Raw genomic sequence first — 288358 nt, 5'->3', positions numbered from 1 at the left:
CAAAGCTTACCAACCAATGTAGTAGTATAACATTGAGAATTCCCCACCCAAATCTGCCCTTTGGTTCTTAGAGGCTCACTCTATCGCAGAGAAATGCTATCACAGTCTTTGGTTCCCATCACATGGAACATCTTGTCAAATTTTCCCTCTCCTAACCACCCCTCCCCCGAAAAAAACCCTTAACCTCCTGACACCATAACTGAGTATTGAATGTGCCTTTCCGCCATCCTTGAAGCAGGGCTTCAGAATCAGTCCTTGGTTCACTCATGGCCAACAGAGGAAGGGAGATGGGAACAAACTCAGATTTTTAAAATTTGGGTGAGCTGGAATGATGACCAAAAAGGGGAAATTATGAACCCAAACTCTGCGAGAACTGTAATCTTCCTTTTATAAAACAAGACCTCATTGCATAGCAACCAAGTCCCTGGCTGGTTTGGGGAAAGTCAGACTGGGTTTGGGGAAAGTCAGACACAGTGACGCTCAGCTCCAAATGGTGGCTGGACAAGCCTCTGCGTCTGCCTGTCTCGCTCTCCACAATGTCGCTGCTCATCCAATCTCCTGCATCGGGTTCCTGCAAGGTTCGTGATGCCCCTTCTGCATCTCCAATCCAGAGATTTGACGTGGAACATTTCCTATCTGATTATTCTTCCTACTCACCCCCATGTTAAAAATTCAAGTCTGTTCTGCTTCCCACTCATTAGACATGAGTAAACGGTTTCAAATCTCAAAGCCCTGCTTTGAATCCAACTGTTTCTAGCAATGGAATTCATAATAAGACAACTCACCCTATGCACATTAACCTGTGCCTTCGTTTTCTGTAAAATTAATGTAATAAAATGCATTGTGCATACTATGATGTAAACCAAACAGTAAACATAGATGGTGGTGTTGGGAGAAACTTGCTGAGCAGAAAAAACGAGCCTCACATGTTTCCCATTGAGGACCTATGGTGACGTCCTCTACATTATGTGGCAGTGGGAGGAACATCAGTAGTTGCTGCTGCGGCAAGTTGAGTGCTTAGCACTGTTAGGAGCCATATCTCCTGTAATGAAGGAAATCACTATTGATGAGCTAAGCAAGGTACAGTGTGTATCCATCCCTGCCTCCCCCACCGCTTGGTCTGTGACTCCATGGTACAAACACTAGTGCACCTGGAAAAGCAGTAAGATGAACATACACAGAACATAATACCCCTCCCCAATGTATTAAGTGTCTTTTTCAAAAATGGAGACTTTTGGAAATCATTGCTCTGGGCAATAAATGTCGATGGAGATGGACATATCTCTGACTTCTCTAATGCCATGGGCAGGGGTCAGACAAGGCACGGCCCATCCTTCTTCACCTGTTCTGACACTAACCATTCCTTCCGCCCCACTCTACATCTATCCTGAGTTCCATAATTCATTTCAAGGACAACAGAGAACTAATAGATAATACTTAAATCGGTTTATTAGAAAAATTAATAGGTTACCACAAGGCAGAATCAGCAAATGATGATATAGTCATTGGTCTCTCTCTAGTTTTCATTCTCTCTCTTATTTTTGCCTCCATGGGCCATCCTGCTTGGTAGAAATAAAGGTGGCTGCAAAAATTTTTTTTCTAGATTTCTGTGCATATATTTATAGGTTTAGAATCAAGGTAGAAGATGGACATTAGGCCTCCACTCAAGTACTCCCTCAATGCAAGAACACAGAATCTCTGAAGACAAAGCAGATGTGGTGAAGAAAGCTGATGGTGCCCGGCTATCAAAAGATATAGCATCTAGGGTCTTAAAGGCTTGAAGGTAAATAATCAGCCTTCTAGCTCAGGAGCAACAAAGCCCACATAGAAGAAGCACACTGACCTGTGTGGTCACGAGGTGTTGAAGGGATCAGAGATAAGGCATCAATGAACAAAAAAAAAAATCATATTATTGAGAATGAAGGGGAATGCAGAGTCAAGAACCAAAGTTCATCTATAGACAGCTGGACATCTCCTTACAGAAGGCTCTGGGGAGGAGATGAGCCAGTCAGGGTGCAGTGAAGCAACAATGAAAAATACAACTTTCCTCTAGTCCTTAAATGCTTCCTCCCCCACCCCACTATCATGATTCCAATTCTACCTTACAAATCCAGTTATACCAGACTATGTACACTGGTACAGATAGGAACTGGAAACAGGGAATCCAGGGTGGATGATCCCTTCAGGACCAGTGGTGAGAGTGGTGATACGGGGAGGGTGAAGGGAAGGTGGGATAGGAAGGGGGAACTGATCACAAGGATCTACATATAACCCCCTCCCTGGGGGACGGACAACAGAAAAATGGGTGAGGGGAGATGTGGGACAGAGTAAGACATGACAAAATAATAACAATGTATAAATTATCAAGGGTTCATTGAAGGAGGTGTGAGAAGAGGGGGTAAATGAGCTGATACAAAGGGCTCAAGTAGAAAGCAAATGTTTTGAGAATGATGATGGCAACAAATGTACAAATGTGCTTGACACAATGTATGTATGTATAGATTGTGATAAGAGTTGCATGAACCCCCAATAAAATGATTTTTTTAAAAGAAATTTCACTCCACCATACACATACACTTTTATTCTGAGACCATTTCAAAATTTCCATCTACATTGACACCAACCTCCTTAGCATTGATGTCTAACCTAGTTTCTTCTAAGTCCTATCGTTAAATCTTTGGCCCTTGTCTTTGAAATGGCATTAGGTCCTCAATCTAGACTCTACTTCTTTTGACACATAGCGGGCATTGCTACTACCGCAGGGAAGATTTACCTTTTTCAGAGTCCTTTATACTGACAGCAGTCCAATTGTAGATGATTCCAGCATATTTAAAGAACCATCTGTAGACCAGATTAGAATGTTTTACTCCTTGCTTACCTGTTCAGATGGAACTTCCTGTGAGCTCATAGAAGTAGGCCTGCTGGAAGTGAGCGCCAAAAATTTTAGGACAACTAAAATTATAAGTAGAGTGTGCTAGAAATTCATCCAGTCTCTTGATATCGTGAGTGCAATAGCACCAAATTCATGATGAGCATCTCAGGTCTTATGGTCGGTCACGTGATTGCCCAGCTCAGCAATTTAGGGTTTGTCAAACCCAACAACAAACTAAGGACTGGTTTTTCAAATGCAGAAGAGGGCAGGTTTTGCTCTAACTATTTAGAGATTTATTCTCAGTTTGGTTCTCTTTCAGCATTTGTCTCAGGCTCCAGAGACCTTACTTATTTTCCACTGATCCTTCAAAATATTATGCATCAGATACCATTATAAGTATTTCACTTATGCTCCACATAAAAACGATGACATTACAAATAAGAATAATGATGAACAGAGAAGTTTAGTAACTTTGTCAAGGGCCTAACTCGCTCATCTAGTTATTGACAAAGCTGGGATTCCAACGCAGGTAGTGTGGATCTGGAGGAGTCCCAGTGGTTAATAGAAATGTCAGCAGCATCAGCAGTTCAAGCCCATCAGCCACCAGAGAAAAGTGTGGCAATCTGCTTCTATAAAGATGTGTAGCCTTGGAACCTTTATGGGGCATTAACCGATAGCACAACTCTCTCTCTTCTCCATAAGGGTGAATTCCAACATCTTGTTGCCGTCAGGGTTTAAAGGAGGTAATAAAGGCCGTGTATCCAAGTTGATTTTAGTTTCACTCAGTGGAGCCTTTATTTACTCAGTTCTCCACTCAGAGTTGGCATACTCTCACGTGACCCAGTAAATGAATCAGGGAGCTACATCCAATGCTATGTGTATATGTTATCTTCAAAGAGATAAGAAGAAGAAGAAATAGAATAAAGGAGATTCCCAGTCCTTAGGACTATTTTAGGAGAAAAGGGGATTCCAAATTCAAATATAAGTTCTAGAACCTATAATGAAGTGAAATGTCTTACTGTAGCTTTTCTACCCATGCCTCTGTAACTGACCACCTAGTGACTGGGTGGGGTTTTGCCAAAAAGGCATGTGAAGCACTAATAAAGGGGACTGGTCAAGTTGGGTTGTCTTTCCCGTGGTTACAAGATATCACAGAAGCAGGAACAGAGAGAACAATCAGTGGAGCACATTATTTTGAGATCCCTGCCTCAAGTGTCGGAGGCAGCAGAGGGCAATTCAGGCCAAGTCTAGAGGCACAGAGCAAAGGGGCCATAGCGCTGAAAGCAGAGCCCACAAGGCTATGGCACTGGGGATCAGAGCAGTAGGTAAGCTTACTGGCCTACAGAACAAGGCAGGGGCCCAGGGACCACGTGACTGAGGGGTTGAGGACCAGAGACTTGGCTGCTAGGTGAGGAGAGGTGTTGTGCTGGACCAATGACTATATCCTTAATATTTTCTGATTTTGGCAAACTTCCCTAATGAGCCCTCTTAAACCTGAGTGTAGTCTGTGAGTTCTGCGTGGGCTTTGCAATGGGTTATCAAATCCAGCGAAACCAAAGTAACGGTCTGGCTACCAGCCACAGCGACTGAGTGGAAGTCAGCACATGGTTTATTGACAGATCGGGACGACAGTGAGACCTTCCTCAAAGACTGCCTTGGTTTTTCCTGGGCAGTTTGAGCTATTACGCCTTTCTGTGTGTCAGTACATCTGTATTACATTGCTTTCTCAGAGTTTAAAGGTTCTCATCTGGGAATACCATCTACATTCCACTGAGTCACCGATTTACATGCTGGCATGTGACAGGCCCCTGCCCTTTGAGACAATATTAACGTTCTTGGAGAAAACATCTGTCCTAAAGGTACATTCTGACCTTTAATGTATGATATCATAGATTTCTGTTTTCCCCATGGCCAGTTTTCTTAGTCTAAATTTGAATTAGCAATACAATAACACAACACTAAATCACATATCCTATATGTTCTGGGAGTAGTTAACATGGGAAAAGGTAGTTAAAGGAAGGATAATTAAAGGGATTAGTATCTACATCACCATTTTAGAAAATATATAATTTTTAAAATATGAAAAATCCTTCTTTCAAAATTCTTCTCTTGCCAGCAAAGAGAGGAATGGTCAGTGTCAGAACCAGGTTAAAGAATGACAGAGGGTGGGGGCAGGTCTGACCTCTGTGTTGTGTCAATTGGCCTTGGACTGCTGTGGAGATGGATTCTCCTTCTCCGACCTGAAGCCAGGTCACTCCCCACCCCCACTCCCACCCCCTCCCCCTTTTCATCATACCCGTTTATTAGCTCTGAAACAGGACAAAGGCCAAAGGAATCATCCAGATGAGGGAGATGATCAGCATGATGAAGCCATAATGTTGGTCAAGAACACACAGTTACGTTACGTGGTAGTGTAAGCAGGGCATGAGCATAGATGCTTTTTTTTTTTTTAAACAAAGTCATGATTGGAGGCTGATCAATTCACAGCTGCAGACGGGACAACAGAAGCAGGAAAGAGATTGTGATTGGAGACTGTACCTTGCTGCAGGCAAGCCAAGCTAACAAGATTGGTTCCTGGCATTGCAGATACCTGGTTGGAGGTAGGATTCATTCCCATGGGATCCCAGGACCTCAGTTTGCATCAATGGCACACCCAGGCAAGTCCTTGAAGGTAAGGCTGTCCCTCCAGGGGCTGCCAAGGGTATTGCAGTGCACACGTTCTTCCTGAAGGCAAGGTCATTCATTACAGATCAGAAAGAACATAGTAGAGGCTGGATCTAGGGGGAAACTCACACTGTATATAGTGAAACAGACATGAACAAATACAAACCTCACGATCATGGAACGGAGGCAGACTCATAGCTACCCAACCCGACAAAGTAGAAGTGCCCCTGTGAGCTTCTGAGACTGTGAATTCTCTAAAGGAGTACAAAGATGGTTTCCCAGAAAGTCTAGTGCTTAAAATGCAATACAGAGCACAGCAGAAGAAATAACTTCAAGATCCTCCCATGACAAAGCCGATGAGAACCTCTTAAATGCACGAATGAGGCTATAAAAAATTGACTTCCAAAATTACCTGGAAGGGAAAGAATGAGGCTCATAAATAGTTGAGCCAATGCACTGCCTGCCTGACAGTGAGGGGGTTTGCAGTGTTGGTCTCGCCAATCTAAAGGTTTGAGTTGGAATAATCTTGAAGCAATAATGAAAGTGTAAACATGTAAAATTCAGCACTCTGAAAAATTCTTCTGAGTCCTATTTTCTTCCCGTTGGAAATAATATCTCCCCACAAAAATTGTAACCAGGGTTCAGGAAGACACAATTAAAAAAACTTGAATGTTCCCTGATTAGTGCTATGCCTGGAATCTCCAACATGAGCAAACACAAAATTCCTCTTAAGCAACTTTTACTGGAGTTGCAACTGATAGTTAGAGATCAGCAAAATTCACCTCAATTTGATCACAAGTTTTATTTTGAGCAGTTTTTCTATGTACATACAGGTTATTTTGGTTTCAGAAAAATCAAATGTCTCAAAGAAAGTAAGTAAAATGAAGGTTATAAAGAGGAGATGATGGAAAAATATCCATGGTCAACCATTGTCGAATTTTAAAGGGATTATTGTACCCACTTCTCTCCCCCTTTAACTGGGAGCAACTGATACCGGGTTGCTTCTAACTGGCAGCTCGCATTTGGACCATTCACTCACTGTAGCCTTGAGCTCATTTGAGATTTAAAGGAATAATGGGTTTTAAGTAAAAGGAACCCTCACGGCAAAGTGGGGGGCTCTTTGTGCTGCAAACCACTCCAGGGGAGAAAACTGAGGTTGTATGTTCTGATACAATATAGGTCCCCAAACTTATTTGGCCTACCACCCCCTTTCCAAAAAATAAAATAATATTACTCAGCCCTTCCCTGGCAATAAAATATACATGTGCTATAGCTCATGATCCAGGATAAAGTGTAGGTAACTGTTCCTGCAGGCCCCCTGGATCTTTTCAGCAAGCATGATTTTAGCCCAACCAGAAGAGGGCCTTGGACGGGGGGGGGGGGGGGGGTGTAGGGGGGCAGGGGGGCAGGCCCAGAGTGAGGAAGGGGTTTTCTCTTCCTCATTCTGCTGTGCTCTCTTATCAGCTTCCTGGGGAGAGTTTCTTCACCATTGTTCAGTCCTCCTACTGTTTCTCCTCTGCAGGACACCTACAGCATGCATTTTTTAAAGTGTTTGACCTACTACCAAATTCAGGTGGCTGTGATGACAGATAGTGTGGGTTTGACGCGTAATTCAGGTTGTTATACCCTGTAACGTAACTTTTAATTCAAGTTGTTATACCCTGTAATGTAACTTTTCTTTGGTCCGGAAGTGCATACATACACCAACGTCACTAGATGCAAGCTATCTCCCAACCTTTGTTCCATAGTACAGCCAGCCCAGAGCTGACCCAGTCTAAGCTGCACATGGAAGTGTACTACACACCCAAAGAGGGTGGCCTCATAAGTTTCAGCAGTGCCTAACAGCCAGGGCTTCTGCCAGCTACCGAGTCTCAAGACTCAGCACCCACCTAGTCCCATCAGTTGAGTAGTCATTGACTGCTTCGCCACCCAAGGGGCCAAGGACAGATTCTTTCTAATTATTTTGGATCTCAGTCAATCTCATTGAATATTTACTTATTTTCCTTGAATGTTTCAGCCCTGAGGTAATGCCCTGCTGGTGCTGTGGGTTAGGCAGCAGACCCACCAGCCTGGGCCCAGCAGAAAGATGAAGCTGTCCCTGCTCATAGATGTACAGTCTCAGAAACCTTCTATGGGGCTGCTCTGAGTTGGAATTGCTACAATGGCAGTGGATTTTGTTTTGTTTTGTTTTTTGATCTGTTATTCCTATATTCTTCACACTGTTCTTCAACTCCAACTAGCCAGTTCCTTGTTACTGTCTTCCTTCTTAACATCAATTTATATCACATTTTCTCTTTTCAACTGACTGTGATTTTTATCTCTAGACTGGCCGTCAAATCATGCAGAATTCCTACTGGGAATGGACATGCCAAGATGGTCTCTGGAGACTCTCTTTACCACCAGTTGACTGGAGAGGAAAAACCTTGTGCCTGATGGGTCTTCACAACATGGCAATGCCACCTGAGAGTGGGCCGCTGCCGCGCTACAGCCCAGTCAGGGGTGAGCAGAAGGTGAGTTCCTCCCAATATACCGGATCTGGAGTGTACTCTTCTGCAGTAGTGGCTCTTAACGATTCCTATTGCAATTGAAACAATTCCAATTTAGAGCAACCCCAGAGGGAAGAGTAAAATGGTTTCACTGTCAATCTTTGTGGAAGTCTCATCTTTCTCACTTGGAGCAGCAGTTGGGTTCGAACAGCTGGCCTTGGAGTTGGCAGTCCAACGCAACCCACCAAGCCACCAAGGTTTCTTAATCATTGTAAAGCCAAACTCAGTGGCACTGAGTCAATTATGACTCACAGGGACCCTATAGGGTAGGGTAGAACTACCTTCTTTATAGCTGAGACTATAAAGCTTTCCAGGGGCAGAAAGCCTCATCTTTGTCTCATGGAGCAGCTTGGGGATTCAAATCGTTGACCTTGTGGTTAACAGACAGATGCATAACCCACTATGCCAGCAGGGCTCTGGCCTTCATGATCAGGTAGACAAATTGATGTACTCCATTGACTTTTATCAGACATCAGAGTCCTTGTGTAATGGACCTATGAACAACGTAGCTATGGTGGCGGAGATGACAGAGACAAAGCCTAAGCATGGAGGGCCTAATAACATGGACTTACTTTTACCAAACTGGCCTGGTGCTGCTAAGTGCCAAGTCAGCTCCAAACACAGACCAACATTGAGCCTTCCATATATGACAATATCTTAGGTTCTTGGGGCAAGCCAGCCACATGATGACAGATCGTTTACATATGACCTTGACAATCGTGAGATGGTAGAAATGAATGCACATGGCAATAGTGCATTCGGTGCATAAACTCATTTTGCCCTGTCGTCAATGCTGTCACCATGCATGAACTTGCAAAATGGCTTATTTATCATTATCGCCTGCTTTTGTAGCATTAGGCTTGATCGAGGAACTCCTTTAATAGAATACGAAGCACAGCATGGCCTCTTCTTGCCCATGAACTCAACTGTTCTTACCACATATTCTCTAACCTGGAAGTAGTTGACTTCACTGAAGACAGACTGCCTTCAGCGTGATGCCACTTGAAAGACAAAACCCCAAAACCATGGGTTTCTACCTGAAGGATGAAGTATGTTCAATAAGTGGTGATCTTTCTCACATAGACAGAATATGGAGAAAGGAATAAGGGAGTGGAAGTGGACGTGATTTCTCTCACCATCACCATAAATAATCTCCTTCCAGAGCTTTCACTTTATTCTCATCCTGCTGAGTCTGGCTCAGTACTGACCTGAATCCTTCCCATCACAACTCACTGACCAGAGCTTGTCAAAAGGCTTTACCCAAGACTAGAGGGTGGCAGGGAGCCCCCCTAATCCCAGTAGACAGAGCTCAGCGTGGTACAAATAACAATCACAACATAAACTCAAATGAAACTTGCTGCCATTGAGGTGGTGCCAACTCAGAGACCCTATAGGACAGAGGAGAACTGCCTTGGGAGTTTATGAGACTCATACAACTGGTTAATTCTAAATGATGAACATGAAGCAAAGACAAGCTCGTGGACGGACTATAATCACAAGCCTATCACTGGCCCTAGTTGTTTATAGATATTCATTTCTGACCAATCAGAGAACCTGAGCAAGTGTTTGCAATTATTAGCTGCAATTTTCTCATCTATAAAATATGGATTAAAAATAATATAAACTTTAAAGCATGTAAAGACAAAATAAGCTAATATATGGTGAATCATGCGTGACCTGAAGAGTTATATAAACCCTAATTGCTATGCTATCATTACTGTGAATATATTAATTTACACAGCAGCATCTCATTGCCATATTTGATCCATGATTTAATTTTGACCCTCAAAGAATAATTTTTGGTTGATTCTTGTAACACAATATAAAGCTTTAGAGCTATCAGTAGTACATGTGTTTAAAAGAGGTTTGCCTTGACAGTAAGCACTCTAGCAATTTCAAGTCCTCTGTCATTCATGTGGCTGTTAGGTTCCAACTCACAGAGAGGTGTTATGTACAACAGAGCCAACAAACACCACCTGATGCTGCACCATCGTCAATCATTGCTATTGGTTGAGCCATTTGTACAGCTACTGTGTTACTCTGTCTTGTTGAAGGACTTCCTCTTTGTCGTTCACTTTGTTTTCCTAAGAAGATATCCTTTCCAAAGGACAAGTTCCTGCTGATAACATGTTCATAGGACATAAAGCAAAATCTTTGTTATCCTCACTTCTATTCTGGCTGTATTTCTAACTGAACTGAGTTCTTCCTTCTGCCGGCAAGCCATGGTGATTTCAATACTCTTCAACAACATCATAACTCAAGTACATGAATTCTTCTGGTCTTCTCTTTTCATCATCCTTCTTTCACATGAGCGTGAGACCGCTGAAAACACCGTGACTTGGAACAAAAACCAAAAAACCACAAACAAACTCACTGCCATTGACTCATGGCAACCCGATAATTAAAAGATCAGTCTTTCTCATGAAGAAGGGCTGGTACTTTGAACTGTTGACGTAGAAGTTAGTTGTCCAACACATAACCACCATGCCACCAGGGTTCCTTATGGCTTAGGACAGGCACACTCATATCCTTCCAGTCGCATCTTTGCTTTTAGTGCTTTACAATGTGCCTTTGAAGCACATTGTCTAGTGCAATAGATCATTTTATTTTTTGCCTGCTGCTCCCATGGCCATTGATTATGGATCCCAATAAAGTGAAATCCTTGACAATTTCAATCTTTTCTGCATTTAACAGGTTGTTACTTACTGGTACTGTTAGAGAGATATTTGTTTTCTTTCTATGGAAGCGCAATCCATACTGAAATCTGCAGTATTTAATTTACATCAGTAACTGCTTCAAGTCCTCTCTATTTTTTGCAAGCAAGATTGTGTCATCTGCATATCTCAGGTTGTACATGAACTTTTGGTGATGCTGCCTTCTTCATATAATTCAGATGATCAAATTCATTACTGAACATACAGATGGAATCTGCCCCTTGAAATTGACAAAGATTTGATCTTGCTTGGATCCAAAAATCAATGCATATAGATGCAGCAGGCAAGAGATCAAATGACACATTGTACTGCACAAGACTGCTTTAAAGTGTTTAAACAAAACAAGAATGTTACTTTGAAGACTAAGATTCGCCTACCTCAAGAATTGGTGTTTTCTATCTTTTTTTCTTTCTGAAATCATTTTATTGGGGGCTCGTACAGCTCTTATCACAATCCATACATGCATCCATTGTGTCAAGCACATTTGTACATTTCTTGCCATCATCATTCTCAAAACATTTGCTTTCTACTTGAGCCCTTGGTATCAGCTCCTCATTCTCCCCCTCCTTCCCCATCCCCCCTCCCTCACATGCCTTTGATAATTTATGAATTCTTATCATTTTATCATGTCTTACACTATTGAACATCTCCCTTCTCCCACTTCTCTGTTGTCTGTCCCCCAGGGAGGGGGTTATATGTAGATCCTTGTGATCGGTTCCCCCTTTTTACCCCACTTTCCCCCTACCCTCCTAGTATCACTACTCTCATTATTGGTCCTGAGGGGTTTATCTGTCCTGGATTTCCTGTGTTTCCAGTTCCCATCTGTACCAGTGTACATCCTCTGGTCTAGCCGGATTTGTAAGGTAGAATTGGGATCATAATAGTTGGGGGTGGGGGAGGAAGAATTAGAGAAATAGAGAAAAGTCGTATGTTCCATCGTTGCTATATTACACCCTGATTGGGGCTCATTTCCTCCCCATGAATCGTCTTTAATGGGATGTCCAGTTGCCTACAGAAGGGCTTTGGGTCTCTACTCCACACTCCCCCTCATTCTCAATGATATGATTGTTTAGTTCTTTGATGTCTGATACCTGATCCTATCTACACATCGGTATCACACAGGCTGGTGTGCTTCTTCCATGTAGACTTTGTTGCTTCTCAGCTAGAGGGTCGCTTGTTTATATTCAAGCCTTTAAGACCCCAGATGCTATATCTTTTGATAGCCGGGCACCATCAACTTTTTTCTCCACATTTGCTTCTTCACCCGCTTTGTTTGCAGCAGTTGTATCGGGAAGGTGAGCATCATAGAATGCCAATTTAATAGAAGAAAGTATTCTTGCATTGAGGGAGTACTTGAGTGGAGGCCCAATGTCCTTCTGCTACCTTAATACTAAACCTATAAATATATACACAAAATATATTTTCCCCATCCTCATATATAAATATATTTGCATATGTACATGCCTTTATTTAGACCTCTATAAATGCTCTTTGCCTCCCAGTTTTTTCCTCTATTTTCTTTGACTTTCCTCTTGTCTCACTATCATGTTGAGCCTTCATTTGGGTTTCAGTAATTCCTCTCGTTTATATTGCCCTTGATCAAGCTCTACCAGGCCTTCTCCACCCTCCTCGCCATCAATTTGTATCACTTGTTATTCCCTTGTCGCTGGGTTTGTTAACACTCACTTCCTTCCCCCCACCTCTCTCTCTCCCATTACCCCAGGAACTGTTGGTCCCATTGTTTTTCTCCTCCAGATTGTTTATCCTATCCTATCTAGATAGACCTGTAGAGATAATAATATGCACAAAAAAGAAGACAGAGCAAAAAAAAAAGCAACAAAAGAACACAAAACAACAATAACCAAAAAATCAATGACGAAAAAGAGGAAAGCCTGTAAATAATTCAAGGTCTGTTTGTTGACCTTTAGGAGTGATTTCCGCTCAGGTCTGAGGGGGTGCATGCGCCATGCCCTGGCCCTAAAGTCCATTTTTGTTACTCCCTGGGGACTTCCTTGTTCTGTTCCCATTGTTGTTCTGCTGCATGCCCTTAGTGTTTTGCCTCGGTGTGGTGGAGTCAGATCGGCACAATTCCCACACTGTCTCCAGTGGTGTCCTCCATAGAGCTATGGGCCAGTGAGGATGTCATGTCTCATAGTGGGGCCAGACATATGGTCCTTTCTGTGGATTGTCTGCTCTGAGGTGGAATATCGTCCTTAAGGCTTGGTGGGCCAGGATGTGCTCCACTCTCTCTTCCTCTCCCTTAATTTGCTCTTATGTGCTCTGATCAGACATGTCCCTCTCCCTGAGCTGTAGCTTCAGTGCTGTCCTCTGAAGTAAATTCTTCTGGGGGGAGGGGGTTTGTCCACAGAGTTGGGATTGGAGCTGTCTCCTTAGACCTCTCTATTGGTTCCCTGCTTCATGCCAGTATGTTGTATTCACATCTTGGAGCACTGGCTTGAAGTCTGATCCCTTTTTCTCTGTGGGGATATAAACAATACCATGCCTTTGGGTAGGTTAGTGCCTTGTACCCCCACTACCCATGTCTTTTTTTCTTTCTTTTTCCCTCCTCCATTTTAGTTGGATACCATATGTATCCCTGGATTTGGTCTGGCCCTTGCCATACTACCTAGACCTCACCCCAGGAATTTTTGTATACAGTAGCTTTTTGCCTACACACCTTTTGCATTTTTTAAAGCTTACTTCAGCAGACTCATGTTGTACTTGTTCTTTTGCGCTTGGTTTACTTTGCTTAGCATAATTTCCTCCTGTTCTTCCCATGCAGCAATGTGCTTCATGTGTTCATCACTGCTTTTTAGGGATGCGTAGTACTTCATTGCGTATATGTACAATAGCTTTTTAATTCATTTGTCTGTTGATGAAAAGTTGGGTTGTTTCTAACTCCTTGCAACTGTGAACTGTGCTGCAATGAATATTGGAGCAAAGATGTCTGGCCTTGGTTTGTTTCTTGCCTCTTCTGAGTATATGCCTAATAGGGGGATTGCTGGGTTGTATGGTAGCTCAATTTCCATCTGTTTCAGATATTGCCAGATCGATTTCCATAGTGGCTATACATACCTACAGGTGCACCAGCATTGGATGAGAGTTTCTGTCTTCCCACAGCCCCTCCAACACTTGTTGCTTTCTGATTTTTTTGAATTGGGCTATCTTTCAGGGTTGTAGGTGATATCTCACAGTTGTTTTAATTTGCATTTCTCTTATGACTAATGATATGGAACATTTTCTAATATGTTTATTGGCCATTTGGATTTCTGCCCTTGTGAAACTTCTGTTCAAGTCCTTTGCCCACCTTCTAAGTGGGCAATTAGTTGATTTCTTTTTGGAAACTAGCAGAGTATCGTAGATTTTAGTAATGAGACCTTTGTCTGATGTGTCATTGCTAAAGATGTTTTCCCATCTGTGGGCTCTTTAATTACACTCTTTGTGAATTCTCTCGGTGTACACAGATGTTTTATCTTCAGTATATCTCACTTGTCAATTTGTGTCTCATCTGTACTTGTGTCCTTCGCTATTTTGATAGCCTATGTATTCCCTGTGCTAAGGTTCTCAGGTTGGTCCCAATTCCCTCATTGATGGCCATTATATATGGGGGTTTTACCTCCAGGTCTATGATCCACCTTGAGTTTATTCTTGTGCATGGAGTGAGATAAGGGTCTTGCTTCATTTTTCTGAAGGTACATACCTGTATTTTCCAGCACCACTGTTGAAGAGGGCATCTGCTTCCCATTGGATATTTTTTCAGCGCTTATCAAAGATCAGTTTTCTGTATGCCAATGATTTTATTTCTGGGTTTTCAGTTCTTTTCCATTGGTCAGAGTATCTGTCATTATACCAATACCACGGGGTTTTGACCACTGTGACTGTATAATATGTGCTAAAGTCAGGTAAAGCAAGCCCTCCCACTCTGTCCTTCTTGAGTAGTTCTCTGCTAATTCTGGGCTTCTTCCATCACCATATGAAGTTGGCAATCAGTTTTACCATTTCTTTGAAGAAAGATGAAGGTAGTGGGATTGCATTAAAATTATATAGTGCCTTAGGCAGAACTGACATCTTTACTATAGTGCATCTTCTAATCCATGAGCATGGGATATTCTTCAATTTGTTGAGGTCACTCTTGGTTTCTTGTAATAGTGTTCTGTAGTTTTCCTCACATAAATCTTTTGTTCTTTTAATCAGATATGTCCCTGGATATTCCAGTTTGTGTTTGGCTATTATGAAGGGTTCCACCTTTTGGATTTCCTCTTCTGTGGTTTATCTGATGTATATAGCAGTCCTATAGACTTCTGTTTGTTGATCTTGTATCCTGCCACTTTCCATATTCCTCTATTGCTTCCAGTACTCCCATTGTAGAGGTTTTGGGATTTTCCATATATAAATTCATATAATCTTCGAATAATGACAGTTTCATCTCTTCCTTGCCGATGTGAATACCTTTGATATCTTTTCGTTGCCTTATGCTATTAGCTGAAACCTCCAGTATGATGTTAAATAAGAGTGGGGACAAGGGGCATCCTTGTCTGGTACCCTTGTTGAGTGGGATTGTGCTCATCTTTTCTCCATTGACTACACGTTGGCAGTTGTTTTTTCATATATAGCTTGTATTATCTTGAAGAATTTTCCTTCCATTCCTATCTTCCTGAGTGTCTCAAACAGGCATTGGTGTTGGATGTTGTTGAATGCTTTTTCTGCATCTATCAATATTCTCATGTGTTTTTTTTTCATGTCAATGTGGCCTGTCCTCGAGGTCACTGGTGTGGTTCTTTGCCTTCTGCAGTCAGTTGGTGAAGTCTGAGGGTCTGCTACTGGTTTTTGTTACCACTGTGGCCATATAATATGTGCTAAAGTCAGGTGTAGCAAACCCTCTTGTATTTCCCTTGGGTGTATGGACTTTATCTCCCTTATCATTTCATCTTCTTTCTGTATTGTTTCCCTCATATACTGTATGATTTTCAGCATTCTGAAAATTTCTTTCTGTGGCAGATCAATGTCTGCCTCTTCTATGCAAGTTGTTAGGCTCAGGATATCTTCTGCCGTTGCCTTTTGTTTCTCCTGTTTTTTGGTTTAGGTCATTGGGTTGATTGCTGTTTGTGTTGAGTTGTTTTAGAGGAGCCAGCTGCCATTTTCCAGGGAGTCAAAGAGCACTGACTCTCTCTGGGAGACTGGTAGGAATGCTTCTTTGAACTGCCTGCAGCTAATTGTACTATGGAATTGCCCTACCATTTTATCCTCATGTTGCTTCACTCTTCCCCTAGTCAACCAGTATTCTGTTATTTGAAGGGATGCTGGTTGGGTGGTTATGCACCTGCAAAAGTGGTGCTGTATTGGGTGATCTTACAAGAAGCTGTGATGGTGTGGCCCATGGCAGCTTGGGGGCACCGCAGAGGGCGTGCAGGGAGGACTGTTGCAACAGGAGTACCACACAAGGTTGGTGGGTTACCAGCTTTGGAGTAGAGCACCGCCAATGGTGGCAGAGTTTCCCTGGTCAGGTAGATTGCTGTGGAGGTTGGGTAGAGGGTCCCGTAGCATCATGGAGCATTTGTGAGTGTTGGACCAGCTGCTTTCGGCCATGTGTGGCATTACAGCAGATGTGAGGAATTTCCCTCAGTCTTGTGAGACCACAGAGCACAGTTAGGAGCACCACAAGACATGCAGGCAGGATTTCCCCTAAAGAAAGTGTGTAAGATTTCTCCCAGCCATGTGTTATGCACTGCAGAGGGCAGGAAGGTGGAATCCCCGCCCCCCCCCCCCATGGTGGGCGGGATTTCTCCTGGTAGAGGGTGGGCAGGTTTTTCCCAGCCTCAGGTTACACTGCAGAATGTGAAGCTCTCCCAGTTGGGTGGAGGGCAGGCATAAATGCCCTAGACTAAGGGGAGTGGCCTAGAGGTCAGCAGCCGTGTGTGAGAGAATAGAGAAGACGGAAAAAAATGTGGGGGAACAGAGGCACAGGGAAACAAAAGTAACAATACAGCTGATCCCTGGCCATGGTGCTGGAGGAGTTTAAACCCTGCCCTGAGGCGGTGGCAAGTTTTGGCTGTGTTGAACTAAAGCCCATGTGCAGGCTCCAAATGATGCAGGCTTGGGCTGAGACAGTGGCTGGGCTAAGGTAAAACCCTAGCTGGCCTGCAGTGTGGTTAGCCAAAAGCCCCCAGCTCCTCAAAACCTAGTGGATCTGTGCCTATTTATCTTTATGATGCTCCTCCTGCGATCTTGCAGTGTGGAATCTCCCTTAGTAACCTCCTGCACTGTCCCTCTGTGGAGTCCCTCTGGTATGGGTTACTCAGTCACCATCTTCCTGGAAGTCCAAGAATTGGTATTTTCAATGGCTTCATGTGAATGTCAAAGTTGGACGTTGAATAGGAAGACTGAAATTGAATCAATGAATTTGAATTATGGTGTTGGGTGAAGAATATTGAAAGTACCATAGACTCTTAAAAGAAGAAATAGATCTGTTTTGGAAAAGGTAAAGTCAGAATGCTCCTTAGAGGCAGTGATGGCAAGACTTCGACTCACATAACAATTGTGAGGGGCGTAGGACCAAGCAGTGTTTTGTTCCACCGTGCATAAGGTCACTGTGAGTCAGAACTGATTTTGAGGGCATCTAACAACAACGTAGACTGACTACGTATGTATGGTGAAGGATACAACCCTGATGATCCTGATTTTAAACAACTCAACACCCCCTTTTCCAAGTCAAACAATTACTTCCTGTATTATGTACACATTCTACAAGAGCACAAAGAACAGTTCTGAAATCCCCATTCTTCACACTTTTATTCAACGTTTGCTATGATCTACATAAGTAAACGTCTGTGCATAGTCAATACAGCACAAGAAAACATCTTGCAGGTATTGTGTGTTTTCAGTCAAGAGCCATCTGACACCAGATTGATAGCACTCATTCCAACTCTTCTTTTAACTCTGACTTGTATTCCTGGTAGGTCCTTATTGATGTACGGCTACAACTATTTTTAATTACCTTTAGTAAGATTTTACTTGCATGTAATATTAATGATAATTTTAGATAATTTCCACATTCCGGTAGATCACCTTTATTTGCAATGGACACAAATATGAATCTCTTACAGTTGATTAACAAAGCAGCTGTCCCTTAATTTCTTGACATAGATGAATGAGTGTTTCCAGAATTGCATCCATTTGATTGATATTCCATCAATTCATGGAGCTCTGCTGTTGGCTACTACCTTCAGTGAAGCTTGGACTTCTTCCTTCATTACTGTTGGTTCTTGATCATATGCTAATCTCTACAAAGGCTGAATATTGCAATACCAGTTCCTGTTGCAACTGTAATTCTATGTATTTCTTCCATCTTCTGTTGATGTTTCCTGCATTTCAATATTGTGCAAATCCAGGCTTGATTTTTATCTTCACTTCTTTTAGCTTGTGAAATGTTCAGCTGGTTCTTCCCCTTTGTTTCACTAAGTCTAGGTCTTTGTAACAAGGCTAGTGACCAATTTTAGAACAGGTCATTCATTGATAATATGCAAGTATGATAGGCTGGATTGTTTAGAGAAACAAATCAGTGATGCAAGACAAATCTTCATATCAAGAAGCAACTTTTACATCAAGAAGGTGCCCCAGCCCAGTCCAACTAAAGCCCATAGGTCCAATACTAACCAGAGTTCTCTTCAGGCTCACATAGCTGCTGGCCAATGACACAGATATGTGAAAGAGGAAGCAAGGAGATCAGAGGCCAGTGGGTGCAGAGTTACTTAGATGCAAGGTTGATGGAGACATGGCAAGACACTAACAGGTCTCAGCATCAGGTGACCCACACAGGGCCACGCCTGTTGCAATCACAACGTCACAGCAAGCAGGAACACAGTGAGGAAAAGAGAAAGTGTTCCACGTGTCTCTCACTCCTGTACAAAAGACCACAACCCCTAGAGAGTGTCATCACTTGATTGATAGGTGGTCTCCACTCCTCCCGCCACACAGATTCCATCAAGTTGATATAAAATCTAACTGATACAGCACATTTAAATTGAAGCTAAAGAAAATCAAAGCAAATCCATGAGAGGCAAAGTAGACCCTGAATTTAAAATAGATTTGATGCATTTAATATTAATAACTGAAAATCTGTGGAGTTGTGGGATGACAGCAAGGATGTCATGCATGAAGAAAATAAATGGTCACTGAAAAGGCCCAAATGGATGCTAGGAGACACTTTGAAATGTGTTCTTGACTGCCAGTCACTAAAGCAAGTGGAGGAAATGGTGAAATCAATGTCTGAGCTGATGATAACAAACGGCAACTTGAAAAGACAAAGGTATTATAATGAAATAGTGTCATTTAAAGTGATATGTATTACATATACATATGTCTTAGAATATTAAAGGAACATCCTAAACTTTAAAACATCAAAGAACACAGAATGAAAACGTATCTCCTTTACTAATGATGACCTCCTGCTCTCAAAGGCAGGAATCTAGAAATGACCCTCATCAAACCTGAGGAATACACGTGGTAAATTCTAGGCATCATAAAAGAATTGCTCGATAAATGGTACTTTTGAATTTGATGAATGGATCAATTTTAAAACAGCTTCATATTACCTAAATTGTTTTAAATTGCTGCTGGATTTTGCCTTCTAGAAGATTGCTCAGGTGTTTCTGACAGCATGCTAGATCACTCCATTTCTATGAAGGGACACAGGTCAGAGGTGAGGGCCATCTTCGAATTCCACGCAAATGGGAACCCACTTCACGGGAGCTTATGTATACTCCTTTTCATTTCTCTAATACAAGTTCCCTTGAAGACTTTTAAGGAAAGTTTACAGAACAGTGACTGATTTTAATAAATTATGTGTTAGATGATGGCTTTAAATGAAGAGGTTAATAGACACAGAAGAACTATGTTTTAAAAGCGAAATTCTAACCCTTATTATCTTCTTATTTAATAATAGTTTAAAAATATTCACATTTAACATTTACAACTCAATCTAATTTTACACATTCGTCGAGTTGAGCAACGATTATTGCAATCAATTATCAAATTCTTCAATCATTCCAAAAAGAAGACCTGTATCTATTAGTGACCCCTCCTCACCCCCTCTCTCCACCCCAAACTTCTGGCCCCAGTTGGTTACTAATCTATTTTCTGTTCCTATTACTTTTCCAAATTGGAACATTTCATATGAATGGTAATACATTTCATATTACCATATAGCATAGAGCTGGTTTCCTCGGATAGCATAAGACTTTCAAGGTGAATCCATGTTATACCATGCATCAGTATTTAATTCCTTTTTCTCATTAAATAGCATTCCAGGATATGGATAGGACACCATTTATTTGCATTGTTTCTGCCTTTTGGATTCCGAATAATCTTTGATTTACTTCACCAGGCTACCTAAACAAAATACCACAGGGTAGATGGTTTTCAAGACGAGAAATGTGTTGTCTAACAATTTTGGAAGTCAGAGTCAAAATCAGGGTACTAACCATATAGATTTCATGTCTTCTAAGGACTCATCCAAGACAGTTTCACTGAGCATAAGATCACAAAGCAATCTAACCATGCTTTGATGTAAGACTTTTAAGGTTGTAACTCTTATTTACTTCTATGATTCATTGTAAGGTTACTTGTGGATAGTTTGTGTAGGAGGTCATCTTCATTTTTTTGGTAAATATTCCATCGTTATAGCATGGTTTTATTTGTTTTATTGTTTTGTTTTTTTCTAAAGAAAGTTCCTTCCCCTTTGAATTGTTTTATTATTCAAGTAAAAAATCATTTGACCATAATGTGAGGATTTATGTGAGGACTGAATTCTATGTCACTTTTCCTTGTGCCAGTATGACAATGTTTGATTAGTTTTGTAATATGTCTTGAAATTACTGAGAGTGAGTATACTAATTTCATTTCATTTTTTCCTCAAGATTTTTAATCTAATCTAGAACTCTTCCCATTCCATATGGATTTTCTACAAAACAACAACCATAGCCGATTGCATTGGTAGTTGGACCCCAGTCCTGGCGCTGTGGAAGAAAGGCCTGCTGCTCTGCTTCTCTCAGGGCCACAGCCAAGAAGACCACGGAGCAGGTTCACTCTGGAACAAGGGGCCACCATGATGTGCAATGGACTCGATGGCCATGGCTTTGGTTTGCTTTCCAAACATATCTTCTACATTCAGAATCACACCCTGTGCTAGTTGAGCACTTTATTCATTTCTTTTCAGTCTGGATCCTTTTTATTTCATTTTCTTGCCTAATTGTCTTATCTAGAATTCCCAAAGGAAATCCGATTAGAAAGGGTGAGAGTAGATATGCTTGCCTTGTTTCTCATTTTAGGGTAAATATATATATTTGCCAATAAATATGATGTGTGCTGGGAGGTTATTTTTTGTGGTCTTTTATCAGATTGAGGAAGTTCCCTTCTATTCATAGTTTGTACAATGTTTCTATTCTAAATGAATTTTCTCAAATGCTTTTTCTGCATTTATTGAAATTATTATGGTTTTTTGTCATATATCCTACTGATAGTTCATTGATTGTGTATGGTAAGCAGTCGTGTATTCCTAGGGAAAAACAAATGTGGCTCTGGTGTATAACAGTTTTAATAGATTTACGAGTTCAGTTTGCTAATATATTGTTTAGAATTTTAAATGTATATTTATAAGAGATATTGGTTTGTGGTCTTTGATATTGTTGTAATACTTATAAATCACTTTGTTATTAGGGGAAAGTTCACCACACACAAAATGAATTGAAAAGTGTTCCTTCTTCAATTTATGGAAAGGTTTTGAAGATTTGGAATGAATATTTCTTTTTTTAATGTCATATATTTTTGTGTGAGTTTTATGTCTTATATATATTTCATCTGTATTGCCATTTGCATGTAGGCTATCTTTATGGAAAGTTTTTTAAACTGTAAGTTAAGTATGTTTATTTGTTATAGGTCTATGTCTTTGTACATTTTTCCCTTTTCTTTCTTATTTTTGGAAGAAATTTCATTAGTCAATGTACCAGTCAATTTCTAGGAATTTGTGCCTTCATACAAGTTATCTAGTTTGTTGATTCACATTAGCTTGAGGTTTTGGGTCGTCCTGTGAATTCAATGAGGGTTAACAGAGGAGATTATAGTTTCACATGCAACAATTCACACACATTCTGATTCAACTCATCCGCTTCAATCCCCTCAGTGCACAGCATATCCCATTTGCTCCTTCGATGTTTCCTGCTTCTCTTCCTCCTCTTTCCCTAACTCTCTGAATTTTATCCTTGGGTAAGTGCTGCCCCTTTTAAGTCTTGCATGTTGAGTATTTCAATGTGGAGGTGAGTTCAGTTCCAAGCCTGAGGGCTCAGGGCCGTAATTTCTGGGGTGCCATTGGCCTCTAGATGCCCAGTAAGCCTGGGCTCTTTTATGATTTCAAGTTCTCTTCCACGTTTTTCTCCCACTCCTTCCAGGATCTTCTCATGTACTTCTTTTCAGAGCAGTTGGTGATAGCTGCTGTGCCTCATCTAGTTCCGGCCTCCAGACAGCGGAGACTGGCTTTTGTAGGGTGCATTAGCGCATGGGTCTTTTAGATTTTCAGCCATCTTCTTTCCTCTGGATGGGGAAGACCATTAGTTGCACTGCTGATGACAGTTTCCTGGCTTTTGAAGCCCTCGTCCCGACACCCCAAACAGTTGTTGATACTGTTAGGTGCCATTGAGTCCACTCTAGCTCACAGCAATCTTGTGCATACCCAACCCAACACCATCTGGTCCTGCGGCTTTCTCACAATTGATTTTATGTTTGAGCCTGTGTTGCAGCTGCTGGGTCAGTCCATCTTATCAATGATCTGACACTTTTTTGCTTCCCCTCTCAATTTACCAAGCATGATATCCTTTGCCAGGGTCTAACCTCTCCTGTCCAAAATCTGTGAGATGAAGTCTCGCCATCCTTGATTCTAAGGAACATGGCTGTACTTCTTTCAAGACAGATTCGTTTGTTTTTCTGGCAGTGTATGTTACTTACAATATTTTTGGATGTGGCACATCTTAATTCTCAGAGTAACATCCTTGCTCTTCAATACTCCAACGAGGTCCTGTGCGGCAGTTACCTACTGCAACGTGCTGTTCCGTGCCCTGACTGCTGTTTGCAGGAGCGGTGATTGGGAACCCACGCCAGATGAAAGCCCAGGCAGCTGCAATCTTTTATCCATTCATCATGGTGTTACCCACGGGCCACTTCTGAGGATTATTGTTTTCTTTATATTGAGTTGTAATCCATTCTGAAATCTGTAATCCTTTACCTTTATCTCCACTTAGGATGCAAAATATTTCTTTGTGCTATATTATGCCTATTGAGATTATAGTCAGCAGGGTAATTTTTAAAACTAGTGTCTGGGATTTATTCGGACTCCAGAGGCCTCTTAATTTATTCCATTCCATCTTTTCTGTGGTAAATTAGGTTACTTATGGGCCATTTTTTCTGCTCCCATGATACTTCCAGCTTATCAAACACTTCATTTTTCTGTTGTTGTTGAGACTTCTGATAGTCTTGAACAACCCCACCCTCTGTCCCACTTAATGTGAATAGCTTTGGGAATAATTTTGGAATATATTTAGAGTTCTCCATTCTTATGCCATAGAGCAAAAAGCCTTCCTTTCTTTGTTCTGGAGTTGTCTGTGGGGGATAAAGATACACTGCTCTTGGAATGATAGTTTGCTTCATGAACAGGTGGCTGGGAAAAAATAGTAGCCTCTGGACTTCGTGATGGACCTCTCACTGTGTGACACTTTGCCCTGGGGCAAGGATGATCAGGACTCTTAACCTGCATGTCTGGAGTAGAGCTCATGTCTCTGAGAGGTTGGTGGAAAGCCAGAGCCCTAACCTCTTGCCCTCGTCTCTGAAATTTCGTTCTACTGTACAGAAGTACAGCGAGTAGAAGGTGGTTTGACATACTGGTAGCCTACCTCTCATTGCTGGATATGATTCCCTTGACTGTATGACTTGCAACTTCTAGCCATCCAGTCAGTTAACTCACAGTGTCTCTCTGGCATATGCTGGAAAGGATCCAGGTCTTTAAGGAAGCCAGCTGCCTCAACTTTTACCTCCATAGTGGCTGTTGAGCTCTAGTTGAAGACCTTTGGGTTAGCAAACCAATACTTAATCCACTGAGCCACCAAAGCTCCTTTTCTGGAGCAAATTAAAAACAAACAACAATCAAACCCACAGTCATCCAGTTGATTCCAACTCATAGCAGCCCAGTATAGGGTTCCCATGAAAGTAGATCTTTACAGGAGCAAAGAGCTGTTCCATTCTACCAAAGAGCAGGTAGTCCAATACTCACCTGACAACAGCACCAGGGCACCCCTCCTTGGGCAGAGTGTCCTGTACGCTTGGCAACCGAATCCCAGATTGGTGCTTCCATCAAAGGGAGGGAGGAGAAGAAAGAAGTAAGTGGGACATGGTTAGGTGGAGTGTCATAGACCCTCGGTGCCCTTATAGACATTTACTACTGTTTCCTTTGTTCTCAAAACATATTCATAATTCACTGCATGCATTTTTAATTTTTTTCCTGAAGATTTTAAATATTTTAATCTACTTTATCTTTCTTTTCATATATTGTCGATTTTCTTGAATACTTTTCATTTTGAAATGTCTAGGAATGTTATTTATGCTTTTATCAGGTATAGTTGTTTTGCTGGGAAGCAGATCTATACCACTCCTCTGGCAGGCATTCCAGAGGTTGGCTCTAATGCTTATTTTCTGTGAATGGCAAAACAAAAAACAAAAAAAACCCTGAATTTCCTGTTGCAAAAATCTCTCTTCAAAAATATTTAACTTTTTGAATTAGGTGAAAGGCTTAAGGAGCCATTTATCAGTTTTACGTGACAAAAATATTTTTTAAACTGCTCAGAGCAAGAGTAGTTTCAGAGCATGAGTAGGTTTTATGTCTCTTTTTCTTATGATATAAAGTTTGGGAGCTATCTTTATTTCTTTAATTTTTATTAACTAAAACTAACATCTTACAACACGTTTCTAATGTACTTATAAGGATCCATGACTAGAACAATTGGTTAAGCACTTCATGATTCTCTGAAAGATTGGCAGTTGTGCATCTACCCAGAGGTGCCTCCGAAGACAGACTTGGCAATCCGCTCCACATGATCACATCCTTAGAGACTCACTGGAGTGGACTCCGGGGAATAAACACCTAATAATCTCCAAGTAGCTGCATTTAGGATCCTTGACCCATATGAGTCTTTTAGAGGACCGACATTGGATAATATTGAATAAAATTCAATTATTTTTTTAAAAACTCTATAATTTCTACTTGACTAAATGATTATGTTGCAAAATAAATATGTAAAAGAGAGACAAGTAAGTAGATTAAAACATTTAAACCTTCAGGAAAAAATGAAAATTTACATATAGTAAATTATTAATATGTTTTGAGAACAGACGAAACAATGAAAAGTGTTTATAAGTAATCCACATGAGTTTTAACTTTGACCTATTCTTTTGAAAAAATTTAATAGTTGTTATCATGGAATGGAATATTGCCTCAAACATTTCTGTGTAAAAGTTTGACCTTATAAAGTAGAGCTTTGTTGTTGTTTGCTTTAATAAAAAAAGGTAGCAACGAGAATTTGCGTGAAAAATCCAGGACAAAAATATTTCTTGTGTCAAATGAACAAATGTACCAAAAGAATTATTTTCTAAGGAAAACTCTGGTGAATCCTCTTAAAGGAAAAACCTCTTTTCACCATCTTCCGCAAGAATGTCAAGAACATCATTAAATGTGACCTTGTACAGAGCCAAGTAACTCGTGGGGCTGCAATGTGTAAGATCAGCAGCTTGAGACCACCCGTTTCTTGGAGGGACAAAGACAAGACTTTTTCCTACTGTTAGCAGGGACAGTCTTGGAAACACACAGGGGAAGTTCTACCCTGCCCTACTGGGTCATTATGAGTCAACGCCAACTTGATGGCAGTAAGTTTGGTTTGGTTTGGTTGACCTTGCACATCCTTATTCAATTATGTCATCATATGTCATGTGGATACAACGCAGTCTGTCCTTGATTATTAAGGTCATCTACTTACTGTGCTCCATGATTCCTCTTCATTTTCCCCACCTTTGGTCTCACATTCACAGTATTTCTCTCTGTTCAAGATCCTACAGTTGTCTGCAGGGAACCTTTGCATCCCAGTGACCCCTCCCTCCTTTAGCTTTCTTAACTCAAAAGACCTCTTGACCACTTCAACTCAACCACTCATCCCTACTGTCAATTTTTTAAAATTTCATATAAATAAATAAGGTAAATAAAAGAAATGACAAAAGTAAAAAGATACAGTATAATGATGAAGTAACAAAAATGATGAAGTAAAAATAAAAGAGTAAAACAGGTCAAACATTTTTTTAAATGTCAAAAGCAGCTCGAACAGACAACAGTACTATGATGAAATATACAAAACCTGAATTAGAAAACTGAAAAGGAATAGCAGACTAAGCATGTATCAATTTGAAAGGACTGAAGGAAAAATTCAAGCCTTGGGGTATAATATTGAAAGAATCTATGGGTAAAAATTTGAATGGTGCAAGGATGGGAGGAAAGTGATTTCTAAACAGAGTGCACTGGAGAGATGAGGATAGGAGATCAAAGGGACAAACCTGACTTCAATGGTTCAAACCTTGCTGTTGATTGCCCCTCTGGTGTATGCTGGACCTGATCTGGCTTTCAACATTTTCTTTTTGTTTTGTTTTGTTTGTTTGTTTGTTTGTTTGTTCATGTTAGGGTTTATCTCAGATGTGTTTTGTCATTGGGGGTCACCCTTCTGGTTTTGTGTTATATGTTTTTTTTTCTTACATTTTATTAGGGACTCATACAACTCTTATCACAATCCATAAATATACATACATCAATTGTATAAAGCACATCCATACATTCCCTGCCCCAATCATTCTCAAAGCATTTGCTCTCCACTTAAGCCCTTTGCATCAGGTCCTCTTTTTTTTTCCCTCCCTCCTCTCTCCCCCCTCCCTCATGTGCCCTTGGTAATTTATACATCATTCTTTTGTCTTATCTTGCCCTATCCGGAGTCTCCCTCCCCCCCCCCCCCTTCTCTGCTGTCCCTCTCCCAGGGAAGAGGTCAAATGTGGATCCTTGTAATCAGTTCTCCCTTTCCAACCCACTCACCCTCCACTCTCCCAGCATCGCCCCTCACACCCTTGGTCCTGAAGGTATCATCCACCCTGGATTCCCTGTGCCTTCAGCCCTCATATGTACCAGTGTACAGCCTCTGCCCTATCCAGCCCTGCAAGGTAGAATTCGGAATCATGGTAGTTGGGGGGAGGAAGCATCCAGGATCTGGGGGAAAGCTGTGTTCTTTATCGGTACTAACTCACACCCTAATTAACCCATCTCCTCTCCTAAACCCCTCTATGAGGGGATCTCCATTGACCGACACTTGGGCCTTGGGTCTCCACTCTGCATATACACATACACATACATACACACACATTACACATACATACATATACACATACATACACACACATATATATACATACACACACATATATCTTTTTTATTTTTTGCATGATGCCTTATACCTGGTCCCTTGGCACCTCGTGATCGCACTGGCCGGTGTGCTTCTTCCATGTGGGCTTTTCTGCTTCTGAACTAGATGGCCGCTTGTTCACCTTCAAGCCTTTAAGACCCCAGACACTATCTCTTTTGATAGCCGGGCACCATCAGCTTTCTTCACCACATTTGCTTATGCACCCATTTGTCTTCAGCGATCCTATCATGGAGGTGTGCAGTCAATGATATGATTTTTTGTTCTCTGATGCCTGATAACTGATCACTTCGGGACCACTTGATCACACAGGCTGGTGTGTTCTTCCATGTGGACTTTGTTGCTTCTGAGCTAGATGGCCGCTTGTTTATCTTCAAGCCTTTAAGACCCCAGTCACTATCTCTTTTGATAGCTGGGCACCATCAGCTTTCTTTACCACATTTACTTGTTCACCCACTTTTGCTCCAGCAGTTGTGTCGGGAGAGGGAGCATCTTAGAGTTCCAATTTAATAAAAGAAGGTATTCATGCATTGAGGGAGTGTTTGAGTAGAGGCCCAAGGTCCTTCCGCCACCTTAATACTTAACCTATAAATATAGACACATAGATCTATTTCCCCATCCTCCTATATATATTTGCATGAACATGTCTTTGTCTAGACTTCCATAAATGCCCTTTGACTCCTAGCTCTTTCCTCCATCTCCTTTGACTTTCCTCCTGCCCTACTACCATGCTTCGTCGCCACCTGGGCTAGAGTATACCTCTTCTCTAAGCAACCTTACCCTTGATCATTTCCCACCAGGCCTGCCACTCCCCCCTCTCTACCATTTGGTGTCCCATGTTTTTCCGATGTTATATGTTTTTTGTTTTATTATATGAATCCCAATATTGATTAACCTATAGGGACAACAAGTATGATAAGGGTTTGGGGGTGTTACGGTCGGGGAATGGGAGACGGGAAGTAAAAGGGAGACAATGTCAAGGAGTCTAGGAAAGAAAAGAATATTTGGAAACTGATTGTGGTAGAAATTGTACAATCCTGCTTGATGTGATTGAACTGTGGAATGATTGATATATGTGTTTACACCCAATTTAAAAAAAAGAGATGTTGGAGCATATGAAGCATTTTGTTAGGATCTGAGAGGACACAGTTGAATGCTTTCAGATCCTGGATCTTCAATTCTAAAAATGTAGAAGATCATACACTGATGTTTTATAAAAATTACAAATTTTATAAAGCAATATAATTCTGTATTATGAAATAATTACAATAAGAACACACAGAGTCTCTTTACCAAAAATAACTAATTGACATTCTACCATTTCAAAAGAACACATATGTTTAATAACTGAATGTATTGAAGGAAGAAACCCAAGCTTCACTGAAGCATTAGCAAAAAAATAATAAGATTCCAGGAATTTTCAGAATACCATTTGAAATATTTCAACAAACTGATGAAGTGCCAGAGCATTCACTCAGTAATGCCAGGAAATTTAAAGGTCAACTACCTGGCCAATTGAATGGAAGAGATCCACATTTGTATCCATTCCAAAAAAGTTGACCTAACAAAATGCAGCAATTATTAAGCATTATTGTTAATATTACACAAAAGTAAATGTTGTTGATGATAATTCAACAATAGTTTGCAGTAGTACCATGATAGGGAGTTTCCAGAAACTCAAGCCAGATTCAGGAGAGGACTTGGAACAAAAAATATCCTTGCTGATGTCAGATGGATCTTAGCTGAGAACAGAGAATTCCAGAAAAAATGTTTACTTGTGTTTTATTGATTATGCAAAGCTTTGACTGGGTGTATTATAAGCAAAGCTATAAACAGCTTTGTGAAAAAACAGAAGTTCAGAACACATAATTGTGTTCTTGAGGTACCCATACATGGATCAAAAGGACAGGGAACACTGCATGGTTTAAAAACAGGAAAGCTGCGCACCAGGCTTTTATCTTCCACCATACTCTTTCCTTGCATATCCTGAGCAAATAATCAGAGAAACTGGACTCTGTGAAGAAGAACTTGACAGCACGATTGGTGAGAGGCTTACTAACAACTTCGATAGTCAGAGGACACAAATTGATTATTTGAAAGCTGGAGGACTTGAAGCCCTTGCTGAAGAAAATCAAACACTGCAGTCTTCAGTATATGTTAAAACTCAATGTAAAGAAACCAAAATCCTCACAACTAGACAAATAGACACATGGTGAGAAATGGAGGAAAGGTTGAAGTTGCCAAGGAGTTCATCTTGCTTGGATCCACAATCAATGCTCTTGAAAACTGCAGTGGAGACATCAAAGGACATGTTTTATTGGGTAAATCTGCAGCACAAGATCCCTTTAAAGTGTGGAAGAGCAAGGATGTCACTTTGAAGACTACGGTGAAGGTTAGGCCTTGAGTAAGGCAGACTGAAGGTGAACCCATGCTTTTGACTTGTGGTCCTGGCAAAGAATTTCCAAAGTACCAGGGACCACCAGAAGAACAAACAAATCTGTCTCGGAGGCATATAGTTTGAATTCTCCTAGGAAACAAGGTAATTAGGACACCTTATCTGGAGACACCAGTCCCTAGAAAAGGACATCATACTTGGGAAAGTAGAAGATCAGTGAAAAATAGGATGCCCCTCAACAAGACGGATTGACAAACTGGATGAAACAATGGAATCGAACATAAACCCCACTATGAGGCTGGTGCAGGACCAGGCGCTGTTTTGTTCTGTTGTGCACAGGGTCACTGTGAGTTGGAATTAAATTGATGGGACCTAAAAGCATCATATTTATATATAAGAAGCTCAACTATAACATCCTGAAATTAGATTTTTAAAAATGTATTGCTTGGTGTGTAATTCAGTAAACATCTATGCAAAGCAATTGGATGATATTTATCAAATGAGAATTGTACATACTTTCTCAGAGAAATTTGGCTTATATGAGGCAATTGAAAACACCATGGCTTGTCAGGTGCACCCTAGTCCTCAAGGTGACACCCAGACTTTTCAATATTTTAAAGAAGTCTTGGGCAGTAGATTTACTGAATGCAACTCCCTCTTCTGATCTCTTGATTGGTTATTCCATAAAAATTTTATCGTGACTCCAAGCAAAACAAAATCCTTGACAACTTCAATCTTTTCTCCATTTATCATGATGTTACCTATTGATCTAGTTGTGAGAATTTTGGCCTTCTTTGCACTGAGTTGTAATCCACACTGAAGGCTACAATCCTTGATCTTCATCAGCAAGTGCTTCAAGTAATCCTCACTTATAGTAAGCAAAGTTGTGTTATCAGCATATTGCAGTTGTTAATAAGCCGTCCTCCAAACCTGATGCCACATTCTTTTTCAGATAAGCCAGCTTTTCTGATTATTTCATCAGCCTACAGATTGAATGAGTATGGTGATTTTAAACCATGCAATATTCAGTTTTTTTCTGTTCATACAGCCTCTTGATCCACGAGCACAATGAAGTGTCTGGAATCCTCATTCTTCCCAAGGTTATCCAGAGTTTGTTATGATCCACACAATGGAATGCCTTGTGCAACCAATAAAACACATGCCCACCTCTTCCTAGTATTCTCTGCTTAGAAGCCAATATCCATTTGAAATCAGCAATGATATCTCTTTAAAAAAATGTACTATTAGGGACTCATACAATTCTTATCACATTCCATACGTACATCAATTGTGTAAATCACATTTGTTCATTCATTGCCCTCATCAGTCTCAAAACATCTGCTCTCCACCCAAGCCCCTGGCATCAGATCCTCATTTTTCCCCTCCCTCATGAACCCTTGATAATTTACAAATTATTATTTTGTCATATCTTGCATTGTCAGATGTCTCCCTTCGTCTACTTTTCTGTTGTCTGTCCCCCAGGGAGAAGGTTATATGTAGATCCTTGTAATCGGTTCCCCCTTTCCACCCCACCCTTCCTCCATCCTCCTCCTAGTATCGCAACTCACACCACTGGTCCTGAAGGGATCATCTGCCTTGGATTCCCTGTGTTTCCAGTTCCTATTTGTACCAGTGTATATCCTCTGGTCTAGCTAGATTTGTAAGGTAGAATTGGGATCATGATTGTTGGGCGTGGAGGGGAGCAGGGAGGAAGCATTTAGGAACTAAAGGAAAGTTGTATGTTTCATCGTTGCTACATCACATCCTGACTGGCTCGTCTCCTCCCCAAGACCCTTCTGTAAGAGGATGTCCAGTGGCCTACAAATGGGCTTTGAGTCTCCACTCCACACTTCCTCCCTCATTCACAATGATATCATTTTTTGTTCTGATAATGCCTGATACCTGATCCCATTGACACCTCATGATCTCACAGGCTGGTGTACTTCTTACATGTGTACTTCTTCCATGCTTCTGAGCTAGATGGCCACTTATTTACCTTCAAGCTTTAAGACCCCAGATGCTATATTTTTTGATAGCTGGGCACCATCAGCTTTCTTCGGCACATTTGCTTATGCACCCGTTTGTCTTCAGCAACTGTATTAGGGAGGTGAGGACACAATGATATGATTTTTTGTTCTTTGATGCCTGATAACTGATCTCTTTGGCACCTCGTGATCACACAGGCTGGTGTGCTCTTTCCATGTGGACTTGTTGCTTCTGAGTAGATAGCCACTTGATATCTTTGTTCTATGTTCTGTTCTGAAACTGGCCTGAACTTCTGGAAGTTCCCTGTCAATATAATACCATAAATAGCTGTTGTTGGTTGACTTTCAGCAAAGTTTTGTTGGGTCACTTTTATTTAGAATGGGTACAAATCTGAATCTCTTCCAGTCAGGTTGGCCAAGGAGTTACTTGAATATAAGAGAAGATTGATTGACCAATAGCTTGTAATCATATTAAATGTGGGTGGCAAAAGTGAAATGGCTACCATTTTCCTATTTTTACAAGGTTTGTAGAAATACCTGAGGCTTTTGGAGCTGGTGTTGTCATTAGATGGATTGTTTCCCAGCAACAGCGTCAGCATCAGCATTCTGGATTAAATCCCCAGCTTCTTTGGTGTACACAGTAAGCAACATAGGAATCCTGCTTCAGCTACTGTGGTGGCCTCAGGTTGTAGATTTCCTAGTTTGTACGTTCCATATTGATTGGGAAATATTTCTGGAGTACCCCTTGAGAAAGCAACAACTATACACATAGATTTATACACACACACACACATAGATTTCAACTCTTTTTTGCAGTTACAGGTTCTTGCACTTAAAACTTGCATCAGAGTTATCTTGATTTATGTTTTGACAGAGAGAGAGTGAGAGAGAGAGAGAGAAGGTAAATAGACAAAGAAAACTTCAGCATTCTCGAAAGTGCAGTACAGATCTTTGGCATATTCTCTAATAATTTGTAGAAGAATGTGTTTATGTTTTCCCTGGTTATATGGAATTAGTTTTTACAAGTTCCCCTGCTTTCAAAAACACCGATTCCTGACCACAACCTTCTTATTCCAAGTTATTCTCTCAACTGTTCGCTCATTCCTGTGTGACCTGGGCTTCCAAGTTATTGATCTCGCTTCTCTCTGCAGCACAGCTTAGCTTTCCTCCTCTTTCGGCTCTGTCCGTCTGTGTGCAGTGCTCAGACCTCCCTTTCTTTCTTTGGCATGTGCCACTGAGACACCTCTCCGTGCTCACACCTGACCGCGTGCTGGGAGAGAATCACTGAATTAGGCAGATTGTTGTCGGTGTAAATTCAGAACCACCCACCTTTACTTGGCCCTCACTGGCGCTCAGTTCCCCCGCTGCTTCTTTGTTCAGCTCTCATTCTTTACTCCATGCAGGACTGTACACTTCCCTCGGCGTGCACCCCAGGGGCACCCCACTTACTGGGAAAGGAGGGAAGTGTACCCTTGTTCCAGCCTACCATATAGGATAGGAACTTTCTTTTCTACTTCCGCCACACTGGTTTATGTTTATGAATTGTCAAATGGCTTCAAGACTAAAGTATATTTTGTGTACTTTGTATTCTTAATTCAACAGTATGTTTTTCTGGTAAAGGTTTTGATTTTAATAACCTAACATGCTATTACTGAAATAGATGCTGCCATAGCTTTTAAAAGTTGCATAATATTTATTAGAATAAAATTTACATTTACTTAAAATACAAAATTTGTATGCCCAATTTAATGAGATTTTATAAGTAGGAAATAATTGTATAAGCACAACAGAAATTATGATATAGAATATCTCCTTCATTCAAGTTGGTTGTTAGTAGTCATTTATGAATCTGCTTTTACAGCATCGAGTTAAAAATCTTAATAAATTCTTCAAGTATGACTTTTCTTTGCTTCTCCGTGTGCTTTCAAGAACTGTGGAAGTTTTGTGTTATTCTAAGACGACATGAAAAGGGCCACCTAATTATGTAAGTCAGCATGATCAGCACATTCTCGCTCTGCAGTCAGGCCATAAAAGAAGCCAAGTCCTAATAAGATGCAGCTATATTGATTTACCATAACACATCACTCTTTCAGAAATGGAAGCCTAGTCAGTGTGCCACTCACCCGTCTTAGCAGATCGACATGGGCATCATAAAGTGACTTTTTGAAATTGGATTCAAGACAGAAAAATGATTGGGTTAAAAGTATTGGGCTAAGCAAGATACCCGGCTTTATCTATCTCATGGGCAGGCGGTCTTTTCAATGCAGCGGCAAAGACTTGAATCGCGGCTGCAGTTGCCACACATGCTTCTTCACCGGAATTGACAATGCTCGAAGCAGGGACTCACCTTCCAGGTCCCCAGGGGTGTGCTGGGACAGTCACAACCGAAGTTTGTTTCTCCCAAGCAAGGGTTTCTTCCTGGGCTGTGTCCTCTGACAAAGAGGACCCTGGACCGAAGGATGGTGCTGGTGCTTTCCATTGTCCATCTGGTGGGAAGCTTCCAGTCATACATAAAAGACAATCTGTATTTCTGATTTCCAAGAGATAAAAGTTTGTTCATTTAAGCCTAAGTTCCTGAAAAGGTATTTTAATTCCAATATTATATTAATTTCAATAACTACAGAATAAATGTCTACTATTCATGATAACTTACTAGTTTATTAGACGTTTATTTATATGTCTGCCTAGTTTATTATATGTCTACCTATAAGAAGATGCTGTTTCACTTAAAAGGCCACTCTTTTTATGAACTTGTAGTGTTACAACTCCTGACGAAACAGCCCTGGTGGTGTCCTGGGTTAGGAGTCAGCCCGATCGCCACAAGGTCAGCAGGTCGAACACCCGATTTGTCGGGGGAAAAGAGGCTATCTGCTCAGGGAAAGATTTACAATGTCAGAAACCCAAATTGTCTCAGTAGCGGTGAGTTTTTGTTTGAATTTATGGAAAATATATGTTTTTCTTTTCTCATATTTCTCTTGCTATTAAAAATTATAAAAGCTATATATATATCGTGTGTGTTAGGCCAGGTTGACTAGAGAAACAAATCCAGTTACACACGCACACACGAAAGAGCTTTATATCAAGAAGTAATTGTATATCAAGAAGGAAACATCCCAGCCCAGTCCATAAGTCGGATACTCGTCCATAAGTCCCTCTTCAGCCCCATGTAGCCACTTGCAATGATGCGGAGTGCAGGAAGAGCATTACGTTGGAGGGTGTGGTGGAGTCCTTTGGGTCTAAGGTTGGTGGGAACCTGGCAGGGCTCCAAGCCGCTCTCAAGATGGACAGCATGTGGACAGGTGAAGGAGGAGAGAGAGAAGGAGGGCCCCGGAGTCTCCACTTACAAGAAGGCCACACCCCAAGGACATAGCCTCAGACTGTGACCTGATGGACAGGTCTGACTCCACCCCTAGGCAGGAGGGTCTAGTGAACACAGACGGGGCTACCACATTGTGTCAGAACGAAAGTGAGATCGTTTCATTTTCCAGAGATAAGCACTCAAGCTCTTTTCAGTGTGAATGGTGAATATACGCAACCTGAAACCAACATGTGCAAGACCACCAGAAGAGCCTCAGCCGAAAGACCTGGTGACATACTTCTGAGAAGTAACCCCTAGGGAACACAACTCGACGGCTCTGGCATCTATGAGGTCGCCACGAGTTACACTTGAGGACAATCGGCTTATGGACTTCCCTGTTTTCCCACTCACCCGAACAGTTATTGGACAACTCTTTTTTTACCCTTAAATTTTCAACCTTCACAGTCTGTCTTTCTTCTTGTCTAAAGAAAACGAATACTACTTCTCACATTTCATTGTTAAAAATTTTAAAACTATATATGGTAACGGAATCACAGCCACTAGCAGATACTTTGACGGTACAACTTCTTCCCTGTTTAAAGGGGAAGGTGGATCCTGCCTTTTCTTTATCTCAGTGAATGTGACCTATCCTGTAGGGTTTTTTCTTCCTGTATAGTCAGTTAAAATTGTTTTTCTGACTCTATTTTGTACATTCTCCAAAGCATAAAACAGGTTGCCATAGCTCCTGTCCTGGGACATCCAGCCTGTGACTCCAGCAGGCCCACTTCTACTCCGGATCCATTTCTACGCACGCACTGTGGTCATAGAGGCACCTTCGCCTACCCAAGCAGTCTCCATTGTCTCACCTCTTTCCTCACATCTCAACTCTCTCATTGGGAAAATCTCCATTCAATTTCACGCAAGTTAAATGTGGTTGCTAACAATTCCATTTTAAAACAGTCTCCTACTTTGGAATTGATGGTGTTCACAAACGACATTTTCTTTGGATAACACGCACTCCATCCATTTTCAATAATGTGGCAGGTGCATAGCTTAGGTACCATTGAGTCCACCCACTTTTAGGGGTGGATCTTTATTAGTCTCCTTGTTCTTGGGACAGGGATTGACTCCATAGTGAGCGTTGACCTGATGTCTCCGTCACTCAGATGATGGCATACGCTGGAGACACTAGTGCAATTCTTTCCTATGATCCTCGGAAGTGGTCATCTCTCATTCTTGAAAGGAAAAGAAATGTCTACCTTTGTGTCCTACTGATATTCGTTTTATGACAGAAGGGATTTTTGGGGGTGGGGGCTGCCAAATGGAAGAGGCAACAAGAAGGGAATGTCAAAGAAACAAAATCAGAATCCTGATAGACCCGTGTTCTTTCTGCTGTCTGCTGCCACCGAGTTGGTTCCAACCAACAGAGACCCCAAGCACCACAGAACGAAACACTGCGCAGTCCAGCCCTACCATCTTCACACTTGATCCCGTGCTTGAGTCCATTGCTGCATCACTGTCAGTCCTTCCTGTTGAGGACCTCCCTTTCTTGTGATGCCCCTCGACTTGACCAAGCATGGCATCCTTCTCCAGGGACCGGTCCCTCCCAGCAACATGTCCCAAATACCAAGTCTCCCATCCTCGCACCCAATGATCACTATGGTTGTACGTTTTTTTGCCAGTGCAGGGTACTTTGAATATACTTCTTCAGCACCATGATTCAAGTGAATCAATTCTTCTTGGGTCTTCCTTGATCACGGGCCAACTTTCTTGTTCATCAGAGGCAGGCCCATCCTAGTCCTTGAAGTAACATCCTTGCTTTTGAATACTCTTAAAGAGCTCTTATGCCTTACTTTTCCCCAATGCAATGTGTCTTCTGATCTCCTGACTGCTACTCCATGAGCAGTGCTCGTGGATCCAAGCAAGACAAAACCCTTGACCACTTAAATCTTTTCTCCATTTAGCATGATGTTATCTATGGGTGCAGTGGTGAGGAGGTGGGTCTTCTTTACTTTGAGTTTAGATCTTTCATCTTCATCAAAAAGGGCCTCAAGTCCTCCTCACTTTCAGCTAGCAAGTTATGTCAGCTGTATATTATAGGTTGTTAATACGTCTTCTTCCAATCCTGATGCTGCATTCTTCTTTATATAATCCAAATTCTATGATTATTTGTCCAGCACACAAATTGAAAAGCATAGTGAAAGAATACAACCCCAGTGCAAAATTTTTTTGATTTTAAACTATGCAGTGCTCCCTTTGTCTGTTCATACAACTTCCTCTTGATCGATGTACAAGTTCCACATAAACACAACAAGGTGCTCTGGAATTCCCATTGTGTTCAAGGTTATCCACACAGTGGAATGCCTTTGCATAGTCAATAAAGCACAAGGAAACATGTTTCTGGTCTCCTCTGCTTACAGTCAAAACACATCTGTCATTGGCAGTGAGATCCCTTATCCCATGTCCTCTTCTGAATCTGGTCTGAACCTCTGGCAGCTCCCTTTTTAATGGCATCCTGCAACTGCTGTTGGATTAGCTTTAGCAAAATTTAATTGGATGTGATACAAATAATAGTATTCTCCAATTAGAGCATTACGTTGGCTCACCTTTCTTTGGAATGGGTACACATAGGGGTCTTTTCTAGTTAGTTGTTCAACTAGTTGTCTTCTAAATTTCTCAGCATAAATAAGCGCTTCCAGTGCTTCAGCTTCCAGTGCTTCCAGGTTATTGAAATATTTCAATTGGAACTCCATTAATTCCTGGAGCCTTATTTTTGGCGAATCATTCGGTATTTGGCTTTTACTGTCAGGTCTATGGAGGTCTTGTTGGTGTCGCAGTTATACACTGGGCTGCAATTTGCATGGTTGTCACTTCAAAATCACTAGCAGCTACTGGGGAGAAAGACTGGTCTTTCTATTGCCGTTAACAGTTAGATTTCAGAAACCTTCACAGGGTCACTATGAGTCAGTATCGGCTCCATGGCAGTGGATTTTGAGATGTTCAGTTCAGTTTGAACTTCTACCTTCAGCATCATTGTTCCTGCTCATATACTATCTCCTGACATGCGGGAATGTCTACCAGCTCTTTTTGGTATATTAACTCCATGTATTCGTGCCATTTTCTTTGGATGTTTCCTGTGGTGGTTATATAATTTCATGTCAACTTGAAGATATGAGGAGGTAGGTACCTCCTGATGGTAAGTACCTAGTCTGATGGTCCCTCCTTTGGGGTGTGACGCTCTGATAAGGAAGGTCCTGGGAACCTCCATTCTCTCTGTTTTCACCCTCAAGTTGATGCCATGTGGAGACCTGCCGGAGCCCTGGAGTTACGTTCACCGCCATTGGATCCACAAGACTTTGCACTCACAGGCCTGTATTCTGCATCATTGCATGTGGCTGCATGAGTCTGAAGAAGGATTTATGGACTAGTGTCAGACTTATGGACTTGGATTGGAGGATGTTTTCCTGATATATAGCTACTTTTTGATATAAAACTCTTTTTTGCACATATGAGTGTCATTGGATTTGTTTCTCTAGTTAACCTGGCCTAACACACTTCCTAGATCATTTGATTTTCCTATAGAATCTTTCAATATTACAACTGAAGATTGAATTTATTTTCCTTGAATTCTCTTAGTTTCATCTGTGCGGAGTGTGGTCTTCCCTTTGGATTTTCTAATTCTAGGTCTTTGCACATTTCATTATATTTTACTTTGTCTTCTCAAGGAGCTTTTGAAATTTTCTATGCAGTTCTTACTTCATATCTGAAGCTTTTTGATCGCTGAACTTATCAAGAGAATCAACAGATCCTCTTTAATATTTGCTAGTTTGAGCTAGCCTTTCTCCAGCTTTCCCCTTATTTGTTCTGCAATGACGAGACAAGGTGAAACACAGGGCTGCAGGTGATGCCTTCTTCTCCGAGTCTAGCTTCCTCACAGAAATCCCTATCATTTCTTTTTATCTCTTCGTGGCAATAGAAATGGAAAGGTAGCAAACAGGTAAATCGATACTCTGACCATACTTCCTATCTCTTGATATAGTTTTATGTGCTTTTGTGTTTTTAGCAGGAAAAACATGATAAAATGTAAATAAATATTTTTAAGCTTTATTTGACTGCTTATGAGATAGATTGTAGGGATGAAAAAGAGTGCACAGACTCAACTAAAGAAGATGGTTCAGGGACCAAAGAAATAATGGGAGAGAGAGAGAAAAAGAGGAGGAGGAGGAGGAGGAGAATAAGAAGAAAAGAGCAGAGGAGATAAACCCCACAACCACGAACATTGTCTCTGAGTTCCGTGTGGCCACTGTAATGGATCATCCAAACCAAGGGAAATAGAGCACCATGGAAGGTCTGGCTGGTGTCAGAGGAGGGTAAAGAGATTTTATAATCCAAAGCCAAAGATTGAATAGTGAGCCTAAATTGTGAGATTCTGGTTTGCAGAAGGATGACCAACATTCATTGTGAGATCCATACAGGAAATAAGCCTCTGGTGATTTCCCTCTATCCATAAAAATGAATGGGAAGAGGCTGGTTACCAAACAGAATGCATTGGAGAGATATCTATAGGATATTAAAATGATATACTTACTTGAAAGGTTAAAACCTTGTCAGTTGATTCCCCCTCTCATGAACATTGGGCCTGATCTGACTTTCAACATTTTGATGTTTATTTTTGTTTTAATATTAGGGTTTATCTCAGATGTATTCTCTCACTTGGGTAGCCCTCTTGAACTTTTGTCCTATGTTTTTGCTGGGTTTTGGTATAGGAAACCAGGGTTGATAAACCTATGTAGACAGCGAGCACATGGGAGGGAGTGGTGTAAAGGGAGCTGCTATCAAGGAGTTCAAAAAGGAAGAAAATGTTTTGAAATTGAATATGGTAGCAATTTTATAATACTGCTTGATGTGCCTGAACTATGGAATGATATGATATCTGTATTAGTTCCCAATAAAATGGTTTTGGAAATAAAAAGAAATTTGGAGGCTGGAGGTCTGTCTGACCTTTGCCTTGTGAAGATTAGCATAAGGCTGGTGTGGAGTTTGCATCTTCTTGTATCTTGTGTAGCTGGAGGGGATCAGATATTGCTTCCTTGGCATTTGCTCAGCCAAGATTTTCTCTGTGAACTTCATATATATGAACTGGTCCAATCCTAGCAAAGAGCATATAGGTAGGCCTGTGATATTATTATTACCTGAGAAATTACACTAAGCTAGGTAGGTTATATTATTCATTGTATGGATAAGTAAATTCAGTCACACAGATATTAACTGACTTCTCAAGGCCAGGTAATTAGTAAACAGCAGTCAGGATTTGAATCCAGTCATTCTGGATCCAAAGTCTATTCTTTTAATGACTGTGCTTTGTTCCTTCTCAACTGGTCAATAAAGAATAACATTTTCTCATATTAAATCTAAAATTTTCCCTAACACATGTTACCACAAAGTGGTATATTTACAATGCTTGTGAACATGCTGTTTAGAAAATGTTGGTGTTATAAATACACATGGAGAAGCAATGAAGCAAAAGAACCATTTAAGTAGGCATATCACAGTGCTTCTAGGGCATGAAGTAGAATGTACCTGAAGAACTTCTGTAACAAAGGATCATAACTACATGGATACAATATGAGCACTAGACGCTCAATTTCTGTGACCCACTACCTTCGTATGGACCCTTGTATTGTCTATAATACAACATGTAACATTTTGGCTTGTTTAAACACAAGGAGAATCTAAATTTCAGAGAAATTCTGTGTGGGATAGTTTTTCATTTTCTAATGTCCAGACAGTCTCTTGAAAACTAAATTAAAGGCAGCTCATCTTCTCTATATCAACGCAATTCTTCCTTACTTCCACTGTTTGCATGGGACATGAATCACTGCTCTCTGTCGAGTTTGGAAGCTGAAACCTGTTTACCATGAGTGACCTTGCTGGTATCTGAAATACTGATGGTATAGCCTCCAGAATCATAGTCAGATGAAAGTCATCACATTATAACTGAGATAGAGCTGCTTAGTGAATGGGGCCTTTCCAGCCACTTTTCTCTCTTTTGTGATGTATTGTAAATTCTAGCTTCCACATTGTATTTGGCAGAAGGTTGTCTGTTCTACTAACAAAACAGAATTAGGATGTAGTACATTTTGAGTCCCCATCTTCCTATAGGATGGGACTTGAGTCAACACCACCCTTTGTTTTCTTGGGAATATGGTCTACAGAAGGGTAACGACACACCTCTTGCAGAGTCATTGTTTTGTGATCTCCCTTTCCCAAATGCACAGAAGCAAGGAGATCAGCTTTGACTTCGTACCCGGGAACCTGCATCTACTTTTCCTCTGCTTCACCTCATTTTCTTGGGACTTGGGTTGTGATCTATCACCTGACCTGTCTCCACTGGCTTCGACAGTTTGTGGATGAGGATGTTCCTCCAGATGGACATCTAAACTTTAACAGGATGGAGTACTGTGTGAGCCGTTCCTATAATTGTCTGTGAGTTCTTTGAGATGTTGTAGCTATGTGCAGAACACTGGGGCATGGGGCAACATACTAAGGGGAGGAATGGTAATTGATAAGGGGGCAATGGAATGGTATAGTGTTTTGAAAATATTAAAGGTTAAATTGAAGACCTCTTTCATCGCCTTCTCATTAGGACTTGATGTGTAAAGGATATAGATTAAGTCTATGATACAGTACTTAGATTTCGCAGATGAGAGAAAACAAGCAAACGATTCTGAGAAAAAGTAACCAGTGTGTTTGGAAATCAATGACTGAATGTGCTGGGTTGGGTTCTCTACAGAAGCAAACCAGTGAGGTCTGTATGTATTTGTGTGCAGAAAGAGATTGATATCAGTAAATGTCTTCCACAGATGTAGAAGTAGCTAAGTTTAGGTTGGTTCAACTTAAGCTTCTCCTGACTCATGTAGCTGTGAAATCTGATGAATAGGAAGCAGTAGGATGAAGCAGGGAAGGGGACAGTTTCCCGGATGCAGAGATAAATGAATCCAGTCAGCCTTGTTGGTAGTCTGCTGAGAGCTTCTCAGATTGGTAGACAACACAACAAGAAATAGGCAAACCAGATGTAGAATCCAGCTCCAACAGAAAGCAAAGGGCCAAAGAGAAATTGCCTCTGCTAGCTTTCTCCCTTATATGAAAGGCCACAACCACAAGGAGGGGGCTTCATACTCTGACCTGATTGATAGGTTGGACTCCATCTGTCCTCTTGGTCAGGAGTGTCTAATTGCTATAATCTCAAACTATCACACTTACATACATCAATTTTCTAACAGCAGTACTCGCTGTGAGGATGATTAATTCCTGTACTTAAATTATGCTATATTTAATATTGCAATCAGTAGGAAAACTAGGTTTTAGTTCATTAAGATGGAATTTATTCTATGTCTATATATTTGTTTCTATAAATGCAGAAACATACTAATTGTTTGGGAAAGCTAATAAAAGATTCTGAGTAGTTTTAAAGAAAATTATATGAGTTGTTCATATTGACTAATAGTAAAATGAAATTTAAAAACGATAAAGATTTTCAAATTCCTGTCTTGAGAGAAATTTGAGTTTCTCTAATTCTTCTACTCATGATATTCACTTCTAAGATATCTTAATATGATATCTCATATTCTCAGGTTTGACATTCTAATTTTATATAGAATTAGTGTAACAAAGACAGTAGAAACAACAAAGAAACATAATTGTGATCCCATACAAAAGCAATTTGGTTTGGATTGTCACTTACAGGTTGGCTGTATGTCTTTCATTTGAAGATAAAACACTAGAAATACTTTATCCCAGAAAATTAAAGTAGAATTGGATGCATTTTGATGTTAGAACTAGAAGGTTTTTATGATTGCTGAGCAAAAGTGAACTGCATTTTAATTTTCTTTTAAGTTTCAGAGCTAATATAATATGCTTCTAGAAATGAATACGCTACCATCTACTCTATTTAGTTCTTAATGAATATTTTTCTTCTTCTCAGTTTCAGAGAATATATATATATGTATATATATATACCAAAATACAAACATACCAGATGAGAATATTCAGAATATCCTCAATGCTAATTGAACTCCATTAACCTGTGTTTGTTTTTGAACAAAATGAATTTCATTTATTACCTATTGTGTTAATACATTCTATGCTAGTATAGGTATAAAGATAGAACCACAGTAAATCAATACTTATTGGGAAAGCTATTGTGTTAGGTTGTACATATGCATATATAGAAAGAGATTTATATCAAGGTGTGGCTTACATTGTTGTAGAAGCATGTTAATCGCAGCCCTGTTCAAATTTGTAGATCAGATGTAAGCTGAATAAATTCACGGTTGGCAGTCCAGATGACACAGCAGGAGACTGATGAACCAGATGCAGGATCCAAATCCAGAAGAAGGCAAAGGGACAAGAGAGTGGTTGGCTCTACTCAAGGTCTCTGTTATACAGAAGGCCACACTCCCAATGAGGTGTCATCGGGCTGTAACCTGATTGATTGGTTAGACTCCACCCCTGCTTTCACCCAAATATGTGTAGTTTAATAAACGATAACATTCACAGTCACGTGGATCTATGTTGCTGTTGTTAGATACCACTGAGCCCACTTCCACGTGAAGTGACCACATGGGACGGAACAGAACCATTCCATCACGTTTCTGTGATGTACTGTTTAAGGCACAAATTGTTGAATCTTTCTTTCATGATGCCCTACATGGGTTTAATTACTAACTTGTTAGCTAACCTCTAAGAAATTAATCATTGTGCTACCAGGACTCCTTTGGAAGGGAATATAGAATGTGGTACAGTTTTATAACCATAAGGCTTATTATGAACTCTGTGGTGGTGGGGTAGGAATTTTGTTAATATCCTCGTCTCCCAGCTCCGTGCATATTGCTTAATATATTTTTGATGGATGTATTAGTAAATGGTCCTACTTGGTGGAAAACGTTGTAATGGAAGTGTGTTCCTTAGGGATTGTGTCAACTAAACACTCCCAGCTAGGGCTGGAGTCAAATCTGTCAATCAAGTCACCACCTGATGACACCTCCTTGATCTCATAGGCATTTTTGTATAAAAGCAAGGTGTACAGAGATGAGCTCTCTCTGCCCCTTATCCTTCCAGCTTACAGGGACTCTATGACCACCCTCAGAGCTGTGAGAGCCCTGCCGCATTTGCACCAACTTGGGATCCACGTGACACTGCACCACAGGGCTGCTTGCTTCCCAGGCATGATTCGGCATCACTGGCGCATGCTAGGTGAGTCTGAGGAGGGACTGGTGAATATATATTGGGCTGGGTTGCCTGTAGGGCTGCTCTGAATCAAAATTGAGTCCATGCAGTGAATTTGGTTTGGGTTTTATCTCATTCAATATTTTTTCCCAGAGACTCCTTCAATATTGTACTCGAGGTTTATCAATGGAAAGTTTCTTTGATGCTGTAGTCTGTTTCCAGTGTCAGTAGACATTGCGCTGTTGTTATTGGGTGCCGTGCAGTTTGTTCCAACCCATAGTGAACCTGCACCATCCTCGCATGGTCCTGCCAAAGGAAAATCGCATGGTCCCGCACCATCCTCACACTTGTTTCTATATTTAAGCCCATTATCACAGCCATGGTGTCAAACCATCTCCTGGGGAGTCTTCCTTTTTTCATTCTCCCTCTGCCTTACCAAACATGATGTCCTTCTTCAGGGATTGGTCTTGCCAGTCGATGTGTCCAAAGTTATGTAAGACCAAGCCATGCTATCCTTGCCTCTAAAGAGCCCTCTGGCCTTCCTTCTTCCAAGAGAGGTTTGTTTGCCCTATTGACAATTCACAGTACTTCCATACTCTTTGCCAGAGCCACAATCCAAATGCACGATTCTTCCTCAGCCTTCCTTCATCCCTGTACGACTTTCACATGCATACGAGTAATGGAAAACACGACAGCCGTGGTCAGGCACACCCTATTGCTCAGAGTAGCATCCTTGCTTTTCAATACAGTAAAGAGGTCTCCCGCATCCGATTTACCCAATGCGACGTGTCATTTGATCTCTTACCTGCTGCTTTCCTTGGCATTGAGTGTGGATCCACGAAAGACAAAATCCTTGACGACTTCAACCTTTGTTCCGTTGATCATAATGTTACCTGTTCGTCCAGTCGTGAGGATTTTGGTCTTCTTTACACGGCTTTGGAATCCATCTGAAGACTGCAATCCTTGATCTTCAACAGTACGTATTTCAATTCCTCCTTACTGTCGATAAGCAAGCTGGTGTCCTCTGGCTATCACAGGTGGTAATAGGCCTTCCTCCAATCCTGATGCCACACTTCTTGATCTAATCCGACTTCTCGGAAAAGCTGCTCGGCGTACAGATTGGATAAGAATGATGAGAACATACAGCCTGACAGACACTTTTCCTGATTTTAAACCAGATGGTAACCTTTTGTTCAGTTAGCAAAAGGCTTCTTGATCCTTGCACAAGTTCCTCGTGAGCAGGGTAACGTGTTCTTGGCTCCCCATTCTTCTCAAGGCTAGTCATAGGTGTTGTAATGCACACACATCAATGCCTAGGCATAGTCAACAAAACACAGGTAAACATCTTTCTGGAATTTTCTGCTTTCACCCATAGTGGCCACTGTGGACAAGTTTACTTACTTTTTTCTGCATCTGCCTTGTGGACCCAGGTTCTTTTCGCTTGAGCTAATAACCCGGAGTGTTGCCTACGAGTCGTCAGCAGCCTGCCATCTGGCCTACTCACCTTAGATTCATTTACCTCTGTGGCTACAAACTTGAAGCCATTCCAGTCATGGATTCGCTGACTTCAACATTCACAAGTCTGTCATCTTCCTGAAGGTGCTGGGTACATTAACCCTCAAAGCTGCTGAGTCAGGAGAAGCCTCCATTCGAACATCTGACCCATACTTGGATGTTGCCTGGACTTGAAACTTGATTGCCTCTACAATTGTGTGAGCCTTTCTCTTGATGTAGAACTTTCCATATATAGTATCATATAAGCTTCCCTCGTTTTGCTTTTTCAGAAAACCCATCCTAAGACACCAAGTTTAGCGCCCCGCTCCCCGCGGCCCTTTTTTGTATATGACATTGATCAATACAAATGAAATCAGGATCTTTTGAAAGTACCAACTATTTTTCTTTTTAGAAAAGAATACTGATTTTTCAAAATTTCTTCTCTATGTTTTATCATTATTTTTCTTCCCTCTTGATTTAGGCTTATAACACTCTTTTTTCTAGTTTCCTAAGATGAAAGCTTAGATGACTGATTTTAGCTTTTCTTCTTTTCTATATGCATCCAACACTATAAATATCCCACTAAGCAGCAGTTTCGTTTTATCCTACAATTTTGCGGAGCTGTATTCTTATTGACAATGACCTCAAAATATTTTTAAATTACTTTAGAAACTTATTTCCTCATATATTGTGCTATCTTCAACTATTTTGAAATTTTCCAATCATCTTTCTGGGTTATAATGTAGGCTGATATTATACTTTGTTAATTCTTATTTTACATTTGTTTGAAGGTGTATATTTTGGCGCAGAATATAGTCAGTGTTGGTGAATCCTGCTTTTGAGATTGAGAAGAAAGTGCACTCTACTATTTTTGGATAAGGTTTTCCATAAATGCCAATTTTATATAATTGATGAATGTGGCAGCTCAGCTCAAATATCTTTACCGATTTTTCTGGCTACTTAATCTACCAATTACTAAAAAAGACATCTTGCAGTAAAAAACAAAAATTAATGGCAAATATCTCTCTCCTACACTGTTAAGTGTTTTTGGGAAACATATTTCACTGCTCTTCTGTTAAGCCCGTACATGGTAAGAATTGTTCTGTCTTCTGGAATAATTGATTTCTTTCTGATTCTACAAGGCACCTCTTGTCCTTGAAATGTTTTCTTGTTCTAAGATAAAAATTAATATAGTTACTCTCCCTGTCTTTTGATTCATTTTTGCATGATCTATCGCTCTCTATACTCTCACAATGGTTTTCTACAGCATGATAGGCTATACGTGACCTTCCCTGGCTTCTCTCTTGTCAGACAGGGGTCAGACCTGCCTCCACAGTCTAGCTTTCTTTATCTAGTCCAACACCAACCACTCTCCACGGCACTCTACCTCTATCCTGGGTTCTGGAAGTCATTTCAGTGGCCACAAAGAACTCACAGGCAACGAAATCACGAAAGATTGGAGAAACTAATAGGGGGCTGTAAGTCAGGACCAGTAAACAGTAAGGATACAGTCCTTGCTCCTCCGTACATCTTTCCTCAGTCGACCACCAGGCCTCTCTCTGGTCTTCAGCCTCTCTGGTCCCTTTGCAGCGGCCTCTGTGGCCTAGGAAGTCTGTCTGCGGTTCTATCGCCTGCCGGAGCTGCTCTCGTCCTGTCTCACAGTCCTCATACCCTAACTTCTGGTGCCTCTGGCCGCAGCCTCCACCACGTTACACAGGGGCCCGAAAGGTGCTCTTCTGATTGCCCGGGCTTTGTCTCTTGGCTATTGCTTCACAGATGGCTCATCCAAATAGCCAGGGAACGTAAGGATAACTGAACACTCAAAGGCTTGGGTAGAGGAGACTTAATAAGAAATTTCACTCCGCCACAACTTTGAACTTATTTATTTTTCACTTCTTATAGACAGTGTAAAGTTGGGCCTTCTTTTTTTAATATGCTGTGTATCTGTATTTTAATTGATACATTTATACCTTGTGCATTTTAAAGTTTATAATGGTTTTGTACCTAGTACTTTAGCTCTTAAAATATATCTGCTGTCTTTGGTTTTTAAAATTTTTATGTAATTCCATTCTCACTCCTTTAAAAAAATATCAGTTACACATATTTTATTTTATATATTTAGTGATAGAACATACATTTATACTAAATCTAAATCTTTTAATAATCACTATAGCTTAATATGGTTAGTCAACCAACTTACAGCTAAATATTCTGAATTCTCCTGTCCTGTATCCTATCTCTTCTAATAATGTCACTTACCCATACACCATAATCACTCAATGCATTGTTCCTATTGTTACTTAAACATATATTATCTATTAGATAAAGAATGAGGAAAGTTATGAGCTTTTCTATTTTACCTTCATTTACCCTTTTTCTGATACTCTTCCTTTGTAGATCTATGGGTCTGATCTACATAATGTCACTTTTTTTCTAAAGGATTTCTTTTAACATTTCTTTAGAGAAGTTCTGTTGGCAGTGGATTGCCTCTGTTTTTATTGGTCTGAGGAAGCATTTGTGTATTATTTACTTTTCAAGTACAATATCTTTGGACATAAAATTCCAGATTGGTATTTTTCACTTTATCTTTTAATATTTAAATTATTTCTTTTGCTTGAATGGTTTCTGAAAAAGAGACTGACCTAATTCTTACTCTCAAATATGTTTTCAAATTCACTAGTTCTTTCTTAATGATGAGTTTATCAAGCACATGCATCACCTTTTTATACACATCAGGGCACTTCAAAAAGATCATGAAAATGGAATTAAAATATAACTGATTTTTTTCAATGAATTTTTGAAGCCTCATCAGGTGTGTGTATTGCTTTTTGTGTTTACTTTTAATTCCTTCTTAGAGTTTCTACCTCTGTTTACATTACCCAAATGCATGCGCATGAAGTCTACTTTTTCCATTGAAGCTCTACTAAGCATAAGCCCCCAAACTGAACTCATTGTTCCTGGGTCAGTTCCGCCTCATAGCTACCCTACGTAGGGTTTTGACCTTGTACACTTTCACGAGAGCAGACAGCTCGTCTTTCTGCAGCACAGTTGCCAGTGGCTGAACCACAAACGCAGCTGACATGCAGTATTTATCCTATAGCAACACTGGGGTTCCTTCTATTGTTTTTGTTATTTAAATTCCCAATCTGATAACCCCAAAATTTGTGTCCCATATGAGTTGCTTGTATTTTAGTTAGCCTTCTAATCTTTTATTCACAGCTATAGAAGATGTATCGAGTTACAGACTTTGAGGCAAATTGGCCCTCAGCGCGAGGCTTCATATTAACCTGGTTAGGAGTTGGGCTGTTTTTAATGTTCTCTGTAACTGTAGGTGACATAGATTTCAATGTTTGTTCGTGTATTTACTGATCCTTCTCTGTTGTCTCTTCTAAGAAGGAATTTCAGGAGAATTCCTTCTTAAATAGAAATTGTGACTTGTAGTTCTCTCTACTGCACTCCACTGTTTATAGAGAGGATCTCTTGTGGTAACCTGTGAAGGAGAGAAAGAAGTCAATATTCTTATAATTTAATCTCAGGCTTTTGGTCAGTCTGACTCCTTGACTTGTGGTCTTCAGCGTTCCTTGATTTTCGATGGAAGCAGTAAAAAGTAATGGAAGGCATTCAGTGTCACTGTACCAAAATTAACTGGGCACATTCAGCCATTTAAGAGGTAATGTGTGCTAAAGAACCAACAATGCTTATGGAAGAAGTCTACGCTGTTCTGAAGGTGCAAGCTTTCAACAGTTGATGACACACTGGAAGCACTCACTCACCTGCGTGAAGATATTTAGAAGACAGCTTCCTGGCCAACTGATGGGAAGAGATCCAGATGTGTGCCTATTGCAAATAAAGATGACCCAACAGAATGTAGAAAATATTTAGTAATATCATTCATATCACAAGCAAGTAAAATTCTTTGAAGACCAATGAACAGCGGTTGCAGCAGTCCATTCACAGGGAGCTTCCAGAAATGCACACTGGTTTCAGAAGAGGTTGTGTTATGAGGGATATTGTTGTGAATGTCAGATCAATCCTGGCCAAAAGCAGAGGATAGCCAAAAAAATGTTTGCTTATGTTTTATTGACTATGCAAAGACATTCCACTATATAGCTCCTAATAAGCTATGAACAATATTGAGAAGAATGAGAATTCCAGAACACTATTGGATTCTTGTGGAACCTGTGCAAGGTCCAAGAGGCATTCATATGAAAACAAGGAGATACCGTATGGCTTAAATCAGGAAAAGAATCCACTGTCAGAATTTGAGGGCAGCTTATTAACAGCCTGTAATATGCAGACGACACAACCTTGCTTGCTCAAGGTGGATGGGGTTTGAAGCACTTGCTGATGAAATCGGTGATTGCAGCCTTCTCTATGTTTTACAACATACATGTAAAGAAAACCAAAGTACTCACAACTGGACCAATAGGCAAAATTATGATCCATGGAGAAAAGATTGAAGTTGTCACAGATTTCATTTTACTTGTACCACACTCCATGCTGATGAAAGCAGCAGTCCAGAGGTCAAATGGCACATTGTTGTTGAGAAGCAAGGATGTCCGTTTAATGCCTCAGGTACACCTGACCCAATTAAAATGATTCTCATTTTAATTGTTATTTTAATAAGTCATTTTATGGGGGCTCTTACAGCTCTTCTAATAATCCATACAATATCCGGAGAAGCAAGGTGGGTGATACTTTGGACAAGTTATCAGGAAAGACCCGCGACTCGAAAAAGACCTCATGCTTGTGAAAGTGGAATGTGAGTAAACAGGAGGACCCGATGCATTCACACCGTGGCTGCAGCAATGAACTAAAACATACCAATCGTGAGGATGGCACAGAACTGGGAGGTGCTTGCTCTGTTATGCTTAGGCAGGTCACTATGAGTTGGACCAAGCTGATGCCACCTAACAATACCTAGGTGAGGCATAAAGGCTAGAGGAATTGAAATTAGCTAACTGATCTTTGTAAGATGGAAATAGGATGTTGTAATATGCATTGCCTTCTTCAGTAGATCTTTGATGTGGATAATATTTTGGGTGTGTTTGAAATATTTACTCCCCATCATCCCATCCAACCCCTTGCCAGAAAGAAAAGGGTATTTTTCTTAGCACTTTGCCATGGGAACCTACTGGGTTTCTTGGGCTTAAAATCCATGAAAGTGTGGGGATCCTGCAGCTTCCAGTAAACTAGTATGATTACTGTTTAAGTGTGTCTACTAATTGTTACTCCAGCCTCTTCCGTTCCAGATAAATCTTCCACGATGATTCTCTAGATGTACATGTCTGCCCAGATTTCAAAGTGGTGGTTTGCCGGTGATATCAGTATGTCAGATGGATGCACGAAAAGTCACGAGTTTTTTTGTTTATTCAGCATTTTTTTTTAGTTTAAAGGATTGGAGCAAAGATTTTTTGTCAGAGCCGGAACGGAGTCTTATGAAATTAGTCTTTTATTCTACTTGCCTTTAACCTGACAACCTTTCTGACTCTTATTGTCACGCATATCTCCTCTGTCATATCTCCTGTCATAGGTACTTTGTTTGCTTTCACTTACTGAGATTTTTATGAAATTAATGCCTTCTCAAATGATGTCCACAATTAATTTCGATTTCATATAGTAGATCTTTCCCTGGCATAGGCTCTCTCTACACCTATTGTTTCTTTGTGTTCTTCCAACATAAAACAACCTTTTCATAGATCTCATGTTTCTTTTCTACTTCTAAATGAATCCAGACCCATTGCCATCAGTTCAATTCGGAATTATAGCAACTCGTCGAAGACAGATTAAAAATGCTCTGTAGGTTTCTAATTTGTAAATCTTTACAGAAGCAGGCTGGGCTGCCACATCTTTCTCCGGAGGAACAGCTGGTAACTTTAAATCACTGACCCACCAGGCCTCTGCTTTTGCACTTACACATTATTAATGAGTGTTCTATCCAGAATGTTTTTTTTCCCTCCAGAATGGAGTACATTTAATAGTCTCATTTCTCTCCACTGTTTATGGAATCCCTCTTCACATCCCCTTTTAGGGCTCAAAATGGGAGGTTAGCTGTTAATGTCGTGAGCTAAGTCTTCGGGAGGACCTGAGAATTAGGTGATTGCTCAGGGAATTACATCTTAGCAATTACATCTGTTTGCTACTTCTGTGATTTGTATTACAAAATTTGATGAGTGCTATAACTGATCTATTAGGCTTGTTTTATGATCCCGAGCCAGCCCAATATTTCTATTCCACAGTGTCTAGTAGGTACGTGCTCTTCAAAATGTAGCATATAAGCTCTCGCTGTTTATAAAATCAATTTTGGAGCCAGTAACCATCATTGAAAATAAACTACAACAGAAAGAATTTATCAACGTGTTTTGCAAGTAGTAAGGGCAATACTTACTTTGTGCAGATTTTGCATTGGTTGTGGGCATGATCTGACTAGAGTGGACTGTATTGCTTCCCACGGATCATTGTTAATATGGTTTTTAAAAAGTGTGCCTGGCAAATATTTTATTAAATAAGAACCCGTTGCTCTGGGAAGCTGAGGCTTCCCAGCTACTGATGCTGCAGCTGACCTCTGCGTTATGTTCACAGCCATGCTGGTCCAGAGGTGGCTGTTTGGGTTCCGGCCAACGTGAAATACTGAAACGCGCCCAGATCAGAGTGTTTCCTGTAGATGGCGCTGCCTGCCGCTCTCTGGCACTCAGTCTCTACTCTTCCTGGAGTCCAGGAAGCCCTGCAATTGCTTCCTGCAGCTACTTCTGTAGCTAGTTTCCACTGCTAACTTAGGGTCATCTCCATTTTGAAAATTTCCTTTTCTATTGAGCACAGAGGTACACTGTTCATACACTGAAGAGGGTTAAATAATAATGTAGGCCGTATGTCCTCTTCAGCGAGTAATATTAATTATTGCTGTTATTTTTACTATTTTCTTAATGATACATAATTATACTTTATTTTCTCTCAGATTCACTCCTTAACATTTCTTTCATGAACTTCAAGGTCCTTTAAAATTACAAGCTGCTGTTTTTTTTAAATTGTGTAATTATTTGCTGTTATTAACGTTTTTATTAAGGTGTGGTGTTGACATTAGTATTTTATTGCAGGTATGATACAAAGTTGACAAGATGTGGAAGTATTGATTCTTGTTTTTGACTTTATTTAAAAATGATTCCATACCAACACATAGAGATATTGATATACTTCATTGGTGTGTGGCATTACTACAAAACATGTAAATGTGTGGATGAATTCTAAGTTATATAACCACTGAATATCTTTTTACAATCCAGTGATTGCTACTAAAAACAATGTTATACTACACAAATAGATTACTTGGCAGTCTTGCTAGTCTGAAAAGTAAGTCTGTTTCTGATGAGTCTATTAATTAGTACAAAACCAAGTCTGGAAGTAAATTCCCGTAGAAGCCAGAGGACGCATCGTTGTCTGGTGAAGTGGATGGTAGCCTTGACTCATCGGCCCGGGGTCAGTCAGCAGTCACTGCGCTACCGAGACTACTTTGTGTTCTAGGTGTGTAATATTCCTTGAAGGTGAACGAAAAGCTTACAGCTCGCATCTACATCTCTGATTTGGATAGCTATTGCCAACTTTTTCTCCAATATGATTATGCCAATTTACACTCCTGTTGAGTGTTTTTGCCCATAATTTCTCCCTTAGAGAGTTTTCAAATATTTTAGAATATATTAAAGGTATAGATTATGAAATTGCGTGGTTTTAAAGAAATCATTTAGTATGCATATCCACGCTTAGCTACACCGTGCAGCTTTCACAGCGATACCATAGTGGGTGGCTTTACTGAACAAAAATGTGCTCTCTCTCCGTGCAGGTGTCTGGAAGTCCAAATTCAGGGTTCTGGTCCTAAAGGTAGGATTTCAGTCTCCATTTGTTTTTGAGGAAGCTCCTTGTCTCCTTTCAAAATCTGTGGGCCTTCTACTATGTGGAACTCTCTGTGTGTCTTGGTATCAACCTTCTGGGTCTGGGGAGTTTCCAGTATACGATTTCTAAATCCAAAGGTCATACTCTGCTCCCAGCTTATCTTTCTGGGATGTAGTCAGAACCTCTCTCTCCACTCACTCCTCTCATTATTTTTCTCCTATTATTTCTTGTGCGACAGTACATGATGTAGTCTGGGATAGGTTTTATGTCAACCTAGGTTGGCTGGGATTCTCCCATGATTTGGTCTAAGTAGTTCAAGCTAATATATAACCTAATAGAGATCTAATAAGTGATCCAGTAGTCTTTTTTGAATCAACCAAGCAGCTTCTCTGGTCTCGGTCTCGGTACAATTGAGGGAGGTTCATTCAGGTTTTACCTATTCTTAGGGTAGACTGACTTCTGCCACTGGATCTGGATCCTGCATCAGGTTTGTTGACTTCCTCTTATATTGGCTGCCAAACCCAGGAGCTATCAGTAGACTGCTGACCTTGGATTCATTAGCTTAACCTTGGATTCATTCAGGTCAGCTCACACCAGTTTGTGGTCTTTCTGCTTCTTGTTTATTGGATCCTACAGCTGCTGCAGTCTGGAGAGGCCTGCAGCTTACATCTGACCCAAGGACTTGAACTTAACTAGACTTAACCACTTCTACAACTCTGTGAGCCATTTCTTGATATAAATCTCTGTCTATAGACATACCCATACAAGAATCACTGGGTTTGTTTTTCTAGAGAATGCAGCCTAACACACAGGCTAAACCTCAGAGGACCTCCTTTTATATTGGATAAAAGATGTGACCCGATTTAATGTTTGCACACTACCTTAATCCTCTTAAATTTGATTGACTCTCATCAAATCATATTACAAGGAATCATTATATAACTGCCAAAGTATATAATTTCATAACTGCCAAGCCATTGAGAATCATTGTCTAGCAAATTGACACATATATTTTATATGTCAATCCATGACAATATTTATTTTATATTTTATTTTTCTTTTGTAGTTAGTTCAAGTATCGTTTGTTGGCCTTTAGGAGTGTTTTCCAGTCCAGTCTGTAGGGGCACCACGCCCTGGCCCCAAAGTCCACTTTCAGCATTCCCTGGGGACTTTGCCGCTACATTCCCTTGCTGTTCCGCTGCACTCCCCCAGTGCTTTGCCTCGGTGTGGTGGGATCAGGTCAGATGCATTTCGCACACTGTGTCTCCGGTGCTGTCCCCTGTATCGCCCTTAGTCACTGAGGGGCATCATGTCTCATAGTGGGGCCAGCCATGTTGTCCTCTCTGTGGACTGGCTGCTCTAATCAGGAACATCATCCTCATGGCCTGCCATGACAATATTTAAATACCTAATATTTTTTTGTTTTTTCAGAGCTATTCTTTTTTTAATTAATTTTTTAATTTCTAATTTTTGACATTATCATATAAAAGGACAACATTCCTTTTCTGTCTATTTTACACAAAGACAGTGAGAAAAGATGGCTTTTTAATACTGATCATTTTGTATTTTTGCATAACTAATATCCATTCTGTTCTCTTCAGCCAGTGGCACTTTCATGATCTATTTTTGGACTACTTCCATACCTTTCTACACCCATGTGATAAATTTCAGTTTGGAAGTCTGTCAGTTCTAGAATTGAAATATCAAACAGATGTGGCCTCTTGCATCCTTTTTTAAAAAAAGAAACATTTTATTAGGGACTCATACAACTCTTATCACAATCCATACATACATCAATTGTATAAAGCACATCTGTACATTGTTTGCCCTCGTCATTTTCAAAGCATTTGCTCTCCACTTAAGCCCTTTGCATCAGGTCCTCTTTTTTCCCCTCCATCCCTACTATCCCCTCCCTCAGGAGCCTTTGATAATTTATAAATTATTATTTTGTCGTCTCTTGCCCTGTCCGGCATCTCCCTTCACCCCCTTTTCTGTTGTCCATCCCCCAGGGAGGAGGTCACAAGTAGATCCTTGTAATCAGTTCCCTCTTTCCAACCCACTCACGCTCTACCCTCCCAGTATCGCCCCTCACACCCCTGGTCCTGAAGTTATCATCTGCCCTGGATTCCCTGTGCCTCCAGCTCCTATCTGCACCAGTGTGCAACCTCTGCAGAGCTTTCTTTTACTGCTTTGCTATTGCTATATATTTTTCCATTGTTGATTTGACATATCTCTATATAGATGAAAAACATTATCCATCAGTTTTGCAAAATGCATTGCATTTTTCTTAGTTTCTGTTTTTTGACTTTGTTTTTATGAAGTTATGCTAATTTTATGCAGTATAATTTAGCATTCCTTCTTTTATAATTGTTGGCTTTTGCGCCTTACTTATAAACTGAAAAGTCAACCAAATTTACTACCATCAAGTCTATTCTGGCTTATAGTGACCCTTGAGGACAGAGCAGAGCAGCTTCCTAAGGTTTCCAAGGCTGTAAATCTCCCAGAACCAGACGGTCACTTGTCTCTTGTCGATAAGACAGTGGGCTCAAACTGCCAACCTTTTGGTTAACAATGGAGCACATTAACTACTGTGTACCCAGAATCCCTTAGTCTTCAAGGTCATTTCTAATCTATGATCATGAGAGAGAAAAACGTCTCTTATTTCAATTTAAAGCTTATTTTAGTTTTACTAAGTATTTGGAGTTTCAATTTTAATTTGACAAAGGGAATAATGTAGTCATTTGTTTTTCCACATAGTTGATCAGTTTCTTTTGCTCAAGTCTTATTTTAATATTCCTCAAAAGTATTGTTTTTATTATATTAATATAACAGCTTCCTTATTAAGTCTTTTCTTAGGTGTACTAATTCCCTAAGCTTGCCGTAATCAAGTACCACAAATTGAACAGAAAGAGAGTGTCTCACAATTCCAGAGGCTAGCAGTCTGAATTCGGTGTGTTGGCAGAATCACGTTCTCTCTGAAGATTCTGTTAGACAGCTTAGCCTAGGGAATCGGGAAGTCCATTTACGCATGCCCAGGAGAGCCAGCATAGGACAAAGCTGGATTTTCCCGCCGGTGAGCTAAGATGGGCGTTACACCTGGAGCAGCCCACCTGGGCCAGGTGATTGCAATTCAGCCAATGGGATCGACCTGGGGTCATTCACCACGCTTCCCCCAGGAACCCTTGAAAAGGCAGGGACCGGAAGGGAGAAGGCTGGTCTGGTCCTCTTCATGGGAGGAGAGAGATCCTTGTGGGACCGGAGCAGTCTCTGCCAGGCCGCATGGTCAAAGGAATCCTATGGGTGCCGCGTAAAACCGAAGCTTCTTTTAACTCTCATTAAATTCACTTGGATCATGAGCCTGGCTTTAGCGTGAAATCTTTCTGAGTGGAGCCAAGGACTGAGGTTGGAATTTAGCCAGGAGAGAGAGACCTAACAATTCCTGAAGAAGATCCTCCCTGTTCTCTCTCACCTTCTCCCACAGGTATCTCTTGGTTTGTAGATACATTTCACATGGGGATCATAACTCTGTTCTCTTCTGATTGGAGTAAGACCTAACCTACTGTGATATGACCTTATATTTATAGACAACATTTCATCAAATTATATTTCCATAGGTGCCAAGGACTGGGCCTTGACATGTTTGTTTTACTTTTTTCCTCTCACTTTTCTACCCTTCTGATCATTGCAGATAGAGGACGGATCTGGGTAAAAGAAATAGACTATCAGAAAGATATTTACTTGTGTCTTGTTGACTATGCAAGAGCATTGGGTTATTTAGCCCATAACAAATTATGTGTAACTTTGAGAAGAATAGAAACACAGAAATATTTCAGTGTGCTGGTGAGGAACTTGAGCATTGATCAAGAGGCAGTTCTGGAAACAAGACAGGGGAGGTCTGCGTGGTTTACAATCAGAAAGGTGTGCGTCAGGATTGTATCCTTTTACCATACTAATTCAGTCTGTATGCTGAGCAAATAACCAGATTATACGAAGAGGAAGTTGGCATTAAACTTGGAGGAAGGCTTAATAACAATTTGCAATATCCACATGAAACAACTTTGCTTGCTGAAAGGGAGAAAGGCTTGAAGCGCTTGCTGAAGGAGATCATGGATTGCAGCCTTCAGCATGGGTTACAATCCCATATAAAGAAAATAAAAGCCCTCAAAATTAGACCAGTAGGTAACATCATGATAATGGAGAAAAGATTGACGCTCTCAAGGATTTTGTCTTGCTTGGGTCCACAATCAATGCTCCTGGAAGCAACAGTCAAGAGATCAAAGGATGCAGTACATCGGCAAAATCTGCTACACAGACCTCTTATAGTATCAAAAAGCAATGATAGTACTTTAAGGACTCGGGTACTTCTGATCCAAGCCCTAGTATTTCTAATCACCTCATTTGCATGTGAAAATTGGACATTTAGTCTCTTCTGATTTGGAGTTCTGCTCCACGTTCCCCCCCCCCCCCACCCCCCACCGTATGCAGGACATTCTCATGAGATCCTTTTGGGAGCAGCTGTTAAAACTAGCAAGGCATCAGCTAGTTCTCCTGGTCTCGCGATGGTGGAGACTGGTGTGTGGGGGTTCCATGATAATGTTCGCTGGAGTAATTGCTTCCATATGCAATTCTGCTTTCGTGGTTCTTCTTGTCTCCTTTTTGCCTCATGACATTCATGGCTGTCTTTGCAGCCATGTACAAATGTCCCCTGTAAAATCCACGGTCACTCCCACACCTGTCCAGCCTGTATGTGCACCCATATATCTACTCATAGATTGTTATTACACGGGTGTGATTATAATAAGACTTCCCTCAGTTGCCTTTAACTTTTACTACACTTCCAGGGTCTTTCCTTTCCTCCATCATTTTTTTTTGGGGGGCACTCTTCCTCTCACTGGACATTGCCTTCTTCAGTCAATTTAACAGGTGTTGACCCCCCCAGCCCATCACGTTTCGAGCAAGTTGTAACATTTGATGTTTCATATAGAAGGTTATTTCCTAAGCATGAATTTTATTTCCCTTGTATTTTTCAAACTGGCCGCTATTTGTATACACAAATATGCTTAATTTTTATATGTCCTACATAACTATTTATGCCTAATAACTATATAATTAATTCTTGCTGTGTCTAATAGCTACACATTATATTCTCTAATTTTTCATGTACATAATAATAGTATTTTCAGCTACCAACAATATTGAATTCTCCTTTTAAATGTTTATTTCTCTTCTGTCTTTCTTTTGTTATTTATCTCGGCTTGTTCTGTCAGAGTAATTTATGATAGTAGCAATAATGAGCATGTGTCCTCTCTCTGGTTTTAATATAACTGTATCCATTGCTGCAACGTTCTGCTTGCTTTTGCATTGATGTACAAACACTCATATTCTTGTTCAGGTTTTACATTCTATGTACAGATATATGCTTATTTATTGATTATAAAGATGTAGCCTTCTAGTCCCACTTTAATGAGATTTTTCTTTAAATGACTGTTTTGAATTTTATCTAACGCTGTTTAGCCTATGAAGGTAATTATCTCTTTCCATTTACCCAAGACAGATTAAGATGGTGGATCATATTAAAGCATTGCTTTATATTAAATCATCTGTCGATTCCTACCAGGAGCCTCTTTGATCACGGTGCAATGTTTATTTAAATCTCTCTGCCAATATTTACTTACAAATTTTCTTTGAATTGATAGTCAATAGTACCATTGGTTCTCATCTGTAGTGTGCTGGACTAGTTATGGAAAATACCTTAAAGAAGCATTTTTATTGCCCCTTGTGCTGTGAATGGAACTCTAGCTTACCGAGAAGTCACGTGGATCCTGGGTTGTTCTGCATGTACTTCCGCGTTCCTCTGGATCCTTTGTTTCTTTCCAGCGGGGGAAGGCTGGCAGTCAGAGCCAGTTTAGCATGCCTGGTCTCACCTCCACCCCACCACTCTGCTACCTTATTTTCTGGTGAAGATGGTAGCTCTTTGATTTTTTAAAAATATCCTTCTGTTCCTTGAATTAATTCATTTTCATAGTTAGTACTTCCTCCTTGTTTACTGTTGTGTAATTCCCTTTCCCCTTGACAACCACATGCTTGCCATAAGCTGCAGATATTTATCATTGTTACTGATTTCCCTCCGTACACATTTCAAATCTAAGAGATCTATGCAAATCTTACATTATCTGTCAGACAAGACACTTGCTATTTTTTTTTTATAACTCCTTTATATCACCAGGAGCCCTGGTGGCAGGCACTGCCAGGCAAGCATTAGAGTCATAAACCTGAAGTTGGTGGATCAAAACTACCAGCTGCTCAGAGGGAGAAAGCTGATCTTTGTCCATTAATGGTTTACAGCCTCGGCAGCCATCTACAGAGTCACGATCAGTCAGGACCATGTGCTTGATTTGTTTGTGTGTTTTTTCACGTCCCATCATTAGGTAGGTAGATGGTGACTGCATTAGACAGTGTTCTCTAGAGAAGCAAAACCAGGGACCCTTACATATGTGCATAAAGACATAACTTTATATGAAGAATCCAGTTTGGTTCAATTCTGGGCACCAAATGTTAAAGTTGGAGGCATTTCCTGACTCCCCTGGCTACCTACCTTGGGAAGATGGGAAGTGGAGAATCTGGGAATCTAGGATAGGAGGAAGACAGAAGACAAACCAGAAGGCAGAAAGAAGGTCAGGGCTGGTAGATGCAGAAGCAGATCGGCAGTTTCAGGATGGATAGGCAATGTATGGCTAGCCACTGGCTCACGGCCACCTGAGGTGGTTGTGTTCCACCCACATCTTCTTATGAACACAGTTCAATTGACACAAGACATAAGTATTACAGGATTATTGAAACAACACACTTGGGACCCTGGAGTAATTTCCTTGATTTTCTGTAGGAATTTTCTTAAAATCACTCACACACACACACACACACACACACAATGTACCTGTGCTTGAAACTAGATACTGAAATTTGTAAGATAATCTAGTAATATCAATGCTTCACATTCTGAACCAAAAAAGCAAGATTAGCTAATATAACGTATAAGAGTCTTTGAGAGCTCTAGAAATGATCTCTAACATTTGGTTCCCAGAACACTTAGTTTTCAGGTATAAATGCCAGTGTCCTTCCCTAGTCTTTACTTCTTTACCACACTATTGTCTGTTTTTCCTTTCTCTTTACTCAATTAATACATCAGCATCTATTCTATTTGCATATCTTTTGGAGAGATTGTTACTTCCAGGAAGCGAATCTTGGAACTAGCTGAGGAATTACACATGTTGCACTAGAACGTGCAGACAGTCTTTTTCAAAGGGCACAACAGGAAACATCACTGAGTAAATGGTGGTTGCTGTACATGTAAACATGCGCACACACACAAATACACAGAATCCTTAGAGGTGTAGTTTGTCCTTCAATGGCTGCCGTTGTCGTTGCTTCGTGCCGTCTAGCTGGTTCTACCCCATAGTGAGAGATGGGAAGAGTCTCACACCTGCTCACCATTGCTGCTACATCTGAGCCCATGGTTGCAGCCATTGGGCCAATCACCATGCTGAGGGTCTTCTTTTGTTCAGGGACCCTCTACTATCCATGAAGGCTGTCCTCCCGCAGGGATTCCTCTCTCTTGGTGACATGTCCAAATGGGTCAGACAAAGCCTGACATCATCGCACGTCTAAGAAACATCCTCGTTGTACGTCTCCCAGCAAAGATCTGCTCATTCTGCAATGCCAGGCCTCCTTTTCACCCACAGGATGACTCAAATGTACAGATTATTCCCCAGTTTCCTTCTTCATTTTCCAAATTTCACAAATTTATCAGCTGATTGGAAACACAATGGCTTGTGTTGGGCATATCTTAGTCCTCAAAATGACATCTTTGTGTTTGAACAATTTCTATAGGTCTTTTGCAGCAGATTTGCCCAATATGCATTGTTTTCTGCTTCTACGGGTGTGGTTTGTGGAATTCCATGTTGAAGCTGTCTAATGAAATGCTTTAAATGTTCATATATTCGCTGTTTATCATGGTGTTGCTTACTGGTCCTGTTTTGAGGATTTTCTTTGTAAAATTGCTATTGAAGACTGGACTTCGATGTTTATGGGTAAGTGCTTCAAGTTCGCTTTGCTTCCAGTAAGCATCTGATTTTAACAAGTTAATAAGTTTAATAAGATTGCTAATAAGTGTCCCTGCAGACCTGGTGCCAAGTCCTTCTCGTTACAGTCCAGCTTTTGGAGTTTTCTCAGTTGTGAGTGTGCTCTTATGAAAGTGACTTTTTCTTATCTAATGTCATAAATATTTAGTATTGAGTAGAGAAGGCACATTATACTTGAGCAAATTATAATTTAATTAAGTGGGATTTTATAATGTCTAATAAAATCTCTCAAGAATAAGAGCATATTTACTCCTTTTGTGTGAAAAGTTAAAATATTTAAATTAATCTCTAACTTTACATTTCTTTCCAATCAAATGGAGATTAAAATCTTGATCTAGATCATTAGCAAGTGATAAAGAAATAATCGCCCAGCACCTTAGACGTGTATCTTTATAAACATGCTACAAGGTGCAGAAAACAATGAATAATCCATAAACACTATTGAATGTATACTTGCATTAAAAGCAATATTCTCCCAAGTCTTGAATATTCCATGAACAATCCCATTAATCTTTTATTGATAACAGACACATTATAAATCACCAATAAGATAGGGTATATACAAATCACATAATACAATGAAATTTTGAAATAGTACCTGAATTATATTTGACCTTTTATTTTTCAAAAAATTACCAGTGATTAGTGCACAAGACAAAATGTTTTTTCCTGTGTTATATAAACTTTCTGCTTTAAGTATTTTTAGGAAAAGCTCACACTAGTGCATTATATATTACATTTTCTTTTCTTTTATATTGTCATTCAAAAAAACACAACAGGCCCGTATAAATTTTAACTACATTTATAATGCACATCGGTTCTGTAGGACAGACTGGTCATGCCAGCATTTTCAGTTTCCTCCCTTTGAGCTCTTACCCCTCATTCCAAGCTCTTAACAATCTTCCAGCACAGCTGATAGAGGCATTAGCTCACTATTCTCTCTTATTGGGATTCTTTCAGTGGTTGTGGAAATAAATTTTCTGTGGCCTAGTTTATCTAATGACTTGAGAATGGAGATTTTTAGGTAGCTTTCAGAAATACACAGTTCTTCTCCCACCAATCTTTCTGTGTTGGCCGTTGTTGTGTTTCTGTTTCTACACTACAAATATTGTTGGTCATTTATTTACCAATATGGAAACATGTTGGGGAAACTGTACCCTAGAGAATCAAGAGTGGACAGCTGCTAGTGTTCTGTGAATTAAATTGCAGGTGATGGATATTCAAAAACAAAAATAAAAGTTATTTTAATTGTAAAAGATGTATTTAAATACCTGCCTATGAAAAGTTACAGCCAGGTGCTGAGGAAGACTTAACTAGATTGCATGTTAAAAGAAATTCTCAAGGTGTCAAAAATAGCTTCCAAATGGGTGAAATGTTTACATAGAATTATTTAAATTGAAAATCCTAATTTTTTTAATGTAATACATATATCTTTGTGATCTCTTGGGAAAGAAAGGCATCTATTAAAATAAGTATAACATGTACATAAAGTGCCAGTATCGGTTGCTAAGGAGTATTCGCATATAATCTATTGTTGGTTTTTTTTAATCTATTGTTTTAAACTTGGTCATTTACTTCAGCTAATTTTTTTTCGGTTCCTCGTCCGTAAAATGGAGAGGATAAATATAACTAGGTTATCACATTTTGGGAGGATAGGTTTTGCTGGCAGTATGAAACAATGCCTGCCACTAGGTGGGGTGTGTGTTCGCTGAGGCCCAGGTTGAGAGGCAGTAGTGATTCTGGGCATGTGCTTAGTGTGGTCAAGGATGGAAGGAGAGGGGAAAGTGGAGGTACCCCTTAATGTTTGGACACATATTACTGCTTCTCTTACATTTCACGTGAGAAGCCTGAAATCAAGGTGACAGCAGGGTTGGTTCCTTCGTAAAGTAGTGAGAGAGATAGCACTTTATGCTTCTCTGGGCAAAACAAACAAACAAATGAAAATCCAACAACCCACCCAACTCCAACTCACTGTCATCAGGTCACTTCTGACTGAAAGTGACCATGTATATACACAGGCTAGACATCTGTACAGGAGGAGATTTGCTTCATCTTTCTCCCATGGAGTTACTCTAGGTCAGTGCTACCAGGTCCCTCTCCTAAGCTCTGGCATTTTCCAACAATCCTTGGTGTTATTTGCCTTGTAGATGCCTCACCACAATCTGTCTTTATTTTTGCATTTCCTTCTCTGTGTTTTCTTCTCATTTTATAATGACACTAGTTATTGGACTTACAATCCACTCTAAATCCAGGATGATTTTATCTCAAGACCCCTAACTAATTACACATGTAAAGACCCTATTTACAAATAAAGTCACATTCTAAGTTTCCAAATAAACGTTAATTTGTGCAGAACATTTTTCAATTCATCACAGTCTTACCAATAGACCTCAAAACCACATCAATCCCATATGCAAACTATACACACCCCATTCCCTAGTATTCTAAAGTCTTTGCTGATTTGAGCACCAACAGTAATGTCTCGTTTTAGTATCATCAATTAATGAAGACTCAGACCTCATCCTCTAAATCATCTACATTAAGTATAGGGGAAGCCTTCAATATCGTGTCTCCTGAGGCAAAATTATTTTCCATCTGTGGCCTTGTGAAACAATGCTCTGTTTCAAACACATAACAGTAGGACAGGCGCAGCTTGCACTGTGAAATCAATTTATTCTATTCTGAGTCATTATGGATAGTGTGTGTGTGTGTGTGTGTGTTATTTAATTTTCAGGCTTTTTTATGTCTGCTGGATCGTTTTCTTGTTTTAGAGTTTACTAAATATTTATGATTTTCCTATTTAAAAATTTTTGATGGGAAGGTTTAATAATTTTCTTTGAGGTTGCTCTGCAGTTTATTTCTCTCAAATTTAAAGCAATCTAATATATCTTGAAGTCAACTTGATTTCTTCTCTTACTGTAAGTTATATAACTAAACAATTCATTCCATCTTTTTAGTTTATAATTGTCTTCATTTACACATTGCTACCTTGATTCTATACTTTTCTGGCAAAACAACAATCTCTGTTGGCGTAGTAATTGCATATTGGGCTGCTAACCATATGGTCAGCAGTTCGAAACCCTAGCTGCTTAGTGGGAGCAAAGATGAGACTGTCTGCTCCCATAACGAATTGCAATCTTGGACACACAGAGGGGCAGTTCTACTTTGCCTGCAGGTTCGCTATGGGTTTAATCTTGTAGGGTCCATTTTATTTTGAATACTTCTCTATCTGGCCTGACTTTAATTTTTATGTTTCATCTGCAAGTGCTTAAATTCATCGTTGTATTTGTTGAGAAACTGCTGGGTATATAATTCTTGGTTTTGCAATTTTTTTCTTTCAGAGTTTTTGCCTCTATGGTTTCTGGTTAAAAATCCCAAACTTATTAGTACTTTGTTGTTGTTCTTACTGTGAAGCCACCTTCATGTATTTCCTTATTTTAACTTTTTAAATTGTGAATTACGTGAACACATAATTTACAGGTTTACAGACCACACCATCAATGTTACATTCAGCTACTCATAGGCATTTTCTTTCAACTCATCCATTGCCTTCCCTTCAATTGACCACCATTTAACCTTCTTCCCCCTTGAATTTCCGGTTTCCTTTCTTCTTTCCTGCCCCTGTGAATATTATCCTTGGATACATACTGCTCTCTTATCTTAAAGAGTTGATCATTCTGACATGGCTTCAGTTTCATTCCGGACCTGAAGGGTGACTAAGGGTCTTGGGGGTCCCACCTGACCTTCCCTGACTAGTGAGCCTGTGCTCTTTTCATTTTGAAGTCTTACTGGTCCTCTTTTGTCATTAACTTTTGGTTTTCACCAAGCTGTTTTGGTTTTGGATTTTCTTTTGGAATCTTTTTAATCTGGGTGGGTTCAGCTTCTTGAATGCACATTAACTCATCTATCACAATATTAGAAGTTTTCTTTGATTCTTTAACAATTTTCTTTGTGCTTTTAAAACTGCTTTATCTTAATCTCTTTAGGTTCAGGAATTCCTGTCACATCTACGTTCTTTCTCTTGGTTGTGTTCCACTCAATTCCTAGTTGTTAATCTTTTTTTATCCCACTTTTTCCCCCTGATTATTCCTCTCACAACATAGTTTTGAGAAATTGATCTTCTAACTGACTAATTTGATTCTACTCTGTTGCTATTTCATTATATTTTCTATTTCTCAAATTTAGCATTATTTTATGGATTTCAATGTCCTGTTTTTGTATGGTTTATGAATTTGGATTTATTTTGTTATTTGTTCTTGCAGTGTGTTCCTGAATTACTCGTTTTCTTCTGTACTTTTCTTGATTTTTCTCTACAAATTTTCTTCCTCTTTCTCCTAATCCATTGAGGTTACATAAATTTCATGAAATAATCCTTTTAATTTATTCTCGGGTAGGTACAATGCAATGTCTTACTCTGGCTTTGTGTTTTGGTCGCTTGTTTGAATTACTCTATTTTGTTGTCCATGCCAATTTAAATTGTGTTTTTGTCTCAGAAGGACTGTGGTGGTGGTGCATTTGTTTGGTGATTAGATGTTGGTTGGTTTTTAGGCACGTGTACCCTGTTCTCCTATTCGGAGGGACAGAACTCAAAGTGGTACTGGCTTGTGTTTCTCCTCTGAGAGTAGAGGAGTGTGCAGCCCTCGCCCGCCCTGTGGTTGAGGCCCCAGGAGCTAAAGTTATGATGGGGCCACTAGTGCATGGTTTCTCTCGCTCATCAGGTCAAACAAGAAAAAGAATAACCCAAGAGAAAAATACAAACACAGACAATAGCAGTAAGAGAAAATATTCAGAGGAAACAATTAGATAGCAATAAAAACTTATGAAAATAAAAATAAATGAAATAGTGAGAAGCCGTCTGTTATGATGTCTAACAACTCTATAGGACAGAGTAGAACTGCCCCAGTGGGTTTCTGAGACTGTACATCTCTTCAGGAGTAATAAGTCTATCTCCCCAATAAAAACAAAGAGAAAAAGAAAGGTGAAAAAGGATCCTTCCATAAATAAACAAAACTGTGGAGGAGAGGGAAAGAGAGAGAAGAGGCTAGGGAAGGGAACAAAGAAAAGAGAGAAAAAGAAAGAGAAAATAAAGAGCAGATGACGAGGGAAGGAAAGAAGAGAAGAGAAAAGCAAAGAAAGGAGAAACCTGGGGGACAGGCAAAACCCAAATAGGAAAAGTACTAAGTGTGAGTGTGGGTAGCACCCTCGACCTGCCAAAGAGCTTACAAGGTTGCACTGGGGAGACTGCTGGTAAGCAAGGTACCTGCTGGCCTTATGGTGTCTGGGATCAGGGCAGCTGAAACGTGAATGGTTTGCACAGTTTCAGAGATGCCAGTTCCCAGAAAGAACTATTTTCAGGCTCCCAGGAAAGGGAGTGGGATGTGGGGAGAGGGTAGTTGGCTAGGGAAAGAATATTTTCCTGTCCAGTGAGATGTGGGGACCAAAAATATAATTTTCTTATATTATATTTTTTCTTATTTTTATTTATTCATGAATTCTATTTTGAGTTGGTAAGTGTCAAAGAGTGCTCATTAAAAATTCTCTCCACGGGCCTGCTATCCAGCCGTCTTCTGAGTCCTCTGGTCTGAGGACTGAGGATGCAGAGTTCCAGGCACAGGAGGGCATGGGGGGTGGGGTGGGGTTGCACTGGTAGCTTGACTCTTGAGGGTGCAGCTCTGATCTCAGGTAGAGGGGGCACTGGGTGAAGTGGGGGAGTGGGCAGGGGGTTCCTAGTCTCTGGGGAAGTTTGGGGGAGGCTGGTCCCATTTCTGGCCACTAGAGGTTTACAGACAAGAAAGGCTCACATCTTTCTTATGGCCAACCACACATGCATGCTTGGGCTCTTGGGCTGCTGTCTTGATCGAATGCTATTTACAAATGTTCAAGATGACCACTCTGTGTCAGGTCAGTCAACACTTCACCTGCTCTGTTTCCTCTCTTGCCATTCCTGCTCAGTTTCCTTCCCAGTCAATATTCCACTCACTTTTCTATCCTTCCTCTGAAGCTTGGGGTTCCAGGATTAGCGTCTAAATCGGTATCATTTAGTCTCATGTGTCTTCGTTTTTGTGGACTTGGATAGTATGTCTCCCTAGTTTGCCACCGGGTCAGAATTTTGCAGTTTTCTGCATAATTTTCATCACTTGGTTTTATTCCTTTAACACTCATATTTCTACCCAAACTGTCTTCAAGGGAGTCTAGTTTTTTTCTCTGCGAACCTCAAAATTGTAGCCCCTGCGGATGATTGCTTCCAGAACAAGTTCTGCATTTTAGGTGTCAGTACAGCAGCATGTCAATTTTAAACACCAAAGTCTGTCGCAGTCAATTTCCTACATAATTGAAAAAAAACCTAGCAGCGCTAAATTATCTATGTATCTATCATTAACATAGCCACTTAAAGGAAGTGGCATACATAATTGTTGTAGTTGGGAAGCCTCAAATCCAGAGTGGGAAGGAACTCTTGGGTAGGAGCTAGCTAGTGCTGCTTTCTCCATTGATCATTTTCCAACAGTTTCATTGGCATATAATTCACACATAATAAAAGTCAGTGGCTCAGTCACATGCAGAAGAGCTGTACAATTATCATCACAATCAATTTTAGAACATTTTCTTCAATCATGCTATTATTAGTTGCCCATTTCCCCTAACATCCCGTCATACCTCCCAGGGACCACTAATCTAGTTACTGTCCTATAGATTTACTTCTCTTGGGTTTCATACACAGAAAAGACATTTTAAAAAAACCAACAGCCAACAAACCCTCATTTGAAAAGAAAGCAGATGATATTTTAAATTGGCATGAATGTAAATGGATTGTAAGGCAGATCAAATGATAGGATGCTGAATTTTAACTTAACTGCGTATGCACCAATCCTCTTTCCAACGCTGTCTGAATGTTAGCAAGGTATTCACACCCTGGTCTATGGTCAGAGGGATTCCAGTTAAAAAAAAAATATTAAGGGAAGCAGCTTTAAAATGGGCCTAAAGGAAGATCAAAAGATAAGCTATTACATGTTGACCTAACTGCACTTACCGTGCTCTCTGATAAGGGGACTCACCAGAGAATCAATCCATCAATCCATGTGTGGACCCTGCAAATAGACGTGGGGCCTCCACTGTCATCCATAGCCTCTGAAAACCAGGGTGGTCATCATTTAAACTCTGATGCCTTCCCATGCTTTAGGTTTGGATTCTATTGTTTACGATCCATGGATGACAATGACTGGTATGCTGCTTCGGAGCGGATTGAGTTGACATCACAATTAGATAGCTGCTTGAACGCTGCAGTCTTAAACAGAATATCTTCTACAAGAAAACCTCAGTTTTTCCCTTTAGCCCTTACAATTAAATGGATGAGACCTACCAAGAATATCATGATTTCTTTTTAACTTGAAGTCAACTGATTGTAGATTTTAGCCACATTAACACTATGTTTCTACAGCATAAAAACTTTAAACTAGTACTTGGTTAATTAAATAGGTGCTATAACGTTGCCAAGGAGCCTTGATGGCCCCGTAGTTAAGCATTTGACTACTAACTGAGAGGTCTCAGTTTGAGCCGACCTGCTGTCCCATGAAAGAGCGATGTAGCAGTCTGCCTCCATGGAACCTGTACCCTGGAGCACTCCCGGAGGCAGGTCTGCTCAGCTGTACAATGTGCCTGTGAGTTGGAATTGACTTGATGTGGTCTGATGATCGTGTAGTTGTGATTCACTCTAAGCTCAGCACCAATGGGCTTGTATTTGAAGTCTATAGCTTAGTCAAGTTGAAACATAAAAGTAATCATCTGGACATTGGGCCTCCACTCAAGGGCTCCCTCAATGCAAGAACACTTTGTTCTATTAAACTGGCATTCCCTGATGCTCACCTTCCCAACACAATTGCTGCAGACAAGATGGGTGCGTAAGAAAATGTGGTGAAGAAAGCTGATGGTGCCAGCCTATCAAAAGATATAGCGTCTGGGGTCTTAAAGGCTTGAAGATAAATAAGCAGCCATCTACCTGAGAAGCAACAAAGCCCACATGGGAGAAGCACACCAGCTTATGTGATCATGAGATGTCGATGGGATCAGGTATCTGGCATCAACGAACAAAAAAAATCATTGTGAATGAGGGGAAGTGTGGAGTGAGGACCCAAAACCCATCTGTAGGCAACTGGACAACACCTTACAGAGGGGTCACAGAGAGGAGATGAGCCAGTCAGGGTGCAGGGTAGCAACAATGAAACATACAACTTTCCTCTAGTTCTTTAATGCTCCCCGCCACCCACTATCATGATCCCAATTCTATCTTCCAAATCTGGCTAGACAAGAGGATGTCCACTGGTACAGATAGGAACTGGAAACGCAGGGAATCCAGGATAGATGAACCCCTCAGGTGGGGTAAAAAGAGGGAACCAATTACAAGGATCTATATATAACCCCCTCCCTGAGGGATGGACCCAGAAGGGAGACATCGGACAGTGTAAGATATAACAAAATAATTTGTAAATTATCAAGGGTTTGTGAGGGGGGCGGGGATAGAGGGGAAAAATAAGGAGCTGATACCAAGGGCTCAAGTAGAAAGCAAATGCTTTGAGAATGCTGATGGCAATAAATGTACAAATGTGCATGACACAATGGATAGATGTATGGATTGTGATAAGAGCTGTATGAGCCCCTAATAAAATGATTAAATTAATCATCATAATATGATGCTTTTGAATCACTGTTGCTTTTTTCCCACTGTTGCTTTTAAATAAAAATTAGTCTCAATGTACATTTCTTTGTAATTATCATATATTACACACTTTAGAATGAGTTTTTTTCAGTTTAAAAATTCTGTGAGGAATTACAATACAATGTAATTTATTGCTTTAATATACATATGCAGAAGATACACATAAATTTGTAAAGGATTGATATATAAAAGAAATTAGATTGAACATTATAATAACAAATTTCTCTGCATTTATTCAGGTTGTATAGTACTTAATTACATTTTGTAATTTTCGTCAATAACTAAAATAGTGTTTTTTCTTGTCAAAGTAATTTATATGATATAATGCTTTATATTTAATTAGACACGAAAGAATTCAAGCCAAATGCCCTGCCATTGAATCAGTTCCAACTTAAAGAGACCCTATAAGACAGAGTATTACTGCCCCAGTGGGTTTTTTGAGCGTGTAACTCTCTATAGGAATAGAAACTCCCATCTTTTCCCCATGGGTGGCGGGTGGTAATGAACTGCTGAACTTGCAGTTAGCTGACAACTTGTAACCCACTCTGACACCAGAGCTCTCATATATCTTAATAATTGCCAAAATAGCAATGTCTCTGTTGACCTAGTCTAATATATGATTATATAATAACAAATGAGCTCAATGATTAATTGCTTGCGATGTTGCCATGTTCTTGCCAGTGACTATATTAATGTTTTTAGAAGTCATAGCCAATTTCTCATGAGTTTGAGCGAAGTCACTCAGATATGCCTGTAACTTTATAAACATTTAATGCATTACATTGAGATGTGAAATAGTTTACATGTAAAATATTATATAATGTTGACATTTAACTTTTGAATTATGAAGATGTTTCTAAATGTTCATAAGCAAGGCTTACCTACTAGCTGTCAGTGTTAACAATGTAAAATAAAAGGTGTTTTGTTATTTTTTTGCCATCACACCATGAAACACGAGTTAAAAATTAACTAACTATGACTTACTGCCACGAAGTCAACTCTGACTCATGGCAACCCTAAAGGGCAGAGTATCTCTGCCTCTGTATGTTCCTGAGACTAATTCTTTACAGGAACAGAAAGCCTCATATTTCTCCTGTAATGTGGCTGGTGATTTTGAACTGGTACCATGTAGGTTTGCAACCCAATGCATAGCTGCTACAGTAAAAGGATATCAACTGAAGTTTAAGAAACTGATCTGAGGTGCAAAATAATTGTTTTGAAATAAAATAAATAAAGGTCTCTGAAGAGCATTAAGTAAGAATCTACTTGATAGCAGTGAATTTAAGTAAGAGCATTAAATGGGGTCTCGGTAGCTTATGCTTTGGGATGCTAACTCCAAGTTCAGAGGTTCAAATCCACCAGCTGCTCCTTGGAAGAAAGATGAAGTTTCCTGCTGTGGTAAAGATTTACAGTCTTGGGAATGTGCAGGGGCAGTTCTACTCTGTCCTATAGGGAGCTACGAGTCAATGTTGACTTAATGCCAGTGAGTAGGTTCCATGGGGAATTTTGTACTTTTCAATTTGCCTCATGTCAAAGTGACAGTTCGTACGTCCTTGAAGTATTCCAATCATTTTGCTCTTAAAGTTAATGTTCTTTTGGGTCTTTGGGACTATGTTAATCTAGGTAGACTAGAGAAACAAATCCATGGAAACTCATATGTGTATAGAGAGAGTTTTATATAAAAGATAATTGTACATTAAGAAAGCATCCTAGCCGATTCCAATCCATGCCCATAAGTCTGATATTACCTCATATGTCCATTACTAATCTGTGAAGTCCTCTTCAGACTCACAAAACACATGCAATGATGCCAAATGCAGGACGATCACAGGCCAGGGGGTTGAAAATCTTCTGGATCCAGGGGCATTGTAAGCATCTCAGCGCTGGCAGGGGTCTCTACGTGGCTTCTCTGGCTTCAGAGGTCTGCTTGCATCAGGGTGGGTCCATGTGGCCTCTCCAGCTGAGGGCATCTTGGTAGTTCCAGGTGTCTTGTCAGCTTCAATGTCTTCCAGGGAATGAGCAGAGAGAGAAGCCTTCTGCCTCCAAGGAGGAAAAGCCAAATTTCCCAGAATCCTCAGGAGAAAGTCATGCCCTTACAAAGGCCTCATTGGCTATGATCTGATTGACAGACTAGACTCCACCCATTCACTCTTAATTCTCCCAAATCCCAAATTGACACCAGATTATGTAACTACCACAGGAACAACAACCAAAAAAAAAAAAGCCTGAAAGGACAAGGTCAGAAATATATGGTGTAAGATTTTTGCAATGAAATTCTTGGAGGACAGTCCTTATTACCTTCAAAGAATGAGCAGGTGAATTGCTGGGATGAAAATAAATGGACACTTATTGTGACCTTCTCAACAAAGAATTTGCAAATTTCTTTAAAAATCCTCATAAATCCCCATGGTCATCCTGTGTCCTTTTAGAAAATTGATTAGATCACACTGTTAGAATCCCAAATGCCACATCTATGTGATGTGACCGATAAGGCCATGGTTTGGGTCAGGTGCACAAAGGGTCCTCAAAGGGATGCCTTTGCTCCTCCACACTTTAAAGAAGTCTGGTGCCGCAGAGCTTTCTCGTGCAACAGGCCATTTGATGTCTTGCCTGTTGCTTTCTTAGACATTGATTGTGGATGTCGGTAAAATGAAATCCTTCATAACTTCAATCTTTTCTCTCTTTATCATGATGCTGTCTATTGGTCCAGTTGTGAGGATTTAGAGTTGTCCTCTTTTTTGCCTTGAATTGCCATTCATACGGAAGGCTGGAGTTCTTGATCTTTGTAAGCAAGCACTCCAAGTCCTGCTTGTTTTCTGACAGGTAAGTTGCATCACCTACGTGCCACAGATTGTTAATGAGCACCACCCAGGCCCAATGCTGCATTCTCACGTAGTCCAGCGTCTCCAACTGTTTGCCTCATCTGCAGATTAAATAAGTGTGATGACCGAATCCCACCTGGACGTGCATCTCTTAAATTTAAGCTATGCAGCGCCTCCTATTTCTGTTCATACGACTGCATTTTGATGCAGTAGAGGCTCCACACGCACAATGACACGTGCTGGAGTTCTCGTTCCTCATACTTGGATCCGTAGTTGGTTATAATCCACACTGTTGGATGCATTTACATTGTCAGCAAAACACAAGTAAATATATACTTGCTGGACTCAAAATGGCCAATGACAGCACATTTTAAATCAGTAATACTTAGGATATAAATCTTAATTTGCTTCACTTAATTTTTGGCAATTTCTAATTTTCCTAGATTCATGCTTTGTATATTAAATGTTCAAATTATTAGTAGACATTTGCAACTGTTTTTTTCTCATTTTGAGTAGTACCCTCTCAGCAAAGAAGGTCCTAAATGCTTTACTCCAGTCATATCATTAGCCAGGATTCTACTTTGAAAGTGCAGACCGTTCCCAGTTGTACTGGGAGAGTCTACTACCTGATGGCTCACTTTGGGTTCTTTGTCTGCCAGTATTCTCCTGCTATTCATAAGTTCGCCCCTCCCCCAGTGGCTAATGCTTCAGAAGTGGACAGCTTATTGTTTTATGTACCTCTATATACTCGAGTATAAGCCAAGTTTTTCAGCACATTTTCAATGCAGTTTTTGTGGTAAAATTAGGGGCCTTGGCTGATAATCAGGTCGGCTTATACTCAAGTATATACGGTAGCCTGCTTTGAGCCTGGAAGCTTTCCTAAAACATGACCACAATAGTTTACCCTGCTGGTACAGGGTACTCCATTACCACAGCAACACACAATCTATTGTCATGAAAGAAACTGATGAGTGATATCTCCTTACATACAAAGTTACATATTAGTCTACGAATTTGTTTGTGTTGCTTCAAATGCAAGAAGCAACATTATGTCTTCCATATATTTTTTTGAGTTTATGGAAATAATATTACCCTTTCTCAAAGTAAACAAACCAACCAGTTTAAATGTATAAGATTAGAACAGGCATAACTTTTCAAAAACATAAAACAGAACTAAACAAAACCTTAAATGAAGTCTCTGCTGAAAACTAGGGAAAATGGGTTCCTATTTAGACCATCAATATAAAGCTGTAGCTTAACTGATTGTTTTTAATATGTGTAAGAAACTGATAATAGGTATGAAACTAAGAAAAGGTAGACCAGAAAGGTGAATAGTTGCTATTTATGGATCAGTAATTTAAATATCAGCACAGTTCAGGGAAGATACACATTGAATTTCAAGGAAAATGAATAAGGTTTCTCTTGTCTACAGGAATGATTCATCATATCTGAACATGCAAGAATGAAATTACTTCTGAATTATCTGATTTTATTTCCTCCAAATATCCTACTGATTATCATTTGACTTCAGGTTCTGAAGTCAGAATGCCCAGGTTCTGTCCAGCCCTTCCATTTAGTAGTTTAGTACATGTTTCCTCATTTATTTGAGCTCCATTTTTATCATTTGGAAAATGAAATTAAGAAGAGTCCTTGTACCATAAGATTGTAATGAGAATGAAATAAGATAATGTAGGAAAATATGCTGAATTAGGCATCCCATAAGTAAAATGGACATGGCAGACATTTGCCTATAAACCGTTCTAGCCTTAACAGTGGATCCTGCTCCAGAATGCGCCTTCCAGATGAGAGGACCCGAGCCTGCAGAGGCGATGAGTGTACCCGGAGGTACATTCCTCCAAGACGAGGGGTATACTGGAGGAATGCCAGGGCTGGAGCTAGGGTGTACCTTCTACATGAGATTTCAAACAGCCATAATTACACATCTCTCAGGGAGTTTCCCAAATAAAGAGAAAGACCAGGCTTTCTACTCCCTTAAAGAATTAGTCTCATAATCCTATAGGGTCAGTTCTACTCTGTTCTATAGGTCTCTACTAACTGGAACGGGGTTTACGGCAGTGAGTTTGATTTTTTTCATGGTTACTTAATCGGAGACATCATTAAACAAGAATGGCTAAAAATGTTCAGTTAGTCTGACTCCCCCCCACTCTCTTTCCCATCCTCAGCCCTGGAGACGCTGGAAGGAGAAGGATGAAAGGGCGCACCCCCCTACACTTCCTTTCTCTTTATACATGGCAGGCTCTGGCAGTGGGTAGAAGTTAGCACCGAAGTAAATGGCCGTGGGGTAGAACGACTGTCTTGTTCATATCTGAAAATGAATGCATGGCCATGCATTCTGCTCAAGACGTCTTAAGACACTGAAAAGGAAAAGTAAACAGCGTGGTTGTAGGGGATTAAAGCACTTTCACTTTGGTACTTGGACTAAAACAGACTCTGCAATTAACAAGGTTTTATTTATTTTTCCTAATTGGGAACCATTTTTTCCCTAATTAGGAACTCATGAAAAATTATCTCGATTTTTTTATTCTCAAAAATACTTTACTTTTTCTCTTATCATTTACAAAATGAAGTTTTGGAAAAATAAGTGTATTGCTGAGCACGACAAAAACGGTAAAACCAAGAACCTGCCCTGACCAGATGAGACTCAAGGACTGGAAGCTCCCAGTTATTCCGCTAGCTACCGAGTGCTTGCTTCGGTTGCATACGCTGGCTTCAACCCAGAGCTAGTCATTATCTTGGATTATGTGTTTATGTTTCTCTGCAGAGTGCACATTTTCCAGGCCCTCCCTGCATCCTCTTGTCATTTACTAGCCTGGTAAATTAAAATGGAGTCTTATGCATGTGTGTGTGTATTGTTTAGTCTCATGGTATCATAAATACCATGCTTTATATGGTTTTAGAGGCATATTCTTTCATTGGAATTATAGGTCTATTCTTCAGGAAAATTTTACTGAAGTTCATCCACCAATGGTGGCAGCCAAGGCACTGACAGAGGTTCAGAAAAGGACATGGAACAAGATGTACATTGCTGGTGTCAGCTGGGTCTGGGCTCAATGCAGAGAATACCACAAAGCTGTTTACTTGTGTTTTATTGACTGTGCCAAGGCATTTGACTGAGTAGAGCACAACCAACTATGGGTAGCCTTGAGAAGAATGGGAATTCCAGAACAATCGTTGTGCTCATGCAGAATTTATATCAAGAAGCATGGGTCTGGAAGCAATGTGGCAACAGAACAAGTGAATACTGCATGGTTTAAAATCAGGAAAGGTGTGTGTCAGGGTTATACCCTCATACTTATTCACACTAAGCTAGGCAAAGAATCAGAAAATTGGCTTATATTAAAAAAAGCTATGGCATCAAGATGAGCAGTAGGCTTATTAATAACCTATATGCAGATGACACACCTTGCTTGCTGATAGTGAGGAGAACTTGAAGCCCTTGCTGATGAGGATCCAGGACTGCAGCCCTCAGTATGGATTTGCGACTCAAAGTCAAGAAGACATTGGACGAAGGTAGACCTAACCCAAGCCATGGTATTTTTAGTTGCCTCATATACGTGTCAAGTTAGATATTGAACAGGGAGGACCAAAGACAATGGATGCTTTTAATCGTGGTGTGGAAAAGCATATTAAAAATACCATGGACTGCTAAAAGGACAAACTGATCTATCTCAGAAGAAGTAAATCCAGAGTACTGAGGCAAAGACGCTGACTCGGGAGAGTTGGTCTTACCTACTTTGGACATATTGTCTGAAGAGACTGGTCCCTAGAGAAGGGCATCGTGCTTGTTAAAGTAGAGGGCAGCTATAAGAAGGAGGCCCTCACCAAAATGTATGGACACAGTGGCTGTGACAGTTGGCTCAAGCAGAGGAACAATCGTGAGGATGGCTCAGGACAGGGCAGGTTCTCGTTCTGTTGTGCAGAGAGTCCATGTGCATCAGAACTCACTTGCTGATACTTGTCAACAACATACTTCTAAAGTAGGTTTCTAACATAGCTGTAGTTCATTTATTTTACCCCTATGAATACTGTCTTTTGGATGTAATACAAATCAACTTATATGTTATTTTTTCACCCATTATTTTGATTGTCTTCTGGCTGATCTTTTCAATCCTTTCTTGTGCTGGGGAAAGCTAAACAGCTGAAAAGGAAAATGGAAGGACCGATGGTGCATTTGAGTGGCGGTGCTGTGTTGAAGACACCGTGGAGGACAAGACAAGAAAACAAATCAGTCATAGAACGTCACCAGAATGCTTCTTAGAAGCTCGATGGCAAGACTTTGGTTGGATTACTTGAACATATCATGGAGGAAAATGAATAACTAGAAAAGGTCACCTTATGTTATAAATGGTCATAGATAATCAGAGAACCCATCAATGAGAAAGAATGATACCATATGCCAAAAAATGTACTCAAAGCTGTCAGTGATCATGAAGATGGAAGGAGACCGGGCAACGTGACATTTTGTTACACATAGGTCATTATGAATTGAAACAATTGAAAAATAACTAACATATTTTTATTTTCACCCAAATAACACAACTTTATTTCCACCCCACACCCTTGCTGTTAACACCACTATCATATCATTCCATAGCAATAGCTGTTAAAGGTCTGTCCACAGAGGTAAATATGTCTTAAGTTATTTCTCAACATCTATAATTGTTGCTATCTTATGATGGTTATCTTTTAAAGTTAATTTCTAGTCAATTATTGTTGGTATATGAAACCCAATTCTAATGATTATTTGTTGGACTTTTTAGTTTTTCTAAGTAGATAGCACCATGAACTGAAAATAATGGAAATTTTATGTCCTCCCTCCTAACTTTGGATCATATATTTTTCTTTCTTTATGGCCTTTGCCAGAATTGCCAGGCCTGTGCTGAACAGGGTGGAGGTGAACATAATCCTCCTTGTTTTGCCCCTGATGTTATCCCATTCCGTACAATATTTGGCACATATCCTTTACTGAGTTAGAAAGAATCTACCTCTATTCCTAATTTTCTAAGACCTCTTATGAAAAATAGAGCTTCCCTTTTATTAAATGTCTTTCTTGCCTTGATTGTGGAAAATTACATAATTTTCCCTTTAGTCTATTAATGTAGTGAATTACAATTGACAGATGAAATCCAATTTCGTGTATAATTATAGGTGTATTCACTGGATATGACGAGAGAAAAAGTGTGAGGCCCGGAGCAGCTGCGGTTCAGGCAAAGAACAGAGAATGGAGCCAACACAAAAAGGCAGCACAATTAAAACAGGAGATGAAGGGAGAACTAGGTGCTGGTATTATTGTGCGCACCGTGGTATCAAATCACACATGAACGCAGCACTCTTGCTGACTGCATTTTGAGTCAACCAGTAATCCCTTTGCTAAAACATTTCAACGTGTTTTCTGACACTTGATTTTAAAATGTTGTTTGCTAATTTAGTGCTTTCTCTTTGTTTCTTATTCAGGTGGATACTACTGTCCCACGATGCTTTTAAAATAGTCTTTTCTATTTTATGGTTTCAAATGTATCCTTTATTTTGAACCCATTTCCCAAAATTGAATGAGTTTGTTTCTAAGGCTAACACATTCTTTTGTATTATCTATTATTATAGAAATAGTAGTTCTGACTTTAAAATTTTCTATTGGTTTTGAATTCCATTCAATTTTTAAATTTTTTTATTACTTTTAAAAATTTTATTTTGAGTCAGTAATTTGAACACAATATACATTAAAAATCCCCTAATCTCTAGCTGTGGCATTATCCTGCCAGGACATATAATTTTATAGTTTTTCTGACAATGTTAAGTGCATACAAGCAGATTTGTTATGAATAAGGAAAATTTTCACACAAATTACTCTTATCCATCCCATTTCATAATTTCTGGTTTACATTGTGGGATACAAAAAGACTGTTCCCCAGCTTGACTCCCCCAAATATATATGTTAGACTTAGGACACTGCTTGAAACTAATGGTAAATAACTGTCAAGTTATATCCCTGAAGACTCCAGCCATCCAGAGCAAGCAGACACCATTGTTTCTCCCACAATAGTTGGGGCTCACTCCCTGCTGTTAGAGACCTTGAATTGCTTCCCCTGAAAGCTTAGGCTAAATAAAGTCTCCAACTCTAGGGCAATCAAGGTTAGGTCACCATCCTGAATCTTGGATCCGCCCATCTTGTCACATGTATACCCCTTAATCCCTCCTCTTCCTAATGCACCTACACCCCTAGATTGTCCCACTCCCATTACTGTAACACCTATAGTGCAACCCTTCCCTGTGACGTTTGTCTTTACCTTTAGGGGTTTGCACATCCCGAAAAGATATATAAGCCTTGGTTAGCAATAAATCGTGCTCTCTCTCCTGCCCTGGACCACCAAGAGGAGCTGAGGTGAGCATGCGACCATGAAATGTGTCTGACTCCATGATTTCAATCTCTCTTCTCTCTCTCTTATTCTCTATGACTTTACTATAATCTTTATTTATTATTGCGGTACAAATGTTCCTACTGGGCTAGTGATTTGTTAGGGACTGGCTCCCCTGACATTTCATGTAGAGATATTTAGCATTTTTATTGGTGTAAATACTTGGTATAATACAATATTTAAAAAAATTAACTATCAATCTAAAATGGTGACAATAGCATAATCATTTTTGTGTGCAGTGAGATTTAACTTTGGTACAAAAGTTTAAGAATCATGATAGTGGTTTATATAAAGTGAATATTTTAATTAAAACATTAGCAACTGAATTACCTAATTAAGTGAAAGAATTGAAATATATAGTCAAGAAATGAGTTTTGATCTGCATATAATCTCAATGGGTCTGTATTTGAAGATTTTATTGACTTTGTCAGGTTATCAATATTCAAGTAAATTATCTCAATGTACTTGATTGTAATTAATTTCTTACCCTCAATATTATTCCAGGTATGATTTGTTAATTTAATATGATCTTTGATATTTATAAGTAATGACACTATTTTCTTTATATTTCATCTAAGACACAAGATGTGCTCTTGGGAGTGACCAAACCATATTTCTAAAGAGCAGCATTTGCCAAGTGTAGTAGCTATCCACTTTTAATTTGAAATGTTATAAACAGCCTAGCTTTTAAGGTAAATTTTATAATAGAAAAGTAATAAGACTCTGTTTACCAAAATTTGCCTGGCAAAAGTGATAACAACAAGACATATCTGAGATCCAAACATGCACTGTGAAATAGTATACACTATCTTGGGATTTGCCATGAGAAACCCTGGTGGCGTAGTGGGTTACATGTTGGGCTGCTAACCACAAGGTCAGCAGCTCAGAACCACCAGTCCCTCCCTAGGAGAAAGATGAAGCTTTCTACTCCCTGAAATAATAAGTTTCAGAAACCCACAAGGGCAGTTATACTCTGTCCTATGGGGCCACTACGAGTCTGACTCAACTGATGGCAATGAACTTGGTTGTTTGATTTTTGAATATGATGTGCTTGTTTGTTTGATTATTTAATTTGTCACAAAGAATTCTTCAGATAGGTCTAGTTTAAACTTTTCATTTTGTTTTAAAAAGCTTCTGTTTAAAACAAAAAGCTTCTGTTTAAAATGATGCTCGTTAAAATAGAATCATTACCCTATTCATCTCCCTCTTATTGTGATTATGTTGTTGTTGTTGTTGTTGTCAGATGCCCTCCAGTCAGTTTCCACTCATGGAAATCCTATGTTTGTTGTGTACAACAGAACGAAACACTGTCCACTCCTCTACTATCCATGTAACTTTTGTTACGTTTCAGCTCACTGTTGCAGCCACTGTGTTAACAGATCTCATTGTGGTTCTCATGGCATTCAAGTTTATTCTGGTCCACAGTGTGACACTGTAGGGGTAGTACCGGCTCTGCGGGTTTCCGAGATTGTGATTCTCTCCTGGAGTAGAAAGCCTCATCTTTCCCTCACTGAGCAGCTGGTGGTTTTAATCTGCTGACCTTGTGGTTAGCAGCACTGCATGTAACCCACGGCACCACGAAGGCTTGTCAGTTGTTAACTAAAATTGAAACTTTTGGCACTAAGTTGATTGTGATTCTTAGTGACGCTAGGACAGCACAGAACTGCCCCTGTGGGTTTCTGAGTCTGTGACTCCTTATGGGAGAAGAAAGCAGCGTCTTTCTCCTGGAGTGACTGGTGCTTCCAAACAGTTGGCCTAGCAGGTAACAGTCCATCATATAATCACTATAGCACCGGGGCTCGTCAGTTATTAGGTGCCATCAATTTGACTCTCACTCAACTCAACCTTTAACATAGCATGATGTCTGGCCCCTTGCTCATAATGGTTAATATGTTTGAATTGATAGTTTTGGCTACTCTGTCAATCCATTCCTTGGGAGATTTTCTGGATTTTTGTTCATCCTGTACTTTACCAACCTGGCAAAAGCTGTCCTTCCTAGTAATTAGTCTTTTCTGATGATGTGTCCACAGGAAACTAACTGAAGTTTTGCCAGCCTCACTTCTAAGGAGCATTCTCGTTGCATACTTTCTAAGACTGATTTATTTTTTCCTCTGGCAGTCCATAGCGTATTCACTATTCCTTGCCTATGCCCCATCTATAACACCCCAAATAAATTAACCATTGCCATTGAGATGATACTGACTCCTGGTTGATTCGGACTCCGAGTAGAAATTCCCTCTGTGATTTCCCAACTTGTAATTATTTCAAAAGCACACTGCCACACCTTCCACCGGTGGTATACCTGGTAGGTTCAGACCACTGACCTTTTGGTGAGCAGCCAAATGGTTCAACCACCGCATCACTAAGGAGCTTTATCCAGTTGCACTCACTACCAATGAGTCAGTTCTTACACACAGGAACCAGTATGGTTTCCAACGCTCTAAATCTTTATGGAAGCAGACTGACACATCTTTTCCCCTTGGAGAAACCACCTTTGGTTAGCAGCTAAGCACTTCAACAGGCATCTTTCCCCATAGTCTGGAGGGAGACATTTTACCATGATAGCCAAGAGAGGCTTCTGAGTCAGATGGCCTGGCTTTACCACCTTCTAATTCTGTGATCTTGGTGAAGTTACTTGAACTATTTGGAAATCTGCTCTTTTCTAGAGCCAAAAAGGAACTACTAAAATGTATTTACAATTTACTTCACATTACTGCTTTTTTAAAATTATTTTACTGGGGGCTCGCACAATCCATACATACATGCATTGTGTAAAGAACATATGTACAATCCATACATACATGCATTGTGTCAAGAATATATGTACAATCCATACATACATGCATTGTGTCAAGAACATATGTACATTTGTGGCCATCATCATTCTCAAAACATTTGCCTTCTACTTGAACCCTTAATATCTGCTGTTCATTTTCCCCCTCCCTCCCCACTCTCCCTACCTCATGAACCCTTCATCATTCATAAATTATTATTATTTTGTCATATATTACACTGTCCAAAGTCTCCCCCTGCCTTCTACTCTGCTGTCCCTCACCCAGGGAGGAGGCTATATGTAGATTCTTGTAATCAGTTCCCCCTTTCTACCCCATATTCTCTCCACTCTCCAGGCATCACCACTCTCACAACTGGTCCTAGAGGAGTCATCTGTCCTGGATTCCCTGTGTTTCCAGTTGCTATCTGTGCCTATGTACATCCTCTAGTCTAGCCAGATTTGTAAGGTAGAATTGGGATCATGATAGTGCGGGGGGGGGGGGGAGAGGAAGTATTTAAGAACTAGAGGAAAGTTATATGTTTCATCGTTGCTACCCTGCACCCTTTCTGGTTCATCTCCTCCCCACAACCCTTCAGTAAGGGGTGTCCGGTTGGCTACCATTGGGCTTTGAGTCTCCACTCTGCACTCATCCACATTTTCAATATTATTTTTTATCCTTGATGTTTGATACTTTATTCCTTCAACAGCTCGTGGTCACAAAGGCTGGTGTGTTTCTTCCATGTGGGCTTTGATGCTTCTCAGCTAGATGGCCGCTTGTTTATCTTCAAGCCTTTAAGACCCCAGATGCTATACCTTTTGATAGCCAAGCACCGTCAGCTTTCTTCACCACATTTTCTTATGCACACATTTTTCTCCAGCAATCGTGTCGGGAAGGTGTGCATCCTGGAATGCCCACGTAATTGCTTTTTATAAATTATATGCATTGTTGTTTTTAGTTGCCACTGATATAGCTCCAATTCCTGAAACATTGCCCTGTCCTGTGCCATTTCACAATTATTGGTATGCTGAATCCATGGCTGGAGCTACTGTGTATTTTTGAGTACTTTCCAAACTAGAAATCTATTCTTCCATCAGTGTATCAGACAATATGCAATCAGACAGGTTTTTTATTTGCTAATTTTTGGAAGTACCTAATGAGGCCTTTCTTCCCAGTCTGTCTTCATGTGGAAGTTGCCCTGAAACCTGTCCGTCATGATGAGCCTGATAGAATTTTGGATGCTGGTGGTATAGCCGCCAGAACATAGCAGCATGCAAGCAGAACAAGACAACACTAACAGATAAGTGGTAGTGAGAGAGTGCATGAGAGTACATGTGAGGAATTTTGAAAATAATCTACACAGAGGTATCACCTAATTAAAATCGAGGACAATTATTATTGCTTTGAAAATATTTAGCTATGCATTGTTGCCATGTTTGCTTAAGAAAAAAAGACCTTCAGAGAGGCAATTCGTTCAGTCTATAAAGATCTGTTGAGAGTTTACCATCTGTCAAGGGCTGTGCAAAATGTGGGAGAAACGGTGCAATTTCCTTCAGGCTGAAGCTAATTTATTTGTTGTGAAGAGACAACAAAGAGGACGTTCCCTGCTATGATAAGTGAGATTAGTGGTCAATAAACATTTTCTGGAAAGGGCCAGGCACTGAGTATTTTGGGTTTGGAGGCCTATATGATTTCTGTCGAAACTCCTCTGCTATTGTGTGAAGTCAGTCATGGATCAAATGTGGACAAATGGAGAGTGGCCGTATTCCAATTAAACCTTATTTATGGACACAGACATTTGAATTTCATATACTTTTCACATGTCATCTTTGAATTTGTCTTCCAACACAAAGCCAAAAAATCCAAAAACCAAAAAAACCAATACAACAATTTCTACAGAGTACAATTTTAGGGAGATTGATGACACTTGTCACGTTGTGCGACCATTCTCACACATCTTTTCTTAACTGTTCTTTCCCATTAACATGCTAAACCAAAGCCCTGGAGATTCAGCATCCTTTGGCCAATGTCTAAAATAAGTATGTGCCTTTACTAAAAGGTTATCAGTCGCATGTCAGCCAGGGTGAAGAACTGGGTAAGAGACTCAGGAGGCAAAGCTCGGCATCAGGTATATTTGGAATAAATAAGAGATGAGTTTCATCCGGAACCACCTGCAATTGAGCCATCTCGGATGCATTCAGAGGGTGACCGCTGCCACCGTCACCTCAGGAGGGAGGGTAGACAGCAGATGAAGACTCAGAAGTCAGCAGTCATATGTGACAAGAGGATTAAAACAGTTTCTTAAACATATAACTTCAGACCAGGATGCTTTAGAGGAGAATCAGGCATTTGAACAGGGGCCCACTGTGTTTCTCAGGACCTTGAAGACACACCATTTTCAGCGTAGGACTCTGTCCTTCATTATGGTCAGCAAGGATCTGCACCCCAGCACCGTGCCATAAAATGCCCAGAAATGCGGCGCTTTTCAATACCGCAGCCAAACGGGGGTGCAACGTTGTCTGCAGGGCCCGAGCTGGCCACGCGGAGCAATGAGCAGCTGCGAGGGCGCGCAGTGTGCCCACTAGCTCAGCAGCAGCACCCGCAGGAAGCGGTTGCCACAAATAGCTTCACTTCTTGAAAACTAAAGCAGAAACTGAGTACAAAGGGCCATGGGATGCGCGCTTAGTCACCTCACGTCCAGCATTTCATAGAAAGAGCTGATGCACTCTGGATGAATGAGAACGCTGGTGCTTTCTACTGCTACAGTGAAAATATATCCCCAACGCTCATCCGGCGAATGGAAGTTATTTTGACTAAGAAATGGGAAGCTACAGAAAAGCCAGAGTTCACACCTTTTAGAGTTTAGATCTGCAATCAAACTCTTGCTGCTGAATGAGATGAATATAAATCTTATTATTATGATCATGAAGAAACAGTATCCAAGCCCATTTTCCGAATTTTGTTCCCCCTTCTCAATGGCAATTGCCTTGCAAATCACTGACTGAAGGTCCATAAAGTAGTGAAGAGCCTGACTTCTCTAATGCCAACCAACTGAAGACCCCAGAGAGCCTGAGAACACCTACGAAACATGTTGATATCTATGTTTTAAAATAATTTTATCCAAGCAATATCTGAACATAATTTTAAAAAGGATTGGATTCAAGTTATATCATAAAAAAGAGAGCAGCCCCTATCTCGCTTACCCAGTCCTCCTCCGAAGCAATAACTTTTTTAACCTTTTCTAATTTATTCTCTGCTTTATTAAATATTACATTGATGCAAATATAATTATATATTAAACAATGTACTTATAATCACTTGACTTAATTTTGATATGCACCATTTTAACTCCTCTTCATATTACTTCTCTTATTCCCATAGATTTTTCTTCCCCTAATTCTCTGTAATCTATCACTGTCTGTCAGTTTGTCATGTGATCACTGGTGTGCGCCTGTGATTCTGGAATTTATCTCTCGACGGTATCTCAAGTACCAGGAGAGTCATACAAAGTAGATAGATTACATCAGAACTTCCAGACTCAGGACAGACTACTAAGAAGTTCTAAGCTGTCAACTTCAGAAAAAGTAGTCACGGAAAACATCATGGTCATCAGGAGAACTTTGCCATAGAAAGCGCCAGAAAATGAGTCCATCCAGGCGGAAGCCACTCAAAATATGACTGAGAAAGAGTTGCCTTCTCAAAGTAGGGTCGACCATGATGACATGGGTGGAATCAAGGTGATGGAGCAAAGCTCAAAATGAGAAGAAACACCTGCAAACATCAGTTACTCACATATAACCTCAGGCTGAAGCTGAAGGAAATTAAAACAAGTCCAAGAGGGCCAAAATATGACTTTTAGTGTATCTTATCTGAATTTTGAGAACATCTCAAGAACATGTTTGATGCATGGAGCACTAATGACAGAAGACCTGCTGATCTGGGGGAGGAGACCAATAGAACCGTGTGCGTGAAGGAAGCACACGGTCATTAAAAAGGCAGGAAAGAAAGAAAACAAGGAAGTGGATGTCTCAAGGGACTCAACTATACAATAGCTAAGGCAACTGGAAGAAATAAAATCAACGAACTGAACAGAACGTTCCAAAGGGCAGATAGAGAAGGGTATTAAAATGACGTGTGTAAAGACCTCTAGCAGTGGTTCTCAACCTGTGGGTCATGACCCCTTTGGGGGTCAAACGAACCTTTCACAGTGGTCACCTGATTCATAACAGTAGCAAAATTACAGATAGGAAGTTGCAACAAAAATAATTTTATGGTTGGAGGGGTCACCACAACATGAGGAGCTGTATGAAAGGGTTGCAGTATTAGCAAGGTGAAAAACCACTCACCTAGAGTTAGAAAATCCAAAAGGAAGCACATGTTATATATATATATATATATATATATATATATATATATATATATATATATATATATATATATATATATATGTTTTTATTAGGGTTTTTTACAGATCATAGCAATCCATACACCAATTGTATCAAGCATATTTGGACATATGTTGCCATAATTATTTTCAAAACATCTGCATTCTGTCTGAGCTGCTGTTATCAGCTCGTCCCAGTATATCTTAAATGGAAAGAACTCACGGAAAAAAAAATTCAAGCTTGTAGTTGCAATACTAAAAGATTCTGTGAGCAAACTATTGAATGATGCAGGTAGAAGAACAAGATAATGGAAAGACTGTACAAAGTCAGTGTACCAAAGCCTTAGTCAATGTTACACCATTCAAAGAAGTACTATATGAGCTAGAGCTAAAGGTACTGAAGGAATAAATGCAAGGTACACACACAGAAGGCATTAGCCCAGCAAGGCTCTAAGAAATGCTGGCTACACACTGAACTTTTTGAGCATTTGATGAAGCACCGCAACTGTCCGCCAGTCGATGTCAGGAAACTTGGAAGACAGCAACGGGGTCAGCTGACAGGAAGGAATGCATGTATGTCCACAAATATGACCCACTGCAATGCTCCAATTATGCAACAATTGAGGCAGTAAAATGTCGCTGAAAAGCATGCCGCAACGGTTGCAGCAGCATATTTACAGGCAGCGTCCAAAGGCTCAAAATGATACAGAACAATGTGGAGGAAGGGAATTCATTGCTGACCTCAGATGCCACTTGGTGGAAAACAGTGAATACTAGAAGAAATGTATTTGTGTTTCATTGACTATGAAAAGGCATTTGATTATGTGAATCATAACAAGTTATTGGTAGATGATTAGGATGAGGTAGTGGAATGAGAAATTCAATGGAATCCATACTACCATACGAAGTGTGAGTTTTGAGAAATCTGTGGAAATCAGTAACGAAGGAGTGTTAAAGAAGCAGAAGCTAAACAATTCAAAGAATGACCTGTATGCAAAGCGAATCACCCATCTATCATTTAATAGAGCACAAAATTGGCCTGGGCATGATAGTCAAGGGGACACTTTAATGTGGCAGGAGACAAAACCGGGCATTTTCCTGGAAGGGGGAAGAAGGATAATGTGGAAATGGCCAAAAGGAATAGGAAGATCCACAGAGATATGCGTCTTCATTGGTTATGCCTTGGTCTGCTTACTCTAAAGTCAGTTTGAAACCACCAGGCACTGGGGAAGAGATAAAAGAGCCTTTTAACCCCATAAAGACTAAGTCTCAGACACCCACAGAGGCAGTTATACCCTGTTCTATAGCAGTGCGATGAATTTGGACTCAATAGCAATGACTTTGGTTTGGGGTACGCCTTAGTTATCAAGTGTTAATGTAACTTAGTGTGTAGCTCTAAGGGGAAGTCTTTCTTATCCATTTCAGCACGAGTCAATGCCAGCAATTGTTTATTTTTAAATTTTTCTTGTTTTTTAATCATTTTATTAGGCGCTCATACAACTCTTATCACAATCCATGTGTATATCAATTGTGTAAAGCACATTTGTACATTCATTGCCCTCATCATTCTCAAAACATGTGCTCTCTACTTAAGCCCTTTGCATCAGGTCCTCATTTTTTCCCCTCCCTCCCCACTCCACTCCTCCTTCTCTCATTAACTCTTGATAATTTATAAATTATTATTTTGTCTTATCTTGCCCTGTCTGACATCTCCCTTCACCCACTCCTCTGTTATTCGCCCCCCCCCCCCAGGGAGGAGGTCACATGTAGATCCTTATAATCAGTTCACTCTTTCCAACCCACCCTCCCTCTACCCTTCCAGCATCGCCACTCACACCACTTGCCCTGAAAGGATCATCCGCCCTGGATTCCCTGTGTTTCCAGTTCTATATGTACCAGTGTACATCCTCTTGTCTAGCCAGACTTGCAAGGTAGAATTGGGATCATGATTTTTTTTGGGGGTGTGGGGGTGGAGGAAGCATTTAGGAACGAGAGGAGAGTTGTGTTTTGCATCGTTGCTATATTGCACCCTGACTGGCTCATCTCCTCCCCAAGATCCTTCTGTAAAGGGATGTGTAGTGGCCTACAAATGGGCTTTGGGTTTCCACTCTGCACTCCCCGTCAATCACTATGATAAATTTTTTTGTTCTGCTGATGTTGTGGGCTGTGTTGCTTCTGAGCTAGATGGCCACTGGTTTACCTTCAAGCCTTTAAGACCCCAGACACTATCTCTTTTGATAGCCAGGCACCACCAGTTTTTTTCACCGCATTTGCTTATGCACCCTTTTGTCTTTAGGATCATATCAGGAAGGTGAGAACACAATGATATGATTTTTTATTCTTTGATGCCTGAGACTTGTTCCTTCGACACCTCATGATTGATCACACAGGCTGGTGTGCTTCTTCCATGTGGACTTTGTTTCTCCTGAGCTAGATGACCACTGGCCATTTGTTTACCTTCAAGCCTTTAAGACCCTAGATGTTATATCTTTTGATAGCTGGGCACCATCAGCTTCTTCACCACATTTGCTTATGCACCCACTTTGTCTTCAGCGATCGTGTCCGGAGGGTGAGCACCATGAAATGCCAATTTAATAGAACAAAGTGTTCTTGCATTGAAGGAATACTTGAATGGGGGTTCAATGTCCATCAGCTGCCTTATTACTAAAACTATAAATATATGCACATAGATTTATTTCCCAATCATCATATATATATTTTCCTATATACAAGCCTGTATTTAGATCTTATGCAAGCAATTGTTGTAGACATATTTGCTTCTGCAGTCTCTCTTCCACTTTTGTTGGAGCATACCTATTAGTTATACATTTTTGAAACAATGTGATTACTTCTTTTCAATGTTGGAGATAGCAAGGTTAATAAAACAGTTCAATATATTCCTCCCTTGATGAGTAGAGATCTTTTTATGATCAGAGAATTGTGGAATTCCCTTGTCCTGAAAGTGATTAATAGAATGCAAGCTGAGAAACAAGGTGTGGGAAGAGTCCTAAGACACCACTAACAGTATGCCCCATAGTCAAAATTGGTCCCATTATGTTTCTGATCTATATTTTGTCTCAGGAGCTTCACATGAAGTATTTTATCTAAGGGTTTTTTAGAAATCAAATTAATGTAATTAGTCTATGTTGTGGTATAAAATTCCCTGTGATATAAAAACTACCTGTGGTATAAAACCTGTTGGTTTTTAAATTAAATAACTTTAGGCTCTAGTGAAATCTAGAAAGTTTGTCTTTCACTCTGGTGCCTTTCCTCCCACAGTAATTCAGTGACTTTGTGAGTCCTGCTTATTACTTTTCACAACTGAGTTATTACCCTGTCTGTTCATGATGATGTTGAAAAACAGATGGTCTAGTTGTTCCTCCCTTCTCATCCATTCACTGCGGTGGTAGTTAGGGATTATGTCAACTCGGCACTACTGACTAGAGGTGGAGTCAAACCTGTCAATCTATTCACAGCCTGAGGACACCTCCTTGGTGTCATGGGCCTTTTTAAGAAGAGCAAGATAAACAAAGATGATCTCTCTCTTTTCTTTGCCTGTCCACCTCCCTGCTTACTGGAACTCTGTCTGTCTCAAGGGATGACACCATTTGGGGACTTGTAGATTTGAGTTGAACAGGGCTGGAGTGCCATCTTGATATATAATTATTTCTTGATATTAAGCTCTTTTATATACATAGATCAGTGTCATTGGATTTGTTTCTCTAAACAACCTGACCTAACACAACTTCACTGGAGAACTAGTGGTTCAGCTATGTCCATGGAATCCTAATTATCTCAGCTATTATCTGCAAGGAATTTCCATGGTGAGACTCTTGCTTCTCAGTTACAGCTAATTGAAATTGGGCATAAGAATGGGAACACAAAAATCTTTATGTGCTAAAGGCATAGAACTACTTGCTTTATTCCTCTTAACCCTCTGTTCTGCTCACTACTTCCTACTCAAGTGTTTGATTCTACTGAAAGTCACACACATGTACCCAAATGCATATACACACGTTTATTTATTGTCTTTTTGAAGCATGACTGCATGTTGACCTGGCAGGGCAATGGTTAAGCACTCCACTGTTAACCAAAATTATTGACAGCTCAAACTCACCAGAAGCTCCCCTACAGAAAATATTTGAAATCTACTCCCATAAAGATTACAACTTAGGAAGCCCTATGGGGCAGTTCTCTGTGCTAGAAAGTTTTTGTGAGTTGAAATCAACTAGATGGTGCAGAATACCTACAGAAGTTGTGTGCTAGATCCAACTACATTCTTAGCCAATCTCTCTGTCTTGCACTGTCATTTTCTTTCTATTTTGTGTTCCAAGAGTGGGGAAAGGCCCTCTTGTTTGTTCACAGACCAACTCATAGTTTAAAAGGGGAAAAATAACAATAATTTAAAGTAAATTTCTTGTTATTAAAAAAACACACAAGAAAACCCAAACTAGTGTCTTTCTCTCACAGTTCTATCATTTCCCGTCTAATGCATTAAACTTCTTTAATTATTTATATTATTAGTTGATTTTGTTTTTTTATTAATACATGAGTTTTATTTTCTGACTCATTTTAACTTTTCTCTGATTAATTTTAAAGCTTCTCAGAATTTATATATTCAATGTCCCTCCTTAGTTTACCCTTCTTTAATCTTCTTTCTTTCTTTCACCTGCTGTAAAATTGCCCAATTTGAATGAAAGAGAAAACCATTCCCTAAACTTATGTCTTTCAGCTGTTATACAATTTCCCCACTTCTCTTCCTAGTAAACTATGTATTTTCTGTCTTTTTAGTGACTTTTTTGATGTTTGTCTTCTCAAGCTGACCTTTGAAATTTTCTAATCAATTCTTTTTCTTAATGAATGATGCTCTTGATGTCCTCTTACAGTTCACCAGATCTGTTATTCGTGTTCCTGAGATGGTCTTGAAATTAAAATAGTAACTATTGAGAAGCAAAAGGAAAATATTATAAAATGTGCACATACATAAGGTTAGAAAACCAAAAAGGAAGAATACAGTCAACATACCTCAAACTGATAGAACCAAAGAAAACAATAAAACCTCAGGTTGAAATATTGAAAGATCTTATGGGGAGAATATTGAATGATGCAGGAATTATCAAAAGAAGATAGAAATAATACACAAAGTCACTATGAAAATACAACCTATTTGACATTCAAGTATTTAAAGAAGCAAGCTCCAATGGTACTGAAAGAATAAATCCAACCTGCAATGTGACATTAGCCAAAAGCAAGGCTCCAAGAATTGGTGGAATACCAATTAAATTAGTTCAACAATAAAATAGGAGGAGTATCCCATAAGTTCACAGAAAATGCATGTTATGAAAAAATTTTGCATAAATTTCAGAATGGTCTGCACCCACATAAATTCACACTGAGAACCACCCCTGGTTTCATAATGGGCTATGCATTATGCTGCTAACTGCAAGAGCAGCAGTTCAAACCAACCATGAGCTCCAAAGGAGAAAGATGAGGCTTTCTGCTCATGTAAAGATTTCCATCCTTGAAAACACAAAAGAACAGTTTACTCTGTTTTGTATGGTCACTAAAGGGCTTGGAATTAACTTAGTAGCAGTGCATTTGCTTTGGGTCTAAGTAGCCTGCATGGTGCTCTGTATTAGGCAGGAGACTACTAACTACAAGATCAATAGTTCAAACCCACACCAACAGTTTCATGAGAGCAAGAGGAGACTAGCCTTTCTTTTTTTTTTTAAGCAATTTATTGGGGCTCATACAATTCTTATCACAATTCATACATATACATACATCAATTGTATAAAGCACATCTGTACAGTCTTTGCCCTAATCATTTTTTTTCTCTTTTCTTTTTTTTACATTTTATTAGGGACTCATACAACTCTTATCACAATCCATACATATACATACATCAATTGTATAAAGCACATCCATACATTCCCTACCCCAATCATTCTCAAGGCATTTGCTCTCCACTTAAGCCCCTTGCATCAGGTCCTCTTTTTTTTCCCCCCTCCCTCCCCTTTCCCCCCTCCCTCATGTGCCCTTGGTAATTTATACATCGTTATTTTGTCATATCTTGCCCTATACGGAGTCTCCCTTCCCCCCTTCTCTGCTGTCCCTCTCCCAGGGAAGAGGTCACATGTGGATCCTTGTAATCAGTTCCCCCTTTCCAACCCACTCACCCTCCACTCTCCCAGCATCGTCCCTCATACCCTTGGTCCTGAAGGTATCATCCACCCTGGATTCCCTGTACCTCCAGCCCTCATATGTACCAGTGTACAGCCTCTGTCCTATTCAGCCCTGCAAGGTAGAATTCGGATCATGGTAGTTGGGGGGAGGAAGCATCCAGGATCTGGGGGAAAGCTGTGTTCTTCATCGATACTACCTCACACCCTAATTAACCCATCTCCTCTCCTAAACCCCTCTATGAGGGGATCGCCAGTGGCCGACACTTGCGCCTTGGGTCTCCACTCTGCACTTCCCCCTTCATTTAATATGGTATATATACACATACATACACACACTTATATCTTTTTTTTTTTTTGCATGATGCCTTATACCTGGTCCCTTGGCACCTCGTGATCGCACTGGCCGGTGTGCTTCTTCCATGTGGGCTTATTTGCTTCTGAGCTAGATGGCCGCTTGTTCACCTTCAAGCCTTTAAGACCCCAGTCACTATCTCTTTTGATAGCCGGGCACCATCAGAGACTAGCCTTTCTTATGAACATTTATGAACTTTTATATCTTTTATAGTATCGCTCTGAGTTGGAATTTACTTGATATCAGTGGTGTGGGATTTTTGCATTGGTAAGTTGTTATAATATATCTCTGATAGGATTCACTCTGAGGCACAAAGAAGTATATAACATTAGTCTGAAAAGGTCCTCTATGAGAATAACATGTATTCATCTAAAATTAAAACAAGAAAAGGTTTCAAATGTATGATGAGGCTTGAGTGGAATAATGGTGAAGTCATTAATGCTGTGTGAAATTTTATGGAGATAACTCCCCAAATAAAATCAGTTTACAAATGGATGACTTGTTTTAAAGGGAGGGATGATGTTAAAGATGAAGCTTGCAGCATCAGATCATCTATATCCATCTGTGAGGAAATAATTGAATCTTGTCCATGCCGTAATTGTAAAGGACAAACAATTAACAACCAAAATAACTAACACTATAGATACTTTGATTGCTTCTGTTTACACAATTCTGCTTGAAAAATTGCAGCTGAGCACAGTATCTGCTCAATTGCAGCTCCAAGTGTAGCCCTCACACCAGCTCCAGCTGCAAGCAAGCATAGGACTGTTTAGACATTTCAGAGTTGGAACACATTTCCTGAAGAATTATAAGAGAGTGATGCACAGTGTTACTAGAATGATTATGGAACAGTAATTACCAAGAGGTGGGAGTGGTCCAGTACAAGTAAAAGTGTAAGACCAAAGCTCATAACAACCGATTTTCAGGATGCCAAGCATTTTGTTCATTATCTAAATGGCCAAAGTATCACACCATCTGCTTTTCAAGAGAGTGTTTTGAGAATTAATCAAATCTTTACCAGCAAAATGCCCAATACAGCTTCACCAAAATGTCCTTTTCCCCTACACGCGTTCATGTTCATTCGTCAATGTGATAGGTTGGTTTATAGTGCCAAACTAAGCAACAGAAACATGTTGGATTAATAAGGTTGCTGTTTGATTGGAGGGCAAAGAGATAAACAACTCGGCAAGCTCTGCTTCTCTTTCTCTTGCTCTGGTGATCGGATCAGCATGCGGCTGCTAGTTCTCAGCCTCAACTTGTGAGCTACACTACCCATGGGACACCCAACCTGTGGATCATGTAGCTAGAGCTTCAGGTTCCTTAGAGACCTGCTTCGCCCAAATGCTGGTGTATACATTGCTTGAGCTTGAGAATGATGGCTTGCAATACTCTATGAACAACTCAGCTGTCTGCTTCCTTGACCTTGGACCCAGCAGCCTTTGAGATTTGAAGGACTTCTGGTATATTATCTGTTCATGGAAGTGAATTTAACCAAGCCCTCAGTACTGCTGTGTGTACTAATTAGCTGTTACATTCCTTCGTGCTGTGTGTGTGTATGTGTGTGTGTGTGTGTGTGTGTGTGTGTATATATAAACGTTCTGGTTTTGTTTCTACAGAGAACTCTGTCTAATACAATCAAACAAGAGTAATTTTGTGAGAATTACAATAGGAAATATTAAATGTTATCCTAATTTGACTCCTTCTGACTTTTAAAAAATTTTAATATTAAAAAAAACTTTACAGGGCACCTAATTTTCTTAAATCAATAATGCAAATCCGAGTGTATTGACATGGATTGTTATTCTATGTAGCATAGGTGAAATTCAGGGTATGTCATCTAAATTTTTTGATACATTTTTATATAACACATGGTTCTCTTGTTTTTAAGCCATACCTAACCCTATTATTTTCAACTTAAAAAAAAGTTGAGGAAAGCCAAGCAAATTTAACTTCAAGACAAAATAGTATAACCGGAACACGTTTTGCCTCCAACTGAAACATATAAGCATGTGATTCTTATGAAATAAGAGGTTTTCAACAGTCCACAGAAGTCAGTAATCCCAGAAAGATGGGGAACAAAGTAGCTGACGACCAGAACAAGTAGATTAGGACCAGAACAAAGCTAAAGAATCATATAGAAACAGAAAATAGCCATCATTTGAAAATGTAAAAAGTACAGTACCTAATAAATAGTCAAAGATTACCCAGCATGCAGATAAGTAGGAAAATATGGCCTATCCTAAGAACAATCAAGATATTAGAATTATTCATGAAGATGAACAAAAAATGAAGATATTAGACTTAAAAAAGTATTAACATAGTTCTGTGACTACATTTCGTAAACTCAAAAACATGAGTTGCTCTATAAAAGACTTTTTAAAAGACCAAACTAAAACTTTATACTAAACATAGCAGTGAATATCTGGATTATGTTTCTTGACCCTGGGTGCTCATTTCAAGAATTGCAATTGTTTTGGGTGGTATGTATATTAAATCTATAATATGTGGAGAAGGTGGAAAGGTTAGCCAAACCAATTTTTTCTTCTGATCTTGTGAATAGTTTCAATAAGAAGGATGTATTACCAACTAGATATGATCATGTGACTGATAATTATCAAAGTTATTGAAATACAGGAGTCACGGTTCTGGTTGGCCTACAGCAAAAACCAAAGCCATTGTTGTTAATGCTGACTCATAGCAACCCTAACAGCTGGAAGAGTGGAACGGCACCATACAGCTCCAATGCTGTAATCTCTATGGGAGTAGCCTGTGGCATCTTTCTCCCATGGACCTTTTGGTAGATTTGAACTACCAACCTTTTAGTTAGCAGTTGAGCTCTTAACTACTGCACCATCTAACCAACATAGAAAACATTTGCTACTCTTTCTTCCTTTTTAAAAAATATCTCTACTAACTTAGCCAACTAAAAAGGATCACTTGACACCGGAGAAGGGTAACAAAATAAGATGAATAAATGACCAGTCATTCAAAAATACGTTTCTTCTATTTCTTTAGGAAAGAGGTGATCACACTTTTCCAGCATGCCAGCTAATTATAAAATGACCAAGTTAAAATGATCTCCCAACTACAAAAATGCAAAACATATTTATTTTAATTTATTTATTACGTTTATTCGTAAATGCACTGAGAATTCTTTATATGTACAACATATGTTTATGTCCTTTGCATAACCGTGAGTCCATATTGCACCACACAATACAATTTACTATGTACATGTTTTGGTCGTGACCTGAGTTTACTCTGATGACTTGCACTGAATGGAAGGAGCCAGGGATGCATAGTCTGGACAGTAGCTGCTGACAGCCAGCCTCAAGCACACTTCCAAATGATCATCCGTCATGGTGGAACAGTACTTGGACTTAATGTTCTTTATGTGGGAAAAGTCTGACTCACATAAGTAAGTAGAACCGAATAATGCAGTCACGGAGGTAGCACATTTGCTCATGTTTGGGTACTTTCCCTCTGCGAGTTAAGTTCCAAAGCTGTTCCTGCGCATGACTTCAGTTGAATGTCGGCTTGTAGTGTCAAAATCTCCCATCCCATATGTAAGTAATACGTTTTTGACTTCTTACTTGGTCCAGTTCCCCCACTCATTTTAACACCCTTTTTTACGTTTAAGAGAAAAAAACCAAGGTCTAAAATTTGGTGATAACTTAGCTTGTCCCTTTTGTTGCACTCAGCGCAGCTTTTTGCGCATGCGTTTGACACCTCATATTGCATCTGATTGGCTGCGCTGTGTATCAATTCAGTGACGGGATTGATGATAGGCTTATGTCTATTTTTTTAATGCCATGCAGTTTACCCACACTACATTTGCGATCGACTAGTAAGTAGATCGCGATTGACGTATTGAGCACCCCGGCTTTAGGAGTAAGTTTTCACCAGGTTAAGCCACTGAACTTTTTGGTATCGGTGCTTATAGCAGTTCGACATTTCCCTTTTTAAAAACACTACATATTAATAGCTTTGCAAATTTGCTATCATAGTTTCTGTCATCCCATCACTTTCTTGGAATTCACTTTTCTTCACATCTAATCACACTTACAGAGCCAATTGTTAGAACTGTTCAAAATTTTTAAAGTGGATTTAAAGTGGCATCTTAATTTTGTTTTAGATTGCAATATATTCAGGCTTTATTTAGCCAGTCCTGATTGCTAATGAAGTTGATCATGTTTTTACATATTTATTGGGCATTCATATTTCCCTAAGCAGAATTGACTTATTTGAATTACTTTGTTCTACCCGTTGGTGATTTTTTTCTATTAGGATGTTCATCCTTTAAAAATGATAACTGTGTGCAATTTCATTTGTTTATTCATTATTCAAAATAAGTCTAGGCTTTTGTCCATTACTAAATATGATTTAAGTCATATGAATAGAAAACTGTCCAAAAGCATAGTGTCTACTCTCATGAAGTTAATATTCTAGCAGAAATTCCTTAAAGAAATATCCATCACTAACATTGTTTTGTAACATGAGCTGAGATATCTTCTCTTACTTTATGACTTCAAAAAGTTATGGTAACTTCTTTCCAAATAAAGTAATAACTATAATAATGTATATTTATCATTATAATGTTTAATAGTATACATACATATAATAATGTATACCTACAATGCTGTATATAATTTAACAACTTTTAATATAATTCTTTCTACATTGGTATGATAGTTATGGTATTGTGTTAACTTGGATGGGTGAAAAGCCTCTGTTTTGGGAGTTAAGACCTAGTAATTTTTCTGAGAACTCTTTGAGGGTGTGGCAACCTACCAATGCTGTAGAAAAGCTTCTTTGCTTTTTGTTATATCCTGCATCAACTGTTTCTTTGGGAAACCATACTGCTTGGTGATCAATGAGTCATTTGTGACCTGCTGATATCTGCCCACTAGATTCATTTGCTTCCTGGGGTCACAATCCCTCCTTTTCCCTCCCACTCAGTCTTGGGTTTATCAATCCATGCAGTGACATCTGACCCACAGACCTGGTACGGCCAACTTCTATAACTGCTTGATCTACTTTTGAAATATAAACCTCTCTCTATGGATACTTATATAAAGCTTCACTGGTTTTGCTTCTCTAGAAAACCCAGCTTAAAATAATTGGTTAAGGAAGTTTTCCTATCCAGGTTCAGAAAGTTATTGTGATTTTTTTTTCTCAACATTTCAAAATTCATTCCTTCTGCTTAATGCTCAGTACAGCAGAGAAATTAATTTTGTGTGTAGCATATGGTAATAGTATGATTTTATTTACTTTTACTAAGAGAAAAGGCTATTGGGGGATGCTTTAATTGAATACATTTTCTTGATTAATTTAAGGACTATATAAAATAATGTGTGTGTATATATATACATATACATATATATACTATACATATACATATATATATATATATATATATATACACAGTGGTCTGTTTTCTTGGTTTTTCCCATTCATCTGTCTACCTAGCCTAATGCCAAAAAAGTATTTTTTTAAACATTTTATTAGGGGCTCATACAACTCTTATCACAATCCATACATATACATACATCAATTGTATAAAATACTAAAAAAAGAGGACCTGATGCAAAGGGCTTAAGTGGAGAGCAAATGCTTTGAAAATAATTAGGGCAAAGAATGTACGGATGTGCTTTATACAAAAAAGTATTTTTAATGTTTAATTTTCTAATGGATGTTTGGATATGGTAATGTAAATTATTCTTTCATGCTTTTCTTTCCAGAATTTTCCTGGGTTTTTAATGGTGAAAACTTAAGAATGATTTTGTGATGTTGCTCCAAAACTTCTTTTAATTGGAATGGCATTCAATATTTTCCATTAATTCAGAAAAGTTATTAAGGTATTCTCTGAAATCTTTTGGTAAAGTTTCATCACTTTCTTTGTGACATTTTTTCTATTTAATTTATAATTATTATTGCTACTGAATACATGCTATTTATGTCTATAACTTATTATATTTTATTATTGCTGGCATATTAGAGTAATATATTCATCTTATGTTTATAAATCTCTTTTTAATTGGCTGTAGATATATTTTTAATCTATTTTTTAATTGGGGACTCTTTCAGCTCTTATAATAATCCATATATCAATTGTATCAAGCACATTTGTACATATGTTGCCATCATCATATTCTAAATATTTTCTTTCTGTTTGAGACTTTGGTTTTAGCTTCTCTTTTTTCCCTCCTTTTCCCACCCTCCCACCCTTGTGAAACCTTGATAAATTATTATTTTTGCATATCTTACATCAACCACTGTTTCCCTTCACCCATGTTTCTGTTGTTCTTCCCCTTTGTGAGTGGGGGCAGGAGTTATACATCGATAATTTGGATTGGTTTCCCCTCTTCTCCCCTTTCTCCCCCAACCTTCTCTATACCTTTTGGTATTGCGATTCCAATTTCTGTTCCTTAGGGATGTATCTGTCCTGGATTCCATGTGTTGTGAGCTCTGGTCGGTACCAGTGTACATGCTCTTGTCTAGACTGATTTGTAAGGTAGAGCTGGGGTCATGATATTGGAAGTAATGAAGCCTCAAGGAACCAGACGAATATTGTGTGTGCTTTATTGATGTTATCCTGCACCCTGGCTGACTTGTCCCTTCTTGTGACCCTTCTAGTGAGCATGTCCAATTGTCTACAGATGGGTTTGGGGTCTCCACTTCAACCCTCTCACTCCAACAATATGGTTATTTGTTTGGGGTCTTCTGATGCCTGTTACCTGATCCCATTGACACCTTGTGATTACACATGCTGGTGTGGTTCTTTCATGTGGGCTTGTTGCTTCTCTGCTAGATTGCAAATTGTTTAACTTCAAGCCTTAAGATCCCAGGAGCTATATCTTTTAATAGCCAGGTGCCATCAGTTTTCTGCAACACATTTCTTATGCACTCATTTTATCTTCAGCGATCTGTCAGGAGGGTGAGCACCACAGAATAGAACAAAGTGTTCTTGCTTTGAGCGAGGGCTTCAGTAGAGGTCCAAAGTCTATCCACTTCCTCAAGATATAGCCATATAAATATATGTATGTAGACTAATACCTCTATTTTTATGAATCAATATATTTACATATGTACACAACTATTTTTCTACCTCTAACAATCATTTTACTTCCTAGATCTTTTCTCTGTTTCCTTTTAGCTCCCTCCCACCCCATTATCATGCTCACCCTTCATTTGCCTCTCAATAAGCCCTCTCTGCTAGCTTGCTGTTCCTCCAACACTACCAGAGTCCCTACACCCCCTTCCCTGTTGACCTTAATTTCCTAGTTGTTCCCGTGTCCATGGCATTTTTGCTAACCGCTCCCTTCCCCCACCTCATGCCCCCCGACCCCCACCACCGCCACCTCAGACCAATAGGTCCCATTGCTTTCTCCTTGGGGTTGTTTATCGTGCCTATTTTTAAAATCATTTTATTGGGGACTCATACAACTCTTATCACAATCCATACATACATCAATTGTGTAAAGCACATTTGTACATTTATTGCCCTCATCATTCTCAAAACATTTGCTCTCCACTTAATCCCTTGGCATCAACTCCCCATTTTCCCCCTCCCTCCTTGCTCCCCCTCCTTCATGTACCCTTGATAATTTATAAATTGTTATTTTGTTCACATTTCCCTTCACCCACTTTTCTATTGTCCATTCCCTAGGGAGGAGGTTATATCTAGATCCTTGTCATCGGTTCCCCCGTTCCACTCCATCCTTCCTCCACCCTGCTGGTATCGCCATTCTTGACACTGGTCCAGAGATTCCTTGTATTTCCAGTTCCTACCTCCTCCATCCTCTGGGCTAGCCATATTTGTAAGATAGAATTGGGATGATGATAGTGGGGTGGGTGTGGGAGAAGCATTTAGGAACTAGAAGAAAGTTGTATTTTTCATCATTGCTACATTGTACCCTGACTGGCTCTTCTCTTCCCCAAGACACTTCCATAAGGAGATGTCCAGTTGACTACAGATGGGTTTTGGGTCCCCACTCTCCACTCCCTCTCATTCATTTTTTTGTCCTTTGATGCCTGATAACTGATCCCTTTGACACCCCATGATCACATAGGCTGGTGTGCTTCTACCATGTGGGCTTTGTTGCTTCTGAGCTAGGTGGTTGCTTGTTTACCTTCAAGCCTTTAAGACACCCCCCCCCCCCCGGATGCTATATCTTTTGATAGCTGGTCAACATCAGCTTTCTTCACCACATTTGCTTATACACCCATTTGTCTTCAGCGATCATATTGGGGAGGTGAGCACACAATGATATTATTTTTAGTTTTTTGGTTGCCTGATAACTGATCCCTTCAGCACTGTGTGATCACACAGGCTGGTGTGCTCCTTCCATGTGGGCTTTGTTGCTTCTGAGCTAGTTGACCGCTTGTTTACCTTCAAGTCTTTAAGATCCTATGCACTATATCTTTTGATAGCCAGGTTCCATCAGCTTTCTTCACCAAACTTGCTTATGTACCCACTTTGACTTCAGCAACCATGGTGGGAAGGTGAGAATCATGGAATGCCAGTTTAATAGAACAAAGTATTCTTGCATTGATGAAGTACTTGAGTAGAGGCCCAGTCTGCTACCTTAATACTAAACCTATAAATAGATGCATAGTTCTATTTTCCCCATCCTCATATAGAAACATATTTACATTAGTACATGCCTTTATTTAGACCTCTATAAATGTCCTTTGTCTCCTAGCTCTTTCCTCTATTTCCTTTTACATTCCCCTTGTCCACTATCATTTTTAGCCTTCATTTGGGTTTCTGTAATTCCTCTTGGTTACATTACCCTTGATCATGCCCCACCAGGCCTCCTACACCCTCCTCACCACCAATTTGGATCATTTGTTGTTCTCCTGTCCCTGGGTTTGTTAACACCACTTCCTTTCCCCACACCTGCCCCTCGGCCATGTCTCCCCAGAATGTTCGGTCCTGTTATTTTCTCCTCCAGATTATTCATCCAGCGTATTTTATTTAGACCTGCGGAGATAATAACATGCACAAAAACAAGACAGAGCAAAACAAAGCAACAAAAGAAAATAAAACATCATCAACAACACCAAAAAGCCAATGACAAAACAACAACAACAATAACAAAAAGCCTGTGGTTAGGAGTGTTTTCTGGTCGAGTCTGATGGGGTGATAAGCCCTGGGCCCAAAGTCTGTTTTTGGTAATCCCTGTGGACTTGATTGTTCTGTTATCCTTGCTGTTCTGTTGCATGCCCTTAGTGTTTTGCCTCGGTATGGTGGGATCAGATTGGGGTCACTGAGGGATGTCATGTCTCATACTGGGGCTGACCATATGGTCCTCTCTATGCATTGGCTGCTCTGAGCAGGATATTGTTGTCAAGGATTGGTGGGCCAGGATGTGCTCCACTCTCTCTTCCTCCCTCTTCATTTGTTCTCATGTGCTCTGATCAGAGATGTTCCTCTCCCTGAGCTGCAGCTTCAATGCTGTCCTCTGATCTAAATTCTTCTGGGGGGAATCGCGCCTATCTTATATAACAGACAAAATAGCAAACTTAAGACAAAGCAAGAAGAAAACAAAAGATCAAAGAGGAGAAAGAAAAAAAGAAAGAAAGATAAAACAATCCATACATATTTCTAGGTCTGTCTGCTGACCTTTATGACTCTCTCCCTACTGGTCCTGGGTAGCTCCAGGTCCTGCTCCTCCTAGCCATTAATCTCTTTGGGGGACTCCTCAGAGCCTTCGTGCTGATCTGTCATGTTCCTTTCTTTATCTGCTCCACTGTGGAGTAGTCAGACTGGGCTCACTCCCGCAGCATTTTTCCTGTATTGTCCTCTGTAGTGGTAATCTTCAGTGTGGGGGCATGGTATTTCGAGCTGTTGTTGACCTTCCAGGCCTCTCTGTGCGTTAGCAGTTCCATTTAGGGACGTCGCCCACAGGGCTTGGTGTGACAGAAAGCGGTCTAGTCCCTCACTCTCTTTTTGCTTCTTAATTTGCTCGCATGTGGGCCAGTCAGGTCAGGTCCTCTCCCCATCCAGTAGGCTGTCCTCTGTAGCACATACTTCTATGAATGGGGTCAGCATATCTCAAATAGGGGTCAGCCTGCAGTCAGTCCTCTCTGTTCATAAGTTGCCCCGTGTGGTAACATTGCCCTCAAACTTTGGCACGCCGTGATGAGGCCAGCACTCTCCTTTCCTGCAGAGACACAAACAATACCCTCCGCTGGTTGTGCTAGTACCCTGCTCCCCCAGTGCCATTGTCTCTCTCTGCTTTGTATCTTATTCTTTTTGTCTATTTCCTTTCCCTACTTTTCCCCTTCTTTATGTTTGACTGGCATGTACATCCTAGGGTTTGGTCTGTCCCCCATTTGATTGCCTGTACCTCAACCTGTATAGTATTAGATAAGTGACAGTTTTTTTCTATACCCACTATGATGCTTGGACTTACTTCAGTGGACGCATGTTGTACTTGTCTTTTGTGATTGGCTAACTTCGCTTACCATAATTTCCTCCAAATCTTCCCATGAGACTGTGTACTTCATGTAATCATCAGTGTTTTTTTAAGGATGCATAGTACTCCACTGTGTATATATGCCAGAGTTTTCTAATCCTTTTGTCTGTTGATGGAAATTTAGGTTGTTTCTAATTCTTTTCAATTGTTAATTGTGCCACAATAAACATCACAGCATAGATGTGGTAGTTACATAATCTTGTGTCAACTTGTGGATATTCAGAGTGAAGGATAGAGTTTGGCTTGTCAATCAGGTAACAAAGTAACACAAACCAGGAGGATTCTGTATCCGTCATTATGCCAGTACCATGCTGTTCTGGGTCCTGGGTCTGTGGAGTAGGGGTCAAAGTCAGGAAAAGCAAGCCCTCCAACATTGTCCTTCTTGAGGAGCTCTCTGCTAATTCTAGGCTTCTTTCTTCTCCATATGAAATTGGTTTTTAGTGTTTGCATTTTTTTTAATGGAGGAGTGTGGTAATTGTATTAGGATAGTGTTAAACTTATATAGTGCCTTGGGTAAGATCGACATCTTAGCCACATTGAGTCTTCTGACCCACAAATGAGATATTCTTCCATTTTGGGGGTTACTTTTTGTATCCTGAAGTAGATTTCTGTAGTTTTCCTTGTATAGATTTTATGGTTGCTTTTTGTTTTGTTTTGTTAGCTATATCCCTAAATATTTCAATTTGTTCTTGACTATTGTAAAGGGTATTGCCTTCTTTATCTCCTCTTCTGTGCCTTACATTATTAGCTAGGACCTCCAGTACGATGTTGAAAAGAAGTGAAGACAAGGAACATCTTTGTCTGGTCCCCTTTTTCAGTGGGATTGTTTTTATTTTTTTCTCCATTTACTATAATGTTGGCTGTAGATTTTTCATAAATAGCTTGTACTATCTTAAGGAATTTCCTTCCACCTTCTGAGTGTCTTAATTAGGAACTGATGTTGGATGTTGTCAAAGTTTTTTTCTGCATCTATCAATATTATGATGTGGTTCTTACCATTTTTCTTATCAATGTGATGGATAATATTGCTGGACTTTCAGATGTTCAACCATCTCTGCATGCCTGGAATGAATCACATCTGGTCATGGTGGATGATATGTTTTAAATACTTTTGCCTTCTGTTGGCCCATATTTTGTTAAGTATTTTTGCATCTATATACATTAAAGATATTGATCTATGGTTCTCTATTCTTATAAGATCCTTGCCCAGTTTAAGTGTTATATTAGCTTCATAGAATTAGTTTGGGAGTTTGTCATTTTTTTTTTCAATGCTCTGGAGTACTTTGTAGAGAATCAGTGTCAACTCTTCACTGAATGCTTGATAGAATTCTCTTGTGAAGTCGTCTGATCTGGGAGGTTTTTCTTTGGTAGTTTCTTGATAATCATATCTGTGTTTTCTTTGGCTATGGGTTTGTTGAGGTTCTTGAGCTCTATCTGGGATAATCTAGGGAGGAATTGTTTTCCAAGTATTTTCCAATTCATCCACATTGTTGAATTCATTGGAGTACAGACTTTCATAGTACTTTGTGATTATCTTTTTAAATTTTATTTGGTTTCATTGTGATTTCCCCTGTCTCATCCCTCATTCTGGCTATTGATGTTTGCTATGTCCTTTCCTTGGGTAGGTTTGCTAATGGTCTGTTGATTCTGTTGATCCTTTCAAAGAACAAGCTTTTTGCTGAATTTATTATTATTTTTTGCATTGTTTTCTTCCCACTCATTTAACTCTCCCCTGATTTTTTAAATTTCTTTTATTTTGCTATTGGAGGGGTTGTTCTGTTGACTCTTCTAGTTGTTCAAAGTTTTGTGATGGCGTGTCAACCATAAATTTCTCTTCCTTTTCAAATGTGCATTAATTGCTACCAAGCTTCCCTCGATAACTACTTTTGCTATACACCATAGGTTCTTGTATGGGTATTCTCATTCTATTTAGTTTCTAGAAACTTCCTCATATTCTTTCTAATCTGGACTGGTACCTGTTCAGTTCACAGAAGATTTTTATTTATCCTCTAATTGTTTTCCCTTGTTTTATTGATCCTTCCTTTGTTGTTCTCCAGCTTTATGGTGTGGTGGTCCAAGAGGGACATTTGAATGACTTCTATGTGGTTGAATTTACTCAGGTTCAGCTTGTGTCCCAGCATGTGGTCATTTTTGAAAATGAGCCTTGTGTACTTGAAAAGAATGCAAAAAGTTTTGCATTTGAATGTAGAGCCCTATAAATGTCTATCAGGTCTAATAACCCTAATTGTAATGTTTAGCTCTGTAGCTTCCTTGCTGAGTTTCTTTCCTGGTGATCTATGATTGTTTAGTCTGTGATTTCTTTTTTCATCTTTTGAATAGTTTGATGAATATCATGGGCCTCTTGTTAGTCATGTATATATTTATTATGCTCATTGGTTCCTGTTCTACTGATCCTTTGAGTATTATGTAGTGTCCTTCCTTGTCCTTTGTTATGGTTTCTACATGGGGGTCAATTTTATTGGAGATTAGGATTGTAACCCCTGCTTTTATTCAGTTGCCATTTGCTTGGTGTATTTTCTGCTAGTCTTTTATTCTTAGTCTGTGAGCTTAAGATGTGTTTCTTGCAGGTAACAGATAGATGGGCTATGTTCTCTGAGCCAGTTGGCTAACCTTTGGTTTTTAATGGGAAAATTCATGCTGTTGACTTTCAACTACAAGTATATTTTTGTCTAATTTTAACACCTATATACGGACTGAACATTATTACCAGTGCTTAGAATACACGATTGTGCAGATGAATGCTGAAAAAGTATAAGGATCGCAAATTTGTGATTTCTACATTACGAATGCCATTTTAATAACTGGTTCCCTGAATTCAACAATAATTTAAGCATCGATTCTGTCCAAGGGGTATCAACCAACCGACTCCCAAAACTGCAGGAGGGAAGGTTCACTAGTCTGGCTTTCAAGGAACATTCTGACTGGATTTCTTCCAACATAGATGTGTTTATTTTACTGACAGTTAATAGCTCTTTCAACATTGTTTTAAGCCCATATCAGCATCTAACTGCATTGATTCTTCTGTGTTCATCCTTATCCGTTGTTCCACTTTGGTTGATCATGTTGTTCAACCCTTCTAGATGCTACTGATGCATGCTTCGCAGCTGCTGAGAGAGCTCTGCAAAGGCTCTAAGTACAGTGGAAGACACTTCTGTTTCTACTCTCAGCCCTATTCTATGTTACTACAAGTGTTCTGAAGTAGTTCTGTTGTTAGGCATATGTAGATATATTTAGGATTGTTGTATCTTCTCAGTAAAGTAAATATTTTATTATTAATAAGGATGATAGTATTATGAAATATCTACCTACCCATATTGGTATAATCACTCTGTCTTTAAGTCTATTTTGTCTGCTATTATTATATCAAATCAAAGTTTCCTTATTATATCTTCTTTTTCCATTAAAAATCTTCTAAACATTATAAAAAGAATAATCAAATAATGAAATAAATGACTGGTACTATGAAAACAAGAGAGAAAAAATTTTAAACATGTCTGTGCATTTATATTAAATTGGGTCTTACATTAAAAAAAACCTGATCATCTCTATATTTTACTTGGAGTGTTTAGAACATTTAAGTATAATTATTGTTATTGTTGGATAAAACACCTTGATGTTTAAAAAAAATCCCACGTGCATCTTTTGTCCTCTTTTTTTCTTACCTGCTTGCTGATTAGCTGAATATTTTATATAATTACACTTTATCTCTATCATCATCTCATTAGATTTATTACTTTTCCTTTTAAAAATGCATTGCCTAGTGTTTGCAGTACACATCATTACTTTATCACAGCTTTTTTCAAATATTATAATACAAATTCATGTATCCTGTAAGGAATTTTCAATAGTATACTTTTAATCCAGCTCTCTGTGTTAGGATGAGTTTTCCTGAGAAACACTATCAGCAACACTCATGTTTAGAAAAGAGTTGAGTAGTGAGAAGTGATTATGTATCAGGAAGGTTTCTTCGTTCTATCCAACTCCAGTCTATCAGGTGGAAGCTAGTCCATAGTCTCTCTTCAGACTCACAGGGCTGCAGGCTAGTAACTCAGAAAGAGGAAACAAGAATCAGGAAGATCACAGGCCAGTGGATACAGTGTCACATGAATTCAAGGTCATGGAACTACATTAGGGTACCAACAGCTCTCAAAGTAGGGTGGTCCCATGTGGCCCCAGGTGGCTCTGGAGGCAAGCAGGGCCCCAGCAAACAGGAAGGTGGAGGGGGAAGGGGAGAGAGAGAGAGAGAGAGAGAGAGAGAGAGAGAGAGAGAGAGAGAAATTCCCAGTTTCTTACATATAAGAAGGACCCAGCCCCAAGGAAGGTATCATCAGGCTGTGAACTGATTGATTGGGTGGATTCCACCCCTACACGTTCATACAAATTCAAGTTGATATAAAATCATCCAACTATCACATTCCTTGTTCATTGTACTTTTAAAGTCATACCGTTTATCGTAACTTTCTTTAAAGCCTAATGCAAACTAATTATTTTCAAAATCTGTTTTGGAAAAATATTTATACAAATATTTATATAATATTGGATAAGCTATTGGATTCATATTATTTTGTGATTTATGTCTTTGCTGTTAATTAAGTATAAATTTTTCATATTTCAAGAATGTGTTTGGGTCCACAAGTAATAAAATGATGGAAGTACGGGCTATTTATCTAGGTATAGAAGTATTGTAAATGGGAAATTCCTCACTATTTTTATCAATAATTAAAAATTCTGGTGTTCCACATGAAAAAATATCTTGTAAAATTTACTTTAAATTATTATTCTAAGGTGAAATTTGTATATTATTTGATATTTATCATTTCAGTGCTTGTTTCTTTCTTATTAGAATGATTAATATGATTTGTGAAAAAAGTTTTCAATACACCTTACTCCAATTATCAGGTCCACAGGAGAAAGATAAGGCTGTCCGTTCTCATCAAGATTTACAGTCTTGGAAACATGACAGAGTCATTCTACTCTGGTCTCTAGTGTCACTATGAGTTGGAATTGACATGATGACAATGCATTTGTTTGTTGTTGTTTATTTATTTTTTGTTTATCACTTTACTCATTTTTAATATAGTCCTTTGGGAAACGATCCAAACTGAATCCAAATTAAGACTGGGTAGGCTGTTATTCTGAAAAGAATGCAAGGGATCCAGGTTGCTTGCTTTACTAGCTCTCTCTCTCAAAGTTTCTTTTGAAGCTCTCCAGAAGCTTGAACAAAAATTCTAAATTCCAAACAGGTGGCTTACTAGGCACTTGAAGAAACAAGGTATAGGATGACGAGAAGGAGCTATCAACCTGAAACTGGCTCCCTTCAGTTTTAAAGGTGTTTAAATATATTTCAGGTGCCCTGGTGGGTTTGAACCAGTGACCTTGTAGTTAGCATTCCAATTGCTTTCCCACCAGCCTCTTAAAAATTGCCAGATGCCTGGCGATTAGCTTCATGGTATTCAACGCACAGATGATGAACACTGCTCTAAAATTTCCAGGACAAAATGTGTTCTACCTTCTTAGGAAAAGTTTTCCCTAATATTCTAGAAAATATTCAATTTTCATAAAAATATTCATACAGAAGACACTTCGTGGTATAGGAATGGGCTACACTAACTTCCTAATAATAAATTGAATAGTAAATATAATGCAACAATTTCTATTTGCACAACTCCTTTCAGGTCTTGTGCAATTCACAACTCAAAGAAACTTCATTTATGATGTCTTTTTTATGACTATCTCTCATTGACATTGTGTAGGACTTTGCCCTGCTCTACACAAAATACCTTAATACGTATTAATTTGGCCAAATCACAATACTGAATAGAGTTAAGTAACAGGAAGTCATTTGGAGGTAAAATACTGTGATTCCTTGTAGACAATAATCCCCAACCTAAGAGTCAGAATGTCCAGAATATCATGCAGAGACACACGATTTTTGTTTCCTACAAGTGGTTCCACAGTCTTTATAACTGGGGTGTCAAGCCAATTTGTTAACCTTTCTGAGCTCCAGTTTGCTCACGTGTACTATGGGGATAATATCCATGAGTGTGTCATAAGGTAATTATAAATTTTAAATAAGAAAAGCTATACAAAACTGCAAAATATAAAAATATCGCTCTTTTACACTTGAGCTAGTTATTAGACTCCAACATAAAAAGTTGCTGTATTTTTATGATCTCACTGATCCTTAGATAATCTTATTGATGTAGGTAGCATTTACATCATTGAAGTAGGAAACTTGTATTTCAGTGAAATTTAGTGCCAACCAAGTGAATTTTCTGCCAGGTTAAAAATCACATAATATTATAGGCATGATTCACAATATATTTTGTAAAATAGAACATTATATGGTTTGGACATGTGTAGATACAATGTAATACATTTAGCAAATAGACATACCTAAAAGCAAAAAAAAAAGTCATTGCATTTCAGTATGGTAATGAGAATACAAATAAGTTAATTCCTGTGTTGGTGTTCATAGATAAAGAAGCGCCCATTAAAATGAAATCGATGATGTGTAACACAGACAAAGGAAGCATAGGAAATGACTTCCCGGGCCCTTACTTGTCTCCAGGAACAGGACCTCTATTCAGAAGAAGCTATTTTGGCAGAGAACCAGAAGACCTAGCTTCAAGTGCTGTCGTTGCTGTTTTCTCGGTTCGCATCCTTAAAGACATTCATTATGTCTTCATTTTTCCATTTGTAGAAATGAGGGCTTGAAGTGGATGATTTCTGAGGTCCCGTCTGTTCATTGATCCTGTGTGATTTTTTGTATCTTGTTTTTGCTACATTTTGCTGAGTTCAAAACAACATATCAATAAATTCGGAATCCATCATGGTCCAGAAGTCTGAGATTAGTGGGGTATGTGGTAGTAAAGTTACAGTGTATCAACAAATCAATAGCTCACTGTCATTTTGCTGTCTTCAAAATGTAGCCCTTTATATCCACAGCATGATGTACAGCTCTAGTTAGTTATTGGAAAGCAATCCAAGAAAGAGTGATTTAGGGAAAGAAGCTCAAGGAAAGATAAACGAAGTCAAGGGAAAACATAAAGGTGACATAAAATTGATCCAAATCAGGAATCAAATTGATATTTGGATTTGAGCTAATATGTAGTTGTTTTTTCAGAAAAATTCCCCTACAAGAAAAAAGCAATCTCTGAAAGGATATAAATTTGTAAGATGTCTATAAGCATTTAGAGAAAGATGATATAAGGAAAAATATTGAAACTCTTGAAGCTCTGGCTGTGTTAGGAAAAAAATTTAAGAATATATATTGAATGGTTTGTTGTATGTGATGGAAATAACCACACCTAACTAGGTCCTTTGTTTTGTTCCCCTTAACCTAGTCCTATGTTGTTGGCCCCACAGCAGAACTTCCCAAGAGGGTTTTCAAGGTGATGAATCTCTGATGGGACTGTCACATCTTTTGCACACAGAGCATCAGGTAGGTTGGAACCAAAGACCTTTTGGTAAGCAGCCAAGGGCTTAACTGCTGTGCCATAGGACTCCTTTGTTCCCCTTCACCAGTCTTATGGTTTCATATCTCAGGACCAGTCACAGTTGCATTAGTTGCTTTTTTGCCCTTGTTGCACAAAAGAAAGACATCTCTCTAGAGTTGCTCATAATCCCTTGCATATTTCATGAACAAATACATTGTGCAGGTGTCCAGTGAGAATAAGATAATCACTGACCACCAGAGGAACTCCGTGCTATTCTCTCAAGATGACTTTGCCTCTGTGCCTCAGCTTCCTAGTCAAAGAATTCACATGTAAGTTCTGTTTGGTTTGGGAGCTGCAAGCAATGATGCACTTGACTACAAATGAAAAGGTCAGAGATTTTTAAAAACACCCATAGATGCCTCAGATGCCCAGGTATTTGCTCATGAAAGGTCACATCCTTGAAAGGAGAAGAACCATTTTACTCTGCAATATATATCAACTGATTTGGTTTGGTTTTGGTATAAAACTCAGAATAGCAGTGGGCGGGTAGATCTATTGATATCAAAATTTAGGGAGCTGACTAAACCAAAGTCAAGAAAAGTGTATTTAACTGATTCCAAAAATGGCTTTTTGTCATTGGTTATTTTATATTTCTAAATTCAAAATATTTCATGGAACATTATTGAAGTTGTAATTTTTATTTTTTAGGATAAAATAGCTAGAGATTCAAAATTAAGTTGTTGTTATAATTTTTATGGATTTCAGAAGACACATTGAAGACTTATAGGAAATTATGGACTGGCAATGACTTTAAACTGAGTTATCGATTATGCCAGTGGGATATTAGATAAACCTCTAAGCATTTTACTTTACTTTAAACTGACTAAGTTTTAAACCAGGTCCAACCTACTCCAAAATAATCTAAAATCATGCAGTCAGTACTCATCAGTTTTGAGAACTCATTCAATTTCTTTAATTAGATCAACTGTTCTCAACCTGTGGGTTGTGACTCTTTGGGGGGGGGGCGTCGAGCGACCCTTTCACAAGGGTCACCCAATTCATAACAGTAGGAAAATTACAGTGATGAAGTAGCAATGAAAATAATTTTATGGTTGAGGGGGCGCCCACAACATGAGGAACTGTATGAAAGGGTCACGGCACTATGAAGGTTGAAACCAATGAATTAGATGAACTAATTTATTATCTTCCTTAGTATATAGTACAGCTCATTTATCTTTTATTTATCTGTATTTAATATTTTATATTATTATGCTTTATTTATGAACTTCTTAGTTTTCAGTATGGACAGCTTAGATAGGTCAGGTTTTGAGTTAACTTGGCTGGGCCATGATTCTCAGCTTTTTGCCTCTTGAGCCTAGTGATCCCCATGATGAGACTGGGCACAATGCAATTACCTCCACACTGAGATGTGATGGAAAGGAAGTTTCCCTGGGGATTTAGCCTGCCTCCAAAATAAGTGGACAGCACAGCTCAGTTAATTTCTTTTTGCTAGGTAGACCTTGGCCTTTTGAATTTGAGCAAACAGCTTGCCATATTGTTCGCTGATCTTGGGAATCCTCAGCACTGTGACACCTGACATGCTGATCTAGGATTCACTTACATCAGCAGTCATAAGTCTGTTATCTTTCTGCTAATCATTGGTCCATGGAGAGTCAGAAGGAGCCTCTGACCTCTGACTCACAGACTTGGAAGGTGCCCAGACTTTGAACATGACTCCTTCTACAACTGTTAGCATTTTCTTTCTTTTTAGGTTTTAATCATTTTTCATTGAGGGTTCTAACAGCTCTTATAACATTCCATATACCAATTGTATCAAGCATATTTGTCCATATGTTGACATCATCATTTCTAAAACACTTTCTACTTGAGCCCTTGATATAAGCTCCTCTTTTTCCCCTCCCTCGCCAACCCTCGTCAGTCCTTGAGCAATTATATAGTGTTACTATTTTTTCATATCTCACACTGTCCGTTAGTCATTTTCTTGATAAAAAAAAAGTCTCTCTATATATACATGCAAAAGCTTCACTGGTTTTACTTCTTTAGAAAACCCAGGATAAGATAGTAAATAAAGAAAAAAATACTAGTAAACAATATACTCCTTTCTGATTTAGATATGATTGTACAGCTTGTTTCTATAGTTAACATTTTTGTAAAGTTTTGATTCTGTAAGACCTTTGTCTATCAACATTTAGAAGATTTTACATCTTAAATTTTGAAGGTCTGACAACACTTAAGTTGAAGATATTTTCCAGGTAAAATGCTGCAAAGTGCTCAATTTTGGGGAAAGATCTAAGAACATTCAGTAAGACCCCCTAGAGCTAGAAATATTGATTTTTTAAAATGGGTACACTCTCCCTAAATGAAGTCCATCGCTTACAGCCAACATCCGTTCATTTGTTGAAGAAGCAGTTTCTTGTTTCCAAGTAATTATTGTTCTTCTTTTTACCACTTATAATGCTGCGTTTAAGAATCTATATACTCTCTCAAGGAAATTTAAAATGGGTCCTGCATGCCAGAAAGCAAAGAGGCAATTGAATGTTAATTATTAATAAGTTGTTATGACATTTACACAAATCATAGAATTGTGAGTTTCATTTTCCATCATAAGCATATTTTAGAGCCTTTGAAATCAGGTTGATGCATCTCCCAGATGGGGTTAAACAGGAACATCAATTTTGTTCAGATTCTCTCAAGAAATTAGAGAATGTAACCCCAAATCCATGGACAGAGTATCTAATCAGACTGAGTGGCTGGAAGACCACTCTAGCCAAAGGCAAGTCTAGTCAGAACAGCCTTACTATCAGACAGAGACCACAGTAATCTTGATTATGAGCTGGATTGAACTCAATACCTGGCTAGTTGACCTCCCTGTAGGCACAACCTGAATTTATACTAGGTTCAAATATCTCAAAGTTATTTTATGACAGAAATTGCTTCCTTGCCTTTTTGAAAGTAGATAGGGATCATCTCCTCCTTCCACATTAATTGTATTTTTGTTTTTACACTAACAAGGTTTTAGCCTTACCACCTTAGTGCAATTTGTTTGTATTGTTTTCTTGTTGGGTCTCCCAGCTGTGAAGCCTGGGAGGAATAGTGATGCATAGTGATAATAACTGAAACAAGAGGTTATAGGGAGTGCAGGCAGGGGGAGGGTACTGGGGGGCGTGGCCAATCTGGAGGGAAAGGGGATCTTGGGAGTAGATAAGGGAGCCTGCAGGGGGAGGCAGCATTAGAACTGATTAGGACTGCACAACTCCTTTTTAAGGCCATTTAACCATTGGCTGGTCCGGGGTGGGGGACACTAAGATTGATGTGATGGTGATTGTTCGATTCCCCTTGGTTGGGGGAAAGAAAGGTAGAGAATGTAGAATCAAAAAATAAAGACTTCTTATTCTACTTATACCAGAAAAAAAAGATAAAAAGTGTCTTGAGATCGAGGAAATCATGGTACTTATTTGACCACAGGTTCCAATTGCTTTTCAGTTTACATAATCACCAGACCATTGCAAATCATCTGTGATCTATGGTCATGGCAATAGAAGAGAACATTCTCTTTGGGATTTGCAGTAATGACTTGCTTCAGGCAAGGTGAATTTATAAATTGTATAATCTCTCTCACTTCTTCCTAGCTCCCTGGACTAGATCTGACTCATCCATCCATTGTGATTCCTACTTCTTAAGAGAGCCTTGCTTGTAAATCTGGGCTACTGGCCAATCTTCATTAATAATAATAATAAATCCCCTCAATATTTTAGTAGTTCAAGGACAGTTTTTCTGCCCCTGAATAGCCTCAGAAGAGTATCCTGTCAGAGAAATTTGAGATTGCAAGGTATGTGGAAACCACAAATAGCCTAATGGGTCTATAACATAACATAAAATAATTAGAAGCTCTTATGAGAGATGATGCTGAAGTTTGAAGGACAGTCATTTGAAAGGAGAGCAGTAAATTGCTCGGGGTTTTCTATACATGGTGTAACATTTGGATTTGATTCTGAAAGCTGGCAGTCTATGAATGACATTTATTAGGAAATAATATATTAATGAATTGTTTTTGTTTGCTTTGTTATCTTCAGAAAGCTCACTCTGGAAGATTTATGAAGACCATAGAGCAAGAGAAACTAGAGGCCATGTGACCACTTAGGAACCTGCAGAAACCCATGTGAGACACTACAATAAAGGAGCCTTGGTGGTATTACAGAGTAAGCACTGGGCTGCTGATTGCAAGGCCATTGGTCTAAACATTGAGAGAGCAGTGAGGCTACCTTTGTAATGGTGCAGAGTTGATAACACTCATGATGACCCCATGAGTATTAGAGTAGATTTCTAATACTTGTAATAGTAGAGTCGTCCCCATGAGTAGTAGAGTATTAGAGTTTCATAAGGTTTTCTTTTTTTAAAGATGGTTTTTTATATTTATTAAATACTTTTATTGGGGGCTCTTACATCTCTTATCACAATCCAGTGTGTCAAAGCACATTTGCACATATGCTGCCATAATTTTCAGAGCATTCTCGTCCCACTTAAGCCCTTGATATCAGCTCCCCATTCTTTCCTCCTCCCTCTCCCACCCGCCATTCCTCATGAATGCTTGATAAGTTATAGATTATTATTTTCATATAAAATATCCATCACCCTTCACCCACTTTTCCATTGTTCATCCTCCTGTGAGGGGGTTATATGACGATCCTTGTGATTGATTTCACCTTGCTCCCCACACCCTCCCCTAATCCTCATGGTATCTCTCCTCATTGTTGGCCCTGAAAGGTCTATCTATCCTGGATGTTCTCTGTTTAGGCCTCTTATCAGCAGCAGTGTGCATATTCTGGTCTAATCTGATTTGTATGGTAGAATTGAGGTCATGATAGTGGGGGTAAGGAAGCATTAAAGAACTAGAGGAGAGTTGTGTTTCATCGGTGCTATACTGCACCCTGACTGGATAATCTCTTCTCTGTGACTTCTCTGTGAAGGGATGTCCAGCTGTCTACAGAAGGGCATTGGGCATCTACTCCATAACCTCCTCCCGAAATTCACATTGGGTGTGATTTTTTTCTGGGTCTTAGATGCCTGATATCTGATCCCATAGATACCTTATGATCACACAGGCTGGTGTGTTTCTTCCATGTGGGTTTTATTGCTTCTCAGCTAGATGGCTGCTTGTTTATCTTCAAGCCTTTAAGACCCCAGACACTATCTCTTTTGATAGGCGGGAACCATCAGCTTTCTTCACCACATTTGCTTATGTACCCATTTTGTCTTCAGCGATCATGTCGGGAAGGTGAGCATCACAGAATGCTGGATTATTAAACAGTGTTCTTGTATTGAAGGAGCACTTGAATCGAGGCCCAATGTCCAGTTGCAACCTTAATTCTCAACATATAGATACAAGTACATAGTTCATAAGGTTTTCTTTTTTTTTTAAAGGGTTTTTCCGAAAAAAACAACAAAACAACAAAAAAAAACAACAACCCAGAAAACCTCCTAGACAAATTCTATAAGAGCTGTAACACTAGTTCATAAGGTTTTCAATGGCAGATTTTTTTCTTTCAGAAGTAATTCACCAGGCCGTTCTTTCAAGAATTATCTGTGTAGACTTGAACCTCCAACCTTTTGGTTAGTTGCCCAGTGGATTAATCATTTACAGGACTCAAGGGCTCTCTTTGTGGAAATCGTACAGATTTTGACTTGGGCCGCTGAATGGAAGTTGAAGCCTGCATGTTTCTTTACCTTATATATCAAGACACAATTTTTAAAATTACTTAGGTGGCTTACAAAGAATTATATTCTATGCATTAAATATTAATAAGAATGAAAGAAAAGGAAGGAAAAGGAAAAAAGCAAATGGGAAATTGTGGTATTATAACCAAATAAGATACAACCTGAAAGTGCTCTGAATACCAAAGTATTTAATGAACGTCTGTACCTTGGTAAAGATGGGTCACAAATCAATCTAGTTCAAAGGTATTTAGTAGGCAATTCAAGCAGGGGAACATGGTCAGTTACAAGGTATATTCCTTGCTACCTGACAGGTAGTAACAAATCCACTGCTACGGAAGCTCACAGTCATTTCTGATTCTTTAGCCCGAGATATTACTCACCTTCATTCTCTGAAGGAAAAATGATTAAAAAGAACACCATATTTTAGAAATATATAATAGCAGATTTTGTATGAATTCAATATCTCAGACACTCTCTGATTTCCTGGGTTTTAAAATCCTCTCCTCTTACTGTCTAGCACTTTGTACTCTTCCTGACTCTTGCGCAGTAAGAAAAGTAACTCATAATTTGTGAGCACCTATAATATGCTTTGCTCAGGTAATCTCTATCGCACCGATGGCTTTCTTCTTATTCTCCCTATCTCAATAGCCCCACCTCTCTTTTAGGTCCTGTGTCACTTGTAAACTCTGTTGAATGGTGTAAAGGATCTGTACTATTAACACTTGTGTGGGCTGTGCTCTGTAGGTCTTAAATATTTAAAATATTTTTTTTCTTGTACACTTGCTATTTCTACAATGAAATCTTGAAATCCAGGTTTTTAAAAATGTGTTTTATTTCCCTGGGAATACTGGACATGGCTTTAGGGTATATACAAACAAGGTGTTAAATAACATGGGCTCACCTCATAAGAGCATATTCCTCTTTGCATTCTTTTTAATACCGCCTATTGATTAAAGAACAATGTCTTACTTTTGTATGCTTTGTAAGTTTTCAATATTATCCTTTAAATCAAATGGTAATAACTTAGACCTAAGTAATTTAGACCACCCAGCTAGACTTCATTAGTTTTTACTGTTTTTATTATATTGATTTATCTCTTTAAAAATATTTTTAATTTAGGTCAGCAAAACCGAGTTTGCTTAAAAATATATTTATTTAATTTAGAAGTGAATTGAGTGGATTAATTTAATAACAATATTAAAGAACAAATGTGGAAGGTTGGCAAATGGGAGGGGAAAATGAAGTCATTACATTTGTTCATGGATATGGTAGAAATCAGAAATATAAGCTGTAAGATAATATAGCTTATTCTGTTTTTGAAGCACACCTATGAACTTCGCCAACTTAAATCACTTGACTTACTGTAAATATATATTATTATTTCAATATTTTATGCCTTTCGTTTTTCTGGTCAACCTTTTCCTGGAAATCTCACCTTCTTACTTTTGCCACATTATAAATTCATAATCACCCCTTAAAACTTAGACTGTGCAATGTTAAAACCTTCATGCTTCTTCTACGGCAGTGGCTCTCCGCCTTCCTAAGGCCGCGACCCTTTACTACAGTTCCTCATGTTGTGGTGATCCCCAGCCACAACATTATTTTCCTTGCTAATTCATAACCGTACTTTTGCTACTGTTATGAATCAAGTGACTCCTGTGAAAGGGTCGTTGGACCCCCAAAGAGGTCACGACCCACAGGTTAAGAACTGCTGCTGTCCTGCATTAAAGAGCATGTGCGGTCCAGTGGCTAAGCTGCTGATTGAAAGATGGAAGCCACCAGCCACTCTGTAGGAGAAAAGGCCTGGCCTTCTATTCTCATAAGAAACATGGTCTGGGAAACCTCATGAAATTGCCACATTGTGACCCTCTATCACAACACTGACTCTCAAGGTCCTTCGGTGGCGCAGTTTGCACTTAACCTACTGAAAATAAGCTCAAACCCACCCAGCAGTGTTGCAGAAGAAAAGTCTTGTTTTATGAAAATTTGATGGAATAGTTTAGTCTCTAACAACTGGGTTCTCATAAATCCAAGCTGACTCCCTGGCAATGACTTTGGTTCCTGGGTGGTTAAATGGTTAAGCTTTGCACTACTAAATTGTCAGCAGTGCAAACCTGCCATATGTGCCCCAGATGAAATGTCTGACAATATGCTTTTGAGTAAATCACAGCCATGAGAACTCTGGAGCAAGGTTCTGAAACCTGTGTCATAATCACAAGTTGGAATAAACGTGAAGGGAAATGCTATGGACGTTTTTGTTTTCTCAATTGTATCTTGCAGAAACTGTCCTTTATTATACTATAACGCAACTATTTCTTCAAGTGTCAAAAACCCTTCCAGTGCCTCTGATTCCATTGCCAAAAGGTCAGAGAGAACACTTGTGTCTTGGTCCCAAACAAGTTTAATTAACGATGTCCAGGGCAGATGGATCCTGATTTTTCAAATATGACCCAAGAGAAGCAGGACTTCTGGAGTTTGGGGAAAGGACAATGGAAGAAATCGCTGGAAACTGGGTGGACATTCCAAATCTCATCACTGGCTGATGACTTTGGTGGTGGTGCTGTGTGCTGGGATTGTCTAGCAACACTAACATCTGTGTTAGTCTGGGTAGACAGAGAAACAAATTCACAAGCATGCATATGTGGATAAGAAAGAGTTTTGTATACTAGAGGAATTGAACATTGAGAAAACATCCCAACTCAGTCAAGTCCAAGGCCATAAATCTGATATTAGCCCACATGTCTGATACCAATCTATAAAGTCCTCTTCAGGCTTACAAAACACATACAATGACGCCAAATACAGGACAATCACAGCCAGTGGGTAGAAATTCTTAGAGTCTAGTGGCATTGTAACATCTCGGTGCTGGCAGGGGTCTCTCCGTGGCTTCTCCGACTTCCGAGGTCTGGTTGCATCCATGTGGCTTGTCTTCTGCAATGTCTCCCAGGGAGTAGCAGAGAGAGAGGTGTCTTTTGCCTCCAAGGAGGAAGTACCAGATTTCCCAGAATTCTCAGGAGAAGGCCATGCCCACAGAAGTCTCATTGGCTATCTCTAGATTGACAGCCTAAACTCTACCCCTATACTCTGAATCCTTAAATTAACACCAGATTAGGTGACTACCACACCATCTCATTTTATTTCAGTAACTTGAAAGAAAAGATGAAATTACAGTGGATCCCAAATATCTCCAAACAACAGCAACCAACAAGAAAGACTGTATAAGACCAAACGTAATGGTGCCCTACCCCCTGCGTCGGAGATGCTCCATCATACACTTTCATTTAATTTCAGTATTTTTATCACAATTATCTTACTGATTTGTGTGCTTACTGATTTGCTGTTGTCTTCAGTTTCCCTCCACCTCAAACATGCGCGTTTTATGAGAGGCCATGCCTGCTTTGTCTAGTTTTATTACCCCAGTGCCATTGATCATGCCGAACATAAAATTGCTGTTAGCTAAATATTTTTTGAATCAAATAATTAAAAAATATCTTCGATTGAAATAGTACTTTAAGAAAAATTTGAATGTGAAAATGTTATTTAAAATGATAGGACCATTAGAGTTCCACCAACATTAGAGGGATGTTGGGCATCATAGAACACTGTAAAATGTATGGGGTCACCTGTGCTCTTCAGAGTAAGTCCATGTGTAACCCTTTAAACCCCTTTCAATTAAAAGAAAAAAGAAAATCTATGCATAACACATTTTGGATTCTCGGTGGTTTGATCAGGAATCTTAGTGGTTTGCCTTTTGAAATCTTGTAATACTTTATGATGTGACCTCAGATGTTATTATAGACTTCACATTCCCAGTTCTCCTCTTAAAGACACTTAAATTCCAGATGCCTCAGTCATGAGAGTGCAAGCATATTCTTAGTAAAATTTAAACAAAATAAACCTGAGTTCTAAGCCCAATGCTTACTAGAAGGTTAAAGTAATAATTTGGGGGCTGCTTTAAAGTTCGCATACTCAAAGGCAACTTTGCCCTATTGCCAGAAAAACAGCAAATACAAGGGGAAGGCGTATAGTTTCCTCTTCAAAAAAGCTGGGAGATTTCCTAATTCTGACAAATGGTGATGGTGGGATTTGTACTAAGTTAGTGGTTGGTCTGCAGCCTGGTCACCCTAAAGTGCAGTCCGTTAGGCTTGACCTACTCAGCATTTTAGAACCAAACTCCTAAATATGAATAAGCAGCTAAGGCTTATCAAATATTTGAGGAAAGTCTCCAAATAAATGAGGGAAACTAAAAACCAATTGTCTTAATTACTTAATGGTGTTATCATACAAATGCCAAAAGCGATATATTTAAAGAACAACAAATATTCTCTCAGGGTTTTCATTGTGCCCAGTTCTTCCTTGTCAGTAGCCCTGGGCCATTTCTTAATTTGTAAATCCTCGCAAGGAAAGTGCGCCTGCCCATCACCTGCCAGGGAGTGTTTGTATCACTTCTGTTTTTTCACAGCTGAGACATGATTGCGTTTAGCACCCAAACCACTCCAAAAAGGTGATCTGACTCTCACAGCAGATCTTCAAGAAAATGGTGGGGTCATGAGCTAATATAGAAGTTTGAGTATAATGAGAAAATATGAAGTGTTTTGCAATAAAAATGTTATTATAGACCTTTCTATAACTCTGCATTGAACATAATCATCATGAAATATTCAATGAATCAACACTATGGGTGAATGAAGGGTGTATAATCTGAGACAGTAGACTATCAACCGTAACTGCAAGTCTATTGCTAATGGTTTGTGTTGACAACATTTAAAACAAGTAATACCCTTTTCTAAAGCCAAAATTTGAGAAAAAACACTTAAACCAAGTGAAAATCATTAACTCCATGACACTAAACTGGAAACTGAGATGTTGGGCAGTGATATACCTCTTTTCAGTTAAAAGCTTATTACAATTATTTTCTTGATTTATTTTACTTTTTTGTTGTTATTGTTATGTGTATGAGACACTTTAATTAAAATAGAGAGGAGATGCATTTATATCATTTAAGGGCAAAGATCACATTTTGTTATCATTTTTTTATTTTGAATGAAAAATATTGATAATATAGTTCTGCTTCATCTGTGAAATTTGAAGAGTCATGATTTATAAATATAGTGAAGAACATTTTGAAATGAATTTAAAGAATTACTATTTTCCTAAGTAAGCATTTGCATTTCTACAACACTCATTAATTTATTAAATGTGCATTTATTGAGAATATTTTATATACCCGGCATACCATTCAGTGCCTGAGACACAGTAGCTAAAAAAGCAAACAAATACACAGAGCTCTTCCTGCTTTCCTGAAGCGTGTTTTATCAAAGTGGGGGATGAAAAATTAAATAACTTAGAGTAGATTGCAAGACCGAGGGATAGGAAATAAAGCAGAAAGAGGGTGGAGGGTCCATGAGAAGGAAGTATATCACAATGCCTTACACAGGATCCCAGTGGCTGTTCATTTCTCATATCTCACCTGATATGAATACCAATGAACTACCAAATTCCTGCTTAAAGCAAGTCCTCTTAAAAGGAGATCAAGAAAATGCTTATCACTCGATGTTTGGAGGATAAGCAATACTAATTGTTAGTCTAAACCTCACTTCTAAACGTGCTGCCTCAAAGGCAGCATTCTTTGTGGAAGAACAAGAATCAACTCCGAAGCCTCAGAGACACTGGATTCAAATCTGGATTTCATATCGTAATAGCCAAGTAATTTTGGGTACGTTACTTAACCTCCCTGAGGTTGATTTCTCAGTCATAAAATTGAAATAGTAATTATCTGATAACTGTGAGTAAAAGATATGAAAGTATATGCAACGTGTCTAGCATATAGATTAAACCTCACATGTATTATGAAAAGTTGTGCAGTCATCACCCAAATTAATTTCAGAACATTTTCTTCTCATACTCATCACTGTTAGCTCCCCATTTCCCACCAACCTCCCCTGCCATGCCTCTAGCTAATTATTAATCCAGTTACTGTCTCTATAGATTTACCTTTCCTGGGCTTCATATGCACTTACAAAACATACAAAACACAAGCCCAAAACACCAATGATGACAAAAATGGCAAAGCAAAAGAAAAATCTCAATCGAAATTCCATAAATGTGAGATTTAACCCTTTTGTGATTCCACCCTTACTATAGGCATGGATTACTAACTTATTTCAGGCTGTGGCGTGTTATTTAATGAAATTATTATCGTAAAAGATTTATCTATAAATTATAAAGGACTTCAGTAGTGACTAATAATTTACCTCTTCTGTTTGATATTTATGTATGTTCTTTGTGTCTTTTTCTTCAATTATCCATTGCATGCATGTAGTAAACAATGTATGGAATATGAACAATTTTAAACAATCTTAAATACAAACAATTTTAAGAAAAAGTAATTTCAAATAGCATTTAAGAATCTACAGTTTATCATTATTAATTTATTCTTATAGATATTCTGTGGAGTAAGAGGGTGGGACAACATAACCAGGAGTAGTTTTTTGATACTTTAGAAAAGTATAATATGTTGATGCTCAACTCCAAAATCAATTCTGTGGAACAAAGGTAGAACAGCAGAACAAAGGTATATGATAAAGTATTATCATGTATGCTCTCACTGCCATCAAGTCAATGCAGGCTCATAGCGACCCTAGAGGACACAACAGAACTGCTCATGTGAGTTTCCAACACTGTTACTTACTGGGAGTAAAAGGCCCTGTCTTTCTCCTGCGGAGCAGCTGGTAGTTTCAAACTTCTGACCTTTGGATTGCAAACCAATGCATACCCACTATGACTCCAGGGGGCTCTTGCTATAATGTAAGGAACATGGAATGGATCACTTTGAAACTGTTAGTTACCACGGTTGTAGAGAAACCACACTCTCTAGCAGTTCTGTTCACCTGGTTTGACAAAAGAAACACATTCAGAGACATTCATATGTGTGTAAGAGAGAGTTTTATATCCAAGAGTAATTGTATATTAAGAAAACATCCTGGCCTAGTGCAGATAAAGCCCCTAGCACTCCCTAGCAGGTTTGTGTATGTATTCACCTAGCCCTTCTAATGCCTGCAATATTTGTAATGCACGATCACTTTACTGACATTTTGTCAATTCTTTAAAAGTAATCTACACTCTCCTACCAACTATTTTTGGATTATAACTTGAAACTTTTCTATAGAACTTTTTCTTTATTTCTGATTCATAAAAGTTTTTAAGACTTGATGCAAAGGGCTTAAGTGGAGAGCAAATGCATTGAGAATGATTGGGGCAGGGAATGTATGGATGTGCTTTATACAATTGATGTATGTATATGTATGGATTGTGATAAGAGTATGAGTCCCTAATAAAATGTAAAAAAAGAAAAAAAAGTTTTTAAATCATTTTATTTGGGGCTCATACAACTCCTTTTACAATCCGTACATACATCATTTGTGTTCAGCATATTCGTGCATATGTTGCCATCATTGTTCCCAAAACAACTGCTTTCCACTTGAGCCCTTGGATCAGCTCCTCATTTTCCCCTCCCTTCTTGCTCCCTCTCCCCCTGTACTCTTGATAATGTATAAATAATTATTATTTTATCATATCTTACACCATCTGACATCTTCCTCACCCAGTTCTCCGCTGTCCGTCCTTGTCATCTGTTTCCCGTTTCTCCCTCACCCTCCCTCCACCTTCCCGATATGGCCACTTTCACCGCTGTTCCTGAAAGGCTCATCTATCCTGGATTCCCCATATTTCCAGTTCCTATCCGTGCCAGTGTACATCTTCCGGTCCAGATGGTTATGTAAGGTATAACTGGAATCATGATAGTGGGGAGGGGGAGGAAACATTCAAGAACTAGAGGAAAATTGTATGTGTTTGGGGAATAACAATGTAAAATTTCCATCTATGAAAACAAGATGAAAAATGTTTTAAAGATACTTCCATTCTACGAAGTTTTGTAATTAAAATCAAGGAGGACTTTTGCTTCAAATTATTCATGCAGAGACATTGTGTAGACTGGGCAATTACTCAGGGTCCCACACAGTTCCATTTCAAAGGGAACACTTGGAGGTGTGATTCTGCTGCTATTTCTAGACATAAAACTGAAATAGTTTTACTGCCATAAGCAAATGAGGAAAACAATGATCTAAGAGTTGAAGAGAAAGTGTCAAAGAACAGCTCAAGAAAACAACATAAATTATTCTAATGTGCTGTACAAAGACCCAGAGTTAAAAAACCAAACGGGAAGAACATACTCAGAATTTTTCAAGCTGAAGGAAAAGTTAAAGCCTCTCGCTGCAATTCTGAAAGAGTACATGGCACAATGCTGACCAATGCAGGAAGAAACATCGAAAGAAGATGGGAGGGTTACACAGTCCCTGTACCAAAAAGAATTGGCGATCGCTTCTGACCGTAGTCCAGCCAACGGGAATAGATCAGCCAGAGAACATTGTAAAGCTGACTGTGGTAGATGTAGTTAGGTTAATATATAATACCTTATCAGTTTATCTCTATTTTAACTCATTTTAAAGCTTTCAGGTTTTAATATGTTCTGTTCACGTTTTGATTGAAGTTTTTCTCTATGTTGTCATTGTTGTTGATCTTTTTTGGCTTGTGTTTGCATGATTTTCTGCATATGAAATCCAGAACAGGTAAATCTACAGAGACAGAACCTGGATTAACAATCAGCGAGGGGCGTGGCAGGGGAGAAATGGAAGCTAACAACAAGGAGTAGGAGGAGAAACTATTTTGAAATTGATTGTAGTGATGATTGCATCGTTTTCTTAATATGATTGGGCAGTTACAGTACATGATATGTAAAGTCTATGCTCATCAAACTATTTAAAAATTGTTAGACATCCAGCCATTTCAGGAAATCCCATATGATCGAAAACCAGCATTATGGAGGGACAATGTCCAAGTCGCAGTGAAGGCATTGGAAAGTAATGAAGGTGCAGGAATTGATGATGCCAGCTGAGATGGGTCAGCAAATAGATGCCGCACGGGAAATGCTTGCGCACTTGTCTTTGCAAAGACATTTGGACTCCATGGCCAAGTGCCTCGATGAGACCCATATTGATGTCCATTGCAAAGACAGGTGATCCAACAGAATGGAGACATCATGACACGGTGTCATTGCTATCGCATGAACGCCAAATCCTGCTGAAGAAGGGCCATCATTTCTGACTTCAGATGGATATTGACCGAAAGCAGTTATGGCGTTACTCACGGACACTGAATATACTGAGGACTGCCAGAAAAACGAAAACTGATTTATCTCGGAAGTATAGCCAGAAATACTTTGGAGAATTACAGCCCTTTAGAAGTTAGGATGGCAAGACTTTGGACATTTTATCAGGAAGAACCTGCCCCTTAAGAAGAAAGGAAGGTTCTCAATGAAATGGAGAGACCGAAGCAATGGGTTTCAATATTGTCGTCACTGCTAAATGTTGCGGCTCCTGGCTGTGTTTCATTATGAGTCAGAGCTGACTCAGCAGCTCCTAACAACCATCTGAACTCTTAGGAGCACACTTAATGTTTCAGAAGCACTGCTTACGAAATATTGCCCAAGGTTGACACTTGTCAGTTGATAGGACAAAATACAGGTTCAAAGAGTTACATTGACGAGCTCAAAACCACTCAACTCAATGGCAAAGGTGACTTACTCCAGTGGTTGTTCTCACTTTGGGTCGGTGCCTGCTCTGAGCTCTTGTTTGACCCTGTTGGAGCATATGGCGCTTTATGAGAGAGCTGTAACTGGAGTGGGAAGCTATACAAGAAGGTCATTTTCTATGATTGCTTTCTCCTATCATTTAAAAATGACCAAATTCAAGTAAACCGGCGGCCATCTAGCCAGAAGCAGCAAAGCCCACATGGAAGAAGCACACCAGCCTGTGCGATCACGAGGTGTTGAAGGGATCAGGGATAAGGCATCAAAGAACAAAAAAATCTTACCATAGTGAATGGGGGCGGGGTGAGTGTGGAGTGGAGACCCAAAGCCCGCTTGTAGGCCACTGGCTATCCGCTTACAGAAGGGCCTCTGGGAGGAGACGAGCCAGTCAAGGTGCGATGTAACAATGATGAAACATACAACTTTCCTCTAGTTCCTAAATGCTTCCTCCCCCATCCCACTATCATGATCCCACTTCTGCCTTGCAAGTCTGACTAGACCAGAGGATGGACACTGGTGCACATAGAAGCTGAGAGCACAGGGCATTCTGGGGCGGATGGTCCATTCAGGCGATACTGGGAGGGTGGAGGGTGGATGGGTTGCAAAGGGGCAAAATTGATTACAAGGATTTACATGTGACCTCCTCCCTGGGGGAGGGACAACAGAAAAGTGAGATGTCAGACAGGGAAAGATATGACAAAATAATAATTTATAAATTATCAAAGGCTCATGAGGGAGGGGGGGCGGGGAGGGAGGGAAAAAAGAGAACTTGATGCAAAGGGCTTAAGTGGAGAGCAAATGTTTTGAGAATGATGTAGGCAATGAATGTATAATGTGCTTTACACAATTGATGTATGTATGGATTTTGATGAGTTTGTTGTATGTATGAATTTTGATAAGAGTTGTATGAGCCCCTAATAAAACGATTTAAAAAAAAGAAAAGAATTGATGTCTTTGAATTATGGTGTTGGGAAAGAATATTTGAAAACACCATGGATTTCCAGAAGATCATATGCTATGGAAGTAAATTTTAACAGCCCCCATCTCTCTCTCTCTCTCTCTCTCACACACACACACACACACACACATTTGACAAGAGTATAAATAATAATGCTAAGGATTGTGATAATGTTGGGTTTTTTAAAATCATTTTATTAGGGGCTCATACAACTCATCACAATCCATACATACATCAATTGTGTAAAGCACATCTGTACATTCATTGTCCTCATCTTTCTCAAAACATCGGCTCTCCATCCAAGCCCCTGGCATCAGCTCCTCATTTTTCCCTCCCTCCCCCTGCCCTCTCCCTGATGAACCCTTGATAATTTACAAATTATTATTTTGTCCTACTTTGCCCTGTCTGACTTCTCCCTTCACCCACTTCCCTGTTGTCCATCCCCCAGGGAGGAGGTCACATGTAGATCCTTGTAATTGGTTCCCCCTTTCCAAACCACCCTCCTTCTACCCTCCCAGTATCACCACTCACACCATGGTCCTGAAGGGACAATCCACCCCAGACTCCTTGCACTCCCAGCTCCAGTGTACACCAGTGCATATCCTCTGGTCTAGCCAGATTTGCAAGGCAGAATTGGGATCATGATAGTGGGGGGTAGGGGAGAGGAAGCATTTACGAACTAGAGGAAAGTTATACTTTTCATGAAATAATGTTTTAATGAGGAAGAGATACAGCATATAATTAAGATTTGGTAAAGCACTGAGAGGTTCCTTGTTCTTGATATTTATTAAGCAGCCACAACATAACCATAAATGTAACATGCTTAGGGAAAATAATAATGAAAAGATTGTAATGACAAAAGGAAGCGTTGAAACACAACCTAAACTGGGATTTATTGTATCATCACTGTTATATAAAAATAGCACACATGCATACATAAAACTATTAGAAAATATATTAACTTGTTAACTGTGATGATTTTGGAGAGTTAGATCAGTGGATGATATTTGTTTATTTTATATAGTTCTTGATTTTCCAACATTTCTACAATGATTAAATATTATTTTTCTAATGAGAAACATAGCTCTGAAATTAAATTCACCAAACCATCTGGAGCCTTTTCTCTCCTGATTTGTACCAATTATATTTCTAGAAACAGGCTGGTGGTAACCATTTTCCACTCTGTGGCCCATGAGAACCTAATGGCTACATTTGGGAAGGCACATGAACTCATCTGACTGCATAATAAATATAAGTTTAATAAAAGGCCAGGGAATATGGTGAGTAGGATGTATGGAGACGTTAGATTAAAACACATTTCCTGAAAATTAAATCAGCTATATACTTATTGGAAACTAACAGTATTTCCCTCCTTGACCTTAACTAATTGAAGTCATGAGTACATCTAAAAAAAAAAAAAAGCATCGGTTTATGACCAGGGCCAGAAAACAAAGACAATCAGATTTCTAGGTCGGAAATATGAGGGGTTGTGTCCCTTGCCCAGGAAAGTTTTGTTCAGCTAAGTCTGTTAATGTGAAATACATAGACTTGTTTGTTTGATCATTAGGTGGCTTTTGAGTAGATCTGTGATTTATATCCCAGTATTATCACTTAATATGTCCTTCAAAGATAGTGTAGTCTCTTTTGGGTTCATTTTAGTTACAATATATTCATTATTCAGTACTTAAAATGTATATTCTTGGATGGAGTCTAAAATTAAGTGCTTAAATGCCAGATGGAAGTTTGGTAGTTTGAACTCACCCAGAGGGCTCACATGACAATCTGCCCTCAAAAATTTGCAACTTGGAAAATCCAATGGAGCATTTCTACTCTGTATACAAGGGGTTGTCAGTGGTTGAAACAGACTTAATGGCAATATCAATAATTTATAAAGATTAGACTTTGGAAAGGGGGAACTGATTACAGGAATCTACGTTTAGCCTCCTCCCTGGGGGAGGGACAGCAGAGAAGAAGGTGGGGGGACAAAATGATAATAACTTATGAATGATGAAGGGTTCATGAGGTAGGGGGGAGTGGGGAGGGAAGGGGAAAATGAGCAGCAGATATTAAGGGCTCAAGTAGAAGGCAAATGTTTTGAGAATGATGAGGGCAACAAGTGTACATATGTTCTTGACACAATGGATGGATGTATGGATTGTAATAAGAATTGTATGAGCCCCCAATTAAATGATTAAAAAAAAGATTAGACTTTGTACTTGAGCTAGAATTAAACTTGTCTTGCTATTGGTTGACAGTTGCTGATAGTAAAAAAAGGTGTCTACTCTCCCGACACAACTGCTGAAGCCAAAGTGGGTGAACAAGTAAATGTGGTGAAGAAAGCTGATGGTGCCCGGCTATCAAAAGAGATAGTGACTGGGGTCTTAAGGCTTGAAGATAAACAAGCGGCCATCTAGCTCAGAAGCAACAAAGTCCACATGGAAGAACACACCAGCCTGTGTGATCGAGTGGTCCCAAAGGGATCAGTTACCAGGCATCAAAGAACAAAAAATCATATCATTGACTGCACACCTCCATGATAGGATTGCTGAAGACAAATGGGTGCACAAGCAAATGTGGTGAAGAAAGCTGATGGTGCCCGGCTATCAAAAGAGATAGTGTCTGGGGTCTTAAAGGCTTGAAGGTGAACAAGCGGCCATCTCGCTCAGAAACAAATAAGCCCACATGGAAGAAGCACACCGGCCAGTGCGATCATGAGGTGCCCAAGGGACCAGATATAAGGCATCATGCAAAAAAAAAAAAAGATATAAGTGTGTGTATGTATGTGTATATATGTGTATATGTATATATGTATGTGTATATATATATTATATTAAATGAAGGGGGAAGTGCAGAGTGGAGACCCAAGGCCCAAGTGTCGGCCAATGGAGATCCCCTCATAGAGGGGCTTAGGAGAGGAGATGGGTTAATTAGGGTGTGAGGTAGTATCGATGAAGAACACAGCTTTCCCCCAGATCCTGGATGCTTCCTCCCCCCAACTGCCATGATCCGAATTCTACCTTGCAGGGCTGGATAGGACAGAGGCTGTACACTGGTACATATGAGGGTTGGAGGTAGAGGGAATCCAGGGTGGATGATACCTTCAGGACCAAGGGCGTGAGGGACGATGCTGGGAGAGTGGAGGGTGAGTGGGTTGGAAAGGGGGAACTGATTACAAGGATCCACATGTGACCTCTTCCCTGGGAGAGGGACAGCAGAGAAGGGGGGAAGGGAGACCCCGAATAGGGCAAGATATGACAAAATAACGAGGTATAAATTACCAAGGGCATATGAGGGAGGGGGGAAAGGGGAGGGAGGGGGGGGGAAAGAGGACCTGATGCAAGGGGCTTAAGTGGAGAGCAAATGCCTTGAGAATGATTGGGGCAGGGAATGTATGGATGTGCTTTATACAATTGATGTATGTATATGTATGGATTGTGGTAAGAGTTGGTGGAGTCCCTAATAAAATGTAAAAGAAGAAAAGAGAAAAAAATGATTAGGGCAGAGACTGTACAGATGTGCTTTATACAATTGATGTATGTATATGTATGAACTGTGAAAAGAATTGTATCAGCCCCAATAAATTGTTTAAAAAAAAAAAAGAGATAGTGTCTGGGGTCTTAAAGGCTTGAAGATAAACAAGCGGCCATCTAGCTCAGAAGCAAAAAAGCCCACATGGAAGAAGCATACCAGCCAGTGCGATCACAGGGTGCCAAAGGGACCAGGTATAAGGCATCATGAAAAAAAAAAAGAATATGTGTGTGTGTGTGTGTGTGTGTGTGTGTGTGTGTGTGTGTGTATACCACATTGAATGAAGGGGGAAGTGCAGAGTGGAGACCCAAGGCCCAAGTGTCGGCCACTGGAGATCCCCTCATAGAGGGGTTTAGGAGAGGAGATGGGTCAGTCAGGGTGCAAGGTAGTACCGACGAAGAGCACAGCTTTCCCCCAGATCCTGGATGCTTCCTTCCCCCAGCTACCATGACCCGAATTCTACCTTGCAGGGCTGGATAGGGCAGAGGTTATACACTGGTACATATGAGGGCTGGAGGCACAGGGAATCCAGGGTGGATGATACCTTCAGGACCAAGGGTGTGAGGGGCGATGCTGGGAGAGTGTAGGGTGAGTGGGTTGGAAAGGGGGAACTGATTACAGGGATCCACATGTGACCTCCTCCCTGGGAGAGGGACGGCAGAGAAGGGGGGGAGGGGAGACTATGGATAGAGCAAGATATGACAAAATGACGATGTATAAATTACAAAGGGCACAAGAGGGAGGGGGGAGCAGGGAGGGAGGGGAAAAAAAAAGAGGACCTGATGCAAAGGGCTTAAGTGGAGAGCAAATGCTTTGAGAATGATTGGGGCGGGGAATGTATGGATGTGCTTTATACAATTGATGTATGTATATGTATGGATTGTGATAAGAGTTGGATGAGTCCCTAATAAAATGTAAAAAAGAAAAGGGGGAAAAAAAAGAAAGAAAGAAAAGAAAACGATTAGGGCAAAGAATGTACAGATGTGCTTTATACAATGGATGTATGTATATGTATGGACTGTGATAAGAGTTGTATGAGTCCCTAATAAAACATTTTTTTAAAAAAGGTGTCTAAATTTCTTAGTGCTGCTGTAGCAGAAACACTGGGTAGTTTTAAAGAATAGAAATTTTTTTCTTGTAATTTCCAAAACTTCAACCTCACTGGTATTAAATCAATTCTTACTCATAGCAATCTTGTAGGACTGCCCCTGTGGTTCTCTCTGGGACTGTACATCCTTGGGAGCAGAACGTTTCCTCTTTCTCTGAGCTCACAAAGTGGGGGAAAGATTCAAACTCAATATCAACCCAACGATTATTCCTGTAAAGCAGCGGTTAGTGTGGAACATGCCTCTACCCTTCTGGCTGCCTATCAAAGTTGACTTTGGCTGCCCTGAGGTTCACGAAGGAGAAGGTGAGTCAATATCAGCCCAAGGCTGATTCCTATGAAGCAGAGATCAGACATGCCTCCACCATTCAATTTTTTAAAACCAATTCTGACACCAACCATCCCTCTCAAAGAATTTTCCGCTGGGTTTAATCATTCATTGCAATGGACACACAGAGCTAGTAAACAATACTCATATTTTTGACTTTTATTATTATGTTTATTAGGAAAGTGACAGATTAAAATTCAAGACTAGAAACAACCCAGGATACAGTTTTTCCATCAGGACAGCCTTTTCCCAGCACACCTTACAGGATGCCGCACCGCTCTGCAGCCGCTTGGTCGATGCCCTCATCATGCGTTAAAAAGCTCGTTTAGCCCTCACATTTAGTGCCCAAAGGCGCTCCACTCTCTCTAAGCCTTGATCTCAAGCTACTTCGGTCTAGCTCATTGGACTGGCAAACTTAGCTCCATCAAGTACTCAAAGACACCCAACTCCCCCAGCAAGTCTTCGGCACACAGTCACTCAACATTCTCATTTCTGCATCGGGAAACCCACGGCTGTGTCTCATGCCAGTCTCTGCTCTGCTGCTTTTCTTGCTGTTGTTTCTCTGATGCTACCTCTGCTTCTTTTGCGTTATACATCTAGCTCTGTCTCCTAGATCAAAAGGGTCTGAGTGCAGGAATCTCAGTACCAAATGATACAGCCTACTGGATCTTCATTCTTCTTTACCCTTTGGGATGATCCACTGTAAGCCTAGTGCAATGGCAAAGCAGTTATTGTTCCAGAGACCTTAACTGTATGGTCCCAGCCTCCCAAGGAGCCATGCACTTTATTTACCTTATTAGCAAACTAACTTGCATAGTCCTTCCCAGTTATTTGGTGAGAGGTACGAACACTGGATGGGCCATATTAGCTAATTGATTGCCCAACAGCAGTAGACAGTTCTATGAATGGTGAATGGGTGCATGGTGCCTGCCTGTCAGTTATCACTGCAGTGCTGAACTGCCGAGATGCCAGGACTCCTTTCCACAAGCATGGAACTAGGAATCCAACATATTCAGGGGAATTTTGAAGGGAGGGGGAAGTGGGAGGTATACAATTTAGTCCACAACAGAAGCCATACCACTTAAGCTACTTTCTCTTTGCTTAATTATTACACAGTAACTCTGCTGTTGTTGTTTGTTTTAAATATATCAGGATTGAAATTATACAAGGAAGAGCAGGTTGGGGATACGATAGTTCTTACTTGCACAGTTTAAAAGCAAGTCTCAAAAGAATTATTTTTTCTATAAATCTGTATGCCAACAATAAGTTAAATTTTTGAAAAAATGCCCACCTACAAATAACCAGTCATACAAAGAAACAATAAAATTCATAATGAGGTAGAATTAGTATCATGATAGTTGGGGGGGAGGAAGCATTCAAGAACTAGAGGAAAATTGTATGTTTCCTCATTGCTACACTGCACCCTGACTGACTCATCTCCTCCCTGCAACCCTTCTGCAAAGGTATGTCCAATTGCCCTCAGACGGGCCTGGGTCCCCACTCTGCATTCCCTCTCAATCACAATGCTGTGATTTTTTTTGGTCTTTGATGCCTTATGCCTGATCCCTTTGATGCCTGGTGATCTCACAGGCTGGTGTGCTTCTTCCAAGTGGGCTTTGTTTTTTCTCAGTTAGATAATTCTACCTTGCAAATCCAGCTGGACCAGAGGATGTACACTGGCACAGATAGGAAATGGAAACACAGGGAATCCAGGACACATGAACCCCTCAGGACCATTGGTGAGAGTGGTGGTACTGAGAGGGTAGACGGAAGGTGAGCGAGAAAGGGGGAACCGATTACAAGGATCTACATATAACCTCTTCCTTGGGAGATGGACTGCGGAGAAGTGGGTGAAGGGAGACATCAGATGGTGTGCGATATGAAAAATAATAATAATTTATAAATGATCAAGGGTTGTTGGGGGAGGGGGCAGTGGGGAGGCAGGGGGAAAATGAGGAGCTGATATCAAGGGCTCAAGTAGAAAGCAAATGCTTTGAGAATGATGAGGAAAACAAATGTACAAAAGTACTTGACACCATGGATGTATATATGGATTGTGATAAGAGTTGTACAAGCCACCAATAAAATTATTTAATTATGTTTAAAAAATTCATAATGAGGATGAAAAAATAGAAAATAACTGAGATAACATGGGTGATGGAATTAATAGTGAAGTAGAGTAAAATAGTTACTATAATTGTGGTTCATATGTGAAAAAAGTAGAGGAATGATTGACCACATTAACTTGCTACATGGGAAATATAAAAAAGATCTGAATCAAACCTTTGGGGAGTAACCCCCCCCCACAATTTATGAATTAGTAAATTCAATGGATAGATGAACTTGCACTTCAAAGAGGGTGTGGAATGCCTCCATTTTTAATGCTGCCAATTTTGGCAGCATTTCCCTAGAACAAGAGCGTTTATCCACTAGCAGGACAGTCCCCGAGGGCAGGCGCTGCTGTAGTGCTGGGACGGACTTGACCTTGGTTCAACCGAATGATGTCAGCAAGTTCTAAACTCAGCTCCAAAGCAACACCGGCATTCCCGCAGAAAATGTTAGAATCAATTTTGTCAGAAATTTTCAACAAAGGTCAAAGGTTGAAGGCACACGAGTGAACACTATATCAAGAAAAAGGCCATTTTAAATCGACAGAAACGTTTTGCGGAGTTTGGGTTGCCCTGGCACCCTAACGCACCAGCTCCACAGCAGTCTCATGAGAACAACCTGATATTCCCATGTGGAGCCCTGGTCTTTGGTTCCAAAGCAAACTCAGCTGCGAATTATTCTGCTGGTCTGTCTCAATTGTCTGCAGGCTCCCTGAAGAATGGGAGCAAGGTCCATTTGTTTATTTTACAGAACTTGGAACACTCTGTAGCTGAAACAATAACTGTAAGAGAAACAATTAAGCTATGATTTCCATGGGCAAAAGAGTAATCGTTTTTCTGAGACATAAAATAGATCAACTGAGGCCTGAGGGGAAAGGCCAGAAGATGTGTTTCTCTGGAAGCCCCAGGAGGCATGTCGATGGTGTCACACCCTGTCACTCTGAGTTGGAGTCACCATGATGGCACATAACACTGTGACTAAAACAGAGCAACAGTCAAGAGTGGAGGATAAGGGGAGAGTTTTGTCATCGGCTTTCATTCTGTGCATGAAATATTAAAATATTACTTGAAGGCGGAGTGAGTACATTGAGAAAGAGCTGCAAAAAAAAAATTCAAACTGGGGGCAGAAGCAGACTTGGAACAAGGGATCTCATTGCTGACATCAGATGGATGTTGACTGAGAGCAGAAAAAACCTGAAATCTTTTTACTTGCATTGAATTGACTATTCAGATGCATTCAACTGTATGGGTCATAGCAAGCTGCAGAGAAGATTGCCAAGAGTGGCAATTCCAGAACACTTACTTGTGCTGGAGCACCAGAGGCGCAGTGGATGAGTAGCTGGGGAGCTAACTGCATGAAAAAGACGAGGCTTCCAGTTCCCATAAATATTTATGAACACGGGGAAAGACAGGAGGCTTCTGCCCTTTAGAGCGATTCTGATTCAGAACTGAGTTCTGACTAATTGCACTCAGGTAGAGCTTGTGCACAAACTAAGAGGAAGTCACATGAACAAACTCTAAGGTTTAAAACCAGGCAAGATGTGTGTCATTTCACGGCAGTTAGTCTATCTGTATGATGAGCAAATAAGCAGAGAAGCTGGTCTATGTGAAGAACAACACGGTGTCAAGAGTGGAAGAAGGCGTGTGTGAGCTTGTGGTACGCACATAACGCAATCTTGCTTGATGAAAGCTAAGACTGTTGGAAGCAGTGATGAAGATCAAACATCTAGCCTTCAGCGCGGAGTATAATTCAATGTAAAGAAAATGAAAACCCAGTGTCAACACATGACCAACGGAAAAAGATTGAAGCTGTCTAGGATTTCATTTTTGGATCCACAATCAATGCCGAGAGATCATTCGTCAAGAAATCCAGTGTCATCACTTTGCACAAATCAGCTGCATGAGACCTATTTAAGGTGTTAAAAAGAAAAGATAGCACTTCATTAACTATGGGACACTTGGGCATGACTTAAGCTGCAATTTTTCCATCACCTCATAGACACGTGAACGCTGGACAGTGAATAATGCAGATAGGAGGAGAATTTGTACATTTGAATGATGATGTTGCCAAACAATGCTGAAAGGACCATGGGCATCCAGAAGAACCAATCTGTCTTGGAGGCAGTGCGGCCAGAATGCTCCTTAGAAGTGAGGATGACTTAGTCTCACACACTTCGGACACAGTGGCTGGTCCCTAGAAGAAGGCATCGTGCTTGGTAATCTGTGGGGGTGGGGGGGCACAAGAAATAGGAAACATTTTAAACAAAATGAATGGATACAGTGAATTATTGTGAATATGGTGCCGGTCTCAGGGCCATGAAGGTTGAGTATTTACTTGTCCATTGCTGAATCACTCCCATAATCTTTTTTTTTTTTTTTATTCACTCTACTTTGCTCCAGATGGGGCGGAAGCAATACATGTTCCTTAAATGGTTGCTCTTCAACTGCTCACCGATGTAGGATGTTTAACATTATCTCGCCAGACTGTGTTATGTCAATTGACCTTGGTGTCCCCAAATACTATGATCCTGAGCCTCCAAGCTTGGTAACTCATTCCTTAAAGTTGCTCAGTCATGGCTGAGAAAGCTTCATAACTTTGCAACCTGTACGCTGCATCGTCTGAATGGATATATTTGTAGCACTGGAAAATACATCATGGAAAACGTCCTCTCTCAGACCTATACAGACTTATGGGTGTAGCCCCGTTGTCCTTCCCATCCCTGTTCAGTGTGTCCATCTAAGCAAATGTTCAAAATTTATTATCACAGTATTTCCCTTTGTTGCCTAAACCCTTTTATTCCTCTTAGCCTTCCTTTTCCTTCCTTATTTGCACTGGACTGTTAGCTGAAAGATTGACAGTTCAAATACAACCAGTGACATTAGCAAAACAGGTGCTGTGGGATGTACTTCCAGAAGATTACAGCCACTGAAAACTATGTGGGGCACAGTTCGACTCTGTGCATCAGTGCAAGTCAGAATTTGTGGGGAGAGGTCAGATGCTCACAGACATCCTCCCCAGGGCAGTTAGTCACCAGACTACAGGGTAGGCCTCTAGGGCAGTTAGTCAACCAGACTATATGGCAGGCCTCACTCCCTGCCACTGGGGACAATAAACTATTCCTCCCTGAGGTCTGCAACCAAGCTGTTCTCACCCTACCAATAATGATCTCTATCAGTTGAGTCAGGGAACAGGCCAAACTGACTCTGTGACATCCAAAGTTAAGTTATCCGCCCATCTTATCACATGTATTGCATGTATGTCCCTAGACCACCCCCTCTCATTACTGCATTACCTATGGCACAACCCCTCCCTGTGATGTATGTCCTCACCTGTAATTAGGGGGCTTGCACGTCCCCAGAGAATATAAAAAGCCTGGGCTAACATTGAAGATCACTCTCTCCCTCCACGTGGACCATCGTGCTACCATGAATCGTGTCTGACTCCATTTATTTCAATACTTCTATCTCTCATGCTCTCTATAACTTTACTATGATCTTTACTTGTTATCGCTGTACAATTGCGCCTACCGGACCCGTAATGATGTGTTAGGGGCTGGCTTCCCCTGACACATGGCGCCCATTACGTGGGATCTTGTAGGAAAAGAACTCTTCTGAGTTATATCCTGCGTAACAATTGTACGGCCTCATCGGACAGTGAGCGTGAATCGGGACATTTTTTTTAGTTTATTTTTTAAGTGTGTGTTTTAGTCCGAGTGAGATATGGGTCAGGCAAAGAGCAAGGATACAGAGTATGGTATCACTTTGCCACCTCTTGAAGAAACAAATTGTAGGGGTAACAAATAAGAGAATGAAAGAGTTTCTTCAACTGGTAAAGAAATTTAATCCTTCTTTTCCGGAGTCAGGAACCTTCGATATGGAGATCTGGAATAAGGTAGCCATTAACTTAAGAAAAGCTCCCAGGGACGGACAGAGCATACCCATGGAGACCTGGGATCTGTGGGTGCAGATTAAAGCAGTGTGGGAGCTCCTGCAAGGTGAGAGAGCAAAAGATGAAGACCAGCGGAGTAGTGAGAGACCTCTACACAGATTTAAATCAGGTGAGAAGCATGCAGAATGAGTTTCAGGCGGATGAGAACATTTTAGGTGTCGCTGGGAAAACAAAGTTTGAATCAGGAGATAGCAGAGTAGAAGCACCTGTCCCACCAGAGTATAGCGCAGGGAATTATAATACTACCAAGCAAGCCAGTGCTGGAGCAGAAGAGATTAGATCCAAAGAAATGCAAATAGAGAGATTTAACCTAGAAAGCGAACCTTGGAAAGTGAAAGGCAAAGAGTCAGGGAGTAGGAAAGCACCTTTGCTCTCAGGAAGCACAAGAAGCAGATTTAGAATTCAGAATGGCTTATCCTGTTAGAATTATAGACAGGGAGCCCGACGAGCAGCACCCCCAAGGGAGTCAAGAAAGGTGATAGACTGCCTTTCCCTTTAAGTTACTGAAAGATCTCAAGCAAGCAGTATCTAGTTATGGTCCAGATTCACCATTTGTAATTGCTATGATCAAGATTAAGGCAGATATGGAAAACTGGATCCCGGCAGACTGGAAAGCTTTGACGAAAATGTGCCTTTCCTCTTCAGAATCCTTGCAATATCAGATGCTATGGAATGAGGCAGCCCTTGCATGAGCACGCAAAAATGCAGAAGAAGGCATAGATATAGGGGTTCATCAGCTGCTAGGAGATGAGAATGATATCACAATTGAGGCACAAGTAAACTTTGATGAGCAGACTTTTGCTCAAGTTAGAGAAGTATGTCTTAGGCCTGGGAGAGATTAATACCATCGGGAAGCAGTAGGCCAAGTTACATGACCGTAAAGCAAAGGAACGGTGAACCTTATATTGACTTTATATTCAGGTTGCAGGATGCAGTCCATAAGAATGTAACAGACAAAGGGGCAGCGGATAATCTTATTCTTACATTACCGTTTGAGAACTTGAAATACATACGCCCTTTCAAAGAACAGAGCACGCTGTTAGATTATATCAGGCTTTGCAAGGATGTAGGGACAGATGAGCACAGAGCCAACCTCATGGCTGCTGCTTTGGCGATCTATGCCAGACCTAAAGGGAGATGCTTTACATGTGGAGCAGAGGGACATTACCAGAGAGACTGCAGGCAGATATCGCAAAAGAACAGGACGATTCACAGCGAAAAAGACCCAGGGAAAGAGTCCGAGGGAACTGGACTCTGCCCCTGCTGCGATAGAGGCAGTCACTGGGCAGAATATAGTCATTCAAAGTTTAGCAATAGAGGACATTTACCTGGAAGTAATGCCCAGTCAAAAAAACGGGCAGCGGGGTGTGCACCCAGCCCCTTTGAAGGGAGCACAGGTCATAGAGGAAGGAGCTTGATACAAACCCCACCTACCAGAACATGGGAGGCAAGCTATCGCCTGCCAGAGCAAAGATCTCAAGGAGAAACTGTAGGCATCCCCCAATCTCACAGCAGAAGACCACACCTAGTCAAACAGGCAAAACCCCAGGCCCTGTTCTGGCGGCTGTAACCTTGATTAACCAATAGAAAGCTCAGAAGCCCTTACAGGAGTTTGCTGATTCTAAAGAACAGGAGCCTCTTATTGAAAGAGTAATACAGTTTCTATCAGGAAGATTTAACCTAAGTACTCAAGAAATTAAAATTGATACTGGAGTTGATCAGAGTTATGAAATAAAGCCAAAATCTGTGACTAAATCAGAAATGAGTAAGAGCGGCAATCGGAGTCCGCTACCAAAAAGAACTATAGAATGTTTATTAGGAAAGTCTAATGTAAATTCTCAAGGTGCTCTGATTGTTGCTGGAATTATTGAACAAGGTTATGAAAAAGTTAAGGCAATGATGAATTCTGATATATCATGGTTTATAAAAGATCGCTTAAGCCAATTTTTGCTTCCTTGCATTCCTAGAGTAAAAATGTATGTCTATCAGGAAAGTGTACTTGAAAAGTTTGACCACCCTTTAAATCAAGGGGTCTTTTGGAATGCTGTTGTGGAGAAATGACAGCGCCCCCACATGGAATTAGAAATTGAAGGAAAAAGGGTTTTAAACTTTGGAGATGGAGACATTTCCTTAGGGCATTCAGGAGGGCCTAAGACCCTCCTAGTAACTTCCCCTAAATCCAGTTTGGTAAGAATGGGTGAAGTTAACCAAGAGAGACGATTGCAAGGTTGTAGAATCATACCGTGTAAGAAGCCTGAAGGGCAAAGCGGCTTAACTGAGCCTGTAACCTTATTAGTAAACTTGGAGAAAAAATGTCTGTTTAGTATGTTACTTCAAGATCAGCTGAACAAATTTATTAAGAATTTTTTCAGTCTTTCAAAGTATGGTAAGAAGTTCTCCCAACTAGTTAGCTCTCTTAATTCTCTGAGAGCTGGAAGCCAAAATTTACTTAACAATGAAGGCTATCTAACTAGTCCTTATACTGGGACAAAGCCTAGCAAGTTAACTGAGATTGCTAGCAATGCTTTAATATTTACATTGTCAAAACAGAAGGAGGAGAAGAAGAATCTTATGTGTGACAAAGTTCATTTAGTCATTTTAACCCAAAAAAATTCCTCCTTACTAAAAGCTTGTAACAAAATTAGGGCAGATAAACACATTTTCACTTCTACAGAGAAAACTGATCCCAAGAAATCCGAAGATGATGGAAACCCTGTTTGGGATCCAGGTCCATTCACCTGGAGAAAGGGCTGTGCATTTATGTTTTTAGAGAATAAAGCTGTTGGACACTCCTTAGAAGGATGCAACCACGTTTGGAGAAAGATGGACAAGGAAGAGATGGAGAAGCCACCCAATGTTAACCATAATTCCTTTTTCAGGTTATGACCCCCGGAGAGAGGGGCTATTTGTTTATATTTTCACAGGCAAATGAGATAGGTGGATTTCTCTTCAGCCAGCAAGGCCCAGAAGAAAGCAGGGAAGCTGATGTGTGACTTCACCCTGTTCTGTTACTGAAGTTATCCAAAACGTCAAGAAGACCTCACAGATTCCTGAGAATGGTGATTGCTGACTGCTGAGATATTTCTTCCATTGCTGACGCTGTCTAAGAGAAACTCTGGGACTCTATCATAACAGAACTTTTTATACAATAGTGATTGGACTATTACTGCAGACTTTTGCTGAAAGGTCAAGATTTTGGAATGAAACTGCTCGCAGTGCCACTTGCCACAATTGTAAACTGTTCTCTTGCACTAACCATGCTCTGCTTGTAAACCTCTCAAAAGATACCATCCTCATCCTAAAGAGCAGGATGGGGGTGTGGATCCCGGTGGAGATGAAGCACAGATGGGAGAGCAGTCCGGATTCGTCCTTCTTGATGCAAGTGGTGTCGGAGATGCTGAGAAGACCTCGCCGATTCGTGGGAATGTTGATCGCAGCTATAATCAGACTGATAGACATTGCCACCACTGCTGCCGTCGCTGGGGGAGCACTACAGGAGTCCATCAAGACTGAACATTTCGTGCAGAAGTGGCAAGTGGACTCGCATCAGCTCTGGGCCACTCAGGCAAAGGTGGACGATGAACTGGGCGGGTGGGGGGGGGGGAAGTAGTGGAGTCGCAGCAAACTGTCCAGTGGTTGGGAGATCAAACCATGGACTTGCAACATCAGTTAATGCTGAAATGTGATTGGAATGTAACTGACTTCTGTATAACCCCTTATCCTTATAATAAGACATTGCATGATTGGGATTTGATTAGGAAACATTTGCAAGGGTTTAAGGGTAACATTTCATTGGATGCTGATTCAGCTTAAAAAGGATATTTTCTATACATTCAAAGACAGGCTTGAGGCATCTCCTGGCTCTGATATGATTAAGCAGTTGGTGAGTGGCATGGAAGGGTTGGACCCGCGAGCTTGGGTGCAAAGTATCTCACATAGCTTAAGTTCCAGTCTGACTGTGTTGTTTATCATCATAGTTGTGATGCTTGCAGATTCCTGTCGCTTCTATAGGAAGTTGCGAGATATGAAGAGAGACCATGTTGCCTCCATTGCACTATTGAATCTTAAACATAATGCAGAGAGGGGAAAAGTGGGATACTAGCACTGTAGGGAAACATGACTGGGACTTATTCCCTGACTTGAATGGAGGGAATCTGGAAGACTAGAATTCCACGGCTGGAAGACTGCCACTCTGGTAGTTGGGGATATAGTCCAGGTACATGTTCCTGTGGTTGCCTAAGTTTTCCAGTTTCTCCCTTAAAGATGTGCTGCAGAGTGAGCATATGGTTGATTCATTCTCCCTTTGGAAGCAGACATTCCTATTTGGCTCTATTTACTTCCCGCCGCGCCATCCAACCCCTCTCATACCTTCCTCCAATAGCAGATGGACATTGGGGGACTTTATGCACCATGTCTAGATAGAAAATGTTTCTATTAAGCATGAATTTTTGGCTATATTAATTGGATCATGAAGTTTTGCTTTGACAGCTTTTAATGTATAGAAAATAACCATTTTGTCTATGTGGCTTTTGAATTTTATATATAAGATAAAAGGGGGACTTGTGGGGAGAGGTCAGATGCTCACAGACATCCTCCCCAGGGCAGTTAGTCACCAGAGTACAGGGTAGGCCTCTAGGGAAGTTAGTCAACCAGACTATATGACAGGTCTCACTCCCTGCCACTGGGGACAATAAACTATTCCTCCCTGCGGCCTGCCTGCGACCAAGCTGTTCTCACCCTACCAATAATGATCTCTATCAACTGAGTCAGGAAACAGGCCAAACTGACTGTGACATCCAAAGTTAAGTTATCCGCCCATTTTATCACATGTATTGCATGTATGTCCCTAGACCACCCCCTCTCATTACTGTATTACCTATGGCACAACCTCTCCCTGTGATGTATGTCCTCACCTGTAATTAGGGGACTTGCACGTCCCCAGAGATTATAAAAAGCCTGGGCTAACATTAAAGATCACTCTCTCCCTCCACGTGGACCATCGAGTGGGGCTGAGGTGAGCATGCTACAATGAATTGTATCTGACTCCATTTATTTCAATACTTCTACTTCTCATGCTCTCTATAACTTTACTATGATCTTTACTTATTATCGCTGTACAATTGCGCCTACCAGACCCATAAGGATGTGTTAGGGGCTGGCTTCCCCTGACAAGAATTGACTAAATGTCAGCAGGTTATGAATGATTAAATATGTCCAGCCAATAGGTAAAATAACTGTTGATTCTAGGTGCCATCGAGTCAGTTCCAACTCACAGCAACCTGATGTACTACAGGACCAAACACTGGCTGGTCCCGTGCCAGCCTCACCATTCTTATGATCGAGCCCATTGCAGTAGCCATTGTGCCATGTCAAGCCATCTTGTCTAGGGACTTCTTCTTTGTCACTGCCCCTGCACTTTACCAACCAGGAAGTCCTTCTCTTAGGATTGGTCTCTCCTAATCACTTGTCTAAGTATGTGAGACGAAGCCTCATTGTCCTTGCCTCTAAAGAGCATTTTGGCTGTACTTCTTGCAAGACAGATTTGATTGTTCTTTTGGCAATTGATACTTTAAATATTATTCACCAGCACCATAATCCAAATGCATTTTTCTTCAGTCCTCCAAATTCAATGTCCAACTTTCACATGCAAAAAAAAGCCATTGAAAACACCCTGGCTTCGATTAGGCATACTTTAGTCCTCAAAGTAACCTCCTTGTTTTTCAACAACTTAAGGAGGGCTTATACGGCAGATTTAACCAAAGCAATGTGTCATTTGATCTTTTGACTGCTGTTTCCATGAACATTGATTGTACTTTAAGAGGTATAAATGAGACAAAATAAAATCTTAAATTGTTTTCCTCTTAAATGAAGCACATCTAGAGAGAACATGGGACAAAGAACAGGTGGAAGAACTAGAAACAATGTTCAACTCAATCATATCTGAAAATACATTAAATTCACATGGTTGAAAAGACTCCAATAATGGTGCAGAAATTGTTATATAAAAACGCAAGAACCAGTTAATTATATGTAGACAATGAAAAATCTATTTAATATCATAAATTTAAAAATAGTTTTAAATAAAGAGGATGGAGAAAGCTAACATTAATCTGAAGAAAACTTAAATGACTATACAAACATCAGAAGAGTAGTTTCCAAAGCAAATATTACCTTATGTAGGTTATAGTTTCATTATATACATAAAATAATCTTATATGCTTTATTTAACAAGTTGTGAAGAAAAGGCATGAAGAAAAACACTTGTAGAACTACAAGGAAAAATAGAAAAATTTAAAATTATATCGAGACTTTTAACATTCAGCTCTCAGTTATCAATAGACTAAGTTGACAGAAGACCTAAAGAATGTTATCAGCCAGCTTCAGCCTATTGGAGATTTACTGCACATGCTCTACCCGCTCAACATACTGCATATTATTTTCAAGTCCACGTACAAGATATATCAAGATAGACCATAACATGCCCATAAACTAAGTCTCAACCAATTTAATAGAATCCAAACTATTACAAGTGTTTTTGATCACAGTGCAATCAAATTCAAAATTAATAGCAAGAATAATAAAATATGGACATTTTCAATCCACTTGATACATAACACACACTAAATAACCCCTGGGTCATAGAAGAGATCAGAAATGGAAGTAGAAATTATTTTGAAACAAATAAAAATGAAATCACAACATACCAAACTTTGATTTTAGCTAAAACTGTACTTAGTGAGAAATTTATTACACTAAATTATTGTTTTAGGGGGAGAAATAATTTTTTACACATAATGTTCTTCTTTGGTTTAATTTCAAGAATGCAATATTCTTTTTAAAAATCCAAAATAAATCAACATAATTTATGATATGAATAGATGATCATAAGGCTTCCTGACACACTGGACCATCATCAAACTAGGAATAGAAGATAATGGCCTTAGCTCACTGAAGAGAATGGAGAAATGATCTATGGTTAATAATGACAATTTATGGGTGGTTTTTGATTATTTCTCCTAAAATCACGAACAATGGAAAATGTATACCCTGATCACTTCTATTCAGCACTCTGCTAGTGGTGCCAGCAGCTCAATGTAGGTCGAAAATGAAATAAAAGTGTCCGAATGAGAAAAGATGAAGGGAAGCTGTCTATGCGCAGATGGCATTACCATCTAATACAGACAATGTACCAGCATCTCTTGAAAACAATGAAACTAATAAACAAAACAAGTCCAAGCTCTAGTAAATGAGTTTAACAAAATTGTAGTTTAACATCTACAAAGCAAATATTTTTATTTTATGTATTATCAATGACAACTTTAAAATTTTAAAAATGTAAATACCATACATTGTACAGAAATATGAAATAACTGGAGATAATTCTAATAAAAATGTGGAGGAACTGTTAACTGAAAACAACAGTAAGTGAAATTAAAGAGATATACCATGTTCATTAGTTGGAAGACTTAATACTGTTAAGAGTTTTCTACTTCCTAGATTAATATATATATTTCATGCCATTTTCATCAAAATCTCAGCAAGCTTTTAATTTTTGTTAACATCAACAAGGTAAATATAAGTCCACACAGAAATTAAAAGCACCTAACTGTCTAAAGAGCTATCATTTTAACAGTTATTATACGAGTTATACAAGGTACAAGAGTAAGTAAAAATTTTTGCTACTAGAGTCTCAGTTGATATGTGCCCAGATTTCTTTCAAATAAAACATGTTTAAGCAGTGATCAGTGTATGACTGCAGGAAAATTATACTAATAATCTGCTTGTTTGAATCTCTTTGGGGTACTTTCTTTAAAAAAATAAATGTGTCCAATCAAAATAATGCCTTCTGAGGGAATCTTCCTGACCAAGACAGAGAGGTAAGCTCATAAGGTATAGCACATTTTGTTGTGATCCCAAAGAAATTAACGAAAGATTTCTCAAAGGACACAGGGTGATCGTGGGGCTAAATAGATGAAATTGTAAGAACATGGAAAAGTCGCATTGCTGAGTAAAAAACCAGGAACGTTACATTGAGTATTTCCCTCCACCCCGGCCCCTCTTAGGACAATGCTTCTGCTCATTTTCTTAAGGTAGCAAGGGTTGTGCTAGAAGGATTTTTTGAAAAACCTTGCCCCTATCCACCCTACAGTTCTCATCTCACCCCCTCCGAGGTGTTCCCCAAACTCAAAGTACATTTTGAACCACGATGAGACCCCACTCAGAACACTAACAGGTAAACGCCTGACCATATCAAGTTTGGGTAGAGGACTAGAAACACTGGAATATTCATACTCGGCTGATCGAAGTGTAAAACGATACAGCCACTGGGAGAACAGTTCAGTACTTTTAAGATAATGTAACATTCATCTAGCATAGGACACAGGTAGGTATTTTGTCCTAGAGAAATGAAAGTGCATGTGTTAAGGATGTGTTCAAAATGTTCTTAGGAAGTTTATTTGTAATGGATGAAATCTAACATGAGGTGAACACCCATCATTCTGTACATGGGAAAGACATGCAGTCTATCAGCATGTAACACATTATCCACTCACAAAAACCCCATATGTCTAAGTAGAGCTGTGCTCCACAGGGTTTGGGGAAGCAGAACGCCAGGTATTTCTTCCAAACTTTCTTTTAGTGCCAAGGGTGTTAATCATTGGCAACACTCAGGAAAGGGAAGTGACCACTTAAGTCTATGAAAGGACCAGTGATTGTTGAGAATGAAGTGTCAGGCATGGAGAAAGTAATAGCTCTTGTGGGTCTTAGTAAGAATTCTTCTGTGTTTAATGTAAACCTGTTTACAGTTTTTAATGTTTTTTTAATCCTTTTATTAGTGGCTCATACAACTTACCACAATCCATACATACATCGGCTTTGAGCCTCCACTCCGCACTGCCCCCCTCATTCACTATGATAAGATTTTTTGTTCTGATGATGCCTGATACCTGATCCCTTCAGCACCTTGTGATCACACAGACTGGTGTGGTTTTTCCATGTGGACTTTGTTGCTTCTGAGCTAGATGGCTGCTTGTTTATCTACAAGCCTGTAAGACCCCAGATGCTATATCTTTTGATAGCCAGGAACCATCAGCTTTTTTCCCCACATTTGCTTATGCACCAGCTTTGTCTTCAGAGGATGTGTCGGATAGGTGAGTATCATAGAATGCCAATTTAATAGAAGAAAGTATTCTTTCATTGAGGGAGTACTTGAGTGGAGGCCCAATATCCTACTGCTTCCCTAATAGTAATACTGTAAATATATGCACATAGATCTATTTCCCCATCATCATATATAAATATATTTGCATATGTACATGCCTTTATCCAGACCTCTATACATGCCCTTTGCTTTCCAGCTCTTTCCTTTATTTCCTTTGACTTTCCTCTTGTCCCACTATCATGTTCAGTCCCCACCTGGGTTTCAGCAATTCCTCTTAATTACATTACCCTTGATTATGCCCTACCAGGTCTCCTAGCCCCTCCTCACCACTGATTTGGATCACTTATTGTTCTCTTGTCCCTGGGTTTGTTAACACCACTTCCTTTCCCCCCACGTCCCTCTCTCCCAAGTTCCCCCCCGCAACTGTTCATCCTGTTATTTTCTCCTCCACATTGTTCATCCAGCCTATCTTATTTAGATAGACCTGCAGAGATAATAACATGCACAAAAACAAGACAGAGCAAAACCAAGCAACAAAACAACAAGCCAATGACAAAAAAGAAAACAAAACAACAAGAAAGAAAAGCTTGTAGTTAGTTCAAGGACTGTTTGTTGGCCTTTAGGTGTGTTTTCCAGTTGAATCTTTTGCGGTGCCAAGCCCTGGCCCGAGAGTCTATTTTTGTTATTCCCTGGGGACTTCGTTGCTCTATTCCCCTTGCTGTTCTGTTGTACGCCCTTAGTGTTTTGCCTCGGCATGGTGGGATCAGATCGGGTGGAATTCCCACACTGTATCTTCAGTGTTGTTCCCTGTAGGGGTATGGGTCAGTGAGGGATGCCTGTCTCATAGTGGGGCCGGCCTTGTGTATACAAACATTCCTGGGTTGCTGACCAGGTAGTTTTTAATGTTTTAATGAAGAAAAAATATGATATAATTTTAAAACATCAATAAGTTAAAGTTATTGGATAATGTTGATAAACTCAGTGCTGATTTGTTCAGCAATCTCTTTGAAATCAGTAACTGATTTCATTCAGTTGAGTGAAATAGAATGATTATGATTTATCATGGTTGACATAGATAAAATATTCAAATCTTTAAAATAATTTGCTTGTAAGCTGTTCTAAATTAATTTCATATAAATAATTAATAATTTCCAAATTAAAAATTGGTATTATACTATGCCAAGAACAGTTTAATTTCTGGAAACTTATAGAATAGTTTAAAGATATTTTGGGCCATTCCTTAGAGAAGTCTCTAACTAATTCAAAGGCTTACCAGCTGTAATAATAGCTGACTGCCTTCCATTTGGCGCAATAACAAGAAAGTGACAATTTAGGGGAAATTATTTCAATACTTTATATTTTCCTTTACTTTTTCACCTACTAGCATATTAAGGAAACTTAATGATGGTGTTCTTATCCATCTTGTTGAAGAGCTCCAAAGAAGTCAGGGAGGATTTAAAGTAAATCAGACGACGGGTACTCACAGATTTTAAAAATATTTGTTGTCTGTTTTTCCATTCCTTTTGTTGTCTTTTAAATCAGGCTGTATGGTCTATACATGGATGCTAAAAGTTCTATTTTCCTAGTGAGAAAAAAAATAAAAGACCTACGTCGTCCATTAAATGTCATCTGTATCACTTTCATTCAATGCATATATAGGACGTACTTTCTATAATGATGATCAGGAGCCCACAGGTGGCATCAATAGTCAAAGGCTTGACTACTAACCCAAACGAAGGCAGTTCATGCTTACCCAGAGATGTCTCAGAAGAAACACCTGTCAATCTGGTTCCAAAGCTCACATGTTCAAAAACCTTCTTTAGTGCAGTTTTACTTTGCAACACACATGAAATTGTCCTGAGTTAGCATCAACTTGGTAGCAACTGTGTTAGTTTTTGGGTTTGGTTTTAATGACTAACATTGATCCACCTATTAATATTTCAACTGGGAAAACGTCTGCTTTTAAAACGGTACATCCTAATGGGAGGCACAGACAGAAAGAGATAAACACCCATACTGCCCAGGTAAGGAGCTGGTCTATGAAACAATATAAGAGAAAGAAGTGGTTGGGCTGTAGTATGGTGGGAAGTATTTATAGGGTATTCAGAAAGGGATTTTCTGAGAAGATAACATTGAGTAGAATATGTATGCAGAATGTCTTAAAGAATAACATTTTAGACTAAAAAGCTACAAACACACAGGCCCTGAAAAGTAAGCTTGGCTTGTGTGGGGTGTAGGTGGAAAATCTTCATGTTTGGAGAGAGAATGAGAAGGTGTGTAGTAATCAAGAAAGGATGCAAAACAAAGAATACTATAAAAAAATTCTTGGGATTTTACTAGGAGTGAGTTGGGATGGTACTATAAGGCTCTGAGAAGAGGAACATGATTCACTTCACTGTTAAAAATTGCTGGGACCTGCCCCTCCCACCAGAAGATTTTTTTTCAGAGGACAGCACTGAAGCTACAGCTCAGGGAGAGGGAGATATCTGATCAGACCACACAGGAGCAAATGAACGGGGAACTAGAGAGAGTGGAGCACACCCTGGCCCACCAAGCCTTGAGGATGACATTCCCGCTCAGAGCAGTCAATGCACAGAGAGGGTCACTGCAAGACACAACCTCCCTCACTGACCCATAGCCCAACACAGGACAACACTGGAGACACAGTACAATAATTGCATCTGATCTGACCTTTCCACACTGAGGCATAACACTAAGGGCATGCAACAGAGGAGCAAACGGAGCAGAGCAAGGAAGTCCCAAGGGAATACCAAAAATAGAGTTTGGGGCTAGGGCATGACACCCCATAGACTCCTGAGGAAAACACTCCTAAAGGTCATCAAACAGACCTTGAATTATTTACAGGCTTTTCCTTTTTTTGTTATTGGTTTTGTTTTCTTGTGTTGCTTTGATTTGCTCTGTCTCGTTTATGTGCATATTATTATCTCTGCATGCCTATCTAGATAACATAGGCAGGATAAACAATGTAGAGGAGAAAATAATGGGGCTGATGGTTCCAGAGGGATGTAGGAGAGGGGAAGGTGGGGGAAAAGGAAGTGGTGTTAACAAACCCAGGGACAAGGGAACAACAAGTGATCCAAAATTGGTGGTGAGGAGAGTGTAAGAGTCTCTTTTTATCTTCCATATCTCAGCTCATGTAATTGGGAATAGGTTTCTTTTGGGTTTAATGTACCAAAATTTTGAAGTATTCCATGACTCTTGTCTCTCTCACACAAGTAGCATTCAATCTGTCATTACATTCTGTGGAATCTACTTTAAGAATATGTATAAAATCCTTCCATTGTTTACTGTTAGTTGCCATTGAATTGGTTTGGAGTCCTGGAGACTTATGTATAACAGAGTGAAATATTGCCTGGTTCTACAACATCTTCAGTATCAACGGCTTATTTGAACCTATTTTGCAGTCACCACGTAAATCCATTTTATGGGGAGTTTCCATATTTTTTGTTGACCATTCAATTTACCCAACATGACGTCTTTTCCTAGTGAGTGATCTTTCCTGATCGATCAGTTCAATGAAAGAGCCTTAGTTATGCAGTGCTCTATAACAGCAATACCCACAGCGAATGCCTTTGACAGATTCTTTCACTGCTTGGGAGAGTAGGAGGCTGAACCTAGAGTGATAGCTCTCCGGGAAGGCAGACTTCCTTTCTCCGAAGGGTCTGGGAGAAAAGCTTTGTTTTCTTCCACCATCTATAGACTTGGTGTTCTTTGGCAATTTCCATATGTCTTGTCAGTAATCTTTCCCAGGCTCTAGGTGTGCATTCAGCGGCTGGTTCTTCCTCTTCGTACTGGGGTACTGGGGTCCTTCTTCCTCTGCTTGCTGCTCTCTTCTTTGATCTCGTGTAAAATTAAAAAAGTGTTGCAGACTAGATCCCAAGGAACTCATACATATATACTCATTGCCCTTGGGTTGAGTCTGACTCGTAGACACCACATAGGACAGGGAAGCACTGCCGCTGTGGATTTCTGAGCCTGTAACACGGTACTACAGTACAAACCCTCATTTTTCTTGATGGAGAAGCTAGTGGTCCTGAACTGGCTTTGAAGTCTAAGGCCTAAATGTAATCCCCTACATCACCAGGGATCACGTTAAACAGGAGCATAGTGATAACCAGAGTAAGGGGGTTGTACCTCAGTATAATCCAGGTGCAACTGATGGGCTGATCACATTAGAACCCAACATAAGGAATGCTTATACAATTCTATAATTGCCAGATCACTGAGACCCATGGCACAGCCAAGTTGATACCTATTTTTGGTGACACAATTCATCCATGGTAATTAGCAAGATTAAGTCTCACCATCCTTAATTCTAAATATAATTTTAGCTGTAATTACTCCAAGAAAGATGTGTTCATCCTTCTGACCCTCCATAGGTTTAATATTCTTCTGCAAGAGCACAATTCAAATGTGTCCTTTCTTCTTAGAACTACTTTTTTTCCCCATGTGCATCCTATACAATTGAAAAATATTATGGTTGTATTTTAGTCACAAAACTCCTATCTTTGCTTTTTAACATTTTTTAAAAGTTTGTACAGTATATTTTCTTAATTCAATACAAGATGTGTTGCTTATGTGGCTCTGGTCTTATAAGGTTTTTGATTTTTTAAAAAGAACAGTAGCTCTCCATTTGTTTATTATTTTCCCCTCATATAGATTTTAACCCTCCCCCATCCCCACCCCCCATACTCTTGTATCACTGCATCCGGGTTGGAACACAGGCAAATGAGATTGGGGTCAATGAGAGGCCTGTAGCTCTTGGGCTTCGTGAGTAGACAGGCAGAGCTGGGGTTGAGCTCTCTTCCCAATCTCTCCTCATTGCAACTTGCCTCTGGTGTGACCCCTCTTTCTGGCCTCTGCAGCTTTCTCAGCACAGCAGCAAAGGGGGTGACCAGTGTGGGCTCCCAATGGTTTTAATATGGTATATGCACTACATTCAAATCACATAATGTCCTAATTCACAGACCCTATAGTGGATTTTAAGTAACTTATGCAAACCTGCATTGGTTTTGTTTGCTTCTGTAAACATTGATTTTTGATCTAAATGTAATGAAATCTTTGATAGCTTCAATTTTATTTTGATCAATTGTGAATTAGATGAAGGTTTACAGAGCATGTAACGTCAATTGTTCCACCGTTTACCATGATGCCCTTTATTCTTAATGAATCCTTGTTCAATTCTGGTGCCCTGACCCACCATCTCCTGGTTTCCTTTCGTCTTTTTCTCTTTCCCCTTTCCATTTTTATAATCCAGCAGCCAAGCATAATCTTTTGAAAAAGTAGCCACGCTCATGTCCCTTCTCTGCTCAGAACTTGCTAATGATTCCCCACGTCAGAGTGAACTGTCAGTCTGTTCAACAACCTGTAAGGACCTATTTTATCAGGACCCTCTCCCTTCTTTAATTTCATCTCCTGCTTTCTCTATAACTCACATTAATCTCTTGGCTATTTATTTAGTAGTCGCATAACTCTGTCTTGGGGAATTTTCATGGAAAAAAAATCCCCCGTCTGTAATGTCATTCTGTTACATAGTTGACCCCAAATGCCTTGACCCCTATCAAGGCCTGCCTAAAGGGGTGTTTTTCAATCAGGCCTACCTTAATCTCCCTACATAAAAGTATCATTCCAACTCTTAGTCTCCCCAAAGTATATTGCAAATACTTTGGACTAAATTTATTATAGGATTTGTTCATGATGACATCTTTAAAACCTAGAATATGGTTTGCTATCTGGCAAACAGTTAAAATCTCAGAAAACCATAGGAGGTCACTGTGGGTCAGCATTGACTCGATCACAGTGAGTGAGAGAGTGTAAGTGAAGTAAAAATTTTTTATATGGTTCATCTATCTATTTCTCTAGAACTCCCACCAAAAGGATTGAGTGGGCCATGCAAAAAAGATGTAAAGGACAGCTGACAGGTTTGTCACTGTCTTAGCTGTCAGAATGAGGCATCTCAGAAGCTAGGAGCAGCCATTCCAAGTCTGGAAGACCATCATGGAAGAAGAGACACTGGCAGGGCACATTCTTTCAAGACGCCTGCCTAAAGCGGCAGAAGCAGCAGCGGGCAGCGGCTCTGAGATCTAGCGACCATAAATACTGTCACTCTCCGAGTCTGTGAGCAGCAGGCCAGCAGGCGGGACTTCTGGCCCAATGAACAAGGTAAAGGTCAAGGGACTATGATGCTGAGAGGCTGAGGCTCAGAGAGACACTTGGCTGCTAGCTGAGGAGAGGCAGTGCTGTAGACCAGGGCTGTTAAACTGGCAGCCCGCGGGCCGCATGCGGCCCCCGAAGTAAATTTCTGTGGCCCGCAATGCTCTGAAATGAAATGCACATAGAAAAAAATGTTATGAAGAAAATAGCGCTTAGGGGAGATAGAGGCAACACTGTACACACAATTCCCTCATTAACCCTTTAACTACCGAAGATGCGTCTTCACGTGGCCCAGTGCCTTTCCTGGGGGGCTGTGGACGTGTATAAACGCGCTGACTCAATTCTGGCGACACTGTTTGGAAGCGATGTGTTTGCCACTCTGTGTCATGTCATGTAAAGAGATCCCAATAGCAGAAAGGTTAGAAAGAGCACTCTGGGTTGTGCTGTTATGAGTCGTACCTGGCGGCAGTGCTAGTTCACATTTTGGAGGGAAGCCATTACGATGGTGCATCACGTTTGTCAGCTGTTCAACATCTTGTGTTTTTTATTAGTTACTTTGTTATGTTTTCCGGTCACAACAGAAGAGGTCAGTGAAAACTAGTAGGAGGAAAGCAGTGGTGAGTTCCAGTAAAAAAGAATAATTGTAGTTTTATAAATACATTAAATAAAATAAATGTTTAATAAAAGCAATTATATAGTGTTTTAATTATCCTATCCATATTGCTGAATCCTCACTTCAAAATATAAATTTAACAAAATCTGTAAATGTGATGTGGCCCACATGAATCTTGCCCTATTGCACTAAATGACCCATGTTTTTATTGCTTGACACCCCTGCCTTAGAGCAAAGACTATATCCTAATGCTCTATGCATTTGATTTGCAACAACCTATAAACGTCCCTAATTAAAACCCCATAGCCATGACTATTGTTTATATGTTCCGTATGGTCATTTCACTAGATTTTTGAACCCAACCGGACTCAGTCCAACTCATTGCCATGGAAGTGAGGCTGACTCACAGTGACCCTGTAGGACAGGGTAGGACTGCTCTGTGACTGTGGCTTTCTGGGACTGTAACTGTTATGGATAGAAAGCCCCATCTTTTTCTACAGAGTGGCTGGTAGTTTTGAACTATAGATTTAGCCTATAATTACTTCTCTACCAGTACACAGGAGTAATCCCACTCTGGGAGGGATCGTTGGTGTTAAAATCGAGAGACAGAAGGATGGAAGGTGATGCACGATCTGATCTCACCTTGATGGCAACAGGCCTGGAGCTGCTGAGGAGATGAAGTCTTCTCCGTTGTCGCCAAGTGGATATGGCCCCCATGCTGTTTACTCGGGTCAAGTCAGACCAAACTCAACTGTCTTAGAGTTGGTGTTCTCTCACAGGTCCAACACATCCCCCAAACCAAACTCACTCCTATGGAGTGATTCATACCGAACCCTTGTGGGTTTCTGAGACTAATTGTTTTCAGGAGTAGAAAGTCCAGTCTTTATCACACAGAGCTGCTGGTGGTTTGAACCTTCAACCAGGCAGATTGCAGTCCAGTGTGTAACAATAGGTCGGTACTTAAACATTTTGCTAAATAAACAAAAATTATTACTGATACACCTGCCTACCTGCATGCTCATTTTTGTTCAGAAAAAAAGCATTAGTAATTTTTTAAAAGCAGGCCTAAAAGTCTTCACATTTCATTCGATTTTTTACAAATTCACTATGTTCTAGGGGACCAAAGAGACTCCAAATTCAGATATAATTTATAGAGATACATTTAGTAATTCTTGAACAGGACAAAGGCAAACAAAGATAATGACAAATCATTTAGATAAGACAGAACCTTGACCTGAGGCCATTGTGGCAACGTCAGATTTATAGAATCTTGAGCCCTGAAAGGCACACGAATGCAAGGGAAACTGTCACAAAACCATGATTGGTGGCAGATCAGTACAATGCAGTGGCAGGCAGGACTACAGAAGCAAGAATTGGACCATGAGGGGAGACGTGCATTATGGTTGATAGATAACTTACAATATTGATTCAGGGACCTCCAACCAAGCCAATTAGGTATGACTTGTGATCTTGAGTCCCCAGTACACACATTTCCATTAAATACACGAACAGGTAAGTTCCTGAGGTCGGACATCCCTCCCTGGGCTGTCAAAGGGAGTGGTCTTGATGTAATTTCTGATGCGCTCGGCCTGAGAGCCAGGCTGTTCACATACCCGGTGAAGTAGTCAGAAAGAATTCAGTGGAGGCTGAATTTATATGAAGACTCAAAAATGGATTTAGGACTTGCACTATAAACCGAAGCCTCCCGAAAAATTAGTGCTCAGAAATAAAGCTTTAATGCAGCTAGCATCTTTAAAACTAGTGTGATATTTGCATTAATGGACAAATGCTTGATGTATATGTTCAAAGGTGCTTAGATGCTTGGTTCTAGCTCCTTAGAATAACCTCATTGATATTTCCTGGCAAAGATATACCTCTGTATCTTTGGGATACCAATATATCTGACAATACCAAGAGTAAAATGAGAATACAAGATTTTAAATGGGGATAGTTTGTAATGACGCTGTTAGAGCACAGGTATGCATATGTTTGTATAAATTACTGATTCCGAGCCAGGTTGAACATTGTGATCCTTTTCCAAAGTTCTTACGTTTTCCCCAGAGTATTAATGGAAAATTTCTGTTCTATTGAAGTTTATGGTAATATGAAGTTTGGGCCCAGATTAATTGAACATTTCCTTTTTCCTAGAAGTCCAATGTAGGCTTGCTATCATGTATAAGAAATATCATATATTTGCATTCAGATGAGAGCTATAGAAAGTACAGAAAATATAATTTATTATTATGATGATTATTATTGCTGTGGGCATTGTGAACAAAAGTTTAACCTATTATTGAAAAAAGCCCACATTTCCTTTATTTCATTTAAAAATATATATGATTTCTAACGGCAAGCTTTATTTTTCCTCAGAGATGCTCTGAAACTTAGTACAGAAGTACATGTTGTTAGTGCATGTCATAAAAATGAAACAACACAAAAGTTCCCACTACATGTAAAAAAGCCTGAGAAAACATGCTAACCTGCGTTTTTAACTCCCACAGTGACAATTGATTATTAAATATTTTAAAAATATTTTTAATTGCTGTTTGAAGGCTTGAAGAAAATCTAAAACATTGCATTAAAAAAAAGATACAACTGTGGGTGGATGATTGGCCAAACAACCTAGAATTTGAGATCAATGGCCTATTGTTGTTCTAGATTGAACATCAGAAGGAAACTAACCATTCATTAGTTTTAACAATGGGCAGAAAGCACAGCTGGCTTGAAGGGTGCATTTCCTTTTGCAAAGTCTCTTAAGTATTGCTTTCGATTTGCTCAAGAAGACAGACTGATTTCCATTTCATAATATTGCTTTTCCTTTCTTGGCTTTCAACATAGTGTACTGTTGGGGCCATTTTTTTCTTAAATTTAAATTTGTTTTCTGATATATGAGCTCATTTTTCTAGTTGAAGAAATGGAACACTGCCCACCACAGTGAAAAATGAAGCTTTCAATCATGAGTCTAAGTGATTGAAGCAAATAAATGGCAATATGCTTAATAGATTGCTGTATCCAGATCTGTTGAATGGCTAAATTTTGAGCATTTTAATCTTATAACTCATTTGCATTTTTCCTGTGACTTTAAAAGCCTTTTTCTTCTCTCAGAAAATGTATAAAATATTTAGGGAATATTAATCTTACTTGTAAAGACCATAAATACCTGAAGCATCCAGACAATTGATGTCTGTATCAGGAAAAACATTGATCAAATTTAAATTGTGATTACTTAAATAATATCATGATCTAACCTTTCATAACAGCTGCATTTGGGGGGTACTTTCGAAAGGCTATAAACTCATTGTCATCGAATTGATTGCACCCCATAGTGATCTACAGGACAGAGGAGAACTGCCCCATGGTTTTCGGAGACCGAGTCTTTCCACCAGTAGAGAGCCCCATCTTTCTTCTGAGGAGCAGTGGGGACTTCAGCCCACTCACCTGTGGCCATCCACTCAATGGGGAGTCCACGATGACACCACGGATCCTGATGAATGGCTATAAACTATACCAAATAGATTCAGAATATTTCATGTATTTTTCAAAAATAGTAAGAGTTACTTTTTAAAGTTGGCGCACATATACAAGAAGTTATTTCTATGTTAAGTAAATATTTCTCATCATTTCTTTAAATATTTTAATTCTGGGGAAGAAGGAGTGAACACACCCCACACTGCCTCTTCCTCTGAATGCAAACATAAATGCTGAGCAGAAGGCAAGGGGCAAAGAGATTTGGGAAAGAGTCCAGATTTTTAAAAAATGATATCAGAGAGATGTGGGAAAGAATCCAAAATTTGATGTAACCAAAGGTGAATATATTTTTATACATCTGGTAACACTAGCCATTACTCATCTGTCAGCTTGTCATATGTTGATAGCTTGTGAGTTGCTGTGACGATGTTGGAAGTTCTGCTACTGATATTTCTAACATCACCAGGGTCACCCGTGATGGACAGTCTTCAATGGAGCTTCCAGACTCGGAAGGATGATCTGTCTAGCCACTTCTGAAAAAAATCTGTCAGTGAAAACTTTTAAAATTGCAGCGAAACATTTTTAGGTATGGTGAGAGCTGGTGAACCCTACTGTTTGAAAGGCATTAAAATATGATTAGGTAAAAGCTGTTTCTCAAAATAGAAGTGGCCTTCATGACATGGATGGTACCTTCCTCTGCTGATGGGCCACAACCTAAAATGAGAGGAATCAGCTGCTAACAGCCATAAATAATCTGAACACAGAATACATGACGTGTGAATGCAGAAACATTGGAAGTTGTCCAAAGTGAAATGGCATGCATAGTACTAATATCTTTGATGGTGTAGTGAATTAGGCATTGGATTTAGCACTGGCGTAGCAATAAGGGTCAAGTTTGCTTCAAACAACCAAACTTACCCACTGGAGAAAGATGAGGTTTTCTGCTCCCATGAAGATGTTCAGCTGCAGAAACCCACAGGGGCAGCCTTGTTCAGGTCTTAGGTTCACTGTGAGTAAAATGGACTTGATGGCCGTGAGTTTGAGCTTAGAGAGGGCCATAGCGAGTCATGGAAAAATACCAAGACCCTCCGTGAGATGGATTGACTTAGTAGCTGCGACTATGGCCTCAGAATAGCAACAATTGAAAGGATTGTGTTGAGTGAGCATTCTTTTGTACATATGGCTGCCGTGGGCTAGAATGGACTCAACGGAACCTGACAGCAACAACCAGAGGCATTAAAATGAGTTGAAATGAACCGATATTAGTAATTGGACTCAAATAATCATATGTTCTATGATGCGCAGAAAAATGGAGAAAGGGCATCATATTCATTGCTGAAATGAACATCCAAGTTCTATCTTTTATCACTGCTAGTGATAGGATAATGTTCATAAGCCTATAAAGAAGGTCAGTTCATATGATGACTATTCCAATTTATGCACCAACTAGTAATGCCAAATATTTAAAAAGTAGATTTTTTTAACCAACTTCTTTATCTGAAATTGATCAAACATGTAATTAAGATTCATTGGTATTTGGGGTGTGAACGTTGGAAACCAAGCAAGGCCAGCGTTTGAAAATATAACCTGTGGGATAGAAAGGAAGCACAGAGATTTCTTAAGAGAATTTTGCAAGACCGACGACCTACTCATTATAAGCACCTTTTTTTACAGCATAAAAGATTACATCAACCTGGACAAGCACTAAAATTCATGTTTACAAAATTGTTCACAAAAAGGTCAACTTACTATTTGCAAATTTAAGAATAAAATCAAACAAATATATTTATGTATCTAAGGTTTTTTGTATGCCAAGCATTGTCCTTTGGAACAGTTTTACAATGGTCTTAGAAGGTAGCTCTTATAGTCGCTATTTACAAGTGTTGAAGATTCTAAAGTTGAATGCCTTAATACCATTTAGTAAATGATTTGCTAAAGGTTAAACAATCAGATGCTCACATCAGACTATAACCAAGTCCTATCTGACTCCAAAACCTTATCCTGAATGATAGGATTGTTATTTACTCAGAAGCACTGCTCCAGGTCTAAAATAGAAAAAGTAAAAAAGAAAAAAAAATCTCATAAGATGAAAACTTTGTCTTTTAAGGCCTAAAAATTAAGGGTAAATATTATGTGCTTCCTTGACATATGGTGAAACTGCGAAAGCCTCAAGTGGATTAGGCAAACGTTCCTTCTCATTCTGCTCCCAGGGGGAAGGTCCCAGATATAAGGTTCCCATGTGTAAGGGTTCTGTGGGTCAGCCACGCTTCCTGATTGTCAGGACCAACTGCAGTCTCTGTTTATTCTTGGTGGCAGTTTTCCATTCCTGCTACACTACAGAATTACTCAAATCAGCCAATCACGCCCTTTGAATCCACAGCCCCTACACTTCACTCCTTTCCCAATTGAACTTCCATGAGACCCTGTGTGGTGTGAGGCCTCCTCTGTTTGGCTGTGAATTTACTTGTGTGTGACCAATACTAGATTCCTGTCTGTCTCTTCTGTTTAGTGCCAGCTATCATGTGCTTAGCCAACTGGATAACCCAATGGTTTAAATATTAATGGGACGAATAGGAGGCAATTGAAACAAACATAGAGAAACAAAGGTACTATAAGAAGTCGGGTTATTGCTAAAATATTTTAAAAATTGTTTTGCTGCTTTTGTTTAAAAACTAAGTATTGCTTCTATGAGATTCCAGAACTGCATGGAATATCTGTTCATTCCCTTAGTAAACATTGATTGAATAAATATGCAAAACATACCATACACTAATGTGGACTTAAGGTGAATCAGATGGAGCTTATGTTCTCAAAGTACTTATGGTATGCAGCAAAAATTAAAGCATGCATACAGTAATTGCTGAGTCTGATTATATCTTTATGAATAATAATCTACCCACAAACTTGAAGACTTTTAGTGTCTTTTGACAAACGTTGACAATTTTTCACATTAATGTTGGGCTTCAGATTTCCGCTGTGGTTGCTGTCTGCTGTCGGTTAGGGTGGAGACAGCTGATGGCCCACGTGGACCAGGTTTCCAAGATGCTTCACTCACATAGCTGGCAACTGATGCTGGCTGCTGACAGAGAGCTCAGCTTAGGTGATCAACAAGAATGCCTAAAGATCATCTTTCTATGTGGCCATAGCAGTCCTGGTGGTGTGGTGGTCAGTGTTGGCTATGATCCTCAAGGTTAGCAGTTCAAAACCACCAGGTGATCCTTGGAAGAAAGATGAGACTTTCTATTCCCATTAACAGTTACAGTCGCAGAAACCCACAGGGACAGTTCTACCCTGTTCTTTAGGGTCTCTATGAGCAGGCAGCTACTCAATGTCAGTAAGATGTGGCCTGAGTCTCATAAAGACTATTTAAACAACCAGGTTACACGTGTCCATGAATGAATCCTCCGAAAGTTTAAGGCAGTAGCCATAAGATTTCTTAAGACCTAGCTTCCAAAATCACACAGCATAATTCCTGCAATATTCTATTGGCACAAAATCTGAGTCAGGAAGAGGCGTGCATAAGGTTATGAATATCCAGAATTGTGGCTCATTTTCAGGGCATTTTAAAGTTGAATTGGATTCCAAAGCTGTGGGCTATAAAAAGACTGTTCCCCAGCTTGTCTCCCCCAAATATATATGTGAGACCTAGGACACTTCTTGCAACTAATGGTAAATGATTGTGAAGTATCTCCCTGAAGACAGCAGCCATCCAGAGAAAGCAGATCCTATTGTCTGTCCCAACTTAGGTGGGACTCACTCCCTGCTGTTAGGCACAGTGCATTGCTTCCCCTGAAAGCTGAGACTAAATCAAGTCTCTAGCCAAGGGCAATCAAGGTCAGGCCGCCATCATGAATCTAGGAAATGACCATCTTGTCACATGCATAAACCTTTACCCTCCTCTTCCTATAGCGTGCACACCCCTAGCTCATCTCTTCCCATGACTGTATTACCTATAATGCAACCCCTTCCTGTGACCTGTGGTTACCCATAATCACGCCCACTAAATATATATGGGCCTTGGCCAGAAATAGAGTCTCTCCTGCCCTCTCCATCCATGTTGTGCACGGACCTGGCTATTGAGATCACAGCCGTCCAGGAGGTGAGCATACTACCATGAAATGTGTCTGACTCATTTTACTCTCTCTTCTATCGCTATTATTCTCTATGACTTTACTATAATCTTTATATATTTTAACCATATAATTGAGCCTACTGAACCCATGATTAGTTGTGGGGGGGGGCTGGCTTCCCCCACACAAAATAAAGTTTGGTAAATTAGTTACCACTCTTTGCTCTTTGATCTCCAGTGATGCATTCATGCTCTTTCTACACGAAAGTTTTACCTATTTCCCACCAAAGACTTGCAAATTCCCGTTACATTACCACATTAGCCCCATGCTTGTAGTTGAGGCACTTACAATTTAAATAAAGTTTAATGCAGTTTCGTTTGATCTGGTGTTGTTATCAAATCAAGAGCTCTCCTGTAGGATTTTTTTGGACTCTGATATTTATGAAGGGAGTACGATGAAACTTTTTGCTACTATACAAAATTGTAGCCTCAGAAATCCCCAGGGGTCATTCTACTCTATTGCACAGGATCGCTATGAATTGAAATTGATTCTATGGCAGTGAATCTGGTTTTTAATTTGAGAATTTTTATGAAATTGGATAGTGTACTGGTTCCACAGTTTCATGTAAATCTGGTAAATAAAGTGTAGGGATGGAACCTAGCCTGTCAGGTCGCAGTTTGGTGTTGCCTCCTTGTGGGCATGGCCTTTTCATAAGGAAGGTCCTGGGAACCCACCCTCTCCCTCTCTGCTTTCACTTTCCTGTTCATGAGCCACACTGAGACCAGTGCGACCCCTGTGCTGTTTCCACCGGATCCACAAGACTTTTCACCCACCGGCTTGTGATCTTTCTGCATTCTGCATTATTGCATGTGGCTGCATGAGTATCAAAAGGGACTTAAGGATTAAGTTGAACTGGGCTTGGTGTTTTGCTGATATAAAATGACTTCTTGATCTAAAGCGCTTTCTTACACATATATGAGTGTCCCTGGATTTATTTAGTCAACCCAACCTAATCCATATGGACACGTTTTTCTCCCATGGAGCCATGAGGTAGATTAAACATGAATTTAAGCTGACAATATTTGGTTAACAACTAAAAGCTTAACTGTTGTGTCACGTGGATTCCTTTCTATTTGATCTTAAGGCATTTTCCCTAAAACCAGAAGCTATATTTCTCTCTTCCCTTCCCTCTCCTTCACAAACAAATAAAATAGTGAAATGAGGATACAATCAACTCCATTCAAAAATGGAATAAGAGACAGAAGCAGTTCCTGTATTATAGTAATTCTGAAATCGAGACATGTCACTAATTATTTGATTAGATTCTAATCATGTTACCTTGGAGTGAGCTCTTTATTTCCTAATCCCACTTCATTTTAAAATTAGATATGTACTGTGTTTGTAACTGAGAAACTCTTTCAGCCTGCTTCTGGCTGCAGTTTTGGAATCTTGATGGAATTTATGATTTTCAACTCTCTGTTCTTTGCAGTCCATGCTGATAGTATCCCTACCCACGTCATTAAAAAAAAATTGGTGACATTTTAATGATTTTTATGGTTTAGTTCATCAAAATTATAAATAAATAAATAGAACAAAGGTCTTCACATAAAATTTTATTTTAGATATCAGAATTCCTTTTCTACCTCAGATTCAAAGATTTATTGTAATGAGAAGCGATGACCTTAAAAAATTAGGAGCATTTTACAAATGAAAAAGACCTTTGGGGCATGCCCTACATATTTGTGATGTTCTAGAGTCTTTTAACCAAACCAACACAAGCCTGGGTTTTAGAAGGCATTTCTGGACACCCTGGTGTATACTGGTTAAAACACTTGACTATTAACCGAATGATTGGATGTTAAACCCTAAGCAGCTCCTTGAAAGAAAGATGCCTGCTTCCATAACATTGAAGGGCGTGGGAACAAGAGCCAGCAGAGTTTTGCCCCGGCTTATGAATTTTCTATCAGTTGGAAGTGACTCAATGATTGGATTCTCTGTGTGTGTGTGATTGAAGACATTTTTGTGAATCTTTTTGCTGGCTGTAAAGACTGAGGATAAAAAAAAATGATTGTATTTTCTAACTTTCATATTTTGCATTTTCTGTACTTAATACTTCATTTTAAATGTACTTGAACACAGAGAAGGATTTGTTTTAGTTCGTTTCATTATATCTACACCGTATCATCTACTGCCAAAAGGAAGCCAGCTGGAATTTTCAGCATTATGCTCGAAATCTCCTGAGCCAAATATATCAATTGACTAGACATATCTTCCATGTTATTGAATTTTTTGACGAAATCTTTGCCCTTGAATTAAAAAAATGTCAACCATTTTCCAGAATAAAAAATATTTTTCTCTCCATCCTTCATGATTCTCTTTAAGACATTCCCAGTGTCAGCTCACCACCCAGTGACAAAGCAATGGCGCATCTTTTTACATTTTTAGTATGACATCAAATCTCTTCCAGGCATTGATTGACCTTTGCTCTGATTATCAGCTTGTATAGCACAACTTTTCAAAACACACAGCGATTAAAAAATAAAACATTTTATTTTGCTCCTGGTCTTGTGAAACGAGAATTACGGAGGTCCTAGTGTAAGGCCGTGTTTCTGAGCCAGTTTGTCTCTGAGGTGGCTGCGACTCAAAGACTTGATTTCAAGATGCTTTTCTGCTCACATATAAAATGCTGGTGCGTCTCACTTCTACTAGACCCACGTAGAAGAGGCGAGCTTACGCAAAACTGATCTTGGAAGCATGAGTTCTGTCACATTCTGTTGGTCAAGTAGTGATAGGGACAGCCAAAATTCCAGAGGAGGAAAAGCTGTGAATATGGAGAGTTCATTGGTTAGTCATATTTGATTATTAGTTAGCACAGTATGAAATAGTAGGAAGGGTCTTTAGAAAGGATATTACAGTATCTCCCACAATATCATATGAATAGGGCTGTGGGTGTCAGAAATAAGAAACTAGAGAGGCGGTGCGCCCCATTTTGAGCTGTGCCCATCAGCAAATGAAGGTCCTGACAGCTTCTTCGTGCACATCCCTGTGGTCCACCAACTTTAAGATACGGCTGCGTCTACTATTGCCCACTTTGACTATGTCTTCAGTCACACTCTCTGTCACTTCCAATCTGAAGAGTTCATTTCCCTGCTCTATAGCATGAGGTTCTCACTATAAAACAATGTGCTCCTGCTCAACATGTGTTTCAGTGTCTAATTTCTCAGAAGCCGACAACCTATTCCTTCTGTTTCCTCTCTGTTCTTACTCTGTAAGCTTTGCTGTCTCCTTTGGGTGACACTACTGGTATTTGAAAGACCAGTGGCATCACATTCAGCATCGCAGCAACACGCAGCTACCACTGGATGACAAACTGACAGGCAAGTAGTGGCCAAAGTAGGGGATCCACAAACACGAGGAAGACCTTCAAGGAAATGCATTGAAAGACTGGCAGCAACAATGAGCTCAAACATAACAACAATTGGGATCTTGGCCCAGTTTGATCCGTGTTTCACTCTGCTTTCTGTGGGATCACTGAGACGGAACTGACTCGATGGCCTAACAGCAGTAATACAGCTAAGCCAAGGTGTTCTGGTGCTGCATCATTAAGAACTTGATCGCTAAGCCAAAGCGCACAGTGACTTCGTGGGAGAGAAGACCTGACAATGCTCCCACAGAGATTTGCAACCTTGGAAACCCTTAGGAAGTTACCTCTACCCTGTCTTTTAGGATCACCGTGCGTAAGAATCAACTTGATGGTAAGGAACGCAGTATCTAGCTCACCGCAGCATTATCTCTGTCACTGAAAAGCTCACAGAGGGCTAATTTCTGTGCTGTCTGCATTTTCAAGACCTGCATGGTCTATGTATTTTTCTCTTTACATAGTTTTGCTTCTTTCTTTATTCACTATGTCTCAGTCTAGGATGGCTCAGTGGGATTTTCTGCAATGATAACTTGTGACCACCCTTCCTTCAAAAAAAATAGAAAAGAATAATTATGTTCCAAGAGAAAATCCGCCACCGATGTTTTTAGTCTGATATTTATGTATTCCCTGGTGAAATACTTCCCATGATTATCCTTTCATAGTTGAATAATTTCTTTATTTCTATTGACTTTCATCGGTTCTCTTTTTCATGCCCAATAAAAAAGCTACCGCCCATATCTGGTTATTTTTGAAAATAATAATTTATTTATATAGATACATGTGGATTGCTACTATCTTGGGGAATGCACCTCTAATCACGCTTGCCCTTTGTGAGTTCCACCCATCGCTTCCATCTAGAAAGTTATCTTCCTTATCCAGATCATTCCAGATGCTCGGCTCTGTTTCCGCAATAGCTCCTCCTCGCCTAGCTCACACTCATGAAACAAATCTTCACTTACCTTTTTTTTAGAGCTTTGCTTAAAACAGTCTTTCCCTTTTCTCTGACACACTCATCTTAAAGGAAGGCATTCCCAAATACTTATATTTCTTATCTTTTCCCTTTGTTTCCATCACAGCCTTCAACAACCTAAAGGCAGCAGTTTATTTGTGTGCCTTTTTCTTACTTAAACCAGTGCTTTCCATCAAAATGTATACCCTTCTCGAGTGTGGACAATGTGGAGACTCTAAATCCACCTCTGAGATAATTTGGCAGTCTCTCACAGAAGGGCAACATGGAACGCATGAGATATCCAGAATGCAGTATAGCACTGATGAAACACATAACTATCCTCTAGTTCCTTAGTATTTCCTACCCTTACTACTATGCTCTTTGTTTTACCTCATTAATATCCGTATGTTCATTTGATAATTAAGATCATTCAATGCATGAAAGCCAAGATAGATAACCCTTCAGAAACAGTAACTGGGGTAATGATTCCCTAAGGAGATGGGAAGAGAGGGGAGGGTGGAGGAGGGGAAGCTGATAGCCAAGATGACTGTATAAGCCCACTAGAGGAGAGTGAATAACAGAATTGTAGGTGAATGGATATATCGGATGGGATAAGATATGACAAAAACAAACAATAATGAGAATAAAAATAAGAATCTATAATAACAATAATAAGGACCCTTGAGGGATAGGGGAGGGGAGGGGGGAAGAAGGGGAGCTGATATCAAAGAGTTCAAGAAAAAAGAAAATTGTTTGGAAACTGATCTTGGTAGTAATTGTACAATTATCCCTGATCTAATTGAACCATGGAATGTTATATATAAAAGCTTCAATAAAATGATTAATTTTTTAAAATGCACCTTTCTCAAAGGGAGATGTATGCATTTCTTGACTGCATTTCTAGAACCATGCAAATCCTTGATTCCATAGATGAAATTAGTGCCTAAAAGCAATAACCATTTAATAATGTTTTTCAACAACGGACTGATGATGGCTGCAATTTGTCATGACAAAAAAAATGTGGGAGTTCAGAAAGAGTGAGAAAAAAGTCACATTGCAGCTGACATATGTGGGAAAGGTAGCGAATAAAATTCGAAGCAGAGAAACCTGTGCAAATGCGGAGAGACCTGAAAAGCATGTGTGTGTGTGGGAATGGGGGCATTCATGCAATTGAAGGGTTCCATGGAGTCTTCACTTGAGAACATCCTTCTTTCCAGAAAAAATGAAAGTTTTCTTTTTCAAGAAAAATTCAATGACCAATATTTTTGGTGTGATACTTTTTAATTTCCTTTTAAAACATCCCATAATTTATCCTTTAATCTTTGACCAGTTTCTCTATTTCTACCGACTTTTGTACATGTTTGAGTAGCGTTCAAGGTGGGAGGGAAAAGAAAACAAACCCTCTCATCGCACACACTAGACCTTACATGATTGATGCATGTCGCATTTTCACAGCACATGCTTCCTCTATTTATTCAAGTATTTATCATATAGTTTGTTTTACCCTGCCAGAAAACTGTTTACCTAAAGTTGTACATATATTCCTTGCATCCTCTTTGCTGTATTTTTAAAAGTAATGACTCATTTATTACAGTTTCCCTGGATAAAAATTATCTCCCTGGATTGCAGATTTGCCATCTAGATCATTATTTTTATTTGTATAGAGGGCCCTCCTTTCCCTAGTGTTTACTTCCAGTATTTATTGAATGTGTGTCCTCTGAAATGCATTACCATTTGCTTGTCATTTTTGCTCATCGTGTGTTGCAGAAGAGGCCCATCCATCTCCCTCCACATTCTGAAAGTATGTGCCAGATCACTCTGAGTATAGCAGACATTCTCTTGTTTGGCTTTTTCATACGGGAAAGTCATAAGTGGAAGATTAATGACAATTTAGTCTAATCAACTGAAGAATGCTTTTTGAATACAATCTCTCAGCTGAAAAAAAGTAATGGTAGATATGTCATGGTTGTTACAAAGTTTGATCATAAAAGAGACAACAAACCTTACCGGTCAGATGGAGACTTGTAGAATTTCCAATCTTATGGCCCTTTTCCTTCAACTCTAGAAATGAGCTCACCTTCATGTCAAACTAATCAACCCTTTCAGGTCCAAGAGTAGCACTTACTGGAGGCTGAAGCTTGGAGGGTTAGGGAAGAAAAAGGAAAGGAAACAAGACACGCAGAAAGGAGTTATAAACGCCATGGCACTTTGAGGAACTTGCAATTAATACATTGAATTAGAATATGTATGTATTGTTGAATGTAAACCTACAAGAAAATCTTTGAAAGTTATAGTAAATTCCTATAACAGCAAAACAACAGGGATTCAACTGTTAAAGAAGAATGAATATTCAAGGGTAATGTAACGAAGAGGTATTGCTGAAACCCAGGTGGGGTTGAAGCATGATAATGGAACAGGAGGAAAGTCAAAGGAAATAGAGGAAAGAGCTGGGAGGCAAAGGGCATTTATAGAGGTCTAGAAAAAGACATGTACATATGCAAATATATATATGAGGATGGGGAAATAGATCTATGTGCCTATATTTATAGGTTTAGTATTAAGGTGGTGGAAGGACATTGGGCCTCCACTCAAGTACTACCTCAATGCAAGAATACTTTCTTCTACTAAACTGGCATTCTGTGTTGCTCACCCGTCCAACACAACCGCTGAAGACAAAGCAGGTGAATAAGCAAATGTGGTGAAGAAAGCTGATGGCTCCGGCTATCAAAAGATATAGAGTCTGGGGTCTTAAAGGCTTGAAGGTAAACAAGCAGCCATCTAGCTCAGAAGCAACAAAGCCCACATGAAAGAACACACCAGCCTGTGTGATCACATGGGTCCGAAGGGATCAGTTATCAGTCATCAAAGAACAAAAAATCATATCATTGTGTGCTCACCTCCATGATACGATCGCTGAGGACAAATGGGTGTATAAGCAAATGTGGCGAAGAAAGCTGATGGTGCCTGGCTATCAAAAGAGATAGCGTCTGGGGTCTTAAAGACTTGAAGGTAAACAAGCGGCCATCTAGCTCAGAAGCAACAAAGCCCACATGGAAGAAGCACACCAGCCTGTGCAATCACGATGTGTCGAAGGAATCAGGTATTAAGGCATCATCAGAAAAAAAAATCTTACCATAGTGAATGAAGGGGGAGTACAAAGTGGAGTCCCAAAGCCCATTTGTCGGCCACTGGAGATCGCCTTGCAGAGGAATCTAGGGGAGGAGATGAGTCAGTCAGAGTGTGATGTAGCAACGATGAAGAATACAGCTTTACTCTAGTTCCTAAATGCTTCTGCCCCACCTCACTATCATGATCCTAATTCTCCCTTGCAAGGCAAGTCTGACTAGACCAGAGGAAGTACACTGGTGCAGATAGGAGATGGAGGCACAGGGAATCCAGGGCAGATGATATCTTCAGGACCAGGGGTGTGAGTGGCTATACTGGGAGTGTAGAGGGAGAGTAGATTGGAAAGAGGCAACCGCTTACAAGGATCTACACGTGACCTCCTCCCTGGGGGACGGACGACAGAAAATGGGGTGAAGGGAGACGTCAGACAGGGCAAGAGATGACAAAATAATAATTTATAAATTATCAAGGGCTCATGAGGGAGGGGGGGTTGGGGAGGGAGGAGAAAATAAAAGAGGACCTGATGCAAAGGGCTTAAGTGGAGAGCAAATGCTTGGAAAATGATGAGGGCAATTAATGTACAGATGTGCTTTACACAATTGATGTATGTATGAATTGTGATAAGAGTTGTATGAGCCCCCTAATAAAACGTTTTTAAAAAACTCTTATCATGCATAACAGGTAACTTGCCAAAAAGGAGAAGAAAAATGAAGGAAAACATTTAAAACTCTTTAGGCAATTACATATCATTATATTGGAAGTCACTGCTATAATTTTTGGAGCTGGTACACTTGTTGCTGTCCCGTAGTGGTACAAATGCTTAAAACACTTTGCTACCAACTGAATTTTGAAGGTTTGACTATCACTCTCCTTGTGTTTCTAAAATTTGGGGAATAACACACAAGTCTTATGGAAAGTCAACTTAATATTTCTTCTTTGAATTTCTTCAAAATCCAAGAAACTAATGGATGGAAAAGTAAGCACAAAATTGCTTGATGAACATCTTAACTTCCACACATAAATTATTGTTTTTATGTTTTAAGGCACTATAATGGAGTGTTTAGTTAATATGAAATATTACTATATAATATTTATAAAATATTATGTTACAGACAATTTGCTTTCAAAATAAGCTATTGCCCTAAAGGAGTATTTGATAAAAATCCTTTAATCTTGGTAGTTTCAACTGTTGAATACAAAATTGATGATCTGAATGTGATCTCCTCCCTGATGTATAATAAAAAATTCCTTTAACCTTCTTTTATTAATCATAGTTTAATCCTGAGGGAAGGGGCTTCTCCCAACAGGTAGAGAAAATACTAATACTATTTATAACTGGTAGGCAAAGAGATTGTATAGTTTATTTGATGATATACTGAGCTATGCACAGAACTGCTAACCAGAAGGTCAAGGTTCAATCTCACCAATCATTCCATGGGAGAAAGATGAGGGAAACTATCGACTCCTGTAGAGGTTAAAAATCTCCAGCCCTCAACTAGGCAGTTCTCCCCACTTTTGTTGGGTCACTGAGTTGTAATTGATTCAATGGCAATAGTTAGGCTTTTGAGATGGCAAAAGTTTATGGTGATGGAAATAGACATAAAAGAAGGGAGTGGCCAAATGTGCTGATTCTCATTTTCCCTTCTTGAACTTGGGCACAGAATATTTGTGTATATGTAGGTTGGAGTTTAGGGGAAGAAAGAAGTAAAGAGGATAGAATGATAAAGAAAAATCAACATCCAGGAAAGTGTGAAGCTCTTTCCCTGATTGCCCTTTTGGGAATATGGGATTGGCCAGCTTGAACTGGCCTCATACTGTTATGATTTTTAGCATTCATAAGTCATGATTGCTTCTCTGTGTAAAGGAAGAAATCGGCATGAGATAATCTACTTGGGCTGCTTGCCAGAGATATAAAGATATAAGTGGTTCTTCGGAACTGGGACAGAATTGTGTACGTCTTATCCAATCTTATCCTACAGCATTTAATCTCATGATTTAAGGGGAGGTCACACCAGCCAACGAGGACCACTTTCTTCATGTGCAGAGAATATACCACTAAACTTCAGATAACTCCGGGTCATAATTAAAGACAAAAGTGCTGTCTGGTAAGAATTGAACAGGTACACTGGACTTGTGTCAACTTCCTGCCAAAAGGGCATCTTCAATTTTAGCATGAGGTTGAAAATATCCAGACATCATCTTGAGTTAGGAACTGATCGTTTTACTTCCTTTTGAAAATTTTATGTGATTTATTATTTTTTGTGAGCAGGTAGTTTTAGCGGGAAGAAGTTTTGGGGTGTTTTATTATTGTTTGTTACTTTTTTCTTCCTAGATAGGTAATATGTGTAATCAAAGGAATGTTTTACATTTTCCTAAGTTAAGTACAAGGAGCTAGTTATTATCTATCTTTTAAAGTCAATTAAATTTATTATCCCATTACACATCTATATAGAAGGACATGTGCTATTATATGTTTCAAGAATTATGTTCTTAAAGAGTTTATAAAGAATTAATATAATGAAAAGTATTGCTTCAAAACAAGAATATTTATTAAACACAAAATCAAAATGTCAACCTATTTTTTCTTGGCATATCCTTCATCTAGGTCTATATTTCAGAAGGCGATATTTCCATCATGCTAACGCTTCCTGGGAGTATGTTGTGTTCTTCCATTTCCACCATGCCAAAACGTTAGTTTTGGCGATTTTACAAGACACAATTTGAATTACTTTTAACTTACCTTTAAGTACTCAGAAGAAGGAGAAATCTTAGGGGAGATGATTAGAGCTTCACTGTGGATAGGGTAAGGTTTCCCAATAAAACTCTCATAAAATAGCCCTTGTACCCTGGAAGAGTGAGCAGGGGCATTGTTGTGATGGAACACAGCACATCCTTTGGTGCAAATTTTCCGACTTTTCCCTAATCAATATTTTCAGTTTCTTGGTCCATCTTCATAATAAAACCCTTTAATTTACCTGTGTATTTAATCTATCAAGCTTACCCTCTGTAGTCCCCACCAAAAACAGTTGCCACAACCCTCTGAGCTCACCTCTTTGTCTTTAATGGGACTGTCCCAACAACTCCCACCAGAGCAATTGTTGTGATTGGACCTGATCTCTGGACTGGACTGATAAATTGTATAGACTCGGCTTGGTTATTATTTGGTTCATACAATCTTCTTGTGATTTTCCTTAAAAGACCGGTAGAAAGATCAGCTCTTTGAGGTAGCTGATCTTTGTATAATGGTTTTTTAACAAAGATAGAATCTAAAGTTTGCTGGAGCCAAGATATTTGATCCCAACTTTAGCAAGCATCACTTGGGATCACTGATAATCATACTGTATCCTTTCACTAGTTTCTGCACTTCAGCTACAGCTACTTCATTTTTCAAGCTTCATGGTCTTCCCTCTCATAGCTCATCTTTGAAGACTTCCTGATCTTCCTTATCTGCCTAAAAACTTGTTTTAAATCGGGTCACATTGTTAAAAATTTTTCAAAGTTTCAGTGATTGAGAAGCTGTTCACTTGAAATTTGATAAAATATTGATATTAGCCTTGACCTCAAAATCATTTCCCATATGCCCATGTAACAAAAATTACCCCTTTGAATTTTTTGAAAGGTCCACGAACGAGACTTCTTGGAGAAAGGTAAGATTATCTTCTTCCACAAAGATTTCTAAACGTTGCCACCCACAGAGGCAGTTTTACCTGATGCCATCTTCAGAATTGACATGATGGCTGTGAGTTTGGATTTTCAATGAGATGAAGAAGAGTGTTGGTGGTGCTATTGAGTAAGTGCTTACCTCAAGGTTAGCAGTTTAAACTTACCATCCACTATATGAGAGAATAGAAAGTTTTCTGTTCCTTTAAAGGTTTACAGCCTCAGAAAACCTCCACAGAGTGCCTATGAGTTAGATTCTTCTTCATGGCCATAGATTTGGCATCTAGGCAATGAGACCAACAGGAGCCCTGGTGGCATTGCAGGTGAGGCATTCGGTTGCTAATTGTAAGGTTGGTGGTTCTGAGGGAAGGGCTGCTCCTTGGGGGTAAACTAAACCCCCTGCTATCAAGACTCTTCCAAAGACAGGGTCGGGTAGAACTGCCTCTGTCCAGCTTCACAAGCCTGTGGGGCAATTGAACATAACATGGTCTATCATAGCTTAGTCTGCAAAGTATCATCCTGGCTTCATAGTACTCGAGAGAAGTATTGTGCAGCAGAGTGACCCAATGAAACAAGCCTATTCATCTCTTGACTGCTGCTTCATGACCATTGATTGTGTATCCAAGCCAGAAACAATCCTTCATCCTTTTCTCCATTTCCCATGATGCTAACTATTGGTCCAGTTGTGAGGATTTGGGTCATCATGCAATCCATATGGAAAGCTGTAGTCTCTGGTCTTCATCAATAAGCATTTCAAGTCCTCCTCATTTGTATATCATAGATTCTTAGTAAACCTTCCCCCAATTCTGATCCCACATTTCTTCCTCATATAATCTATCTTTTTTGGATTATTTTCTCAGCATTTGAATTGAATGTGTAGCATGAGAGGATACACCCTGACACGCATATGTCCTGATTTTGAAATATGCAACAGTGTTTTTTTACAATATCAATTGGGATTAATGCATATATCAAATCATTCTATAGTTCAATTGCATTGGCAGAATTGTACATTTGCTACCACAATCAGTTTCCAAACATTCTTTTTCTATAAGGACCCCTTGCCACCATAACCCTTTCACCCCTGCCACCATCTCTCTGTCCCCTTTCCCACAAAACACTTATCCCACTTACTGACTTTATAGGGTCAACAGTCCTGGTGTTCATACCCCTGATAATGAAAAACAGTCCTGAAGTTCTAGGTGTGTCTGAGGTAGAGTCCAGTTCACTCAGTGGACTTCCCATGTGGGATCACATTGGCGGAGCCTCTGGAGCATGCTGTACCCATTGCGTATATTGGATTGGTGTTCCACACACCACCACTCCTGGCCTGGGTGGCCAGGATGCAATCAGAGGCCCTTGCCAATGTGGTTCATCCAGTACATGCCCCCGGAGACCCTCCTCCCGAGTGTCCCTCAAAGCATTTTTAGTCATTCTCCCCCAGACCTGCGTCAGTCCGCCTTCTTTTCCTTCCACCAGACACACCATTGTGCTCCCCCGGACATGTTTGCTCTGTGTCCCCTCTCCTGCATTGTTCTGCCCCTCCGAAGCCTTCCTCCCTCTGTTAGGGCTGTCTACTTGTTTGGGGTGGAGGGCTGGCTTATCGCAGATGTACGTGTCATGTCAGCCTCACGTTATTACCCACCGACCCCCCTTGGGCCCTTGACCATTTAATCCCGGCGCTTACGTGCAGTGCCCTCCTGCGTAGTGCGCTCCTGAATACTTGCTACTCAAAATGCTATCAGAGTGGTGGTCCTTGGCACAGGTCAGGCTCTCTGCCAGGCAGTCTGGGCCCCCAGGCAGTAGCCTAGATGCCTTTTGAGCCTAGGCTCGTGCCCATTGTTCTGCTAAGTCTACAGCACTGGACTCCTGTAGAATTGGTCCCTTTGGACTTGACTAATCTCACTCAGCATAATGACTTCCAGCCCCTCCACGAGTTGAGGTCTTTCTTGAATTCTTTGCTATTTGGGGGAATGCAAAACATTCCACTGTGTGTATGTACCAGAGTTTCTTTATCCAATCATCTGTTGATGGAAATGTAGGCTGTTTCCAGACTTTTGCTGTTGTGAAGCGTGCTGCAGCGGCATGCGGGTAAAAGATGCAGTATTCTTATGATCTGTTTGCACAACTGCCTCTTGGTGCGTGTACACATTTTGCACGGGCATAAAGCAGTCTTCTAGAATTCCCATTCTTTTCAAGGCTACCCATAGTTTATTATGATCAACACAGTTTCATAGACCATACCAAACACAAGTAAACATTCCTCTGGTGTCCTCTGCTTTTAGCTGACATCCGAAATGATAGCCCTCGCTCTACATTCTCTTCTCAATCTTGCCAGGACCTCTGGCAGTTCCCTGGGAATGGACTGCTGCAGCCCCTGTTGGATGCTCTTCAGCACGTTCTTACTTGCTTGTGCTATCAGCGATATAATTCTATAATTTGCGAGTTTTGTTGGATCACTTTTATTTGCAATGGGTAAAAATATGGAGCTTTCCCAGTCACTTAGCCAAGCGCTTCTAGTGCTTCATCAGCTTCGTAACATACTCATTTGGTATGCCATCCATTTCTGGAGTCTTGTTGTTGGCTGATGCTTTCAGCGGAGACTGAATGTCTCACTTCAGCACCATCGGTTGCTCCTGGCTCACATGCTACTTTGTGCAATGATGACTGGCAATAGTTCTTCGTCCCACAGGGAGTCTGAGTGCAATTCTCATCTTCTCTTGATCCTTTCTGCACCACCCAACATTTCCCTATAGAATCTTCCAGTGTACCATGTATCCTTGAGTATAAGCCGACCCGAATATCAGCCGAGGCACTTAATTTTACCACAAAAACTGCATTAAAAATGTGGTAAAACAAACTCGGCTTATACAAAAGTATATACGGTAGCAACTTGAGGCTTGAGCTTTTTCTTCAGTTCTTTTGGTTTAAGATATATTAAGAATGTCTTCCTTTTGGGTTTTGGAACTAGATCTTCGCACATTTCATTGTGAGATTGGCTTTGTCTTCTTTCGCTGCTCTTTGGAATTCTCAGTTCTGCTCTTTTCTCATTTCTTCCATGTGCTCCAGGTACGCTACATTTCGGAGCAAGTTTCAGAGTCTCTTCTGACATATTCTCTTTGTGTGTTCAGTGACCTTTGGCTTTCTTCGGGAATAATCTTAATGTCCACCCACAGCCCATCAGGTCTTCTGTCATTAGTGTTCAATGCAGCACATCTGTTCTTGAGATGTTCACAAAAATCAGGTAAGAAAGATTCAAAATTATATTTTGACTCTCATGGACTTTAAAATTTTTTCTTCTACTTCCACCTGAAATTCCATGTGAGCAATTGATAGTCTGTTCCATAATTAGACTCTGGCCTAGTTTTAGCAGCTACTCCTGAGCCTGTCCATTGTCTCTTCCTATAGATCTAGTCAATTTCATTTCTTTATATTCCATCTGGAGAAGTCCATGTGTATAGTTCCCTTTTTTGTGTTTGAAAAAAAAAGGCATTTGCTATGAACAAGTCATTGGACTTGTCAATACCAGTTCAACTCACTAATGCCTAAAATATCAATCATTATGTGTTCCATTTCATTTTTATGACTTCCAGTTTTACTAGAGTCATACTTAGTACATTCCAAGTTCTGATTATTACTAGATTGTTCCGGCTGTTGCTTCTCCCTCTGAGTTGTGTCCTCTCAGTAAATGAAGACTCTACTCCCACATGTTTGTCTCCATTCCTGTCGTCATGGTCAACTGCACTTTGAGAAAACAGCGTCACTTTTCAAGTGGCTTCCACTCAGGAGCTCATCCTGTGGCACTATCTCTGACAATGTTCTGCTTCCATTCATTAGACCGCCAGTGTCCAAAAATACTTACATAAGGTTTTCCTTGAACTGGGAAGCCCATTTCCTCTTCATAGTCTGCTCTTAACCTTGAAGCTCTGCTGAAACCTGTTCACTTTGGGTGACCCTGTGAGGTAGGTAGTTTATTGTGCCAACCTGGCCAATAAACACATGTGGGGTTAATTGAAAGGTGGAGGGATAAATGACTCAGTGAGCCTCACCTTTCTAGTTTTCAGGTCTTTTGCTTTGTGATGGCCGGACCAGGGAACCGCTGCCTTAGCCAGTTCCCTGCTTCAGCCAGCATGGCTCACTTCCTGCAAGACATCCCTGAGGAGAAGCTGCCTGTACCTATCCCGATGCAGCCCTGGGTGCTGGAACAGCCATCTGGAGACCCCTGCCAGTGCTGAGATGCTCACACATTCACTGACTCGGCTTTCCTCCTGCAGTCATCATCATTGTGTGTGTTTTGTGAGACGGAGAAGGACTTTGTGGATTGGTGTTGGACATATGGGTTACTGTTGGACTTGTGGGCTTGGTCAGCACTGGATTGGGATGTTCTCTTGATGGACACTTAGCCTTTATATAAAGCTCTCCCTTATACGTGAATTTCTGTGGACGTGTTTCTCTAATGTTCCCAGACTCACGCACCCTGCTAGCATTTAACATACCAGTGGCATGGGTTCTAGAATCATGGCAACACACAAGCCACTATGATACAAGCAACTGACAGAAAATATGGTAATTTTGGAGCTAAAAACTGGAGCGGGGTAAAGAGGTTTTAGTGGAAAGACATGTTAACTATGAGACGGTTTCCAAATGTAAAGACAGAACCAGAAAGTACTAACCTGCTACGTGAACTTCCTGACGTCTCCCGTATATGTTTCAGATGGTCGAAGTGAATGCAAATGCTAACCTAAGTCATCTCTGGGATGTGCAAACCTGTGTGAATCCCGAGGTGTTCTTTGGTCTTCGGTTTGGGGAGTGCGGGGAAGAATGAAAGCAAAAACACTGGCTCCAGACAGAGTGCGGAGAAGCCGGAGCAGCAGAGAAGGCAATCGGAAGCTTCACGAACTAAAGCATTCTGGAAACTAGAAACTAATTAGAGGCAAGACATTGGAGAAAAATTCAATTGGGAGAATCATGACTCTAGGGTCTCCCTGTGAGTGACAGCAGGTGAATTTGGGTTTTCACAAGTAAGATAGAGGTTCAAATGACTCTTCGAAGTATTCATGAAAAGGATTGTTCTTTTAAGAATGGAAACCAAAAACTACCTAGGTTGCAGAAATCTAAGTTAACCATATTTTTCACAATTAAAATCAAATTTCATTGATCTGTTAATAGCATTATTGGGATGTTATTGCAAGCAAACCGTTGTATTTTATGCAATAAAAGCCCCCCAAATCACAAACCTAGTTAATATCAAAATAATAAGGAAACACACATTAGCATTTCCTCGTGATTATTAAATGCCCCTTCCTCTCAAGTGTTAACTATAAATATAATTTACCAATCTTCTGCTGTCGTTTTTATTATTAAAGAAACTATGACTTACAGACAGTGGCATAGATTTTTACCCACTGGTTATTTAAAGTTTATGAAATACCTCTAGGTCCCTGGATAAAATGCACCAAATAAGTATAAGATAATAATAAAATAATAATATGCTCAAGGATAAACTGTGTTCCTATGTTTTCATACTGTGAGCATCTGGGGCATTTTACAGGGCAGGTTGTTTATAAATGAGGCCCCCAGCTGTTACTGAGAGACTCCGGCAGAAACAGGGAGTAAATGGAGGGTAATAATCCTGATTATAATAGGAGGCTGTTTCTATAGTGAACCAGGGTGAGTTACATTCTCCCTAGGAGTAAACTGCTCAGTCAGTAACTCCTACGAAGTACCGTGTGGTAAATTACCTCTTTCCAGGTACTAAACGATACCTTGATGCCTTGAGAAAATTAATGGGTGGGTGGTTTACACTGAGCATTTTACTCCTTCTGGGTCAACACAGGATTCTGGCCAATTAAGTTTTGGAAGGCTGTATTTGCCCTAGAAAGAGCAGTTTGAAGGTTTAGCATTATCGAAGCAATATAAAACTAGTCCCCAATGTATCATAAAGGGAACTTCTCACCATGGGTAAGACTTTCATTATCCGCAGAGTTATTACATCCCCTGAGTGGCCACAGGAAGGAGAGAGGATAGTGGGGGCTACCATGAAAACATGAGGGAGATTGACAACATATTGTTTACTTTATCTAGAGCTGGTCTGGACTAACGTGTCTGTGCTTACGTGTCTGCATCCCACAACTCACAGTGCAACCACATGGGCCAAACAAAAGCCTACTGTTTCTCTGAAAAGATACCTTTCTTGAATTAATCGATTGTGTATTCAATGAAACAACACAGAAATCAACTTTGTAGGCTAAAGGCATTATTGGATTTGAAAGTAGGATTGCTTAAAACAAAAATCAAGGCCCAATGCCATGTTTTTCAACACTTTCTCATTATTTCTTCAGTTCTGCTGTACAGTTGCTTGAGTTAAATTAGCAAAATTAAGTTAATAATTCTGTAGAAAGACTTTCCCTAAAGAAACTGGCATTTTTATGGTTAGTTAAGCAAAATAGATATAGCACTTTTTTATAAAGTAAAAACACTTATAGCACTGTTTGAATCTAATGATCAATATTCTAATGATTTTAGGTGAGCTTTTTAGATCATACTAACATTACGTCATTTTAAAAATGTTTATTTTCAGAAAATCTTTGGTTGTTTCTCTTCAAAATTTTTATTATTTCCCCAAAGGTATAAAACAGAGTGTATAGATAACCTTTTCTTCCTTCTTTGAAAGCCGAGGTTCTGGGGCTGGAAGCCCCTACACAGGGCTCTCTCTAACTTCCGTCTTCAAGGACACCTCTCCCATGCAGCCTTTCTTCACAGCTGTCGGGTGAACTTCAACAAAGGAGATCTGACCATGGAGCTTGAAAACATCAGTAGAAATGCACCTTTTTTGGGGAAAGGAAAACAAAAGGATGAATACAAGGAAGAAAAGGGTAGTGGGGGCATGGGGCACTAATCCACCCAAGGAGAGGGTATTGTTTATATCTCCACAGGGAAAGTGGGACCAGACTTCAACCCAGTGCCGCAAGGTGTGAATGCAATATCCCAGCGGGGAGTAGGGAACCAGTGGAGAGGTCTGGGAGGCTGGCCCCAGCACCATAAATTAAGTGGATTCCTGCCCCTCCCCCGAATAGAATTTGTTCCAAAGGACGACATTGACCCTGCAGCAGCGGGAGATGAACATATCTGATCAGAGCACTCGGGAGCAGATGAAGGGGCAGGAGGAGAGAGTGGAGCACAGCCTGGCCCACCAGGCCGTGAGGATGATGTTCCTGAGTAGAGCAGCCAGTCCACAGAGAGAACAACATGGCTGGCCCACTATGAGAAATGATGCCAATCAGTGACTAAGGGGGATACAGGGGACAGAACCGGAGACACAGTGTGGGAACTGCACCCGACCTGATCCCACCACACCGAGGCAAAGCACTGGGGGAGTGCAGCGGAACAGCAAGGGAATAGAGTGGCAAGGTCCCCAGGGAATGCTGAAAGTGGACTTTGGGGCCAGGGCGTGGTGCCCCAACAGACTGGACTGGAAAACGCTCCTAAGGGCCAGCAAACGATCCCTGAACTAACTACAAGCTTTTCTCTTGTGAACTGTTTTGTTCTGTTCTTTGTCAGTGGTTTGTTTTTGTTGTTTTGTTGTCTGGTTGTATACTGTTGCTTTGTTTTCCTCTGTCTAGTTTTCGTGCATGTTAGTGTCTCCACAGGTCTGTCTGAATAGGGCAGGCTGGATGAACTATCTGGAGGAAAAACAACGGGACCGACAGTTCCGGGGGGACTTGGGGGGGTGTTGGGGGGGAGTAAGGAAGTGGTGTTAACAAACACAGGGACAAGGGAAAACATGGGACCCAAAATGGTAGAGAGGGGGGAGTGGCAGGCCTGGTGGGAAATGATCAAGGGTAAGGTAGCTTAGAGAAGAGGTATACTCTAGCCCAGGTGGCGACGAAGCATGGTAGTAGGGCAGGAGGAAAGTCAAGGGAGATGGAGGAAAGAGCTAGGAGTCAAAGGGCATTTATGGAGGTCTAGACAAAGACATGTTCATGCAAATATATATAGGAGGATGGGGAAATAGATCTATGTGTATATATTTATAGGTTAAGTATTAAGGTGGCAGAAGGACCTTGGCCTCTACTCAAACACTCCCTCAATGCATGAATACTTTCTTTTATTAAATTGGAACTCTATGATGCTCACTCTCCCGACACAACTGCTGGCACAAAAGTGGGTGAACAAGTAAATGTGGTGAAGAAAGCTGATGGTGCCCAGCTATCAAAAGATATAACATCTGGGGTCTTAAAGGCTTGAAGATAAACAAGCGGCCATCTAGCTCAGAAGCAACAAAGTCCACATGGAAGAACACACCAGCCTGTGTGATCGTGTGGTCCCGAAGGGATCAGTTACCAGGCATCAAAGAACAAAAAATCATATCATTGACTGCATACCTCCATGATAGGATCGCTGAAGACAAATGGGTGCATAAGCAAATGTGGTGAAGAAGGCTGATGGTGCCCGGCTATCAAAAGAGATAGTGTCTGGGGTCTTAAAGGCTTGAAGGTGAACAAGCGGCCATCTAGCTCAGAAGCAAAAAAGCCCACATGGAAGAAGCACACCGGCCAGTGCGATCTCGAGGTGCCAAGGGACCAGGTATAAGGTATCATGCAAAAAAAAAAGATATATGTGTATATGTACATGTATGTGTGTGTGTGTATGTGTGTATATGTATATGTGTATATATATGTATATATATCATATTGAATGAAGGGGGAAGTGCAGAGTGGAGACCCAAGGCCCAAGTGTCGGCCAATGGAGATCCCCTCATAGAGGGGTTTAGGAGAGGAGATGGGTCAGTCAGGGTGCGAGGTAGTACCGATGAAGAACACAGCTTTCCCCCAGATCCTGGATGCTTCCTCCCCCCAACTACCATCATCCGCATTCTACCTTGCAGGACTGGATAGGGCAGAGGTTGTACACTGGTACATATGAGGGCTAGAGGCACAGGGAATCCAGGGTGGATGATACCTTCAGGACCAAGGGTGTGAGGGGCAATGCTGGGAGAGTGGAGGGTGAGTGGGTTGGAAAGGGGGAACTGATTACAAGGATCCACATGTGACCTCTTCCCTGGGAGAGGGACAGCAGAGAAGGGGGGGGGGGGGGAAGGGAGACTCCGGATAGGGCAAGATATGACAAAATAACGATGTATAAATTACCAAGGGCACATGAGGGAGGGGGGAGAGGGGAGGAAGGGAAAAAAAAAAAAAGAGGACCTGATGCAAAGGGCTTAAGTGGAGAGCAAATGCTTTGAGAATGATTGGGGCAGGGAATGTATGGATGTGCTTTATACAATTGATGTATGTATATGTATGGATTGTGATAAGAGTTGTATGAGTCTCTAATAAAATGTAAAAAAAGAAAAAAAAGAAATGCACCGTTTTGTACTAAAATGATATTTAAGAAATATGTTTTCATAAACTGCAATTTTATGATCCAGTGATACTGTTGAGAACAGCATCCTGTCCCAGCCACTGAAGAATTTGCGGTGAAGTTAGCCCTCATCTGTAAGATGGGAGTGATAATAGTTGGCATGAAGATTAAGATGATGTCGGGAATTTAAAGCATTTAGCACACAGTCTAGCCTATAATAAGCCCTCAATCAATACAAGCCATCATTATTATCTTGCTATCATTGCCATTATAATATAGTCATGTGCCACATAATCATTTTGGTAATGTCTGACCACATATATCTCCATGATCCCCATATGTTATAGCATAGTTCAGAAATCCCATCAGGTAATTTAACATTGTGAACACAACCCATGCTACCTACCTCTGGTGTACATAACGGTTTTGCTACTAGGCATATAACAGTGTAGTACATGAGGAGCCTGTAACACATATGCATTGAAACATAATTAATGACTGTGTTCCTGGGTTATGTATATACTGCACTGTGCTTTCTATCTGAAAAGTTTATGTATCTGGTATAACAGTAGATGGATCAGCTCTTAGGCTTCCAGTTTCAGCTATCACACATCTGTTTAATTTCCTTTCTAAAATACTACTGTGAAGTGCGATCCGGCTCCCAAACACAAACACCTCGTGTGAGTGGCGGCAGCCGCAGGAGGAAAAGATCAAGCATCAATCTGGAAGTGAAACAGAGGTTATTCAGCAAGGCAAAGGCGGAAAATCAGTGAATGTACTGCTCCCACTTTAGACTTGTCCCACCCAGCGACCACAACTGTCCTTACAAACAAAGAGGGATTGTGATAAGACTTGTACTAGTCGCCAATAAAATGATTTAATTTTTAGAAAATGTGCTGAAAAACTCGGCTTATACACAAGTATAAATGGTAAATTGAACACAACTCCATGGCTCTTTTCTTACTTTTGTATGTTCAGTAGCCCTAAGCCTGGTGAAATCACTATGCTAAGAAATCATTATGTGCACATAGTTAGCATCCTTACTTGACAAAATAAAAATCGGCAGTCCTAAAGAAAACTCAAAAAAGCAAAAAACAAAGAAAACTCTCTGCAAGATACTAAAGGATTGGTTCGACTGAGGCTATGAGGCTACTGAAGATGTGAGAGGGACTTCTAACAGATAGAGAGACATTGGTAGTGACGTGAATTGAGTATCGAGCACAGAAGGGAGTCCTCGTCTCAGCAGGTTGATTATCACTGCTGATGCACGGAACTTGCCGGAGGTACTGAACGCGAAGAAGGGCCAGACTACGATGTGGTGCTGCACAATGCCACAAATGCATATTGCCCCATTTCACAGAATGCCTGGTGCATGGTAAGCAGCATATGGGGGTACTATCTTAATTCATTGACCGGTACTAAGCCAAATGGTGGACAGTATAGTCATATGAAGCACACCGTTCTTGAGGTTCAAATAATGAGCTTGTGATTAGGAAATAAATATTGACAAGAAGAAAAAAAGGATGGCTTATTTTTAACTATAAGGTAATATGACATGTATAATACATTCTGTGATACACAAGAGGCTTGATGAGTCAGAAAACTGAAATCGTGATCTAATTTTTATCATTGATCACATCTTATCAAATATATTAATTAATTTTAAAAGCCTGTACTTAACTGCCTACAATAAACGACACGCTTTATTCAGATGCAGACAAAATGACTGCAGTTCTTCTCGTGGAGTTTGCTGGCTAGTGGGAGAGACGGATGGATAGCCAGCAAATAACCACAAATCAATAAATAGACTGTGATAAGTGTGATGGACAAAACAGACAACATGTCTTATTTGGAGGATCAGAGAAAGCCTACAAACAGAAATGGCATGTAAAATGAGATCTGAAGAGTACATTGAATTTGCCAAGGGAAATAGCTTGGGAAGAAAAGCTGCAAGGTGGTAATGGGCTGTGTGGTTCTGAAGAACTGCGAAGGCCTTTGAACCCAAATTCCTCTTTCCAGGTTCTTACTGTGAAATAAAAACTGCAACACAAATGAAAACAAAACTTGTTGCTGTGGAGTCCACTTCAACTCATAATGACCCAGTAGGGCTGAGTTGACCAACCTCACAGGATTTTTAAGGCTGTAAATCTTGTGGAGACAGACCACCGACTTCGGTGAGCAGACCAGTCCTTAACCACGTTGCCACTATTCCAATGCCTTTTTTTTAAAAGATGAACTCATTTGTCACTAAAACTTTATGTCCATTTTCTTTTGACTTTTCCTCGTTTTTTTAAAAAACCATCCGAACCACTATTTAGATTTAGGGATTAAGAAAGTGGGGGGTAGTGTTTGTTTTGTTTTTAAATAACGTACTTTATCTATGTATTACTCAGCCCATATCAGAAATGAAATCAATAACAATATTCTGTTAAAACCTCCATTTGTTGTCCTCCCCACAATTCCTCCAATGACTTTAAAAAATATCAGCTCATTGTGATACCAGGAACTCAAGTGCTGTTGTGGATTAGGCGGTGGGTTGTTAACTGCAAGGTCAGTGGCTCAAACCCATCAGTCACTCTGTGGGAGAAAGATGAGGCTGCCTGCCCCTGCAGGGTTTACAGTCTCAGAAATCCAGCGTACTGATTATTATGAGTTTGATCCAGCTAAATGGAAATGTGTTTGCTTTACTTATTTATTGTTTTATTGAGATATAGTTTACAACTTCCACAATTTTAAATGTATATTCTGGCGTGTTTTATTTTTTAATAGTTTGATTGACATGTAATTCACATACTATAAAATTCAGTGGTTTAACTATATTAAAAAAGAGTCATATAATCATCACTGTAATCAATTTTGGAAAGTTTCCTTCATTCTGGTGCCAATTATTATTATCTTTCCACTACCCCCCAACCTCCCCTGCCAAATTCTAAGGGGAGGGATTTTGTATCTATACCTATTAATTTACTTACTGTATCTATAGATTACCTATCTTGGATTTAATATAAAGGAAATAATACAAAATAACAACAACAAAACAAAACATAGAAGAGCCTCAATTCAAGTGAAAACAATCTAATAGAAAGTAGAACAAATCAAAAGTGGATCCAAAGGAAAAAAATAACGTGTTAAATTGAAGTCTAACTATATCTGCAGCAATCTACTTTCCAATGTACTCTGTCTGAAGGCAAGTCTATTCTCTTCCATGCTCATGGTATAAGGGAATTAAATAAAGGCTTAATCTAAGGAGGGACTCTGAAAATGGATTTTGGGTTTTCACTGTCAATCATAGCCTTCTGTAAATCAAACACTCAGAATGTAAGCACTAATGCAATTCCCTCTTCTGATCTTGGATTTTATTATTTACAATCCTTGGATCACGTGGGCTTGTGTGCTCCTTCCACGTGGACTTAGCTGACACCTCACTTAGATGACTGCTTGTTTTAGGACAAGCTTTAAGACTCACAATTCTTTCTGATAGCCGGAACCATGTCCTAATGTATTTTAACAAAGATCAATTCACATATCACAGCAACAAATCTCTTGCTTGGCTGGCCCAGCAATTGTCTATGAGTTCTGGGTGGCCATTGCAGCAAATCAGCAAACGCAGCATATAGATGCAGAATGGTATGAAAGGGACAGTTGGTGTCAGAAGGCATGTCTGGCCCTACCTTGTAGCAAAAGCTTGAGACATTTAACCCTTTGTAATAAATACGATGTTTTCAGCTATCTACCCTTCCCAAAAGCTCAAATTGGAATTGATCTTATATTAATTGCGCTCTTTCACCATATATATATATATATATATATATTCCTAGAAAAAAGGTTTCAAAGCCAACTAGAAACTGAACCTGAATATAAAGGAATTTTCTTCATTCCCCTACCATAGGTTGGGTATGACTCAGTAGTGATTTAATTGCAGAGAGTTTTGAGTTTTATCTATGTTTTATATTCACCCTCCTTCCCAAAAAACAAACAACAAAAAAAGCCCACCCAAACTCACTGCAGAGTCATATCCTACTCATAGCAACCCTATAGTGCAAGATAGACCTACCTTATGAATTTCTGAGACTTTAACTCTTTCCAGGAGTATAAAGTCTCATCTTTATCCCATGGAGACTGCTAGTTTCAAACTCCTGCGCTTTCAGATTGCAGCCAAACTCTTAACCCTACTTAAGCAGGATTCCTAGACCCTCTGGTACACTGTATCTTATACTCTAAGAAAATAATTCTAAATAATACTTCTCAATTTCTCTGTTGCAATCCTATTCTGAAACAAAAGGTGAAAACGGGGAAGGGTATTTTCTTTCTTATTCTCTGATCATTCCTAAATTCTTCCATTGTTTTTCCTTTTAAGACATAGCTGACATTGCTCTCAATTTGCCTCTGTGAGCCTCCTGCTTTTCTCAGCTATCCAGAACAGAAAAGCTATGTGTATATTAAGACTTTCAGGAGAATATGCGCAAAAATCTTAACATGCATGGATATCTTCTTTAGAAATTCTTCATGCATATTCTCAGTGTGCTTTTTATTCAAAGGGCAAAATGCCACTACATTTTGGATAACTGTAAGTGAATTACATATAAAAGATTAAGAAAGTTGTATTTGTGCCTATTTCTTTCAGGGAAAACATTAAATTTGATGTTAAGAACTTCTTTCCTTAGCCTAGTTGGATGCAATTCTTCAAATTCCGTCCCCAAAGACATTTCCCGTGTGTGTAGATCTGTAGAGTATTCTCAACTAGTTGTGGAAAAGGGGAGGAACCGTGGCAAAAGCAGATAAAAATAGGCAGTGCACTGTTGTGATCTCTCCTGTGACTCTAAGTCCTGAGTAAAAGTCTTAAAAATTATGACATGCGGGATGTGAGAGGGTGTAAGGTAGAGGAGGGGGGATCAGGTAGTGGGAAAATCTGGAGAGGCTCCCTCCTATCTCCCCAAAGTCTTTGAGCATATAATAGATGCCTGTGATGTAGTGATAAAGATTACTTCTGAATGTTGATTCAGTTTTGAAAATGAACTATTTGAATATCTTTGGAAATTTATTGAATTTTCAAGTTTCTTTTAAATCATTTCTTTGGGGGCTCGTACAACTCTTATCACAATCCGTACATCCATCCATTGTGTCAAGCACATTTGTACATTTGTTGCCATCATCATCTCAAAACATTTGCTTTCTACTTGAGCCTTTGATATCAGCTCATTTCCCCCACCCTTCCTGCTTTCCTCTCCCTCATGAAGCCTTGATAATATTTAAATTATTATTATGTTGTCATATCTTACACTGTCCGACATCTCCCTTCACTCACCTTTTTGTTGTCTATCTCCCAGGGAGGAGGTCACATGTAGATCCTTGGTATCGACTTCCCTTTTCTACTCCACCTTCCATCCACCCTCCTGGCATCGCCACTCTCACCACTGGTCCTGAAGGGATCATCAGTCCTGGATTCCATGTGTACATCCACTGGTCTAGCCAGATTTGTAAGGTAGAATTGGAATCATGACAGTGGGGGGGGGGAAGGTAGTTTCTTATGCGGTAATATTTGGAGGTTCCCAAGTTGCAGGAAGCAGATCTAGATTTGAACCTAAGCTCCACTTCTTTGGCGTGATATGGCCTTTGTTTTTCACATTCCATTTGCAGGGCATTCAATGGAACAACATGTGCCAACTATATTCACAAACAAACATTTAATCATTCCTACCTAGAGGGGGTGGTGACTATGGCCAGAAGTGCATGGCACAGGCTGTAGGCTCCAAATAAGTTAGAAATGCACACTGTCACAGTAACTTCGAGCAAGTATTACGTTGCTATTTAAGTACATATACCGGTCATGGCATTGGTGCATACAAAAGAAGATCAAATGTGAGTAGGAGCGTTAATGCACAAATATGTGTTGTTTTAGTGAAGTACCAATACCCCTCCTACTAGAGCGAATTTTCACAGTAGAAACAGAGGCCCTAATCACAACACCATGCTTTCATTTCCACCGACATAGAAAAGAATTCCTTATTAGGAATCTAACATCAGATTGTAATATGTTCCATAGTCTACTTCTGACAAAATGGTTTTGTTTTTTAAAAAATGCATATTGACATACATTTTCTAGTAACACAAGCTTGAGATATTGCCCAAACCCAAGCAATGTCAATTCCATGATTCTAGGGCTTTATAAGGAGAATTTCTTAAAATAATTCATGACCTTCTAATGTAAATGTTTATGGCTCTTTGCAGTGCCACAATATAAAGAATCCAGGATTCTTGGATATTAATATTTTACATGTACATATATATATATAATAAAATAGTAAGAAACTGAAAAAAGTGTGCTCTTAAACTTAGCCAACTGTTCCTTCAAGGGAAGGCACAGTAATCAACTGCTAGGTTGGTAATTAGAACTCACTAGCTATTTGGACTCGTTTCATAACGATTCAGCATTGGGAGTCCTATTGGATCATTCCTCCTGTCCTACCTGGTTGCTACCACTTGTAATCAACTTGATGGCAAGTTTTCCCAAAGTACTGAAAGGAATCTACAGTTAAAATAGTGAATAATAGATATAGTTGATGCAGTTTAACACAAGCAGTAATTCCACTTAGGACAGAGACCATCACACCTTTGCAAAAGTTACTTTTGCAGTAATCTTAAACACTGGGACCATTCAAGCAAGTAACACGCTCATCTTTCTAACTATAAAGCCGAATGTGCAGTGCTCTTATATTTGATACTAGAAGCCTGGCTTCCTGGCCATCTTCATGGCAGGTTAGCATGACCCAGCAGTCACAAGACAGATATTAGCATGAATTTCATATTCTTCACCATCCTTTGGTTGTTTTCTTTAGCCAGCACTCTGCTCTCTTAACTGTGTTGTTGCATGGATGGATTGAATGATGTTATGCCACACTTCTTTGATCATTTCAGCATATAATAGCATATTTTTTATTTATAGATATGTTTAGATGTGTTCCTTTTGAAGTATGACTTTATATCTTCAGTTGAAATAATTAGAACCATGGCAGCCATAAATTCTTTCCTTATTCCTTGACAAATGTACTTTCAAGTACATTCAAATTTTGACTCTATTTTATTTTTTGTTTCATTTTGTTGTTACTAGAGTCCAGCTTTCCTCTCTATTTATGTTTGAAAGTTATAACACAGAATTTCATGCCAGAAAATATTATTTTCCTCTTGAAAGCTGGAAGAAAATAATTTCAAGTTTCAAGACTGAATTTTTCCAAAATCCTTTTTGCCAGGTAGATTGTAGGGCCAGTTAGTTTATGATCAAAACCATACAGATTCTGCTATTAGAACTCTATCTGGTAGGATGTATTTTTAGAATGTCAAGATCAAAAACTAAGATAAAAGATTCTTTTGGGAAAAGCCAGTGTTCCTATTACTACCTCCACAAGGAAATTTTTTAGAAAGAGTAAAAAAAGAGGAAGAAATGATTTTGTGACTAGGTAATTGCTGGCAAAAACATTATAGCCCAACATGTCATTAGAAAACAATCAGATCTCGGGCTTTTCCCCGTGGAAGCTTAGCTTTCAAAGGGATGCTCAGGGGCGCAGTGTGCGACCTTGCCTTTTCCTGAAGATCACGGGTTATTTTCCAATTGTCATAGTCACGCAAGCATCTTCTCTGTCACCAGTTACTGCAACTCTTCCCTCCTGGTTGATATCTTCATGCCAAATCCTCATAATATTTAATCACTATGAGGTGGAGGTTACATGATAAGTCAGTGATGAAATTTTTACCTCTTAACAATGTACAAGCGAAATTTTTATACACTGGGGCAAGAGCAGAAAAATAATGAATATCTCCAGTTTAATTTCCATGCATCACTGCTCGTGGCAGTGAAATAAATACCAGGGTGAAGCAATCGAGTAGTTAAATGGGTGGGCCAGTGATTTAAAGAAGAGAATTAATATCCATGATTAAAATTGCATGTATCACTGCCAAGGGCTGTAAAAATGTGTCAATTGCATGACTGTGTCTGTTTCAGGATCAGGAAAAATAACATTTTAAATTTAATAATAATTGCTCTCGTTATTGTAAAATAAACCAAAGTCCTTATTCTGACTGTGGCTGAGCAATTAATGAGTTTCATGAATATCTTCTTTAGAAAATGATTGACTTTAATTTACATATACTTTTATGTAATAAGTGATAAGTAAGTTTCTTACCTTTATTTAATACAGACACAAATGTGTCAACAAAATCAATATTGTATCATCTAAAGCTTCACTTTTTAAAATATTGATTTTGTGTTTTACAAGAAAAAAATTGTATGACCACAGGCTCTTTAGTAAGACTTTGATTTAATGACTTAGCTTAAATTTGTATTCCTTGATAATGATGATGAATTCATAATATCCTGCTGCTATCCAATAGTGAAATGTATTTCCCATCTATTTATGTAAAGTTTTCATTTATTTATTTTTTGTATGACTAATCGACATCTAGAGTCCTCAATTTAAACATATAATAAGAGGGATAAGAGAAATTAGGGAAGGGGGTGGATTGAATACAGGGAGGCGTGGCTCGATGACTATTTTGAACTGTCAAATGCCGTCGACAGCCTGAATTGTAACACACCCCACATGTAAATCACAATAAAAATTCATCAAAAATCTTTTTTCAACATGTAAAATATTCACAACCCAAAACTTAATGGAGTAAATGCAAACTCTTTCATTAAAAAGTTGACTATCCATTTGACTTAGGGTATCTCTCATTTTTTTAGTGACTGTTTTCAGAGTTCCTGCTGTAAAAATCCCCCAAATTTTCATACTCACATTTCAGAAGTGCTTTGATCAAGAATTTGAAGCGAAGAAGTAGCCTTTTAAATACAGGCTAATTTATAAACCTGCAATAGCTTAAAAGTAAAACACTTAAAGTAGACTTGTTTTTAGGTGAAATCTTTTAAAATAAAGCCTATTAAGTAGCTACAAAGAAAAGTTTCAAATATAAAGTATTTAAAAAAAACTTTATTAGCTAGGCAAGATCTAAGATTGACTGATTTTCTAGCTATCAAAAGAAACCAAACCACATGCACATAAACTTTTTACCAGAGTCTTATTCATTGTTGTGCTTCTTTGTACTGTGTTCCCTTGATGGAGAAAAGCACTACTCTTTGTCTTGCTCAGAGCGGAATACAGGGTCAGCACTCACGAAATAATGTCACAAATGACAAGTCTGGAAGCCAATAAGCAGCTAAACGGAGGGACTCAAGTGCTCCCCCAAACCCATGTTTCATGAATTAAACTCATTTGTATAGGAGTCAAATTCCAGATTTGTATGTTCATAAAACAATTGAAATTGTTCTATTCTATATTTAACTTCTGGATGGGCTGAAGAGATTTTCACCTTGAAGATTACAGCCATGGCTTTCACCAAGCTGAAAAGCAAGCTTTCATGTGAAGATCCGCACAAGACCAAAGTGGATGAGAAATGTAGGGTGTTGCTGTGGTGATTCTATTCGTTGGAACTTTTCTCTTTGGGCTTCTTTCTGGCATTGCATCCTCAAAAGAATCGTATGAGAATGTATGGTGACTGAGGATAAACGCCAAGTCCAGCGGATGGAACTCTCTCACCTGTTTTCCAAATAAGAAAGCACTCAGTGCTGCCACCCTGAAGAAGCCAAGGACCTAACTGAGGAGGAGTCACTCTGGGCTTCATCGGATTCCTAAGGTTTGCTTCTGTTTGGTTAAGTGGGCCATTGACAGTGCTGGGGCTATCACTCCCATGATAACACCGAGATGGTTGCCGTGGCGGTTGCAGTCTGTTAACTTGCGAAGGAGTGGAGTGGAGCCTGTCAATCAGGGCACAGGTGGGAAGGAGATAAAAGCTCTCTGGACAGATCTATGTCCCTTGGGTCAAACACATCTGTACCTATGTTGTCATCATCTTTTCAAAATACTGTCTTTCTACTTGAGCCCCTGGCATCAGCTTCTTTTTATCCCCTTCTCTCCCCGACCCTGCCTCCCTCGTGTCCCCTTGATAATTTATAAATTCTTTTTTTTTTTAATGTCTTACACCAGCCACTGTCTCTTTTCACAGACTCTTCTGCTGTCCATCCCCCTGGGAGGGGGCCCATATATTGATGACTGTGATCAGTTCCCTCTTTCTTCCCACCCCCCCCCCCGCCCTCCCCGACCGTTACCCTCCTAGTACCACTGCTTCCCTTTTTGATCCTGAAGAGTTTGTCTGTTCTGAATTCCCTGTGTTGCGAGTTCTTAACTGTACTAGTAAATGTAGATGGCAACATATGAACAGATGTGTTTGACACAATGTATATATGATGTGTGAACTGGGAAAAGAGTATTAAGAGTCCCCCCACCCCCCACAAAAAAGATTTACAGCCTTAAAACTCAATACAGGATTGCTATGAGTTGAGACCAACTTGATGGCAGTGGGCTTTTGGTTTGGTTTCTCTCTGTATATGTATGTCTGTTTATCCATATATGTATAAGTGCATATGTGTAAGTACATGTATTGTAGTGACATTATTGTTTTCATATGTTTAAAAACAGGAAATTTCATCTAATTTTTAGTAAAATAAAAATAATGTTATACGCTAAAAAAAACAAAAGCAAAGTAAACACTGCAGGCAGGATACAGACACTCCCTGCAGGGTTCCTGTTGACAAGCCACAAGGAGCTATGCTGATACAGCCAGAGCCCAGGAGCTGGAGGAGCAACATGGAGACCCACGCCAGTGCTGAGATTCTTTCACCACCACTGGATCCACAAGACTTTCCACCCACTGGCCTGTGATCTTTCTGCAATCAGCATCATTGCATGTGTTGCATGAGTCCAAAGAGGAATTTATGGACTAGTATAGACGTAAGGCGTAATATTGGATTTATGGACTTGATGTGGACTGGACTGGGATGTTTTCTTAATGTACAATTGCTCTTTGATATAAAGTTCTCTCTTAAATACGTGTATCGATGAATTTGTTTCTCAAAAAAACCCAGACCAACACATTTGCTTCGGCTGAATGAAAGATGCTGAGCTTTTGGGCCTTGAAAGAACATTTTCCTTGTGGTGGTGCTGGTTCAATTGTTTTGTTTCTAGTATAGGTTTGACAGAGTAACACCTCATTTAAATTCCGGCACTATAAAGAGAGTTAATCCCTAATTTTAATATCTCTGATGGAGAAAGTCGGTTCATGAAGTTACCGATGTCATTTGTTTGAAGACAGACCCTACTTACTGAGGTTATAATTAATACCTGAATTTTATATCAACAACCTCAATCATAATATAGTAGAAGGCAACGTGCCAGCATTTTCCCCTGTGGTCTTAACAAATAGCCTTATGAATATGCTATTATTATCGTCTCTATTTTTCAAGTGAATAAATAGAGATTCAGAGAGAATAAGTAATTGGTCACTCATCTAAAAAGGAGGAAATCTGGGAGTTAAGTTTAGCACCAAGAACTTAATGGATATGTCCCCATACAAGGTTATCGGTGCCAGCATTTAATGAAGAGGAATTCTCTGAATTTACCAACGGATAAGAAGGATTATGATTTTTGCATTACTACACAATACTTCTCCCCCCACATTACAAAATACAGCCATTTAAGTAAGACTGAACAGATCATTTATCAGAGTGTCTTGTAGTTTAGAAGAACCTATTTTGTAATTTTAATTCAGCAATAACTATTTCTTGAGCTTTTTAGCATGTGCTGTAAGCATAAAAATATTTATGAGATAAAAAACATTTCCCAAGAGGAAATGATCATGTATAGGGGAAAACAATGAACAAAGTATAGTCACCTATATATGACAGTAAAGCGTCCATACTCATGTATAAACTGAGTTTCTCAGCACATTTCAATGCAGTTTTGTGGTAAAATTAAATGCCTCAGCTAGTATTCAGGTCACTTTATACTCCAGCATATACAGTAAGTATATTTTGCTGTAAGATAACCAAGAAAAGGAATTTGTGAACTAATAACCAACATATTCTTTAAACTTGCTTAATTTGATCCTCTCATTGTAGGTTTAATTTTTTAAATTAAATGAACACGTTTAAAAATTGAGAAATTTATGCAAAATCTGAATCTTTAGTTTCATTTCCTTTTCTTTAACATCCAAATATCTGTGAACCTGGGGCTTATTCATATTCTCATTTGACATTAGTTGAAAGGAGTTGGTTGAAATTTCCTGCTTTAGAAGAAAACTTTATATAAATATATATATATTTGATATGTCTATTTCATATGTATATATTTGATGATCATTTGATAATATTCTGCTCTTTGAGAAAACGGCAAAATGTATTCTCAATATTGCTAATTTATGATTGCAATTTCTTTTTGTGACTAAAGACTACCTAGAAACTTTAACTGTCACATGTAAGATGTGCACACAACAGTGACCTTTCGGAGGCAAATGAAGACTATGTAACAGGTCCTGTGTTTTCAGAGTCTCTCATCCTGCTTCCTACCAGTCGCTGATACCGAGGGGCAATTGTCATCCATCAGGAAGCCTGCGCTCTTTGTTTTTCTGATGCTAATTCGCACATCTTACTTCCCCAGCCCCCACAGACTTTTGAAACTGCGACTTTTGCCCTAAGTACAACCACTACCAACAAATAAGTTTGAAATATATATTATTAACTGGTGAGAACATAAAGACTGTCGTAGTGGCAGAATATCTACTGCTCTCCATTTTTGCACCTGTGATATTGTGCAGATAAATAGCTAAAGAGATCTGGAATACAGATTGATGTTGCTCTCACTACTGAATTGTTCAGGGGGATGATTTTTTTGTAGAACGATTTTGATTTACCTATAACGAGAGCGGATGCATGCTGCTGAGAGCTTCAGGTGCGAGGAGTAAACATTTGCAGGTAAGCAGTCACAATTTATGTCGAGAGAAGGTATCTGTATGGGAATGAGAGAGATTGAATTCATAGAAATAAAACAGAGTAGAGAAGGCGAGAAGGAGGGAGGAAAGGATGAAAAGAAGCCAGGGGAAGGGAGGTATTTTTAGAGTGGTGGCATTATAGTTTCTCAAAATCTCTAGCATGGTTCTTTCAAGCCATTCATCCAGTAGTCTCTGATGAAATCTGCTACTGACTTTCATGTCTTGGCATTTGCTTTTCTCTCTGCTGGGATGACTTTTCTTTCCAACTCATCTGTCAGCACCTGGTTTGGGACACTCCTTTTCTACAAAACATCTCTGCTACCCCATGGAGAAAGGAAATCTATTTTTTGCCCCATATGCTACAAACTTACACTGAGTAGGCTTCATTTGTTTCACTTCCCATTGAAGCCATGCATTTACTTGTGCATAGCCATCTTTCCTGGTAGACTCTTGATTATTGAGAATTCATGCTTTGTTTTGTTTTTACCTTTGCATCTCTGTCTCCTTACATGGTGTAATAAACGTTTGACTGCCTACTCAAAAAAGGGGCCAGTCTAAAGTATTTTGTTAAATATATCTTACCTATTAACCTGATTGCATAATTAAAACTTGATTTCCACTCAAAATAAAAATTCTGAAAGCATTATAAATGTGTATACATATAAACTGTACATAGCAAGAAAGATATGAGAGTTCGTCAAAAAGTCTTGCTACAGAGTCATAGAAACTTTTATTAAACAATATAAAAATGTAATGCTATTGCTTCTTGATATATCCCCCATTTGGGTATGTATGCTTCTTACTGTGGCATTTCTGTCTATCATCTCACGGGCCCTTTCCTGGAGAATTCTGTGACTTTTCCATTCCATTTGCACCATATCAAATCTAGCCTCTTCGCAGTATATTGCTAGCAATTTAAGCATGCTTAAAGGAATCAGCATGTGCTCCTTTCCCATGATTTGTAGTTTAGGGAACAAAAGGGAGCCGGGAGGAGCAATTGAAAGCTACAGGGTTGATGGGAGAAGGTTATTCCCAGAAGTTCTTGTACGACAGCCCTTGTTACCCTGGGATAATGACTGGGTGGATGGTCACAAAATGGGAAAAATTGTGGCGGAAATATTCCTGGCTTTTCCCCCTCATTTTCCAACTTTCCATTTTCTGAAAACTTCTTCATAAGGCAGCCAATAATTTCCCTTTTTCCTTGGAGAAATATGTCAAATCAATGCCTTTGGCATTCCCTGCCCCCTTCACACACATTGCCGTAACCAGGGAAGGTATTCTTGCCTGGACTTTAATTGGGCTGGCAGATCTCCTTGGAAGAGGAGCTATGTAGCAACTGTAGCTTCTTTTTTTCCTTTATAGAAACACCCTAATGAAACTTAGACAAATGTATTACTAAGAGAAATGGTCCACGATCATCCACTGACGGCAAAGGCAGGTTTAAACACATCTTGTTAGTAACACACGCATGGATGTATGAACTAGAATCTTATAGCAGTACTTCTTTGACGTATCCTCATATATATTTATATATTTGACATTGATGCTTATGTTATTTTTTCTGAGGACCGTCTAAGTGAAATTAAGCTTTTCATTTACTTTTAAAATGAATCAAATACACACCCTATATGCCTTCAAAAATACCATATTTTCCTTTTAAATGTCGTTAAAACATTGAGACAAGAAAACACATACAATACTTAGAATATTTTTTCACTTCATCAAACTATAATGGAGAGGGGAGAACGTAAGTTCCCAGCTCAGTGAATTTCCACACAATGAGCACACCTGTGCAATCAGCTCTGAGGTCAACACCTCATTATTAGCAGTTTCCCCCACCCCCTTATTGGTACTAGCATTCATAGGAGGAGCACCCCATTCCAGACTGCTGTAGCACAGGTGATTTCTTCTTCCATTTTTAGTAATGGAAATGTTTAAAATAATTAAAGATCATTTTCATGCATAGCTGCTAAGCTCTGTGAAGCTGGAAATCTAGCTGGAACAGCCAGAAGCTTATCTCCTCTGATGGAGGAGATAAAACATAAACATATAGCTCTCTGGCTGTTGCTGCTGTGCGCCATCAAGCTAGTTCAGACCCCAAGCCACCTTCGCCCTGTGCACGCCAGAACGAAGCCCTGTCCAGTCCGGCATCCTCCTCCTAATTGTTGCTGGGCTCAGCCCGTTGTTGCAGCCACTGCGCCAATCCATTGGTTGAGGGCACTTCCTCTTTCACTGCTCCTCTTCCTTGCCTCTAGAGGGCTCCCTGGCCACACTTGGTCAGACGCAGCTTTGTTCACTCTTCTAGCCGTTCAGGGTAATTTCAATATTCTTCGTGAGCCTCACAATTCAAGTGCACGGATTCTTCTTTGCTCTTCCTTATTCAATTCCTGGAATTCACATGGTTATAAGTGATTGAATATACTATGGCTCAGGTCAGGCACACCTTAGTCATCAAAGTAACACCCTGGCTTTTCAATATTTGAAGAGGTATTGAAATATACAATATTTCAATATTTGTGTAGTGGATTTACTCGATGGAATGCATCTTTAAATCTCTTGCCAGCTGCTTCCATGAGCATTGTTTGTGGATCCAAGCAAGAATTCCTCGACAACTTCAGCTTTTCTGGGTTTATCATAATGTTACCTATCGGTTCCGTTGTGAGGATTTTGGTCTTTTTTTTACAGAGAGTTGTAATCTATAGTAAAGATTGCGATTCTTAATCTCCATCAGCAAGTGTTGCAGCAAGCAAGATTGCGTCCTCTGCATAGAGCAAGTTGTTCTTAAGCTTTCCTCAATCCTCATGCCACATTCTTCTTCATCTAATCCAGCTTCTCTGATGATTTGTTCAGCATAAAAATGATCCAGAAGGGACGCCTCTCCCCAAGAGGAAGAAACTGAAACCTCTCCCCAGAAAGGAGCCTGCATGTGACCCTCAGGAGGCAGCAAATGGTGGGAGCATCCCCCCAAAAAAGAAAAAGCTCCCCGCAAAAGGGGAGCCTGCCAGCAGTGGACCCGAGGAGGCGGCTGCTAGCAGCAAGAGCAACAGCACTAAGAAAAAGAAAAAAATTTAAAAACCAGCCCAGGATGATTAAAATGGACATTCCCTCTCAATAAACGACTCGACAAAAAAAAATTGACTAAGTATGGTAAGAACATACACCCTGACACACACCTTTCCCGATCGTAAACCATGCAGTATTCCCTTGTTCTGTTTGCACAACTGCCTCGTGATCCATGTACAAGCTGTACATGAGCACGGTGAAGTGTTCTGGAATTCATGTTCTTCTCCAGGCGATCCACAGGTGGTTATGATCCACACAGTTGAATGAATGTCTTGGCATAATCAATGACACATAAGTAAGCAGTTTTCTGGTATTCTCTGCTGTGAGTCAAGATACAGTTGACATCAACAATTATATCCCTTTGTCCACATTTTTTTCTGAATCTAGAATAAACCTCTGACAGTTCATTGTGAATGTCAAGGAGCTTCAGCAAAATTTTACTTGAACATGATAGCATTGATATTGTTGTTTAATTAGAGCATTCTTTTGGGTCACCTTTCTAGGGACTCGGTACAAGTATGGATCTCTTCCAGTCAGTTGGTCAAGCAGTTGTCTTCTAACTTTCCTGGCATAGTTGTGTAAGATCTTCCGTTGCTTCATCAGCGTGTGGAAACATTTCAACTGGTTTTCCATCAATTCCTGAAGCCTTGTTTTTGGCTACGACTTTATGTCCGGCTGAACTTCTTCTTTCAGCACCATTGGTTCTTGCTTACATGCTGCCTCCTGATGTTGGAATGTAGACTAGTTCTTTCTGGTACAGCGACTCTTGGGCATTCTTCAGCATCTAGCAATGTCTCCATGCTGTGCATGGAGTTGTCAGCACTGCTGTCTACACAGGGGCAACCCGCCCTTCTGCACAGTGTGCTCTAAGCCGGGAAGCTCCATTGAAACCCATTCACACCAGGTGGTTCTGCAGGCGTGTGACATGCTGACAGAGCTTCCAGCAGCACCCACCGCAACGCACAAGCGTCACAGTATGACAACCTGACAGACGATTGGTGGAACCAAATAGCTATGGATATTTGTACGAAGCATGTTAGTATATGGATTCTGGGTGCTACCTTGGCTTATGCAAAATGTGGAATTGATCTCGAGGCAGCTGACGATGTATGATCTTAGTGACAGCTTTGGTCCTGGCTAGCAGCAGCCAGGTTATTTATATTACCACTATCATGATAACTATATCTCATGAAGAATGCGGACCTTCAGAATCTTTATTTTGATGAAAATCTTTACAACACATTAGACATGGATTGAAGAAGAGATTTGGGGTAATGATCTTTACGGCAAAGAAACTATTTCACTATTCTTTGGTGGTAGAGTGGTTTAAGTGATAGCCTACTATATATAATAAGGTTGGGGGTTCAAATCCACTAGCCAGGATAAAGATGAGCCTATCTCCTCCCATGACGATTGACAGAAACCCTAAGGGTTCGTCCAGTCAATCCTATAAGGGCACTATTGATGGGAATGGGGTTAGGTGACTCTCTGGAAGCAGAGCTGTTAATTACTTGCAATAGAAATTAATGTCAAGAAAAGGGAGGAAGGGGGTCTATTTTTAAAAACTACTCTTAAATACAGATGAAAATCCAGTTAAAGGTAGAGGGAGGAGTCTTACTAGGAAGTAATTTTCCGTGGGCTACAGATTTTCTAGATTTAGGCTCCTACGTAAAAGAGGACTGTGGGGAGCAGAGACAGACAGACAGGTGAAGTCAGCAGGTGTTTCAGAGAGGCAAAGCACCACCAGGAACTAGGAATGTGAGGTGGTGAGTGTGATACTCAATTTTTCGGAAATACTTTTTGCTTCAATGAAAACATAATGCCCTTTCCCTTTTCTTGGAAGCAGGGTGGAAATAACTCTATTAACAATGATTTGCCTAGAATCCGCTGTGTTTCTTGAACCACTGGGCTTTGTTGCCAAAGCAGGCTGTGTATTTAAACATTAGAAGTGCGTTCTACCTCTGCTGCCTACTACTACCAATCGCCATTTCTGAGGGGACTCCAGTTACAAGACCAAGAAACCATTTATGTGTGTTTCCGCTCATCATCCCCAAGCGCTTCCACAAGTGAAATTCTTCTCAAGAAACTACATTTAGTTTGGAGGGAAACAATGCTTCTTAATCTACAATCAAATGTTTAGAGGTTTTGCTAGTATTGCATGATAATCCCCAGATGGTGAGATTTGACTATAACAACATGCATTTATTTTGGTTTCAAAAAATAAATAGTCTGAATCAGGCCTAAACACCAAACAACTCATGTGGCCAGAAGTCCTGGCGGAGGAGAAGCCTGGTCAGGATGGGCGCGGTGTACTTCAGGATGAACCTCCCTGGAGTCCAATAAGGGAAAAGCATATGGAATGAGCTCAAGCACTCGGGTAACATAATATGGTGACATTAACATAATGGCACAAAGTGAGCAAGCCTCCTCTCCCCTGAGTCCTGGAAATGCACGCCGTCTGGGTGTGTACCAGAAAGCACTTCCTCTGTGCCCTTTCAGATAATCTCTCCCAGGACTTGCCTGAGGCTAGAGTTCCTTTCTCCAGCCCCAAATTATATGAACTACTGTTCTGGCCTCATTTGAGGGATGAATTCGCAGAGTGGTCTCCGGATGAAAAACCCAAACAAAATGTAATAAAGACTCGATTTTCACATACAGATTTAGAGAAAGTCACCTACACATATACATAAAGATGTAGTATATAGCATGTAATGTATCCACACATGTAATACATAGAGAGGGCTAAAATATAAGTGATTGCTTCTGTGATGTAGATTGGAAAATGTTTTTCTTGATCCTCATCTATAATTTTCTAATTTTATGTACTAAATCATATAATTTCTGTGACCAGAAATAAAAATAAAATAATAAGTTTCTTGTAAAGGAAACTAATGAGAAACTCTAATTTCAATGCTCCTCCTGACCAGTAGGAAGGGAAGCTCTGGATCCACAGTAGCATCATGGAAACAGTCTGCCCAGATTTGAGTGGTCCCAGAGAAGCGCGCCATGCTCGGGCACTTCTCACTCTGTGTGCCCATAGCCGCTGGACAACGGAGATACATATGACCGCAGCAAAGTATCTAGCACTACCTACTATGCGTTTGCTGAGTGAATGTATGAATGAAATAAAAGCATGCCAAAAATGACAGTTTCCCCACAACCACTCCTGAGGTTGTCGTATGTTCTACAATCTGTCCTGGTGGCCTCTAGCTGTGCTCTGAGCTAGGTAGGCCAGTGGTTCAAAGGCACCCATTTGGGAGTAAAGAGAGATTTTGTCTCAGAAACCCAATGGATCATTCTACTGTGCCCTGTAAGGCCGCTGTAGGACACGGGTAGAACTGTCCCCGGGGGGTTTCTGAGACTAGAACTTTAAAGTAGCAGAAAACTTCATTTTTCTCCCAATGAGTAGCTGGTGGCTTGAAGTGCTCAATTATGATTGCAGCCCCAAGTATAGGCCCCTGTGTTACAATGGATTAAAGAAATTACACCTAAAGCCCTTTACTGTTAAATCAAGCCAGTCTGAAATAAAAATAGCCATGGCCAATGCAGATAGAAAGAAAAGCTATTACACTTGATCGTTGTATCTTACCTTGTCTAAGAGCCAATGACTCCCTGAAATCATCAACTTTAAAATAAGGTCGTCTATTGATGCTTATAGAGATAGATCACTAGAAAGTAGAAAAGAAAATGTGGATGACTAAGTGCAATAGGAAAAAGACTTGCGATATTGATGGACATAAAATAATACATGAAATTTTCAATTTAGAAAATGTACATATCCAGATGCCTGTAGTAGAAGAGTGTTCCAGTTGTGTTTAATATTTCAGGAATAAAGAAAAACCTGGAAGACTTTGAGCAGTGCAATATTTTATGAGTATATTAACTTGTTAGTTCATTCTTCTTTATTTTTTAAGGAAGAAATTATGCTAGTGGTCTGATTTTAGGAGTAACCCATGACCGAAAAATGAATAACAACCACTTAAAGTTAGTAAGACTTCGGATCAGTTAGCTAGTAGACAGGCTCTTGTTGAGTTGGTAAGAATACACTCTGCTTAATTGAGCACAAACTATCAGAATGTACTATTGATTTAATAGTATTTAACAACCAACAAATATCTGGGAGCAATTTTCCTAAGAGAGTTGATATTTCCATAAATAAAGAGTAAAATCTGTTTGCCTTGAGAGGTTGTCTCTCCAGTGTTAGTTTAGCCTCTACTTCTTACTAAAATATCCATGGAAAATAAGAAGGGAATGAAGAATGACGTCACAGCTATCACCAAAGATCCCAAATGTCTGCATGTTGGATATCATAGGCTATATGAGTATGCACCTCTCTGTGATATGCCTGTTATCAAATGAAATTGTTACTTAAATATTAAATCACCATTTAGTTTTTCACCCATATATATTTTATCTCTTCAAGCGGATTGAAGGAGTTGGAAGTTCACAGACAGGGCATCGCCATCTGACCCACAGTGACTTTCGAAGTCTTTAGTAGGTCTCAATGAATATTGATAGGTGGGCTAAGACTCAGCTGAAGGTACCAAACCTGAGCTGTGACCATCAGCAGCCAGTTCAATTCTATGACTTGCAAATTTAATTTTTCGTGAGTACAGAGCAACCTATTCTATAAAATGAAAAACTGCACATTTGAAAAGAATTGATCTCCTGGCAGCATGAAAATCCTCGACTTTCTCTGTCCCTGAAAAACACAAATAACTTGAATGTTTCTACAACATTAACCTACATGCATTGTAATTAAACACTCACTTTTCAAATGAACATAGCCCACAAATGTATCAAATAATAAGACGTTTCTTCCTATGGCAGGGTTTGCACTACAGATCATTAGGGGACAATTTACATATGAATTAAGAACCAATCAATGTAAATTTTCCATCTTGAAACTCTGACAACATCCTCATTTTGAGTTAATATTCAACAAAAATTGCATCCAGAGACAGATGAAAGTTTAATTTAATTTGTGTACATCACACTGCTAAAAGGTAAAGGTAAAATCACACAATATTAGGGAAGAACTGAGTAGTTTTTGCTTCATGAGGGGAAAATGTGTTTCAAATAAATGCTCAGATTTGAAGGTCTTCATATTACTTCAAATTGGAAAATGACTTTAGAAACTAAGGGGATTATAGATGTCAAAAGAAAAAAAAATTTTAAAGAGGCCTAGTGCTTGCCTCCTAACTGAAAGACCAGCTGTTTGGATGCTCCACCCATTGGGGAGGGCGGAGGCAGGCGGCTCCTGGAGATTCGCAGCCCTGGAAAATGTTGGCAGCAATTCTACTCTTTGCCTAGCGGTTGTTATCAATGGCAATATTTATCATGAAAGCGCTTCCTTCGTGCTGGAGTTCTCTAAGTCATCTATTATCCTGTGTCATGGTAGGTAGTTCATACCAGCAGTAATTTAAACATGAGTTCACTGCAGCTTGTACCAACTCTGTAGGAGGTAGTAGAGTTTTCCCATAGGGTTTCCTGGACCGGGAATCTTTACAGAGCACACTGCTCGGTTATTCTTCCCAGCAAAGAGGCTGGGGGGTTCAAACCACAGAGGGTTCCTTCCGCAGTCTAGTGGTGAGCACTTTGTACCAGCAGGACACCTTGAACGTCATGAACACATACGAAAAACTCCACTGCATGAAATCAAAGGAAAATAATAGTATCTGCTTTTACAGCCTCACTTAAGCATTTCTAACCAAATGACACAATAGTCTCAGAGATATCAAATTGGCATAAACAGTTAGGAGACTTAGTATACAAATCCTATTATATAGTTGAAAAATGGCTTATACTTATCAGTAACCTTAATATGTCTTCTTTGCTTCCTTTCTCTGAAACAAAAGGAACTTTAAATCAATACCACACATTAGAGTAGTTTTGTAACACAAGGTCAGAGTTTGAGTAGGTTGGTGCTAATAGCCACCGAATGTAAAAATTTACATGGTATTTTGCTGGGATTTTGAAAAAATTGGGTCTATGAAATATTGAAAAGCCTATGTATGTATGTTTTCCAGAACGTGTTATATTTCCTTATTTATGTTAACCAAAAAATGTGGGGACTCAACAAAATAATGGAATATATTATCGTAGCCATCACGTATCCATGATTGGATTACTTGAAGGAAAATAAAAAGCTAAATGGCTTTGCTAAAACAAATTCTATACTCAAAATGGATGACATCAAATCTTTTTGTAAGAAAGATGGGCCATTGAAAATTTTTCTTTCAAAAGGAATAGACTTTTAAGTAAATGGGCAAAAGAGATACCAGAAAAATGGCACAGCGTTGGAAACACAAGCACAGCCCCCCCCCCCCAACACACCCTTTGTTTTGTCGTTGTTGCCATGATACAATTAGACTTAAGGACTGGAATCCTGCTCAACAGTCTCAACTCCACCTTCCTCCTCTGAATTGCTACACATCTACTAACATCTACATTTCATAGTGACTTCATTATTTTCTTTTGTTCTGCTTCCTCTCTTGAAAAGGAAAATTGTCTTAAAAGTGTTTTTCTTTCTGTTGACACAAAAAGGTTTTCATTTCTTTTACTAATCTGGTGGAGGGGGATTGAAATTATAGCCTAGATTATAAATACTTATTTATATTGCTTCAGTTTCATGGAATTGATAGAGACAAAGCTTATTTTTATTTAAAGCTGCCTCCTTCTAAATCAGCTATTTAGGAAGCTTGGCTACAGCTTGTCTGACCACTGTCCACTAGATGACAGTGTTGTGCAAGCCCAGTGCTGAGTGGAACGAGCTGTCCTGACAGTAACTAATTTATCACATAGATGGATAGATGTCTTCCTTAAAGAGGAAGCTGGCTTAACATTTTTAATTGTATGTGACTGATAACTCCGACTTCACAGATGTCAAGTTACCCTGAAAGGTTAAGTTACAGGGTGAAGAAAAGGACCATGCATCTAGTTCACAGCATTTCTACTTTCACAATAGAAAACTCAGCAAAACCTGGATCTTGCGCAGTTAAAACAGACTCCATTATGTATTTTAAATGGTGTCATTTTCAGTTGACTGTCAATGATGGCGCTGTGGGTTTTAAGTGGTGTTTTGTCAGGTATCTTCCTTTCTATCCCCTGCCACACATCCTTTCTCCCTCCTCGCCTTATTCGTCGTTTCCTCACTTTCTTACTTCTGAAGAGAAATCCAGTCAAGTGAAGTGGCGAAACAAGAAGAAGAATCAATTGTTTTAAGCTACGGGTCCCTGTTCCACAACCTTGCGGCGTTAGCAAACTTTAGCCTCAGGAAGAGCAGGGTGAAAGAGACACAATCATGAGCCACATGGAGCTAGAACTTGGACTACTTAGACCTGTAAACACGTCTCTGGATGGAAAGATTTCTCTGTACCCATCCTCTACTCTGAGGATGAATACTGAGATACTTCCCTCTGATAGTGGATTCCTTTCTAACAACTCACTCTTATGTTGATGCTCAAAATCACTGTTAAATTAAGCTTATTCACCGTGGTTTCCATTTAATAAGAATGTTGAGGTAAAAGCAATCATGCTCACTACTATACATTACACACATTAATTTCACGCTGTTTACCTGAAAACCTCAGAGGAGGAGTCTGGCCTCCATGGAAATTACTCCAAGTGTGAGTGGCGACTGAGGTATTTGAGGGCAGGTGGCATGTTTCAGAGGGAAGTGATAGAATGTCACTTTTCCTTTTGTAAAGCCAGGCAAGCTAGAGCTGGCAAAGCAGCTTGTGAGATGCCCTGCGTGTCACTGGGAACCCAAGTCCACGCTACGATGTCCGTGCCCCCGCAGGCTAGTCTGCACAGCTCCATTGCCAAGTTTCACCAGGCGGTGTTCTGCGAACATGTCTTAACAAAGAGAACCATCTGAGGACGACAGGGTCCTCACACCCATGAGAAAGTACAGGCAAAGGCAGAAAGGGTCCTACATATTAAGGCTGTCTTTCAAAGACATGAGCGTATCACATGGAAACACATGAACATGGTAGGTGGGCAGTGGGAATTCTGATCAGGAGAAGTACATGCATAATTCGCTTGCTTTTCAGTTCTCAAATCCTGTGCTCTCTTGTCTGATTTTTTGGAAATTGTTATTTCTCTCTTCACTTTAAAAAGGAATCTATTTGAACTTTAACTGTAAACTGCACTGTTGTAAATAGACACCTAAATCAAATCAAGTTGATTTGACTCATAGGTGCTCTGTAGACAGAGTAGACCGACCTCAGGGCATTTCCAAGGCCACAAGCTTTAAAGTAGCAAACTGCTAGCTCTTTCTCCCATGGAGTGGCTGGTGGTTTTGAATCTTCAACCTGTCAGTAAGCAGCCAAGTTTTTAACCACAGCTTTGCCAGGTCTTCTTGTACACTTGTTTGTGGTTTTTATGCAGTTTTTCACACTGGGTATATTGTATATTCTCGCTGAGTCTTAGATTTCTCAGTATAAAATTTGGCCTATATTATAAAAAGATGAAATAAGATTTTTAAAATACAAATTTTCGATACCTGGTAACTGTATCAAAAATCCTACTTATAAAAACATTTCTGGAGGTGCAGGGTAAGGGGAAGAGTCTTTAGGACAGCAGTTCTCCACCTGTGAGTCGGGACCCCTTTGGGGGTTGAACGACCCTTTCACAGGGGTCACCAGATTCATAACAGTAGCAAAAGTACAGTTAGGAAACAGCAATGAAAATAAAATAATGTTATGGTTGGGCGGGGCTCACCACGACCTGAGAAACTGTATTAAAGGATCGCGGCATGAGGAAGGTTGAGCACCACTGCTTTAGGGGAAGAAGGTGTGTTGCAGGAATCAAATCCACAGTGGACCATAAAGCAAGGTTGCTTCAGGGCTAGAAAGAAAAGAATAAAGACATGAGTAGAAGGAAGCAGAAAGTATTGTCAAGATAGAAAGAACACAGTCTTGGAAAGGCATTGCAGGCAAAGCTGGGAAGGAGAAAGGCTTGGATCCAACTGGTTCCACTGCCGCTCTGCTCTCCACCCTCCAGCCCTACCTCGGTGCTTTTCAGTAACAGCAGAATGGACTCCCAGGTCAACATACCTGCAACCCCATGTGGGAAAAAAAACTATCTGTAAGGTAGCTTTCAACCATCAGATTATATTTTCCTCATGTGATAAACTCTTAATGTCTGATTATTCTGCACAAATTATGAAAGCATATGTAACTGACCTATAGGTTACAAAGTCTGTGTTCTAACCTTTTACAGATCATCCTCCAAGGAAAGCATTCTTCCTAAGTACAAATTGGCACAGCAAGAGTCCACTTGAGCTTGGGTAGCACATGCGTGAAGGTGCTCTCTCCTGTATTCATCCGTTCACTCGAATGCATGCTGACAGGTGCCACGGAGGGGGTTCTGACTCGCCACAACTCCATGTACAACGGGCCGTTGCCCAGTGCTGCACCATCCCCACAAGCACTGCTGTGCAGAGCCCATTGTCACAGCCGCCGTGGCATCCATCTTATCGAGTGTCTTCCTCCATTTCTCTTTCTAAAAATCATTTTATTGCGGGCTCATACAACGCTTATCATAATCCATCCATTGTGTCAAGCACACTTGGACATTTGTTGCCACCATCATTCTTAAAACATTTGCTTTCTACTTGAGCCCTTGGTATCAACTCCTCATTTGATCCCCCCTCACCTCTCACCCCTCCCTCATGAATCCTTGATAATTTATAACTTATTATTATTTTGTCATATCTTACATTGTACAATGTCTCCCTTCGCCCACTTTTCTGCTGTCCGCTCCCCATGTAGGGAGTTATATATAGACCCTTGCAATCGGTTCCCCTTTCCTACCCCACCTTCCCTCCACCCTCCTGGTATTACCACTCTCACCACTGGTCCTGAGGTTTCATCTGTCCTGGGTTTCCTGTGGTTCCAGGAAAGAACTATGAGGCAAAGGGAATTTATAGAGGTCTAATGACAGGCATGTACATATGTAAATATATTTATATATGATAGTGGGGAAATAGATCTATGTGCATATATTTATAGCTTTAGTATTAAGGTAGCAGCTGGATATTGGGCCTTCATTCAAGTACTCCCTCAATGCAAGAACACTTTGTTCTATTAGACTGGCATTCTATGATGCTCACCTTCCCGACATGATCGCTGAAGATAAAGCAGGTGCTTAAATAAATGTGGTGAAGAAAGCTGATGGTGCATGGCTATCAAAAGATATAGAGTCTGGAGTCTTAATGTCTTGAAGGTAAACAAGCATCCATCTCACTGAGAAGCAACAAAACTCACATGGAAGCACACCAGTCTCTGTGATCACGAGGTGTCGAAGGGATCAAGTACCAGACATCAAAGAAAAAAAAATTGTATCATTGAGAATGAGGGACAGAGCAGAGTGGGGATCCAAAGCCCATCTGTAGACAACTGGACATCACCTTGCACTTACAGAAGGGTCTCAGGGAGGAGAGAAGCCAGGGTGCAGTGTAGCAATGATGAAACATGCAACTTTTCTTTAGTTCTTAAATGCTTCCTCCCTACTCACTATCATGATCCTAATTCTACCTTACAAATCCAGCTATACCAGAGGATGTACACTGGTACAGATAGGAACTGGTCTTCCTCTATTTCATTGATGATCTTCGAAGTACAGTGTCCTTTTTCAGGGGCAAGAACCTCCTGATAAAGTATGTGAAACAAATCTCATCATCTTCACTACTAAGGAATATTCTGGTTGTTCTTTTTCCAAGATATTCTTATCTGTTCCTCTGGAAGTCCATGATATGTTCAATGTTCTTCATCAGCACCCTATTAAAGGGCATCAATTAATCTTCAGCCTTCCTTCTTAATTTTCCAGATTTCCCATCATAGCTTACATCAGGCACACCTTAGTTTTTAAGGTAATATCTTTGCTTGTTAACGCATTAAGGAGCCTTTTTGCAGTAGATTTCCCCAGTACAATATGTTGTTTGATTTCTTGGTTATTAATTCCATGGGGATCAGTTGTGGATGCAGGCAAACTGAAATTCTTGATGACTTCAATTTTTTTTATGTTTATCATGATACTGTTTAAAATAGACATATCTAGATAGAAGAGCAATAATTGTGCTTTTTCCTTAATGAGATCTGAAGTATATATGATTTGACATTTCCCCCTTTCCTGATAAAGCGGAATGTGTCTGAGACGTGAAATATTAATCTCTTCTGTCTGAATTATTCTAAAAAATTTGGTGAAAGTCAATATCAGTTCAGTACTTAAAGACATCCTTTCCTCCTGCCTTGATGCTAAATTTGGGGGTCTTAGATGTGTCCATTAAGATATCTTTGAAGGTCTGAACTATGCATTTACATTGAGACAGGCCACGTTCAGAGACTCTTACAGCAATCCCTGACACTGCCCCTTCCCTTCAGTGAGAGAGCCTGGAGACTCACCGGTGATGGCAGAACCACTTAATGTTCACCCACTGCTCACTGATATTTCAAAAGAAGAAAAGTAATTACATTTAAATATTTGTTTCCAGTTATAGACAAATGTCTCAGCATCTATTCCCTAACCTCCAATCTCCATCTTCCTTGACATTTTTCAACCCCTTCTTCAATCCTTTTCATCTAACACCACTTACTGTCTTTGATCACTTTTTCTCAACAAATGTCCAGGTCTTTCTTATAAAGAAAACCACAAGGTAGAGCAAATGTTTGGGTGCTAAGATAATTTTATTTTAAGTTAAGGTATTCCTAAAAGATGGGTCTTTTCCCAGGTGCCTCTAATTTTCTGGTCATGTTCACCTCAGATTTGAAAGTGATAACAGTACAGTTGAGAGCATTTCTGGCTTGCTACACCCAAGGATCAAATATCCAGGATACTGTTGCTTAGAGTGTCGGAAGGTGTCAGTTATACTTGCTGCACTAAAAATGAGGTTTCTGGGTATCTTTTCAGTAAATCAAAGCATTGGTTAGATCTAGGTTCCATGACTGTACCTTTGGTTAAGAAAATCCTCTCTATGTTTAAAGCAACACTTCTATGGCGCAATTATTTCAGGAATATTAAATTGAGTTCTTTCATCCCTTTACTCCAATTAACATTATTGCATGATCTTTGTGATCAGAATTTTCAGATTTTGAATGGAGGAGAATTCTCTATACTAAGGAGTTTGAAGGAGTGCTGGTGGTGTGGTGATTATGTGTTGGGCTGTGATCTGCAGGGTTGGCGATTCGAAACCACCAGCAGCTCTGTAGGCAAAAGACTGTGCTTTCTGCTCCAGTAAAAAGTCACCTACCTTCCCAGAAACCCACAGACCGGACACTATGAGACAGCATTGACTGTCAGTGAGAAATAATTAGGAACAAACAAAGGGACCAAATGTGTAAACACTTGTACTTCAATAAAGGGATATTAGCATCTAGATGTTTCCATCCTCCTGAAATTTTGGGTGACACGATTAGAAAAAAATAAATAAAACACTTTAAAACATACAGCCTTTTCTCTCTTTTGTATATAGATTTATACTTCTTGGATAAATTAGTTTGTGCAGGAAAGAAATTTCTAGGAAGTTTATTCCCTCTTATTAGCAGAAGGCATGTAGAACTATAAATTGCTTCTAGTAAACTCGTGTTATACAATGCCAAGGTCAAATCCTGATCATACGGATCATAGCACCAGGAAAATTCATATAGCTGGCTATTTCTCAACAGACCTAGAGAACTAGATCTTTTCTTGAGCAAACATGGTGGCAGATTCACAGAAATTTCATGTCTTCTCAGTGTAAAAGTTAAAAATGAAATTCACTGCCATCAAGTCAATGCTGACTCATAGTAACCATATAGGACAGGGTAGAACTGCCCCTGTGCGTTTCTAAAACTCCAACTACCTATCTTTCAGGATTTGGAAGATACATTCATTTAACATCTTAGGTTTGATAACTGCATTTGGACAATTGAGATACTAATATTTTGGACATTGCTCAGAGAATGAAGATGTAATATAAAATATGAAGATGCACGGTGGAGCAGCCACTGAAAAGTTGATGATTTGAACCTACCGGCCATTCTGTGAGAGAACGGTGGCCATTTTCTTGCATAAGGGATCCGTAAAGATCATGACCTTGGACATCCCAGTGGGCAGACCGACTGTCCCACAGGGTCGCTCTCAGTCAGAGTAACTTCAGTAGCAATGTGTTTTGCTTGCTTTCCTTTCTTGTGTGTGTGTGTGTGTGTGTGTGTGTGTGTTATAAAGCATGTGAACATGTGTTCTAAGTTAAGCACTCACAAATACGGGGCTTTGTTGCCATTTTCATAGTACACCATATTTTTTATGATACAACCATATTTAAAGACAAAGCCAGGACTTGATGTTTGAAATACTTATACATCATGAAGATCTATATTCAAACAGCTTATTTGTGCTACATTTTTACTTAATCCAGAGACTTGCAATGATTTCTTTTGGACGTGACAACTAAGATTTTTGTTTCCTTCAAAAAATGCATTTCCAAACAACTGAAGATATTAACTCCTGCAAGTAGTAAGCCCTGTCTTTCCCCGTGGAGCAGGCTGTGCTTTCAAACTGCAAACCTTGCTGATGGCAGCCAGCCTCAGCGTGATGTCCCCACTGCTCCTCTTAGTAGACATTTCTCTCTCTACTATCTTCAAAAGAATTTCTTTTATCCTTTTGAACATTTGGGAATCAAGCACCCATGTGTTCTTGTTCTGAGAATTAAAGTGTAAAGAAAAATATAAGTTTCTAAAAATAATAAAACAAAATAGCACACTCCATTATTCTGTTTCTTTATTTGAATTTCATGAAAAAAGGAAACCAACACCCATTAATTTGCACAACAAATATTTACTCTGTGTTAGATACTGAATAGGACTTGGGGAACAAATCAATCCTGGAAGAATTCATGATTAGAAAAGGACATACAGACAATATTTAATCCTCTTAATTGCTCTTTCCCCCTGAGCCTCAGAATGGGAATATGTGCGTAGAATTAGTTGTGTTTCCAAAGTCCCGTTTCTTCAGAACTTTGCCCCAGGTTAAGTAGTCAGATGAACTCAGCACTGGCTGAGAGTATCTGCACAGAACTTTATTGGCCCCCGCCCCCCAAATGTGTCAACCATGGAAAAGTTAAAAATCTATTCTAAAACTCTAGAAAACCGAAAAAGCAAACAGACACAAACGCATGCTTTCACGTCATTGCAATGCGCGCATGCTCTATCCTTGCACTGGCATTTACCAGATCCTCACCTGGCTGCATCCAGTGCATGCTCGCTCCTGTGACTCTACAGGGCAGAGAAGAACTCCCCTGAGGGCTTCTCAGATTAAAAGTCTTTAGGGGAATAGAAAGCCAGGCCTTTCTCTCGCAGAGCACCTGGGATCACAGCTAGCTCTTTGGTGAACAACCCAACTGGTACCACTCTGCCACTAGGGCTCCTTCCACACATTGTAGTGCTGGTGAAATGGAACAAAGTTTCAGAAAGTGGGGGCAGCAGAAGCATACTAATCAGGATTCTGGCATCCTCAAATTGAGTTCTTGAGGAAAAATCCTTTAAAGTGATGCTTTCCTTGTGTAGGAGAAGCGTTAGAGGACAAAAAGAGAAAGCTGTACTGTGTATTATAGTCGAGATAGTGCATTAAGCGCTAACCCTGAGTGGCACACGGGAAAGTGGAATTCCTAGATCCTGGATGGAAAGGGGCTTTGGGAGAAGAACTGTGCTCTCTAGTTCAGGGATACGTTGAACCCACAGCAATGTCAGAGTAGAAAAGGAAGGCAAGAGACCATCGCTCCTTCTCTGGGAGGCTGTGAGCGCTCTCCTAGGATCAATCCAAGCAAAAGGCAGAGGGGAAGGGAGTTTGTCGACCAAGCCACTCACTGTAAGTCAGTCTCCCAGGACACAGATGAGGATGGAGAACTAAGGGTCTATAAGGAGAAGCAAGCAAAAGCTAGCAATGCAAAAGGCTTGGGTGGCAGGAGACAGGAGCTGGCCTTGGGGGCTGAGTGGAAATGCATCAATTAGATTGACTGGGTCACTTTAAGCAGAAAGGACCAGGTTGTGAAGGATCTGAGGAGGTAAGGGGGCATTTTGATGCAGAGTGGAACACTTTGACTTCCTTTACACATGCAGAAGATCCTTTGATGTGTGATCCTCATCTCAGTGTGATGAGCTGAAACCAAAGAGAATCACAAGGGGCTCCAACATCTCTCTAGCAATAGGGCTTTTGCATTCGCCAGGTGTGAGGCGACTATTTGAAGGTCATCAGTAAGATTCAGAGTGAGAAATTTAGTTGGATGCAGTGTTATATTAGTGGTGTGAACAAAAAGAGTAAATGCTGGATCCTTAAACAAAATCCTACTAAATGCTTTGAACTGAAGTTCCTTCTTTCCATGCCTGTGTGGCTCATCGTGTCAAGGTTGACGCTGTATGCTGTTGAGTTCATTCCAACTCATAGCAACCCTGGAGGGCAGTGCGGAACTCCCCATAGTGTCTTTGGGGCTGGATGGGATCAGATTCTTCCATGGGGTTCAGGTGGGTTCAACCTGCTCCCCTGTGGGTAGAGGATGAGGCCTTCACCATCAGGTCTCCTTCAGTGAAGGGTAGAGGGTTTAACAAGAAAAAAATAAACTTAGATCCCCACATATTTCAGAGGTATAAAGGGCACCACTTCACTTGATAAGAAATGATTTCTTTGTCATACAATTATGTTCTGAGCGTTGCGTTCTGCTGGTTAGTATGTATTTTACATCACTAAAGAGCTGATTTATAAGTATCTTGCTCTAGCTTTCTTTGGGAAACAGCATGACCTGATATACAGAGGTTTTCAAATATTTAAAAATGAATTCCTACACATAAATTCAATATTTAAAAGAGCTAGAAGCAAAGAATGAATTCCTTGGCAAATCTAAATCTTCATTGTTTGGGAGAAAATATTTTATTACTTGTCCCAAAACTCTAAAGCACTATTATGAACCCTTAAGTTTCCATGGGCAACAGTTTGAAAATCAGCGACCTCAATAATTGGGAAGCATAAAAAGTAATATGACACCAGGTCAAACTTCAGTTTTCAATTAAATATTGCCCCTAGGGTTGCAAGAAGAGCAAATAAACTTATTGAGGGCCTGAAAAAGCTTGTATTGATCCAATACCCACAGTTCTTCCAGCACTGATTCACAATGTGACTTTGGACACATCTCCTAACCTCCTCCTGCTTTAGAGTTCTCTTCTGTGAAATGGGGTTGCTAATAGTTACCCTGCCCTTTCTGCATGACTGGGAAGATTAATGAGGGACTCTTTCCCACACTCTAAAAGAGCCTTTGAAGAAAGGCCATGGATAAGGCTCCAAACAATATATTTTATTCCATCTTAACCAGTAAATGCTCTGAGAGAGTCCAGAAACAAACACCTAAACCTGTAAGTGGATAGTGTCAGCTCCAATTTATTTCACTTGGACTGAGGTGCTGCTTTTAGAGCCAACCAAGACAACATGCCACTGCCTCTGGCATCTGAGTGTGTTGGAAGAAGTTGCAGAGAGGAGAGAAGTGAAGTTAGTTGATAAGGTTAAACCACCAGGAACTCAAGAGCTGGGCTAGAGGCCGTGAACCCAGGAGGGGAGAAGGAAAAACAGATACTAGGACATAATTGTGAATACCAAGAGCGATCAGAGCACTGCTGGCAAGCAGAGTCTGTGATGTTTCATCTGAACCAAGAGAGAGCTGACTTGTTATTTCCGTGCTAGGTTAGAGGCGGGACCACACACAGACCCTTTTTTTGTAAGAACTATAACTTCTTCAAAGTCCGCTGTTGGTGAAGGAAGGCATCGTTAATTCCATTTTAGAGATTGAAAGTGGCCTAGGAGCCTACTTAAGCTGGCTAGACCACTTTAATCATATCACCTAAAATGCCCTGAATATTGTGCACAGGCAATGTATTGCTTTCAGATGAGACAGACAATGTTGGGTGCCCACCATCTTTTTCCATACTCATTGCTCTCAATCAAGGTTGGGAATTCTTAACTTTCTGCCTGAAATATTTCAATGGTGTTCTTAGTATTTTCTTTCCTTTGCTTCACTCTAGCGCTGAAAAATCATCCTAAAGCAGAGTTGGATGTCGCTGACTCTGCGGAGAACATTTAACTGCTCTTCTCTCCCATGGTTGAAATCGTATCTCTCAGAATGAACACATCGAACTCCTAATTGCTCTCTGAACTCAACCTGCTTCTATTTCTATGCCTTCCTACTGACCAATATAAACTATCCTTCCATTCTAAATATCATCCCATTGACAGACTATGTAGGGGAAAGTGGTCAGGCCCCACAAGTAATCACGGGTTCAGTAAGCACAATTGTACGACTAAGATACATAAAGATTACATTAAAGCCATAGAGCCTGAGAGAGAGAATAAAATAAAGAAGTCAGACACATTTCATAGTAGCATGCTCATATCTTGGATGGCCATGATCTTACAAGCTAGGTCCACACACAGTGTGGGCCGAGGCAAGGTGGGTCGGAGACCCAGCATCTGGCTAGAGGAACCTGTTTATTGCTGACCAAGGGTTGTACGTACTTGGGGGGGGGGCGTGATTACAGGTAACCCCATGTAACAAGAAGGGGCAGTACAATACGTATACACATCATGGGAAGGGGATGTATGATAGGCATAAGTGTGTCAGGAAGAGGATGAGCTAGGGGTGTGCCCATGAAAGGAAGGGGAGGCACTAGGGGTCTACATGTGACAAGATGGGCAGACCCTAAATTCATGATGGTGGCCTAACCTTGGTCATCTTGGGTGGGCTTGACCTCTCAGGGGTCTCCCACAGGAAACAGTCAACTACTATCCTTATCAGAAGGGAGTGGGTCCTACTTGTGGGATAAACAGAGGTGACTGCTTGCTCTACATGGCTGATAACCCTTAGGGAGAATAACCCCTGATCTATTTCTGATGACCTTCAAGTGTATAGTCATTTGCCACATGTAGCAAGCAGCTAAGTTTGGCATATTTTGGGGGGAGACAAGCTGGGAGAAATCATTCTGTTTCCTACAAGGCTACTAGTTGCTGCCCAGTTGATGTGATTCCTGAAACCCCCGCGTGTATCAGCGTTACCTCTGGTGGATGCGAACCTTCAACCTTTCAGTTTGCAGCGAGTGTCTTACAGATTTGCATCACATAAGAACTCCGCTGATCCTCTCTCCTCTAAATTCTGCTCTGCACAGTGTTCCCACCCTCCTCTGCAGCTTCCCGGTAGAAGGCATCCTCCCACACTCTGCTTCCAGAGCAGTCTTTCACTTGCCATGGTCTTCAGCTCCAAAGTCTTGGGTTCACTAATAGGTGACTTGGGACAAGTAATTAATTTCTTTGAACCTAAAATTTCCAAGCTACAAAAGGAAACAGCCCCTGCGGTGTGGTTTAGGAGCTGGGCGGGGTGGGGGTAACCTGAGTTTGAACAGTTTGAAACCACCAGCTGCTCTCCGAAGAGAAACGAGGCTTTTTCTCCCTCATAGTTACAGACTGGGAAACTCACCAGGGCCGGTTTCACCCTGTCCTGTCCTGTCACTGTGAGGGAGTGTTGACTAGATGGCGTGAGTGTGCTTTTTTGAGGGTGTACTGAGAGAAATATACGTTCAAACGCGATAAAGTGTGCGGCAGACCTTACTACCTATCTGGCACAGATGAGGCATTTGATGAGCATTTACTCTGCATATAAATGAAACAATGACAAATACACGATGGCTTATGAGTGATAAGGTCACTACATTTTGTCTGGAAAGCATCCAGCCACTCATTGCTGATTTTCAGCTAGAGAACGCGGAAGCAGTCTGTCAACGTTGCTTTCACAAACCCAGTGGCGGTCTTCCAGGCGACGGTAGATCAGAGCCAGCCAGGGGTCCGCCGTCTGCAGGAGGAGCCCCGTAGCCTTAGCGTTGGTGTGCCTTTTCCCATGCGGACACAACTTTCTCTGCCAGATGAACTCTCAGGTTTGTTTACCTCGAGACCCAGCTTTCGGCCCTGAGTCGGCTTCATTGTGTCATTCTTTAAAATCCCTTTCAGGAGACAAAGCGAGAAGTTTGGCTGGGAAGTGGCGGGAAGCCAGTGTCCCTTACCGTGGGAATCCGGCGGGACAGGTGGCGCAGGCCGGGAGACCGCAGAGACCGGAGGGCCTTCGAAAGCTGCAGGGGCCATTCCGGTCCTCCTCTTTAAAAGGGCTCAAGTGCCAGAAGATTCTATGTTGGGTGCTTCTGTGCAGCCAGTTTGAATCATATTCGTGGTTCAATCTTAAGATTCCCGACTCTTCCTTAGCAGTCTCCCGGAAAAATGATCTTTTCTGTTGTTGGGTCCGTATTTAGCTGCCTGTGAGTGAACCGTGTCCCACGCTAGTCTGTGATTTCTGGAGGGGATTTTAGCAGGCATGGGGGAAACGGGAAATCAAAGGGTGGGGGCTGCACGCATGTCCCTTGGCCACGAGACAAAATTATTTGAACCCCGGCCCCAAAGTTTGCCGAACATCTAGCAAACGTAACGCCAGCATCAGAAGGCGGGTCTGCTTCTTTAACCTGCTGCCATTCCGCCTTGTGCTTCCTCGTTTCCCAAGCAGCACGTTTGGAGACAGGCATGAGGTTAGCTGGGGGCGGTCACGGCTGGGAATGTCTCTGACAAGGAGAAGGGAGCAGAGGAACAGGACTCTCCTGGCGCATGGTAACTTCCACGCGAAGTGATAAAGTTGATGGGGATGAGCAGGCACCGAAGCAAGCGGTCAGTGGCCTGTGCCGGTCTTTTCTGAAAAGCTCTTTGCTGTCGCAACAACAACCCCCGCTGCCAGTGGGGTGATTCCAAATCACCGCAACCTGTAGGAGAGTGGATCTGCCCCATCAGGTGTACAAGACTGCAATCCTCATGGAATAAGACGGACACACCTTTCTCCTGTTTAATGGGCAGGAGGAGGAAAACAAACATATCTCTTGGTCAATCCTGGCTTCTTCACCCTGGTAGAAGCTGAAATCTCATTTGCTGCAGCCCGTGACCTTTTTTATTGTTATTTCCACTAGCTTACCGTATTGCCAGGAGACAGTAACCACTGGGTTAAAAGAAGAAGAAGAAATTAAATTTCATTACTTTTAGCTAGAATACATAAAGGAAACGATTCCCTGGGTCTTTGTGTTGAAACCAAGTTTCTCAGCAAGAGAAACAGATAAAAACAAATAATGTTTTCCTTTGTTTGCGTCACTGTACTATATTCCATTTGAGGAATCAGAAGGGATATGTCCTGCAGAAATCAAAACACATGGGTTTGTAGGGAAACAATGGTAATGATTCAGCTCCAACTTCTTATGTAAAAGTTATATCATATGATAATGTAGTTGTACTGCATATTCAATTCTGATATGTAACCTTTGAAATAAATTGGAATATTCTTTCCTGCTACTCTTGGCACACATCGAGTGATCATAAACAATAATCTCATAAAGGTCACTTGCTAGATAAGCACAGCTCTCGGCAAGAAGTGTACAGGACGACTCTGATACGTTTCCCTTGCTCTGAGACTCTTAATTTATTCGTTTTTCCTTCTCTGAAGCACTGAACAACACACATTTTCTTATACCAAGCGGATGCACAGGATGCCTGGGACGTCTAATGCCTTTCTCTTTCTCTAATGCTCTAGGCTTCTTTTGTTTTTATCTTTAACATCATTGGGTGATGGAAAGTTGAAAACAAACAAGCCAAAACAGATTGAGGTGGTAGTAGTTGGGGGTGGTAGACAGTGAAGTCATTCAGCCAAAATCACATTGGTTACTTTAAAGACAAGGCTGTCGCGTTTCAGTGCTTCTCGGCACAAAATAATCTATGTGACTAGAGATCGCTAACATAAGTAGCCATATACAGGCCTGAAGGAACCTTAGGGTGCAGGGGTTAGAGCACCTGGTCACTAGCCAAAGGGATAACAGTTCAGACTCATGATCCACTGGTCGTCCGTGGCCTTAAAGATCTAGAACCTTGTAAACATCTGGACAGTCTGCTCTTTCCTATAGGGTCACTCCGAGTGGGCAGACTCAATGGCCGTGGGTTTTGAGTGGGCAAATGCTTTGGATGCTTTCTTTTACCGGATTTGCTCATTTACATAATATATTTCAGGAACCTTACCACAAATCCCAAATGAATTTCATGCTGCTTTATCACACAGTAAGTTCAAAAGTAAAATATGCAAAAGTAAAAAGTGATGCTTTCTTAAAACTAAGCTCCAATTATGTCAGTGATGCCTTTTGCCCTTATTCATCAGCAAAATAGTCCCAGTCCATATTCAACTTGAAGCCAGTAACTTCACTGAATAGATACCAATTTCATCTGCTCCCAGATAACACAGGATCCTTTTCGACTTACTACATAATGACCCAGGAAAGGGCTTCTTTGCCGCAAACCTATGTAAAGACATATGTGGGTCATACCCAAGAGCTGGCCGGCACTGGCTGGATCTGGAAGCTGCTTGCAAAGGTAGGCACGGAGAGCCGAACCTCCCCACGGCAGACACTCACCTGCACCCAAAACTTAAGATTCATTCATTTGAGGAGACTGTATTTTTCAAGAAAATTATGAAAAGAGTTCATTTTAAAAATTCAATCAATAATTTACATTTTTTAAACAATTGTATTTTTAAAAGAGAATTTGAGGCATTGAAATTAGCATGATTAAAATGCGAACTCACTGGAGGCCTGGTTGCTTTGTGGGTTGTTCATTGAATTGGTAACTAGCAGAGGTTGCCTACTCCTATAAAGATTTAAAGTCCCGGGAACCCGAAAGGGCAATTCCTCTCCGTTCTGCAGGCTTACTATGAGTCGGAATAGATTGTTGGCAGTGTTTAGTTGGGTATGCCAAGCATGCCATATTTTTTCCCAATTATTTTATTTCATGATATTTTACTCTAAATTGTCATTTATGCTGTGGTTTTAATTTTTGTCCTCTTCCTGTGGCCGTGAATTAAATATCATTTATTTTCAAATAAGGATGAGTCTATTTGATTTCCAGTTGGGATTATGATGAAAGGAGTATAGAATTGGTGTTATTTAAATGGAGCTTTGAAATTGGAGTTGAAGACCCAGGACACGGATGCTCTTGGGTATGTTTCATTGCCATCAAGCCAATTCTGGCTCATATTGACCCTATAGAACAGTCTTTATGATGCACTGTGTAGATTATAACAAATTTATGCAGGATTGAGAAGAATGGGTAATTCAGAACAACTGACTCTGCACATGCGGAGCCTGCACATGGATCAAGAGGCAGTTGTGGGAAGAGAATGGGAGCATGCTGTAGGGTTTAAATTCAGGGAAGGGGTCAGGGTTGCGTCCTTTTACCAAATGTATTCCATTTGGATGCTAAACAAATCACCAGAGAAGCTGGGGACTGTGAAGAAGGATGCAACATCAGGATGGATGAAGGCTTATAACACAATAATACATGCAGATGAAGCAGTCTCGCTTGTTGAAAAGATGACGTGAGACATTTGCTGATGAAGATCAAGAATTTTAGCCTGCAGTATAGATTAAAACTCAATGTAAAGAAGACCAAACTCGTAAGAACTGGACCAGTAAGTAATGTCATCATAAATGGAGCAAAGGTGGAGTTGTCAAGTTGTTTTACTTGGGGCCAGCAACAAGACATCAAATCATGCACTGCCTTAGACGGCAGCTCGTAGGGGCATCAAATAGACCTTGAGCTATTTATAGGGTTTGTTCATTCTGCTTTTTGTTGGTGGTGTTACCTTTGTGTTGGTGCTGTTGTAGCTATTTCTGTTTTCTATTGTTGCTTCGTTGTGCTCGGTCTTGTGTCGGTGCATAAGTTGGCGTTGCGTGGCTATCTGAAAAGGATAGGCGGATGGACAAGCCGGAAGAGAGAACGAGGGATGACAGTTCCAGGGGGGACATGAGAGAGGGGGAGGCAGGGGAAAGGAAGCGGATGTTAACAAACCCAGGGACAAGGAAACAATAAGTGACTGAAAATTGATGACAAGGAGGGTGTAGGAGTTCTGGCAGGGCTGGGTCAAGGACAATGTAGCTGAGAGGAATTTCTGAAACCCAAATGAAGGCTGAACATGATAGTGGGACAAGAGGAAAGTAAAAAGAAATAGAGGAAATAACTAGGAGGCAAAGGGCATTTACAGAGGTCTAAATACTGGCATATACATATATAAATGTATTTATATACGACGAGGGGGAAATAGACCTATGTACATATATTTATAAGTTTAGTATTGAGGAAAGAGATGAACAGTGGGCCCCTACTCAAGTACTCCCTCAACACAAGAACATTTTGTTCAAATAATTCGGCAGTCTGAGATGCTCACCTTCCTTACACGATCATTGAAGATAAAGCAAGTGCAGAAGCAAATGTGGTGAAGAAGACTGAGGGTGCCCAGCTATCCAAAGATATAGAGTCTGGGGTCTTAAAGGCTTGAAGATGAACAGGCAGCCACCTAGCTGAGAAACAACAAAGCCCACATGGAAGAAGCACACTAACTGGCGTAATCACGGGGTGTTGAAGGGATCAGGTATCAGGTGTCAAAGAACAAAAAAATCATATCATTGTGAATGAGGGGGAGTGTAGAGTGGGGACCCAAAGCCCACCTGTAGGCAACTTGGCATCCTCTTTCAGAGGGGTTGTTGGGAGGAGAAGGGCCAGTCAGGGTGCAGTGTGGCAATGATGAAACATACAACTTTCCTCCAGTTCTTAAATGCTTCTTCTCCCCCTCCACTATCATGATCCCAATTCTACCTTATAAATCCAGCTGGACTGAAGGATGTACACTGGTACAGATAGAAACTGGAAACACAGAGAATCCAGGACAGATGAATCCCTAAGGACCAGTGGTGAAAATGGCGATACTGAGAGGGTGGAGAGAAGAGGGCAACAGATTACAAGGATTAATTTCCTCCCTGGGGTATGGACAGTGGAGAAGTAGGAGGTGACGTCAGATGGTGTAAGATATGACAAAGTAATAATAATTTATAAATCATCAAAGGTTCCTGAGGGAGCGGGGAGTAGGGAGGGAGGGGAAAAATGAGCAGCAGATACCAGGGGTTCAAGTGGAAAGCAAATATTTTGAGAATGATGAGGGAAACAAATGTGCAGGGGTGCTTGACACAATGGATGTTTGTGTGGATTGTAATAAGAGTTGTATGAGCCCCCAATAAAATGATTTAATAAAAACATCTTCTGTACAAGATACCTTTAAAATGTTGAAAAATGAGAAGGTTACTTTGAAGACTATGGTGCACAGGATACAAGTCATGTCATTTTCAATTGCCTCATATACGTGTGAAAGTTGGACATTGAGTAAAGATACCAAAGGAGAATTATGGTGCTGGTAAAGAATATCAAAAATACCATAGGTTGCCGAAAGAACAAACAAATCTGCCTTATAAGAAGGATAGCCAGGATGGTCTTTAGAACAAGGGTAAGGGGTATTCATCTCACATACTTTGAACATTTTATCAGGAGACACCAGACCAGTGGATCTCAACCTTCCTAATGCCATGACCCTTTCATACAATTCCTCGTGTTGTGGTGACTCCCCCAACCATAAACTTGTTTTGTTGCTACTTCATAACGGTCATTTTGCTCCTGTTATATACATCAGGCAGCACCTGTGAAAGGGATCTTCTACCCCCAAAAGGGGTCCCTGCTCTCGTCCCTGGAGAGGGCGGGCCATCAGGCTTGGTAAAGTGGAGGGAAGTGACAAGACCTTTGAGAAGATGTCGTGGCACAGTGGCTGCTGCAGCCATTGTCTGAAGCATCAGAACACTATTCTGAGAATGTTGCAAGACTGGGCGGTATTTTGTTCTGATGTACACGGGTCTCTATGAGTCAGATGGACTCCCTCTCACTTAACAACAATAACGACAGGATAGGGTAGAACCGCCACAGTGGGTTTTGGAGACTGTGACTCTTTACAGGAGTAGAAAGCCTTATCTCTCCTGAGTAGTGGCTGATGGTTTAAAACTGCTGACCTTGTGGGGAGCAGCCCAAAGTGTAATCAAATTTGCCTCCAGGGCTCCTCCTGGCAACCTTGGGAGAAAGGGTGATAAAAGTCTCTCTTCCTCTTATATTAACAGATGTGAGTTTGTTAGGGGCGAGGCTACTAGCGAGCTCCTTGAAAATGGAAGAAATGCAGACGATCCTTAAGAGCTCATGTTTCCTCACTTAAAGTTGTAAGCTTATTATAGAGGCGACATGAATGTTAGCGTGGACATATAGTACTTAGAGTTAAAATATGCATTTGGCTAAATTCAACACATGTCACTAAAATGCAGATTTCACTGTCCACTGAATGTGTTTCGTAACTCCTGAAATGCTAGGAGAATATGTATTTCAGAAAAACCCACTTGGAACTGATGCAGAAAGAAGCCGGGCTGTGGTGGCTTCTGATACAGAGACCCTGCTGTGCTGGATGCTCTTTCCAAATAGCTTTCATCGTTGTCAATGAGCACAAGGTGGAGAACTTAATTGCAATCAAAGTTGGTAGCTTTATTTCGAACACATGGTGTTTTTCTGAATCGAAGACACAGCTCTTTTCTTCCTTTAGGGGCTTATGCTTTTGCAACTTAAATAGGTGCAAATTAAATGCTAATTTAACTCTACGTATAATAGAGTACGATGAGTCATTTGGACGCGAAATATTAACATATAAGGATGGACACATATCTTTGCGGCTAATCATGGTGTTAATATGTGGTGGAGTGGTTGTTGGCTGCTGTTGACCTGACCCTTAAATTATGTAGATCCCATGTGTTGTAGAGTAGAATTGCTCTATTGAGTTTTCATCACCAGTCTTTCTTCTGCAAAACTGCTACACAGGCTCCCGATGCCAGTCTTTCAGGAAGCAGAGGATTGTCAACTGCTTGCACCACCCATGGTAGATGGGACCAAATAAAAAGTGAACCTGTACTAAAGTCGCAGCATAAATTGTCGATACCTTTTAATGAAAGCTCTCCCTTCGTCCATTCATAGTTTTAGGTGGCTCCCCCTTTATTATGCCATTTCAGTTGTCTATAGGAATCTAGCCAGAGAATGTGATGTGAGTTTGTGAATTCTCTAAGAATTTGCATTTCTCTTTGTCAAGAGGATAACTGAAGGAAATAAAGTTCCTGGGAATATTCTAATTAATCCAACTCACCATGTTTTATATTCTGAGCATCCCATCAACTAAAATTCAGTTCTTATCATAAAATGAAAGAAAAGAGCAGAGGTGTCCCTGAGGAGAAAAAAGGGAGGAATTAAATTTTTTGTATGAATAGAACAAAATGAAACTACCAAACTAGGAAACTTCTGCATAAACACCACCCATCACTCTGATTTCTTCCCAATGACCTCTACCCCCCACCCTCTGGAGATCCAGTTTAGTTGTCCTGAAATACTTTGCTCTTCCAGAAAACCGAGAAACTTTCACTAAGTTCTTCTAAATTCACTCAGCTTGTCATCCAGTCTGCATTCTGGCTGCCTCATCTTCCACACGTAAGGAGCTATCCCTAATGGCCGTTGAATGTGGGATTTTCCACAAGCAAAATGCAGCGCTTAGTAGTAAGTAACCCAAAAGAGACCCCTTTTCCCAGACTCTGCACTTGCGAATGTGTTCGGACAATCTCTGTCCAGATGCTAGTGTGTGGATGCCTATTTCAGATGTTCTTTTTCCTGATTAGCTGGCAGCTGGAACACCTGTTTTGCTGCCGGAAGGAATCATATTAGAAATTAGAATTTGACCTGCACAGTCAAATATTTGCACTGTATTTCTAAACAAAGCTCTTAGTGTTTAGGTAAATACCTTCTCATCAGTCCAAAGACATGTAGCCGCACCCCTGAAATGACTGTAGTCTCATTTGTCAGACTGATTTTTAAGCAGCATTTGAAGACAGACTTGAAGTATTATACTTTCCACAGTGATAAGGGAGCATGTGTGTGTGTGTGTGTGTGTGTGTGTGTGTATGAGGTGTGTGTGTGTGTGTGTGTGTGTGAGAGAGAGAGAGAGAGAGAGAGAGAGAGAGAGAGAGAGAGAGAGAGAGAGAGAGAGAGAGAGGTTGTGTGTGTCATGGGATAGTATTCAAAACCAATGCAAATCTTCCATATTGGCAATAGGATAAAGCAGATTACACACACAAGTATGAGTATTTAAAAATATTTCAAAAGGCCAAGCAGGACATATTTCAAGTGGACTCCTTCTTTGAACATGAAAAATATATTTAAACCTTTATCATTTGTAAATCAATTGTAAGAGTGCACCTATAAACCTGAAATAACATAAAGCAAAGCATAGAAGACAATCATAATTTTAAAAGCTGTATATATCTAAGATTATGTGTGTATACTAAGATTATTTCATACAATGATGCATCATTTAAAATACAACCCATGGCAAATATAGAAAGATTCAAAATTCTATTAAGAAACATTTTGAGAATATGCTAACGATATGAAACTGTACAGATTGTGGGGGAAAGGTAAGAAAGACTACCTGGTGGCTTGATTTAAATGATAGAATTTGAATAGCGTAATTCAGTATTTGAAATTGATATGCTTCTATGAACTGAGCTTTCGAACCTTTTAAAGTTCATCAAGAACTAGTTTGACTAGACGCTTCTAGAGACAAATTATATTATTCTAAATTCTTTATAACTGAGAACATTAGAATTAACTCTCTCAGTTTAGTAATAATTCTAAATGAGCCAGACTGTCATCATTCAGAACTGAAGTAGCAATTCCTCAATACAGAACTAGAATGGAGACTCTCAAAAAGACATTGGGGCCGTTAGAGAGAATTAAAATATAGCTTGACCCTATATATTTTTCTTTAATCTGTCTAAATCAATTATGCATTTGAATTGTGGTATTGTATTTCCAGGGAGCATCATTGCTTTCTATTATCCTCATGACAAAAATAAACAATTCCTTCTGAAATCGTAAAGAAAAATGCCTCCCACTGAGTTGATGTTGTGTGCTGTTATATGCAAGAACATATGTGTAATAAAAAATGAGAAATTATGGATCAGATAATGATGTTGGAGCCACTTACATAAACAATAGAGAGCATTTTGGCGGAGCTCCAAATACCATCACTATTGTTTCATTTCAGCCCCAGTTATGCATCTGCCTAGGCTCGTGTCAAATATAATAATCTCACCAGATAGATATAAAATGCACAACTAAAATGACATTGCTCCATTATTCTATTTACACATAGAACTAAACTACTCTTTTCCAGATGACTGACCCAAAGAGTATTTTGTCCACTGGGCTCTCTGGTAAATTCAGTGGGCAGATACCCACTGACTTGGCTGTATTAGGTCATGTTGAACCAATGTAAAAATAAAGTAACTTAGAAGAGGCATGAATAATTTGCTCTTGAATGATGTTCTTTACATCTTGCTCTCTGCCTTTCACACACGATTATGGGCTTTTAAAGCAAGAAAGAGCCTTCCTGGAAGTCACAAAATGCCAATTAAAAGCAATGGACAGAAGCTGAGTGCCCAATCACTCATTCCGTGGAAAGAGGAGGACAAAGACAGCGCTGTGTGTCAGTCCTCTCTCCTGAAACATCTTTTGCCAGTCAACACGTGATGGTATCTTCAACGGGATGAGATTTTAGAAAGTTCAAGACCTTTCTGAAGTTCAAAACCACTATCAAAGAAAGTTACCCTGTTTGATAGCACTGAGAAAGGAAATGGTAACCAGAACATTTGATTCACCTATGCTCTCAGAATGGAGATTCAAAACAACAAATCAACAAACAAACAAGCAAACGTCATGGCTCAATTAATGCCTAACAGCGGGAGTGGTTTAGAATACCCAGATTGGCTGGTGAAAAAAAAAACACACATTCTTTTGTTAAGTCGTGGATTTCAAGGCAAAACTTTTGCCATTCATTTTCTTTGACTACAAAGCATTGTACTCTAAGTAGAGCTGAACAGGATCTGCCTCTCCATCACTGACAGTTAATAATTAAATCAAACATTATAGTCAGCAATAGAACATATGCATCAGCTTCTTTCAAATTGCATTTCCTTCCTGTTAGGTCCATTAGAGTAAACCAGACTGCCTTCAGAAACCCCCTTATTGCTGCTGTCTTTCAACACAGTTCCTGAAATGGATAATGTGGTGCATATTATGGGCAATTACACCGAACTCCCCAGCGAGAGGGTTTTAGAGTTACAGAATAAAACAGCTGGGACTACAGAGCTATAAACTCAGCAGAATAAAGGAAAGAGTTAAAAAATAATCCACACAAAGAAAAAAACGGAATGGGTGTGAGATTGTATAAAGCCATTGTTCTTAGAGAGCTGTCTGTGCCTGGAAGAATCTCCTGTGTTCACAATGTAAAACTGCGTAACTATAAACATGCTATTTTTTTTAAGTTTATGCTGCCGAATCTTTCACACTGAGTGTAGACACAAAAAGCAAATGGCTAGCCAATTTGAGGTACTGAAAACAATGGCATTTTCTCTTCCTTTTTATCGATGCAGTATTTCCATCAGTATTAGTGAGAGAAATCATCATTTTCCATTTTATTTTCATGAAAACATATATAGTACTTGGAGATAAGTTTTCTAGACACTAAATGAGCCACAGACGTGATATTCTCATCTTGTTATGTCTTGGTTCGGTTTGAGTGTGTAGGGTTCATGTCATAGATATAAGAAATGACATAATCTCTCTGTCCCCTTGGTTTGGGCATTGCAATTGTGGCATTCTGCTTGAGAAAGAAGACACAGACATTAAGCCTATACCTAAGGGAACAGTTTCCAATCCAAAGGGGGCCTATATATTCTGTTTATTTCATGGTTTCAAGACAGAAGGAAAGTAATAATGGATTTTGATGGTGAAAATGTTGCTTCATTTGGTTGTAAGCAAAGTGCAGTTTCAGCTCGCACCAATGAAGTGTTTTGAAATTTTTCAGTAAAATTACTTTTTGTCTTGAGAAATAATGGAACAATCTTCACGGTAACTACTGTGAAATGAAACAAAAGTGATTGCAATTTCAAACTTTAAATATAGCTACGAAACTATTTTCAAATTTGTTACTAAATTGTTCTACAAAAATATGAAGATATTAAAGGCAGAATATTTGTACAAGTGTTGGAAGACTATACTATTTCTCTGTAAAGAGATGGAATACATAGTCATAGCAAGATTTATGTGGCCACTGATATACTTTGATAAAGCTTCAGTAGCCTATATTTATTTCAGCAGCAATAAAGTGGCATTAGGAAGACGTTGGACATAAAACATGCTATCCACCATGATATCCTTAATAGTCATTGTCTCCTTCTTCTCTTAAGAGCAGTGATGCTTTGTTGTTGGCTTGTTTTTGTTTTCCTTTCCAGTAAAAGCTTTATTATGATTGAGTGGAAGGAGGGGAAAGAGAGATGTTAACAAGACTATGTTAAAGTCAAAGAAAGACAGTGTCTCCTCATTATAATGTCCGCTTTAACAGTAAAACTCTCCTTTGTTTTATTATTGAAGTTGCACTGGTGACTGTGCAATATAATAAGTGGATTTTCTCTGAATGCTCAATCCTATTCGTTATGTAGCAAGCAAAGCTCAGGCGATGTAAGTGGAGCCTGCTCTTGCTGTCCCTGTGTTTCTCAGGGAGGGGATTTGAAACAGAAAGAGGCAAGGCCTGCAGGACCTGGCGAGGTATGGAGCAGGACGAAAGAGGAACTAGGAGCTGGTGTGTAAAGACACGTCCCATTTCTTTTATTTCTAGCAAAACCTACTTCAAGGGGGGAGGGAATAAACAAAAGGAAAGCAAAAAACTGAGCTTTTATCTATTAATTCCTAATAGGAAACTTCCGGAGCTATGTCCCTTGTTTCCATTTTCAACCTGTTTCTTTTCTATTTTTGCCACGACATAGTTTGCATTTTTGTATGGTCAAATAATATCTAACTCTGCTTATAATGTTAATTCATGTTGTCTAATTACCTGTGAAGGAGCCCTGGTGACGCAGTCACATGAAGAGCTATCGTCCTCATGGCCTCAGCAGTTCAAAGCCACCCGCCACTCAGCGGGAGTAAGGGGAGCTTTTCCCTGTAAACAGCTAACCCTCTCAGAACCACGCAGGACGGCTGGGCACCAACTTGATGGCAGTGATTTTGTATAATTTAATTTTTTTAATGACCTAAACTTTTTATGAATATCGACTGTTTTGATCTTGCTATACACAGTCTGTTGGATTTACTGTTAGATTGTTTCATTCTGTTTATACACAGGGAAGTGGAATCATAGGGCATACCTACGTGCTCTTAAATACTGTCATATATTATCTTTGAAGACATGACTCTTGCAGACCATAGGGGAGCAAAAACTACCAGGCAGGACCCAAATCCCCTTAGATAAAACAATACTCTTCTTAGCTGGACTTGAGAGTCATTAGATGCCAGTAAGTCATGTTTCCAGACCGGGACAGGCACACTGTGCTTCCTCAGCACTACTGGCTACGACCGAAGAAGCCGGTGTAATTTCTATGTTTTCCCTAGGCCTCCTTTCTAAAAGGGCAAGGCTGGCCTGCGAATACCATGTAACATTTATTTCATTGATTTGTTCATTTAAAATATTTTGCCTCATTCTAACAATTATTCTCTAGAAGGCTTCAGACTCTTGGCCGGAATGGCTTTGAAAGCCTCTGGGAAAATATCCCCCAATAATCTAGTGAACATGGGATATAAAACACTAATTGGTTAATAAAGCAGCCTATCATGCATAAGCTAACTCCACATTCAAAAATTTAAAAGTTCATTAACCTTTAATATACATGGAGATGCATACGTAAAGTGATCACATTTCTAAGCATTATATGTATATTCAAATTAAATTCATTTTGTTATTGAGAATTTACATAGCATGACATGCACCAATGTAACCATTTCTACATGTACAAGTCAATGACATGGGTTACATCTGTCAAGCTGTGCCAGCCTTCTGACATCCGCTTGTGAATTTTTCTTCCTTTATTAAAAGAAGCTCACTCCCCTCTGAGTGTCCACTCTAATTTTTTAAGTTACTGTTGTCAATTTGACCTGCTATAAATAGTTTTTAATAGAGCACAGTAATTAAGGCAGATAAACTTTACTAGTTAAAGCCAACCACTATTTGGCTTTAAGAAGACTTAGGGGTATTTGGGGGTTCAGGCTTAAAGTTTCTATCCGGTCCACAGCTTGAGCTTCAATCCAGGTTCAATGGCTCCAGAAAGTCAGGGAAATGTCAACATTTGAAGTTCTGTATTCCAGTTTCCACCATTTAATTTATTTTTCAAAAGAGAATTTAGGAAAACGTTTTTATGATATTGAGATGGATGAGCTCCTTTTAAGGTAGCCAAGACTCTCAGAATTCATAAAGGACAGGATAAATATTCTTGAATCCGTAGAGCTTTGAGAGTGTATGGCAAATATATCCTGAATTAAAGATCAGAAAGAGAAGGACCAGGAGCAACAGACCCAAGAGCAGTGTTGCTGCTGGTGGGTGCTCTCTCGTCAGTTCTGGCAATAGCAGCGCTAAGCACCTCAAGTGAAACACGGCCGGTCCCCCGCCATCTCCCCATTTACCTCTGCGCCTGAGCTCATCGTTGCACCCCTGTGTCCATCATCTTGGTGAGGGGCTTTCTCCTTTCCGCTGCCCCCCCCCCCCCGCTTTATGCCGCTTTACGCCGCAACATGTCCACAATATGACATGTCATCTTGCCCTCCTGGCCTCTAAGGAAAACTCTGGCCATACTTCTTCCTAAATGGGCATTTTGTTCTTCTAGCAGTCCATGGTACTTTCAATCTTTTTGGTCAGCTCCGCATTTCAAAGGCAACAATGCACATGTGCTTTACACAATTGATGTATGTATGGACCGAGATGGGTGGTGTATGAGTCCCTAATAAAATGATGAAAAATGTAAATGTTTAGAAAATAATGATGGCAACCTATGTGCACAGGTGCTTGGTACAATCAATGTACGGATTGTTGTAAGAGTCCCCAATAAAATGACCTTAAAAAACAAACAAACCAGTACACTGAAAAATAGGAATTATAACTGCAAAAAAAAAAGGCAACAATGCTTGGGTTTTCATCATTCAATGCCCAACTTACACATGCACCTATCTGAAGCGATTAAAATACCATGGCTCAGGTCAAAGGCAGCTTAGTTCTCAAAGTAACATCTTTGATTTTCAACATTTTATGGAGGTTTTGTGCAGCAGATTGAAAATGCAATGCAGATTTTTATCTCTTGACTGCTGTTTCCATGAGCACTGATTGTGGATACAAGCAAGAAGAAACCCTTGGTAGCTCCAATTTTCTCTTCATTTGCCATGATTGGTCCAGTAGGGAGGATTTTGATCTTCTTTACATTGAGATGTGGTCCATACTGAAGGCGGCAATTCTTGATTCTCGTCAGCAAGAGCTTCCAGTCTTCCTCACTTTCAACAAGCAAGGTTGTATCATCTGCATAGTGTAGGCTATTCATAAGCCTTCCCTCAATCAAATGTCATGTTCTTCTTCAGATAATATGGCTTCTTTAATTATTTGCCCTGCATACAGATTAAATAAGTGTGGTGAGAGGACACAATCCCAACTCACAACTTTCCTAATTTTAAGCCACACATTATTCTCATGTTCTGTTTGCACAACTGCCTCTTCATCCACGTACAAGTTGCACGTGAGCACCATGAAGTGTCTGGAGTTCATGCTTCTCAAGGATCCATAGTTTGTGTGATCTGCACAGCCAACCGCGTGGCATAGTCAATAAAACCTAAGTAAACAACTTTCCGGTATTCTCCGTTTTCACTCAAGATCCACATGATATCAGCAATGATATCCCTTGTTCCATATTCTTTTCTGAATCCAGCCTGAACCTCTGGCACTGTCAATGTCCTGCTGCAGCCATTGTTGAATGATGTTCAGGAAAACTTTGCTTGCATGTGATGTCAGTGATATTTTTCTATTATTGAGCATTATAGGGTCAACTTTCTTTGTTTTTGGCTAATTCAGTCAGTGCAACTTGACCTTCTTTCTTCAGCACCACTGGTTCTTGTTCATATGTTATCTCTTGGAATGGCTGAAAAGTTGACTCGCTCTTTTTGGCACTGTGACTCTACATATTCTTTCCACCTTTGTTTTATGCTTTCTGCATCGAACCTTATTTTGCACACAGAAGTTTTCAATATTGCAACTCAAGACTTGCCTCTTTTTTTGGTTCTTTTGGTTTAAGATATGTTGAATGTATTCTTCCTTTGTGGTTTTCTAACTCAAGGTCTTGGCATATTTCATTTCATTATTTTCTTTTCATTATTATATTTGACTTTCTCCTCCAGTTGTGCCTTCGAATTTTCTACTCGGCTCTTGACTTCGTGTCGTCCATTTGCCTTAGCTACTCTCTGATGGAGAGCAAGTTTTAGAGGTTCTTCTCATGTCCACTCATCTTTTCTGTATTCCTTGGCTTTTTATTGACCTTTTGCTTTCTCCAGGAGTTTCAATTCCCACCTCTGTGAAATGGACACATTAAGTCTGTATAAATTACCTTGGGAGTTAAGAAAAATAAAGTGTAAAGTTTTTTTTGTACTACAAAAATGGCTATCCTTGCCTTTTAAAATCTGGCTTAATGTTTTGTTCAGGTGTGACCTTCATCTTCAGTCATAACCAAGTCAGCGCTTTTCATGAATGATATTCTTCCACCACTCATCAGTAGTTCCTTCATTAGTGCTCAATACAGCAAATGTGTGCTTGAGATATTCTCAAAATTCACGTGGGACACACTCGAGGTTGTATTTTGGCTCTAGGGTACTTGTTTTGATTTTCTTCAACTTTAACTTGAATTCACATATGAGTAGTTGTCAGTTCCACAGTCAACCCCCATCTCATTTTAGCTAATGATATTGAGCTTTTCCATAGTCTCTTCCCACATATATATCATTTTGATTTATGTGTACACCATCTGGAGCATGCCAGGTGTATAGTTGCCTTTTGTGTTGCTGAAAAAAGGTATTTACTATGAAAAAGTTATTGGTTTTGCAAAATTCTATCATTTGATTTCCAGTTACATTCCTCCAGCAAGACCACATATTCCAACTACTGATCTTTCCTCTTTGTATTCAAATATACATTCTAATTGTCAATAATTAAAAATGCATCTTGATTGCATATTTAATCAATTGCTGACTGAAGATGTTGGTAGAATTCTTTTTAAAAACAGTTTTAAATGCACTTCATCTACATGTCATAAAATCCAATAGTTCAACCAAATCAAGAAAAGTTGTACAATGTTGACCACAATTAACCTTAGAACATGCCCCCACCCCGCCCGTGTCATTGTTACTTGTCTGATTCTTTTCACTTTTGGCAAAATTTACCAAACAAAACATTTTTGTACCAATTCGACAACTTCTGCGTGTGTAATTCAGTGCCGTTGGTTGCACTCCTCTTGTTATGCAATCAATATTGACATTCCTCTCCACATTGTTCTGCACCCATTCAAATGAACTCAGGGTCCCCGAACAAAATATCGTCCTACTTTACCCATCGTCACCAAAGATAATTTTTGTTTGTTTCTTTCTTTAAGTAGTTTTCTTGATAGCTGCGTATCAAGCAATTCCTTAGTTGAACCTCTTATGAAAAGAGTTGCATATACAGCATCCTAATCAATGCTAATGCCCCCTATCCCCTTCTGCATCCTCCAGTCACTCCCCAAGTCACTTCCCCGTCCCCCATCCCCATTCCTAATAAACCATTGCAGCCGTTGTTAGAATTCTTTAACTTCTGCGTCATTCGCGTTACTGATTGGTTCATAAAGGTTAATAATAATTTGATGAATTAGAGTTCCTTGAACGTGAAAAGATATAATCCTATCACACACAGCATTTTACTTTAAGATAGATCTTGAAATGTCCTTTTTGATAAAGAATGCAATGACAGTGTCATCCCCGGTACAGTAAATCACATCATTTTCTCATTGAAAATGGCCCGAAACAGCCCATTTCAGCTCAAAAGCACCGAGGCTTTTAATCTTCGTGTGTCCCATTTTATTTTTGATCTCTTCCAATTGTCCTACTTTCCTTCTTTATACACTTCAAATTCCAAGTGTTAGTACATGTTTGCAGCTGTTTCTTCCCACCTTGAGTTGGACCCCATTGGCAAAGGCAGATCCTGAACTTCACTCCGTTCACAGCACCACAGTCACGTTTGAGAAGGAAGCTCTTCCTCAGTCACCTTTCTTGTGTCTTTATCCTCCAACACTGTCTTAATAATGTCCTGCTCCCTTTTATTCGCCCTTCAGTATCTGACGATGTTTCAAAGTTATGAATAGTTTCGGTGGCTCCTTCCTCCTCAGTCGACATCCAACGTCTTCATTGTAGTCTCTTCTTAGTCTTGGGTTGACCCTGATGGTGTTTGAAATCCCAGTGATACAGCTTCCGGTAGCCTAGCAACACATGTCACCACAGTATGCCAAACTGACAGATAAATGATGGACCCTAGATTATAGATGAGGTAAACATTTGCAATCCTTATGATTTGGAAAAGATTAGTATATATAAGGTGTGTTATATATTGAAATTTTATTTTAACATATTTTTCTATACTATAATTTCTCAAATCTTTATAAGAAGATAAACCCACTAGTTGTTGTTGGAGCTGGGTGCTATGGACTAGGTTTCGACCCCCTAGCAACGCAAAGCACAACAGAATGGAATAGTGCATGATGCTGTGCCATGCTCACAATTGGCCCTGTGCCTGAGCCCATTGCTGCAGCTGCAGTGTCTGTGGATCCACTTCCCAGAGGGTCTGCCTTTTATTGCTGCTCCTCCCAATTGCCAAGTATGATGTCCTGCTTCTGAGACAGGTCTCTCCTGATAACATGTCCAAATTATGCAAGATGAAATCTCTCCGTTCTTACCTCTCAGGAGTTTTACTTCTTCCAAGACAAATTAGTTTGTCTTCTGAGCAGCCCGTGGTATTTGGAAATTCTTCCCCAGCAACACAATTCAAATGTACCAGTTTTTTTTTTCTTTCTTCCCTCTTCAATGCCCAACGTTTACCTGCATGTGTATGAGGTAATTGAAAATATCATGGCTTGGATCAGGCATCTTAGTCCTCAAAGAAACATCCTTGTTTATCCAGACCCTAAAGAAGTTTTGTGCAGCAGATTTACCAATACAAATCATCTTTTGAACTTTTGACTGCTGCTTCCATGTTCAATGATTATGGATCCAAGCAAGACAAAATTCTTGACAATGTCCATTTTTCTCATTTTATTTTGATGGTTCAGTTTACGTCTTGGTCCAGTTGTGAAGATTTTGGTCTTTACATTGAACTGTAATGTTTACTTTAAGCTACAGTCCTTGACCTGCATCAACAAATGCTTCAAGTCCCCACTTTCAGCAAGCAAGGTTTTGGCATCTGCTTATTGTTGGTTGTTAATAATCCCTCCTCCGATCCTGATGCCAAGTTCTTCTTCATATAATTTGACTTCTCTGACTATTAGCTCTTTATACAGATTGAATATATATGCTGGGAGGATACAATCCTGATACACATCTTTCCTGGGGGGGGTGTTAAATCAAATGGGGGCAGTGTTAAAATGAAAATTATGATTTAGCAGTGATTGGTCTTGAGAGCCTGCATTTCCAAAAATTCCCAGGGATGTTGGTGCTTTTAGATTAGGTATCTGACTTTGAGTAGTCTCGATCCATAAATTGGATTTCATGTAACAATATAAATAATCTGACTTCTAATAAAATGTTAAGGAAAAATATATATTTCTATTCATAGAAATTATTTGAGATAATGCTTTTTTTCAGTGAACACGTTAAAAAATCCTGAACGACCGAAATAATTTCACTAATGTATGATATATGAAGGGTAAGAATTTGGTTGTTGTGGGCTTGGGCAGCACTGGGTTGCGATGTTTTCTTGATGTGCACTTACCTTTTATATAAAACTCTCTCTTATATATGAGTTTCTGTGGACTTGTTTCTCTAAAGTACCCAGACTAATACATTATGGTACCTTGGGAGTGGGGTACTGGAGAAACAAATCATAAGATGGAGAGTAGATGTTTATTTGACTTCCTCCATATGGTAGTTTTTCTTTGTCTAGCCAGAGGTCAGATAAAGCCACACTTTACTAGGTTGTTTTCTGGGGAAAATATGGGAAGTAAGAAAATAGAAAGTTTGTAAGCCCACTTGCTTTCGGCCATTAAAATCTGATCATTAGATGGATTTGGGCCATGCCTGCAAATAAAGCTTTAAACAGATATGCCCCACCCAGTACTTTGGAGTACTCAGGAACCAATGGTCTTTGTCAGAAAGTGGAAAAAATCTGGAACCATGAAGAAAACTCCCCTCTAGGACTGAATGTTAAAGGGAGCCTGAGAGAAGGCTACAATGCTTGCTAAGTGACTACCTAGATCTACTTGTTGAGTGGAAGTGGGAGAAATGCAGCAATAAAGAGATGGGTTGACTTTGGCCACTGACACCTGTGGACTTGGAGTTTACAGGATAAAAGGAGAAGATGAGAGAGGGTTGACTGATCTAAAGTTCATGACCTAGCATGAGGGGGCTAGGCATGTTGAGTATTGGTGAGAGCCCATGGTCTAAAGGCAAGGCGACCAATGGGCACCCTGGGGAGGCTGAGTGAGGCAACCCACATTGAGTTTACGAGAACCTGACCAGATGGAGATTTTTGAGCCTGTGAAGTGGTGCTTATTGTTGCTAACTTTATGGATGGCCTGTCCAGATTTGACTTTGCTTATGGATGCAGATATCACAAGGTTCCAACTGGAAAGAAGATAAAGGCATGAAGTGGTTGGCTTACAAACTTTCATAGGTGGGGGAACATATTCACAGGATTATACGATTAAGGTGTAGGTGTTACTTAATTGCAATTGTGAGGCTAAAGAATTATGTACAGGTTCCAAGTTGGCAAGGGGTGGATTGTGGTAGTTAGTTTGTTGTGCCAACCTGGCCAATGAACATATGTGGGGTTAATTGAAAAGTGGAGGGGTAAATGGCTCAGTGAGCCTCGCCTTTCTAATTCTCAGGTCTCTTGCTTTGTGATGGTCGGACCAGGGTGAAGCTGCCTTAGCCAGTTCCTGCTTCAGCTGGCAAGGCTGACTTTCTTCAAGACATCCCTGAGGAGAAGCCACATGGACCTACCCTGATGCAGCCCTGGGTGCTGGAGCAGCCGTGTGGAGACCCCTGCCAGCGCTGAGATGCTTACACATTCACTGACTTGGCTTTCCTCTTGCAGTCGGCATCATAGTGTGTGTTTTGTGAGATGGAGGAGAACTTTGTGGATTAGTGTTGGACATAGGGGTTAATGGGTTAATGTTGAACCTGTGGGCTTGGGAAGCACTGGGTTGGAATGTTTTCTTGATGTGCACTTTCCCTTTATAAAACTCTCTCTTGAGTTTCTGTGGATTTGTTTCTCTAAAGTACCCAGAGTAATACAGGTGTTTCTTCATATCCTACCAAATACTAACTAAAGATCAAAGAGAAAATGGAACAACTCAGAAGCCTGTGATGGCAGCCACCAATGGTAGCACTACAAACAGACTTCTGACAGGATTGCAGACTGGACCAACATGCTGCACAGATCCTCTACAACCAAGACACCATCCAAAAAACTCTTATTGCTATGGTGTTGCTTCTAACTCAGCAACATTATAGGACAGGGTAGCATTGCCCTTACAGGCACATAAGACTGCAACTCTTTATGAGAGTGAAAAGCCTCATCTTTTTCCTGTGGAGCAGTTGGTGGTTTTGAACTGATAACCCACCATGCCATCAGGGCTCCTATCAACACCATAGACCTACTGAAACAAATGCAGTTGATAATCCTGGAGCCCCAGTTTGTGGAGAGCAGAATAAAGAAATAGGTTAAACAGAGATTAGGAGAAGAAGCTGAAAAAAGATGCAAGAGAGAAGACAGATGGGTGAAGTTTCAGTCAGTGTGCTGTGCTGTGGTCATCTTGAACTTTTGCAAGTAGCATTCCATCCAGGCAGCACCTGACATACAGATAGCTATCAACAAGAAAGGTGTGGTCCTTTCTTATTCTCCAAATCCTTAGGGTCACCAGAGCATGGCTGATCTTCATCCTCACCAACCCAGTGTCCCCGCCTCACACATTCTGTGCAATCCCTGCTCCCATTGAGGATAGAGTCCTGCACTCTTGGATCTGGTGCTGTGTGCAGCACCCCCTGACCCCCTCAGTATCATGTTCTGCCAGGTCTTTTACCATTCCTGGGTCAGTGTGGACTCTTTCCCCAACAAGCTGCCACCTGGGTCCAAAGGAATTCCATCCAGTAAAAAGCACCCTGACCCTAGTCACCATCTGAAGAAGAAATCTATCTAAGATCAGTGTAACCCCTTGTCCACCTAACCCTTTGAGTTTTGGTTCTGGTAAAGAATATTACCCACACTGGTATTCTGTGACGCACAGCTTCTTTATTTGCTTGTTTTTCCCTTTATTTTGTTTCTGTGGTATTTTTTTGTCATGCCTAGCTTTGTGTCCTTTTGGTCTTTCTTTTCCTTCCATTTTTCTTTCATTATTTCCTTTCTTTCTTTCTTCCTCGGCCCTTTCTGCAGTATTTTGTTTTCTATTCCCCATTTATTTCTCCGTTCCCTAGTATTGCTTATTGTGTCTTTTCTTTCTTTACTCTCTTCTTTCTTTTACTTTTTTCTTTTATTGAGGATTCTTACAGCTCTTATCACAACCCATACATATATCCATGTGCCAAACGCATCTGTACATATGTTGTCATCATCTTTTCCACATGAGCCCCTGGTATCAGTGCCTCAATTTTACCTTCCCTCCCCCATGTCCCCTTGATAATTTATAAATTGTTCTCTTTTTTTATGTCCTACACTGATCAGTGCCTCATTTTACTCACTTTTCTTCTGTCTGTCACCTGGGAGAGGAGTCATACATTGATCATTGCTATGATTTCCCCTTACTACCCACCTCTCTGACTCTCCTACTATCATTGCTCCCCTTATTGGTCCTGAGGGGTTTATCTGCTCTGGATTTCCTGTGTTGCAAACTCTTATCTGTACCAGCATACATGTTCTGGTCTAGCCAGATTTGAAAGATAGAATTGGGGTCATGGTAGTGGGTGGGGGAAGCACTAAAGAACTAGATGAGGTTGTGTATTTCATTGGAGCTGTACTGCACCCTGACTGGCTTATCTCTTCCTTGTGGCCATTCTGACAAGGGGTGTCCAATTGACTACTGACGGGCTTTGGGTTTCTACTCTGTCCTCTCCCTCATTCCCATTGATATGATTTCATTTGTTTGTTTGTTTTGTTTTCGGTCTTTGATGCCTGATTCCTAATCCCATTGACACCTCATGATGACACAGGCTGGTGTGCTTCTTCCTTTGTTGCTTTGAGCTACACTGTTTTGTAGCATTGTTGCTTCTGAGCTAGATAGACGTTGGTTTATCTTCAAGCCTTTAAGATCCAAGATGCTATATTTTTTTGATAGCCGGGCACCATCAGCTTTCTTCACCACATTTGCTTATGCACCCATTTTATCTTCAGTGATTATGTCAGGGAAGATGGACATCTCAGAGTGCCAGGTTAGTAGAACAAATTGTTCCTTCATTGAGGGACTACTTGAGTGGAGGCCCTATATCTACCTGTTGCTGCAATAGTTTATAAATAAATATATGTACATATCTCTATTACCCTGTCATTTTATATAAATGTAATCACATACATAATGCCTATATTTAGACCTCTATAAATATCCTTTGCCTCCCACTTCTTTCCTTTATTTTATTTTACTTTCCTCCTGTCCCACTATCATGTCCGGCCTTCATTCGGGTTTTGGTAATTCTTCTCAGCTACATTGCCCTTGATTGAGCTCCTCTCCCACCATCCCCCCCCCCAAATATCCTATGCCCTTCTCACCATCAATTTTAGATCACTTATTCTTTCCTTGTCCCTGGGTTTGTTGGCACCCCCTTCCTTTTCTCCCATCTCCCCCTTTCCCGTGTTCCCCCAGAACCATGGGTCCCATTATGCTCTCCTCTAGATTGTTCATCCCACATCTTTTCCAGATAGACATGCATAGACAATCATAGGCACAACAACAAAGCAAAGCAAAACATAACCAAAAAAGAAGACAAAATAAATCAACAACAGCTAATACAACAACAAAAATAAAGAAAACAAGAAAAAACAACAGTAAAAATGGAAAAGTCCTCAAATTATTCCAGGTATGTCTGTTGACCTTTTTGAGTGTTTTCTAGTCGAGTCCGCTGGGGTGCCATGGCCTGGCCCCCAAGTCCACCTTTGGCATTCCTTTGGGGCGTTGTTGATTTGCTCCCCTTGCTGCTCTGCTGCACACCCTCAGTGTTCACCCTTTGCTATTCTCTTCTTTCTTATCCTTCTCTTTACATTCTATATTTCTTTTAATTATTAGATTATTTGTTCTTGCTCTTGTTTACTTTCTTTCCAATTCTTACTTAAAATCTATACTTTTAATCATGTATTGTTTTTTTTCTCCTTTATTGTTGTTTTCCCTTCTCATCCCTAATGGAAAACAGCAACTATGTCCACATGATCAGCCTTCTTTGTACCTCCCACAGCCCCCTCCCCTGGGCGAGTGCCACTCCCCAGCCCGGAACACCAGAGCACTGACAGGAAGCCGACCACCGCCCCAGGCTGTCCTTAACAAGCATCAAGGAACAAAAAAAATCATATCATTGTAAATGTGGGTGAATGCAGAGTGGAGACTCAAAGCCCATTGGTAGCCAACTGGACACCCCTTAATGAAGTGTTGTGAGGAGGAGATGAACCAGTCAGGGTACAGGGTAGCAACAATGAAACATATAACTTTCCTCTAGTTCTTAAATGCTCCCCCCACCCCCCACTATCATGATCCCAATTCTACTTTACAATTCTGGCTAGACCAGAGGATGTACGTTGGTACAGATGGAAACTGGAAACACAGGGAATCTAAGACAGATGACCCTTTCAGGACCAGTGGTGAGAGTGGTGATGCCTGGAGTTTGGAGGGAATGAGGGGTAAAAAGGGGGAACCAATTACAAGAATCTACGTATAGTCTCCTCCCTGGGGAATGGACAGCAGAGAAGAGGGCGGGGGAGACGTCGGACAGTATAACATATGACAAAATAATAATAATTTATGAATGATGAAGGGTTCATGAGGTAGGGGGAGTGGGGAGGGAGGGGGAAAATGAGCAGCAGATATTAAGGGCTCAAGTAGAAGGTCAATGTTTTGAGAATGATAATGGCAACAAATGTACATATGTTCTTGACACAAAGGATGTATGTAGGGATAGTGATAAGAATTGTATGAGCCCCCAATAAAATGATTTTTGAAAAAGAACAAAAAGCAGCACTGTGAACATTCACATTCTCCATACACCAAAGCATAGGTGCTGAGAGACCACAGTTTAATCAGAATTGATCAATTGAATACACAAATGATGGCATCATAATATTTTAGGGGCAGCAGAAAACTCTAGCTTACACAAATAAAGAAGACAAATTGACTCAAACAAATGACCAACAAAGACAGCAAGAAGACCCTCTTCAAGGACATTCTGACATGACAAGGGATTTAAAACAGTGATAACTACAATCCTTCAATGGATTGAGAGAATGGTAATGAAACCTACATATGAAATTCAGGGGGATAAAACCTTTAGAAGAAGTCAAGAAAACATACAAGAACAAAAATAAAATAACAAAGAGAATGCACATGTCATTCCAACACAAAACAGGGGAACTGGGAGGAGGAGAAAAAGGGTGGGGGGAGGGAGCTGATGGCAGAGGAGAAAGAGTGCCAAGGACCCTGTCCAAGGCGGGTATTGTTTGTATGTCTCAGAGAAATGGGGTTGTGCATGAAGACCTCACCATGGCAACCAAATCTTGAGAGCAACATAACCACATGGAGCAAAATATGAAGAGAGTGGCTACCAGACTGGCCCCACCAGAGCCAAACTGACCCCCTCCCTAGAAATATGTGCTACAGAGGAAAACACTAACCCACAGGTTGGGGAGAGGGGCCAGTGTGCCATGCCCTCACAGAAGCAAACCCAGATGGAAAAGGAGAGAGTGGGGTCTAGATCAAGCCCTGAAGACTAAGTCCTTGCACGGAGCTGCTAAGGCACAGAGAGATCTTTAAGGTCGACAACAGCTCGAGACATGATGTGTCTTCTGCAGCACAGAAGACAAACCTGGGGACATGGGGCTGGGAGTCAGCCTGAACTGAACCCTCACAGTGAGGCAAACCAAGAAGGGAGCATAACATATCAGCAACAGGTGAAAAGAAAAGTCACAAAGGCCCAGAGGAGCCCCCCAAATAGACCAGGCTAGGAGGGGCAGTTCCCAGAAGCCCCCAGGACTAGTGGGGAGATAGTCATAAAAGTCAGTAGGTAGAACTGGAATTATGTATGCTTTTTCATTGTTTGCTAGTTCTTTTTTCTCGATCTTTTATTTTCTTTTTATTTTGTCTCTATTATTGTTGTTTTGCCTACCAATATAAGATAGGCATAGGAAGCAAGCCTGAGAAAAAAGCAATGGGACTGCTCCGGCGGGGAGGTGGAGGCAGGAGAAGGCAGAGGTGAACCATATACAGGGGAACAACTAGGGAATTAAAATCAACAACGAGGAGGACATAGAGATCCTGGGGGTGTTGAAGCAACAGCAATTTAGCTGAGAGGAATTACTAAGAGGCAGAATAAGGGCAAGTGTTATGGCGGGGAAGGAGAAGGTAAAGGAAAACAGAGATCTAGAAAGCAAAGATATGGATAGAAGTATAAACATAGGTATGTACATATGTAAACATATTAATTCATAAAAATAGAGGCATTGGCCTATGTGCATATGTTTATATGATAAGATATTGAGGTAGTGGATGAAATTGGGGCTTCTGCTCAAGCACTCCCTCAATACAAAAACACTTTGTTCTAATAACTTGGAATTCTGTGAGGCTCACCCCGCCAGCACAATAGCTAAAGAGAAAATGGGTGCATAAGCAAATGTGGTGAAGAAAGGGGATGGTGCCTGGCTATCAAAAGATACAGCATCTGGGGTCTTAAAGGCTTGAAGTTAAACAAGTGGCCATCTAGCTCAGAAGCAACAAGCCCACATGAAAGAAACACACAAGCCTGTGCGATCACGAGGTGTCAAAGGAATCAGGCATCAGAAGACCCATAACAAACAAACAAAAACTTTGTTGAGAACAAGGCAGATCAGGGAAGAGACCCAAAAACCCATCAATAGACAATAGGACATCCCCTCACAGAAAAGTCAGAAGGAAGGCATCAATCAGCCAGGGCACAGTACAGCACCAATGAGACACACAATATTCTTCTGGTTCTTTGAGGTTTCCTCATCCCACCCCACCCCCCACCACCACTATCATGATCCCAGTCCTGCCTTTTAGTTCTGACTAGACTGGAGCATGTTTGCACTGTTCATGACACATGGAATGAAGGTCAGATAAACCCCTCAGGAGTAGAAATACTAGGAGGGTAGAGAGAAGGTGGGGAGAGGAGAAACCAATTATAATGATCAATGCATACCCCCCCCACCCCCACGACCCTGATGGGGCAAGCAACAGAAACGTGGTTAAAGGGATACAGCTGTCGGTGTAAGATATGATAACAATACTCTTTATAATTTATCAAGGGGTCACAGGATAGGAGGGGAGGGAGGGAAAAAAGAGGAGCTGAAACCAAGAGCTCAGATAGAAAGTAAGTGTTTAGAAAATGAGGATGGCAACATATGTACAAATATCTTGATATAATTGATTTATGGATTGTTATAAGAGCTGTAAGAGCCCCCAATTAAATTATCTTTTAAAGAAAAATTCTTGCTTTCTTCCCAATGTATTCTGTCCCTATCATTTTTCACTGACCTCTGTTTGTGGCATATTACCTTCACTTTCACTCAAGTTAACTCATTTGAATCTCCTCGGCTTCTACACCATTTGGATGTTCTGAACTATACTGTCCTCTGTTTATTTTATAATTTTCCTCATTATAAATTGAGATCTCTAGTGCAGTATGTTCAGTCTTGTTTGTAGTACTTTGGATATTTTTTGTACCTGAGTTGACTCAGCAATTCTCAGTGAATCTCCGTTTGTTGTTCATGACTAAAATAATCTGTTTGTTGTCAACTTTTTGGTTGTAGGGCTGGAATGCTTTCAAGTTTAACATTTCTCTTTATGTGCAAAATATCATCATGTTTGAAGGAAAGTTTCTCTGGGCGTCTGATTCATTGTTGACCATTTCCCCCCTCTTTTTTTTTTTTAGCATTTTGTATATGTCTTTATATCACCTTACCTATATGGTTTCTGTTGAGTAATTGGGGCTTAGTTTTACTGGTTCTCTTCTGTAGGTAACTTTTAAATTTTTTCTTAGATGCTCTCGAGTTTCTTGACTTGACTTGGGTTTTAGGTGTCTGTGATTTTATTCTGGCATCTATGCTGTTTGGGAGTTGTCAGCTTCTTGCTCCATAGCTTTTCATCTTTCGTGATGTTAAAATTCTCAAAAACTCATTATCATAGAGTCAATGATTAATCAATGTGACCCAATAGGACCGGATAAACTGCACCTGTGGGTTTCCAAGACTGTAACCCTTTAAGAGAATAGAAATCCCAGTTTTCTCTTGCATCTTTCATGATGTTAGGGACATTTTCTTCCAGCAAATATTCAACAAGTTTCTGGGTTTTTGTTGTTGTTGTTATCTCTTCCTGTTTTGGAAAATTTATTCCAAGTATTTCCTTAAAATACTTTTCCTTTCCCACCGGAAGGGAAAGAACATCAGAATTTAAGGAGTATTTAATATTTAGCATATTGACATATTTAATATATAGTATACTGAGTGTTCAGGGGTGGTAGGTGAGGTAGGGGCTTAGGGTAGCTGATATCAAGAATTCAAGAAGAAATGAAAATATATTGAAAATGATGAGAGCAGCAATTGTACAATTATGCTTGATTGAATGGCATTATGGATTATAATAATATCTGTAAGAGTTCCTAATAAATGTTTAAACAATAAAATAAAAGTGAAAAGGACTTGAGGGGGAAAAAAAGAAAGTTAATGAACAAAGGTGTCACTTTGCAGACTAAAGTGTGGTTAACCAAAGTTGGGATGTTCTTAGTTGTTTCATACACTTGTGAAAACTGGATGATGAATTTGGAATATCAAAGGATTAATACCTTTTAATTATGGTTTTGGCTAAAAATATCGAATATTTCATGGACTGCCAGAAGATCATCTGTTCCTGAATTTGCACAACCAGAATTATCTTTTGAAAGTGAAATTTTTCTTGAGTATTTTGGACATATTTGTAGGAGGTACCAGTCACTGAAGATGGACATAATACTTGCTAAACTAGAAGGTTAGTGAAAAAGAAGAGCCCAATGAGACAAGTGATGCAACATTGTGCTCAATCGTAGCAGTGATAGTGAGCATGACACAGGACTGGGACGCATTTCATTTTACTGCACACAGTGTTGCTATGGGTCAGCACTAACTCAAAGGTGCCTAGCAGCAACTGCCACGTACTAGTCTCATTTAATTACATGCTTAAATAATACATATTTAATGTAATTGTATATGAAAAAGAATGAGATTCATTCTCTGTTAGTATAAGGCAGAGACGAAAAATAGACATCAACCACCATCTTTTCAACTGCATTGCATTTTGTGGAATGGTCAAAATTCAGGTGAGCTTTATATGCTATTCATCTAAACAGGAAAGTATTAGTTAAAGTCCTTTTGTTCTATTGCGAAGTAATTGCCACAGTCTTTTGCTTGAAGTGCATGGCCTTTTCCTGCAGGCTTTTCTTTTTTTTTTCTGTGACCTTTGTTCACATAATATTTGGGGCTTCTCTAGCACCCAGGTTTTAGAGGTGACAAGTAAAACAAGGAAACAAACGATGAATCCCAGGACACTCCCACCAAGCTCTAGTCAGTCTGGGCTCTCTTCACTTCTCAGAGTCTTCTGAGAGTTGTCTTTTGTCTTATTGAGAGAGCTAGTTTTAATTACCAGGAGAAAGAATATAGAATAAACTTGCTTCACATAGTCTGTAACCTGAATTCTGTGTGCATGTGTATGTGTGTGCCCTTGTGTGTGGGTGTATTTAATTTAATTTTGTATTAAATTGAACTACTCATTATCATAATTGATACTTTAAATATTCCTTAAACTAATGAATTGTTGAAAGCATTACACTTTATCATTTTATTAAATTTTTCTTCCTGAATATTATTCAAGTAAGATTTAAATGATGAGGATATTACTGAAAGCTTCTTGAAATCCTTGTTTCATTGTCAAGAATATAAAATGAATGGAGACCTATGCATTAAGTGAAAGTCAAGATCTAGAAAAATGAGTTATTGGGAAATTTAAAATTTTTATTTCACTAAAAGACAATCTTTCATTTCCTAGGAAATTTTCTTTTTAGAACTCTAATTAGGCCCTTTTTTAATGTATTGGTCTAAGGGAGAAGAGACCCAAAATTCAAATGTGATTTACGAAGTTGCCTTGCTTCATAATTGAACAAGACAACGGACGGCGGAAAGTCATCTATGCGGGCTGCTGGTGCCGTGGGCTCACAGAAATGCATCCTCTTTAGAAGGATATGGAGAACAAAGGAAATTGTCCCAAAATTATGACTCACAGCAAATTCATTGATCACAGATGCGGATGTGGGAAAGGGAGCCTGTTTCGTATACTTACATCGTCACAGATCGAAAAGCTGATGAGATTTGCTCAGAGCCCCTTTCAAGGCCATCCTGGCTGACTCATGGTCCACAGTCCCAAATGTCTATACGAGGCAAACCCAGGAAAGATCCTAGTTGCTTCTGCCCTTCTTTGACTGGCCAGAGAAGCTGTAGCCATCTACTTCCAAAGGCACTCTGCTTTATGGCAAAGATTTTTACCTCGTTGGGTTGATGGTCAGAAAGATCTCACTAGAGTTGTATCAAGACACATCAGAATTGGGTTTAAGTCAAGCACTACAAACTAGATTTCCACCAACTCAGTACTCAGGATTTAAGCTCTAATACAATGGCAACGTATTTCATTTTGACTTGGCATTTGGTCATAAATTATTTGGATTATAATGCTGGTAGTGTAGATGAAATAATTCATTATAATGGCTATCTCACATGTGTAGTGTTCACACTATGCGGTGGCTACTTAGTAAATGTTATACATTTACCCACTTGATAATGGAAGCATAATTGACTGGGTGCTCATTTGATCACTTTGCACCTTGTTTTTTTTATTTCTATTTGTCTTTATTTCTGAGCAAAATTATGGATTTTATTGTTTTTAGTTAACATGCATTAATCATTTGTGTTAGGTATTGAAATAATAAAATAGAGCTAGTTTATTGAAAATGATTTTAGACTAATAAAGAGCAACAAATACACGTACAAAAGTGCAAATATAGGGATATGCATAAAAAATTTGGAGGAAAACACAAATGGAAGGCAATCAATTCCACAACAGGAGTTGTACATGGTTAATCTGAAAAGATTTCAGATTAGAGTGAATAAATGAGCTGATTATGGAACATGATCATGATGATGAAGGCTGAGAACGCAGACTGTCGTGGGAAAGGAAGGACTGACACAGCCTGACTTTTAATTTTCCTTATTTTTCATCCTATGATAGTGTCAGAGTAGAGGGTTTCAGTATTAGACACATCAAAGGCAAAAATGTAGTACACATTCAGCCTAATTGCATATATGCAAGAATGTATCAAGAGCTTTCTGAGGTGGGTGTTGCATATGCTTACTGGATTTACCTTGCTTTATGGTTGTGGTATTGCTCCCCAGTGAAACCAGACTATGCACAAAACGTCCATTTGTGAGGGGAAAGCAGGCAGTGCTCGCTTTGAACAAGCTGTCCCAAGATATCCACTGAATTTCCATGTGGACACACCCAGTACTCGCTGTTTATTTGTGTACTGTGCTCAGATGATAAATATCGTCTTAAAATAACTTACTTGGTGTAATTAGGATCAAATAACCTTGCTTACTGAAAGTGAGGAGGACTTGAAGCACTTGCTGATGGCGACCAGGGACTGCAGCCTTCAGTGTGGATCATGACTCAATGTAAAAAAGCCCAAATCCTCACACTGGACCAATAGGTAACATGATGATAAATAGAGAAAAAGTAGAAATAGTCAAGGATTTTATCTTGCTTGTATCCACAATCAGTGCTCATGGAAGCAACAGTCAACATCAAAAGAAATGTTGTATTAGGTAAATCTGTTGCACAAAACCTCTTTCATTGAAGAGTATTGATGTTGCTCTGAGGATTAAGTTATGCTTTACCCAAAAGCCGTGGTTTTCTCCATTGCTTCATATGCATATGAAAATTGAACATTGACTTAGGAAGACCATAGGACCAATGATGGATTTGAATTGTGGTTTCGGAGAAGATTATGAGCGTACCAAGGAATCCGAAAAGGGGAAATAAATATGTCTTGGAAGAAATACAGCCAGAATGCTCCTTAAAGGCCAGGGTGGCAAGACTTCAGTTTTCATGCCTTGGATACAGTGTAAGGAAAGACCAGGTCCCTGGAGAAGAACATCATGCTTGGTAAAGTGGAGCGGTGCTGAGAAAGAGGAAGATCCTTAGCGAGATGGATTGACACAGTGGCTGAAACAATGGGCTCATGTATCAGGACAACTGTGAACATGGTGCAGGACCATGCAGTGCTTCATTACGCTGCACTCAGCATCACTGGGGGTCTGAAGCCGCTTGATGGCACGTACCAGCATCAACGGGATCAAAGAGACAGGGGAACGGAATAGACTGCAAAAAGAAACAAAATCAGCAACTGCATCTTGGGAGATATTTGGAGTTAGTCTTGGTGGAGCAAGAAGACACCAGAGAAAGGCAAACTGATGTAAGAGGCGAACCAGAGGGGAAATGTGTCACTGAAACCCAAGGGGTGACCGGTAGAGGGAGAAACTACTAGAAGTTTAATCAGAGGAAACGGAACCATCAAGGAGGATGCAGACTGTTTGAAATATTTTGGAATTTCCAATAGATTCTGTGTCAATAAACTCCTATTGCAGTTGCTTGAAGTGTGAGTGGAAAGTGGAAAAGTACATATATCGCTCATATGGTCTTTCATCAAGAACTTTGGATTTTACCAGAAGAAGGGAGCTATAGGGGAAGTTTGTGGCAGGTGGCCCTGAAGGAAGGAAGAGCTAAGTGCCTGGGGGTCTGGGGGGCAGGAGGGGATTGCTGATGGAGCAAAATCTGAACAGAGATAAAAGCACATAACGAGTGATTATTATTGCATAGGATCACACGAGTCTCTGAAAGAGGATTAAAGAGAAAGAAATAAAACCAGAATATACATTTAAATGAGTATTGACTTTCTTAAAATCATCACTTTGAAACGTTTTATAATTATGAAAAATTTGGATCAGTTGTTTAAAATGTTTTCGGAATGCTCATCTCTTTAACTCTGAGAGGCAGCAACATTTAATATACACACACATGCACTTTTAAATTAGTTTAAATGTAAATATTATTTCTGGAAATAGCCAAACTCATTTTGAGTCATGTGAGATGAATAAGGGAAGCTAGTGTATAACATATATATATTAGCTGCCACATATGCCCATTCCAAAAAAGAATCTTCCAAATGTTTTTTTTATTTAAACAAAAAAGTAATAACTACATGACCTATTGGGTCCAATCTTATATGTACTCATTCAACAAAACAGTATAGGGATCCCATTGTGTGCCAGGCATGAAGCCAGAGAGTGTTTTGAAGAACAGCACTGAATTGGACATGTCCTGATATACTTATTGCAAACCAGGCTTATAATACAATAATCAGTGCTACAGGGAATCCTGGAGGCATAATGGATTACATGTAGGGCTGCTAACTGCAGTTCGGCAGTTCAAATCCACCAGCCACTCTACGAGAAGACAATGGGAACTTCTACTCGAGCTACGACTGATCGTCTTGGAAACCCACAAGGGAACGTCTACTCCGTCATGTAGGCTCTCCGTGAAGCCGAACCGACTCCATGGACATGAGTTTTGAGACACAGTGCTAACCTTTGAATGCCACGTATACTGTTCTCACTAAAATTACTAGGACTGACATTTGACGCATGCCTTTCATTCTTCTAATGATTGCACTTGGAACAATTCTGACGCATTTGGACATTTACCTGCATTCATTTGCAACTCTCTAGGAGTGTCCTGAAGGGAAAAAGGTGACTAGAGGAAATTCTGAAATCTCATCACGTACAGCTGCAGGAAGAATTCTGGTTTCACCAAGTTCAAAACAGTTTATGATGAGAAGTGGGAGTGTGTTAACCGTCCACCGAGAAGAGGGGCTGGCGTTAACACACACAGTCTATTGCCCCTCTCCCTTCGCGCGTCTATGATGCTATTTTACTCGACTATGTGCTTTCACCGTAATGGAGGTTTCATAAGATGGTCAGGTGTTTCATCTGCATTTTCACAATGTTTCCAGGTGATATTTATGCAGCGTAACATTTAAGGATGGCTGCTGAAATGGATTTGAAGTTGCTAGAAATGTGGAAGGTTTTTCAATCCCCCTGAGACAATATACTTAAATTTTAGAGAGCGGTTCCCAGATATACAGATATGACAGAGAGGCAAGCAGTATAGCATTGCCCCATCAATTTTGCTTCGTATTTTCATCTCTTTTAAATTCTGTTCAAGAAAAAATGATTCCACTTCTCTGAGACTCAGTTTTCTCCCTTATAAAATGGTGATGGTAACGATACCTTTCCTGATAGCTCGAAACGACACCACCCTTACACTGAAGATCTTTGTTCTGCCCATTTATTTCTTGATCCTGCGTTCATTTCTCTACTCAGCCTCCACGCCACAGGGGCAATCTTAAACTCCTGCAGGAGCTAAGCCATGGGGTAACACAATAGAGGATTAGAAATACCAAACTAAACTCCTATGTCCTTTGAGTTGATTCTGACTCACACCACCTCTATAAAACAGATTAGAACCGTCCTTGTGGGTTTCTGACACCATAGATCTTTATAGGAGTAGAAAGTATCATTCTACCATGGAGCAGTTGGTGGTTTTGAACTGCTAACTTTGAAGTTAGCAGAGCAACATCTGATCCACTGTATCTCCAGGGCGCCTCCAGAAGATTATAAAATTGGTGTGAATTAGAGAAGGAATGCCCCATTTAAAATATGCTATTTAAAAACAATTAGTCATTATGAGTCATATAAAATTTATGTTCTGGCTAAATCAGACATTGTTTTTATCCTCTGCTTTAATCTGATATAGACAGATTTCTTTTTACAAACCACATATCCTTGATGGAGCATTTGTTTCACAGGGCTATAATAATAAACTACCACAAACAGGACAGTTTAAAGTGACAGCGTATACTCTCTCACAATCCTGAAGCCAGACATCAGAAACCAAGATATGGCCGATCCAGGGCCTTTAAGAGCCAGGCTCTAGATGAGGGACTTTCTTGACCTTCTTCCTGTTTCTGGTGGGTCTCGAGATTCCTTGGCCTTGTCTTGATAATCTCTGTGCTGATCTTCAATTAGCTTTCCACCCAGTACTATCTGTGCCTCCCCTTCTGTGTCTCATAAAAATGCTTATCATTAGATTAGGGCCTGCTCTGGTTATTTGGTATAATTTCATCCATTAGCTGATTACATTTTAGCTTTTGCCAAAATGGTAAGAATCACATAGTCTGGATAATTGGATGTATCTTTTAGGTGTTGTATCTTTTAAGTGGCCGCAGTTCAATCAGCTAGAGAAGGTAATGAGTTTTCTTATTCATCTTGAACTTTAACTGAGTAGCTATGAGTATTAATTTTGTTTCTGGGCTTTCTGCTCAGGTAAACAGACCAAAAGTCTAGGGTAATTCTTTTTTTTGTTGATAATGCCACTACAGTGTGAAACCTCTTAATGCTTCATTCAGCTCAACCTTCTTCCCGGCTTGAAAGTGGGGTAATGGAGGAGACATAATAAAAGGCATGTCATGGCACCCCCTGCCCTAGGACAATAGAAAATATTCCGTTGGTTTCCAGAATTATAAACCCGTGCTACTAAAGGGAAACCTTTTATTCGCTGTGCAGTAGAACCTGGATCTTATATTCAACTTCATTATTTAACCCCTTTGTTATGTTTAGTCAGTTACTTTCTGACTTTTCAGTTCCCACATATGTGAAATGGACACAATAATTCCGTATAAGGTTCTCTTGAGAAATAAGAAAAATAATGGGTAAAGTTTTCTGTACTGCAAAAATGTCGATCCTTGTCTTTTAAAATCTGGCTAAATATTTTATTTATGTATTTGCCCTTCAGCTTCAATTGTTATCATGTCAATTTTATCCAATGTAGCAAATATTTTGATTATTTTCTGTACAAAAGAGGCTGGCTGGAGTGGTGGTACCCGGTGTATGACTTTGCCCAGGTGCAACAAATTTCAGGACCACGGTCTCTTAGCACAAACCTGGGGACGAGAGAAAACACCCTTCAGAAATTCTGAATCCTATGAAATAAACTGGGGTTTAGTATTCAAATTAAGACAAGGCAAAGGAACAAAATCTAGTTCTGGCAATTTAATGAGTGGGTGTATAGAAAATTATGGAAGAGATAAAATGAAATGCTCCAGAAATACTCATGGACAAAGAGGCACAGTGTTTTGCAGGATGTTCCTGTGGTACCGATTGGATTTGTGTCTATAGAAGTAGGGTAAAGCCCAGCAAAGTTAATGATATAATTGGTATATAATTCAAGTATGGTAACTGGTTTGACCCAGTTACCTGTCAGCCATCCTGCCTGGATGCCCACATGTTGTCTGCCTCTTTCCTTACTCCATGCCACATCTAAATAGAGCAACACAAGTTTCTAGATAGCCCTTGTGTATCTGATTTTGTTTCCATCATTTCCAGTTGAGCACGCCTCGCTTCCATAGATCTGTCTTTTAAGAAAGGGTGGCTGGATTCTCTTTCTTTTACCCACAGGCCATTTTCTCAGTCCCTTTCCATTGTTTCCAGGCCGTTTGTTTTTGTTTTCCTCCAGTCTTTATACATACAGACACCTAAGTCTTTATATATACTGACACCTACTAAGTCAGAGCCAAATATTCCTTGTTCATTTTACACATTTCTGCTCCTTAGCTCCTTACATTGGTCAACAAATATCTTCAATCTTATAGATTAATCCAGTTTAAATCATCTTGTTTTATTTGAATTTCTTAACTATAATGTCTTCCACACATACCCAATCTATCCTGTAAATTATCTCTTTCTCCCTTTCACCGAATCTATAAATATTCCTCTTAAGGGGATTCCTATTTCAATTCATGGTGACTGTCTTCTGCCTTCAAGGAGCCCTGGTGGTGCCCTCAGAGAAGGTTTGGACTGCTAATCAGAAGATTGGGGGTTCAAAACCACCATCTTCCTCCAGGGGAAAATGTGGTCTCAAAAACCCTGTCTAAGCTTTCTGTGAGGTGGAATCAACTCTATGCAACGAGGCGGGTCTTCTGCCTTTTAGTCTTGTTTTTCTAATTATTTGGAAATTGATGATTCCATGTGGCTTTTTAAAATAAAGCTTAAATAAATAGTTTATCTTCTTGTCTTTGGGTTTTTAATTTGTTACATAGATATGTAAAATATTTGCATGAGAATTACAAGAAGGAGCATTAGTTTGCGATGGATAATAAAATTTGGATTTATGCTTTTAAGTGGACGGGAGTAGACATTGGATAGTGTAACATAAGACAAAATAATAATAGTTTATGAATTTTGAAGGGTTAATGATGGAGGGAAGAGTGGTGAGAGAGGGGCAAAATGAGGAGCCGATATTAAGGGTTCAAGTAGAAGGCAAATGTTTTGAGAATGATGATGGCAACAAATGTACAAATGTGTTTGACACAAAGGATGGATGTATGGATTGTGATAAGAATTGTACGAGCCCCTAATAAAATTATTTTTGAAAATGACACTGTAGAAATTAATTAAGATCAACATATTCTTCTATCCCATGGAACTAGTGTGTCTCACTTTCATGATTTTTTTACAATTATTTTTGCATTTAAATGTTGATTCAAAAGGATGAAACTATTCATACAAAGACAAGATTTGAATTGGTGACTATAATTACACTAGATATAGTTCTAAATTATTTGTTTGTTTGAATGGGCCTCACCATATGTAGTTTTTGTGTGTTAATTGCTCCATGTTTTCTGCACACCTTATTAGTTTAGGTATATTTGTTTTTCATTAAATAGCACTGTTCCATTCACTCAAATAAGCATGTACCTAAAGAGCTAATACAGTCTTATCCTAAGGTGAGAGTTATCTTTGGCCTCTGTTTTTTTTTTTCTTTTTGTTTTCCGGCCTCTGTTTTAAAAGGTGTGGCACTATGCAGGGCAACTAGATAACTCAGGAGACATTAACTTCCAGACTCACACAGCTCCATAAGCACAAGGATTCTTTACATTCTTCCAACTGCAGGGCAAGCTTTCTCCTGAACAAGCACAGTATTATGCATCTTCACATTCAGGCACCTGATTTCCCAGGTAGGCGTTTTAACCCATGGGAGATGATATTTTCATGCCCATTATACAGAGAATTAGCTGAGACTCAGAGAAATTGAGTGATTCACATAGCTAGCAAATATCAGAGCTTGGGTATCGATTGTGACCTTCCAAAATGAAGTTCATGCCTTTTCTTCTCTGATCTCTGTTGAATATCTAGCACGTATCTCTCATGACTCCACCCAACGGTTACCAGTCATTCATTCATCTGTGGCCAATATTGCTTGGACCAATAAAGATACGGAATTAATCCATGTTGACAAGGCATGAATGCCAGAGAGCAAATAGCCAACTCTATAAAAAATGTGACAGAGTTTATATTTTGAAAATTAATTATGTATGAAACACTTCAAAATCTACTTGCATTATGAAAATACTAAGGTAACGATATTTAATTCTAAAAATCTTAATTGCCAGCCACCCTCCACTGTACCTCACCATTCCCTGTTGGCTGGTGCAATCCAGTGGTGAGCTGAGAGTAAACCCCAGCTAGGCAACAGGGTTGTTTTTCATGCAGATGACTCTGTGCTGAAAGCATGGGGACAGTCAAGAAAACAATTTAATTGAACCCACTATGTGCTGGAAATGCTCAATTTTATTAATATTTATATATTCATATTTCCTATTAAAATCATTTTTATTTTAAAAAATGTTTTATTGACATAAAATTACATACCATAAAATGCAATGGTTCAAGCATATTTAAAAGATTTGTGCAATCATCACCACAATCAGTTTTAGAACATTTTCCTCATTCTTTTACTCATTATTATCAGAGCCCCGTTCCCTGTCAATATATTTTACCATAACCCTAAGAAACAATTGATCCAATTACTGTCTCTATAAATGTACATACCCTGGATTTCATCTAAAGAAAAATATTTTCAAATTCCCATACAGTGCCCAAAAACGGTTACAAAATAAAACAGAGAAAAACCATCAATGGAAAAAAAAGCAAAAAATAATAAAAACAAGAATATGTTTTCAATTGGACAAAATGGAGAATGTCTACAAAAGTCAACTTTCCACTGCACTCTGTTTGATAGAAAGGCCATTAGCATCACTGATCCCTGGTCACAGGGATTCTCCAGAAACCCAATCTCCATGGAGATCCTGCAAATGGACATTGGGCATTCATTGTCCTCCATAGCCTTCTGCACACAAGGTGCTTAGAATTTAAGGCCTAATAGTTCTTTCATTCAGTCTTAGATTTAATTATCTATAATCCTTGGATCACTCTGGCTGGTGTGCTTTTCCCGTGTGGATTTAGTTGACACCTTACTTTGATGGCTGCTTGTTTTAAGACAAGACCTCAGACACTATTCTTTCTTTCTTTCTTTTTAAAACATTTATTGGGGGCTCATACAAATGTTATCACAATCCAGACATCCATCCATTGTGTCGAGCTCATTTGTACATTTGTTGCCGTCATCATTCTCAAAACATTTTCTTTCTACTTGAGCCCTTGGTATCAGCTCCTCATTTCCCCCCTCCCTACCTCAACCCTCCCTCCCTCCCTCCTGAACCCTTGAAATTTATAAATTATTATTATTTTTTCATGTCTTACATTTTCCAAAGTCGCCCTCTACACACTTTTCTGTTGTCCATTCCCACTGATGATTTTGTCAGCACAGAGCTGGAATAAGCTTGGTGAGAGGCGACAACTCTTATGCACAACTTTCCTGATTTTAAACTGCAAAATATTCTGTTGTCTTGTTCTCACAACTCTCTGTTTGGTTCACACCTCTCTTACATGACCTGTGAACAGACACTATCCATTCAAATGATCATAACATTAAATTAGCCCACGATATAAAATTTAAACTATGCTGAGTAAAGAAAGGTATATATGTAAAGGCTAACTTTTTATTTAAAATACTTCAATTATTGACTTGTAGAGATTAAAAATTTAAGTGACTGAACACTATGCAAACAGTGAGTGCTGGAGCTCGGACATGCTATTCAATAATGCGCACTCACCAAGGCAGAACTATGCCTTCTGGACTAGTCAGTAAAAAAGGCGAAGGGACCATTGCAGTAGCAAATATATGGTCACCTTATGTTTTCAATTATGGGGTATCCTCCAAGCAAGAGATCTGAGCCAAAGACCAATGACTTCCAAATTCACAACCTCGGGATAGTAGTCTTCTGCTTCTTACACTAGGGCATCAGCCTTAAGTGCAAGGAAGTATTTCTTTTCCTTTAATCTGCTAAAAGTGTGTTTAAGATAAGGCGTGTGGTTAAATGAAAATCCCACAGTTCATTTAGTGGGGTTTTCAAACTGGATCCTTCTGATGTGGCCTGTGAAGAATGCTGTGCACCTTGAAAGGACAAAGTCTAAAGTCCTGGTTGTCTGTAGCATCTGGCCTGGATCACCAAGGGCTGGATAGGAAGTTCGTCAAAAGTGCCTTATTAAAATCATAGTACCATGGGTATTCTCCCATTGGGGGTCTATGTAAGTGATGTTAAGCAATTGCAGGTTGTCCCTTCTAGTCTATACACCTACAAAGTAAAATTGCCTTCTTGGGAACCAACAGGTCCCCCTCCTCACTCCACCTTTGGACGTTGATTTCCATTGAGGTGTACCCTTGTCGGAGTGCCTATTAATGTGAGCTGGCTGTGGAACAATGCTATGTGACAGGGATTTATTGGTCTTCTCCATCTTCCTGAAACATGAGAAACTGGTTCCAGTTGAGTTAAAGCCTCTTCTGAAGAAGTCATTTTTAAGCTGTACAAAGAAGGGGTTGTTCTATGGATTATCACTATTAAGCAGGTACACTAACTCATTGCTTGGGGTACTAGATTCAAAGATCACATGACCCAAGACCCGATGCCTGCATTTTGTCTTGGTGTTTATCCTTATAGCGTTTGTCCTGCTGTGTTTGGCTAACTGCGCTCAGTATGATGGTCCGTGCAGGTCCTGAGGTGCTGCGTGGCTGCACCACTGTTTATAGGGATGCATAGTAGTCCATGGTGTCAATGTACCCGCGTTTCTTTATCCTTTCTTGCAGTGGTCATTGGAACCACTTCCGGCTTTTTGATACTGTGAACTCTGCTGTGATGGACCCAGGAGGGCATACGTTGGACCTTTTACTTGTGTGGAGTATCCACCAGCAGAGAAATTCCTTGATCACATGAGAGTTCCTTCCCCAGTTGGTTTAGGTAGCCCTGTGGTTCTCCACAATCACTATCCATAGGAGAACTTTTAAAGTAACTCTTTGCTAAAAGATGTTCGATATCATTACTTGTCAGGAAAATGTAAACGAACTTCACATCGACCAGAACGGCTAGAATTGAGATTTGAACGGCTCCCCCAAATGTTAGTGGGGGTAAAAAATATGAAGAACTTTCAGAGATCCGAATATTTGTATAATGACTTGCTTGTTTCCTAGAAGGATAAACATTCCCCTACCCTCTGAATCAGCAATTCCCCTTCAGGATTTTATTTAAAAGAAATAAAGCATACACTCACCAAAAAAAAAAAAATCAACAGCATGGTTTATTTTACTTATAACTTAAGAAAAAATAACTCAATAAGGTTCATATTCATACAAATGGTTACTTCTACTCATGACCTCAGGCTGACTCTGATTAATAGTAACCTTGTAAAATGGAGTTGAGCTACTCTTTTGAGTTTTTGAGGTGGTAAACATGTATAGGACCAGGAAGCCTCATTTTAATCCTCCGGAGTGGCTAGTGGATTGGATTCCAACTACAAACCGTGCCATTTGTGGCCCAACCCAAACCATATTTCTTCACCAAAGCTCCTCTGGGGGTACAGAGAACAAAACACTGACACACTCAACAGCATTGATGAATCTCGGAAACATTTAGATCAACTAAAGAAGCCAGGTACAAAAGAGCACATACTGTCAGACTTTAATTGCATGAAGGTCCATGTGAAGGTCTGCATGGCAAAACACAGCAGGACAGACAGTTTCCTGTGGCAGGTGGAAGTAAAGAGACTGGAGAAAATTCATAGGTTAATCTACATACTTTTGCCATACTTTGTTTGTTTGTTTCAGAATTTTGCATTTCACTGTGCATACAAAATTAACCTCAGCTTTGAGAAAGTCATCTTCAGCAAGTCCTTTTGTAAAGAAAACAAATTGTTTGGAATCAGCTGCCATCTCTCTTGTGTTAATAATTAATTTTTGAAATGTGTCCTTTGCTTCAGGTAGAGGAACTCTGGTTTTTTCAGGCTGCAGTTGCAAAATGCCACCAACCAGACGGTTCATGAGAAATTCATTGTTCCTGTGTCCTCAAGTGTAGGTGTCCAAGACCAGTTTTCAATGATTTTAATTCCTCTGAGGTTTTAAGAGAGAATCTGTTACATTTTACTCTCTCTTGGTAGCTCCAGGTGGTTTTTCTTCCTATCTTTTTTTGGAAAAACACCAGTCATATAGGATTAGGACCTACGCTACCTAGTATGACCACAATTTAATTTAACTGGAAGTATTTTTAATGATCTGATTTTCAAACAAAGTCACATTCACAGGTCATATATTTTTAAGCATGTATTTAACATATATTTTTCAGGACACAATTTAATAGATAATAGATATCAACGAGATAAGTCTGGTTGAACCATAAGTGAGTATGGATTTTTACACTATTCCAAAACATACGTTTTCAACATAAGTTGTATTTATTCATTTAATGCATGTCTATATTTCTACAAATGAAAGATGAACTATATCCCACTGAGACTGTCCTAGACATAGAAGATCAGTGATAATATGTGTTATGGATTGAATTGTGCTCCTCCAAATATCTGTTTTCAATCCTAAGTCCCAGACATGGGGGCTTATGTTTGTGAAAAGGCGACCTGATGGCATAATTGTTGAGAGTTTGGCTGCTAATCAAAAGGCCAACAGTTCCACCCCTCCAGCAAATCCATGTGAGACAAAAACTTCGTGGTCTGCTCCCCTATAGATATCAGACTAGGAAACTCTCTACAGATGTTCTATTCCATCTTAAAGATCATAGGTTCCCAAACATATTTGGCCTACTGCCCCCTTCTCAGAAAAAAAAAGTATTCAGTGTCTCTCCCCACCCCATGGAAATTGAAAGCTTTTTATTATACACACAATCCAGGAGAAAGTGGAGATATCTGAGTTTGTAGCTCACAGGATTGTTCCGGAACCCCCATGGTTATAGATCTGTGAATCCAAATCACTCTTGCTTTATGCTTTAGATGATCTCTGCAGCACACACCAACAACACTATGTTGGTGGACACAGTCCCATTTGGAAATGGTGTTTCTGATTCAACGTTAATGAGATCGTTCTAAGTGTAAGGTGTGTTCTTGGTCAATTGCTTCTGAAATAGGAAAGGAGCATATTAGACACAGAAGCAAGGACAAACAGGAAAGAGGGATTCCACATCAAGGCCCCCAGCATTGCAGATGAGAGAATCAATGAGTTAAGAACCTTTCCCAGGAGCTGAAAGAAGACAGCTTCTCCCCAGAGCCAGTGCCACCAATTTGAATTTCTAGCTTCTTAGAAGTGAGAAAATGTATTTCTGTTCATGAAAGCCAACCACCTGCGGTATTTCTGTCGTAGCGACACTAAGAAAATAAGAGAGCATGTATAAAAGACTTGTGCAGGATATAATTTATGATTTCTAACAATTGTTCCTAGATATAAAACGGTTTCTTATCAACCCTTTCCAGGTAGGCAGGTATGATGCACATGAAAAAGAGCCCCATCTCTGTGCTTTGAACACTGTTATATAAATAGACAGTTTTCAACTGCATACATCTCCTAGGCACGATACAACCGGATCAACTCCATCAGGCAGGGGGCAGAGTGGCCCTCTGTGCCTGGCCCCACGTACTCTCCTGTGACTTCAGAGGGACTTGTCCACACTCTTTGAGGAAAGCGTCACGTTAATTTCCAGGCGCATTCGATCCACAGTGTGCCGAAAGCATTGTGATTGGTTGTGCCAGTTGTGTTGGTGTTTTATGGCTCTGCTCCTCTTTAATGATCTGTAGCGCCGCTCACCATGCAAGCTGCTGAATCTTGGCTCTCTCCCAGCTGCTCTATTGATCTGAAATTCGGCCCAAAGAACAATCCTTTGTTTGTTTGGGGGATTATTTTTATTTTCTGGCTCCAGACCGAGAGCACAGAATGGGGTGGAGACTTCACAGAAATGAGGACATCCACTCCTATGCTAGGGCTCCTGAGAGTCCAAGATCCGTCCTCTGGAGTTATAAAGAACACTGCTGAAAGCTGTAAAGAGAATTCATATTTGCATCGTATTGATGGTGACAACAGCTTGCCAGGCCCCCATCTGTCAGAGCAGAAGGTGGTCCGTAGTTCAGAGTCAGGGCTCGGGGGCTCTCCTTTCTGGGTGAGATACTGCAGAGCAGAGATGCACGTTGGTGGAGGAGCAGCTTCACACACAGGTGGAGAAGCAGCTCCCTACATGTGGTCATGGCGGTGGCTGGCGACCAGGCTACTCTTTGTTCACGTTCTCTAGGGTTTTAAGTCCTCCACGCTTGTATTTCCAAAGCCAAATGCTTTGAACAGTTCAGTTACTCAAAATGACAAGAGGGATTTCTTAAAGATTTTCAAAAAAGCTACCATAGTACCCCTTTCTTAGAAAAACACAGTTCATATTAATGCACTTAAAAACTGCGAAAATTAATTTGGGAAACAGTTGGCAATTTTGTTTGTTTGTTTGTTTTGTTTTCCCTTTAAACTAGCATTTACCAAACTTCTTGATCATGGTGTTTCTGTTCACAATGGTTTTCTTAACTACATCTGTGATGGAGATAGAAGATTTTTCCCATTAAAGCCCTTTTTAGGACATGAGGTATTGAACTGAATATATGAGTACATTAAGGTATAAATGATTCATATGAGACCATTCATTGTATTATCTGGGAGCACTTTTGGCTGGAGCAGACAGTGTTGGTGTGTGTAAATGTGTGTGTGTGTGTGTGTGTGTGAGTATATGTATGTGTGGACAGACAGATATCCCCCCAAAATCCATTTTCCTCTCTTGTAATTATAAAGTTGGGAAGCAGATTTTCAGTGTAGGTCTATATTTTCCAACACCTCTTTTTTTGCAGGGTATGAACATGTAATTAATATTTGCCAAGAGGATATGAGCAGAATTGATGGAGACAACTTCTGGTTGAGGCTAAGACTATAAAAACAGATGACTACAAGGCCCTGGGGCAGAACAGAGCCACACATGGGAAAAATTTTGCACCCCAAATCAACAACTAGAGGATAATCATTTGCTGAAGAGAAATAAAACCCTAGATAAATGCCTGTGAAATAAACTTGTATTTTGCTGGGTTAACTTTTAGGATCCGTTTGTGTTGTTTCAGCCTGTTCTCATTAACCCTATAGTGGAGAATTGTGGTGAATGGTGATATTTGGGAATGGATTAAGAAAAGAAAGGCGCCACCTGAAGGAGTTAGGCAGTAATATCTCGAGGCAAGAGAAGCAGGGTCTGGTGGCCCTGTATTTCATTTTGCTTTTCCCATTATATCTAATGGACTAAGAGCAAAGGTGAACACCTTTTGCATGTGATACTAATCATATTGATAAAATTTCCCCCACAAGATGTAGAATCACCTTTATTTAGAATAGCCATGAATATGAATGCCTTTACTCTATTGACCAGGTAGCTGTCTTCCAAATTTCTTGGCAACTCAATGGCAACTCACAACGAACCAAAAGGATATCCATGTGCGAGGTAAACAAAGCTAGTTCCAATGTTGGGTTCTGCCACTCACTAATTTTGTGTTTCTCCTTTTACCGGGTCTCAGTTTTTCCACGATAAAAAATGAATAGTGATTTTAAAATGTTGTGGCTCTTGGGGAATTAAATGAGAAGATACGGATCGCCTGTTTAGCAGAAAGACCAGCTAGAAACACCAATGCAAAGTGATCGTCAGGAAGCCTATTAACAGATCTGCTCCCTTTCTCCTTTTAGGTCCATTCAACCTTGTTACCTCTTGACCAGGAGCTGCCATGTGATTGTCTTGGGGCAGCAACACCTACAACACAAGGTTTAAAGTCAGTACACAATTCCCATGCTTCCTCTTCGTTATCTCAGCAATTATGCGTGTAGGGACATGGTTCCCCCTTTCACCTGGTCCTTAAATGAGGACAATTTGACCTGCAGGGGACAAGTAGCAGAGCAAATATTAAACCATTCTGGTCAATCTGCTGTGTCATCATCTAATCCATAATTTATGGTTATGAAATTGGTTACCAGAATTAGAGTTATTCCTTAACACAGACTTACATTATACTTTCAGATGATAGTAATCAAATAAGACAAAACTTTTTACTGAATTATGGAAAGGTAGTGACCTATGCTACAAAGTGAAAAAATATATGGTAAACTTTTTGCAAAGTTTTGGAAGTCAAACAGGTACCTAATGAAGTTGGACGTCTATGAGAAGAGATTGGAAAACAGAATATTCATAGCTATCAGAGTTACTCTTTATAGAATTTGACAAGGATATTATAAAAATGTGATAAATGTAACAAAGAATTGGTTGGTTTATGTGTTAGGCTGGGTTAACTGGAGAAACAAATTTAGTGACATTCATAAACGTGTAAGTGAGAGCTTTATATTAAGAGGTAACCATATATCAAACAAGCATCCAAGCTCAGTCCAGAATAAGCCTGAAAGTCTGCTTCCAGACTATAGCCCAATATTTGTCCACAATTCCCTCTTCAGTCTCACGCAGTCACACGCAATGATGTGGAATGCAGCGAGGTCACTGGCTGGAGAGTGTAGAGTTGTGTGTCTCCAATGGCGGTGTTTCTGGCAACCCTCCCAGTGACTCCACTGCAGGAAGGTGAAACAGAGAGAGAGAAGGGAGATTCCAGGATATTCCTTATAAGAAGGCCATGCCTACAAGGAGGTACCATCAGGCTGTGACACGATTGACTGGTTAGCCTCCACCCCTTCACCCTCTTTATCAAGTTAACATGAGACTACGTAGCTACTGCAGTTTACAAGCAGGACCATAAGGGGATAGAGATAATCATACAGGAAGGGTCTTTATTAAGGGGGAAGTGGGGGAGTGGTGGCCCGGTGACTGGTGTTTTGCCTTCAGTAGAGGAGATTTGGGTTCAATTCTAGTGCATGCATCTCTCTATCATTGGAGACTTGTGTGTTGTGATGATGTTGATTAATTTTTTGAGCAGCTTCCTGATGGAAACAGATAGGAAGAAAAATGTAGTTGTTTAGTTCCAAAAACCAACGAATGAAAACCCTAGACATTAAAGTGCTCTGATGGCTTGTTCATGGGATGGCTCAGAATCAGCCAGTATTCCTTCGGTTGAGCAAGGGACCATCATCAGTCAAGGGCTGACGGGACAATAGCTAACAATAGTAACAGCAACATTAATTGCTAAGATACATGAGTTAATCTCAGAACAAAAACCCAAGTATAAGAGTAGCAACCTTAAATCCTTTTCATCAGAAAATAGTGATTAGAAAAGAGTGATTAAAAGATACAGGAATCTAATTGGCTATATCTGTGGGCAAAGTTGATGGAGAAGTTCAATATTGTTTGCCAAAATGAAGTTAGGAGCCTAAAAGGCATCAATTGCTAAAAGCAAGTTGGGGATGAAACTGACAAATGTTAAAGTAAGTTCATGATGGTCAAGTTAGAATCTGTGTGTCTCCCATCTGCTTTGCGAGGCCATTTGAAGAGCAGAGCTGACACGTGGACCGAGGAAGCGGCCAATTGTGGGATGGCATTCAGCACATCAAACATGAAGGAAGCAAAGGTCATTGAAAATGACGGGAAATGAACAAGAAGCCAAAATGTATATCAGAAATGACTCTGAAACTTGTTCTTGAATGTAGACCAGCTAAAGTGAAAGGAAAAACAATGAAATAAAAGAGTGAAATAAAAAATGTCAAGGCCAGCTTGCGAGAGGACAAAGTAAATGACGCCGATGAAATGTGCTGGAGGAGCTGGAGTTAGAGAAACAGAAGAGAGACACACGTGCAGCGCATCTCCAGCTGGAGGAAGGGTCGCTGAGTCCACGTTGAGTCGATGGTAGTGAAGTGTGTTATGAAAATGGAAGAAGTGAAAAAAAATTCAAGCCTCGAGTTGTAATTCTAAGGATTCTATGAACAAAATGTTCATCGATACAGGAAGCATCAAAAGACAATGGAAAGAATACAGAGTCTCTATGCTAAAAGTATTGGCTACATCCAACCATTTTGAGAAGTAATATTTAATGAAGAATCAAAGTTCTTCTAGGAATCATCCAAGTTTCACTGAAGGTATAAACAAAAACAAATATCCAGGGATTGATGAAATACAAATTAAAATGTTTTTAAAAACTGATAGAAGGTTGGAAGCATTCCCTATCTGTGCCAGCATATTTGGAAGACAGATATCTGGCCAATAGATTTTAAGAGATCCATCTCTGTGCCCATTCAGAAGAAAGGTGACCCTCCCCCCCAAAATGTGGATATTATCAAGCAATATTATCACTATCACATGCAGGTAAAATTTTGCAAAAGATAATTAAAAAAATAATTGCTTCAATACATTGAGAGGATGCTGGCAGAAAGTCAACCTGGATTCAGAAGAGGACATGAATTGAGGGATGTAATTTCTGGCATCAGATGGATCTTGGCGATGAAAGCAGAGATTGTCGGAAAGATGTTTACATGTGCTTTATTGCCAATGCAAAGGCATTACATTGTGTAGATCTTAAAAAGTATGCATAGCCATGAAGTGTGGGAAGGTCAGAAAATTTAATGGTGCACCTAAATTCTATCACTTATTCAATCTGGAAACTGAGCAAATAATCTGAGAACCTTGGCTCTATGTAGAAGAATAGGGATCAAGATAAAAGGAAGACTAACCAATAACTTGTACTTTGCAAACAATACCAATGATTTGAAGCATTTAGTGATGAAAGTCTGAGCCTGAGATACGGATTAGAACACAATGTAAACAAAATACAAATCCTCACAACTGGACAACAGCATGATAAACAGAAAAATATCATAATGGTCAAGGTTTTCATTTTACTTGAATTCTATAACCTATTCTCATGGAAGTAGCAGGTAAGAAATCATTGGGCAAATGTGTTACACACGCCCCTTTAAAGTGAAAGGGCCGCGTTTTCACTTGTTACCTAAAGTGTACCTGATCCAAGCATAATATCTTCAAATATCTCATTCAACAGGCATGTGAGAGACAGGCAATGAATAAGAAGATCAGAGAATTGGTGCATTTGAATGACTATATTGGTGAAGAATATTCAAAGTTCCTCATGGGTACAGATAAGAGCTGGATACACAGGGAATTCAGGACAGATGAACCCCCCAGGACCAATAATGAGAGTAGAGATACCAGGAGGGGAAGGAGAAGGTGAGAGAGAAAGGGGAGACTGATCACAATTATCTACATATAACCCCCTCCCTGGGGGACGGACACCAGAAAAGTGGATGCAGGGAGCCATCGGTCAATGTAAGACATGAAAAAATAATTTATAAATTATCAAGGGTACATGATGGAGGAGGGCAAGGGAGGGAGGGGGAAAACGAGAAGCTGATAGCAAGGGCTCAATTAGAAAGAAAATATTTTGAAAATGTGATGGCAACAGATGTACAAATGTACTTGACAGAATGGATGGATGGTGAGAAGAGTTGTACAAACCCCCAATAAAATGACAAAAAAAAGTTTCACAGCCTACCCGAAGAATAAACACATCTGTTCTGGAGGAAGTATGGACAGAATGCTCCAGACACGTGATGATTAAGAGACTTCATCTCAAGCACTTTGGGTATGTTATCAGGAGAAACCTGTCTCTGGAAAAGACCACGAAATATAAAGAAGAAGGTCCATGTAAATCAGGGAGAGCCTCCATGGAATGGACTGACAGTGACTACAACCACGGAGTCAGGCATAACAGTAATTGCAAGAAAGACGTGGGAAAGGTAAAGATTTATTCTGTTGTACACAGTATTAATATGTAGCAAAGCCAACCCACAACAAACAAAACATCCATATTCCTCCCACTCAAACCTAAAAGACTCAAAAATAAATATTCTGGCATATAATCTCATGCTGTCACTTCTTTAAATCTTCATAGATATACACCGTTTAACCATTTGATAAGATTGTTTGTAAAAGTGCCAACCTTACTGACTTCTGGGCGTCATCATTGATATCTAATTTTTGAAGACTGGGGTCATCTCTACCATTCTGACTTTGCAGAAATGTCAGAAAATAATTTGACAACATTCTTTATAATATACTTGGAAAAATGCAAAACAAGTTGTATTATTTTGTAGATCCAGGATTTAAACAAAAACTTTCTCCAAAGGGGTTCCTGCAATTCCCACCTTCCGCATCCTCATATGGACCACCAAGCGGGGCTGAGAGTACCCGGGACTTGAACTCGACCCATTGGCATGAAGCCTATTCTATAAAGACATTCCTGTTGAGGAGCCACATGGAGCTACGCTGATGGCAGCCAGAACCTTGGAGCTGGAGGAGCTGCGTGGAGACCAACACCAGTGCTGAGATGCTTCCACAAGCCTTTCCACCCACTGGCCTGTGATCTTCCTGCACTCGGTGCCATTGAATGTGTTGTGTGAGTCTGAAGAGGAATTTACAGACTGGTAACAGACATATGGGCTAATATCAGACTTAAGGACTTGATCTAGACTGGGCTGGGTTGTTTTCTTAATATAAAATTACTCTTTGATATAAAACTCTCTCTTATACACACACACACAAAACTTTCTCCAAAGGATGGTGTCAATTAATCCATATCACTTTACTGGAGGTGTCTAAGGACATGTCAAGAGGTTCTGTCTGAATATCTTTCTATTCAATGGTGTATATTGCAGTGAATTCAGTGGAAAGAGTTAACAGACATTGGTACTGTTCTTTTACTGGTCTGGCCTTTTACTAAGAGGCAGAGTTTCTCTGGTGAGACACAGGAAATGCTAGGGAATTGTATACATTCCTAGGAGGGAGAGCCATGACTAGTGGGATCAAGAGAATTGACTTTTTCTTCAGCCTTGAATTTGGAGGCTTTTATAGAGGGTTTCCATGGGCCATGAGGGATTCTGGGCACTTCAGTCCAAGAATTATACTCTTCCCACTAAATGACATATGATGCAAGGACTTCTGGGGAACGTAGTCTCCCAGATGGCACAAATTCTCAGTCTCTGAAAAACAGCTAAAAAGTGTGTGAGAGAAGGCCTGGCTTCAGGAGCACCACTGAGTTCCAGTCCCATTGAGTTCTATCTGCAAGGGCACCACACTCACCTCTGACTCTGGTGGAAATATCTCTACTTTTGCTCTGCTGTCTGGTTTCATTCACCCCAAGACAAACCATACTCATACTTCTTTGTAGGATCAGGGACAAAGGTCTTTCTCTGCAGTTACTTCCTGTTTATATGGGGTGGCATGTCACCCTGCTTATATGAGTAGACATCTCTTCTGATTTGCTCTTTATTAAAGGGGGGCAAACTGTTCTAGATAAAGAGATGCTTGACCTAAAGATTGGCTATAAGTCCTTCATAGGTGAAGGCCTGTTGCTCGTCTTCGGTCTTAAAGTCAGGGGAGCCATGTAAATATATAGTGGAAATAGGTTTAATTATGTATCCTGTGAGCATAATGCAAATGAAAAGTAAGTCCTTTTACAAGGTTCTGCTTTAGTGTCAGTCCCTGGGCTTGACCCCAACTGTGATTTCAGAGAATCTTGCAGCAGTCACATTCAAGTTCTCTTGGGAACTTCCCATAGAGTCATGGGACAAAAGGAAAGATGAGTGGAAAGCAGATGGACATCTTTTCGGTGTTATGTCTGCCCAAGAGCAATGTGAGACTAACAACACATACCACTAAACTGTGTGTGTGTGTGTGTGTGTGTGTGTGTGTGCGCGCGCGCGTGTATCTGTGTTTTCTAAAGATTTGTAATTTAAGTTTTACGGCAATCACAGGAATGGAGTAGTTGATCCAACAGACCAGAATGAAAGGACAAAGAAAGAACCTTTTATTTTCTTCCCTACATGTGCCAGCTCCGAAGATGCTTTTAGGCCAAGTTTCCTGTGTGTGTGTGTGTGTGTGTGTGTGTGTGTGTGTGTGTGTGCCTTAATTAGTTGGTTTCTCCTCTACCTGATTTTTTTGGTAAGCATACTACCACTCCTGCCTTCTCAGGATTTATCCTGGTCAACTTTGTAGTTTAGGGGTCAAAATTAAATGTGTAAATTACTCAAGATGGCTATACTAATTCAAAGCATAGGTTGTCAAAAAGGGATCCTTATGCAGCCCCAAGACTTGTGCAAAACAAATGTGTTTCTGTTTCTGGCACTAACACATTTCCTCCTTTTGATTAGGGGTTGAGGTTAGCCATGGATGATTAGACTTGGGCCTCGACGAGCTCCTAAATGGTAACTGTGGCAGGCTCTTTAAACTTATGGTGCTGGTTTTCCATGGGATGCCACCTGTTTCTTCACTGGGACGTAGAGGAAATCAAAGTCTCTGTCCACTCAAATAAGTCTGGTGTCTGTAAGGGTGTCATAGCATGCAGCCAAGTGGCATGCCATCTAAGGTTGGCAATGCATTATTCTACTTCCCCTGTGTTATTTAGCCATTTACAACAAGAAGTGTTGACTACCACCCAGACTCTACATCGCTGGGCTCATAAAATATCCAATATTTTTGGATGATTGTCCAATTACACCTTAGACAGAGAGTTTAAGAATCACTGTTGTCTTCCCATATCCTCAGTAACAATATCCATTTGTCTCCTGGTGATTGATAAATTTCTCAAAGACTTATAATTCAACCATCCCATGCCTGTGGATTAAATCTCTCTCAAAAAAAAAAAAGACCAGTCCCATTCTGAATGTTGGACTGCGGAGTTTCTCTCTGACACTTGTTTCATGAAATGCATCAATCGTCTCGTATGGGATGAATCTTTACTATGAAGATCTGAAGGATCTCAGACTTCCCATAGTACATGGTGCATTCATTTGCCACAAATGTAAAGAAGAGGTTGCCCATGTAAATCTGCTGTCAATAGGGGTGATATCAGTTCAACTGGGGTAATTGCATCCACCACACAGGAACACTTGCCCACAAAGGCTGCATGAAGCTCATCTGGAGGAACTAGAGGAGATAGAGAAGTTTGCATGTGACTGTCAACTCTTCATTAGGGAATTGTCACAAATAGACCATCACCCCAACTTCAGTTCTACATTGGTGAGTTTATTCCAGCATTCCTTATTATTAACCTGGGTGACAAATTATGGGCTGTAGTTTCAATCCAATTGCCGTAACTCCACATTGCCCACCTACTTGTTGAGGAAGGCTTCGGTGCATTGCTCCAAAATACCTACTTTCACCACAAGGCAAATGAGGATACAGTTTTTGCTAAATGCATTTCACATAAGTAATCATTTAGTTACACCCAAGTGAAATTAAAACATGGTATTGGAGGTAGTTGGGCTAGCTATGGGTAGTCTATGACTTAACTTTAATCACACAGGGTAAACGCTAACTAAAGTTTAAAGTGGGAGATTGAATTAAATGTTCAGTTAAAACATTGGATACATAGGGCTAGAGTTTCCCTTACAGAATGGGAAGTTTTTGTGACAAGTCAATATTGCATTAGATTACCTGCACTTCTTATAAATTTCGGCCATCTAACAAGCATTCTTAGTCCAAGCATGTATCCTTCTAAAGAAGGCAAAAGACAACTAAATAGGCAATCAACATAGTTTTATATTATACTTTGTCAACACTAATGAGCTGAAAGCTCTAATAAGAAGCACATGTGGGGATAATCAAATTGTACTTGCAAGGACGTCATTAATCAGAGGGAAAGTTGGTCAGTGGTTAAGTGAAGAGAAGCACCTGAGTTTCAGGTTCAGTACGCTAGCCAGTTTGACCAGCCAATCAGGAACTGTGGTCTTCTTCAGCTGAGAAAGTTTACCTAGGATTTTATGTCCTGTCATTTTGCAGCATACTATATTTTGCACTCATTTTTAAGACAAAGCATAATCTCCAGGATTAAGGGCAGAAGTTAACAAGCAAGGATTATGACAAAAGATAGAAAATGAATGGAAGGCCCATTACCAATTATTTGGCAGCCTTGGAAGGAAGAGATGCAGACAAGGTCGCTGAATTCAGACCCATGACTTTGGAGGAGCCTTCCTTGCCTCTGCCCGAAGCAGGGATTTCAGTTTAAATTTAAAGGAATATTTTTACCCCCTTAATTGACAAGGCACATATCTAATGCCAAACAGTTATTGAACATATTTCCTGGGGGCAAATGGCTCCTTCTGCTTTCTCAACATTTATTACAGAGATCTACAGGTGAATCCCTAACTTTCACAATTTCCTTCTGATGTCTGGGGCAAGTTGAAAAAGTTTATCTTTTAACACCCCTTTCCTTAAAGAACTTGCTGGGGTCAGCTATAAAACTCCTTATTTCGTTTTTAATGGTCATTACGTCTTGCAGTTAACTATTTTGTTTGGCCCTGCTGTTTTTCATAAAGGAGAATGCTGAGGGAACCTGGCCTTGGACATTGATTTTGACTCCTGGGGTCCCACGTTTGGAGACTGAGGCCAACTTCCACCCTCTTGGATTCTGGTTTATTTTTTCTCAAGATCAGTAAGAAGACAGAGTCAATCTTCAATTCCATTACAATTTTGGAGTATTCTTCCCTTCCCAGAGCATTTAAGGGTGCATTATATAGGTGTTTATAAGGCACTGAAGTTTGAATTCCATGAAGAAAGTAGCAGTGATCAGGGGAGTATTTGCCCTGCTACTCTGCCCATGTTACCATGCTACATCTTGTTCAGGATGGTGAACCGCTCCAACATAGGGTCCCAGTATTAACATGTCCTTACCATGTCATCTTACCCACCTAGAGCCTTCTCCGATGAGGCTTTTGCTCCAGTGCCTCTGGTACCTTCATGCTGTCAAGGGGACGTTGTAGAATTTTGGTTGCCACACGCCACCCCCCAGGCTAAAAAAAAACCCAAAACACCTGTTAACTCTGACTGCTCAATTCAGTGCAGGTCCAGGAATCAAAGGCCTGAGATTGCCACCGCTGGAGTGGAGGCAAGCCTTGCCTTCCGTGCATGGCCTCTAGGACTGAAAAATAATACTGCCTAGTAAAGATGATCACTTAAGGCTCGAAAAGACTCATTAGAGCCACCAAGTTAATTGTCTCTGCTCCATCTGTCCCCAAGCTGGTGGAGGAGAGTTACCAATTCATAGGAGAGAGGTGTGATGTCCTGAGTAGTCCAAGATATAGTCTCAAATGTTCTTCTTAACGGCTCTCGCCGATTTCTCTGCCAATGCTCAGAGAGACAAGCTCCCTAAAGGAGGGATTTCTGAGGCTTTGGGGATAATATCCTTCATCGGACTTGAATATAAGTCACATTGTCATTACCTTTTTCTACCTCCATTAAATAGCAACAAATTACTTAGAGATTATTTTGGTTTTTTTTGAGATTTTTATTCTAAAGTTGATATATATATATATGTATATATGTCAGAATATATCATTCTATATGTTCATTATAAGACTGAAGCAGTGTTTTTCATAAGCATACACGTTACAAAATCGAGGTTGAATTGGCAAAGAGAGAATATTTGTTGACATATATTTCCTCTAACATTCAGAAGTTAAAAAAAAACAACATTTTGGTTTTAGGAATCCTTGGTATACTAAAGTTTCTTAACTACTGTACTCTTTAGAAAGAATGTTTCAATTCTAATCATAAAAAGCAGTTGATTAACAGAGGAAGAAAGCACAAAACCTCAACAGAATGATCTAAGATCAGAAAGATCTCCAAAATGGAAGCCCAGGTCTGCTTTTCCCTGAGTCTAAGGATTCCGTCAGCTCATCCCGTTGCTGTGAATCTTCAGCAGCAGATTCCCGTGGCTTTCATTAGAGTTGCCTCTAAATGGCTCCCAACCCTTTACCCCTTGCTTAATAGCCCAGCATTTACCCATTTGTGCTGCCCCCAAACGCCCATGCTGAGAGAAAGGAAGGCAGGTCTGTGATTAGAGATCTAAATACTTCTTTCAGAAGGCAAGACAAGTGGAGTCAGTATAAATTTGTTAGGGAAGTAGCAGCTCCTCATATTAGCAGGGATCGAGGGGTGTTTGGTCTATTTTTGTGGTTTGGCTATGCTTTTGTCAAGCTGTTCGTCTATGCATCTGTGCCCAGACACAGTGTGTATGTGTTTCTCTTGCTCTATCACAAAGTGGTCTGAAGTTGATACTCCGCTAACCTGTGTTCTGCAGAATAACACGGTAGGCCAGCCCGCTAACCTGTGTTCTACAGGATAACACGGTAGGCCAGCCCGCTAACTGTGTTCTACAGGATAACACAGTAGGCCAGCTTTGAGCACCAGAGCACTTGTCCCCCAGCTCTCAGACTGATCTGACACCGACCAGCCATCGCAGGTGAGACAGCTGCTCCACAGTCTCAGCTTCTGCCCCACAGAGCTGCTGTGGTTTCCACTTCTTCCGGGAAACTTAGACTTTTCCTCTTCAGTCAAATCCTCTCATGAGCAGCAGCTGTGCTTAATTTATATTAATTCCAAGAATATAGTGGGTGCCTATAGAGTTTGATATTTGCTGTCTATACAATTATGACTAGGTAGCTTGATTAGTACATGTTGCTAAGGAGACTCCATGAAGCCACGGTGGTGAAGCGGTGACACATTGGGCTGTTAACCACAAGGTGAGCAGTTCAAAACTACCAGACACACCTCCGAAAAAAGATTAGGCTTTCTACTCTTAGAAAGATGGGGACGTTCAACTCAGCATTTCTACCTGGCCCTGTAGTCTCGCTGAGTCAGAATCAACTCGATGGCAGTGAGAGAATGAGGAGGCTCGCTTTATGGCTTTGATCCATTTTGAAATAGAAAGCTTTGTTGACGCATTACAAACTATTTCCAAAAGCTATGGAACTGCCAAAAGACACGGAAGACAAATTCTAGACAAGTTTCTCAGTGCAAATCAAGCACACAGAGAGAGTCTGCCTGTACCATAACGGGAGGTGTTAATCGCTCCAGTGATAACAGCAGTACAATGGAGTAAGGGCACATATGAGAGGGAGTCTCAATATTTCATCGAAGAATGCCGCTATCTTTGGATTGTATTTTTCACAAACTTTTTACAGTCCCTTTTATTTGCTCACAGGATAACGTAGGTACAGAGAAAAGCTTGTCTTTATTTTATATCACTAAACTTACCTTCCTCCAAAGTTTCCAACTAATTGTTCTTCCAGTGAGAAAAAGAACCTTTCTTTTTCTGTTTTAAAATTTCATTTATTCCAGGACATTACACTCTTGCTTTAAGTAATGCTCTACCTGTTTTAGAAAACATGTTTCTAATCCTTATACGTTTCTGCCTTTCATAGTTTTCTGCTTTTCACAATGGATCCTACGTACAAAGTGAAATGTGGAGACTTAAAGCAATATTGTGGCAGAAGAAGAGCAAATGATTGAGTGGGTCGTATCCACTCAATATTTGGGTCCCTGGCATGAAGTCGCTTGTCTACTTGGTGACTGTTGTCCTGTTGTTCGGTGTCTTCCAGTCAGTTCTTACTCAAAGTGACCCTATGTGTAACAAACGAAACTCTGCCCCATCCCGCCATCCTCACAATCACTGCTATGCCTGCGCCCATTGTTGCAGCCAGTGTGGGAACATATCTCACTGAAGGGTTTCCATGTTTTCACCGACCCTGTACTTTTCCCAGCACGGTGTCCTTCTCCAGGGACTGGTCTCTCTTGATACATACACTGTTTCCCCGAAAGTAAGACATCCCTGAATATAAGACCTACTTACAGTTTTTGCCTCTTGCTGAAATACAAGGCATCCTCCTGAAAATAAGACCTCACAGAAAATAAGGCCCCCAGAAACTACCATAACTCTGGACTCTGGACTGTAGTGGCGGGCTCCACCGCACAGCTCACTGTTGGTCACAGTGCAGCCAGAGCAGACAGGAAGTGCGAGGTCTCTTTTAATAAAACGATAAATGTGTACCATAATCTTCTTCATGGAAAAATAAGACATCCCCTGAAAATAAAACCTAGCGCATCTTTGGGAGCAAAAATTAATATAAGACACTGTCTTATTTTCAGGGAAATGGGGTATTGAACCTATGGAAGGCTGAATATCATCACCTTTGCTTCCAAGGAGTATTCTGGCTTTACTTCTTTTAGCAGATTTTCTTTCTTCCAGCAGCTTAGGATAATTTCATTAGCCTTTCCCAACACAATAATTCAGAGACACCCGTTCTCCTTCAGCCTTTTTTACTCATTGTCTAGTTTTCCTATACAGATGAGGCCTCCTTTGAGGATGTATGGCTGAATCAAGCATACCTTAGTCTTTAAGGTATCATCGATACTTTTAAACACTTTCAAGAGATCGTTGGTAATAGATTTTCCCAATGCAGTATGTAATTTGATGGTTTAAAAATGTTTGTTGACATAGCCTTCACATATCATACCATTTAATCATATTAAGAAGAATTGTGCAGTCACCACCAGTTTCGTTTGTTTCTCGTATTCATTGTTGTTAGCTCCCCTTGTCCCCAGCCCCCTATGTAATTATTGCTCCAGATACTATCTCTATAGATTTAACTATCCTGAATTCCATAAACAGAAAATCATCAAAAACCTAAACAGCATCAACAACAAAAAACCATGACAAAATAAACATAGAAAACCCTTAATCAAAAAGAAAGAAGAAAATATTAAAAACAAGCTGTTTTATATGGGTGAAAAGGGAGATCAAATAACAAGGTATCACACTTGAACTTAAATACACAGTGGGCTTCACAATGATCTCTATCTGAGAGTAAGGCTCCTCATATCCCTGGACTGTGGTCTGAGGCATTCTTCCGAGTTTTAATCCGTGTGGGGACCCTCCAAATAGACTTTGTGCTTCCGCTGCCATCCACAGCCTCTGGATATCCATAGCAAACTGTAGATGCAAAATTTAAGCTCGATACCCTTCCTTCCATCCGGGTCATTTGAGTTTTCCACTCTTTCTAGGAGTAAAGATGATGGATTCAAGTAAAATGAAATCCTAGACAACTTCAGTCTTTCTCCCTTTATTATGTTGTTACTTACTGCTTGAGTTGTGAGGATTTTTGTTTTCTTTCTGTGGAAAGAAATATAGCCATATTTCAGGCTATATTCCTTAATCTACACTAAGTGCTTCAAAACCCTGTTCAGATTCAGCAAGCAAGATCGTATCATCTGCAGATCACAGGCTGTTAATAAACCTTCACCCAAGCTTTATGCCACGTTCTTCTTCATACAGTCCAGATTCTCAGATCATTTGTTTAGAATAGAGATTAAATAAATATGGTGAAGTGATACAACCCCAACACACAACTCTCCAGATAATTTTTACCATGCCATCTCCTTGATTTTGATTGAATGATTTCTCTTGGATTATTTACAGGTTCCACATGAGCACAATTAACTGTTCTAGAATTCCCATGTTTTGAAATGTTGTCAATAATTAATTAGAATCCATATAACCTAACACATTTGCATAATCACTGAAACACTTAAACATATTTAACTCCAAGCTCTATATGATCACATAAAGATCTACTTCAGAAACCCTTCAGAGGGTCAATAAGTGTTGGGATTGACTCAGTGGGATTGGGTTTATCTTTTTTTTCAAACTGGGTTTATCTTTTACGTAAACAGTAAAACCCTGTTAAACATCTTTAGCTCACTGCTTTCAGCCAACGTCCATCTAACAGCATTAATAATATCCCTTGTTCCATGTCTTCTGAATCTGGATAGAATTTATAAGAGTTACCTGTTGATGCAACGCTTCTTCAGCAAATTTTGCTTACATGTGTTACTAATGCTATTGCTCAAGAATTTCTGCATTCTATTGGATCACCTTTCTTTGGGATGTGTACAATATGGATTTCTTATTGTCAGCTGGTCTGGTAGCTGTCTTTAAATTTTTAGCAAAGAGAGGTGAGCTCTCCTAGTATTGCATCCATGTGTTGAAGCATCTATATTGGTATTCCACTAATTCCTGGAGTCTTGTTTTTAGTCAATGTCTTCAATGTATGTTGGACTTCTTCTTTCAGTATCAGAAATTATTGGTCATATGCTACCTCCTGAAATGGAGCTTGTGTGTGTGTCGTGTGTGTGTGTGTGTGTACTGTGGCTAGTTTGATGCTTCCTGCATTATTATTGATATTGCCTACATTCTAGATATTGCCTAATCATTCACAATTGTACCTAAAAGCTTGCACTTTTTTCATTTTGCCAATTTAATCCTATTTTTGTTCTCTAACTCCAAGTCTATGCATATTTCATTATAGTAGGTCTTGTCCAGCCACTCTGAAATCTGTTCAGATCTTTTATTCCATCATTTCTTTAATCTGCTTTAGCTACCCTATGTTCATGAGCAAGTTTCAGCGTTTTAGTACATCTATTTTTGGTCTTTCTTTGTTTCTTGTCTTTTTAATAAATCAATTTTGGGGGGACTCGTACAATTCTTATCACAATCTATACATAAGTCCATTGTGTCAAGCACATTTGTACATTTGTTTCCCTCTTCATTCTCAAAACATTTGCTTTCTAGTTGAGCCCTTTGTATCAGCTCTTTATTTTCCTCTCCCTCCTCACTCACCCCTCCCCCACGCACACTTGATAATTTATACATTATTATTATGTCATATCTTACACCGTCCGACGTCGCCCTTCACCCACTTCTCCACTGTCCTTCCCTCAGGGAAGAGGTTATGTGTAGATCTTTGTAATATGTTCCCGTTTCTACCTCACCTTCCCCCCCACCCTCCCAGTATTGCCACTCTCATGACTGGTCCTGAAGGGTTCATCTGTCCTGGATTCCCTGCATTTCCAGTTCCTATCTGTACTAGTGTAAATCCTCTGGTCCAGCTGGATTTATAAGATAGAATTGGGATTCTTGTCTTTTTAAAGACCTTTTGGCTTCTTCCTATGTCTTTGATGTTATCCCACAACTCATCTCGCATTGGGCCATTAGTATTATATTCTTCAAATGCTTTTAAATTTAGGTAAGAAATACTTCAGACATACTTTGGTTCATGTGGACTTGTTTTAAATTTCTTCATCTTCAGTCTGAGTTTGATGGCCAATTTTAGTTGTGCCACATTAGCAAATGATGGTTCCAAAAGCAGTAGTCCATCCACATCATTAAGATCAACTCTGAATCAAGGATGCATCTCTTACCAGGTTGAATTTTTAGTGCATCACAATTCAGTGGCTTCTAGTGAGCACTGGTAAATCTAGGTCAATGGTTTAAACCCACAAGCCACTCAAAACACAAGAACCTAAGTCTTTCTGGTTTCCTAAAGTCTTACAGAGACCCTACATAGAATCAATATATGTTGGGATTGACTCAATGGTTGTGGGTTCATCTTTTGGCCATCTATCTACTATTGTGTTACCAGGGTTCCCAGAAAGAAATTACATCTACATAATTTCTAACTTAATATCTATTTTTTTCTTCGCCTTGGGTTAATTGGCTTGATCTCATAGGTAAGTAGTTTAAGGAAAAGACCATTTGAAAAGAAATGAAAATAAATTCATCTAATATGTGCAAAATCAATTATCCTGTTTCCTAAAAAATCCAACCACTTAGTGACTTATTATGTGCTCAGGAGTCCTGGTAGCAGATGGGTTAAACCATGGGCTGATAAGCAATGGTCAGTAGTTCAAATTCACCAGTAATTCCCTGGAAGAAAGATGAGGCTTTCTGCTCCAGTAAAGATTTCCCGTCTCTAAGGAGCAGTTCTACTCTGTTCATGGGATTAATATGAGTTAGAATTGACTCCACAGCAATGGCCTTGAATTGGCTTTATTATGTGCTAATCACTATGTGAGCCATGTCTATTATATATGGATAATATATATCTCTCAATCTATGAGATATATTTATGCTTATCTCATGCATCTATGCATATGTGCTTTTGCATAAATTATTCACTTGCAAATAAATAAATGATAAACTATGAATGTTACACCCATCTAACTCTAAAGCAGGTGAAATGTCATTTTTCTGTATTTTCAGATGAAAAGAATAGGCTCAGAAAGACTGTGTGGAATGCTCAAACTCATGCAACTAATAAATAGAAAGCCAGGGAGTATACGCAGATCTGTCTGACTCCTATGCTGGCACTTCTAACCACAAAAGATACACTGAGGGCTATTATATCCTAATATTACCTTCTTTTTCTAAAGGCATCATATTACTCATAATATTATTCGTACTAAAAAGTACACTTTTTATTTGAAATAGACACAACATAATATCTTTGCAGATGGTGACCTAGAATTTGTAAATATGTTGAGCCATGCTATGGCAGTAATGAGTGTACAGAGGGAGCCATCAGGGTGTGGGAACATTTTCAGGACATCTGGGGCCCATCAGCACCAAATCATTTAACAGAGTGCAAACAATTTAACACAGAGAGCCTCTCAATTATCTACTTGCAAATAAATAAATGATAAAGTATAAATCTTTACCCTGTAAGCAAGTAAGTACACTTATGGGTTTTCTTCCCAAAGATGGCATCATTAATTTGTGAATGTTCAGTAAACTCGGAATTTAACATTTACCAGCGTACAATATAAATTAGATGCATATGTCATAAATATGAATACCCTAAACATACTGCAATGGTCTGCACCGATTGGATTCCTCATGTTATTGTTCTTTCAATGCTAATAACACGAACCTGGCTCAAGTCAAGTGTCACAATCCTAGACAGCTTCATTGGCTTTCCGTCAGTGTGGTGAACCTGTTCATTTGGGTTTGGAGCCTCTGTTGGTAATTTAAATTTCCATCCCCGACATACTGATTCTTATAGAGTATACACACAACCACCTGGGGATCTTGTTAAAATGTATATTCTGATCTAAAACCTGGGATGGAAATGTAAATTATCTGCATGAGGAGGAGTGGAGGAGAACTGAAAGAATAAGTTTTAAACCTTACTTTCTCAGGAAAAACCAAAACCCACCTTCACTGCCATCTAGTTGACTCTGACTCACAATGGCCTTACAAGGACAGATTCGAACTGCCCCTCTGGGATTTCCAGACTGTTCGGGAGTCCAAAGCTTCATTCTTCTGCCTTAGAACTTGTGGCGCTCTCAAACTCCTGACCTTGAAGTTAGCCTTCTATCTCAGAACCAGCTCTCACCTTGCTTTCTAGGATTATAAAATATGCTAGGGTTTGGAAGTCAGAAATATTTGGTTTGATTTTGCATTTCTTCCTTGATTTTGAATAGTTTGTAAACATTAGTTATCTCTTTTTTAAAACATGGGAGCATTATACCCACCATCCTTGAGGATTCCCATAAGAATGAAAAGCAGGTGTACTTACAGAGTCAGCATAGAACATGCACTGAGGAGATGGTCGCTGTTACTCTTGTGCTAACCATCACTATTCACGGCATCACTTCATTAGCAGTAGCTCATTTGTTTCACAAATAAGTCCTGTGACATAAAGATCATGGCACTGAGAATTCTCAAGCCCACAAAAGGACATTTCCTGCATAAAATCAGAGAGGTCGCAGTTGATATGGACAAATTCCAAATTCCAGCTTCCAGGCCGTGACCTTTTTACGAGCTAGTTTCTTAGAACCTAAACTATGAAACATGACCATTCTTTAGTATTTTAATCATTTCAGGCTTCAAAAATAATTGATGATGAAAAACTATAGATAAGGTAATTTTTAATAAACTATTTTTCTCCAAATAGGTTTAGATCTACAGAATAATTTTGAAGATACCTTATATGTTCCTTGGTTGTCACAGCTTCTCAGTTGTTCCCGGTTTGTAACAGTGTCGGCATTTGTAAGGATGACTGGTTGGATGCTTTGTGGAATATCCTCAGCTGGAATGTGTCTGACATTGTCTCATGATTAGGCATGGGCAATGTGTATTTGAGAGGAAAACAAAGGAAAAGGACAGTTATTACCCCACCATTTTAAGAGTAGCTGGTCTCCATGTAGCTTATCAGGGAGAAGTTAACCTTGACCAGCTGACTGCAAGTAGGGTTCATAAATGCTCTCTAGTGAAAGGGCACTCTTTTTCTTTACTTTTGAAAGTGAATTCCAAAGTTTGAGGCAGTGGTTGTTGTATTCTACCTCAATAAAGGCATTCTACATAATTCTTTGGAAGTTTGCGTGGAATCTATGTCTTCTGTACCTCCCCCATTTCTTTCCCTATTGAATCATCCATTTATATCTGTTTGGACTCTGTAGATCTACTTTATATGCTCTGTTATTATCAAATGCCATTTACTTCCTTGCCCAAATTGTTCCAGTGTAAGCCATTAAGCCTTCTCTGGTGTTGCCTCTTTGGGGTGAGTGCTTGTTATTGGTTGTTTCTTTATAGAGTACTTTCTCCCATTCCAACAGAAGTAAGGCAATGTGGCGTCCTCCCGTTTCAGTTGCAGCACCGCCCATTTCTTCAGGGGTTGCTTACATTTCTTGGGGAATTCTAGAACAACCAAGATTCCCGTGGTAAGTGTAGGCACTGCTATGGCGTGTCATTACCTCTGGGCTTTCTCAGCTACAAAACAAAATATATCTATTTCTATATACTAACTAGGGTATAAACATATCTATAACTATTTCAGAACAAATACATTTATCTCAGAGGAAGCACATCGAGAATTCCCTTTAAGAGCAAGGATGAATTCTAGCTATTAACCTACTTTGGACATGTCATCAGTAGAGACCAGTCTCTCGTGCTTATCAGTTAGAGGGGGAGAGGCAAAAAGAGAAAACTCACAAAGAGATTATATGACACAGTCGTTGCAACACGGAGCTCCAACATGACAGTTGTGAGGCGGGCAGGCATCAGGCAGGGTTTGGTTTGGTTGTCCTTGGGTTGGAACTTACTGAACAGCACCTGACAACAACAGGAATAATTCTTTATGGAACCATCTTTATTCAGAGTAACCTAAACACGAATTCACACTGATTTCGTTAACACTAATCCATCACCGGATGGATCGTTCTAGCCTCTTACACTTGCTTATCTCCAACCTTCCATTACTATGGTGAGCCTGCTGGCTCCCAGGCTCACTTGTTCATAAGGTTGCTATAAATCAGAACCAACTTCATGGCACCTACCAACAGTAACCCTGGGTTAATAAAATTTGCCACTTTTTCATTTATGATGTTAATAATTTGTGCTCGTTCTTATTATTATTTGATCAGCGTGCCTAAAGATTAATCTATTTTTATCTATGTTTCCAAAGACCCAGATTTTGATTTTATTTTCTCCCTTGTTTTCCTGTTTTAAATTTTCTTGATTTTGGTTTTAAATTCTATTATTTCTTTTTCCATATTAACTTTAGTTTTAAAGTGCACCTTTTTTCTCTGTTCCTAGGGTAAAATAATAGGCTATTCATTTTATATCCTATTTTTCCTTCTTCTACTCTATTCATTTAATCTGAAAAAGTGGCTGTTTTTATGACATCTATAATTTTGCATTAAGTTGTATTTTCATTAATTTGACATATATTTATTCTATCTTGAGACTTCCTTGATGCATGTATTATTTTATAATTCTGCTATTTCAGATATTTGGGAAATTTCCAAATATCATTCTGTTATTGATTTGATTTCTGATTAATTCCATTATTGTCTGAAGACATACTCTATGTGACATATATTTTTACATATATTAAAGTGTGTTTTAGGGCCCAGCATGAGTTTCTTTTTTAATGAACGTGCCATCTGAGTTTGAGAATATATATTTCAATGTTCGCGGTTGGAGAAGCCCAAAAATATTAATTAGACCAAGTCAAATGGCAGAAATGTCCAGGTTAACTATATTCTTATTGATTTTCTGCCTGCTTAATTTATCAATTACTGACAGGGAGATATTGAATTTTTAATCATAATAGCTAATTTATCTATTTCACCTTGTAAATCTACAAATTTTTGCTTCATATATTTTGAGGCTGTGTTGTTATGTGCATGAATGATTAGCTTTGTTATGTTGTCCTGGGAAGTTGACCCCTTTATTATCATATAATAAATGTCATTGCCCCTGATGGTTTTCCTGGTTTGAAGTGTCTTTGAATGAAATTAATCTAGCCGCTTCAGCTCTCATTAATTTGTGTTAGCACAGTACATCTGTCTTTATCCTTTTACTTGTGACCCATCAATCTTTAAATAGATGTATGAGCTGGGCTTTTGAAGTAAAACAGAAAGATGAGTACTTTTTAAAATTTTCACGTTTAATTGATTTGTCGAAACTATTTGGGATTGAAAGCGATTATTTTTATATGTTTAACTATATTTCCACCGTGTTTGTAACTGTTTCTCTTTTTACCAGCAGCTTCTTTTTCTTCCTTGTCTGCCTTTATGATTCCACTGCATATCTTTCTTACCATATTGATAATATTCTTTTTAAAAGTTCATAAAATTATAGGATTTACAATATACATTATAAGACAATCGAATCTGCTTTTAATCCACTCTGGGTCACATGCGGTTCAGTTATACTTTAATAAAATGTATCCAATTTCTGTCTTCTATTAATTGTGACTTTTCTCTCACTTACTTAGTCTAGCATCACTGAAAATATTTCTATTTCCTCTAAGTAATCAATTACTTAAACAAGGTAAGAATAGAAATAATAGATTTTACTTTATCTGAACTTTTTATTCTCTAACATTCTTTTTTCTTTATATAAGTCCAAATTTCTGAACTGTTTGATTTTCGTCTATCTGAAGAAAATATTTCAACATTTTTTTACAGGGAGAACTCAGTTTTCTGAGACATATAAGAAAAATAGTTGATTTTTAGTTTGTACATATTTTTTCCTTTTTGTAAGAACAAGAGTTAAAACTTCTGAAATATTTGCATATTGGAACTTACTTGGTAGATTTGTTACATTAATTTTTTAAGAGAAATTATTGGCCTCAAAGGAATATGAATTTTCATGATTTTTCTATCCTTCTTACCAAAAAAGAAAGAAAACAGGAATAAATATGAAAGTTCAGCCAAAATTCGACTACTTAGTAATTTCTACTGTTAATAATTAAATGCATATTCAGTATTTATGCTTCTATGTATTTTTTGTGGGGTTCCCTATATACTTTTTAATTTCCTGTTTTTTCACTTTACATGATACAAATTATGAGAAAATATTCACATACCGTATTCTCATGGATGGATAATATTCATCATGGGATGTTGGTTAATTCAACAGGCTAGCCTATTAGTGACTGCATAAATGGTTTTGTGGATGTGCGTGTGCGTGTGTGTGTGTGTGCGTGCAGACTTCTCTAGTTCTCAGATGCTACGAGACTCCTTGATCCCATTCTTCAATTCTTTGCATATTTTAGCATTACATCTTCAAGGTCTTTCCCTCCTCCATGATCTGCACTATTCTTTCCATCAACTAAAAGCCCTCAGCTGTCTGCTTCAGGAAGGTTTGCAGTCTCGGAATTCCTATGGAGTAGTTCTCCTGTGTCCAAAAGAGTTGCTCTGAGTCAGTGTGAGTTTGATGACAGAGGTTTTGGTTTTGTTTTTATAGATCCCAAGTATAATGTGTTTGGTGCAGATTGGTAGATATGCATGTATCCTTATAAAATATGACATTTTTGTGTATATATATATTTCTATCTTAAATAAATGTAGTATATTTGAAAATTTCTAACAGAATTATACATGCTTTTGTGTGTACATCCAAACTATTACTTCTACTTCATGGAAGCAGTAGACAAGAGATCAAACTAGCCATTACTCTGTCATATTACTTTAGGATGAAGCTTGTTTTTGTTTCATTTTTTGTTGTTTTACTTTTCCACTAACATCAGTTTAAATGGGGTTTTCAGAAACAAAAATTCCATCATTCTCTTACTCATAAAAACACAGAAATTTAAGCCAAGTTTCACATCCCCTTTACACCTTAATAAATAAAGTAAAATAAATACTCTCTTCATTACAGAGAGTATGTCTGTTCTCTGCCCACATATAAGACCCTTCCATTTTCCACAGAGTTGAAAGCTCACACTGGCATGACTACAGACATCGGAAAATCAATTACTGACATTAATAACCAAAACTTAGCGCTAAATTTCTGGCTAGCAAATTGGGAATCATTTATGAATTTTGAAATTTATTCATTTAAAAATAAATTGTACTAAAGCAACTGGATGATACAATATAATCATAAAAATTCTTGCCTGTAATATCCTTAAATTATAATGCATTACTATATCCCATTAGGTATTGAACAGAAATATATAAGAAATAGATAAGAATTCCTTTACAACTGAACAAGATTGTGAAATCAAGTTTAATCAAGGTTTCTGCATATATTCCTACAACTTAGAGAAACTTTCAGGTCATATATAGAAAAACTGATCTTGTGCAGGGATTTTAATATTAAAATTTCCTACACTTAAAATTAAATTTCCTACACTTAAAACCACATTGTATAGAAAAATGAAAGTGCAGACATCTCTCATTTGTTAATTTATGGATATTTATTAAAGATAAATTGGAAATATTACATAGCGTTTTATCTTTAAATTGCTAAGAACACATAATAGAACAATAATTAAGTCACTAGATCAAGCTTCACCGAAAATGAGCTATTTTGATATATTTAGTTCCGAAAGCTGAAAACCCTGTGTTAAGTTTGCATTGGCTTGGGAGTGAGGAAATGGTATGTGTGTGTGTGTGTGTGTCCAGGGGTGGGGGCTTGGGGGGAAGTGGGGCTCATATCTGACATTCTCTGGCTATCCAGAGCAGGAGGATGGTGTCAGTGACACAGCCTCTGATACCTCAACTGCTTCAGGCCAGGACCTAGCAAATTCTCTTTTTGGCACTTCCTTTCGATGGTATCAATATCCTCTGTTTCTGCTTCTTAAAGGGCTCAATTTTATACGCAGTGAAATGGCAAAATTGACCAGTCCCCAACTTAGATACTAGTACATGTTATGTGAATTATCCCACCCAGCATTTGGTGAGGGTGAGCCAAGACTCTGCATAGAAGAGCCATGACAAATACTTTCACTTCACTGCACGGATGTCCAAACTCACTGTCACCTAGTTCAATTCAACTCGTAGTCATCCTTGAGGTCAGAATAGACCTGCCCATTTAAGTTCCTGAGACTTTAAATCATTACAGCAGCATCAGAGTTCTTACTTCCTCCTTCCTGGGGTGGGCGGTGGGTAGATGTACCCAACACAGTGTGTCATTTGATCTCTTGACTGTTGCTTCCATGAGCATGGATTGGGGATGCAGGCAAAATAAAATCCTTGACAATGTCAACGTTTTCTCCTTTAATCATTGATGCTACTCATAGTAACATCCAACTGTGAGGATTTTTGTTTTCTTTACATTAAATTGCAATCTATACCGAAGGCTACAATATTTGATCTTCATCAGCAAGGGCTCCAAGTCCTCCTCACTTTCAGGAAGCAATCATGCGTCATGTGCACACCAAAGCCTCCTTTCAATCCTGATGCTACCTTCTTTGTATAATTCAGTTTCTCTAATGCTTTGCTTGACATACCGATTGAGTAATTATGGTGTGAACATAGAACGCTGACATACACCTTTCCTGCTTTTAAACAATAAAGTATTCTCCTGTTTTGTTCCAACAACTGACTCTTAATTCATGTCCAAGTCCATTTGAGCACAATGAAATGTTTTGGAATTCCCATTCTTCTCAAGGTTTTCCACGGTTTGCTATGATTTGCAGAGTCAAATGCCTTTGCTTAGTTGATAAGTAAACATCTTTCTGGTATTCTCTGCTTTCAGTGACGACGCATACGATGCAAGCAAGGATATCCCTTTCCCCACACCCTCTTCTGAATCCGGTCTGAACCTCTAATAGCTCCCTGTCAATTTACAGATGCAACGGTTGTTGGGTGCATTCTGTAAATTTTACTTGCATGCAACATTAGTTATATACTCCACAACTCATTTCCATGGAGTAAGTTATGACTCATATTGTCCTATAATGCAAACATTCTCTTAGGTCACCTCTCTTTGAAATGGATATGAAAATAAATATTTTTGAGTTAGTTGGTCAAGTATCTGTCCTTCAAATTTCTGAGCATATGTGAATGAGAGCTTCTAGTGAGCTTATCTAGAAATGTTATGCCAGTAATGGATATTCTTGGAGCCTTGTTTGTGGCTAATGTTTTCCGTAAAGTTTGAACTTATTCCTTCAGTGCAATTAGTTCTTGCCCGTTTGCTACCCACTGAAATGGTGGAATGTTGACTAGTTTAGTTTTGTTGATACTTTGCTTCTGGGTATTATTTCTATATTTTTTGATGCTTACTGCATAATGCAATATTTTGCCAATAGAATCTTTTAATGTCAAAACTCAAGACTTGACTTTCCTCTTGTCCCACTATCATGCTCAGCCTTCCTTTGTGTTTCAGTAATTCCTCTAGGTTACAAAGAACTAGGAGGCAAAAGGCATCTATAGAGGTCTAAACACAGGAATGTACATATGTAAATATACTTATATATGATGGTGGGGAAATAACCTTAAGTGCATATATTTATAGGTTTAGTATTAAGGTAGCAGATGGACATTGGGTCTCCACTCAAGTACTCCCTCAATGCAAGAACACTTTGTTCTATTAAACTGGCATTCTGTGAAGTTCAACTACCCAACATGATTGCTGAAGAAAAATGAGTGCATAAGCAAAGATGATGAAGAAAGCTGATGGTGCCTGGTTATTAAAAGATATAGAATCTGAGGTCTTAAAGGCTTGAAAGTAAACAAGTGGCCATCTAGCTCAAAAGCAACAAAGTCTATATAAAGAAGCACTTCAGCTTGTGTGATCACGAGGTGTCAAAGAGATCAGGCATCAGGCATCAAGGAACAAAAAAATCATATCATTGTGAATGCAGGGGAGTGCAGAGTGGGGACCCAAAGTCCATCTGTAGGCAACTGGACATCCCCTTACAGAAAGGTCACGGGGAGGAGATGAACCATCAGGGTTCAGTGTAGCAATGATGAAACATACAACTTTAGTCTAGTTCTATAATGCTTCTCCCCACCCACTATTATGATCCCAATTCTACCTTAAAATCTGGCTAGACCAGAGGATATAC

At 39.8% G+C, this 288358-nt stretch overlaps 1 non-coding gene and 1 pseudogene across 1 annotated transcript; one reads left to right on the top strand and one right to left on the bottom strand.

Moving 5' to 3' along the window:
- Window positions 1-116803: 116803 nt before the first annotated feature.
- On the bottom strand, window positions 116804-116894 carry LOC142438344 (U7 small nuclear RNA; annotated as a pseudogene).
- Window positions 116895-255650: 138756 nt separating this feature from the next.
- Window positions 255651-255778, top strand: LOC142438434 (small nucleolar RNA SNORA65). The gene has a single exon (XR_012782808.1). It is a non-coding gene; the product is annotated as a small nucleolar RNA SNORA65 (small nucleolar RNA).
- Window positions 255779-288358: the final 32580 nt, after the last annotated feature.

Source organism: Tenrec ecaudatus, chromosome 1 (genome assembly GCF_050624435.1).
Source record: "Tenrec ecaudatus isolate mTenEca1 chromosome 1, mTenEca1.hap1, whole genome shotgun sequence".
In the NCBI taxonomy this organism is placed as follows: Eukaryota; Metazoa; Chordata; class Mammalia; order Afrosoricida; family Tenrecidae; genus Tenrec; species Tenrec ecaudatus.
The sequence above is the reverse complement of the archived record's forward strand: the minus strand, read 5'-3'. Positions and strand labels throughout refer to the sequence as shown.